Source organism: Corvus moneduloides, chromosome 4, assembly GCF_009650955.1.
Source record: "Corvus moneduloides isolate bCorMon1 chromosome 4, bCorMon1.pri, whole genome shotgun sequence".
NCBI classification, from domain to species: domain Eukaryota; kingdom Metazoa; phylum Chordata; class Aves; order Passeriformes; family Corvidae; genus Corvus; species Corvus moneduloides.
In genome coordinates, this window is record NC_045479.1 from 40,780,240 (window position 1) to 41,068,597 (window position 288,358).

General features: G+C 42.0%; 1 protein-coding gene and 2 long non-coding RNA genes across 4 annotated transcripts; 1 reads left to right on the forward strand and 2 right to left on the reverse strand.

Annotated features, from left to right (window-relative positions):
* Nucleotides 1-19,497: 19,497 nt before the first annotated feature.
* On the reverse strand, nt 19,498-154,192 carry HMGA2 (high mobility group AT-hook 2). 2 transcript variants are annotated; one of them, XM_032107287.1, is made up of 6 exons: nt 153,105-154,192; nt 150,364-150,450; nt 142,818-142,868; nt 63,396-63,428; nt 21,999-22,049; nt 19,498-21,482 (listed from the first exon to the last, which is right to left on the reverse strand). In XM_032107287.1, exons 1-6 carry the CDS (start codon nt 153,213-153,215, stop codon nt 21,342-21,344), a joined length of 474 nt encoding a protein of 157 aa, XP_031963178.1. In that variant the 5' UTR covers nt 153,216-154,192; the 3' UTR covers nt 19,498-21,341. The 2 variants fall into 2 exon arrangements, with proteins under 2 accessions (XP_031963178.1, XP_031963179.1); XM_032107288.1 differs by lacking the exons at nt 19,498-21,482; nt 21,999-22,049 and adding an exon at nt 36,772-36,911 and having other exon boundaries at nt 153,105-154,181.
* Nucleotides 154,193-154,406: 214 nt separating this feature from the next.
* Nucleotides 154,407-159,681, forward strand: LOC116443246. The gene is made up of 2 exons (XR_004239791.1): nt 154,407-154,481; nt 157,620-159,681. It is a non-coding gene; the product is annotated as an uncharacterized LOC116443246 (long non-coding RNA).
* A 33,173-nt stretch (nt 159,682-192,854) lies between these two features.
* Nucleotides 192,855-265,960, reverse strand: LOC116443519. The gene is made up of 4 exons (XR_004239946.1): nt 265,849-265,960; nt 264,871-264,972; nt 202,475-202,557; nt 192,855-193,030 (listed from the first exon to the last, which is right to left on the reverse strand). It is a non-coding gene; the product is annotated as an uncharacterized LOC116443519 (long non-coding RNA).
* Between the last annotated feature and the right edge of the window lie 22,398 nt (nt 265,961-288,358).

Sequence of the window (288,358 nt, forward strand, 5' to 3'; positions counted from 1 at the left end):
TTGTTTGAATTACTGTTGTGGTGTGTTTGGATGCTGCTGTGTCTGGGGGCCAAAGCAATGAGAAAAGTAGCTCATAACCTGTGAAACACATGAAATACATGAACTACATTCCTGTGACATTTAGAATACTTGGCAGAGAGAGAGTGTTGATTGAAAATGAGTAAAGCAGTGTTATCTTTCTTTGTAGTTTGCTTTGTGTGATGGTGGCTAAGAATGCTGTTGCATAATAATTTTTAATTGTACTTCTTTTAGGCTAGGAGGCCAGATGTTTTGGTTTGATTGTTTTGGCTTTTTTTTTTGGTTGGTTGGTTGGTTGGTTGGTTTTCTGCTTTTTTTGGTTTTTTGGTGCAGAAGGAACATATGCATCACCACACACCACTGCTTTTTTCCCAGTATATAACTGACATCTCAAAAGGAGAAAACCCCCTGAAACTCACTGCACATTAAGTTGACTGATTCTTTACCAGAAAGACCTTGACTGGGCATTTAGGTTTTATTACATATTACAGTGTTTATTCTCTATGAGATAAATTTGTTGAATTGAAAAAATGTGTCAATATAATAACTAATACATCAGCTATAAATGTCTCTTTGCCTTGCTGAGGACAGAAAAGAAAACAAACCTTACATTCTATACTAAGTCCCACTAAGACAGTTTTTAATATGAAAAGGAATAACAAATCTTTAAGTGAGAAAGTGACAGAATACAGAGCTGAATACTAGTGCATACTTTGTGTCAGACTCTCAACTATCCAAGCCTTGGCGAGTTTATTTAGCCAGAGCTTCCTCCACATGGATGGTACCAAAGGAAACCTTGAACCCTCAAATGTGTTGATGCACACGCCCACCAAACTTCACAGGATGTGACGTGATACATCCTTATGCCATGCCACAAAACCAAATCTGACAGGCTGCAATACAACATTCTTGTTATTTTGGACATGTGGGTCAGAAAAGCCACCAAAGCTACCATTATGACACAATGCCCAGGGAATTCCCGTGCCAAATACTTTGAAATAGGTCTAGAGCATGCCAAATGTGAACACTCTACAGCAGCTCATCCAGGAACCAGGCTTTCCTCACTGTGGTACTCAAGGCAGCAATAGCCGTGGGTAGCTCCTGATAATTCCTGACCTAAAGCAGTGCCTGTCCTCTGGTTGAAAAAGTCATGAATCTCAGAGGTGGAATGGACTCAGGAAACTGAGCATTCATTCTTCCATCAAAGCTCTGCAATCATTTCTATACTTGCAGGCAATACTAATGTGTGATAGGTAGTATCTATAATAGCATAGAACTATTAATTTATGGTAGGTATATGATACATATACTATATGTGTCCTTGCAAAAACCAGAAGCAGAAAGCCTCAGCACTCTACTCACTCCTAAAGGACGCACACTTTGAAACGGGTTCTTATGTTGTCACTTTCTTTCAATTGGTTAACCTTGCTCCTCATAGCACAGCCATTTGGCTGTGGCCCACCTGGCAGGTAGCTATCCGCAGTCTTCAAGGAATCAGCTGGCAATGCAGGCCATATTTACCTCTGGACAAGGGCCCTGGTGAGCATGGAGCATACCATTGTCTGACTGATTCTATCATGCAGGGTGAGACCAGGGGCTTGATCTGAAGGATGAGACAACATCTGTTCAGGTCATGAGTTGCCTACAGTTGTCTGTAGGCTGAATTGGTAGTGGAAGGGAAAGGAGAGGGCCACGGCTATGGATCTCCTTTCTGTCTCCTATTAACACACAGTAACTAATCATATTTGGCTTGTTTTCAGACAAAATAATTACTTTTTTTTAAAAAAACCCCCACAGATGTTCTTAAGGAATACAGCAAGGATAACTCACAGCCTACATTACTGCACACACTCAGTGCCACCTAAATTGTGCCAAATTGGTAGAAAAAAGCTCTGTTTAACCTCATGCAGTGGTCTCAGGGCTCCATAGCTGTGTACTTCAGGGGCCAGCTCTGGTAACAGAGGTGTAGCACTCACTGCTATCTTCAGAGCATTTGTCACTGGGGATTAGTAGTTTTCCCATTGCAGAGCCTCCATGTGCTCAGAGCTGCATGAGTATGTGGTGGTGTTGCCTTTGTAACGTTTCAGCTTGATCAAAAAAAAAATAAAAGGAGCCTGTGGGAGCAAGGTTTGGGTTGGCCGTAAACCAACATGTGCACAGTTTAATAACATACATCTACGTTCAGTGATTGTAGCTCTTATCTTTTAATCAGAAGCTATACGACCCTAACCCAATTTTAAACAGCTTACAAGTGCAGATTTTAAGTCTTACCTTTTATTTTCTTTGTACTGAGGTAAGTAGTGAGAAAAATCACTGTTACGGAAAAAAATTCTTACAGAAACTATTATTCCTCAACAGGTTTTAGGTTTTTCTACCAGCTTCAAAGTTGCTGTTTCCAGGTCTCTTTTAATTAATCCTGGTGGCTGTAGGATTTGACAAAAATTTGTGAACTCCTGTGCTCACAGGGTTTTCAATTACATTAATTAATTAATTTTATATAAATCAATTCACACATCTGAATAGACCTAATTAAAAATAAACACATTTACAAGCTATCTTATTATGGCAGCATTAAGGGTAATGAGTTCATTAAGCATCACGTGAAGACATTTTCAGGCTGAGGGTACAGGCTGCAACATGTTGAAGACACTCGCTGCTGAGGAAAGAAGGCTCTGCCAACAGAGATTAGCCTATCTGCAACAAAAGCTTTTACTTCAAAGATCATAGATAACGTTGGAGGGCTTAATGAGAGTATATTTTAAAAATGTAAATAGGAAGATCTAGTGGGCACATAAATTGCATAACACTCATAGCACACCCTCTGCTCTTGCTTATGGAAGTAAAGAGAGTAAAAGTTAACAAGTTACGTACGTCACTCCCCCTATTTCAAGAGGGTGTTCTGCTTGTAGATCGAGTCCTATTAGGGCAGGAGTGCCTTAATAATTGAAACAGTATCACAAGTTTGAAATAGCTGCTGCACACCCCATTTGTCTGTGTACCCCTTTTGGTGAGGTTAGTCCCAAAATGCTCAACTGTTAACTGAAATAAATATAAGGTGTCTCGGTACACTGTTGTGCTGCTCTGCTTTTAAAAGGGTGAACTTCCGAAAAAACCCCTTTCAGATCACAATAACATAAAACTCTTTATGGGTAATACTGAAAATGGGATTTATTTTATGTTACGCAGGACTGATAATTGATTCTTTAGAAGTTTGCTGTGTTTTCACATGAAACATTAAAATGTTATGTGCTGAACTGACAGACAGAGGAAATTTTTAATATGCTGAAATAAAATGCGCTTAAATAACCCTCCCCAACAGTCTTGCATTCTTTGCTTCGCTTATACTGAGAACCAGCCGTCACTTTTAAGTTTTAATAAGTTTCATATGTTTTGTAGCGGAACTGTGTTTGGTTAATTCTAACCTTTAATTAGTAGCCTCTGGATTGGTGTATACCCCAGGCACGGGGATGTTATTAGTGTGAACTGAAAGCTATGTGTGTTACTCCATAACAGATCAAAACAAACCTTGTATGCTCTGACAGCATTAAACCCCACTGAGACCTTGTGCAGGATATGGTTTTCCACTTGCAAAAGAAAATTGTAATTCACAAGCCTTTGCCAGATGTTGTCCTCCCATACTTACATACCTACTGAGTAGGTGGTCACCTAGGGTAAAGCCAAGTGTGCCCTGTTAGAGCATTTGTCAGACTAAATAATTTCTTGAAGTCTTTTTCTTCCCTTTTTTCTTTCTTTTTCTTTTTCCTTTTTTTTTTTTTTTTCTTTTTTTTAAGAAAAGTAGCAGCAAAAAATTTTAAAAAGCTGTACTGGAAAATGGCTGTCGAATATGAATAGGATCCTGTTGTTCTCTGAGAGGAATTCAGGGCCATGCTCATGATCTCTTGAAGCAGGAGGGCTTAGAGGCTCAAAGGAGTCTGTTGAAGACTTGATTTCTGCTGAACAATGTCACTACAGACCACGCTGCACTGTAAGCACTGCGGTAACACAAAATCATGAGACAAACAAAACAAAGAGAACAGGAGATTGCAACAGAATGCTTTGAAAGGGGTCTTCAGAAGACATTCTTTTGTTAAAATTAGAGATGTTCCTGTAACCAAATGGAAGGGTCCCCTAAATGAGAATAAAATGTACTGCTGGTTGCTCATCCCTGGCATTTTATTAGCATGTAGACAGCTGGTACAAATGGGTGCTACTATCAGACTGCTATCAGATTTTACCAGGTCAGCAAAAGTCATCTTTGTTATCTGTAAATTTTTTTCCCAGAGAAAAAATTTTAAAGTTTGCATGGAAAAGAGAAGTTTAAACAAAAATTTGTACTCAACCTTTACCCAAATTTTCTTTGGAAAAAAAAGCTTGGGTGACGCTGTGTTGGCACTTTTTTACATACTCAGCTGTAAACACAAAAACATGGCTTACATGTTGTAAATGTTACTGCAACTTTTGCGGTCCAAGAATATAAGTGAGGCAGGATTGTGGACAGAAATTAAAATTAAAACAGTGTTTCATAATTGGAAAACATGGAATAATTTTTTAGACTTAATCTTCTTCAGTAATTTTATGTAAAACTCTGTAAGTAAAAGGAGAGGTTTCTGGTGTTTTAGGATGTGCAGATGGCTTTTATTTTTTCCAGGAGATTTTATAAACATGGCAAGTAATGACTGCAAGTGATTTTACACAGTAAAAAGAATTAAGACTACTTTTTAAAATAAATTAAGCTCTCCCTGGCTTCTGGACTTTTTGAGAGGAATGAGATAAACTTTTGACTCTGAATGCCATAAGGTACTTATGGTATGACTGCTTGAAGCCACAAAAATCTTATCTGCTACCATGGTGGAAACCAGCCTGTGAACATCAGACATTCAGTGGCATACTTACGTGATCTATTTTTGACCAGATCTAATGTAAGAATTGTGATAAAAGGGCAGGCCCTGCCAACAAGTCGGCACATGAAGTGAAGTGAAGTGAAGTGCAATTGCCAAAAGCCGGTGGTGTCACACAGCAGTCCTCCAGTTTTCCTTCCAGCAGCAGCTTGATGGAGCCATGCCTCTGGGCACAGGTACTCTCCTGCAGGATCAGGCCTGCCTGCATGCAAGTGGGATTGCTTTACTTATCGCTTTGATGCTTGCCTGAATAACTTCTCAATAAACACAGTGCAGCAAGTGCCTTCCTTTTATTCTATTAAAAAGCACATGTAGCTTTAGTTCGATGGAGACCGTCCTCAGGAAAGTCAATAGCTGTCATAGGCGCGAATTAAATGAGTCACACAGCTACTATGTTACAGTACCTAGAATGCAATGATGTTTCTTTGTCTAGAAACTCTGCACTGGCAACTAATTTTGAGAAATAGTCCTGTATCTGCCTTTTCATGCATCTTGGATTTAGTGGCATTACATTCTGCGACCATGTAATCAAAGGAAAAAATCTTCTCTCTCATTAGCAATAAGAACAAACTGTTTATATGAACCTGGCTTTAAGGGCTTCCAGCACTAAATTTTGTGTGTAAAAAACCAATAAAAACCTGAGCTAAGATTTGAGGTTTTAGAAGAAATCTGAAAAGCCAGGGTAGTTTTTTCTCCTTGTTTTCCCTCTTCTTTCTTTCTCCTTGTTTTTAATAAACAGGCAAGGCAAATCTTCCAAAAGCCTCTGCAGTGCACATCTCTCTCTACAGGTTAACAGTACAGGTCATTTCTTTCAAGCATATCAACTCCCTGAGATTAAACCTAGATTAATCTCTTCTTTAGACAGGTGACTTTCCACTCCTTGACAGAAATCTGAACAGCATAAAAAATGGTTCTAGTCAAAATTACAGATCAGCTGGAAATTCACAAGCAGTCGCACAGGATTTCCTCTGGAGAACTGACTGACTGACTGACTGACTGACTGAGAGCCATTTTATTTGTCAGTTATGTTGTTTTCCTCCAGAGGATAATAGACAAGCAAATTAATTAGTGAAAATAAGCTACAAAACCATCAAAACATCCAGGCAAAGTTTCACTCAAATTAACATGTTCAGTGAAACAGAAACTTGGACTGGCAGCTCTCTGTTTTTACACTATTTGTTGATTCTACTGACAGCTTTAATCATTGCTGAGCTGACATTCTGGTGGTACAAATGAGTAAATAAAATGTCAGTTTTGCTTACGATGACATTGAACATAACTGTTCAACCTTGACAGGTCTATATTTGTAGACAAGATAATAATTTCTTTAGACTTTCCTGCAAGAATAACATGTCTAAAATCTTCACTGCTACCACATACATGGCCTGTAAACACTAAAAGTCAGCTATTTTTATTTGTGATCTTTTGATTAAAAACTAATGGTGTCTTTTTTTTTACCTAGTCAGAAGGGCAGAACAGCCAACATGATCACAGCGCAAATGCCCCACCTCAACGAAACTGATGGGAATCCCTCTATCAGCTCCTGTGGGCTCAGTGTTGACTCTTCCAAGGGTTGCATGAAACTCCAACTTTTTCTGCTAAAAATCTTGTGTCAAAGAGGTTCTTTGTTTAAGGCATAACCTGAGTTGTCTGTCAAATGTGGGCCCTGATCCAGCAAAGCACTTAAGCACATGTGTAGTGTTGTTGAAACCAACGGGACTACCACTCACATGCTTAAAGTCACACGTGTGTTTAAGTGCTTTGCCGGCCTGAAGCCTTGCAGAAGTCCTTTATATCATGTTGATTTCAAAGCACATTTCGTTATTACATCACTGTGCTGTTCTTGGCAAGGAATGAATGAATAAGTGAGACAAGGAGAGGTCCGGCAGGAGCTGCTGGGGGAGTGGGACACTGCATTCCTTTCAAAGCAAGGTTGTGGCAATAAGTTTTCAGGAGACATGAATCAGCCACGTAGGCAGATATAAATAACGTGAAGCAGTCAGGCCGGGTGACATACTGCAGCACTTTGTATATTGCAAGAACATATCAATACTGGGTACATTGTGTTTTTAATCCTTCCACAGACTTGGCATCCACCCACTCTCCAAGGCCTCCATATTCTGGTCAGTGTGAGAATGCACTCGACTCTTCTCTCTGCACAGGATTTTTATGCTATTTCACAAACTGGTATTGCATGGCTAGTGAAGAGCACTGTTGTAAAGCCACAGTATTGACATGCAAGAGCTTTACAGAAGTATTAAAGCCAAAATGTCTCCCTTGAGGACACAGTGGTAACCGTAGGGTTGGGTGAGACACATGCTCTCAAGTCACAAGCTGAGCTCTTCCAGAGGGATGCTCTGTTGCCATAATTGTGTTGCTGTTTGAGTGCTGGAATCAAAGCTGAGCTGCTTTCACTTGCACAGTCCTGTTCAGATCATGCATTTTGGGAAGTCCAGGAACCTGCTGCCATGACATGGCCATGGCACTTACCAGCAGCCAACCTTGCACCCTGTTGGTGGTGGGTTGTCTTGGAAGTCAGAGCCGTGCCTCTCAGTGAGATCTCAGAGTCCATGTTCCACAGAGCCCTGTGCCACCAGGTCAAGGCACTGCACCTGCAATGACACGTCACCCAGGCTAGCAAGATGCAATGGAATTTGTTGTCACCTTCTGCTCAAATAAGGATGGTGACAAAAGCCACACTAGTGTCTCCCTTTGTCATGGTCCTACTTAGGAAGGGAGCAGCTAAGTGGAAAAGAAAAGTGGAAAAGAAAGAGAAGCACTATTGGGGAATAGGGCAGGAAAAAGAGGACAGGTGTAGAAGGGACAAGGAAAGAGGAAGAAGGGGAACAATAGGGTAGCAAACAACAACTGTATGAAAGAAATATCCTGGAAAGAGCTGAAGGTCCCTTTTGGGACCTCTCATTGAGGAACTGCTTAAGTGCTAATGGGGATGGGGGTACAGCTGTGCCCAAGTGTGGTGGTGAAAGCATGTGTTCTGTGCTGCAAGAAGATGATGCTGGGGTGGAAATCTGGGAGTGGAAATTTGGTACCACAAAGCATCTGGTCTGCTGTTGTCTAGGAAAGGCATCCCTTTCATTTTGCTGGAATTGGGTTAAGTATGACTTTTACTGATCACATGAATGGGAGGGAACAATGGAAACTATGGAGATTTCTGAATAACCTTCACACACAATAAAATATAGAAAAATAGCACAAATCTAGTACCTCTTCCCTTTGAAAGTTTCTTCTAAGGAAGCCACTGTGCTACAGATACTGACAAGCATCTGGAAGAAACAACTTCCAGTACTGTGAAGGCCAGTGGGAAAAGGGGCCAAGCTCCCTATCAGAGCCTCAGCTTCATATGCCTTTTCTGTTGAAATCTGCAAAATGTTGTAAGGAAGGACAATGGATTTACTATCATTTCATCTGGGAATTCTAGAAGCTTGGCCCCATTTTCTTTTTTTTTGCGTGCTTTTGATTTATTTGCTTATTATTACTGATAGATTATTTTAACGCCATTCATGACCAGAATACAACCGATCATGTAATTAAATGTAAACAAAGTAAAACCAACTACAGTTTTCTAATCTGAAAAGGGGCCTGATTTAGATTTTTTCCTTAAAGTAGGACCCAGTGTCCCCTTCGATGAAAGTTGGAGGAAAGCTCTCAGCAGCAGCTTAAACACGCATTACTAAACTCACAACAGAGAAGGAGCACTCACACACTTTCAAGAGGATGTTTTGCATCTGGTTATTCCAGCAGGCTGAATGGAGGCTGAATTGATGCTTTTCCTGGGAAACATCATTTGGAGAAGGGTTATAATCATCTTTTCTGATAGATACATTGCACAGCACTGGAACCTGATACAAAATGAGTATGTAATCCAAAACCCTGTCACCAATGGTAAAGTTTCTGTGCTTTCTCTGGGGTTTGGATCAATTTCTCTGTCTGTAATTGCTGATATAGGAAGAATGTTATTTTTGCTGTGGTACTTGCATTAAAACAGAGCTATCATTTGATCAAGGTTGTTGCAATATGTTCGCTAACAGAGACTACTTCTTTGAAGGGTTTAAATCTGCTAAACCATCTGGAAAAGTGAAGATAATGCAAAATGTAATTTTAATGTATGTAGATGTAATGCAAAAGGTAATTTTAATCAATATCAGAAGTGAACCACTTTTTTCAATCTGATTCTTATCTGCAATTCTTAAGAATAATATACCACAGATTTTACATTTCTTCTTTCAGGACATCTACTTTCAAATTATTCTCCTTTTAAAAATGCTTCAGGAGAGAGTCAAGAAGAAGAGCTTGTGATAATACACTGCAGGACACGTTATGTTCCCACAGCCTGCCGCATTCAGTTTACCTCTGTGTGCCACTCTAGTGCGGCTGCAGTTGTGCTGGATAAGGAACTACCTCTCCAGCCTGATGCCTGCTGCTCATTACTGCCCTCCTGCAGAGGGAAACTTCAACAGATGTGGGTACAGTTTTTTCTCAGCTCAGCATATCTCATTTTGAGCAATTTTGAGTTGCAAGTGCTGGCTGGTATGGGTTTCTGTCTGGAGCAGTTTTGGGAGCACTGCCCAAGTAGGAGCTTCCTCCTGCAAGTGATGAGGACCTTAGTGCCATGTCATGATGCTTTGCCAGCCCCCTGAGCCCCTTAGCCAAGGGTTGCCTGCACAGAGCACTGTCCATTCTGGAGCTCACTGGCAAGCCACAACAGCTGTGGACAGGGCTGTGGCAATGACTGCTGCTCAAGTTGAGCCTGTGGTGGTCTCACCAGGCAAAGGTCAAAGATGCTGACAAAGTGCACCTTTTAAAAATCACTGAGCTATCTAACCTCTGTCACCAGAGAAAAGTTAGATGTGAACAATCCTCTTGAGATACTTGCAGAGGTTCTAAACCTCTGCATGAGTTGAGCCAAGTGGCTCTATTCAAGAAGGGTGCCTGAAAACTAAGGTTAGAGGAAGGAAGTGTTAATTTAGGTGGGGGATGTCAGTGCATGGACAGGCTATGGGTAAAACTGACAGCACCTCCCAGAAAGAATAGGTTGCTATACAGCAGTAGAAATCAGGGAGGGCAGAGGTCTTTCGGGAGGGGCAGGGAAGGAAAATCCTGCAGCCTGTGAAGTGCACCAGGGAAGGGAGCAAGGGAGCACGTGGTCACTATTTACCACTTTCTTGCGCTCTTCTGCCCTCTGCTCCACTTGGCTGTGAGCAGTGATGGTGTTAATGAGTTTTCAAAGATGTCATTTCTTCTGCATGACACTGTTTACTCTGGGTGTAGGAGGAGGTGACCCACTGATTATCCTGATGGACCAAAGGAGCAGAAAGTCAAGTTTCAAGCTATTGCTGTGACTTAAGAAGCATGCAACTCTTTTGCCTCTGGACATAATCAAGTCAACATGTTCAGTATTGGTTTATGCTTAAAAAGCAAAGTAAAAGCAGATGAAGTGTATTTATAGGTTCATCAGCCAATGAATGATGAAATGGAAAAAGAAATTAATAGGAAAATGTCAGCCAGGGTAGAGGAAGGAATCAGTGTGAAGTTCACATCCAGACCAACAATTTGGAGTTAATACCAAAGACAAGGGTATCTTGATTTACAGTAGAAAAAAATTTACACCTTATCAACTCTGAATTTAAATGTAAACCATAAAAAAAACAGTGTGAAGAAGATCCTTTTGCCAGATTACCGCAGGCTAGGAAAGGTTAAGGGGCACTTAGGTCTGGCCACTTGAAAATGTGTGGCTTTGATTTAAAGCTCAAAATCTTAAATAAAAAAAGGAACATAGAAAGCAATGTTACTACAATGAAGCCCAGTCTCCCTTGCACTTCCCAGTTCCAGATAAACTTGGGTGTAACTCTGAGAGCAGTGAAAAGTAGAGGAGGAAAATACCTCTTTGCTCTGTGCTTTTCTGCTCTGCTAAAATTCCTGCTTTTTGTGCAAGCGAAGTCTGATATTTAAAAGCTATTTTTGGCAACATGGAATACAGGGACAAGCAGAAGAAACAGCAGCCTTGTTAACTGTGAGGGCAGGCTAGTAACACAGGATACTATCACTGAACCATCCATCTTTTAAAAATGATTTAGGGAGTTGAGAAGAGGACTTTATAGTTCATAAAAATCTCATTGCCTGATCTAGTCCAGTATTTAAGAGAAAGGGATATGAGGAAAGTAGTGTAATGAAACCCAGCCCAAGGAGGCCAGACTAGAACAAAGGAGTTGCTGTTGATCTTGTGTCAAGCTTTGCCACAGTTTGACTGTGTGAGTTGGAGCAAGTCTTTATGTCCGTGTGCCATCAAAGGTGTGATTGCAGCTAATATATTCATGCCCTCAAGCACTCCTAGCATCAGTTTAGCCATCTGTACCAGAGCCATCATACACTTTTACCTCTTTTAAAGGCTGTAGCAACAACTGAGTAATCCAAGTTTGCAAATGAAGCTTTTGTGGTCTACTGATGAAAAGCACAGAAATGCAAGATGCTGTAATATTTCTGCTTATTGAACGTACTGATGCAGACATGTGTCTTGCTGCTGGAAGAATCCTTTAATAAAACAAAATGCATTGCTCATCCACTTTTTTCTGGCTGCAAAACTATTGCTGTGAATTGACGCAGGCTTAAAAATCTTAGCCAGAGCACAGAACTGAGCAAGACTACACATATATATGTTCTTGGCAGTGCCTTGATGCAGATCATGACCACAATCTGTTTAGTGAATGTATGTTATTTAATGATCCATCCGGTGTTGATTTAGAAAAGAACAAATTGGAGTATTTGTGCTTAAATGGCAACTAGGACAAGATGGCTCAAAACGAACTGTTCGCTTGGTTCTGGTAGATCTCAGGGATAGAAGCAGCCCCTTGAAATGGCTTTAAATGAGCCCGAGTGGAGTTTACACACTGATGTTCACAATACAATTCATGTTTCAGAAAAGTAATAACTGAGAACACACGCATAATAGAGGCTCAGTGAACAAAGCTTGTAATGCATAATTTGCAAGGAATATTTCTTTAAAAATGCAGAGCAGGAGTATCACTTATCATTCCCACATGGAACAAGTGGTGAAAAGGTTGTGGAAATAATTTTTATTTTTATCATATGTTTTCCTTAAGTGTTGCTATAGGAGTAAACCCTTTTTGGTATTACTTACAATATGTTATTGTTTGACATCCAGCATTACACTTGTGTTTGAATAGCTTGCCCTTGTAGCATCCTTCTTTGCCTTTGTTGATTAAGTCAGAGATAAATGTACCATTGTTTTCATGGTATATAAAAACTATTCAGTCTCCTGCTGGGTGACTGAATATTAGAAGGATGACAGGAGTGATCTTAGTGGAATAACACACTCAGACCATTGCTCTTTGGACTAAGGGACCAAGATTGAATGCTCTGATCCAGTTTCCTTCAATTCCTTTGCCCTAGGATGTTGTACACAGCTCCTGGAGACACTGGCTTACTGTATGACTCATTGCTACTCAAACCCTCCTCTGAGGAGGAATTTGCAGCCTGAATCAGGTCTATAGGACTTGGAGATGAATAAAACTTCCTACAGTTGGTTTCATTTCACTTGTGTGGTCAAAACGAATGGTTGGTCTCCTGTGAAATGTGATCAAGGAGGTTTTGCTAAAAAGTGTGTGAGTCTCTCACAGAATGTATTTCAAGTTTTAGAAAAACACAGAGATGTAGGGGATGAGGTAGTTTTCAATGTTCCATTTTTATGGTTTTCAGGGGAACAGTTTAGAATAAGGAATACATACATTGATTCTTGCTTGTTTTTTTTTTTTTTTTGTCGGAACCTCTCATTTTCTGACCATATATTGCCACTTCCATGTGAAAGGCAGAGCAGGTCACTGTTTTATTCCATGGAAAACAGCTGCAGTAGGTTAGCAGACATCCTTCACTATGTCCCAGCTGCTGAGAAACAACCAATGCCCCATCCCTGGAAGTGTTCAAGGTCAAGTTGGATGGGGATCTGAGCAACCTGGTTTAGTGAAAGTTGTCCCTGCTTATGGCAGTGGTGTTGGAGCTCAGAGATCTTTGAAGTGCCTTCCAACTCAAATCATTCTATGATTCTATGATATACCATACCTAACCATATTTTAAAATATATTCACTTCTATCAAAAGTTAAGGAGTCTGGGATCACCTGGCACAACTCCAATTCACTCTTCTCAGTATGAAAACTACAAGTCAAAACAACAGTGCTTTTCTTATGCTTAAAGAGACACAGTGCACAAATACAAACAGACATTAAGATATGTAGGTATGTAAAGAACTCAGTGTTTTAGAAGCTCAGTGTGTCCCCAAGGGCTTTTGAAGAGTCTGAGAATCTCGAGATGCGGACAGGATCACTGGATGAGGTACGCTGTCAGGGCTGTCACTAAATCACAGAATGGTTGGGGTTGGAAAGGACTCTGAGTGACATCTTACCCACCTGCCCCCTGCCCAAGCAGGGCCACCTAGAGGAATGGCCAAGAACTGTGTCCAGGTGCCTTTTGAATATCTTCAAGGATGGGAGACCCCATAATCTCTCTGAATGACCTATGCCAGTGTTCAGTCTCCTTCAAAGTGAAAAAGTGTTTCCTAATTTCTGGGAGAAATCTCCTGTGTTTTAATTTGGTCCCATAACTGGGCACCAGTGAAAAGAGCTCATCTCTGTCTTCCTTATCACCCTCTTTTCAGGTGTTTTATACACATTGATAATATCCCCTCTCTCAGCCATTTCTTCCCTAGGCTGAACAGTCCCAGCTCACAGCCTTTCCACACAGAAGAGGTGTTGGCAGTCCCTTCATCAGCTTTGTGGCCCTTGGTTGAGCTCTCTCCAGCATGTCCATGTCTGTCTTTACTGGGAGCCCAAATCTTGACACAGTGCTTCAAGTGTGGCCTCTCTGGTGCTGAGGGAAAGGATCATCTGCCTCAACCTGCTGGCAACAGCGTGCATTTATTACAAGGAGGCATTTATTACAACCATGTTTCTTCTGACAGTTTATCATCTACAAGGTTTGCAGTGTTTTAGTGTTCTCAAAGGCATCCATTTTTCTACTTTGGACTCCTGATCATACCTAGAAAAAGAGCATATCCTGGATCCAGTGATGCTCGGACAAACTAGTGCATCGTTGGCAAGACATACCTCTTAATCTAGAAAACTTAATCAGGGAGAGGAAAAGGAAGCAGAATTCCTAGAATTTTCTGAGGAAAGCTCAGTCGATGCAAGCAAGATGGGCAAAATCCATCATCCACAAAAGAAAGGCCTTGATTGTTCAGCATGAGGTCAGAACATTCATCGGTGGAGCATAGCCAGGACTGCTCCAGCCTGGCAGCTGCCATGGTCTCCTGGACACTGTGGGTTGGTGCAAGGCCCAGAAAGCTTTAATAAATTAGCCCTGCTGAAAAGAGGTGAGATGATAAATATTTTTGCTGGTTATCTCATAGAAAAGCTGTGCAAGCCAAAGGAGAGAGTGACCTGCTGCATGGCCCTGCCAGGGGCTCCTTACTCCTCTAGCCCTCTTTCTCCCTTCACACTCCTCTGTTACCAGGTACCAGTACAAAATCCTTACTGCCTAGTGTGCCAGTGCCATGCAGGGAGTTACCCCTGAGATTGTTTGTATTTTCTACTACACTATTTCTTCATAGACCAGGTCTGGTAATAAAAAACCTGCAAAATATCAGGAAAAATTCCCTGGAAACTACCCTGAGACTGCTGCTGTCCCCCTTTTAGGGGCATGAAGTAACTTAATTTTAGGGGTAGCACACAGAAATCCATGTCTCTGCAGGAGTTTGCCATTAGCTGAAAATGACATGGTACTCTCTGCTATGTGGGCTAACATCCACAAAAGAGGGGTGAAGACCTGCCCAAGCCTGCAATCACATTACACATACTTCACTTAGTACCCTCTGAGGTGCACCACAGATACTTTATTAGATAAGCAACCCCTTGCATTGAGGCCTATAAATTAAATAAACTTACATCTTCCTTTAAAAGCAACTCGCTTTCAAACAATGGTGCATAATGTCAAAAATACACGCTGTGTAGCTTACACAAAGTTTTAATCTCATTTTCAGTAATTGCTTAAACAGAAATGTTTCATTTTATGTAAATATTAACATTATGTTAAGCTGTATTCTACTTCTGTGTACTAACAAAGGTCACAAATAGAGTAATAAGTGTTTGAGGTTTGCAGGATTGCTTTGATGTAAATTCTATTTGCCACTGGTATTCCTCATTTACCACATATATCCCCAGAGAACAGCTTGCCTGCATAGCTTATAAATTTGTTATAAATCATAATGCTTCTATTACATCATTTCCAACCTATCCGAGCTAAATACACAATGTGGTTTTTTTTTTCTTCCTATGTGAAATTTCCAGTTTGGTGGCATATCTGCTACATAATAAATTCCAGACAGTCATTCTTTCATGGTATATCTAATGTCTGCATTTTGGACCCAATCTAGTTGATTATTGAAATCTGTGGGAGTTTGCCAGCAGTTACAACAGGACTAGAATTGTGTTCTCTTTGTATCTAACTTGCCTTTGTTGGAGCAGCATGCATGTTTGGAACCAGTTTCTAATGAGACTGTATCTGGAGCTGCAAACACCAAATGTACTAACTGTCTGCTGAAATGCTGGGTTTGCTGCCAGCAGTAGGTGTTGGGTTTCTAATTCAATGCCGTTTGTCTTCTCTTATGATTTAGTGCCACAAAATTCATCTGTTACATTTTGCAACAAAGGCAAATGAGGAAAATGTTGGCTTACAACGAACATTTCTGCAATCTGGCAAAAGAAGGGCAGTGATGCACTGTATTTCTGTTTGGTTTCTACTATGCATACTTTCATTCCAAAATAGGGAAGGGGAAAAAATTATGTGATTTTATGTGACAGTATTAGCAATGCCATTTATTAAATCTCGTTGAAAGATAAGTCTGTTAGTGTAAGCCACCATTTGCAAGCTTTTTTAAATACACGTTAGTCTCCAGAAGTGCATATTCTATTGAATTCAGTGGAATTATCCATACACATTCAGTTATTCAGTTCAATGTCTGCAATGTTGCAACTTTCTTTGGTAGGAAGCAGAAAGATGAGATAAAACTGCTGGTTTATAATATTCAGAAATACTCAGACTAGGAATGGCAAATGCACCAAAGTCAGAGTAAATGTGCTCTGCATTTGATCAGGGGCATGATTTGCTGCTTACATGTGGGTCTACATGTTTTCTGCTTATCTCTGGTAATGATATAATGATGAATAAAACTAAAACAGCCTGAATAATGAAACAGTAGTCCCTGTGTCTTTTTAATGCTTAGCACAGTGAGTCAAGCATTCCCCATGGCTTGTTTCCCTGCTCTGGGTCTGGCGGAAAACCCTTGGGTGTAGGCAGCCTTCTGCTGATGACTGTATTGACAGCTGTCATCTCCAAGAGCTTCCTTCTCCACCCCAGTCAAACCACCCTGCAGAGGAGCAATGTACCTGCAAGGCTGAGACAAGAGTCAAGAGGACAGACACAGGAATGGGTCAATTAAGTACATTTTTGCCAGCAATTCCCCACATAGCCCAAGTCCATTTAAAACACAAACCACCTATCAAGAAATCCCTTGAAATTATTTACTCTTTTATGGTTACAAAGTATGGCAGCACAATACCTTTAATGGAAGCCCAAATAAACGGCATATGCTGCAAAGTGTCTGTGAACGGGTTTTACGAGCTTGAATTCTTACGTCACACACTGGTAGCAATTATGACTTCAGCAAATGCCTTGGGGACATAGAAGAGCATATATGGAGTTTTAATGAAGGTATAAACTGATAATGTTTATTTTAAAAGTGTATTATCACACTGAGAGAACAGGTGGGGGAAATGTCACAAATAATGAAAAGATTTATTTTTGCAAAGTGCTTTACAAGTGTTACAATATGTTAAAAAATAGTGGTCTCCAGCAAAGGCATTGGCTGCACAGGGGAAGTCCCAGTAGCTCAGCCCATAGGCAAGCACTACGAAGACCCCGTGGATTGGGACTAAGGGGACACATGATGGCTCATGGCAATGAACATCTGTCCTTGGGCTGTCTGGTGCAAAGGGCTGACGCAGGAGTTTAGTGGTTTATGGAGTCCAGGATATACGGGGCATGTTTGGGTGCACCCCTGAGCCCTATTGGGATAAACTGTTATTACCTGTGGCTATCCAGACCTTGACATCCTTTCAAGCATGCTTGGTGGCAGACTGTAGCCTGCCTTTTGTCCTTGGTGGGAGCCATTTTCTGCACATATTGCCAAATTAAGGCAATGGTACGTGACTGCTTCAGCTAAAAATGTTTTAAAACCAGCTCTGGTGTGACTCAGTGTTCTCATCCTCTTCCCATCCCATAATACACTCATCACCATTTTTGTTTTAAAATTTTAATTTTACAGTACCAGAAACATGATTTATTTTTCTGATTACTAGTTGAAATTAAATTCCTTTACAATCGAGTAACTATCCCATGTAACTAACCCTCTTCTCCCCAAAACTTTAAGATCACACACAGCTATGAAACTATTCCACAACTGATGTATTTATGATCAAGCCTTTCTTGGCCATATTTGGTGTGTGTTTAGCTGTTTCAATATGTGTTCAGTCCAGATATACTCAGCAATTGAACAGTTGTTGTATGTGAAGAGAAATCACTTTATGAATTGCTTTAGTGGTGCCATTCCAATGGCATGAGAGAGTCAGACCACCACTATTTCAGCGTCCATCCCTGGCACCTCCCAGAAGAAGACGTCAGGAAGGTGTGTGAATGCTTAGGGATGTTGAGATGAGGATTTGCAAAGTGTCCAGAACAGATGCCAAGTAGTAAGTCATGAGAGGAAAACCGGAAATCATCTAGGGACTGGAATCCAAACCTACCCCATCCAGGTGAATGCCGTAACTTTGGTACCACAGTCATGTTTAGCCATATCTATTTAGACCTGTACTTGTCACTTGAGCTCTGCTGAAGAGATAGATCCTGCACACCACAGTCCTGCTGATGTCCCTGCTGATATGGATTTAAGTCCCTCCAGTGTGATCCATTGCTGCAGATCCACGGTGACACAAAGCAGGCCTAGAGACCGATGCGCTGCAGAGAGGGAGGGGAAAAGGGAAGATTTTTCTCCTGCCCTGAAAGATGAAGTGTCCCTGAGCTCAGCACTTGTCCTCAGCAGAGGGCTTATGACAGGGTGCATCAGTGGTGTGAGAGACTGGCAGTGACTGGAAATTGCAAAGATCAGTGCCTTCACCTGCAGTGCGGGCTCTTAAATCATCTGGGGGAGGCAGCCAACAGCTTTATGCTAACCCACCACCTGTGAGATACTGTATGTGTTTCCTGAGCTAGTGTTTTACGGGAAATACAAATCAGAAAACATCGATTCTGCTCTATGCTTCTACCACTGCCTCTTTTGGACATTGCTGCTGTCATGAGCACTCTTGCTGCCCTCATGGTTTGGTCCAACAGCGTGGACTCCCCACCAACTTGTCCCTCCATGTGCGTGAAGAACCAGGCAACCCCACTAACATGTCTCTGCTCCCATCACCTGGATGGTTGCAACAAAACACAGCAAGGGTGGAGTGGCTCTGTTTTGAGCATGGGCAGCAGACGATCCTCTCCTGGGTCTTTAGCATAGAAGCAGGAAGGATCCTAGGAAAAAAGTGCATCCCAGCACCCTTTTTTATAGCACTTCCCCATGTCTCTTGCTCCCATCCATGAAAAAAGTCTCCTCCATTCACCCTGTATTTGGTCAGCACTCAGAACCAACTGGTGTCATATATACTCTACTCTCTCCAGGGAAGGAGGAAATCCTGGGTCCTGTGAGCTTACAGGCAAAACTCAGAGACTTATTCTTTTTTTCTAAAAGCACTTCGTAGATGGGTTTCACCATTAGCATGAAGTCCTACACCTCCTTTCAAAGTACTCTGATGTGACTGCTAAAATACTATGAGACCAGCATTTGTAATGAAGCTGTTAATGTTTATAAACATTGTCTACTGGGATAAAGTAATTAATTTTTTATTAAAACATTTTTCTAAATTGCCGCCAAAAGACTTCCCACCTAAAACATGCCGTTCTTTTTTCCCCACTAACTTCTTTTTCTTTTCAGTGTGTGGCTTTGGTCTTTGCTTTGTGACTTGTGCTTCTCCAAAAAAATGCTCATAAACAAAAAGACTCTTTTGCCTTATAGCTTTATTCAATAAATATGGTGGATCTGTAGCAAAACTGCTTTAGGAGCACGTGGGAAGAGAATTCTACTTGCTGAGTACCAGAACAAAAGGGTTCGCTTCCCCAAAGGTTTAGAAAGATTCTTTCCAGTATAGAGAAGTCTATTCTGATTTTGGTTGCATTTGTACCACATTTTATAAACTGTGGCCTTTTGAAGTATGAATGTGATTTCACGTACTTCAATTCCTACAAAGCTTTCAGGAATGCTGCAGCAAGTCTGCGCAAGCCTTTCTGAACGCTAACGCAGCTCAGACAAGCATGAACCCTGTGGCTACAAACAAGTCCCCAGCTGCTGTAACTCCAGGGTAGGAACCGACCACAGAACAGGAGGGTGAGACTTAGCAATTAGGTGTAATCCAAGATTAATACAGTTTTATTGAATCTCTCTGCAGATTGATGTGGAACTAATGGTTTTCCTCAGTGCTGATTTATGCTGTGCTCAGGGGTATGAAATTAAGAGTAAAAAGATTATTTCTCAATAATTAGCACTTAAATTGCTGTTACTGTAATTTACTAATAAAATTAGTGAAGAAAAGTTCACTATCTATATTTTTTTTCTCTCTCCCGTGCTGCTTTAATCCTTTTTCTTAAAATTTCTCTTTTCTGCTAGAAGCAAATAGAATTAAAATAATAATGAAAACACAGTGTATTACAGCACAGATCTGAAGTGCTGTTGCCTTTTGTATTCTAACATTTAAGCTTCACAAGGGATAATTCTGTTTATAGATGCAGGAGATAGAGAGACTGGCCGCTGTGGAAGGCCACAGAAGAACTCAGGCAAGGAAAGTGGTTTTTTATTTGTTTTATCCTATAATAAAGCCTTTGAATCAAGGTTTGATCCAGGTCTCTCAAAGCTGAGGCACAACATGTCCAGGAAAGATCTCACCAGGTGCTGTGCAAGCTGGCTCTCAGCCTTCCTCACGTGCCCACTTGCGGCTTTGGCTGCTCACACTGACTAGAGAAACTGATGTGAGGTTTTCATTTGATTGCAATACCTAATGTAGGTTAGGGGATATAGGTGCTAAACAGGTGCTCTTGGCCCAGAAAAAAGCCAAGAAATTCTTATGTATTTCCCATATTCTGGGAAATGCACCGTCAAAAGGGGCTAAAGAAAGAAAGAAAACAACCCTTAAAATAAATATTTCTCTTTCCCATGCAATGGCTCTACGGGATGAAATAGAAAGGCGGCTCTTTCCCATGTAATGGCTTTACAGGATGAAATGGAGAAGAGCTGTGTTTGTGGAGTTCCCTGCAGTTCAGTAATCTTCATCTGGAAATTAATAGAAACATTTGTGTCTCCTGCTGAGGGCTGTAATCTTATTCACAGGCGCTGGAAAAAGCATCTTTCTCCATGACACTCAGCAGATTTGCATGACACCAGGCTCAGAGGGGTTTGAAAATGTGGCTCTGAAATTTTTTAGGGTGCCAGCGCTGATGACTTGAGGTATATGCACAGTTTTGCATGCCCAAGGAAGTTGTCCAGTGGAAGCTACCTGAGTATCCAAAGGGGTAGTCCTTGGAAGCAACTGTAGAGCCCAAGATCCTCACTGGAAAAATCCAGGAGAGTGCCTTCACCCAGGAGTCACTGCATTCAAACACAAGCTTTGATTTTTTCATTAAGGTAGGTGCCAACTAAGATAGGCTTCTCTAGACCATGTAGTAAGCCTCTGAATGGTGGGCACGTGCAGGGTTCAGGATGTTATGTTGAGCCACACAGGAGTTAAGCTGAACAGCCCTTACTGCTCCCAGGAGCTCAAACCTGGCACAGACCCTAAGCTGCCCTCCCGGCTCCCTCCTCCTGGTGCTGGTCCCCTTGGTTCCTGCCTGACCACACAAGCTTTTCATTGACTCCCCCTGAACTTTGTCACAGGCTGGTATCTCAGCTTCTGTTGGTTTAGATATTTCCAGCCAGTTTAGATTGAAAGGGTGGGAACAACTGGGGAGAGAGGAGAGGAGAGGCTGCCCCTAGCAGCAGCAGGGATTTATGCGTAGCTAAAGACACTGTTCAATTCCAATGCCATCTTCCTTCACACACCTTTTCTGCTTTTTATTTTTCCCCTTTGATACTCAAAATTTCAGGTGTAATTTGCCTTCTTCCTCTGTCTCACACGCTTCCTTTCTTCTCCATCTCCTCCATCCGGCGCCACTTGCTGAGTGCAGGCAGGGTAATCTGTTTTCAGGCACATATCTCAGCAAAGCCCAGCAGTGCATATGGGTCCATGGCTCTGGATGAGGTACTGTACGAAAACAGATGTGACAGCACCAAACGTGGGGGCCAGCATCACTCTGATGTTTCCATTCTGCCACTTTGGGCTGCCTAGCAAAAAGAGCTGAAGGAGAGAGGCAACAATAATTGGTAAAACACTGTCATTCATGCGGGGTATAATAAAAAACGTCTGGAGGTAAGTGCAAATCTCGGCATGTATCAAGTGTTGTCCTGAGAATTGCAGGCAAGACTTGGGCCTGTGAAACTCAGCAGGACGGCTCCCACTTTGCCTTTGGGCTACTTCCCCAGTGAGGAAAGGGTGTAGGGACCAGGCTATGAGGAATACTGAAGGATACAGGAGGGCTGCTCAACACTTCTGTGTGTCCTTTGCTACACAGTATGAGCAAGGAGAAAGGAAGTGTCTGGAGATCTAAAATGGATTAAAAGAAATCCATCCTTTTTTATCCTCTGCAAAGATTGATTAGTAGGATAAAAATTCTAAACTCATGCATAATAAATCCATATTTATTAAATATATAGTATAATCATAAGTAGTATATATAAATACATGTTTATATCAACTGAATTGCTGATTGTCCCAGAAAAGTTACAAAATCTCCAGATGAATTTTTTTCAGTACCTTGCAGCAAAAATGTTGATCCTTCTGCCTCCCCCGCAGATAGCTCAGATCCTATAAAATGAATAAAATACATTTTAGATTTTCTCTGGAAAAATACTGTTGCACTATCCCAGTGTGCAACAGTTTCTCTCCCAAAGAGAAGTAGTGCTTTTTTAACACAAAAACATTAGCAGCCAGGCAGGACATTATGATCCGTGGAGATCTGCACTTTTAAACTCAGGAAGTACAAATCAACCTATTTCTCATTAATCTTATCTCGAAAATCTAGCTGATGGGACATACTCTTAAGTTTATTCCTTTCTTAAAAAAGCTTTTCCCTCCTCCAGGACTGCTGGTGTTCGCTGCTTAGATCAAACTGCCAAAGTCAGCCATCAGGTTATCTGTTAACTACTTCTAGGATTAAGACATTCTTCCTAAATTATGTTTATAGGCTGCTCCCCTCCCTTTCTGCTCAAGTCCAGACCTCTGGTGTTTAAATTACATACTATGCTAGGCATCTTATCCCATCAATACACGAGATCTCTTCTCTGCCCTCCTGGTTTCCTTTTATTCTAAAATAGATGGGTGCCATGTGAGTAATCTCTAAATAGAATTAATTTCTTGCAAAACTGTATCATTTTAGTGGGGTCCCTAATGCACCTTTCTAATCTTAGCAATACCATAACATTAGAATTGGCCTCTTCAGCTCTAGAAAAGGGCTCTCATCAGTGTGCTTGACACTGCTGGAATAGCTTCAGTGGATTTAAACATCAGGCCTATATACCCAAAGAGCTTGCTTGGCTTTCTGACAGCTGCCTAGCAGGATGCAGCTGGTTTTAGTTTATTCCCCATTTACCACCAAATGATTTTGCCCTTAAAATTAATATTAGAAAAATATTTGGAAGGTGATAGCTGGTTGTTAGATACTACTTTCAGTGTTCCTGTCCATATTTTTCTTTTCTTTCCCACATGCGCTTTTTCTTGTGACCTGCAGGACTGTAAAGTTATGATTCAGCAAAGTGCTGAAGGTAAGAGCATGGCTGGGCTGATTCTGTGGCTGCCAGTACAGCCAGGACCACCTTCTGGGTGTGCTTTTGGCTGGGGTGCTTAGCTTGGTCAGCTCCATGACAGCACCCCAGCTCTGGCTCACCATCATCTTCAGGACTGGAGGGAGGAAGTGGTATCCATAGTTTTGGGAGCAACACAGGGATGGGCTCTAGCTGGGGGTTTCAGTGCCATCCCTGTGTTTGCCCTGGACATGGTTTTGGGATACAGTGTATGGGTGAGGAGAATTTTCAAATGGGTTTTTAAGGAGGGGGTACCCCGTGTCTGTAGTTTATTGCTTTTGTGGACATCCAACCTCTTGACCTATACCATCCCAAGGCTGGAGAGAGGATGAGGCTTTTGATTCTTATAGAATTGATAGCATCTATTGAAATTAATTCCATGTGGGCAAGTAAGCACTGTCTTGACATAGTAACACTCAGTGTGGAGCATACTGCTGAGTTTGAGCTCCGACTCCAAAATATGCTTGAAGGCAGAACATATGTTTCAAGGGGTTTTGAAGATACCATAACCCATGAGACAGCTAAGGCTGCATGAATGTGTTTTGTATAACCCATGGATGAAAAAAAACCTCAGAAGGCTTGAAACTTTTTACATACATACCACTCTCAAATGAATGTAAGTGTGCTTTTTGCAGTCATTCCTCCTTTATACTTGTGTAGTGAGAATATACCTTTGTCTTCTAGCTGGATGTCATTGAAGTCTAATCTCTGTGCTCAAATGGGCCTATAGAGCACCAGCCCCAAGCTCCAGAGAAGTGCTGTTAGATACTACCTCTGCAGCTCCTGTGCATTTTCCCTCTCCTTTCAGACAAGGAGGTTCTGAAAGCGTTTTGGCCAGGGTTTGGCTGGCTGACTTCTTCAGTGGCATCAGGCACAGTGATTTCATTCATTTCCCAAAGCTAAACAGAATCACACCATCTGGGAAGCTGACACAAAGGATTTACTGTGAAAAAGGTACATCATATTTTGACTATTTTCTGATGCTGTTTTATTCTTACGAGATCAGGTTATAATTCAAAAGGGCTTCTTTTATAGTCTTTTTTACAAGGCTGCATAGATGGAGGTTTAGACTTCATTCAATGGCTCAGCTGTGTAGTTTTTACTAAAACTCAACCCAGCATGAGCAGCCAGTGCAGCTGGACCGAGCCTGATGGCACTGTACGTTGAAATTGAACAGCGACTTTAATGAATTCCTCTGAATTTCAGGAAGTGCCTGGCTTGTTCTGATATGTTTAACTGTAATATAATCTATAGGTGAGTGAATCTGATCAGTTCTGGGCTCACAGTCTCCCATGCCCTGATGCTGACATCTGCCCCAAATCAGAAGGAGTGGTGTTGATGAATTTTCCAAGAAACTGCTGATTTATTTGAAATATGTGTCCTTGCTGTCTGTGACATAAGTGCACTCACTAAGCATCAAGTCTCAGCTGAGATGGTTGTTTTCCACCAGGAATTTAAAATACTCTGCGTAGCTCCTTCAAGCACTTTACCCCAGAACTTACTGTAGCCATGCTGCTGTCGCTGCATACGTCGCCAACTCTTCCCACTTACTGCTCAGCTGGTGCAGCTCACCTGGCTCGCCCATCCTTTGGGTGAGGCTGCAAACTTTGCATCTCCTCCAGTATCTGTTGTGACCATTGGTGCTGTTCCCATCACTTTTTAAGTGCTATACCACGGGCTGGACAAATCATAAGCAAATACACAATGATAAGAAAGCGTAGTGACATGACTCTGTATTTTTGCCTCTTATCTCCATGTTTTAGATGTACACTTACAGTTGTTTGAGGTTTGAACTGACCATACAACAGAATAACATCTTGCAAGTATGTGACAACATTGTATAGAGGGACTTCAAAGCATAGAATCATAGAATGGTTTGGGTTGGAAGGACCTTTAAAGGTCATCTCATCCAACCCCCAAACACACGTGACCTGAGTGCTCCCAAGGTACTAGGGACATCAAAGGAATGACTGGCTGGTGGATGTGAATAAATACCTCTGAGATCTTAGTTTGAAATTACCTGTGCTGGTTTTGACTGGGGTGGAAATAATTTTCTCCATAGCAGCTGTATGGGAATATATTTTGGATTTGTGCTGAAAACTGTGAATAATACAAATCTGTTATTGCTGAGCAATGCTTGCCCAGCATCTGTGCCTTTTCTGCTTCTTGTACTGCTGCACCAGAGTGTGGGCTAGGGATATGCAAGAAGCTGGGAGGGGACACATTTGGGACAGCTGACCACAACTGACCAAAGGGATTTTCCATACCATATGACATCATGCCCAGTCTGTAAAATCTGGAGGAAGAGGACAAAAGGGGGACACACATTTGAGGTGATGTAGTTTGTCTTTCCAAGTCGCCACTATGCATGAGGGAACCCTGTTTTCCTGGAGATGGCTGAATACCTTCCTGCCCTTCCTTGTTTTGCGTTTTTTGCATAGGCAGCTTTTGTTTTACCTATTAAACTGTCTTTATTTCAATCCACAAATTTCCTCACTTTTGCTGTTCTGATTGTCTCCCTCACTTCACTGGGGAAGAGTGAGTCACATGGGGCTTAGATGCTGACTGGGGTTAAACCACAACCTTACCCTAGCCTTTGATGAGTCGCATTCAGAGGACAGGTATGGGAATGCCTGCCTGCTCCAGGCAATGGGATGTGCTGGCTCGGAGGGGACATGATTGTCTATACTGACCCTGTCCCTCTCCCAGTCTGCACTTAATTGTTTCTGTGAAACTGGGACACAAAGCCTGAATCTCATTCAGGATTTTATGCGCCTACCTTGTGCGCGTGATGAAGACAACTGACTTATCTGCCTTTGGAGACACATCTGGAAGAGGAGTGCAGGGGTTAGAGCAATTGCTCATGAGTAGGAGTGTTCAGCTCAGCAATGTAATTGGAAACCACCCATATTCACTTTTTTTTGAGCTAAGTTAACATCACTGTCTCAGCTTCCTGAACAGTCAGTAGGGAGGGATGAGTGATTCATCCCACCCAGCTTAGACCCATATTTTAGGAAGGAATGAATTGCCCTCTGGCTGGTGAAAACCTTAGATGAGACATCTAAGTTTTAAATGACTAAAGCTTGGTGACACAGATCTCTGCCTAAATGCAGAAAACCTGTTTAATTTGGCTACTCTTTTGACCTTTAACTGAAGAAAAACATGCTAATGTTTCATCAACACCAAACACTTTACTTTTTTATTTACTACTATCCCACTGCTTCCTGGGGTCAGCCTTCCTCAGCTTGTGGGTGTTTGTCTCAGTTGAAAAGATGGTGTGGCTGCTGTAGTTCAGTCCTTTTCACCTCCATAGATTATATACCCGCTCATTTTACTGATGGTTTCAAAGTGTCTTGAACTGCCCTTGTGCACATGGTGGAGGAGAACAGGCTATCCTAAAGGTTTGCACTGCTGACGTTATTGCAGGGTCCTGTCACTGAGGGATTCAGTCCCCTTGGAGCACAGAAGCCTTTGGACTTTTATCGGTGGGAAACAGAGAGAGACACTCACCTAATGTGACTGTAGCCTTACCTCCCTCTGCATCATCTTCCCAGCAGTGTAAAATCACGTCTGTACATCTCAAACACTCATTGCAAAACAGAGGGTCTGGGGCAGGTGCTTTGAATTATATAAATAATAAGTTCTTCAATGAAGGTTGGCTTTTCTCTGCTTAGTTAATACTGGATAGTTTTACTGAAACCCACAACAATGGGTGAAAGGGAAACCTCATGTAAACCAATTTAACACTCCACATACAGTACAGCAGCCTTAGGGAGGGAACTAAAGTGAGGCCAAATTCAAGACCAGATCCAGCTAAGTCCCTCAGGTCCTTGGAACAGGACGATCAGCATCATCTAAAGTGAGGTTCCTACACTGTACCATGCCTGTGAGCTGTCAAAGGCACTTCAGAAGAAGTCCTGATCTTACAAGTAAGGGTATTTCAAAGAAACTCTGTTGTAGAGTGTAATGGAGCTGCTGCGCTACCTGTGATAGTGTGGGGCAGACAGGGAGTGGTTACTTCTGAATAGTTTATTGATCTATTACCTGATTTTTAGTTTTTAGAGTAACTCACAGCTATACTTAAACAAACAACAGAAGTTTACTAAGAGCTGTGTGTTAGCCTCTGAATTTCCATAAAGAAAGAAAGCAAGTTGTGTAAACAGCATGATATCAGCAGCTTTCCATCTCAAACAGCTGATGCAAGCAGGGGCAGCGGTTCCAACATGCTGACACTCTTTGGGATGCCCTCTGCTCTGCTCTGCATATGTGCATGTGGCTGTGTTTGAACACATTTCATATCCAAGCAATTAACCCAACTTCAGAGTCCTGGATGTAGTTTCCATTTAGAAAGACAAATGGAGCTGGGTGTTTCTTGTCTTAAGCCTGCTCTTCATGAAAAGTGCCCTGAGTCTGGTCTCCTGAGGAGAGCAGGAACAGAGCCATACACAGTGCTTTGCTCATAGGTTTAGTCTTTGTAGTCAGCATCTGGGCCAAAAGCATTCTTGCCAAGCTTTCTTCTGGCCATGCTCACAGTGCTATTTGCCCCACTCTGTTTCTCTTTTCTCCACTTCTGTTTTTGTCTTGCTGCTATTTTTTTGGCATATAATTTCCTAAATAAATAAATAAATAAATAAAGTGTCTTTCACAGTTTTTGTGTATGGAGCAGAGGTTGCAACTTTAACTGGTCTTCACTTCCATGAAATAGATCGATTATCCCTAAAACTCATTGCCATAAGCAACTCCAGTAAGATTTCACCCACCTGCCCATCACTGTTTTCTTCCATGCATCTTTCATTTGTGTGCACCATGAACTCTACCTATTTAGCCTCATGAATTTGCAGGTTTTTGTGTTACAAGAAAAGCCATTACTGACCCACAACCAGTTACTTTCAGGGCTGCCTGTCCTAAGAGTTTATTTAAGGCCTTGAGATTCCCCATAGTGTAGAGTTTAGAGAAGTGCAAAGCTAAATCTGTGCACTACAAGCTGATTTTAGTCAAGCTCTCATGAGGAAAAGGCAATAGTAGAGGTCATCCTTTACAGGTCAAGGCTAATTACCAAAAAGAACTGAAATAGCCTTGAAGTTTTTAAGGGAAAGGGGATAGACAGAAGATTATAAATGCTTCCCGTGTCCTATAGGAAATTAAATCTTCCTATCTTCCTTTCTTAAGACTATTTCCTATTGAAATCAAGTCCTATACTATTTAATTGTGTGTATTGGTTAAGAAAGATAGGGACTGTTTTCATTAAAACACATTCACACGTAACCAAACCAAAGTGTTTTGTGTCAAATTCTGATAGGATGGAGACAACTTTCATTCCCAGCACAGATAATTAAGTGCTGATGAAGCAATTTCATTCTAAAGATTTTAATGGAAAACTGTAACTTTTCCCCCTCACCTCTGAATAACGATGCACTGAAACTTATTTATGAAAAAAATGTCCTTATTGGTCTGGATAACATAAGGTTTCTGACATTTAGTCTGGTCCCCTGTGCTGTGCAATTGCTGTGTTGTTGTTCTAAATAAAATACAACACTTTGTTGAGTGTGCCAGGGACATAAGCAATGTCTTATGATTTTTAACACTTCAAAAAAAAATATATGACATTTTTCAAAGGCTACTTTAAAAAGATATAGGTGCGGTTATGGTCCTGCTGTATAGTTCCACATACCCAAAACTAAACAGATTCATCTCGTGATTGTAAACTGCTTGCAAAAGTGAGAGTGGGGTTTTTGTAATGGCCACCTCCAACACAAGTTCTATACCATGAGTTTTTGCCACACAGAGCTTTGTTTAGGGCAACATTCCTTTCTCTCTGCAAAGATGAGATGGGGCTTAACTTATTGACTGGTCAATGGTACCTCTGAGACCTCTGGGGACTGTAACTGGACAGTGAGGTGGATCTCAAGGGTGTTGCTCATAACACAACAGCCATATGTGGGGACACCAAAAGTCTGGATCATGTGGGGAAGTCCAGTGGATGACATTTCCCAGGGTTTGAGTATCATTGATGTTACTGTCTGTTGGCATAAAAATGCCAAACCTAACCCATCCCAAAGTGTGCACATTATGAACCTCTGGCAAAAATAATCTTATTAATGGTGCTCTTGATAGACATTAATTTGTCTTGGACCCAAGTGCAGCTGCAGGAGGAGCAGTAATTTCTTGTAACACCCTCTGGCATATCAGGCCTCATAAAACCCCTATCTTAGACTGTGATGTAGCTTCAAAGACAATGCTCTGCTGTTATGCAGGACCAAAGTAACTCCTTCTGTGCATCTGCTGAGCTGATTTGTTTTCAAATGTTGATTTAAATTTCACTTTTTATTATGTGATATTGCTAAAACTCTGGTTTTATGGCAAATGTGTTCCAGTGCAGTAAAAATGTGCTTATTTTTCTTCCTCTTCCCTGAACTAAGAACAAAATGCCTTGAGGGACTATATATATTTAATAGATTTTCTGAATTAAAACTCCCTTCAATTAAAATCATAATCTTTGGTGGTCCCACATAGTATTTTGTACCTGACATTCATGTATAAGGTAATGTAATCTTGTTTTTTGATGGGACTTCTGTCTTTGCTAAGTTTCCTCTCTGGCTAATTAATGTTTCTGCCGGCTATTGATTTTTCAGATCCACCCAACTTTCATTTGCTATTTTCTTTCACTGGTTATTTTAATAGCATGCCTTAATGTAGCATATGTTTGGATTCCAGCTCCAGTTTTACCCTAGCCATTATTAACAACGTAAAGCTCCTCCTTTATGGGACAATGCTAATGTTTTTAGCTGTGCTTAATTAGCCCCATCTCAGTAGGGAAGCACTGTTAAGGCTTGTGTCTTATCTGCTAATGTTTCAATTTCCCCTTTTTCTAGCATATAAAAGCTGATTGTAATCCTGTGGGGCAGGTTTGGGGCACAACCATCTGCAGTGTCATTTTAGAGTGTAAACAGGCAGATTGCTTCCCACTTAAGCTGCTACCACAGTGGACTGTTATCTTCAGGGTAATCATAATTACATTCATGTATCTTCGGAGGATGTTAATTACAGGAGGATGCTTTCTTTCTCTTGAATACCAGAACAAGTGCACTGCAAGTTTAGAGCAATAAAGGAGGGGAAAAGCATTAAATCACAGGTGGTAAGGAAATAAGTGAGAAACACCTCCAACAGGCCAAAAGGTTGTTTGAATGGCAAAGGGCAGTAAAAGGTGTAAAGAAGAAAGACATATTAAACTTTACTGACACATGGAGGTGAATCAGTCCAGAGCAGCAGAGCTCATCATTCTAACTGAAGGACACGAGGATGGTTGGAACAGCAACTCGGCTAGAGCAGGACCTGCGTGCCAAGGACGTCTGGAAGCAAGGTGGAGTGCATGCTCAGGATGGCTTCACTCCTTTTGCACTTGTGAGTGAGGTGGGGTGGCAAGAGAATCGAGGTTTCCCCATCACTGGCATCTCCTAGCATGGCACAAAGCCCGTGGGTCCTAGAGCCAGGCAGGAGGAGCAATAACCTATATCGACTGTGCTTGTTGTAAAGAGTCCAGACAACAAGGATCATAGGATCATAGAATCACAGAACAGTTTGAGTTGGAAGGGACCTTTAAAAGTCCAACTTCTTGCAATGAGCAGGGACATCTTCAATTTGATCAGGTTGTTCAGAGCTCTGTCAAATCTGACTCTCAGTGTTTCCATATCTGTATTGTTCAGACAATGTATTTAACACACAATGGCACACATTCATTTGACTGAGCAAGTAGGTATAATAAATCACAGAATCATAGAATGGTTCGGGTTGGAAAAGACCTTAAAGATTATCTAATTCTAAGCCCCATGCCATGGGCAGGCACACCTTCCACTACACCAAGTTGCTCAGAGCCCCATCCAACCTGGCCTCAAACACTTCCAGGGACTGAGTATCCACAGCTTCTGGGGACAACCTGTTCAATAAAGTTTCAACTGGTAGTATTTCTGAAAAGAGAAGGCATAAAGCAGTTGGACTTTTGTTTGTGCTAAGGGCTACATGCTTGCCCTGGTTTTGTCCAAGGGCAGGGTTAGTTTTTCTCAGTAGCCATGAGGGTGCAGAGCCTGGAGCCATGCGGTGCGTCTACATTGTTGTTCTACACCACACACATCATCACTGGTGGGTGGAAGTACGAGATTCTCGCTTCTGAGAAGGAGGGGCTTGCAGTCAGAGTAGAAACAGTTGCACGGAGGGTCCAGCTGCCATTTTGTTAATTGTCTCAGGGTTGCGCTGCATCAGGTCAGTGGGTGAGCAATTCGCATGTAAAACACCCTCTCTTGTACACTTTTGTTATTAATATTGTTGCTTTTACTGTTTTTTTTTTAATCTCATTGCTGTTTCCAGTAAATTGTTCTTAGCTCATAATCTCTGCCTTTTGTGTCTCCCACCAAAGGGGGCTGAGGGAGGGGAGGCAGGAGTGCTGTTCTGAAACCCTGACAATGTTTAAGTACTTCTGTATATTTAAAAATTTATGTAATCCCAAAGACGGTGGGACATTATAAAAGGAAAAATTGAGGGACAAAATTCTACATCCTTGTATGCAGAGGTGCTGGGGTGAAAAACATCTCTTCATTCAGGCTTCAGGTGAAGTGTGAGGCATGACAAATCTGACTCCTCTCATGTGATCGGGGGAACATGTTGTTGCCATTGCTCTGGGTCCTGTTTCTAATGATGACCGGAGCAGATGGTTTGGTTTTGAAAAGAGCTATGGACAATTAAATAGCTGTGCAAGGGACTGGCAGTACCAGGTTTCAGTAGTTCCTCTCCATATTTGTGTGGATGAGATGTGATGGCAGAGGAAAGCAAAACCAGAAACTTAATATGACTCTTGCCATATGCACTCTTGGCTGCTAGAAAAATGCAGGCCTTGATCCTTCAGAAGCCAATTAGTTTTACACACACAAGTAGTCTTACTGTGGAATAAAGCATGCAGAAATTTATTGGGAGATGCCCTGAGAAGGGAAGTGGGAGTGAAGCAAGCTGGAGGAATGATTAAGAAGTAGAGGGGAGTTAAGCACAGAATAGCAGAAGTTCAGCCACTTGGCTGACCCATCAGGTGGGTGGGTTACAGCTGGAGCATCACATCAGATAAAGTAACAGGAAAAGCCAAGTGATGGCAGCCTCAGGGAAGACGACCACCAGGAAGACTGAACATTGGAATGATCTTTTAATACCATGAAGCAGGGTGACAAAAAAGAAGACATATAATGTGATGAATGCAATTACTCACATTTGACTCAGGACTGAATGGGTGTTGTTACGTAGTGCTTTTTTCGTGATCTTATTTTGGTTATTTTACAAGTAATTGAGGCCAAAGGGAACATGTCATGAAGCTCTTGGGAAGACAGACGCTGAGAATGGAGAGTTTGCAAATGAGTGAACACAAAGAATGTGTAAACCTACATATCTCAGGAAATACTAACTGCACAATCCCCTTAGGTGAGAGAGGAATAGTTGCCAATATGAATCAACAGACATGCACTACAGACTTAACCAGATGATGGAGGTGATTGTCCCACTCTGCTCTGCAGTTGTATGGCTTCACCTCAAGTCCTGTGTGAAGTTTTGGGCACCACAATATAAAAAAGATATAAAGCTATTGTAGAGTGTCCAAAGGAGGGCCATGAGGATGGTGAAGGGCGTTGAGGGGAAGCCGTATGAGGAGCAGCTGAGGTCACTTGTCTTCTTTGGCCTGGAAAGAGAAGACTGAGGGAGACCTCACAGTGGTCTTCAACATCCTCATGAGGGAAAGCAGAGGGGCAAGTACTGATTTCTTCACTCTCATGACCAGGGACATGACTCCAGGAAAGGTCATGAAGCTGAGTCAGGGGAGGTTTAGGATGGATATCAGGAAAAGGTTCTTCACCCAGAGGGTGGCTGGGCACTGGAACAGGCTCCCCAGGGAAGTGGCCACAGCACCAGCCTGACAGAGTTCAAAAAGCATTTGGACAATGCTCTCAGGCGCATAAGTGATTCTTGTGACTGTTCTGTGCAAGGCCAGGAGTTGGACTTTGGTAATCCTAGTGGGTCCTTTCCAACTCAGGATGTTCTATGATTCTATGACTTCAAATCTCACTGTAACAGGCCAAGAGACCATGTAAAGAGCAAATGAAGACAAGCCAGAAGAATCCTGCCTGACTTACCTGTGACAATCTTCAGCATAGCTGAGTTTTAATGCAGTTTCCTGAGCTCTTCAATTCGTGCCCCGGATGGTACCCAGACATATCCCTGTGTCTGCTGCTCTGAGTACCTGCTCTTTCTAGCCTAATGCCTGCATAATGAAAACTCCATGAACTTGGATGCAAACCGCAATTTTGCCTAAAAAGAGAAGGCTTATCATCTTGGTGGACCCACAAGAAGCGGATCTGAAAACAGGCAACAAAACCCGTATCAGCCTGTGCTACTGTGTTCCCCGTCTGGTGGGTAGGATTGCTGGTCCCCAGGGGAACAGTTTAGCCCTTAGCTCGGCACAGCAAGTCCTGGGCCACGAATGGGTGTGTCACCTTTTGGGGAACATCATAAGATGGGTTGTTCTGCTAGGTGCCCACCCCTGGGGTCCCTAACAGCAAATTAACTTCTCAGGCACATGCCCATGGTCCTGCGACAAAAAAAAAAAGACTACTTGCATGCAAAGATTTTACAAATTTGGTCATTGTGACCAAACTTTATTACCCATTTTATGGAACTGTGACAAAAGTCTAGGAATCAAGCAACATGGGGATCACAGAAGCTATTATGTTTATTGTGCTGAACAGACTGTGATAAACCATTAAAGGAACATTTTCAACAAGCAAGCTATTTGAAGTACAATCATAGACAGCAACTCTACATGAAGAACAAAGCGAAAAGTCAGAAGACACTCAAAAGGAAAAGTAAACTGTAGTTAAACATCTTGAAGCGATTTTTTTTCCTGCAAACACACCTCTCTTGCAGAAATGGTAGAAGAGTTACATGTCCAGTCATAGTTAGCAGTGACCAATGACAGCAAAGAACAGTCGTATAAAATTTATCTCCCACAAAAATAAACTATATATATAAAAAAATTTTATGATGTTCTCACTGACTCAATGGCCACATGCAATTTTTCAGTTTGAAAAAATGAGGTATAGTAGGCCCTAAGAGGTAGTAATGTGTTTTGATTGTACTACAATATATAGAAAATGTAAGATTCAGTTCATCAGAGTAGTAAGTCTCTCAGAGGTTGAAGAGTGACACACACAGAGCCACTATTTCTGTGTCATCCACTAAATACTGTGGTTTTAAAAAATGCAAAAAGCCCCTCAAACCCCAAAAGGGACTTGATAAGGCTTGACTTGATGCCCTTTGAAATCAGCCAGATTCCTATTACTGCCTTCAAGTGACACTGGATTTGGCCTGTTAGAGATACTGTATAGCTAGGATTATTTCTCTTTCACTTGATATTATCACGTCTAGTTGTAATATTCCAATACGCTCTTTCCCAGCAATTTCCATCACTGAACCCTCTGCAGTCTTTTGTGGAGGTCCATTTTTCTTGACCCTGCCTCTTGGTAGAAGCCAGTAAGTCGTTATCTTTAACTGCATTTGGCTCCATACTAAAGCCATACCAACAGATGCCTTCCTGAGAAACTACCCCTGGCCCAGTTATTAATACAACGGTACAAAGTACTGACTAAGAAAGAGAGGAAGAAGGGAAATAAAACAGAAATAGAGAAAATGAAATTAGAGTGGGGAGAGAGAGAGAGAGAAAGAACTACAAAAGTGAAAGAGGGGAGAATAAAAAACCTCTACATAAGAAGCATTTAAAATAAATCTGGCTGAAACATATTACAAAATCACATTTGTGTAAAATACACGAAAATACTTGTCAAGTATTTTCTTACAATCTACTAATTTTTTTTTAAAAACACATATTTGTGATTGCATTATGCAAAAGCTGAGCTTGTTGCTTCCCACCTACAAAGCTTCAAGTTTCTTTGAAGGTTTTTTTGTTCATTTTTTCATTTTTAATATGAAAGTAATTTAAAATGTGTTCATTTTCCACAAGTTATTTTACAAAAATAATTTTGAATTAGGGATTAGTTGCAGTCCTAACTGTTTCAAACTTCTCAAAACTAATGCTGAAAGTAACAAGTTCATTCCATTTAAAGTCTGGAGGTAGGTCTTTGTCAATCAATTAGTCCGTTTCTTTAAACAATTCATTTGAGGTACAAACTTGGACAGTAATATTTAAATTTTACAGCTAAATTTTTTCTGTCATGTAGTGTCATTGAAGAAAATTATCCTCACAAACCTATTAGCAATTCAGTACAAAAATATATTCAAGTTAACAGTACATTACACAGAAGTCTAGCAGAGAACAGAATAAGTACATAAAATAAAACCAAACCAAAAAACCCACACAAAAAAAGGGAAAAAATCAAACAAACCAAGTGAAAGAAAAACACATAGTCATGCTGAAACACAAAAAAGATATTGCTTCCTTAACTGCAGAAAATGTCGAAATAGAAATAAGGGGAAAATGCAGATACTCATGATTATCTACCCAGTAAAAATTTCCTGCATTGAATGCGTATAGCAGCATGTATTTATCAGTCTGTTGAGTTATTTGTAAAAATCAGAGGTAGTATTGAATAGTGGGGTAATATTGCATCTGGTGCTGAAAGTGCTGCTTTGAATGAAAAGATGGAGAAATGCCACTGGCACAGAGGTGCTCAGTGAACCATCCTATGTCAAAATACATTGCTTAAAGTACTGCATGAGCTGAGCTGAGGTACATGGTGTTCGTTCTTACATTGTGACTGATGAGTAATGAGGAACGATTCAATTCTTTCAAAATACTAGTATACAGGGCAAGTGGAATTAGTAGAAACTAAGAAAAAATCTGGATTATTTTTGTTTAGAAAAATTTATGATTAATTTCTAGGTACCTTTCTGTATGTTTTAAAACAGTTTTATCGATAAAGACTTACTCATTAATGGCATAAGAGTGGTGTCAGTCATTTTCGTTTCCATAGAAAACGCCTGGCTCTAAGAAAGCCAACTCCCTGGCTTCCTATTATCCAGAAGATAAGGACTGTTCATTTTTTTTACTATTGCTTGTGCTGATATGTTTGTATCTGTAACTATACAACGTATCTTTGTCTTTCTTCCCTTTTGCAAAATGAAAGTACCTTTTTCATGTTCTCTTTCTTCTGATTACCAGCTGAATGAAGTGAAAGATCAGCTTTCTTTTTTTTTTCCTGATATAATAGTAAGTCTTAAAAAAAAAAAAATCAAGTACAAGTCTACAAGAAGGTTACAAAAGAAAAAGAGTAGTATCTATCCCCTATCTTTGGTGTTCTAAAACAGGGAATTCACTAAGTAGGGAGTGAGTTGCTGGAAGTGTTGCAAGGCGTAAGTGTTACACACCCAGCCTTTCCTATTTCAATGCCCATGATAATGACTATGTTACAAGTTTCTTGTTTATATGCAGTGCAGTGAATGACATAACCCTGATTTGGAGGTCTTCTTCACCCATTCACCCTTACTTAGCAGCTCAAACAAACTATTAGTAGGTTAGGAAAAAAGAAAACAGTAATTAAAAGTTGCATCATTAATCTGTGTCCCCTTTGTGTTACAGCAGTTTTTCACTAAACCTGGGACTGTGAAGGGATTACAAAGAAGTTGATTAGTCAAATCCTTTTTAAGGTTATGTGATTTTTTTTTCCCCCCAGGCAAAAGTGGAAAGACCATGGCAATAGAAAGTAAGTGGTCAAGGCAGTGTCTTCTCCCTTCAAAAGACCCAACTGCTGATGAGGTAGAAATTGCATGGTGTGATCTCCTAGTCTTCCTCTGCAGACTCTTGTGAGGACGTTTCTTCAGTCTCTTCCTAGAATACACAAATAGGAATAATAAATACTCTGGTGACCATGCATCTTAGGCTGCCACTTCAGTCATCTCTCACGCAGCTGACAATTACCTCTTGAGCTAACAAAATGCCCTTTAACAGCTCCTGTGATATCTAAAGAAGCCACCATGGGGAGGAAGGGAAGGTACCCTGCTCTCTGAGCCCCCCACCTTGCCTTGCCAGGTTTTTCTTCTACTCCAGGAGATGTCCAGAAAAAGCATTCTGTGCCATGCTTTGTCATGGGCCTCTTACGGCCAGCAGACATGGGCAGCTAGAAAAGGGAAAGCATTTTGAGCACATATCCAATTTAAGCAGTTACTCTGGGAAGCCTTCTCCTCCTCATTGTCCCTACTGCTGCTTTATGTCTGCCTTCAGCAAGCCTGACCAAATGTGATGTTCTTATGCTGCTTTTTTAACAAATGTGCAGTACCTTTCAGGACATGGGTGGTGAACTGGGGGCAACTAACATTTCTAATAAAAGGGGCTGCCAATGTAAAGTTGGTTTTTATCAAACACTGCACATCATCACCTAAAATGGCATGTGAAAAAGATCTAGGAAGAAGAGGAATTTACCCCCTCAGCCAAGTGAGACCTTTGAAGAATGACCAGCTTAAAACTGCTTATAACAGTCTTCATACTTTAATAGATTTGATTTTCCACATGGCTTCATTTTGTCTGGGTGGCTAACTGACACAATTTATAACTCTCTTCCTTTCCCAGGCCACTACAGTACACCATTCAGCAAAGCTTGCCTTAAAGCTTGCCTGCCTTATACGACCACACTTCCATTCATTAGTGTTTGAAACACCTCAGCTGTGAAGGGCTCCTAAATGCTACCATGTGTGACACTGCTGCGGAGGAGCAGCATCAAGGAAAAACACAGCGCTTTAATCATAGGCCACTGCTCACTGCAATCCCCTTTCAAAAGGGTTCGACCTCCCCCTGCACCTCCCTGCAAGAAAAGGCTGAAAAAAGCTGTAAATCCAGGGAATAAACATAACTATAAATGAATGGATGACAGCTTAAAAAATATAACCATAGCTGCATCAATCCATGAGATTTCACACTGGTTTTGTTTAGTCTGCTTTGGGTTATGTGGGAAAAGTGAAAAGCATGAAGGAAATGCTCCCCCCTCTTCCTTCATGCCCCCACCCCTGCTAAAGCTTGGGCCTCAGATATTTAGGCCAGTAGGTTTATACCTCTTGACAAGGAAACAGGCCATGACCCTGGGGTACTCTCTTGAGCACCAGGCACTAAGAAAGATGTAGCATGATCAAAGCCATGGACAGAGGAGAGAGAGCAAAATCACGTCAGCTACCCTCTGACCTTGGCTTTTCAATTCTAAAATTCCAGATTACACTCATCTATCACACAGATGAATTTTTTTTTCCTCACAACAACTACTGTCCTCTTGTAGCTGGGTTATATTTGCAGTGCTGCAACAGAAATGATTCTCAACTCATGAAATGATCAAGCAAATTTTACTCTGTCTCTGGTGGCACTGGGGAATCTGAGCTCACACTCCATCGAATCCCATTAATGCATAATGCTTTTTTCCTGCTTATCTTCTGTGCAGAACGGGACTGTTACAACATTTCAGTCAAGAAGAAAAATGGTATTTTCAGGCACCTACCAGAGGGCTGCCTGTGGAGAGACACTGCAAAATATGTTGGTTTGAGCCTTGGTAATTCAGAACTCAGGATGACTGCGGCAAACCCCGGCTTTGCCTCCAAGCCAAGTATTTCAGTTAAAAAATTACGACTGTGGGTTCTGTGCTCTTAACATAATACAGGTAGACGTGTTTTGGTATTTGATGATGATCACATGCTTAATTTCTTACAGCACTGTGGTCAGCCCTGAGCCTCTGATTATCGTTTCCTGGAAGACGGCAGCACATGTGTGGGTGCGGAGAGGCAGCTCTCTTTGTTTTATGCTTGGCTTGTCAGGACACTACTGAAACCTGATGAACTCATTTTCCATGAAGGTAGACTTCCGATCACAGAGTAAGAAGGATGGGGGAGAGGCAAAGTATGTGAAAGGACATACTTCAAAGCTCAGCCAGGGTGGCCACAAGAGAGCTTTTTTCAGTTAAAAAGTTGTCCACTAGTGATTTTTACTGTGAATCTCACAGTATTTTTTTTTCCTAGTAATTCTTGCTGTAGTGACCAAGAAAATTAATGAGAAGATCTTCCTTCATGCATATCTGTAAGTTTGTGTAATGAAGGAAGTTTCTCTCACCTCCACATGTATATGCAAATATGTGTACCTGCAGTACCTGGAAGGATGAGAAACTAAAAATCAAGCTAACACCCCCAAATATGTAGATAATAAACTAATTATTAAAAATATTTGAGACTGACAGACTTAAAATTCACATCAGTGTTGGGAAATACTTTTTTTATGAACAAAAGTTTTTCAAAGGGATCAGATTGTTGTTCATTCCTTGCAAAAGCCTAAGATTGCTCAGTTACAGATGAGTGGTTCTAAGCCAACCTATCCTGTAAGTTTCTTGTCAAGACACAGATGGAGACATGATTGCTGCTCTGAAGGGCTTACAATTCAAACAAAGGGATAGTACAAGTCAGACATATATGCATGGAGGGACCCAAAGGAAGAAATGAGTAGAGGTTCTGAAAGATAAAATACAGATGTATAATGCAGGAACAGAGAGGGAACTTTTTCACTTGTGAAAAACTGGTTGCAAATATCAGAAGGTTGTGCAGCTGTGATCCTCAACACAACCTCTGTCTCTACAGCATCCCCCCACCCCACACTTTCTAAAAGATGGAGGGTAGGGCAGGCATTTTGAAAACTGTGTAACTTTTAGAAGTTGAAAACTGGCTATATGCTGAGACATTTCAGCCAGAGATTCACTGAAGTGTATTGCTTGGCATTGTCAGGGCACTGGACACCTCAGGGGAAGGATGCTTACCAGTAGAAAGCACCCTCCAGGCACTTGCAAGTCCTCACAGACCTGCCAAGGTCGATGGCATAGCCATGTATCATATTCTCTGAGTCAAAAGTTGAAGGAGGAACTGGGGCTGGAATTAAATACTTTGTAAGTCCAGATGTGCTTCCAATAAAGTTGAAGAGAAGGGAAAAAATTAAGAAGGAAAGCATGATCATTAGAGCAGACATTAGAAATCCAAGTCACTCAGAGTGTGATAGCCATGCAAAACATAAATTCAGCAACACCATCATAGGATGCACTCAGCCAAGAAGCAAAAGTTTCAGGTTACATGGCAGCTTTAATTCAGGTTGTTCTCACTTTCTAGGTACATTCACTGGAGTTGTGAAGGCAGAATGGTGACATGTGTTAATTGACCATAAATGTGCACTGACAATGCACAGTTTTGCCTTGAATGGCTACTCCCCAGGTTATTTGTCTTCTGCTGCAGCAAACTAGTGGAGAGGCTGGGCCAGCAGACTGCAAAGACAAACCTGAGAAAGCGTCAAACCAGGCTGGATCTGGCTAACAGGGAAGCCACAGCCCTGAAGAGCGCAGAGTGAATAGGACAAACACTCGAACGACAGGGTGAGTACTCATATGCGTAGCTCAGGCTTTAGTCTTGCTGCTAAGACAATATTCCAGGTGACTCTCCATGAATCCATGTGTACATCCCCATACATGTATCCTTGTGGACTGATTGGCACAGGGACATGCTGCAGATGCAGTTTTGCTTGGCACATGATGCCCTTGGTCCCATTCATGGGTCCCATGTATGGGTATGCTTATCCTGAGCTGCTGCAGGACACAGCACGATATTGCATGACAAACACAGCACACTGAGCTGTTTCCACCCTGAACTGCTGTAACTGCCCTGACAGGTGCAGAGTGATGGGAGCTGCTGTCTCCCAGAACAGAGCTGCAAGGCGGCTTTCTCCAAAGCTCCTGTGTACACAGATGCTTAACAGGTCTTTTCTTGAGGGGCATTACTGGTGAGGGGCATCACTGGCAAGGGGCTGGCAGATGTGGACACTAGCCTGGACCCTCATCTCTCACCAAGGTTGGCTTCCAGCAGCAGAGAAAGGACAAATATTTTGCAATGACTCACAGCAGGTATCTGCCCTCAGAAGGGATTGGTACCACAGTTTTTAGCCCCGTTTTAGCAGTGGTGAAGATAACAAGAAAGGAACAGGAAGCAGGACAGCAGGTTTCAGTTAGAAGTGCCATCTGCAGCATGTTTATTCAGGCTGGCCAACACAGAATTTTAAAATATGACAACCGTGGTGGGATCTGGTTGCCTGAAGATAGCACCTGAGGCTGTTTTAGATGCCCTGGATATCTCATCTGGTAAGATAAGTCAGAAAGGTCTCCTTTATCATGCCTTCCTTCTCTGTGTGGATGCCTGTGACCCCCGGGAACACCCAATGGGCACAGAACAATTGTGTTGAGATGTGGACCCATGAACCCTCTCCAGAACTATGAAGTTGAATCTCTGCTTTGGAAGTCTTGCAGCTGTGGAAAAACAAACTGGTTTATACTGCAGGAATATGTGAAGTGGTAACTACTAGCACGGGCACCTTATAGGGGTGCATCAGGAAGAGTGTGGCCAGCAGGCTGAGGGAGGTGATCCTCCCCCTCTACTCGGCCCTAGTGAGGCCACATCTGAAGTGCTGTGTCCAGTTCTGGGCTCCTCAGTAGAAGAAAGAGAAGGGTTACTGGAGAGGGTCCAGCGGAGGGCAGCAAAGATGATTGAGGGGCTGGAGCATCTCTCTTACAAGGAGAGGCTGAGGGAGCTGGGCCTGTTTAGTCTGGAGAAGACTGAGAGGGGATCTCATTACTGCACATAAGTATCTCAAAGGCGGGTGTCAAGACAATGGTGCCAGGCTCTTTTCAGTGCTGCCCAGCAACAGGATGAGGAGCAGCGGCCATAAACTAAACCACAGTAAGCTTCCCCTCAACCCGAGGAAGAACTACTTCACACGGAGGGTGGCAGAGCCCTGGAACAGACTGCCCATGGAGGTCATGGAGTCTCCCTCTCTGGAGACATTGCAAATCCACCTGGTTCCGGTGTCGCCTGCTCTAGGTGACCCTGTCTTGGCAGGGCAGTTGGACTGGATGATCTCCAGAGCTCCCTTCCAACCCAAATGATTCTGTGATTCATTGCTAAACCTCAGAGGTGGTACCATGCAGAATGGAGCTGTGCCATAAATGATTGTATTTAAACTTCAGCGTCTTTTCAGATCAAAGTCACCCCCTTACCTCAAGAGACTTCTTTCCCACTACATCCTGTGCTGGTGAAATGTAAGTCTACCTGCTGCCCAAGACCTCTGTTTGGTGACCCACACTTGTTAGGTGCAGGCTATTTTTTTCTGGAATTACAAGCAGCCAGTAGCATCCTAGTAGCCTGAAGAATAGACATACTTAGTTTGGTCTTTGTACGTCCTCTGCATTTTTTTTTGGTGGACCCCCACAAACTGATAACAACAAAACCTGATGGTGAGACAATTGTCGGTGTCTGAGAAGAGCATTCTCCCACCTGCAGAAGAGTAACTGTGGTATTTTTGTAAAAATGTTTATTCTGTTCTAATACCCTAGGCAAAACTTCAAGGTTAAATGTCTTTGCCCCATGAAACTCACTGGCAGGTCAACTGGCAATTCAGTTTTTTCACCTTCTGCTCATGAATTTCTGAACAGCAGACTTAAAAACTAAAACCCATTTTGTGAAATAAACTGCAGGATCACAGTAATGCTGCATATGGAGCCTCTGAATTTGTTAGAGCTTTTATTTTATAATGAAGTATTAGCTATTGGCACAGATTTTGCTGGCTGCTTTCTAAGCCCAAGAGGGTATGCTTGAATAGATATGTCAAAAAGAACTGCTGACAAGAGCAGCTTGCAAACTGTGGGCCATTGTCTGCTGTTAACATGTCTGAAATCCCCTGGCATGCAAGCTAATATTTTCAGGAGTCCCTGAAATATAGGGATAGGAATAGATGGCTTCTAGAGCGGATGCCAGGGCCCAGACTCTGCCCAGCTGAGACAGTGCCATCCCAACTGCTCCACAGCCGACACACCAAAGTGCTTTAGAAATTCTTACAGCACTAACAGGCACTCAGAGCAGGTTTGCTCTGCGTGAAGCTTAGGGCGGGACCTGCTGCTTTGAGCTCTGCACTCTCTGCAAAGCGCACTAATGAGCTCAGTGACAGGTGTCACTCAGCAGTAAGGCAAAATTTAACTCCAGAAGATGGATTCAGAACTCAAATTGTTGCAGGTATACTTCACATGTCACAGTGAAAGGATTTATTAGGGCAGAAGAGATCATTGTGACCATATACAGAAAAGGCCATACAACCCTTCTTACTGCTGGACTAAAAAATTATTTTAAGGAATTATTTCAGTACAGAAACGCTGTATCTAAACACATATAAATCAGCCAGACCACAAGCAAGCAATTTCTGTGCACTGCAGCTGTCAGCATGCTAGAAGGAGCACAAATCCTTTAGCTTGGTGCCTAAAAGGACAGTGAAAAACTGCCTACAGAGCAGTTCTGAGACCCCCTGCCTTCTCTCAGCACTGCTTCTGCAATCACAGACTAAGTCATGAGACAGCCCTGGGAGTAGTGAGCAGGTAGGTCCCCCCCCAAGGAAGTAAAACTTTCAGTACTTAAATGACATTAAATATAAACAAAGAGACAAATAGAGAGATGGCAGCAGATGGGGCAGTTTTGGGTGGAGATGTAGGGACTGGAAGTCAACATTCTTGCTTTAAATGTGTAACTTCTTACTGACCTAGCCTCTAATACCCCACTTCATTATGTAAAGATGTTGGTCTTCAAAAGACCACAGATTTGGCCATAGCATGATGCCATAGCAATATTTAGATACCAGCAAGCAGCCTTGCTGAGCTGCTGCTTAACTTTCCCAATGCCCAAGTGCTTGCTGGTGGGCACGTGCAGAGCTGCCTAATGCTCTTGGGAGCAGTCTAAGGGCTATAAAGTATCTTAAAGATTACTTTGACTTAGTGATGTCATCAAAGTTTTCACACTCAGGAAGGCAATGTGTAACAGACAGCAAAAATAAGACTTATCTTTGAGTGTGCATATATGCAATAGCACTGGATTGGAAATTCACATGTGGACTTGTTTCGAAATCCCCTTGCTCTCTGATTTGAAGCAGACATTTCAAGCTGGGTTTTCTACCTTCTAGGAAGAAGGCTCCCCGCTAAACTTCTGTCTATGGAAGATGCATCTTTCTTCTGTTAAAGTCACTCCACTTTTACATAAATAATTATTCTGTGAAAGACAGAAAGGGAGCAGAGAAAATAAAGCAAAAATCTATGCTCTCCTGCCGGTCACCAGCCTGTGGTTTTTTAGCTGCATAGTTAGTAAGCGAATTAAGTGTGTCCTCTCCTTTAACTGCTGGAATAGCACTGCTTCACCAGCAAAAAGGCTGCTCATGGGGATTACTGGATAATACACATCCCCAGCTGTTGGAGGAAGCGAACTAGCTGAGGCAGCCAGAGTGAAGTTGCTGGGGCTGTGCTGGGACTCAGCTGGTAGAGGTCTGTGAGAGTTAACCATCCTTACACACACAGAAACCACTTCTACAGATCCCCTTCCTCTGCTGGAGAAAGTGTCTCGCCAGGCTTGGCCAAGTTTTGGTCCTTAAGCAACAGGTTCAGATAACTGGAGGGGACCAAGACATTGCCTAGGGGGATTCCCACAGGACAGGACAGGATATTCCTCTTTAAGTTAGAATAGCTTACTTAAAATATAGATTCAAGTCTATTCTTCCTGTTAGATTAAGGGGGAATCAAAAACTTTTGTCTATCTCTTAGCTTATCTCCCACTAGGAGAACTGTTTGATATAATGGAGTGATAATGAGTCTCCCTGGTGACTTCGAGAGAAAGGGCTTATCTGACTGTTCCAGTTTGGGCAAATTTAGAAATATATCCTCTGAGAGAAGGCACAACCACCCCTCCCCCACCAGGTTCGGGAAAAAATAAATTTTCCTCGAAGGAAAGTGAAGAGGATAAAACTATTTATTTAACAAACACATGGGAAGGAAAATAATGTTAGATGGTAAAATCTTTCGCGGTAGAGGAAAAAACCTGGGAAAGTGTTCGAGTCCTCCCTTTGGTCTCCTCGGAGCTGGGGCTTGGGCCGGGGCCAGGCCCTCTGCGCCCGGTGGAAAGTCCTCCCTATGTGCTCTGATGTTACAGCAATCAAGCAGTCCAGTAGAAAAGGGGAAAAATCCGGAATTCCAGAGAAGGAAATCCAAAGTCCAACTCTCAGTCTCTCTCCAGAGAACAAGAAGAAGAAAAAACTGGCCAAAAACTGACTGGAAAAAAAACAAGCCGGGTGCTTCCTCCCTCCCCTGCCCCAGCTAGGGAAAAAAAAAAACCTGCTATCTTTTTGTAACCTTGAACGAGCTGCAAACTGCTTTGAGAAAGTTTTGCTCAGTTTTTTCCTTCCCCCTTTCAGGCTCAGTTTAGAGGCATAGAAAGGCACAAAAATTAATTTCTGGGCATAGGCAGCGATATGGGATACACATCATAAGGTCACCCCAAGACATTCCACCCCTTATCCCATATTGTTGGCTCAATGCCCAAACTAAGATATTCCAATTTTACACACACATTAATACATATATATATATATATATATATACACAGCTATATACGAACAGTGACAGTGATAATCAGCAAGCAGGGGTATACTGGCATTTCACACTACAGGTGGTTGTCACACAACAATCAGATCTCCCTGTGGTACACAACGTGTTGTTCCATCTTTCTGCATTACCCACCATGTGCAACCAGGTCCCTGAGCAAAGACAACCCCACGGATGGGTTTGTCTGTACTCGAGGCAGAATTTATCCACACAGTCTTTCCTAATAGACCTCTGACATGCACTACTGGGACCTTATCTCCATCTGTTGTATGCAGGGATTCAGATTGGGCTGGACCAGCTCTATTGGTGGAACCTCGGGTGTTAACTAACCAGGTGGCTTTTGCTAGATTCTGTTCCCAATTTTTGAAAGTTCCCCCACCCAGTGCCTTCAAAGTGGTTTTCAACAATCCATTGCACCGTTCCACTTTGCCTGCAGCTGGTGCATGGTAAGGGATGTGGTACACCCACTCAATGCCATGTTCTCTAGCCCAGGTGTTAATAAGGCTATTCTTAAAATGAGTCCCATTGTCAGATTCAATTCTCTCAGGGGTGCCATGCCTCCAAAGGACTTGCTTTTCCAGGCCCAGGATGGTGTTCCGGGCAGTAGCATGAGGCACAGGATAGGTCTCCAGCCATCCAGTGGTGGCTTCTACCATTGTGAGCACATAGCGCTTGCCTTGGCGGGTTTGCGGCAGTGTGATGTAATCAATCTGCCAGGCCTCCCCATACTTGTATTTGGACCATCGCCCACCGTACCACAGGGGCTTCACCCGCTTGGCCTGCTTGATCGCAGCGCATGTCTCACAATCATGGATCACCTGGGAGATACTGTCCATGGTTAGATCCACCCCTCGGTCTCGTGCCCACTTATAAGTGGCATCTCTGCCCTGATGGCCTGAGGCATCATGGGCCCATCGAGCTAGAAACAACTCTCCCTTGTGTTTCCAGTCCAAGTCTACCTGTGACACTTCTATCTTTGCAGCCTGATCTACCTGCTTGTTGTTTTGGTGTTCTTCATTAGCCCTACTCTTGGGGACATGGGCATCTACGTGGCGGACTTTCACAACCAGCTTTCTTACTCGGGCAGCGATGTCTTTCCACTCTTCAGCAGCCCAGATTGGTTTTCCCCTACGCTGCCAATTAGCTTTTTCCCACTTTTCTAACCATCCCCACAGAGCATTGGCTACCATCCATGAATCAGTGTAGAGGTAGAGCTTTGGCCACTTCTCCCTTTCAGCAATGTCCAGGGCTAGTTGAACAGCTTTGAGTTCAGCGAGTTGGCTTGATCCACCTTCTCCTTCAGTAGCTTCTGCAACCCGTCGTGTGGGACTCCATACGGCTGCTTTCCACTTTCGTTTCATCCCTACGATGCGACAAGAACCGTCGGTGAAAAGAGCGTAGCGTGTGTCTTCTGATGGCAGTTGGTTGTACGGTGGAGCTTCTTCAGCACGTGTCACTTGTTCTTCTTCATCAGTGAGACCAAAGTTTTCACCTTCAGGCCAGTTTGTAATTATTTCCAAAATCCCAGGGTGATTCAGTTTTCCGATACGGGCGCGCTGTGTGATGAGAGCAATCCATTTGCTCCATGTGGCATTGGTGGCATGGTGGGTAGAGGGAACCTCTGCTTTGAACATCCACCCTAGCACTGGTAGTCGGGGTGCCAGGAGGAGTTGTGCCTCAGTGCCAATTACCTCTGAGACGGCCTGGATTCCTTCATAGGCTGCCAAGATTTCCTTCTCTGTGGGAGTGTAGTTGGCCTCAGACCCTCTGTAGCTTCGGCTCCAAAATCCCAGTGGTCGACCTCGAGTCTCACCGGACACCTTCTGCCAAAGGCTCCAGGACAGGCCATGGCTCCCGGCTGCAGAGTAGAGCACGTTCTTCACTTCGGGTCCTGTCCTAACGGGGCCAAGGGCTACCGCATGAGCGATTTCCTGCTTGATCTGGGCAAAAGCTTGTTGCTGTTCAGGGCCCCAATGGAAATCGTTCTTCTTGCGGGTAACCAGGTAAAGAGGACTCACAATCTGGCTGTACTCAGGAATGTGCATCCTCCAGAAACCTATAGCGCCTAGGAAAGCTTGTGTTTCCTTCTTGTTGGTTGGTGGAGACATTGCTGTGATCTTATTGATGACCTCAGTGGGAATCTGACGCCGTCCATCTTGCCATTTCACTCCCAGGAACTGGATCTCTCGGGCAGGTCCCTTGACTTTGCTCTTCTTGATGGCGAAACCAGCTTCCAGGAGAATCCTGATAACTTTCTCTCCTTTCTCAAACACTTCTGTTGCGGTGTTCCCCCACACAATGATGTCATCAATGTACTGCAAATGTTCTGGAGCCTCACCTTTTTCTAGTGCAGTCTGGATCAGTCCATGGCAGATGGTGGGGCTGTGCTTCCACCCCTGGGGCAGTCGGTTCCAGGTGTACTGCACGCCCCTCCAGGTGAAGGCAAACTGAGGCCTGCACTCTGCTGCCAGAGGAATGGAGAAAAATGCATTGGCAATGTCAATAGTGGCATACCACTTCGCTGCTTTGGACTCCAGCTCGTACTGGAGCTCCAACATGTCTGGCACGGCAGCGCTCAGCGGTGGAGTCACTTCATTCAGGGCACGATAGTCCACAGTCAATCTCCATTCCCCGTCAGACTTGCGCACAGGCCAAATGGGGCTGTTGAAGGGTGAGTGGGTCTTGCTGACCACCCCTTGGCTCTCCAGCTCACGGATCATCTTGTGGATGGGAATCACAGCATCTCGAGTTGTCCGGTACTGTCGGCGATGCACTGTCGAGGTAGCAATTGGTACTCTTTGTTCTTCCACCTTCAGAAGGCCGACTGCAGACGGGTTCTCTGATAGTCCAGGCAAAGCGTTCAATTGCTTAATGCCCTCTGTCTCCACAGCAGCTATTCCAAAAGCCCACCTGAGTCCCTTTGGGTCTCTAAAATACCCGTTCCGGAGGAAGTCTATGCCCAAAATGCACGGGGCCTCTGGGCCAGTCACAATGAGATGTCTCTTCCACTCATTTCCAGTCAGGCTCACCTCGGCTTCCACCAAGGTCAAATCTTGTGATCCACCTGTTACACCAGAGATAGAAACAGATTCTACCCCCACTGTCACACAGGAAATTCCACAGCTCACTTCGTGGGATGTACCTTCTCTCTGGGGAACGTCCGCGGAGAAGGCACTCTTTAATCTCCTGGTGATTCTTCTTCATTTCATCTTCAATTTTCTGCATACGTGTTTCCACAGCTGCAATTCTTGCATGTGTTGGGCCATGTACAGAGTCTGCATATGCTCTGAGCTTCACTGCCATATCCCGCACGGTCTCATTCGCACCGTAGTCCGGTTTCATTATTGCTAAAGCAGAAGCATATTCTGGTGGCCCAAGATGTATGAGTTTTCGCCACATGTATGGAATAACTCTGGCCCGGTCTGGACTTCTCAATCCTGGGTCATTTGTGAAGACAACCTCTACCACCCCTAGTTCTCTCAGGCGCTGGATCCCTTGTTCTATGGTCTTCCACTGGGTTTGCTGCATGTAGAGATCATCTCCGCACATATATCTTTCAGCCACGCCTGTCAAAATCCGTCTCCAGAGACTGGTAGAGTTAGCCTCCCTTTTCATCTCTTGGTCGATCACTGGATCATGTGACAGGGATCCCAAATGCCTCGCTTCAGCACCGTCCAGCATCACATCATCACCTGCAGCATCCCAAATACGGACCATCCAACTTATTATGGATTCATCGGACCGTCGGGTGTAATCCTTTCTTAGGCTGTGAAGGTCCTTTATGGACATGGACTCAGTAATGGTTTCTGTGCCTGAGTCCGTTGGTGGTTTTGAGGTTCCTTCCCCTGCATCATCATCATCTTTCACTGAGCGATCAGTTTTGGTTGTGTGCTTTTTCCTCGTGACAGGAGCCACTGTCAATGGCTTAGACTCTCCATCTGGTTTGGGCTTGCTGTCTGGTTTATCTGCAGCCTGAATGACTGGGGTATCTGCAGGCTTTGCTGATTTATCTTCCTGCCTCTCTACCTTTACCTGCTGCAGTGTGCGATAGGCATATGCCAAAGCCCAGCATATTGCAAGGAGCTTGTTCTCATTAGAATTGTTATTGTATTTCTCTTTCAGATATTTTCCCACCTCAGCTGGTTTCTGAATTTGTTCAGATGGGAAATCCCAAACTATCGGGTCAGAGAATTTCTTTAGGGTTTGGCCGATGTCCTCCCATTCCCCACACCACTCAGGATTTTCCACCTCTGGGACAGGTGTCTCAGCAGTCACCCTGGAAATCTGAGCTCTCATTCTAGACAAGCTATGAATTACATGGAGGAAGATTACCAGATTAAATACCAGGAGGGTGGTCTCTTTAACATCAAGGGGATACTGAACATTCTCAAAAGATAACCTATCAAATTTAAAGGGAAGGGAAACCCCATCTCCTCCTCCTCTAACAATCTGGGTACAATTACTAATAAATTCCCAAAACAGGCTACTGAAGCTAGGACTGGGGTTAGGACGGAGAAACCACTTATCATACACACCTCGAACAGCTGCTTGTACCTCTATCAACTTCTTATAAATCATTATCACCGAGCACAGCAAAATAGAAATCCTGGTTCGTCTCCCTTCTCTGTAAAATTTACATACCAGGGACAAGATTGGAGCAAGTTGTGGATAGGTAAACAACCCTAGGGACCAAAAAAAGCACTAGTACCTCAATGAAGCCTAAGGACCAGAAAGACATGAGTACATCGAGCCAGAGAGACATTATGAACTCAACCAGCATGGTGACTACTTTACTCCAACACAGAATAAGTAAATTCAACCCAAAATGTAATTAGCACAAGTTTTTCACTTTCCTTCGAGCCACACAGTTGGGCGCCACTAAATTTGTTCCAGTTTGGGCAAATTTAGAAATATATCCTCTGAGAGAAGGCACAACCACCCCTCCCCCACCAGGTTCGGGAAAAAATAAATTTTCCTCGAAGGAAAGTGAAGAAGATAAAACTATTTATTTAACAAACACATGGGAAGGAAAATAATGTTAGATGGTAAAATCTTTCGCGGTAGAGGAAAAACCTGAGAAAGTGTTCGAGTCCTCCCTTTGGTCTCCTCGGAGCTGGGGCTTGGGCCGGGGCCAGGCCCTCTGCGCCCGGTGGAAAGTCCTCCCTATGTGCTCTGATGTTACAGCAATCAAGCAGTCCAGTAGAAAAGGGGAAAAATCCGGAATTCCAGAGAAGGAAATCCAAAGTCCAACTCTCAGTCTCTCTCCAGAGAACAAGAAGAAGAAAAAACTGGCCAAAAACTGACTGGAAAAAAAACAAGCCGGGTGCTTCCTCCCTCCCCTGCCCCAGCTAGGGAAAAAAAAAAACCTGCTATCTTTTTGTAACCTTGAACGAGCTGCAAACTGCTTTGAGAAAGTTTTGCTCAGTTTTTTCCTTCCCCCTTTCAGGCTCAGTTTAGAGGCATAGAAAGGCACAAAAATTAATTTCTGGGCATAGGCAGCGATATGGGATACACATCATAAGGTCACCCCAAGACACTGACACAGGAGTTTTAAATCCAGGAGGGCTCACACTGAGAACTTCCAGAAACAGGAATTAGGCTGACTGACATTTAGTTAACCTAAAAAGTACCTGCCTTAGGTTCTGCCTCTCAATTTCTCTTACAGATGGTCTTGAACGAACCTCAGCTCTAGGTGCCCAAGTTTGCCATGGATTTTAAAGCAGGCCTGAAATTAACTCAACAATGAGGTTTCTGCAAGGCAGTAAGTTGCTCAGTGCCAAAGCCTGTGTGGCTGAAGCCTTTTGAAATTGAGACTCAGCTGCCTAAGTTACGTCAGGCCAGATTTCTTAAAACGCGTTTTGGCATCTGAGTACAGCAAGTGCGTTTTTGACCTCAGCAGGTCAAAACACTTTGAAAAAATCTGTTCCCCATGTATTAAAAGGAGACTGAAAATCTTCAGCAAAATCTCAGTACTGGTCAGAAGAATTTTGCAGGAAACACCATTTAAAGTCTGCAAAGCACAGCCCTAAAATGAAAATGGTGCTTGAAGCAATTGTGGGTGCTATGCAACACTGACAGAGATGTATTTTGTCTTGGAGACCTTCAACCCTACAATATGTAAACATTTCTGGTGGGAAGGAAATAAAATATTAAGAAAAAGAAGGCAGCGGTGCTGCTAGAAACATATACAACTGAGCTGGACTGACCCCAACTTCGAGAAGCTGCTCTTACAAACCTCTTGTGGAGGCTGTAAACTGGAGGAGTGGTAAACTGCTCTGCATTCACAGCCAGAATCCAGACTGGAGCATAAGGCAAGCAGAGGTTCTAATAATAGTCTCTAATCACTAATATGTATGTCCACAATGAGATGAAAGAGCAAAAGAAGGTGGATGCCAACCTTAAAAATCCCTAGACTTGCCTAGTTCACTGAAATGCTGTGGGTGACTGTGTTAGCTCTGCTTTCTTGTGGCAATGGAGATGGAAAAGCCCAAAAGGATACTGGACCCCACACAGGTAAACCTGAGCGAGTCTGCCTTCCCCCTGAGCCCTTGAAGTACTCGAAATAGCACCAGTTTCTCTGCATATTTTATGCTGAATGGCAGAGGAAGGACTACAGCAACCGTCTCCCAGAACAGGGTAGGGAAACACTACCGAGGCTTTGAAATGGAGGTCAAACCCACATCATTTACCTTTTGCTCCTCCCTCCCACCCCCAAATTTAGAACATGAAAAGGAATATAAAGTAAGGCCTGTTAGATTTCTATTCTCCTTTTTTCCCTCCCCCTAAAAACGACCACTTGTTACAGACAGGAAGCAACTGCCAAAAGTTGTTCACCTTCAATCCTTTATCACTTAAAAAAGCATTGCAGCTCTGACCACGAAGCCACTAGCAAGAGTAGTTTGGGAAGAGCTATCTATCTACAATGATAAATAATAAAATAAAACATCTTCCCCTTTGAATCCCAGCTGAGAGATTTTGCCAAGTGATCAAACTTGTCTGAACCTCGGAGCAGCAGCTTTGAAGTAATAAGAAAGAGATTGAAAACTTGCAGCCAAGAGCCGCACACACCTCATTAGGGTCCAGCCATGCGGGGAGGCCAAGCGGCAGCCACTGGGCCCAGCCCCATGTACCCGCTGGAAAGGGGCTGTGGGAGGGGGAGATAAAAGCGCTTTTCACAGTGGAAGCACACTGGTGACATTTTTACGAGCGCCAGCCCCGAGGCTGAGCGGCCCTTGCCACGCTGCCGGCCGCCGGTGCAGCCTCAGCAGGACAGGGCGCGTGGGCTCTGCCGCCGCCATTCTTCTTCCTCCGCGCTCTGCCCTGGTTTTTCTCATCCCTTGTTTTTTTGTTTCTGAAGGAGTGAGTTTAACGTACAGGGCTCTACCTTGCCCTGGCCATTCTCAGAAAAGCCCTCCAAAATGAGAAACATATTTCTTAAAGATAGTGAGTCAGGCTTCCTGAGCTGGTTCAGCACAGTTCACATGAGACTTTCTAGTATAGTTCAGAAAACGATTCTTTTCTTCTCAAAAAAAAAAAAAAAGCCCAAACCAAAACAAAAACAATAAAGCTTAACAGACTTGTAAAATGCTTTTAAAAATATCTGAAGATTTTGATCATGGATCTTGCCACACAGACACTGGCAAGGCTGCGTGCTTCCAGCAATGGAGAGTATTTAACTTTGAGAGCTGAAGTTCTGGGTTTAATTTTCAGTTTCAGACTAAACAGCAGGTTTGCAGTGAAAGGCAGGCGACAGCTCCTGAGCACAATGGGGCAATGGAAATACTTCTCTCACAAACTTTACTGATACTGTAACCATGGAGTACCTCTTTGTGCAGACGAAAAAGCAAAATCAGAGAGGTTTGTGTTGGTTTTAATAAACTCCCCCCATCCCTGCCCTCATTTACTGCAAAGAATTCAGCTGCTATTTTATTATGTAATGCTTCAGGCTAAAAATATACCCCTAATTTAAGCCACCTTGCCAATAAATCTACAAATACCAGGTAATCCAAAAAGGGTAGTTATGGTTTAATGACATACTCTTCTTGTCATCTTAATATGTTGAACTTCTAAAGGATTTAGAGTGATGCATTTCAAGGTTTTTTTTCAACTTCTTGACTATCTCCACACAATCTGGTGGAAAGTGTTAAAAAGTTTGGTCCTCCTCAGTGTAGAGCAACAACCCAACTTTTCTAGATCCATCTGCACAATGATCCACAGCACAAAGCTTTTTATTTCTCTAAGCAAGATAACCTGATTCAAAGTGAGTGAGGCTCTCCAATTTAATAGATAGTGATGATTTCCTTTTGATTATAGAATCTTTTATGGGAATTTCTTTCCCAATTGAACACATCTACATTCTATAATCAAATCCAAGAAGGCATGCTGGTGGAAATGTGTGTTCAAAACATGTTTTCTTTTAGAACTGAGACAGATTTACTGCAATTTACACCTCAATGTTAATCTATTCCCCTCTTTCTAAACATAAAAAAATACTAATATAAATTACAGTTAATGCCTCACTATATAACACAGTTCTCAGGAGACTATTGAAGCTATGTGTAAGCCCCCTAATTTACTGTAACATGTCTTTGCTGTTCTGATTTAATTTTCCAGAATTTGCCTCAAAATAAGCATGAGAAACAGGGAAGGGGAGAGGGTGGAAGCCATTCACTACCCTGAATCTGATATCTCCAGGGTCCTAGAGCTCACATGTTCCTTCCTTCCAGACTCAAGTCTGGTTTCAATGGAGCTCTCATTTTTCTTCCCAGTAATCCTGCCGTGAGATCAACCATTGGTAACTCTGTGGGAAATTAAATACCAGGATGTGGGAAATCTGAGATCTGAATTCAAGCAGAATGCGGGTGATTAATTTTTTTATTTCTCTCATTCTCTTTTCCCATGGTTGTTGTGTGGCAAATAACTCTTCAAACCTGAGATCAGAGATCGCCCCTGAATAATGTGACTACATTGGCAGAGGAGAGGCAAAGCAAGAACTACACCGGCAATATTATATCCCTCTCTAATATAAGCATTAGTCATTTCTAAAGAGAGATTTCAGCCAACGTTTTCTGAAAACATTCTGGAATTTCCAGAAATGCTTTACAGTGGGATCAGCAGCAGAACTTCATCATAGTGATGCTCACCATCTGCTGGAGCAGACTTCATAAAAAATTTAACATTTCTTGCATTGGGATCCCAGTGAAAAAGGATTCATGAGACAGTTTGCTATGACAATGTGAGTACTACAATGCCGAAGAGTCAAGCAGTGGTTTTGAAGGGCTTTTCCTTCCTCAGTGTGAGAAAAGCACATTTTTTTATTTAGGTCCTGTAAGGATGAACTCAAGATGCTTATGAACTCTAGGCTGCGCAAAGATTTATATCCTTCATGCACTGTTTGGCCAAGTGTTGATGTCTGAAAACCACCTACGTACTTCTGTAGCCTTCAACATGAAGAAACCACCTATGTACTTCTGTAGCCTTTAACACGAAGTGCCTAGGACCATAATTCTCACTGCATGGTCTACTATGAGGTTGTGATACTCCTATACTTCTTACTGTCTACTGTCACAGCAGTCCCATGCCTACAATATCCAATGAGCAATCAATGCTCATGAGCTCTGAATGGGCCCCCAAACTGGGCACCCAAAATGGGCACCCTGCCTGTCACAGATGGTGTTTGTCATCTGGGTTGCTTCACTCCATCTCAGCAGTAAGGAACAGTACAGTGAGAGCATCAAAGGAAGTGATATGGGATAGAAGCTCCTCCACGAAAAATGGTTTTAAAGTGTCTATCACAATTGTTTCACACTGATTATGAATCCTTCACCTGAGTTGTCCTCTCTGAACTGCAAGGGAAGAGGCGTGCTTATAGGTTCAGCCTGTCCATCCTAACCTTAGTGTTTGGCACAGGTGTCACAATCTGAGGGACTGCCCAGGGAGGCCAGATGTCACCCTAGTGTAGCGTGGCAGCACTGATTTCAAGGAACTAAATTCACAAAATACCACAAACACCCCACAGAGTACTGACAGAGTACCCAAAAAATTCTCGTTATTCTTCTATTCTAAAACTGTTATTTTGGATGACAAGTGGACCTTATAAAATTCCCCAGATGTCAGGGAAAACCCAGAATAAAATAATACATTGTCTTCTTATTGCTTCCTTCCATAACATGTTTAAATATGTTAATAAGGGCCAAGTATACTGCTCCTTTCCCTAGCCAAACTTTATTAATGCTGGTATGTGAAGACTGTAACTATCTATCTGAGCAAATTATTTAACAGACAAAAACTGTATTTTCATTGATCTTAACTTTGATTTTATTTGTGTTTACCTTATTGCACATCCATCGCAGCATACTTAATTTTTAAAATAAAATTTGCAACAGAATTTATGTGGTCCTGAATTGGAACACCAAAGATAGAGCAATTTCCAAGAATGGTTACATAGATTTGTTTCCCATGTTTTTCAGTGCAAAAAATGAGCAAGGATATAACCCTGGAATATCTGTTGATAATATTTAAGTCAGGAAATAGGACATCTTTCAGTGGCTTCAGCTTGACGTGGAGAAGCAACAGCGATGCTGACTGTTGAAAATGCAGAGCCCTTTATGAGAAGCTCAGGAACCAAGCTCTCAGCAAAAAGCACTTTCTTCATGTGCAGCCTTCTGACACTCCTTTGCTAATTAGCATTTTGATTATTTTTATAGCTTTAAGTCCACAGAGCGATCATGCTGGTAATTTCATCTTTCTGGGTATCACTCAGGAAGTATCTTAAAATAATCCCTGTTTTCAGGGAGTAGCCATGTGCTGCTGAAAATCTTGTATGTCTTGTATGAAGTAAGATACCCAAGTGTTAGCAGCACTGACTCTTGCTACTCTTGAAAATCTCAGCCAAAATATGTAGCATGTGTATGCAAAAGCAGCACTGTTTAATTTACTCTTGACTGGCATTTTTTCAAACACTGCCCTTCCATGTTCCTCAATGGTGTTTCCCAAGTACACACCACAACCCTTTCTCTTCTGGCTACCATTAGTGAGATTTCAGATCCTGTCAAATCAGAGCCAAGTTCTGAACTGGATGGAGTACCTCCCTAAACACCTTTTGTGGCCACAGCCACAGGGTCAAACACCAAGCCACCCTGCCCACAGATGTTGCCTGCCCGTCTTGAGCTTCTTCCACAAGCAAGGAGTCAGGAGGGAAGAGGTAGGGAGAGGTTGAAGATGAGCTTTGCTGGCTTAGGGAAATGTTTCAGCTCACCCCTTCATCCTCTAGCCTTCTACCACCAACTGCAACTCCTACTCCCTGTGCTATGCATGGAGTGGCTCAACATCTGTAGACCCCAAAGTTTTACATCTCTGCTTTTAGGGTCAGCTCTTGCCCAGGACACTGGAAAAGAGCAGGGACCTGAAAGCTTGTCTGTGTTGAATGGGCAAATGTGTGACCAGTGCTCCATTCAGAAAGCTGCCTCCTGCCCTAGAGTTTCCCTCAGAGGAATTAAATATTGTGTATTTGAGCTGTTAAGAATCCATTATTGTTCAGAGATGAAGGCTCCTCCTATGTTGAACTAAGTCATGGCACTCCTGCTCTGTGATTGACTCATAAACTGGCTGACAAGGACATGACATCTTCAAGTAGCACACTGCAGCAGGCAAGACTGAATTCCCTAAGTAGTCCTTGACAAGCCGTAAAGAAAAAAAATCTTGCTAAATCTAATTCCTTTTTTTGTCACATCAGATTATAAGTGTGTGCACCTTGGTAACTCCCTTATGCAAGAAGGGATCATCAGCACCTCAGTTTTAGTGGAAGGGGAATCAAGACACTGTGAGACTTACCTAAAACGGAACTTACACAGCACAGTGCTCAGAAATAATGGCTTCAAAGGAAGCTGTGCTCTCCTGGCACAGTGCTGACTGGGACACCTCTGCTCCTTAGGCGGTGTATGGGGCACAGTCACAGGCACCCCAGCCTGCCTTGTGGACCACAGGTGCATTAAGCAAGGGGATGCATAACTCAGTCAGCATTTACTGACAGAATCACGCATCTGAATTTAACAGATCTGTGGACTCAAACAAATCAAATCATGTTTCTCTTGCTTGATCACTCAGTGGCTCTTTGACCTTTGAATCCTGAGCTGCACTGTGTCTCAGGTTTAGGAAGCAGCACTAGGAACACTTCTCACCTAGTAGCCTGGAGAGCTTGCTGGGACAGGAAATGGGGCTGCTGCTCAGGTATTTCCAATATTTGACTCTTTAAAAGTGACTGAATACCTGAATATACTCCTGTCTTGAAAGGGTTTTAAAATCCCTTTTCTTCCCTTCCTTCTGGTGATATAATATCTCAATTTAAAAAATTTATTTACAGCCAAACTTCTGGAAGCGGCCATCTCAAAAATGTCCCTCTATCATACCTATGTAGTAAATGACAATCATAAGTATTTAAAACCTTGGGTACCTCAGTCTTACACTGATTTGGGTATTTAAGCATAGCATCATTGAATTACACTATCCAGAGTCTATTCAGAAGTTATATCATATAAGTAAGAAAATATTTTCTGTCAGAAATACCTGACCTCTTCTTCCAGCCCTCACTCTTTAGCCAAGGTTAGTGCTTCATCTGTTCATTGAACTGGTGATTGCTTCTAAATTTCTCCCAGATTCTTTTTCTTATTTTATTTCAAAAAACTGCTCTTTCTTTTTTTTTTTTTTTTAATCATCAGAAAAATTATTCAGTGTTTTCCTGTCACAATAAGACCATTATTAAAATTAAAAAAAAAAAAAAAGGAAGACTGAATATATCTTCTTTTGGAAACCACACCAGTTGCCACCATTTTGCCTTGAGAAGAAAAAGAAGGTAAGGATGTAAAGCCCAGTGCCCTCCATGAAATTCCATCTATTGCATCCATGAAGAAAGCAAGAGACTTTCCTGATTTCCCATGAGCCACAATATATGCTTGCTTAGCACGTGTTCACACGGTACCCAGAGCCTACGGTAAGTACAAGATGGCCCCTAGTGTTGTGTTTGGGAAAACATACAACATTTGCTTTAAAAAAGAAAAGCTATAATAAAAGAATGGTAACTCAGCCTTTACGAGGATGTTCTGAAGTGGTCTATGTAACACAAATGCACTTATCCTGTGCTAAAGTACAAAATTCCATGTACTATTGGAAAAGAAAGTTTTACCTCTCCAGGATCTGACTTTTTGGGGGCTGCCCTGGGAACTTTCTGACTCTCCATATCAGTAACACAAAGCCCATGAGACACAACACAGCTTGCTGAATGCAGTGGAAAGAGCAATGACACCCCACGGCACTAGGTCAACTTCCAGGGCAGATTGTTCAATATTTCTACAGTTGAATATGACTGCAGTATTCCTGGGTTCTCAGGACACAGGGTGGCCTTGGACAATGGCATTCACTCTCTTGGATGTGTATGTGCACCTGCTTGGATTTGCCATCCTGTCTGTGACACTGGAAGCTTCTTTTCAACCAGAGAAAATGGATCTCTGAAGTATTCCTACCACATTTCTGTCTGTGATTTCCCAGAAGGGAAAAAGGATGAAGTCACACATGGTGGCTAGCACATAGACAGAACGCCTGAAGCCTGTGGAAGTGCAGATGTGTTGCATGGCACAGAAAGATGATGAAGGATATGCGCCCTGGGCCTACTGGCCGGGGTGTGCTGGCATGTCAGTCCTGCCACAAAGCCCCATGGGTCCCAGGCTCAGCTCTGCTCACAGTCTGCAACTCTGGCTGCAGGTGAATGTGTGAACCGCAGGTGTAGCTCCTGGGCTGCAGAGCCTGTGTGATGCCTCTAGCATTGACTGTGTCCTACGCTGAGTAGACATATGCAATAGATGCAAATTGAGGTGCAAATATATACTATGACTAATTCACAGGCATAACTTTATTGATACCAACACTGAGAAACGAGTTAACAGGAAAACATATAGGAAATCCAGTTCTTCTTTCCCATACAAAATAACACTTTTCTTTTTAGCGTTTATTCTTGTTGGATTTGATTATTTTGGACATTGTTTTAAAACTATCTACTACATTTAGTATTAGGTAGAGAAGTATGCTTCACATGTTCTTTTGGTGTATGTTTTCTGTACACATTTTTGTGTATACTGTTCTGTGTACAGTTTACGTGTGCTCTTCTGACTGATACACTTTTATTCTGATCTATACACTGTCTTTCTGACTGGTATGCTCTCTTTCAGACTCAGATACAAAGGATTTTAAATGATTTTAGATTTTAAGAGAGATAATAAGATTTTCAAAGGGCTGTTCTATGTTTATTGTATGTCTTCTCTGCAGAAATGATAAAAATAAAACGTCCTGTTTCCAGAAAATTTTGATAGCTTTCATTGTGTTTTTCTAAAAACATCTATTTCCTTCATATTACTTAAGAGTGTAACTCCCCCATATGGCTGAGTCAACAGCTGCTACAAATTGTTTAAAAATGAGGAAATGGAGAAATTTCTGTTTGGACTATGTATTTGCACACCTCAGTAAAAATATTACTACAGCATGACCGTGAGATCTGGCTGTACACTCTTTGGAGACAGAGCAGATTTCAAAGAGTCTTGTTTTTAGACAAATATCTACGTGAAAGTGCTAAACTTACCAATGTCACACAGTTATGCTGGCTCTTTTCTTCATTTCCCCAAGGAAGTGTGAGAATATGTGTCAGTGATCATCACAAAGATGTGAATAGACCACAGTATTCGAAGGTTTGTATTAATGATATGGGTGTGTAGATTTCCAGTGGGTTTTACTGTAGCTATTTACTGTCTGTGTGATGGTAAATCCTCAGAGCAATGTTTAAAGATATTGCCGAAGTTTACATAAACATCTGTATGGCCCTAAACTGGATAGCTGATATCCATAAAGAGATTTAGAGCATGGCAGAGCCATGTACGATGCTTAAAAGCTGGGAAATGGCAATAGGAACAGAGCTGTTATTTGCAAAATGAGAATTGTATCTGGTCCTACTGCTCCTGTATTTTTAAAAGTGACACAAACACAAGAGACATACTTACTAGCAGCAATAACAAGAGTAACAGTGATGTAAACTAATATTCATAGAAATCTTTGAGAATACACCTAAAATTCAGAGCACAGGAGAGCACTCAGGGACCAAACCTGAGCAAGAGTTTCTGCCACTTTTACCAAGGCAGGCTCACCAACACACAGCAGTTCTTGACTGTAACCTCTCACAGTCCCCACCAAAGAAGAAAGGATACATTTCTAACTTAATCCAGACTGCCACATGGTAAAGCCATCTGGGAGGATATTTTGAAGGAAACAGATGGAAAAGGAAGAGATTCCTCTGAATGTAGTATAAGATTTACATTATCCTCCATGAACTTCCATGTAGTCCCCATGTTTATATAATTTATCACTATTTCCTTAGACAGCTCAGATTAGAAAGCCTGCATGAGCTCATGTTCTTGTTGTTAATTCTGAGTCTGAACCTCCCTACTTTAAAGGGAAATTAGGTACTATAAAAAGAAATCAGAGAAAGGCAACCAGACCTGAGTGAAACCCAGCAGCATGAAGTTCTTGATCATCCCAAGAAGTACACTGTTTTACCTCTCCTTCCTGAAGCCTCAGGAAGATAGTGTCACGAGCATTTGCTCACAGTGATAAATTTTTGTTCTTTGCCATGCACCTATACCAGCAAAACTGCAATGGTGTGGTCATGTAAGTGTGAGAGCAGGGCTGTTGAAACCAGGAAGGGTTCAAGAGAAGTTCAGTGATTTCATTGAACATCCTTTCGTCTAAGGATTAAAAACAGAAATGTTGTCTCTGTAAAGACATGGCATACAAATAATTTAAAGTGTTCTTTCACTACTCACTTGTGGTAAATGGAGAGATCTAAACAGGCTTCTGTCTCCTTTCATGTATTCTTCTGTGCCTCCTCATGTTCTGCACAAACACTTCCATTATGGGAATGTCAAAGGGCTTTCTTTTCTCTCTCTCACTCTGTCTACAGAGATGCTGCTGAGGCACCACTGCAGCAGTGGTGGCATCCAGCTGGTTGACACACGCTACAGCACCCCTACCAGAATCACTGCTTCAGCAAATGGATAGGAAAATCCATGTGGGGAACGCTGGTGCTTCAGTTCACATGCCTACATCATTTTGCCATCAATTAAATCTGCCATTACTTTGTTCTGCTACAAAACAACAGAGTCCAGGTCCACTCCTTGTCCTCCTACACCACAGCCCAGCTTCAGGACCAGGTATTCTTCCTCTCTTGCACCCAGGGTTGCACACGGTTATTGCGTAAACAAAACACTTGCAGCAGTCAGTGCTCGGGGAGCTTGGAGACCTGGCAGCACCACAGGGCCCTTCTTCCTGCTGACCTCAGTAGGACTGAGCATTGATATGTACCAGAGGAAAAGGCAACACTAACAGCCTCCCGGGAGCCTCTGCCTCCTGGATTTAGCCTCCTCTGTGCAGCAGGGTTTAGCCTCCCTGTCTCCCAGGTGCCACAGAGGAGATAGCTGGCTTTGTGCCCACCGGCAGATTTACTACCATGTTGTAGTAGAAATAGCCTGATTGTAGCAGTAACATTTGAAGGATATAAGCAAGACAGGGAGAGGAAATATCTTCTATTAGAACAGCTTGGTATGTTTTGAATTGTGTATAGTCAGATTATACAGTGAGTTGCTGGGGACTTAGGCTGTGTTTTTTGCATAAGCTGGCCTAACAAAAGACATTACCTCTCCTTGCAAAACTTAACCTTACTTGAAAGTACTACTACATTCATCCTCTGTGTTATCTCCACCATTCAGAGACATTAATATTATTAGCTGTGCCACGGATTCATCATTGCTGCAACTGTATTGATTTCTTTTGTAGAAATCTGATTCCTGCACATGCTTTGGAGAGTCACATCATTTTACCCCTTCAACTCATGGCTAGGATGTTTTCTGTTTCTTATGCAACAGCTCCTAATTCAGACTGCAGTTGATACTATGATAATATACACTTTATAATAATGTATTAGAACCATAAGGTGGAAAAAGGAAACTATTATTCCTTTCTGAAGGCAGACCTCTTTCCAGAAGAGCAATGGACCCTTTATGCTCTTGACTCAGAAATCATTTATGTACAGGGAGGTACAACAGCACAGCCAATGGACTCCGCTGAGCAGTGATGGACTTGCTCCCATTCCCACAGGTTTTTCTCTGTTGGTGCACATATAGCAAACTGTCAGAATTAGGTTCTTGGGGTTTTTAACACAGGGCAGGCTGGGAGAAGCAAATGAAGTGGATTGTAACTGCAGTGATTGACTGATTTCATGACATCTTGTGGCTTGCATTTTGTTCAAAGTGTTAAAAAAGAATAATACTATCCAACACAAAAAGTTCAAATGTGTTAGTCTTTATGACGGATCCAGTCTAGTTACCAAGTTCAGCCTACTATATTTTGTGGATTTAGAGAATGCTTTAGAAAAGAAGAGAAATGGGTTTTGTGCATATGCCCCTCCTTGCTGCAATGCAGTTCCCACCTATCCACATTCAGGACACACAGAGATATTACATGCTGGGCTCACACCACGGAGGTGTGCATGTGTGTCTGCATTATCACTGCAAGGTGGCCAATGCAGAAAGAGGACAATTCTGAGCAGGCACTGTCCATTGCTTCCTCCTCTCTTTCCCAAGGGCCAACGCATGAATTGTTCTGGTGGTTGTGCCCAGCAAGCCAATAGCTGTTCCCTAGCTCATATGATTGATGTATTTCCCTTCTTTCTTTACAGTAAAGGAGGCCAGTTGAAATACTGAAAAATTATTTCACTTAAAGTAGTCTAAAGAATTTAAATTAGTTTTTCTTACCTGAGCAGGCTTCTTTTGAACCACTTGTTGAGGCTGAAAAGTAAAACAAAGGCACAGTGAGAAACAAAATTAACTGAGCACTTAACTGTGATTTTACAAGTGCTAGGAAAAATATTTTCAGCAATAGAAGTAAAACACAGGAAAAGCTCACATTCAGAAATGGAGACATGAACATACCCAGCTCTCACACCCAGCCTCTCCTATGCATATGTACAACTTTGCTCTGAACTACTTCACATTACTGTGGATGAAGAGGAGTATGTTAAGTTTGCACAATTAAAACCAAGGTGAAATCTAGTTTAGCATGTTACATGTTTCAGCTCTTCTATGGTACTGCTGCCTTAACTTATCAGACCATGGGACTGGCCTGATTTTGTAACTAGATTTTGTTGTCTCCACTGCTGCTGCTCTCTTGTGACACTCTGAGCTGTGAGTGGAGTGTCCTGCTATGGGGAAGCCCTCCTCCCTCATCCAGAGCAGGATCAAAGCTCAGGCAGAGAGGTGAAGGACGCATAACCCCATTACTGTGCCACAGCTTCCCACTTGACCAAAGCCACCCTTGCCAAAATCAGGACACTGGGATGGACAGTGGTTCCAGCCCTTGGAAGCCCTGGTTTGAGACCTTCAGCTGCATGACACTGTGTTGACCCTTGCGAGGCTATTGGTGTGATTATGGGGATGCCCATCATTGGTCGGGTTGGGGGTGTCCACCTGCCTATGCAGGACCTGGTGGCACAGCTGTGGATTCTCAGCAAGTCTCCCTCCTGGCTGCTCACACCCAGGACTGGGAAACACAGTCCTCACATGAGTCAGGAGACCCACCAAGGTCATCCCCACCTGGGAGAAAAGGAGTACCAATTAAGGAACAAATACAGACGTACTTAAAATACACCACTACTGCCCAGATGATGTGATGACCCTTGTGGGTGCTAGGAGCAGCACAGAACAATAAGACCACAGATAAATGATGAAATCCTGACACAGAGAAGACAAAAAGGCTTTTCTTACTTCATTGGGACAAAGTTGCTGCCTGCCCCCTCCCCCAGATTTTCTGTTTTCAAAGTATATGAATTGCACCCAATGGCTTTCTTCCTGCCCTTCCTTCCTGCTTTTTCCTAATCCCAGCCATGATTTTAGTGCCTTGCTTGGGCAGAAGCCAACATGCCATCCCTCTGCATGGCCAAAAACCTAATTTTCATGACAGTCCAGTAGGAAATAACTGGAATATTTCTGAATAAGCAGTTTAGTGTAACTGGCCTTCCAGAGCAATATTTCAGTGAGAAGGATCAATAAAAATGTAAATTAAATGTAACTGATTCAATTCAGACTGCCCACCACAAGCGTCCCATTTTAACAAGAGATGCTTTGTTTATTTTCAGTCTTTTTCTAACTCAGCGGAATCCTACTGCTCTTATATTTTCGTATGTAACAGGCTCCAAGTTCTGCTCTCAAATAAATATGAGAGAAAAAACTATGTGATGACTGGGTCTGTCTTTAAACTTCAGGGTGGACCCTTTCCTTTTCCATTAAATTCCGTTGCAATGGAGAAACTATTATTAAGGCACATATTTTATTGATGCCTTCTCCAGGTGGACTGCAGGCCCTGAACTCATTAATGGACATTTTCTGCCCTTGGACAAAGGAATGATTTCTTTCAAAGGAATCTCTCATAATTACAGAACTCATTGAGCTCTTCTGTAATCTTCCAATAGTGTTTTTTCACTTTATTTTCTTTTTTTTGCCTGTTGATTACACCTGTACATGTGTTTACTCCCAAACCACATGAAATCCACAGACTTTTTAAAGGCTGACTGTTTTCTCCAGCTCAGAAATCCTCATATATTTTTGGCTGTGCATTCTATGTTCATGTGACTCTCACTCACTATAGCTCAATGAAATCTTCTGAAAGAGCTGCCAACTCACCAAATTTCCCGTGAATTAGGTCCTGACACTTCAATGAGAGGAAAGACAATGTCTGAAACAAGGCCAGCTCTGGCTTTCTGCCTAATATGTGTCACAGTAATTCTACCAGCTGCCGTTCTACATAGCAGTTCATACTTTTCAGACCACCAAAAAGCCCCTTGAATACTTTCAGTGATAGCTGGGGCTTGAGCTGCCAGCATGTTTTCCCAGCCTCTGGCACCCAGTGGCTCTGGACTGGACCTAGAAAGTTTTTGTGTGTGTGTTTGTTTTGTTTTGTTATTTTTATGAATGGCTTCCACAGGGGACTTGACTCCAGCACAACCCTATCCAACCATTCATAAAAAGCAGAGGGAAAATATTGTACTTTGCCCAGTTGGAAATTGTCTCTGATACTGACCAAGGCTTTCAAGAATTTTAGTCATTCAAGACCTTTGCTATCGTAGTGCTTCATGTCGAGAGCTCCTTGGCAGCGCTTGCTTACTGCCGGCTGGGTTTCCACTGGACTTGGGATCTGGAGTTCAGCATATGTTATGCTTTCTCCCTTAAATGGAAGAAGATCAGCTATGCAAGCCCAGAAGCAGGGCTCAGTTCCTCAGCCAGTATTAGTGGCACACACCACTGACACGCTGGGAGCTGTGCCCACTCACATCACATCAAGGGCTCCAGCTTGTGGCAGCTGAATCACTTGAATCACTGCAAGTGCCAATTTTCAAAGGCATTGCTTTTCCTGCTTCAGCCTGGCTGAGTGGGAAAGGTGGCTGGACATATAAATACAGTAAGGTCCAGTCCTGTGAGGACTGTAGTGTCTGCTCACTTAGCTCACCCTGACCAGAAGAACTGAGGTGTTCAGGAATAACAAGAAATTTCCCAAGCATCCCTTTAATTTCTTTAACTGTTGTGGTTGTGATGCCTTTGGAACCATTTTGACACACTATAGATACTAATGCTTCAACTTCGTGTTCACTGAGCTAAGAGATCTTTTCGGGGCTTTGAAAGTGACACTTCTGATTCACAAGTGTTGCATCTGCATGTTCAATTAACTGGAAAGAAAGAGAATCTGCCTTGGTTACGGAAAAGACTGGAACTATAAAATAGCCATGGACAAGAGACTTTAAATAGGTGCTCTGGAGAAAAATAAAGTTGTAAGCAAGAAATGAGAGCTCTGAACTGTTACGTATTGTCCCTGCCAGGAGCCTGCAGAGTAAGATGGCAGAACTTCTACTCTGTCAGAGGCTCTCTCACTTATGCCAGTGATCTTAAGAGGAGCTTTGTGCAATACAGCCCTTTCACATTTCATTTTTATCCTAAGTTTGAAAAACAGCTATTGACGTTCCATACACTCAAAAGCAAACTTCAGGGTTTTTTACATCATATGCAAGTACAAGCCAACATCAGGTATCTTTTTAAAATATATATATGAGACAGAAAGAACAAGTGACAGTGTTGGAAAAATCCTATGACCAGGTCATTTAAATGTCTATCAAACAAGAAAAAAATCCAAAATGCAGCAGTATTTCTTCTGCCATGCTTAAAATATTAAGTATGTGAGCTAAGGCAAAAGATAATAATTTAAAACTTGAGGATAATATTCCTAACTTTGAAAAGGAAAAACCCACAAAATGCCTGAAAAGTTGAGTACACAAAGTTTTGATGGTTTTATCTTTGCTCTAAGTTTAGAATGTTCAAAGCCCAACTGTTTATCTTCTACATTTCTTCCACTCCTCCTCTGTCACACATCCCTCATTTTGGTTTTTTATTTTCAAATTCTGTTACTTTACTTTATGTCAATATCTTACATGTATCCTTACAGCTTATACTGGTCAAACAATTTCTTTGCTTTTTATATGAGAACAAAAGAGCAGCCTCATGTGATGAGTTCATACTCATCTTGTACCAGCAGCCTAAAGTTGTATCAAATTCAATTTGTCACACTTCTCATTCCCAGGAGTCCTTCTTGCCCTGTGACTTTTCCTAGTGTTATAAAGCTAAGGAAGGAAAATGGAAGGATAAGGGTAAGTCTATGTCAACTAGTATGAGCAATGCTGGAACACATTTTTAATGATCAGAAATAAAAGCATTGGTTTGAATGCAAATCATCCCCTGACTGCTAATCCTAAAGCTCCAAGGGCAAGCTGCACACGCACAGTGCTCTTAGATTTTGTGTTCATGCCTTCCTCTTCAAACTGAGTATTATGAAGATGTCTGACTGATGCGTCTTGGCAACAGTGACTCTTTGTTTTTTTCCAACAGCTTGACACAGATAAGAGATTTGCATGGAGGTAGCTCTGCTGGTGGGACTAAATGACCATGATGGAAACTAATACCCAGTTAGGATGACATTTATAGTGCTGACAGCTCAGTGTTGTGCAGAGATCATTAAAATAATTTCAGAGGTCATCCAAACACTTGTAGTTCTAAATTAAAAGATGAGTAAAACCATATTTAGTCTTTTTGTCTACATAGCCTTGAAAAATCAGGAAGTTCATATTATACCAGTCGAAACCAATATAATCCAAAATAAATCATGTCTTACAAGCAGTTCCATATGACAGCAGAGTAACTACCATTCTGCCCTACAGCTTTAATTGGTTTGAGTCCAGCCTTTCTCTCCCTCTTTCAGCACAGAATTATACAGTGCTGGGACCAGCAGCCCACACAGCCTGCCAGGAAACCCTCACCTTCCAGCAAAAACCAGTTGCAGCTTCCTGATCATCAGCAGAAATCTTTCTGAAATTGCATGGGACAATGTGCCTGCCATTCACTCCTCAGGTCCAGGTATGCTCATGGTTTGCTTTAGTAATAATTCAAGTCAAGACAGTAGCAGAACTGCTTTTTTATCCCATCAGTAGTGAGGGGGCTTGTGTTTTGGAAGCACAGGTCATGATTTCTCCTGCCTCCATCACATGTTTGCAGTCAACTGGCAACCGTGGTGTCTGTGTATGCACACTGCTGTGGGTCATTAGAATCTAACAGCAAAACCATCTGGCCCTTAGAGTTCAAAGGAGATTTCACAGTTCTCTGTGCAGTCTCATAAAATAGGCTAATAGTAATCTGTGGAGAATTCTGGCAAAATCTGTGAAACTATTCTTTATTTTCTATCCTACTTGGCACTCCTCTGAGTTTTTAATACAAAGTCAGATCATTGCAAAAATATTTATTAGCTTTTAAACTGACTTTCCCTGACTGATGCTGGAAAAGTCTGCAACATGTCAGAAGCTGCAGAGTATTTCTATTCCACTTGCTGGGGAGAGCAGAGAGCATCAGCATTTTCCAAGTACACAAAGTGACTTTTAATAGTTATTTGACTGGCACAAAAATTTTATATTCAATTTGGCAAATTCAAAGCACACTGCTTCAAATTACTCTTTCGGTAGTCTTAAAATTCAGGCAGTGGCACATATATCCAGTTAGGTATGTATATATCCAATGGAAGTAAAGAAACTGACTTCATCAGGGTTAGGATTTCATATATTTTGTTTACAGAAAGCTACCCTCACTACAAAATATCTGTAAGCTGCTTCATTTGGAATGGTTTTATGTTCTGAAGGGAATAAAACAGTGAAAGAAATGTATTTAAAAATCAGATTCTGTTTTCTTTTATGCTCACATAATCCATTATTTCTCTGTTGCTTTGACCCTACCTTGCTCCCACAATTACTGATCTTGACAAGTACAAATTTAATGGTTAGAACAGGAAGGGAAAACCCATAATTTTTATTCATCTGCTAGCTGAACTGTTAGTTCAAGCATAACAATATTCCAGTGAGTTTATCAAGGATATAATCAAAATTCAAAGCACAGTAGCAGTTAGTTCAGTGTTCTGGATAGATGCGTAGTAGGTTATTAATTTTTATAATGTTTCAGACAGTATTGGTTACATTTCCATAAAATATTTAGGGCAGTGCAGCTTATGAAATACCCATTTAATGGGCCTTGTATCTATGTTTCAGTACAATAAGCAAAGTTTAAATTGGTGCTCTCATCTAAAATCAATACAGCTTGTCAGCAGAAGGATCTGCTGTTGCTGACTGCTCTTCTTCAGAGCCACTGCTGCTCTGTGGGGTTTCCCTGTTACTTCATTATCATCCGTCACGCACTTGATAAGCTTTCCTCATGCATTTTGCTTAAGTTTAGTTTGGCACCCTGTGCATTTTTCTGCTAAACTATTAAAAAGTATTTTCTGTCTTTCAGAATAATTCTAGCACACAGTTCACCATTGAGGTTTCCTTGATATACACCTAAGGAAACATAAGCTGGCTCTTTTGTCTGGCAAACGTCATATGTGTCTGTCTATTTATAACTCCCTACACAGACAGACTATTGAGAAAGCCAGAGGGGAGGTTTCAGTCATTCTTAGCTATAGTGTAAAGAAAAAACCTTATATTTTAGTAGACAGAAATAAATTATAAGTTATTTGCAAAGAAACCAAGCCCTCATTATTCAGGGATAAACTGATAAGAAATTATTTAGCTTTATACCTTGCATACCTGTCCAGACAAATAACTATTGTGCAACTGTTTATCTCCAGACTATCTTGTCTGTTTGGATACAGCAACTCCTGTGTTCACCATGCATTTCTCTTGGCCCGCGTGGAAATGATTTTTGGTCATTGGTAAGCAGGCTAGATTTGAATTGATGACCTAGAGGTGGAAAGCACTGTATCACATTACAGTCTGGTTCCAACTTTGGTTTTAGAGTCTTCTCTCTCTTCTTGCTCAGGCACCTCCCACCATACGGACTGAAAATCCAGGGCAGTTTCTGCTGCAGAGGTCATTCCCAGCGGAACCAGTGCATGGAGCTGATCAGAGCTGCAGGACTGTCAGCAGTGGACTCATCTCTGGACCTGACTGCCAGGAGCTCCCAAATCCTCTCAACCTTTGCACTGATTTCCAGTGAAGTAACAGAGTAAATAGCATAGGGAAGTCCCATACAAGCCAATCTGCTGCAAAATCCACTGCTGTTTGGAAGCTGAACTCTGAACTTCAGTGGTTTTGCTCAAAATGTAACTATAGTCAGATAACACTTCTCTTTATGGCTTCTGATGTTCACTCGTCTCAATTTTAAGGTCACAAAGACATCAACTCACTCAGTAAAGTGTCCTTGTGTCATTTAGAAACCTGAAATACGTGCAGCCCATTTTCCACAATATAGGCTTAGATACAAACAAAAAATCAAATTAATCAAATAGATACAAATCAAAAATCAAATTAATTTTCAGGCCTATGAAAGCTTCTGCCAACAACAGGTCCAAGCCTAGAAGCAGGAATGGAAAAAGATCTGAAGTGGCAGTGATGGAAAACAAAGGGTAAACCGCTCTGCTGGGCAGCCCTGGGATTACAGCAGTGTCCCAGCAGTATCAGGTGGTAACTCTGTCCCCGGCTATACACCTGCACCAAGGTGATGGTGCAAATGGCTGTGCACAGCCCCAACCTGTCCTTCTTAAGAAAGAGGATACTGATGAAAATACAGAATGCACTTCCCTTGTCCTTTTACCACTCTGGAAAGGCAGCCATTCAAGCTACCTTGAAGGTAATGAGCTCGAGCTGAGCAGCCTGTGGCCTCCTTTGGATATTTCCCAGTGGCAGCCTGTGGCATGTCTCTTCAGTTTAGCTGCATACTACAAGAGCTGCTGCCTCCAGAGATTTGCACTTCTTGCTTTAGTGAGACACATCTCAGCCAGAGGAGGACAGCGTAAGAGTGGGCACTACGGGAAGGCAGGTGCAGGAGACTGTGATCTGCCTAGAAAACCTTAATACTTCACCAACAGGAGAAAACAATCCAGTCCAGGACCTCTGCATGGCTTGTAGCTATACCACCTTTCCTCCAGACTGCCTAGAAGGAAGAGCCCTGTGTAGTGCTACTTCCTTAATAACATCTGCTGCGTGGCAGAAGATGGTGAAGGAAAGAAAGCTCCCAGCTGCACAGCACAGACAACTGTAGGGCAGTGCTTGAGGCTCTCTGTGTTCAGGCACTGTTCAGCTCACTGAGCACAGACACAGCACTAGGTACTGGTAGCAAGAGCTATCTGCCCCCTCATCCGCACAAACTGGGGTAAGGATACAAGGGATCTTAGGCAGCCATTTTTGCACAGCCATTTCTGCACAGCCATTTCTACTCCTTCAGGGATACAGAGCATCTTGTACAGAACTTATGTGGTCAGCCCCAGGCACAGCCCTCAGCTCTCGCAGGAGCTTCCCCTTCCCATCCAACCCATTGTCTCCCTGACCTCCCATTGCCCTGCGATGGCTGGGCAGGGTTTTCCTCCAAAGAAAAAGCACACAGGGCAAGGAAGGCAAATCGACTGTGCCTGGCTGATTTTCTGCAGCTGAGGATCTGGCCTGAGGCATTTCTCTTGAACTTCTTTGTCTGAGCAGATCCATTGGTAGCCACATGGTTGGCTGGGGATGTTTTTGTATGTCTGGAATATACAGATGTCTGATAGCTGTCTGTCTATCGAATAGATTTGATAATTATTACTGCCTCCAGGACACTGATGCTGCTGAGAGTGTCTGTCAGAGTCCAAGCAGAGACTGCTGACATTCTGGCATAGTTTCATAAAGAAGTCAGTGTCCAAAATAGAAATACATTTTCCATGTACTTGAAATATACCAGGGGCTTGGTGGCGAGCTGTTGCAATTAATCCGCTTCCTGGCTTGATATATTTTGGGATCATTCTGGTGTGTGGTGTGTTAAATACTGAACTCAGTTCATATTCTCATTTTTAAATGGAAATTGCATTCATTATGTCCAAAGGCATGATTTCTAGGTCCTTCTTGCAAAGCAGAAAGACCCCCCATGGCTCCATTGCATTTCTGGTGTGATTTTACTCGTTAACAGCAATTTCATCACATGCATCATTGTGAAATCCATGCAACACAGTAGTGCATTTTAAAAGACAGTAGCAAACAGCTTTTCTTTTTTATCTAGCTAGAACCCATTTAATAAAAGATTGGGAAGTCAACATCTATCCTATTGTCAATATCCTGTTGTCAGCCTCTTAACAGCAGCAGAAATATGAATAGCGTCTGAGTACACATGCTTCCCTTGGTCTGAAAGAGAGAGAAAAGAGGGGAAGAGAGGGAGGAAGAAAGAGATTCTGCTCTTTGTAATCCTGGTGTAAAGTTGGAGTTGTTCTATTTACATCCCTCGACAGACTCTGAATTTAACCCAGTCTAGGAGAGAAGAATTTGACTGTAATTTTGTAGGACAATTACCAGACTGTCTAGCTATAGTTATTTAATAGTCTTTTAGAAGCTACATGTGACCTAAAGATCCTATTTGTTGCTTGGATCTAACAACGTGAACATCAAAGGTATGTGTGTAAGGTATGCCTGCAAATCCCCTGCAGATTTTTTCATAATAGTACTGAAACCTGACACCACATCAAGAATGCAGCGCCTGGAGCACCCTACTACAGCCCCACTCCCTTGTAAAGTTTAACGCGGTTTCCTTGCTCCCAGAGCTCCATCTGCCACTTGGAAAGCAGCCTGCTTTCAAATGTTAGGGATGCTAGGGAGGGCTTGTGAACATTTTAGCAAATGCAGGTCATTTCAGAGAATAGGACTGATGGATATTGATCCTCAGGTCCTGAAAACTCAGCCGTATTTTGTTGCTTCTGTTGCTGAAGTGACAAAACCTAATTTTTTGTGCTGCCAAAAACACAGCTAAATCCTGTCCTTGGCTAAATTGTGTCCTTAGTTTAGTCTACCAAAAGAGCTAAATGCTTCCATCTTCCAATTAGTTACATTTTATTGTGCTTGGAACCTGTGTGGTTTGGGACATGCCAAAAATATACCAGTTGGTAGTATCCGTGGCTAGGTGGTCCCGGCAGCAGAGGTGAAAGCAGCTTGCTGGATGAAAGGAGGAGGAGAGCTGGCCTCCAAATGCTGCTGTAATTGGCACAGACAGGCATACCCTTTCTGGGAATTAGGTGCACTGGGTAGATAGAAGCTTGTTTTGCAGCTGAACATAATCCACCTTGGTGAGATCAGGTATTATATCAACACCAGATCACTTACCAGCAGCTGCAAAATCATTCTAGTATTGGCAGCGATGTGGCCAAGGATACTCTGAGACGCTAGATATTGACAGGTAAGGGTGATGGTGTGAAGCAAGGTCCTCCTGCTGCTCCCAGGCATCTAAATATCCCCACATTCCATGGGTGTGACTGCCCAATCACAAGCAAGACTTTCTCTTGAGAAAGGACCCTGGGAACACAACAGTGTGCCTTAAGGCAAACTCCATGGACACCAGAGCTGCTGTGAGCTCACTGCTCTCCCAGGCCATCCCCATGGCCAGCAAAGAGGTCACCAGCTAAGGAAGGACAACAGTTGGAGGAGGAGTGAGGAAACAACAGTATTGCTTGTATCATCATGTGTAAACCTAGGAGCTTCTGGAAATCTTTGGCTAGTAACAGCACTGGAACAGTGCTGGGAAGTTTTGGTTGGGTTGCATAGTGGGAAAGATGCAAAGGGATGGGATGGAGGAATGAAAGCGGCAAGGAGAGGTGTCAGGAAAGAGTGGGACCAACACATACCACTTTCCCTGTTTACACACAAATGGGAACAAGGTCTCTGCACTGACATTTATGTGCAAGGAACTGAGAGAAAAAACAGAAACACATTGTTCATATTTCTATTCCTCCACCAAGCTCACAAGATGGCTGTATTGTTGTCATACTTTTGGCTTTTTCCATGCTCTGAAAGTGTGTGCGTTACTGACATACTTTGAGGGTTCTGTGGCATTTTTAAAGAGAGCAATTGGGAAGTTTGGTTAGAAAGAAATCTTTTTAGGTACCAGTGGGTTTTTCAGATTTTAGGATCAGATGCATTTTTGTAGGCTTTATGGTAGTGCTTCGTCTTCTCAGATCACAAAAAAGGACAGCAGAAATACAAAGGTCCTGGAGCTGTACTGCCCTGGGGAGTGGAGGATTTCACCCCACCCGCAAGGCTGATGACAGCAGGATCCACAGGAGGATGTGCTCTTCCTGAAGAACTCCAGCCATCTCTCCGCACAGCCATCCGTGCAGGAGAGGGTCTGCTTCAGCTTTTTGGCTGGATGCACTGGCAACAGGACAGCCAGGACATTCACTGTTTATAGTATGAGCACTTAAAAAGGGTGGGAGACAGTGATGGGATAAGGAGTTGCCCATGCCACTTTGCCTTTCATCACCTCTCAGGAATGTCTGCCTTTGGGGCTAATTTAGATGCATTTACATAATAAATGTGTGGCCTTTTCAGCCACATTTTTCCACTTTAATTTCTGCCTGCCCTTGCTGACACGTGTCCTTGGCAATTTGTGGTTATTTTCCTCATTCTGCACTGTAGAATTTTCCTCTATTACGGTTTTTTCTTTCATAGATAAGCAAATACATAGCTCATGAAAGTGACATAGTCTAGCTCTATTTTACTTAGCAAATACTGTGGGGTTTTATTTTCTTTTTTTTTTGCTCTCTATTGAAAAGACAATGCTTTGCTGACTTTAAACTGGTTTGCAAGCCCAAAACAGATGATATCATGAGTCTTCCAGATGCATCAGCACAGTTTCAGACAGCTTCCTGACTGACAAGAAAGCCAGAACTCTCATGAGATCTCCACAATGGGATATTATTAATAAACATTCTGTACCTCAGAGGCAACCCTTCCAATAAGTAAGTTCCATATGGCTCTTAGAAGCATGAGCCCTCCCTCTTCTTACTCCTAAGTGTGATGGACTCAGCTCTTGGGCTGGGATTGGTTGAATGGTCCCTTACAGAGGTACTAGAGGGCTTCAGGCTCAACACTAACCATGACTTAATACATGATGACAAATCTTTCACATCCATGCTCATCCCATGACATGATGATGTCTGTTTGGACCAACCGAAAGACATCAGATGTCTGATGAAGAGCAGAATCTACACATCCTTGAAGGTATGGCACAGTGAAAAGGGCCTTCAGAAAAGAGAATGCAGGATAATTCTGCACTGTTGAGAATTTTGGAAGATCCAGCCTAGATTTAGGATCTTTAGATTAACCTACCCTCCCCCAGAAAACAGTTAGTCCAGTTAAAATTTTTCACAGTGACTTATAGCACTGGCCAGTAATACCTGGGAGTGCCCTTTTCCTCTGCTTGTCTCAACCATGGTACACTCCAGCTACAGGGCTGCCAAGGTCCTGGGAGTCTTTAGTGTGTAGGTGTTATGTTCCTCGAAGATTAGATGCCAAGGAACCACAGAGACTTTATGAGCAAAATGTCTAATACATTCCCTGAATAGCATCCTGTACTAAGACAAATATAGACAAGGAGACTGAAGACTATAGAAATAATCACAATCTGAACCTGATCTATTAGTGAATAGTAGACAATGGCAAACTTCAAGTGAAAAAACGTGGGAAGTGCCTGGACACCACCAGGACGACCATGTTTGTGTATCTTCTCAGTGGTACCACTCAGGTGGATTTCTTTTGGTTTTCTTTTCCTCAAGAATATTTTCCTTAACCCTCAGTGTTCCTTTAGAAATGGAAATGAACTCATTACCGGTCAGTGAGTCCTGTGTGATAGGTCATACCAATACTACTCAATTCAACATGCACTTTCCTATCAAAAGCTTAGGAATAGACAACTAAAAGCAATCACAATATTTGAATATGTAATTTTATATCTGAGTATCCTTTTCATCTCTCCAGATCCTAAAGTGATTTGCACACTTGAAGTCTCATAAGAACATTATAAAGGGATCTGTTTCACTCTGCTCTGCAAAGGAGCCATTTCTGGGATGAGGTCTGGCAGCACATTTAACAGCACAAGACAGTGTTACATACAGTTCAGACTGTATGAGGTGATGAGTAGCATATTCAGTGTACCTGGCAGGGAAGGTAGGATGTAATTATCCAAACTGGACTTTGGCTAGTACACCAGGATCAAAACCCCAGTGCCATGGGGACTCTGATGACCACAAGTGGTCAGGGCCTTGATTTTACATCTCATCTGAAAAGCAGCACCTCCAACAGCAACTTTCTTGAGTACCATACAAAATCATTCTTTCTAAGTGAATCAGAAATAAAAGAGCATCCCAGCACAGCAGCTAGGGATCCCTGGAGGTATTTACTTTGTTTCTCAGTTAGCCTGTATAATCTGATAGCTCAGAGGACACATACAACCCCATTCACATCACTGGTGTACAGACAAAACAGCACACTGCTTCTGTTCTGCAGAAACATCCACAAAGGAGTTCCAGAGAAATCAAACAGTAAGTTATGAGCAAGAAAAAACTGAAGAAGTTGACACAAAATCCACTAAGACCACATGCACAAAACTAGAAATCTCAAATTTGTTTGAGCAATCTTAGAGAATTGGACCCGGCTTAAATCCATTGTGCTGGTAGCATGAGTAGGTAGCTCCATGCAGGAGAGTGCAGGACTGTGGCAGTAAAAAAAAAAAATCTTGGAGGTTCTACAGCGTGAGCCAATATTTATGTCATTCAGCTATAAAGTTATATATAATGTATGACTATGCTGCAATGCATGTTCAGAATCAATTTAAATCAGTTATCAGTCTTTGCTTTAGGTAGGTGCTGGTTTTGAACACGCTTGAGGAAACAACATTACATATGTAAGATCATATAAAATGGATTTCACTCAAATGAGATACAAATGACACTACATGAAGTGTAGACCAGCAAACCTAATATCTTGTCTCCTTTATATGAAATCAGAAACCGAATTGTGAGTTTTGACTGACAGTAACAGATTGTCCTATTTTCAAAGAAAAATCTAGTTAGCAGAAACACAGGCATGTTTTCTCCAGATCTCATTTTAGAAGCTCGAGTGAACACCTGTCTGCCTTGCTGGACTTAAAAGTGTTAGTTAATTCATCACTCAGCTATTTTTTACTTCTTTAATAATATTAATGCTATGAATGATTACATACTATTTGCTTATGCCCTTAGAAGCAATTGAATTTAAACATTTTCTCCTATTTCCACTCTGCTGCTGCCTATTCTGTAAAAAGAGGATTTCTGCATCTTAACCACACTCAGTGCCTACAGCATTAGGAAAATCAGCAACGAACATACAAAATCCAAGCCTTCTTTTGCTTGTTCCCTTTATTTAGTTCACTATGCTCTCATTGCTTTATTTTAATGGCTGGAGCTTGATACCATAATCATTTTCCTCAGTCAGTTCATAATATCAATTCCCCTGTAGGTCAGAAACAATACCTCAGGAAATACCACCTGCTATTCAGGGATATTGCAGGAAATTTGCATTTCCACTTTGTAAAGTGTTATTATTTTGAACTGACAACCTAACATTGATTTCATTATCCCAAAGTCTTTGGATCCCTGAAAGCAAGAGAGAGAACGGGTGTCCTGGCTGGCCTCCCACTAGCTAGCTTTTCATGGTCATTAACAATCAAGAGTGAGAAGACAAACAACTCACAGCTGAAAGATGTGTGTCTCACAGGCAGCTCTCCCTGTCACCTCCTCTGGAATATGAGAGCAATTCAGCTGTTTCATCAGTCTACTCCTGCTTTGCCAGCCCTCCTTTGAAGCAGGGCTGCTGCCTGAGTGCATCTTTCCCTCCTCTGCAAATAGCACTGAAGAATGGGGTGGCAGATGCAGCCAGAGGATTTATTCCTCTGAAGGGATACAGGATGCTTGAGCATGGTTTCTGCAGGGAGTTTGAAGTCTCCCATCCACCCTTTTATTCATTGGGTGTGAGAATGTGGTATTTTGGGACCATCAGCTGGTGAAGGAAAGTGGTCCTCAGTTAGATGCTTGCAAGCCTTGCCACCTTCACAACAGCTGTAGGAAGCATCCCCAAAAAACTTCAGCCTCTCAGCACTTTTTCCCCCAGACAGGCATTTTGAGATGACCACCAATTCAAACCCCAGCAATTGTATTCCCTTAGCATTCTCAGCACAGCCATGAGGTTGGGCACAAAGGAGGAGACCTGTTAAGAGGGAAGCTGCAATCCTACATAGTTCTGATGCATTTCTACACAATATGGAGTACATTCAGCTCTAGTAGTCTTCTTCCCACCACATCAAACTTATGTTTGACTGTTTTGTTTTCTCCTCCCAAGCTTACATTGGGTGGGGAAGAGCCATGCCCAGCAGAGCACAGCAGCACCTACTTTGAAGAGCCAGAGCCGTGGTAGTGAGGCTGCGCATTGCATCCCATCACGCACATGACAGGGAGCATGTGCTGCTTGAAATGTCAAGTGACAGAAGGTTACTCACAACTGCCCATCGCTTCTCCCAAGGCGATTGCCCTGCCACCCAGAAACACACCTAACAGCCAGCATGAGGCAACTGCGGAAATATCCCTAAAAATGGCTTTATTTGTGGAGGTCTGTCCAAATCCTGCTCCATGGCTCAAGAGGAAGCGTGACTGTGGGAACTTTCTTGCACAGTTTGCTTCTTCTCGGCTGACCAAACATATACCAGAGAATTCACTTCTGGGAGGAATGCCTTGAAGCAATTTTTTGTGTGATGACACTGTTTCATGACGTAGGTCTATTTCAAGCAGCAGCACTGGAGACTGCTGAGGGAGAGCAGTGAGTATTACTGGCTGATTGAAAGGAAACTTCCTGTTTGGCTGGTTGCACGGAAGGGCACAGATGAGACACAGAGTAGGTAGGAGTGCACTCACCGCCAGCTTCCCTGAGTCAACTTCCCTGAGCCCCACCCATGCTGCACCGTCATGGCCAAGCCATCCTGCTGCCGGGGAGCTCTGTGTTACACAATGCCGGGGTAATCCAGGCTCCTCTCTCGCGGTGCAGGGGCAGGACTGAAAGCTGCTGCTACACTAGCAGGTCCAAGCTGCCGATGCGGCACTGGCACAAGCAGCTCCAAAGCTATTCAAACTTACATGAGATTGGTTTGCTCCTCTTGCCCAAGAAGATAAAAATGCAAAGAAGCATACAGTCACCATTTCCTTTTCCATATGTGAGGACTATCACAAACCAACTGGGAAGTCCCCCTCCCAGGGAGTCCTGCTCACGTATTTGGATTCAGCAGCCAGTGTCAATGGTGAGGTCCTGCTGGCAGAAGTGAGCTGTGAGCTGGCACTGACTCAGAGGTTGTTTGTACAAGGGCTGTCTTTTAAAACTTCATACTGATAAAACTTATTACTGTGTTGAGAGATGCTCATAAAACACTGAGTCACCTCTTATTCAATTAAGGAAGCTGTCATTGAACTTTCAAGGAGGCCTGAGTGGGTTACTCCCCTCCACGCTGTGCTGAACTCAGAAATATCAATCTGCATGACACTTTGGATGACCTGGGCTGCCAGTCAGAAAGTTCAAAAGGTGAGGAACACCTCCCAACAGGAGTAAACAGTGACGCACATTTGAAAATAACCCTTGTGAATACAATTAGCTATTTTGTACCCTCTCCTGCCTGGAAGCTTTTGTGCTATTAAAAAGCTGCCTAGAAGGCAGCTTCTTTAGAAGAAGAAATGACTGCAAACCAGCTGACAGTCACCTTCAGGGCTTATTTAAAAGTCAGGAGAAGAGAAATGCCAATGTTTAATATTTAAACAGAAAAATGTTTAATTTTAAAACATTTATATTCCTTTTATGATTGCAAAATCAATATTAATACAGAATGTAAACCATTTTATAGACTCCACACAGGACTCCACTGTTGCTCCCTGCCCAAGAAGTCTGGTTTTTGGGCAGATGAGAACTGCCAGTGGGAAGTTCACAAATGCTTGTCCTAATATATAACACCAGGGCAAGACCTTCTGCCCTTCCTCTGAAAAACTGCCTAATGACTTCAGTGAGAGTTCTGCCTGAGTAAAAATACCAGGTTTTGGCCCATTACCTTCAAATGGATAGAAGAGTTTATTTGTGGTTTGAGGTGCTTCCTCCTGTCTGAACTTTCAGTTTCCAGACTGAGTCTGAGAGGAACAAAGGGGGTTTCCCACAATCCCCCAGACTGTATGTTGTTGGGGATCCCAAATTATTCTCTTGAATTTTGTGGCCTGAGTTTGCGCTTGCAACCCCTGCATTCACTGAGCAGAAGCAGCAGTGCAGGTAGAGATGAGATGTCTTGACAATGAGCTTTAACTGAGTTGAAAAATAGTCTTTCTCAAATGCTAGTCTCCAAAGACAAAAAGATTTCTCTAACATTCTTTAGCATTTATTCCCTCTGCAAATTATATACACTAAGATATGCTGTGTTTCTAAAAGGCTCTTACAACCTATAGGTGGAAACCAGAATGGTGCAGAAAAGCAGGAGTAGAAACAACAGCCAATGGCCATGCTTCCACCATTTATTTCCATGAGGTCACTGCAAAAAACCCTCCAAAGAGCAGGAACTATATATTCATGAGCAAACCTCACACCAGTCCACCAGATCCTGCTAACATCACACGGCTGCTGCCCTGTCCATTCACCTCCTCACAAGTCTGAACTTCATTCATTCATTCATTTGGGAGAAGGCAGTTTCCTCTCCACCCTCCTCAAGCCCATTTCCTTTCTAGGGAGCACCCCAGTGCTGAGGTCTGCAAAGCAGCCCCCCAGCTCCACTCCTTAGTGTCCCCCCACTGTGATCCTGGGGAGGGGGCATGGAGAGGAAGTGGTTCTGACATGTATTTTACTGATGTTTTAAAGCATATGGTCTGAATGCTCTGAATGCCACGGAAGATTACTGTCACATGTTTTAACATTGCCTATCTGTTGACACAGTATCACCTTTCATAAATTGCTGGTACCATTTTCCCACCAGCACTGTTCCAAACACAGGAATTACAGGCAGAACACAAATCCAAACAACCCTTATGTGCTTAATAAAATAAATAACAATCAGTCCCTTAAACAATTCCCCTTTAAAGGAATTTTCCTTATTTTAGATCAAACACTTCCTTAGGATCCATGCTAATTTGTACTTTCCAGTGTCATAAATAACTAGCACACAAAAAAAACCAAAAACAAAACCCCCAGCACATTCAAAATCAGCCAGATTTCTATTTTTAAATTCTAATATATATGCTCATGTCATGTTTTGGATACTGGCATAATTTCTGAATGAACGCAAACAAAGCAAGACATGCTTGAATGCATCTGACCCCCTAATGCATACTTAGCATGGCTCCAGGTCACTGGAGCCAGACCAATTTACACCAGTTCAACAGTTGGCCTTCGAGGTTCGAATGAGCATGGTATCTCTGTGAGTACCTCCTTCCTGCCCTCTATCTCAAACTTGTGAATGGGTTAGTGCTCTGTATCTCGGTACACCACTGAATGGTTTGGATTTGGTTCAGGTCTTGGGCTGTTCAGTCAAGCTGGAAAATGCACATGCACCTCTGTCTCCTCCCCCTGCTCCACACACACTTCCACAGACACTTCCTCTCACTGAAGGAGACCTAACATTGCCTTTTCATACGAAAACTGATTACTGATATGTTAGCCCAGCATGGACTATAAAATGTTACATTTTGGGTTTTTCCATGAAGAAAATATCTTCTGAAGTTACCAGGTAGTTTCAGCTCAAAATTTAATTGTCACCTGAAACACTATTTTCTGATGAGAATATTTCAACAGAAATAGTCCTTGTCAGAAGATAACCAAGTTTCATACTCTGCTGTAACAGCTCACCTCTCTGTGTTTCCACTCCTGAAACCTCAATCCCTACACATTTACACTTTCAGTATGGCCTGCAGGTCCATGAATGGACACTTCACTGACTTGGACCCCTGACAGCCCTGCTTTTATCCTCTCATCACCTAAGCGAAGAGGAGGTTACCTCATATTAAACCATCGATTTATTTGCTCACAAATATTCTGGGCACCAGTACATTGCCATGCTCCAGGGTTTAGACTGTGTCACTGCTGCAACCCCCAAATGCCCTACAGCTAGAGAGTGGTCTGTGGGGGCTGTATGAGGTGTCTGTGGGGGCATCATCCTACTTGTGGGTCATTTATTTACGTCATATTATCCAAAGTAGCTATAGAAACTAAAGAAGAATGGACAGAAACGAAGAAGTGGATTAGTGTCATTTGACATCTTCATCCTTGTTTTTCAAGGCATCTGACAAGCATTAAAGGCCGGTAAGTCAGACTTGCAGGCTTCCTTTGTTAATGACTATCTATTAGGAGACTGTTTGCATCCTTTTCTGGTGTTGGCTACTATATGCAGGACATTGGATTTGTGAATCCATGATCTAAAAATGTATTGTACATGTATTTTTTTTAAATAAGTAGATGCCTACATGTTACTTGCAGAGTGTAACTGTTGTGGTTTAACTCCAGTAAGAAATAAAGTACCACACAGCCAGTCTGTCACACACCCTAATCCCAGTGAAATGGAGAGGAGAATCAGAAAGAAGGTAAAGCCCATGGGTTGAGACAGGAAGAGATTAATAATTGATATATTATTATAATAATAATAATACTAACAACAATGACAATGATAACAAAAATAATAATGTTATAATAATAATTGCAATGAAAAGGGGTGCAAGAAAGAGAGAGAAATAAACTCCTACCAGAAAGACAAGTGATGCACAATACAATTTCTCACCATCCATTGACCAGTGCCCAGCCAGTGCCCCAGCAGTGATCAGCCCTGCTTGTCCAGTTTCTCCCCACCTTATATACTGAACAAGACGTTCTGTGGTATGGAAGGTCCGCTTGACCAGTTTGGGTCAGCTGTCCTGGCCACGCTCCCTCTGGCTTCTTGCGTACCTCCTCACTGGCAGAGCATGGAAAGCTGAAAAGTCCTTGACTTAAAGTAGGCACTGCTCAGAAACAACTAGAACACTAGTGTGTTATCAACACTGTTCTCATACTAAATTGAAAAAGAGAGCACTGTACCAACTACTAGGAATAAAACTAACTGCATTAATTAACTTCCCAGATTAAGCCAGGACAGTAACAATCCCTATACCCTCATTGCCAGCTGTAAAACAGAATCCCCTTGTTGAGGAGATGGGAAATTATGCCATATTTTCACATGTGGAAAGCCAGTTAAATTGTACACAAAGTCTTTTTACTGTCTAATTCCTTAATTTTGTTATATATAAAAAAACAGTAAAGAATATGATTGCCTATAAAATATTTGCTTCTGTTTCAGTGAAAGAAATGTAAAATATGCCCCAAATCCTTTTATCTGATTCTAATGAAACCATAGCCAAAACAATTTCCTTCAAAATTTAGGGAGAAGAGAAATGTTCTTGGATCTCAGCTGAGAACTTGCTCACTACATTTCAATCTAGACAGAACTTTTATAGCTGATTTATTACTAATAAACAAAGTTTATAATAGAAACATTGACAGGACTTCTACCAAAAGGATACCAGCAGGAGTAATAAATTCAGCTAATATCTAATAGGAACTCTGATCTCATCACATGCCAGCTAACATTATGCTCAGAAAAAAATTAAACCAGTGTGGACTGTCTGCTGTCAGTTCTTGAAGACTGCCATCCTCAAATTCCTCCCACAGAACAATAGGATTTATAAAATGATGCATCTTCTTCAAATCAACAGAAACTACCAATGCTAGACCAGACTGCCTCTTCATTTGAGCTGATTACACTCCTTTAAAACCTAGAATATCCCGGCTGGCTACACAAGACCTCAGCCTCTTTACTGAAGTTATGACTACAGCTGACTTTGGCTCAGTAGCTGTTGAAAAGATTAAACAAAAATTAGCAGTTCCTGTAAAACAAAATATTTGGATATTAACCAGAGTTAAAAGTCAAGCCTTAGTTTGCTTCCTGCCTGTCGGACATGCTACACTGAACATCCTTTTTAAATTCCACAGGTAATAAACTTGCACTAAATGAGGCCGCTCTTGGCTCAAGTCTGTACTTATGCCAGCCCCAGAAATCTCTTTCATCTGTGCTGCTTGGCAAACACTGAGGCTGCAAGGCATGGGGGTTCATGAAAAGACACTGCTTTATATGTTCACCAATAACTTGATAGAGCTAATAATGCAATTATTGCTTTCCAGGAGCTCACAAAGTTAAACAGATTTTTGCAGTAGTGGCAGACTAGTACCAGAAATGAGCAGGAAAAACAAGGACAGTACAATGCACAGGATGTGAACTTCTGTTTCCTAGACGAGTAAATAAAACAAATCCTCCTCAAAAGGATGTGCCTGTAACCCAGGCTTGGTCTGGTAGCGGTGCAGTCCAGATAATAACAGTGGAATTCAGGTAGGGACCAAGCGTGTGCAAATATGGCAACAAAAGACCTCATGCTATGAGATAATTAGACGTGTAATAAAAGAAGCCTTATCATCCCTTCCTGATGAGACAGTCTCCAAGGTGGGAAGTGAGCAGTGGAGAGGGAAAGTGAGAGCCAGCTTTGAATCTGAGGACACGCATCCTTTTCCTGCAGGATGGCACTGCTTCCAGCTGAGAATGTGAGAGCTGCCACTCTCACCGCTCTGCCACCAGCATGTATTGTGGCACATCTTCCCACCACTTCAGACCAAAGTGGCCAGGCTTGCTCCGATCAACCACTTAAACTGACTGAACTAATCCAGCTGATTTTGCTTGGAGCAGATTAGGAAGTGCTCACAGACAGCACCTGGCTGCAGCTGGGCAAGGTCACTAATCTCCGGGTGGGAGGTTGTGACAAGCAGTCAAAGGCAGTGACCTCTTCCACCAGTACAGCTGGAGCTCAGTGGGGACATTTTCCTACAGCTTAACTATGTGGGGTCCTCCACCAGCAATGGCCAGCTAGGACAATTCGGCCTCCTTCCTTCACTGACCTCACCTTCTCTGTACCCAGGCAATCAGTTCTTGCTAGCACGCAGCTCTGGAAAGGAAGAAGCTTTGCTTTCAGAGAAGTTTTGCTGCTACAGCAATGTGAACAGTCTTCATGGTGCTGCCAGGTGCATCTGGCCAAATAAAGAATTCCTGCTTCCTAATACTACATTGGTGTTAAGGAGTTTTTTATTTTTATTGATTTTTGGTAACAATGGTAACACCAAACTGTATAAAACACTGAACTGAGGCAGTGTACATGTCGAAGCAATTAATAAATCCCCAAGCACACCCAACAGACACCAGTAAGACCAGAAAGTACCATTGCCATTACCTACTCTGACCTTTTCCACAGCACAAGTCACAGAGCTTTGCCCAGCAATTCTTGCATCAACATCATAATTTCAGGTTGAAGTACTGCATATCTTCTAGAAAAACATCCAACTGTGATTTAAAGACTGCAAGTCTTGAAGAATTCACCACATCCCCTGAGCAAGCTGTTCCCATGATCAATTGCCTTCATTCTTCATGTATACCTCATATGCACATGGGAACTGAAAACACAAAGGGTGAGGAGCCAAGTTTTGGTCCCCTTGGCAGGAGTGAAGAATGAACCTCCTGTCAGTTTTATGAGGTTAATATAACTGTACAAGAAGCTATACTATCTTTCTGGAAGATTTGTGCAGAATTTAGCACAAGAAGAACATTTTTCCTTGCTTTGTGAGAACTTTTCAGACTGTGTTTCCTTCTAAAGACTAAAATGGACTTGACAAATTGCATGATTTTTGCACAAGGTACATCTGCAACAGTCACCATGATATTAGCAATACCGTGACTCTTTTCTGGCCACCACACCGGCTTGCCTGCCAAGCAGCTGGGGCTGAAAAGACAGCTCCTGAAGTTAAAAGAGACTACAATGATATCAAAGAGCTTTCCAGCTACAGCTCTGGTTCCTCCAGAATAACCCAGACAGAGGATGTGCCACTGACATGAAACCAAAGTGAATTTGCCTTGCAATCTGACAATTGTCAGGCTAAGGATCAGAGAAGTGGAAGTCGCTTGATGCGGCAACTGGTATTTCAAAGACTGAGGAAGAAAAGTTTAGTAGAAATCCTTTAAAAATAAAACATAAAGGGTTCATGAAACAGAAATATCAATACAATTAATCAACTGGACTTTCTCATTCCATTGGTTTTAAGTGAGATGGGAAATTTCTTGAAATAGACCTTTTGTCTTAGGAATTTCTGATTCAACAATTTAGTGTTTCTGGAAGAAAAAAAAATTCCAGAAATTCCAAATAAGTTCTAGTAAACTTTTACCCAAGCTGAAACCCACACCAGTGCATCTCAAATTTTGCTATGGTTGTAATCACAGCCCTGTGTATAACACAGAGAGAACACCTTCAGGAGAACATCTCACCTTCAGTTGGTATTGCTCATGAGCTACACCTCTGCAACTGAGAGGAAAAGGAGAGGTGCTGCTGTGAACTCACAGCAATGGTGGGACAGGGCTGCTCACAGCCCAGCTGTGCAGCAGCTGTGGGCAGGAGGGAAGCAATGAGAGTAAGGGACACCCTTTTGGGGGGAAATAAGTGTTGCACATGTTTTGTTTTCTTAACTTGGAATGAAGTCCAAAACAAGCGCTTAGGTATGCTGTCATCTGTTCCTCCCTTGAAGAGGACCTCAACCCTTTAGCATCACTGAGATCCAAGGAGACAATTGTCATTGTGCTCTTTCTATAATGCCAGGTTTTCCCCAATGTAAATCTTACCTCCCACGCAGAGCACATATTCTCCTTCAAGTTTTTTTCACCTGGAGGAATCAGACCACTCAAGAGTTTTTCTATGGAGAAGACCTTCAGCAGACCCTCATCTGCTAGTTCACTTCATCCAGCAAAGGTCCATTACCTTTTTTCAATGAGCTCGAAGAGGCCAACTGGCCTAAGGAGGCACAGCCTTCCCCCTCCTCATGCCAATATTTCCTATATTTGATAGGAAGGACAGTATTTTACTTGAGTCACCACAGTTTTCAGAGACTTATTCTTACCCTTTCTTGGTCAAATACATAGAAAATAGATCTGCAGAAAATGTGAGCTTGTTGTTGGAAACTGACCTCTGGAGTGACCCCTTCATGACTCTAGTCTTCAAGTGAACATGAGAAGGACTTCACCTTCAATCACTGTTAACTGTGACCTCATAACTATATTTACCTGCATCAGTTTAGCTGCTGGCCTATTTGTTAAAGTTCAACTGTATAAAACCCCAGATTATTAGACACAATCAAGAATTAGACTTCAAAGACCTTTAGACTGTCACACGGAATTAGCATACTGAATCACAATTAAACCACAATTGGCATTTTACAGCACTAGTTCTTTGAGGACAGCAAAGCTAATTTTTTACCAATAGACTTTGAGAAAAAAAGACTCCATTATTTAAAGGTGCCTCTAATTTCTATACCATTCAAGTTATTCTCAGGAGGTATGAAACATGTAATTTTGAACATAAAGTTACTGTCTCATTATTTCATTATCCCTACGGTATTTTTGGCAATGAGTGTTTGGAAGGTGAATTTAAAAAGAGAAAAAATACAAAATAAAGTTGTCAGTGCACAACCGGAATTATGATTATGCATCCTTTAATCATGTGTCCCACTCAAACCCTGCAACTCTGAGTTCCCATGGCCTGCAGCTGAATCTCCCACCGTGGGCATTAAATGCTGTAATATGTTTAATTAATACACTAAAATGCACGAAGGTCTTTGGATACCACAGTGACTGGTGCCAAGTAAGTGTTTATAGTTATAGCAACTGTTAATAAAACATCGTGCACTTCAGGTTTGGAAGATGATATGGAAGAGCTGAGGGGCTGTGGGGCCTTGAGGTCATTCGTATCTTCTGTCTCCTTACAGTTGAGGAGACTGAATTTTTGTCAAGCCAGTGCCTTGAGTCCTTTCTGTACTTTCCCAACTCTCTGTAGCTGCCAAATTTCCACAAGCACACACTAACAGGTGTGGTCCCCTTGGAAACACAGCACATGGAAACTAGTGAAACACACCCAACAGGTCCTGGCTGTGGCATGACCGGGGCAGGTGTTCCACCAGGTGTCCATCATGTCCAGGCCACCCAGCCTGGTTATCTTGCACAGCACCATAGTCATTCTCAGCCTGTTTTTCCCTTAATCTGTCAAAGATGCAACCTCGTACTCTCATTCACCTTCATTCTACCTTCAGAGCTGTCAGCTGGATCTATGGGTGCTTTCCATTCCAGTGACTCTCAGCTCAGGCAGCCTTTCTTGTCACCCAAGTACATCAGAAAAGCCCTGCCTTCCCTGACAGTTTTGCAAGGAGATGGCTAGATGGATAACCAGACGGACTGAGGGAGGAACAAAGGAAGATTTAGGGAGATTTCCCAAATGAGCTACAACTAGGCCAAATTTCAGCAAATATGTTTTCTTCAACCTAAGCAATCCCATCAGTGCTTAATTTTAAAGCTCTTATCTGAAAAACCAGGAGGGTCTCCAGGATACCAAAAAGAGGAGATACTGACTGCAATGCCTTCACATGTAGCCTGTTGACCTAAATCTAAGAAGCTCTCTCACATACGGTACATAAAGCTTTTCCCTCCAACAGTTTCCAAACACAGTGCTGTTCAGCAGGATATAAGTGTGAGAAGTCATGTGCAGCACATGAAAGAAAACGAGGTCATTTCCCTTCTGTCTGATTCCCCCTCTTTTACTTTTAGGGAAAAAGATTCCAGCAAAAAAATTCTTTTTTCTGAAAAAAGATTGGGCAACTTCAGTAAATTCTGAAACAAAACCAGCTCTTTATGTTCACTCAAACAATTCATTATTGGCTTTAAACATATATAATTTAACAAATTAAAGTGGTGAATGTGAAAACTACTTGGTTTAAAACTGACAGTTAGAAACGCAGCGTTTTTCAAACTCAGAAATTTAAAATGAAAGGATTATTTTAAGAAAAGTCTTGCAATTTTTATTTTCTCAGAAGGAGCTATACTGCTTACCCAAGCCCAAGAGTGATACTTCATCAGAAAGCATGTGAGATATTTCAGTGAAAGGAGGTGGTAGAAAGAGCAGTATATTGTTTACATTTTATTGGGTAGCATCACCCCACAAATCAGAGCAGAAACGGCTTCAAAACAGAGATGCAGTTCTGCTTTATTTTTGGTTGCTGAGTTTATTTTTTATGAGCTGTTGTGTCACCTCCATGTGTGTTGCTTTTTACAACCTATCCATTACTAGGACAGTGTAGCACTCTCTAGTCATTTTAAAAGTGACAAGAGAAAAACCTGCACATATGTTGTCTAAAAGACTACAAAATCACCATTACAAATGGACTTAAAAAGCAGAGGCAACTTTGGCTTTTATTTCAATATAAAAGTTAGTCCTTCTACAACTTTTCCCTCCCCTCATTTAAACACTGGTCATTCATTGACAGAAGTGAAACCCATTGATAGGAATGAAACCCACAGGAGTGAAGATGGGATTTAGGGTCTACGCATATCTCTGCTCTGAAGGTGTATAAGACTCTTGGAGAAAACACCAAACTGCTAAAGCTGTTTGTATGGGTTTATTGTACCTCCTGGGGCCAAGCACAGGCAGTGAGCTAGCCCACTGTCTCCTGAGGTGAAGAGATCTGGGAAGATCTGCCACTAAAAATGGTCCCAGAGACAAAAAAGAATGCATGTTGATAAAAGCAAGGAAATGATAAGGAAAAAAAATGAAAGGAAAATGGAGAACAGAGTGGAACAGAGAGAGAACGGAGAGAGAAAGAACCACACTGCCCTACAAGAGCAGCTTTGTGATTCCTCCAGTAATGTTACTCTGTTTTGTTTATCATGAAAAGACCCCATTAATGCTTCAGCCCCATCAAACAGCAGACCAAGTTCATGAATGGCACCTATCAGAGCCCAGGGTAAATCCAATGATTAGAGGGAATTTGCCAAAGGGCCATTGTAGCTGAGAAAAATGCCTACTCCAGAGAGGAATGCAGAAAATTCCTGGGAGGACAAGCCCTCCTTTGTTGGCAGTCCAGGGGCATTCTGGAGCAAATAAAGGCACACAAAAAATGGAATCTTAGATGCAATGAACATTTGAAGAAATGTTCAAAGACCTCCTTGAAACATTCACACCTCCCCCCTTTTCCCAACTGTACTAACTCTGTTTAGGATGACTGAACGGGCTATACTCAAAACACTACTACTTCAGGGTTACATAATAGAAATGTCTCTCGACAGCAACAGCTTCACTTAGTTTTTTCTACTGCTTTCTCCCCAGTTAAAACTTTTGTTGACACAAGCTTTTAGGGGCCAAATTCCCAGCCAGTGCAAATTGCTACAGATCCACTGCAATAAAAGGATCTCTGCTGGCTTACAGCAGTACAGAATCTGACCTCAGATTTAGCCTGTAAAATAGAATAAAATGCACCCAAACACCAGAATGGACCTACAGTCAGCGGAGAAGGTACATGGATTCCTCCTCTCTGATTCATCCTATGTTGTGGGATGTCCCATGTCTGTGCCAAACAAATATGCATCACCTGTAAGCTATGCAGGGGCAGCTAAGATTGTGCTGTGGAACAAAAGATTTGCTTGGATAGATTCATTTTAAGAGTATAAACACATCCTGACAGAAGTTAAATCCACAAGATTGGACAAGACAAGCATTCACTTAACAACTGAAAGGGATATGACATGTGATTTCAGACTCACCCAGTGGATGATTTTTATTTCTCTTAAGTTAATAACTTGTTCATAAGAAACAGATTTAAACCAGCAAAATTATACAGAGATCCAAAGAACTCCGCCAAATATCAGCAAAATTATATTAAAGCTGCAAATTGTTTTATAACATTGGTCTTTATTTGCTCACCATGATCTTTTCAACTACATTACAGCAACACAGTTTTTGTATTAAAAGAGACCCAAACCATACTAGATGTACAGAGACTATATTCTGTCTGCCACAGGCAAGGTCCTAATCTCACTTACATCAGTGTAAATCCAGCATATTTCCAACAATTTTACTGAACACCAGTGAAAGTGAGATCAGAATTTGGCCCTATGCCTCCTTCAGTCTCTTTTCCTCCAGAGAAAACAAAACCATTTTTTGTTATTTCTTTGGTGTGAAAAATCAGATACAAATTTTATGGCTGATTTAAAAGACCTTATCTGCTTCTGAAATCTTGAATTGCATAAACTGCATGTAATCCTCACATAAACACATTCAACAAACACAATTTCCTCCCTCCTCACTTCCTATGCTCTGAACAATCTTAACACCTTTTTTTCTTCACAATGTGCATTTAAACAAATATGCTTCCTCATAAACATTGTTAATTACTTTTATTTTATGTCCTGCATTAAAGAATTTGTTGTGATGATGGAGGAGTGAAGGAATACTCATGCAGATGGAAGTGGGCTCTCTAGGTGGGCATATGTTGCATCTGCTTGTGTGTGTGCATCTGAAACCTAACAAAAATATTATTTGCCACTCTGGAGGCTGATATTCTAAGGTTTTTCAAAATGGGAGTGAATTGTTTGCAAAGGTGTTTCCTCTATTGCTCTGCAAATGCTGTTCATTTTCATCTTTGTTTTAAATGATCTTTTGCTGGTCCAAGGGGGTCTATATCCACATGGCAGTGCAGTGGCAGTGAAGGGATAAAGATCTGGGTGCACAAAGCAAGCTGGTCTGTGCAGAGCACGACCACGTTCTGCAGTCGTGTGTAAAAAAACCAGTGGTGTTAAAACAGCTCTTCTCCTTTGTTTTTTAATGAATGAAAGCAACCAAACCTTTTTGCTAACCCTAGATTCTGCTTTCTCCTGAATATCAATGCCCCCAAGGGAGGTGGTTAGGGAGCTCTAGCTGCAGCATCGGTGGGAACATTGCCACTGTAACTGACTGCAAACTTGGGACAGTATCTCCTCAGCCGGTAGGAAAGGGAGTGCTGGAGTCTCTCACCCTCATTCTTGCTGGCCTATTTTCTTCAATGGGATTCCTTTGAGAGTAGGATACCACACTGCTCTCACGGGTGAGCTGTCTGAGAATGGGGCCTTGAGAACAAAAATGGCTTGGAGGCAGACAGGCTGGAAGGGCTGCTCGAGCCACTCCACCCCAGGCCCAGTCTTAATGAAGACACTGAGTGAAACAACAGATCTGAAGATACATCATTCCTCCAGCAAAGGTATACAACACCTACAGTGACAATTAAATGCAATGGGAAGTGCAGCTATTCAGCACCTTCCAAGGTTAGACAGTTGGCTGTAGTGAAAAAAGAAACAGACTGAGAGAGAATCTCCCGAGCATAGTCCTCTAATTGCTACCAGCTGCATAAATCCTAGGAGCATCTTCTGCAAAATAAGTATCAACTTAGAAAACTGGTCATTGGAGAAGTATGCAAAGCCTGCAGAACACAGATGCACACGTGTGCACACTAACCTCCTCCCGCAACCTTGATTTATCGAGCCTCTGCCTAGCAGATGGCTGACATTTTAAAGTAGCCTCCTAAAACTACAGATCTGTTTGTCTGTTTGTTTGATTGTTTGTTTTCCACCAAACGGACCGTAACAACTTCAGCCATAATCCATTAAAATCCAGGCTAGTAGGGTAAATGACTGTCACTGGAAGCCTGACTTGTCATGCTGCCATGGAGCAGTATGAAGCCCTGGGCTTTTCCTCTGAAGCCAGGGTGACATCATCTCACACATGCTCCTTTTACTAGCTGGTGTTTTGAGCTCCCTTCAAAAAAGTCCACAAACAAGGACAGAGATTTGCTTGTTGCTCGGCACCGTCAGGGTCCCTCCCCCTGAGAGCAGTTCCTTCTCTACCACAGACTTCTTCTGTGTCTTTCAGAAGACACACACACAGGCATTTAAAGATATGTTAGGAACCTAAAGGCACAGACAGATGTTTGCAGTAGTATGTCAGTCCAAAAAACCTGTGTTAAACCTGTGCAGACACCTTGACCGCTCAGGTGGCCCAGCTTAGGCAGAAGCACAACCTTTGGCACAAGGGGTGACAGAGGCTTGGGTAGGAACAATGTGAAACCACCCTGCATTAGGTGGCTGATGGGTGAATCATGGCAAACACAGAGAACAACATGCCAGTGATTTTTGCTCTAAAGTTGAAAATAAAGATGGGCTGTTTAAAGAGGGGGTTTGGTTCAGAAGATTTTGAACTCTCCTTTCAATAAAAGGTTGAGCTATTTGCCACTGCAAACAATTATTAAGTCCTAAGCCATTAAATCCTGTAGTGAAACAAGAATTGAAGCAAGAAATAACTGACCAGCCTAGATTCAGAAGCTGGTACAGGTGACAAGAGAAGTGGATAGGCACCCTGGAGGCATTTTTGCACCCCATGATTTCTGGGATTGGTTCAGCTTCTTTGACAGTCTCTTTAAGGAGTTAGGTTCTGCTCACGTCCATGCTTCTCCTCCAGTCTTTTGGCAAAGCAACCAGAGCCCACAATAACAAGTTAACTTGAAAGGATGTTTGTTCAACAAACAAGAAGCAAAAACATTTACAGAGGAAAGAGGAATGGGCAAGATGTCGCTGCCTCTTTCTGGTAACAGCTCAGCATTGCCTCCGGGTTCCCAATTTAGACTTACAACTGAAAAGGAACTATTCCAATTGAAACAGTGGTGCCAAATCAATATGAGACCATGGAGAGGACTGTGGTTTATCAGGGCAGCTTCACAAAAAGGTTCTTCAAAGCCCCAAAGACACTGGCACCACTCCTAAAATCCATTGGGAACCTCTGAAACCCTTACTTGCAAACATCAGATTTTTCTTCCTCTTCTGTCATAGGGAAACAGGGAGACAGCAGAGGGGAAGGAGGAGGAGATGAAGGAGTATCTGGTCCTAGAATACTCTGGCAGAGCTGAACTTGACATTGGTTTGGCTTTGGCTTTCATAGCTGTGTCTGGTGTTCACACCCAGACTCATCTGCTGAGTCCAGTGCAGGAGGCAGGAGGAAGCAGTCACCATCAGGGTCAGACAGAGGATGTGGTGATTGCCCCTCTGAGCTGCCCCGGAGTTCATCAGGATATGAATGTCTGTGCAGGAGTAGGCACTGCTTCCAAAATGAAATCTGGACAGTGTTAATTTATCGTGTCTAAGCCTGAGGCCTGAAATAACAGTTACCAGCATTTGTGTTTTTGTATACACTTTGAAAGTTCTGAGTAGCTGAAACTGGCTGGCTTTCTTCAAGAATAAAAGCACTTCTGACCTTCCTTTCAAATATCCTTTGTAAACATAGGGAGATATATAGGCACACATTTACTGTTTTTTGTAGGGGGAAAAAATGTGAACTTAACATAAAGTGAACTGGTAAAGAGAGGGCAGGGGTAGCTCCGAACACAAAAGGTCTTGCTCTATTTCTTAAAGGTTCTCCTGTGCTAACACAATTAGAAAGCTCAGCTGTAATTTCACCCCTCATTCATATAGGACCTTGTCTCACCTTCAGGAGGAAACAGGGACTGAGTTAGGAGAGCCTGAATATAATACTCGTTTGTGGCTGTGTACACTGCTGCCATCAATATAAATCTGTCACAAACACACTCAGGGAGGAAAAGGAACTTCCATACACTGTGGCCTCTACATTTTTGGATGAAAATGCAGATTTATGGTGCATGGGAAGCAATCAGCCTTTGAGACAATGTGGGCCTTGCGAGTGTGTGGGACTGTGCAGACTGGTGTTCCTCAGCTGAACTGCACTTCCACAGCTGCATTTGTAACCACCTTCTGCTGGAAGAGCTGGGCCGAAATGAGGCTAAAGAGATGGTCTTATTACGCTGGATTTTCACAAAATGTGGCCTACAAAAGAAAGCCAGAATTTTTAAGCTCTATTGGAACTGATTTACTAAATGGTCTTCAAACTGCCACCCTGCACTTTCATGCACATTAAATGACCTCTTCTGTTGTTCTCATTCCTACGTGGTATGTCAATGGGACACACATGCAACCCAGGGCTAAGGGGCTATCCCAGATGAGGAAAGGTAAAAGAATCAGGCCCCAAAGTCATCATGATTCCCATACAACCTTGTTCTCCTTTCCAGCAAACTTCTAACTCCTGATAAAAACTAGAGCCTTATCTAGAAGGAAGTTATATCAAGTGACTGGATTAAGGTGATTACTCTTCTGAACCATGGTATATTAGGAGTGTTTTTGCAAAAGGAGACCTACAAATGAAAGCAGTTTTGACCAAATTGAAAAACAGCTCAGTGTCATTATTAATTAATGAAAAACAATTTTTCCAAGTCAGCCTAATAGAAGGCTTCCTACATGCAACCAGTAACTGATTAAGTGAGTGACTCAAGCAGTAAAATCACAGTTAGGCCTATTTTCTTCATCCTGGAAGGCCAAGTTCAATATTTTTCCTATGAGACATGCCTTACTATAAAAAGAATGTGATGTTTGAACGTGAATATCTCTGCTCTCAGTGCTGGCACATGAAGCCTTTCCTATCCCTCCTGCCACATTTTAAGAGTGCAGAATGAATCACAATCATGTGGTTCACCTCCCTGCCAAATTCTTTTCTTCTGCTACCACTGCGAGTTCCTCCCAGACTGCTGCCAGCAGTGGCTGTCCCCTAGCCAAGACCTTGGAGGCGAGTGTCAGTGGGAGAGACGGGACTCCCTCCCTCCCTCCCTCTCTTCCTCTTTCTCCTGTGAGAATACAAGCAAGCGCAGCCAGAGTTAGAGACCTGTAATCACAGGACTAGCTAACTAAATAGATGGTGGAGTAAGTCAAGAAGGAGAAAAGGAGCAAGAAGGAGGCTGAAATGGGGGGAGAGAGGGAAAGGGAGATGTGTGAGGCTGGCTGAATGCTGCAACCTGCAGAGCACTGTGAGGTGGCCGAGCACCACATCCTCCCACCCACTCAGAGACACACTCTTCATCTGTCCATCCTGCAGCCATCAGTACAACACTGCTTCCAACCAGGCAGATCTGTGAGGCTGCCTAACTCTATCATGAGCTATTTTTTGTACCATCAGGACCCATTCTACAGTGAATGGGAGAGCGGGAAGAAAAGTATTAACAGAGGAGTCTGAGGAATGTGAGCGCATAGGTCATATCATTTCACTTTGCTAAAGGAGAGAAAAGAGGATATCATGTGTCATGCTGTTTTGTGTGCCAAGTTCAGGCTTACAGCTGAGGCAAGAATAAATACACTTCACATGTGAAGGAGGGGGGGCAGGATGCAAGTAAAGCACATGAGCTGGTGGATGCTTCAACAAGCAGCGGACACGTACAGAAACTTGCAGATCCAAAGACAGGAGTTTTTTCTTCATTTCCAAAAGCTGTCAGCCCTGTCACTGGGGGCTGAGGGTATCTTGCAAGAACAGCAAGCACCCTCAGCAAGGTGCAAGAGCATCTCTCACAGCCTCACCTGAGCTGGCCAGCCACCAGCTCAAAATCTTGTGCCTTTAACAAAGGTTTTTACCTCATCTGCAGAGATGAATGAGAGGTTTTGTGCCTTTCTCTAGGTTCTTTGCTACTGGCACTGATTCTATGCAGAATGCATCCAGGAACTGCAGTAAGGGTTGACAACGTAATTCTGAAATAGGGTTTTAAGCAAAGTAAAAAAGGTAGTGCATAGCACTTGCAAGTCATCATCAGCTGAATGTACCCACTAGCTGCTATTGAGTAACTACAGCAGAAAAAATAGAGTAAGTACTCCTGGTAAAAATGTAATAATGGAAAATCCATGTACTCATTAATACGGAGCTTTCAGACAAAAGAATCCTGCCTTTCAGATGCTTTTCAAATAACATGCTGGTCTTATCTAGCAGTGCAAAAATCAATGCCCATCTTAGAGAAAATACTTCCTTTTCATACAAAGAATGGCAGTGACAGCCCAGAACACTAGACATATGGGCAAAACTGGAGATTCTGGATCATAAAAGGTTTACAGCACAACTGAAAGCATCTCTACTGGGCCTTAGAGATTACTAGCTTGCTTCTAAACGATTGGAAAATGGTCAAGATGAATGTTCGGCCACAGGAAAGGATTTACTAATCTTGGATGTTTTTACTTGCTTTAAGGTAATGAAAATGTTCTAGTTCAATAATGCTGAACTAGCTATATTTTTTTTCCAAATTATTCTGCCCTGATTCTTACATACAAGAACTGTCTCAATCTCTTTGATGGCACTACACTGATTTACACTGAGCAGAAATCTTGAACTTTTACACCTTACCTTGTACCATAAAGAATATGAGACTTAAAATGTGTACAGTAAATCTAGACTTACGTTATTCTCCCAGGTTTATTTGTTGTCCATAAAATCAAGGAAGGAAAAGCACACCAAAGGATATTAAACTCTGGAATCTCTGAGCTCCAGTGTTTTGTTCTGCGTACGCAGCAGTATTCCCACACCCAGATACCCTTGGCTCAGGGACATCCCATAAGCGAATGTCCACCTTCCCCAGACATTGCAGCTATGCTGACAATCCCCTTTTTTCTAAGCCCGTTCCCATACCATAATTTTTAAATTAATTTTAATACCCAAATCACATACTCATATCTTAAACTTCCCTTGACAAATGTTTCTAAGGTAGGTTTTTACTACCAACCAACTGCCTCTGGATCAGTTCAAAACAGGAATTGCAGGCACACAATCAAGTTCCTGACCACATGTTGGCTCACTGATAGCAGTTTAAGTGATGCCGTTTGCCTTCCATCTGCAGCAAGCTAACCACACACATGTGGCTGGTTACTGCAGGTCAGCCAACAGGCAAAACCAACCCTAGCTTCCACTCCTTTGGTGAGTTTTCTCTATGAAATAACATACAAATAATCACAGCTCCAACTGGCTTTGCAGAGAAAAGATATTGAGTAGGAACATGTGAAATGCCCGGGGTCATCTCTTGCTCTTTTCTGTAACATGAGCAGCCCGTTGACTAGATTTTCCATTTTCAAAGTATTCCTTAGTACAGACCTGAGGCAGAAACCACTGACTCATCACATAAGAAAAAGGACAAACTTTGACAAAACGTGCTGTTAGTTTCTGAAACACCTTCATGATAATCTTTTCTTCCAGCTAAGGGATAAAACTTTTCAAAATGCATTGTTTTTCTTGCAAACAATAAGAAAATATAGTATGTGTTTTACAATAAAATATAAACTCCTAAAACACACTTACAGGTAACAGAAACAGTGAAGTCTATCAGGCAGGGAATGTAGCATAGGAATATGCCACCAATTCACTTTCTGCTGCCTAATTTCCCACACGTAACAGCAGCATTCTCCTTTATACAGTGCCCAAAACGTTTACACATTAAAAATATGGTACATGCAGAGGATATTTAATTTTTCACTTTTGTAATAAGTACTTCCCCAATGAAAGCTCCAGAGGACCAAAACCAAAAATATCAGTGACTTTAGAAGAAAAGGAAACTATTTAAAATGTGGGTCAGTCCATTTAAAATAAATGACTATCAACTTTCCCTAACTACATTACTTTATCCTAATCTAGACTTTTCACAAAGCTGAAATTGTCATTACCTCTGTCTTAAAGGGAGAAAGCAGTATTTGTAGGTACCAATAAATTTTGGAAATAAAAGTTCTGACTACAACAAGATCATACTATTCATATTAGAAGTATTCCCTTCTATCATTATTAACAGCAAGTTGCTTGAAAACATAATAGACTGATCTGAGTCTTCGAACTAAAGCTAGTCAGTGGTTCTACAGGGTTAGCACAGGACACAGCACCTTGGATATACCTTGACTCCCATGGTCATCACATAATTTGGTAGTTCAGAGTGAGTGGGTGAAAGAAAAACTGAAAGACTGTTTTTCAGCGAGACGCCCAGAGCAGAATTCAGTTCCAGTATCAGTAGATCCTACTACCAGTGGGGAAGGCTGAGACAAGCCTGTTTCTATCAGCATGTATCCTTTCAAATCAACCCATCCCAAAATGAGGACTACCTTGACAAAGGTCTTTGTGGTAGGAATTGCATTCATATTGCCAGCTCACATTCAGCATCCCAAATGTCATTTCTTGGCTACTTCTCTGGAGGATGTTTTCAATTACTTGGCTGTTTTTCTTGCTTCCCTACCCCCTCTATTTCTCCCAACTATTATTCAGACCCTGTAAAACTATTTCTCTTGAGGCTGTAACTTGGGCACGAGACACATAAGTGTATTTGCACATGCAAATTAATGACTCAGATTCTCTCATTACAGGCTGTTTATAAGATGCTTTTACCATTTCCCGGTCAGAAGACATATCTGGTTTTTTGCTGTACCAAAGCTCAATTAAACCATCTAATCAACTTGATCAGTTCAGATTGAACTAATTCATCTCCCCCTACATTTGAGTAGTAAGCATCTCAGAGTTTTCCTTCTGGTGTTTTTTGTTTGTTTGTTTTGTTGTGTGGGGTCTTTTTTTGTCTAACAAAATAGCTATTCAGGTTTAGTGAAACATATGCCACATTTTCTTTGGGCAGTAAATAAATTTAATGCCTTTACTGCAGCTGAAGTGGAAGGGAGGGTCTGGGACACTGCTCCAAAACTATTCAATGAACCTATTCGTTAGCACAAACAGCTGATCTGTTGGGGTTGCTTTGTGCTTTGTTTTGTTGCTGGATCCACTACAAATACAAGCCATTGGCAGCTCAGTCAGCAACATATGAGAAGGGGCTTCCTCTCCCGCTGTAGCGTTCCTGGCTGTTTGAGCACGAATAGAAAAGGTGGATGAATGCCAATTGGCAAAACAGATAGAAATAGCACTGCATGATTCTAATATAAGCAGCAAAAAGACCAAGCACAAAACATTTCTCTCTCTCCCATTGACTAAGGTTCCTTTTGGCAAACAGCAGCAGGCTTTTGCATGCTTATTTCCCTCTGGTCAGGGAAGATAGCTTTAATTTTATGGCCATGCAAGGTAATATCGTTCAGCCTCTGGCGCTGTTCATTTACTAGGGTAATAAATAGAGGGCTAAAGGACTGATTAGCTGCTAGTCAGCTCACAGACTCTCCCCGCCTCAATTTTCAAATGAAAATCCACATAAGAGGCATAACGGAAGGACTACTCACACCACTTACATGCACTGCAGAAACGCATGGGGAAGGGTGTGTACCTACAGGCAAAGGAAATGTGTCAACAGTAGTGACACAGTAATCCCTGCACATTTATGAAAGGCAAGTTCACTAGGATTCGTATCCTTTCTTGATCAACAGATCTTCATTAACAACTGCATGGAACTTGTACAGAGTAGGGCAGAGGGTGGACAATATTATTTTAACAGTTTTCTTTCTTTCATTATCTTTTTGAGTGTCCCGCAGGATACCGGAAGCTAAAAAGTAATGCAGACCAAGGCTGAATTTTTAATCACTTTGCAATAAATACTTGAAGGGGTTTTTTTTTCATAAACTATTCTTAAAATTATGATTGTTATTATTCTTATGACCGTGAATTTGACTATGACTATTACTCTTTGCTTTTAATGATTCTCTGCCCACCCCAACATTTACACTGGGACCAGTGTAAACGGCCAGTTCAGGAACTCTACCTCTGCTTGTCCTAGAACAGGCTACTACTGATTTTATTTGATTCCTCTCACTCCAGTTTTAGAAAAACTAGTCAAGAGCCAATCCCTACCAGCTCTCTCCACGCCTCTCATGACTTTGCAGACCTTCTAAATCTCTTCCAGGCTGAAGAGTCCCAGCTTACTCAGTCATTCCTCACAGGGCAGCCCCCTCGGTTACCCATTGGGCTGCCTTCTGTTCTACCACTCACTTTCTAGGATGAACAGACTGGAACCACATGCCTTATTTCTAACAAGAAGCAAAACAGTTTACAGACTCCAACTTACTTTCAACTTGCATGCAATAATTTGTTGGGGAGCTCATACCCAGGGAGTCTAATCATAGGGAATGGTACCCTACAGAACCAGAAGTACACCACCTTAATAAAAAGTTTTCTCTGAAAGACAAGACAAATTCAAATACGTCTCTACTACTACCTTGTTGTAGTGGAAATGACTTCAAAGAAATGGTTGGCTAATAAAAAAAGGCTGCACTACGCGTACAGAAATCCCATGGTTTTTGCTTGGCTGTGTGGGCAGGTGGGGAAGAAGGATCAGGGTGGACTAACAGAGGGGAGAATGGTGTGGTTTTTTTACAACTTGAGCGATTTGGAAGCGTATGTTTTCCTGTGGGAAGTCCTGAGCTCTATCTCTAGTGATCTAAAATCAGTGCCAAAGGTTTGTGAATGGGTTACAAAATCAGCAGTGGCACCTCCCATTGTTAGCTGTCTACATTTTTTATAACCACTTGCATACTTTTGGTCAACCACTGTAAAATAAACAGTCCTTCCCAAATGTTTTTGTTTTCTTTGACAGCACAGCAATAATTCACATGGAATGCTGCAGAATATAAGAGCATTTTAAAGCTGTTGTAAAGCTGCATTTTTAAGATTTATGCTTGAGTGGTTTTCAAACAAAAAAGATGCCAGAGCTACAAAAATATACGAAATTAGAAGATGTATCATGTGTACATGTACCTGATATAGATGTAGGCATGTGTGGGCTCAAATGGGAGACACTATTTCAAATAATTCTCATCTTCTGGGGAAGATCTGATAATTTTCCTGTGTCTTTGAAAAATGACTCAATGCAACAGCCAGAATAACTTCTGCAACTACCAAAATTGGATTAAGATGACCAAAACGAGTCTCTTTCAACATGAACTCTTAGGATCTCATGCTTGCTGTGCCCCTTGAGTAGAAAAACACTCCCAACTAGTCATTCCATCTGACCTGAAGAAACATTTCACAGATGGATCATTATATGACTGCAAATACAACTGGGTATTATACTCCAGGCTAGAGCAGAAACCTGTGAAAATGACACCAGTGTCTGTTATAGTGCACTAGCAGGGAGCGAGTCTGCGTGACCACAGATGTTTCTGTTCACCTAGTATCACCCTATTTATCGCTCTCATCTTTCTGAAAACTCTTGTCTCCAGCCTGCACAACAGAGACCTTAAACAGTGCTGTAGGAGGAACAGGAATAAGCTATATGTTAAGTTTGCTCTTGAAGGCTCAGAGGTTATCGGTTTGGCCATCACACCTGCATTCCTGACAAACAGCTGGAGACCCAGAAAGGCCTGGCCCAGCTGAGTGCTTCTCCAGCAGAGAGCAGTGATACACTGTCAGTGAATGCAGTCCTGGAAAGCAGGGCAGCTTCCAAGCTGGAGAAAAGGCAAAGCTCAAAGCTGGCAAGCTTGCCAATGTGAATGTCAGAGGAGCTGGACTTGGAGAAAAGGACGACAGTGTGGGGTCATCTGAAGAGAAAATCGTTAAGAGCACCTACAAAGGCAGTGCCTGAGCCAGCAGACCCCACTTCAGGAGGAATACTCACATGAGATCAGAGATGCAATCCTTGCAGCATTTTGCACTGTAACCCCAATGTAGGGGGCCTTTGCACCACAAACTCCATCCACCTTCAAATTAATGTCAAATACTCCCTGGCAACCATTGTTGAAGTTGCATATACCTGTTCAAGTGACATCAAGAAGAAGATGCCAGCCTGCCAACAGAAGAGCACCTCTTTATTAGACCTGTCAATATGGACTTAAAAAGCCAAACAAGCTTGTCTCAATCTTCGTTCTGTATCAAGCTGCTTCATGTATTTCAAAGACTGGCTTACATATATACACAGGCACATGCACACACACTGGCACTTCTCCATTTACACCTCCTGTGTATTTTATCCTTGTGTGTATTCTCTGTATAGCCACTACTAGTAATAAAGTCAAAATGTGAACCCCTCTTAGGCAATAAAAGGTACTGAATGTTAAATTGCAGATCTAATTGCTGTGGTCTAAGCAACAGGTAGATGATGGCCCTATGTATGCCAACCCCAGATGAACTGATCGGTACCCCTAGAAGAAGGGTTACCTAGGTAGAAAGGTTTTCCTTTATCTCATGAGCTAATAAAATAAATGTTTGGCTTTTCACCTAAAGATACTAAAACATTTCCTAAAGTGAAAGACTGGAGTTACCATTCCTACTTCACACATGATGAAAACTAAAGCACACAAAGTACACTGTCTGGGCTAAGGGCTTGAAGCTGGGCAGGCAGGCTTTGCATTGCACACTGATGCTTCCCAACCTGCTTGTAACCAGGACACCTTGTCACTGCTTTTTTGCCTATCATATGATCTCGGCTTTCTGCCATTGCCACCTCAACATCCCACACCACTTTACTCTTTCCCTTCTGTCCTGTCAACATCAACTTGCTCTGTCCTCCCTGTTTGGTGCCTCATTTCTCCCCCACCCTCCTGTGAGAGCAGCATTGGTGGGGATGCTCATACTCAGTGCTCCCCACAGTGCCCTGACTAGTGAGAGCCACCTCCTTGGGTGACAGAAGCTGATTTAAATCATAACTCATCTCTTCAGGCTTTGTTTCCACAGGGAGATACAAATCTGCTCTTAACAGTGAAAAAAACCCCACAGAGCATCCAACATATCACACAAATTTTATGCTCTGAAAAGCAATTTTAGCTCAGCCTTAATGTTTGAACTATAACAGAATTTACAATATGGGTGAGGCTGGAAGGGCTTTATTGCAAAGATCTTTTGCCACACACTGACCCTATGTGCTCCCCTTGCAGGAAACATCTTGGGTTCTGTTTGAATTTAAAAATTATAAAAATCTCTCTAATTGTTATCAGTGTCCTGAAATTAAGTTTGGCCCCACCTAAAAAGGTAAAGAGCATTTTTTTTTATTGTTATTATTATTACAAAGAGAGTTGATATTATTTCAAGGACAGCCTCTGTATGAGGCTGTTGAGAGGGTATCCTCTCAACAAGAGCTATAGGAGGCTTCACAGGTACCTGGAAGACATAACAGAAGCAAAACACTCCTCTGTGCACATTGCAGGAAAAAAGCTTTGGAGCAGATCGTTGTCTGCTCTGGAAAAACTCTGGGTTTGATTGGTACTTTCTGTAGTTCGCTGCTCATCAGTACCAGTACAGTTCATACTGGCACATCCTTGTAAGTCTCAAGCTCTTGTGGTGACATTTTCTCCTTTCAGGATAGGCAAGAAAACAAATCTTTTTCATAATGTTGAGGACATTTGAAAGAAATCACCCAAAGTTCAGCTAGAGTTTTAGTTCAGGATAGTGACCCCCAGGACAGTGATGAGATACTCTGTCTGTGACAGCGCTTGTTACAAAGCCTCTAAGAAGCAAAGCAATGCTCTCAATAACCATAACATGTTCCACCTTCAAGGAATGGTTCTGGAACCAAGAACTCAGTTCACCTTCTTAAGTGGAGCATACAAGGATAAAGTGGAGGAAGAAGAATCGGGGTGGTATGTTTCCCAAACGGCACACACAGAGCAAGGTGATTTCTGGAGGACTGGCTCTTCTCCTGGAGCAGGTCCGAGCGGAGGGCTATGAAAATGATTAAGAGAGTGAAGCATCTGTCTTAGGAGGGTAGGATGAGGGAGCTGAGTCTGTTCAGTCTTGAGAAGAGACAGCTGAGAGGGGACATGATCAATGTCTATCAGTATCTGAAGTGAGGGAGCCAAGAGGATGGAGCCAGGCTCTTCTTAGTGGTGCTGAGCAATAGGACAAGAGACAACAGGCAGAAACTGATGCACAGAAGTTCCACCTGAACATGAGGAAGAACTTCTTTACTGTGCAGGTGACTGAGCCCTGGAACAGACTGCCCTCGCTGGAGATACTCAAGAACTGTCTGAAGGCAATCCTGTGCCATATGCTCTGGGATGACCCTGCTTGAGCAGGGAGTTTGGACCAGATGACCCACTGTGGTCCCTTCCAACCTGACCCATTCTGTAATTCTGTGATATTAAGCAACACTCTATGCTACACATTCATCCTTGCAGTCATGACCTCCTGCTGCTATGAGAGATTCTCTTTGAAGGGTTCCTATCCCAGGGCCACATTTTTGGGCAGCAGCAGCTTGGAAACCTACCCCAGGGCTATGCTTTTGGGCAGTAGCAGCCAGGAAATGGTGCTTATCACACCTCCACCCGGGCTCCCCAGCCAGGGAAGAATTCAGGCTGCTGCCTGGGCTGAAAGGCTTGGGAAAGTGCAGCCCTGCTGTTTCATGTCAACATTCCTCCCCCTCTGCCTTTCCCAAGGTCTCGGCAGAAAATCCTTTTTTGTTCTTATCAGTTCAAACAAGAACAATGAATTCCTCAAGCCCACAAGAATGTGACAAGGTGCCAACAAAGCCAACCAGGAAGGTGATGTATGGTCTATAGGCTGTAGCTCAAATAAATCACTTCACACACCCATGCTGCATGGAGAAAATTCAAACAGCTCAGAGCCTCTATTTCTAGTTCTCCCTTTCAGATATTCACCTGCCGACTATCCTGGATAAAAGCAATACATGTGATGCTAAAATTCCACATGCCCTTTGCTTTTATTACCAGGAATAACTGATTGAACAAAGTGTCTAATCAAATCAAAATTACAGCAGTATGTCTATACAGCCTTGCTGAAAGGCAGCATTGCATTTTCCATTACAAACCCCTATATGCAAGTTTACAATTGGCTCACTGAGCACAACTTGGTGCACGCAGTTGTCAGCCAGGGACCAAATTCTTTTTAACCACATTTCAGAAATAATTGTTTGGCTCTCTTAAAATCATACTAATGTTTTGTAAAAAACATGAAGTTACCACATCTGATTGCTTTTTAGTATATATCTTCAGTTTCTACACTGATCTCCAAGTCAACTAGTCTGATTGGGAAAATAAAATAATAATGACCAACACATTCAGTCGTAAAAAGGCAGCTTAGGAGGTGCATATTCTGGTTGTGCAAGGATTCAGATGTCTCGTTCCTTGCTTGAACAACATGCCTTCTCACCAGAATTCACATGATGCCCAACACTGAAGAAATTACAATTGTTTCATACTAAATTACATATATGATGGTGAAAATTCACAGCCCAGACAGAATGGCAAGCAGGTGTCTACACATGGGCTCTTCACGACCCAGAGGGTGAAACAAAACATGCCTAGCCTTGCTGTGAGGTAGGAGGTCCTTAGCTTGGTTTTGCCTGTGCATTCCTACTGCACAGATGCAGCTCCCAGCCCCATGCAGGCACACTGCATGTGCAGGAGCTGCTCAGCAGTGCAGGCAGCAACTGGCTAGTTCTCTGGAAGAGCCTGGATACTACCGCTGGTATGTAGAGCATAGATCTGGTCATAGGGAGAAAACTTTCTGGAACAACCATCCATGGTTCTCCATAAAACTTTCTGATGTACCACTAGAGTTGTAATATCAAACCAATCATTGGAAAAACAACAGGTGTTTAAAACGGTTCACACTGTGAAACCTTTTCTTGACCAGAGACTTGCATGTTCTTCATGGGGTCAGCTCAGGGTGGAAGGAGCACAGACTGACTGGAAAGGGGGAATACACCTGCCACAGCCAAGGTTCCCCATGGGCAACAATCCTGCACCACTGTTCTCACCTAAGGCAGAGGGGAATAAAGGCTTACAGCTTGCCAGTGTGAATTTGTCCTACCTCCTCAACCCTGTGCCACACCTGTCTGCCCCAGGTGCAGCACCAACAAAATCTTTCATATTTATATGGTTTAGTGCTGTCTGCCTGCAGCTCCTCAACATAACCGCGATATGGTGCCTCATTGATGCAGACAGCGTCTTCATCACAGATGGATTTTTGCTATTTTACATCACTTAAGCTCAGGAGATGCACTGCTTGGTAGACACTCCAGTACTGCTCCTGCTCCATCACCTACTCCATCTACATCCTGCCCCACCAGTATACATACCACTGGGATGCCAGCTGCAACAGGCACACTAAATCTGTGCTTCCCTGTCTTGCCTGTGTATCCTCAGAAAAGAAAGCACCACTGTACCTCCTGCTATTAGCCTCTGGCAACCAGACTTTGCTGGATTTGCTAGGTCTAATTTGGCTGTACTTGCCATCTAGTGAATAAGAAACACAGTAAGGATGAGGAAATAATGTATCTGCCTGGTGGAGCATGATGCTTTTCAGATGAACTTTTACTGCTTGTGCAAATAACTGATAATGCACCAGCAAATGGTCTGCAGAGTACTGAAAAAGCCATGGCATCTCTATAATGAGAAATCTTAGTACAGCTTTGGATTACTATATTTCTCCTACCAAATGGGAAGAGTGGCATTGTGTGAGGTTCCTGCCTACTGCTCGCCTCTTAAAATGGCTTTGGTTGAAGCAGGACTTGGTCTTCCACCTTTAATAGACAGACTTGTACATATCTGAAGGAGCAGCTTTATTTAACTACACACACATGTTCCCCCCATCCCCTAAAAAAAGATCTCTGCCCTAAATTCATATTTTGTACAACATACCAAAGCATTCAAGTAAGTAATTTATATGCTGGATTGAAATGGCTTATTTGGAACTACTGCAGTCTGCTGAGAATGTTGTATGGGTCAGGAAAATGTCCTCTTCAGAGATTCCCATGTAAAAATTATTCTAGTAGAATGGGAAATGTTCCATTCTGACATTCACCTTTCCACTTATACTGACTGGAGTAGTACTTTTAGGCACAGATCTAAGCCTGGAAATACTCATGAATAGGAATACCGCTGGATGATGCCAATCAAAATCATCATTCCAGAAATGCAGCATTTCTGATGGGTGAGGTGTAGCAACAACAGAGGTGAGACGTGGCACGGAGCCCAAGCTCATTCCCTGACACATCATGATCAGGCTGAGCACTGTGCTGCCTTGGTAGGACTTGGTAAGAGGCAGAGAAGGGAGGAAGAGAGGAAGTGATACTGGGGCCAGCAAGGTAGGTTAAGAAGGCAGCAGTTGTGGCTGGGAGCGGACAGGATGCTGAAGAGGAGAGAGGATGGCAATGAACACTGATAGAGGCACAGCTGGGAGCTGCCAGCTTGAAAGACTGGGGCACTAAACTCTGTGATGGGTCCTGTGGTACTTGGAGAGTTTCTTAAACCCTTAGATGCTGGAGCCAAATGCATATATAAAACATTAAAATACATCACCATTAAATTACTTTTAAAGGAAAAGTTTAAAATCCAGAAGGCAAATATAAATACAGCTCCCCTTTTAAGTATCTTACGATTTTCAGCCATTCTTATAAAGACTGGTGTATACGTTCTTTTTGAGAAGAACTTCTGTACAGAAATTGCATACAAAAGGCACTGAGGTACCTTTCAAAATCACATTTATAGGTTTTATACGGGAGAGCTTTTGATGTTTTAAGAGAAATTACAACTAAGGGGCAAAGAAGAGAATAACCAAGGAAGAGAGTTTGTATATTATCACTATACATTTACATTTTACATTACTTGAGTGTCTCTATTTGCTCTAGAGTCTGCTGGCCCAGCTAAATGGAAATTTCAAAAACATAGAGTCCTTTCAAACAAAATATATAATTTTATTGTACTCAACTCCCTTTTGTCTTTTAGTTGTAATTTAGACCTTACTAAATTCTTCATCTACACCACTTAAAGACAAAAAGAGCCTAACCTCTGAAGTTAGGTCCAGTTTTCTATTAAATCCCTTCTTTTTCTATATCAAGCTTCAAGAACACTGAGGGCATTTTAGCTAACAGACAGTATGTTAATCCATTTCACATCAACTGCACAAGGTCTTAACACATATTACAAGCAGAGATACTCTTTGGCATCGTCTATTCTCAACCTGGCACAAACCTCCCAGCTCAAGAAAGGCTCCAAATGACAAAAAACCAGATGTCATAGGCTGGGGTTGAATTATAAGCAACCTCCTATCATGAACATTATCCCCTGCACCTAACATGGGCATAATTCTGCTGCAGCATCTTACTCAAATAAATATTTGATAGCAAATGAAGGCACATTTTTGTTATAAACAAATGATGCAGTATGATTAATTACCAATTTTCTCCACTGAAATGGTGTCAAAGAATGTCAACGGACCACCTAGCAAAATTACAACTCCAAAGTAACATTTAACAAAATTCTGTACACAGTTTATCATGTAGCATTTTTGTGGCATCTGTTAAAGGAGAAACTAATTTTCCATGTGACCTAAATAAGCACTTTCATCTGAGGGGAAGGGGGATAAATGATGTAATCCTGCTTGTTGCCAGTTTGAAATCACTGTGCTCTCAGATGGACTTCCTTCACTGACAACTGACTCTGCAAAGCACTTGGAGCTCAGGGACCTCACAGAGTTTCCAAACAGTTGGAGCAGGGCTGCAAAGGTCTCTCATGATGAAAATGAGTGACTGGTAATATGGTGTGCTTGATCCTCTCCTTTCAGTTACAGTAATACCTTGTTTAGTTGATTACTAGTATCCTGTTACTAGTAAAATGTCTGCATCATTATTCAGATCTCAAATACTATTTTTAATCCATTACCTCTTTCCTAGAAAGATGAGAATGGGCATTTCTGCTACACTATTGAGGCCAGTGTCCCTTCTGAAACAGGGGCAACTTAGGGAAGAGCATATGAGTAAGACGAGCACACAGTGGTATTTCCCATAATGGTACCTCAGTTTTCAACTATTTATGGCTCTGGGACTTCCTGAACCTAAGCTGTGGTATTGAATAGCCCAAGACAAAAATCACATTCTTTGAACCTATCCAAATAATCTTTGAATTTCCATAAAAACTTTCAGGTTTTGCAACATAAGGTGCTTCAATATGCCCTATATGATAAAGCATCTTCTTTTGTTTCTTTCAGCCCTAATAGATACTACTTCCATTAAATGACTCACAGTTCTGCTGCCACAAGAATGAATAAACATTTCCCTTTCTCTGTGCCACAACTGACTTGTGAGATTCCCTAAATGCATCCTACCCACAATCACGTTCCCTCCTGGCCAAAGAGCTCTGCTCTGTTAGATTCATCACCTGAAATTCATTCTACACCTCCAACTGTTTGGGTTAGTAATAATTCCTGTTGCTCTGAGGTCATGCAACACATGCAAAGTCACCCTGACTTTGCCCTTTACAACTCAATGAAGCTCTGATGCTTTTCCGATGATAGTGTGAACTCAGGCATCCTAAAAACCCAGTGTGCCCTTTCAGCACACTGCTGAAGGAAGAAGCCTGTTGCTGTCTCAACTTCCCTCTGTCAGCCACATAACTTTGCCCCAAAGATGGGATAAACTATTTAGCAATGGCTTGAAACCTGGTGCAGACTGATTCCTTTTGTCTCTTTCCTCCTCTGGCTTGTTGACCACAGCCCTTTCCTGTGACCATACAGAACATAGCACATTTTGGAAACAGCTGCCCTGGAATTGCCACACACCAAGTCTCTGTCCATCCCTGTAAAACATCAGCTCAACTGCAGCCTTTCCTGGGGACCCCTGGCTTCCCCAAAAGTGCAGTGTGCAGAAGGCAAGGGAGATGAGACAAAACTGCAGACAAGTATGCAGGTTTTATCTTGATCTCTTTATAGGTCTACAGAGATTAACAAGGGGGAAGAAAAATACAGCCTGTGGCTGTTTCACTGAGTTACCAGAGTTTCCAAGACTCTTATTAAGCATGAAGAGTTCATATTCTACCTATTTTATTTTTGTTTATGGTTTCTTTGCTTTTTAAGCAAAGCTAAATTAGTTTTGCAGCAACCTACCTTTGCCCTGAGCTGCTCTAAATTGCTCCTCACAATATTTCAGTTGTTTTGGGAAACCCAGGATCTGTCAAATGGTAACAGTCCTCCTACTGTTAAACTGTTCCCTTCAGCCAAGGGGACAGGAACCTGAAGGATCTGGTTTCTCTTCTGACAGCTGCAGTAACTGGACCTAAATCGGAATTGGAGTAGAATTTTGTGGTGAAAATGAAATCACTGTCATCACATTGTCTCTGCATAGAACTCTGGGCAGATTTGGGCACTTGATAGATTTTTATGTCCACTGAACATCTGCTATTCTCCAAAGAGGTAAAAAAATGGGGAAATCAAACCATTGAGCTATACGAACATGACAGAGGCAGGCACTGCAGAGTTTGGCAACTGTTTTTAAGTCTTGAATTAACCTGATTACAAACATATTTTTAAAAATGTGCAACTGATCCCCCAACTTCATCTGGAAGCTCTGTAAAATATTACATAAATCTACCTTGGCGTGTGCTCAGTTTCACAAATCACTATTCAAGGTTTCATGATTACGATGCAGAAGTTGATGCAGGAGGAAGGACCCCGTAGGAAGCAGGACTGAGAGATTTCAACGCTGTTCCTCATTGTGCTTTAAGACTTTCTATACTCCTCTGAGCAAAACAGTGAATGTATTTTTTGCTTACTATAAAAAGAGATAGTACTGCCTTGTATCTATTCCACTTTAGGTCACAAACTTCTATAGAAGTGCTCGGACTTTACTGCAATAGGTAAAGACCATGTTTTCAAATGTTACATGGCATAAAGAGTCTGGCAGCATTTATTAGAAAACATCTCTAATTCATTCAACATTCCACTGACATAAACCAGAGAAAAAGGGAAAGAAACCCAGCCTTCCTATCATGTGGGAACAGTTACTGTGTCATACTGCAGAACATGCTCTAACCCAACCCTTTCCTGCTGTCCCTGCTGCCAGCAGGATTTAGCCTCTGCAAAGGGAAGTTGCTGCTGCCCTCCCTGCAAGTCCTGGAGGAGAGCTACCCCAGAGATACCTCTCTACCCCATCTGCCTGGGAACCTATGCATTGGTTTTGGGGTGGATTTTTGGTTTTTTGTTTGTTTGTTTTTGTAAGAGGAAGAATAAAGTCACAGAATCATTTTAGGTTGGAAAAAACCTTTAAGATTATTGAGTCAAACCATAAAGGACAGCAGTGCAGTAGGTATTTTCTTGCTATGCCTGTATTTATTACATCTCACCTCATGCTATTGGGATGAAATTCAGTGAATCCCAGTGTAATTTCTACTGAAATATGAAATCCAGTATGTCCACAAGTCTTTCTATGTAATAAGTATGATTTATTATGTTTACCTAACACTCAACATTTGGAAATGTTTGAGTATTAATACAAAAAGTTTTTCACCTACAGAACTTACTTGCAGTATGCTGAGGGTTATTCTCTCTCACAGACACATATATGTGGGTGTATATATATGTATATATATATATATATGTAGGATAATGGAAAAAGAGATATAGATACATTGCTATGGATTTGAAGATGTGCTGTTATAGGACAAATCATCCTACACTCATGTTCATTAAAAATACTAATATTTCCATTCAGTGCTCAGAAAGCTTCTCCAGCAGCACACTAACATATACTGGCATATCTAAAGCAGGTAAAGAACAGACAGAAAGCACACAGAAACAACTGTATTTTCTCTGCATATAACAGAAATTATAATCTTGATTTTTGTCACATAAAAAGGTATCAAAGCTGGGAGATACAACTCCAATATAGGGGTCCCAGATACTTTATAGCCATCAAAACATATTCTTTATTGTAGGATATGTTAGAATTACTATTTCAGCTGAGATTTCTTATTATTTAAATATTAACTATAATATAGAAGCATATTGAACTAAAAATTAAGACCTAAAGAGCAGTGAGTCAGAATACAAATCTATTTCTAGAGTGATGCCAGCTCAGACAGCAGCTAATAATGGTTGCTGAGGAAAAAATGCGTGGCAAATATGGAATGACATTTCCTGCACTTTTAAAGTGGGAGATGCCATTGGGTCTACTGAGTTTAAAAACACTTTCTGTACGAGGCCTGTAAAAATCGTTTTCCTGTATCTTATTTTTTCTTTTAATTTGGCTAACAGTTTTGGAAACCAATTTACACATCTGACATGAAGAACTTCTGTGCAAATGAACTTGACAATTTAAATGTGTTGTGTGAAAAATATACTTCTTCTTGCTTGTTTTACCTAAGCAATTTCTGTTGATCTTCTACCTGTTATATTTCAGAAAACAAAAACTAATTATTTTCCATTCATGTTCTATACAGAATTAATTAGATGCGCAGATCTAGGTCCTATTTCTTCTTAGTTTCTCTCCTCTTTTCAGTTAAGAAGACCTGGTCTGCTTATCTCCCCTTGTGGGGAAATAATTCTGTACCTTTGAACAACCTAACATTCATCTGCACTTCTTTAGATTTGTTATTATATGTAGTGTTCAAATCCATTAAAAATCTAAGTGTGTCACTGAGTTATCCATGCCAGAAGTATATCTGACATTTTGTTCTCTTTCCCTTTTGCAACAGTTGTTAATATTTTATTCCTTCTTCTGACCACTGCCATCACAAAACTGACGGTTTGTAAGAACTATTCCTCATGACTCCAAGTTCCCTTTCCTGTTTGGCAATAGCTGCCTCAGGGCTCCCTTTTGCAAAGGCAGAGGGATCTTCTCATCCCCTTGAAGGCAACACAAAGCATTGCCTGCCATTGCATTGCCAGGCCTTTCGGTACCTTCTTCACCTGCTCACCATCTACTTTATTATTAACTAATTTTTTTTATCTTTGCCAGTGCATAACTTTGCACAATTAGTTCCAATATCTCTAATTTTGAGCAGCATAGGCCCCATCACAAGTCCTGCTGGAAATATACAGGTATCTCCCCTCCATTGTCGAAATAGCCCAGGACAGGACCTTCTCTCTCATTCCCTGACCACTTATTTCCTTTAAGGCACTCTAAGAATAACACTGAAATTAACTATTTTGGAAAACAAGACACATCACATTGATTGAACTGTCCTGAGCCACACACTTAGTAGTTTTCTTTCAGAGAATTCCAACAGGTTTGCGACATACAATTTCTTTCTAAGAAGAGCTTACTGCTTTTCCTATTTTTTTTCTTATTTACCTATAAATATTATACTTATCCAAGTCTCAACAATTTTTTTCTGCTCGAGCTTATACCTATTTGCCTGGAGTGGTTATCAGACCTACTGGCATGCAGTTCCAGGAGCTCTCTTGGTGTCCTAATGGCTGCCAACACCTTCTCTGAGGCTAAGTCACTTGTCCTATGACCTACAGCTAGGGCTTTACTGTAGGAAGTTCAGAAATTTTGTATTTCAGTTTGATCTGACTTCTTTGGAGAACAGTGTTTGTTCCTGACAATTTGTCACTACTGATTTATGGATCTGCTTGCAAACTCCTTCACTTGCATTCCAACACTAGACAGCTCCCCCAAATCCTTCCCTGTAATGAAAGGTACTGGTGTGGAAATCTTCTTAAATTCTTCTAAGATGCCTAGAATTTGCATCTTTCTACTCCTGCGGCCTTGCCTTACTTGAGCTCTTCTTTAATTTCTTCAAGTCATTGTCTCTATACACTCTTCAATGACCTCCTGTTTCCAGCATGTATTAAAATGGTTTTTTATTAGTACTTCCAAGTCCTTAATGGGTTATTCCTCAGCACATTTTTAGTCCTCCTTCATCGATGCCTCCCATTTAACAATGCTTCATGTTTAATGTAAATTTTCTTTTCACCCTCATTTGGATACGACTTCTACTTTTTGAGAACTATTTATTTAACATTTTCCTGTCCGCTCATCTCCTTAAAAATGGCAACCTCTTCATAATCCTTCTAAAGCAATTTTGATAGTTGGTATATACATACTTGGAACACTTAAGATGTCTGTAAGCAGTCTTCTTGCTGAGTGAAAGCCACTTCACCCTACTGACCCTCCTTTTTAACCTCAGTGTTATGTTGTACCTGCTTATGAACTCAGATATGACTATGGAGAAATTACAGTGAAGTAGAAGAACAAGGATGATTTGGTAGGACATCTTTGCCCAATATGACTATGACTGTATAAATTTTATATATGGTCTTTCTATATAAGTGAATTCGAGGTTCCTTTTCCAAAGGACAAATAAAATGCTCTTTGCTCTGGAATCATGCATTCACATACAGACCCAATGATGAGTGACTGAGTATTGCTGGGCTTTAAACATTGGTTGACTGGCTTCCATTAAATTAGTCTGTGGCATTAAATTCAGCTCCCTGTGGATACTATTTCTCGGTTCAAGTACATGTTTTTGAGGATTTCAGAGAAAAGACTCCAGAGCCTGTATTAAATCTACCCTTCAACAGCTTTAGACAAACAAGTGCAGCAGTGTGGGCCAACCTGCAATTCTTCTAGCCATGATCAAATTTCTATTTCCCTGCAGAATACTATTTCAGAGGCCATTTATCCATCACCTTTAATTAATACTGTTAGTTTAATTAAGATATCTATATTCTAAACGAAGTTTTTGTCAATACTGGTAATCATCATGTTAGGTCATTGCTTTTCTATATTAGTCAAATATTAGTACCATCATTCACCTAACAAAACTGTGGCAATAACTGTTCTGCAAGAAAACTGATTTAGTGGCTTTGGGCTTTTTGCTGTTACTGAAAGACCATGACCTAATTAATTCTTTGGTTAGAATTCAGCTTCCAGGAATACCTGTAAGGATTATTTCAGGGGTTAATTTTCTAGTTCTTAGATGTTTAACTGTCTAATTTGTAGATGTGATGAGGTAGTTAGCATTCTAAGTACCATAAATGGCAAACACAATTATTTCCTGAAGTGAATTTCCAGGCAAAAAAAATGAAGGCCACTTTTAAAAACCATACTAGAAATGTGTTTTTAATTGTAGATAAAAGCATCCTCAGCAGTACTAAAATAAAACTAGAGGTATCATATCTGAAGTGGCAAAGGTTAGGTTCACAATTGTTAGATATTGGCTATGTTTAATAAAGCCGTAAATGTTATGTGATGACAAATATTACTTTAGGCTTGGCCCTTTCAAACCTAAATTATTATGGACTGAAAAAAATCTGAGCAAATGCACCTAAGATCTGTTTGCCTATTTGTTCTTCACTGCACAGTGTCTTTTGCATAATGGGAATAAAAGTGCAGCCTCCACTTCTAATTACATGAGGTTTGAAGACAATGAATCTGGGACAAATGCTACTCTTGAGTTACTCCCTTTCAACTTCTGGCAATTTCAATAGCATCATAAACTCTGGCCTATCATCCTCAGGTCTTTATATTCTGTAGATTAAAAGAATAAAAGGCAAAGAGCATGCAAGATGGACAAATATAGTCATATACGTCAGATATATAGATATATACATTGTTACAGCCTTCCTTCTACAGAATATTTGGGCTGCACATGGCATAATGCTTTGGTTATGGGAACTGACTAGTGACCCTGCCAGCAGCACCTACTACAGTCCTGGTAGACCTCAGCATTGCTGCTCTTCAGTTTTCTGACGATTTATTCCAACTTGCAAAAAAATCCCAAAACACGAAAACCAATTCTATTTTTAAATAATGAGTGCACTATGCTGGAATCCTCAATTAGTATAAAACGTAACACCTTATCAGTTATTGCAGCTTGCTTCAGCTAAGAAATCTTACTCAAATCCTTCTCTACCTCCACTCACTTACAACCTGGCTTCTGCTCACAGAACTTAGCACCTCTGCAAAAAGAAGGTCAGAGTAACATAGACCTCTAGATTATCTTAAAACATTAAACTGTGTCTATAAAATCTTTCCATGGGAATAAAAATCCACAAAAGACAAAAGGCATTTTGCATGGGTTTGCCCTGGATAGCAAGGAAATTACAGAATCAACACTTGAACACAGAGGCAAAGCTTTCTTTAACTTTCATTTCTTTAACACACAGTCTTCCTCTGTGGAATGTTGGAACTGGAAAACTGAAAGTCTGATTCAATGTAAAGTACTTAATTGTAATTAGATGTGAAAGTGAGGGGTATCTCTACTATGCTTCCTGTCCTGCAACTTTAAATGGAACATATGGCGCAAGTGGGTGGAGAGCTGGTATGTGAAAACACAGATACAGTTCTCTTTCAGAAAAGACCATGAAGAGGAACTTACTGATCAAATGATGGTAGAAACTCACAGCATACCAGATATGGTCAAGGAATGTCAGAGTTTTAGCTATTGTTGATTAGTTGCAGAGACCTAAACTTGCTTACAATTGTTGCTTATCTGGTATCCATTACGGCTAAACACATTATAAAGAATCAACCCATCTCTATTGAAAGGGAAGGAAACAAATTCAAACTGGAAAATAGTATCTAGACTCTTAGTCAGACTTTCTAGCTGATATTATTAAGGGGCAGAAGTATGTTGCACTGTTGAGTACCTAAGATAGGAATGCCATCTAAACACTCCTTGAGTGATACTCATGTGTGGTTTGCTGGGTGACGATGCTTGAAGAAGTTCTGAGTTACTTCCTTTACCCCTTTTTTCCTTTACCAGGGACACTAATAGCAGAAAAATTCTGTCTCACTGCTCTTATATAGAGTTCTCCTCCTACACCAACAATTTAGTCAGAGGGCAGGTCAGTGGGCAAAACATGCTCATGACTACTTCCTTTGCTTCAGAAACACTTGCCAAATTGTAATGGCAGAAGTTCTGCATTTGCCTTTTGGACTGACTGGTCAGAGACTCTGGAAACAAGCCAATGTAAAGTGGGACAGCTCTGCTGACCACACTGAGCTCCTGATGAGGCTGTGAGCATTGTCTTCAGGACTGCTCAGTACAGCTTTCCACAGAAATAGTCTTAAACAGTGGATGAATCTCCATTCAAATGTACAAGTATAAACGCAAGAATTGTGTGAGTTTTACTCATAAACTATAAGGCTTCCTCTAGAATTTTGCCTTTTTTATGCCACTCAAACAGTTATTTAATCCATCCCTCCTTTGAGCTCCCCTCCTTCATTCTGCTTCCTCAGTGTCACAAAACAAGGGTCTGCACTGTGGAAGACTCCTCATCTCCTCTGCTCCCCTGACTGCAGGAAAGCCCAATGATTTTCTAATACATTTTTGTATAATGCAATGTAATCTTTTGCTTTTTCTTACCCCCTCTGTCCTTGCTCCACTTTTCCTTTCTTTTATGTTGTACAGTAGATTACAGTCTACCTTTCTTTCCATTTGTCATTGCTGTCTGTTTCCTCTTTCCTTTTCATCCACCTGTTTTTTCCTCTTTTTCTTTTTGTGATGCCTTTTCTATGCTACCCCTGCATTTTCTCTTCTTCTTTTTCTCACACAATCTTTGCCACTCAATCCTATTTTATCATCCCATCTTCATACCCTAGGGCTCAGTCTCCTAACCAAACACACAGAGGAAAGAGCCCCTGGAACCCCAAGTATTACACTGATTACTTTTATATACTTTCCTCAGGTTTTTAACCGTCTAAAGAATACAACTCTTTCTTTGTCTATCCTTTCAGCCTCTCTTTCTCTGAAAGCACATTCCTGTTCACCCCTTTTGTTTTTGTGCATGCTTAGTCCCACCGTCCATGGACTTTTCAGAATGGTCCATAATCACTGTCAGATGCTCTTTCTTACTCTACTTCTTCTCAATCAGATTTTTTTCCAGTTTCTGGAAAGAAACACAGGTCTGAAGAAGAAGAAACATAACAAAGAAACTAAGTGTTGGGAAAAGCTCTTAAAAATAAGAAAGTGAGGGAGACAGGGACAGGTCTCACACAAACAGCGGGCTTTAGCAGGAAAGAGAAGCATGCTTTCCTAGAGGGGAAAATGTCTCACTGCTGAACTAGCTGAGGCAGATAGAAATTGACTACCAAAAAGAAAGTGACTCTATGATCAGAAGAGAACAGAAGCACCAGAAAGGACATCATAGACTTCTTACATTCTCTTTCCCCATAAATCTAAGAAGAAACTGAAACAGGGAAATATGTGTAGACATTCTTATTTTGCTTAGATCTCCATAAGCTAAGTCATCTTATGATACTTTATGTTTAGAAATCCTTATATGTCCATTTTCTTTCATAAAGCATGTGATGAGAATGTCACACTGCTGGCAGGACTGGCCCTCTGGGGTATCATGAATCTGAGAAAGAGTAAGGGGGATTGGTGGTTGCAGGAGCCATCTGGCTTCACATCCATGAAAAGCTGCAGCTGTAATGCCAAGAGAGACTCAGGCAGACCTCGAGACAGCGCTGTGATGCCTTCTGCCTAGATTGAGAACCTGTGGGACTGTGCCTGCGGCAGCATCAACACTGCAACCTGGCACACTTCTAGGGGAGTGACTGATGGGCAGTAGGAGGAAAAAAAGCACTTCAGATACTCTTCTCCATATTGGCTCTCAAGCCCCTGATGAAAAAATCCCACCTTTAATTACTTTGCACCATGAATTCCCTTATTGTTAAAAAAAAATACCAATAGCAGCAAAAGGAACAAACCCTGCAAGGCTAGTGAACCAAATAAATCATTGTATCTTTGCTGCTGCATTATACATTGTACTTTAAAAGAACATGTTTTTCTATTATTTGTAGTTCTTTTAGAAAAAAACCAAACTAAATAAACAAATTAAACTCTATAGTTGCATTAGTTTCTACTATAATCCATCATTAATGACTTTCCAATGAGAGTGAATTTGCAGGCCTGCTTATTTAGCATGTGCAAAATTCCTTCCTGGGAAAGAAAACCGCAAAAATCACTGAAAAAGAAGTACTGAAAAGCAACTACACACCCATTGGGGCTTTTCTGCATTAATTTTGTGACTCATTACTATTAGTGCATCTATTCCTGTTGTTATACTCATTTTTAACACCTAGAAAAAAATTTAAAGACATTAAATTCTGTTACTACTATGTGAAGGAAGTGATTTTAATTGCAACAGGCTAAGATAGCTTGGCAGTACTTCTGTCTGACCTACAAATGCCACTCAAAAACAGACAAAAAAACCACTTGGAAGTCTGCCTGAAGGGAAATGGTTTTCTTGTGAAAGACCTTGTCAAACATATTAAAATCAAAGTTTTGGGCTTTAGCTGAACAAACAGCTTTTTATTGCTTTGCTCTGCTAACTGCATTCTAATACTAAGGAGACATTTGGTAGTAACAGCAAACTGACAATTTTACATCAGCACCTCATGACTATTCACAAATCTCCACTGACCACCACAGAAGTCAATGTTACTAAAGGTCAAAATTACCATCTATCTACATAATCTCCTATAAGAACCATGCTGTAAAGGATCAACCAGTCTTAATTGTTTAATGTATTTGCAAAAATCTGATTAACCCACACTAAAGTCATTGAAAACACTTCTACAGTTTTTAAATACTTGATTCAAGCCTGAGAGATGAAGGTACAATAGGTTCTTTATCAAATATTTTAGTCTGATATTAAATTATTTCCATTCCTTTCAAGAGTACATTAGCTGACTTATTAAATCCACTAGTTACTCATTTCAAATTACTTCCTCAGTTTGTGGTACTAGGAAATGACTCTTTAACAAGTATTCTTGAAAGTGTATCATTGCTCATTCACTTGGTAAGATAAGTTCATGCCTTTTAAAGCAGCATATCAACTTGCAACTTTTAAAGTAAAAACCGAGGCAGCAATTAGTACTATAAGCATGCAAACAAGTGAAAGACAGGATTGTTCAATTTTGATTATCTACCTAACCTTAACTCTTCTCACTAACCCTGCCAAACATTTACTTTTCATATTTATTTTGTAAAGTGCTACACTATCATTGTTTTCCTGAAAGAGATTAGTCGCAGCAAAACTTCCTTTTCCCAAGCACTTTGAGAAAACCAGTGCATATATCAGTGAACTAAATGGAAAAGTCACAGGGAGCTGAATCCACATGTAGGACATGCCACATTAAATGCAGCCCGAGCTGCATGCAGGGAGAGTGAGATTGTCTGTGAAATCATTAAATGTTGTTCTTAGTGCATTCAATAAATTTTATGCACTTTGAACATAACATTCCATTTTATTTATTTCATCATTTAAGGATTTGTATCACATCATTTTCTATTTAGAAAGACAATATTTTGATGACTAAGGACTCAGAAGTAATCAATGATCAATGCTTTTTGGTTGTGTAGAACTTCAGGAACAAGATGGACTCCTTTTTTTGGTAAAAATTATGAAATTAAGTGATTTTGCTATCACTAGGTACAAAACAATGATGCCTTCCTCACAACCTGCAGGCTGAACTTAATCTACAGACAACTCAGTCCCCAGACCTGAGCATGCTCCCCACACAGCTGGGCATCAACAGACAAAACATAATCCATCAGATGAAATGCAGCCAGAAGGTTGGCCAGCTCTCTTTAAATGATACCCCTGCACGCATTTCAGATTGAAAGACAAGCTACTTAAGGATAAAGTAAAAATCACAATTAAAAAGAGAGAAAGAAAAACATCATCATTAAAAAGATAAAAAGAACCAAGTGATTTCATTGGGGAGGTTAACATTTTGCCCCTACTGATGTCTGTCAGAGTTGTCATGAAAAGTAACTTATTGAAAAAAATGGTTTTAGCATTAGGGGTCTCTACAAGAAGAGTCTCTACAAGAAAGGTTACTAAAGTTCTGGTTGTGAGGAAAGGGACATCAGGAGGAGACAAAGCCAACTGACCTTGACTGTTGTAAATGTTCATATAATTTTCCAGCTTTGGGAAATAGTATATGGTTACATTTTGACGTTTTTATTGGGCACATTTTTCCAAATATAACCTGAATTTTCAGTTTTTCGGTCTTAAAAGCATTAGATTGCAAAGTTTTAACTGCAATATTATTTTCTATATTATTTAGTATTTTCTATTTGTATACAATTAAATAAAATTTAATTTTATGTACAATTTAATATTATCTATTTCTGTTATATTAATATTTTCTGTTCTCAACATTAAAAGGTGTTTGCTTTGGAACTTCTTTTGTTTGAATGTCTGAATGCATCTGTATGTAGAAAAATTGCTCAAATACAGGCACTTCAAAGGACCTCACAAGCTACATACTGGTCAATCTGTTCTTTCTCAGATGGCATCCAATTCACACAAAGGGTATCCCTTTCTGACTTCTCATTCACCATTTCATTCTGACCAAATCAGATCTGACTGATCCTTACATAACTCCTCACCACAGCCACTCATAACCTCCTGACTCCTTCAAACAAAGGCATTATTCAGGTGTTACAAAAAGACTGAGGGCCCTTAAGTATTTTTGCAAGTTACATAAATATACTATAGTGCACTCTCAGCCATGGTGGCTTTACATATGTAACATTTGAAGAATATTTAACTGAATGACAACTAAAATACGTTCCCATCAGTCTCTGGAAGTTCTCCTCCCTAAGGCTAACGGAATGTCGTACTCATTGAAGAAAGAGAATCAGTTAAGGAGAGACTAAAAAAAAAGGTCAAACCCAGAACATGAGACTAATCTCAATTTTTTTAACACTTAAACCTCCTAGTGAATGTGTTTGTCTCCAATCCTAGCTCCACAAGCTTCAGGAAATTCAGTTTCTATTTTAGCAGAGATATTCTGGTGCTCAAAATTAAATAGAAGCTACTTACTTGGAGGCTGTGAGTTAAGTACTCCCAGCTGTGGGAAGCCCCAATGTGCAGCCAGGCTGCAGCAGAGGTGGGGTATGGAAGAGTCTGGCCTACTGCCCCCCATTGCTGCTGTTTGCATTAAGAGGTTTCACATTGTTGCTGGCGTAATCATTCCAGGTACAGTTACTGTGAAACTGAGACTAAAATAACCGTCCACAGCATGTCTAAAATATGGCTCAGTGCATATAAATGTGAGTGACTTCACAACAACTGCAGCAGGATTTCAGTGTGCTTCCAGACCAGGAATGCAAAGAGTGTGTGTTTTCATTTATCCACCAACAACCCTAGATTTTCTAGGTACCTGATAAATGCAACAGGTTTTTATCCATTTTGTTCTTTCTGGCATACGAAAACCTCAGCAGACACCAACTGTTGATGTCTGTACACTTCCTCTCAAAGCTGAAGGATTTGCTCTTTTGTCTACAAGGCCCAGGGAAACCAGTGTCTACTAGGGTAAAAATTTCTAGGAGCACCATTCCCATACATCAGGTTTACTTAGCTGAAAGGGAACTGGAAAGAGAGGCCTACAGCAACCTGCAGCAGGCTGGAAGACGTGGCCCAGAGGACAAAAGGGACAACATGATAGGCAACAGGAGAAGGAAGAATAAAACAAGAATCTTACAACTAATCTTCTCATTTCTTCATGGCATGGCTTTATATTCGGACCACAGAGACAGCTCAAGGGATGGCTGACCACCTCTCATCTTGACTCATTACTCATTGAGGAAAAGAGATTAATGACCTCAATTATAAATCTATCCTAGTTAGCTGAATATCACCCACACAAACTGAATACTCCAAATCCCTGAAAAGCTGTCAGTATCTCTGCAACAATCTAGTACATTCACCTTTACACAAACTTAATTTTCAAGCACCTGAAGAAACTGTACTGGGGACAGAGTTACCAAAAATGCCTTACTGTTCAAAAGGGAAAAGGAATCATCTTGAAAAATAATCATAAAATTTACACAAGAAATATGATTTAAATGTTATGCACAATACATCCCACTTCCCAGAATGACTGTTCTCATCTCATCAAAATGAAGAGCAAACCTACACTGGTCGTTTCCTCAGGATGGATAAATCAAGAGTCAGGAGCCCCTCCCAACCAGTCCCACTGCTCAGGAAAAGCCCAAGGCATTTGTTGTTCTTACTCCAATACCAGTTGTGAGAAGACTTTCTGCTCTCTTGGGAGCAGCAAACAGAAAATTTCTGTAAGAAACCCAGTGCACATGACTCCATTAGCAGGCCATGGCTGGGCACAGAGGATGTAGTTATTAAAACTCCAGGAAGCAGAGAATCCCTGTCCAAACTTTGAAATGCTAGGGGAAAAAAAAGAGACAAATCCTAGGGGAAGTATTTCAGAGAAACTAAGAAATAGCGCCTGTGGGAAACTATAAGGAAAAGGAAATTTGGAAAGTATTTAGAGTTAGAACAAGTGGCTCACACAGAAATCCCTCCTGTTGTTATGAGAAGAGGGAAACAAGAGCAAGACAAAGATGCCTGAAGAACACAAACACAATTAAATAAAGCAAGACCTACTGTAACTATATTAATTGACACGCCAATAAATATGAAACCTGTCTGGAGCTCTGATATGTCAAGAAGCTAAAGAAAAAGTGTGGAGAGAGGAAAGCTCCACACAGGATATGTTGCCCATTTAATGAAATCTCCACAAACTTGCTATTCCTTTTCAGATGCTTTTTGATGAAAAATGCCCATAGACAGGGAAGGGGGAGAAGATTGCTACCACAGGGAGATGAAGTGGTTGAAGGGTGACGGGTACTCGTCTGAAGTGAGCAGAGGTCATGAACTCTGCACACAGTCTTCAACCAAGGCCAAAGCGTGGACATGGACTGTGGTGGCCGGTGAACATACATTACAAGGGACAGAGAGTTCTCAGTAAGACAAGTCCCTAGTACCACAAGAACCACTTTATGTTAGGGTGACCAGAAAGGCTCCTCCCAGGATGCTTGTTCTGTTATGATAATCTCTCCCAGTTTGGATTCCCCGGTTGGCTGTCAGCCTCTACCCCTCATCGCTCCCCCAGAGCTTCCCCATTGGTCTCCATTCCCTAGTCCCGCCTTTTTCCCACCCCCAGATAAAACTGTGAGCTTTGGGATCACGTTGGTATTTGCCTCTGCAACCTTCAGCAGTGTAGCAGCAATAAATGCTCCTGCTGGAACACACGCAAATGCCCTTCTCGACTCTTTGCTACCGACTATAATACTGAACCCACCCGTGCTTCTGTGAGGGCACGTGGGACCCCACAGAGCCAACCAGGGACAGTATTAATGGACAGGTTCCCATCTCTGTCAGGAGCCAGGAAGAAGCATAAGAAACAAGCTCGCAAAGCTGCTGTGATTTGTAAGGTTTCCCAACACATTGTCCAAGAAGGAAGAACAAGGACTACAGGGATACGAACATAAAAGCATAGCTCCAGAAACTACTTGGTTGTTGTGAACTCAGTCCTGCATGTCCTGTCTTGTTTAAACTAACAACTCCAGCGTATTGGGGAGGAATTAAAACCCGTCTGCTTGGTGGGGATGTAAGGGGGACAGTCTTCAACACTGAGGACTGTCATTACTATTTCAAATAGGGTTTATGAGTCCCACTAACCAGCAGAAGTGGAAGAAGAGCTGTAAATCCAAAAGTGGAGTTGGATGTAGGAAACATCATCAAATCTAAAATTACTGCTAGTAGAATTCCTTCACCATGTCCCTTCATTCCAACTGTGAATACGTTGAAGTTCATCAGAAATGTCTGCTGCTGATAATCTGAGGAAGCTTTTGCAAGAAACTCATCATGGCTCTCACCTACACATGGATCACATGCACAACAAAGTCCTGGAGGAATCCTTTTTTTTTATCCCCTTGAGGAAAATAGTGTCTTTTTCAATAATAGTTATATCTTGGAGGCTCCTGTTGTTTTGAAACAACACAAGAGGTCAAGAGGTAACTTTGTTCTGACAAACAGCAGCTTTAAATAGCAACTTGAGCATTTCTAAAGAGATGAAAAAATAATTTCTTGCAGATTCATGTATTTTTTATGTCCTTCAAACAACACTATAGCCTCACAGGAAATCCTAACAACTGTTCAGCTTGAATCACCTCTGTCGGTACTGCACATCATCTGTTTGGGGATTTTTACCCAACCCTCTTATTCTTTAGTAATAGGGTCATTTGTCTGAAAACCTGTTTCTTAAGAGTTTGTCTGTTCATTCTGCACCTGAAGTCATAACCCTTTGTTTGCAATCTCACAACTGGTTGCTGTGGAAATCATTATGATGTCACAAAAAATGATTAGTAAAACTGCAAGTAGGGAATAAACAAGTTGAACAGATGAACTGTTAAAAAAGTTTTACTGCAAGTATTCACAGAAATAAAAAAAAGGAAAACAAAAACTTTCCTCCAGACCTGATCTATGACATATGTTCACACAGTGCTCACACAGACCAGGGACAGAAGAATTTTCCTTCACAACTTTTGGTCCAGGGGCAACATTCAGGAAAATCTACTGGGTGGGAATGTATTTGCTGTGTTTTGACAAGATACAGAACACAGGACCTTACTTTCAAACTACTGTGAACCACATGCTTCTCTTTCTTTCTAAAAAGAGAACAAAATAACTATTCTGTGGCTAATCTATGGATGGATAATGTTTTCCCCTGGAAAACAGTGCATTTGGCCTAGTGGTAAAAATAAGCTCCTTGATGGACTTCAGATCAAACTAAAACCGACTCCTCGTTGTGCCTACCTGCTGCAACATCTATCAGAGCAACTGCTGCCCACACATCTTGGCCATGAAACACCCTAATGATCAGACTGGTGAACTCTCTCCCTTTGGCAAGTCACATGGCTGCAGTAAGTCACAGGACACAGCAAAGCTGGCCAGCTGCAGGGTCAACATGGTAGTACAGGCATAAGCTTTCAGCTGAAACTTTTGCCTGATAGGGCCTGAGCAAGGACCTTTCTATCAGATCACTGACCACTGCAACCTCTCTGTCCCAGTCTGGCAGCAGCCACGTGCAGCAGTGGAGTGGCAGATCCGTCAGTCAGCTGTAGCAGGCGAGGTCAGAGCAGCGGAGAGAGGTTGTGGCTATGCATGATCAGTATGGGGTGTGCAGCCCCACATGGGAGCACTTCCCCTCTGCAGGCCTAAAGTGCTGCGGCCAACAGAGATCCCAGAGCTAACTGTGCCTTGATTGCCACCCAGACAGCTCCCGGATCACTGCAGCTTGGTGTGTAGCCATGCCAGTTCACACTCCCCTGATGCAATGACAAGCTGCCCCTCTCTTGCACAACAGACACAGAAGTGTAGCCTGTCATTGGACATACATGGGATACCTCAACAAGTGCCGTAGAGGAACAAGAATAGTATAAGTTGTCTACTACCTTTATAGCTGATCCTTTTACAGGCAGAGATCCATGCTGTTTTCCCATTTTCACAGTCCATCCATGTGCTGCCCCCAGGTTCTTCCCCTCACAGACCTCCAGTAGGACTGCCAGGAGCACAGCTTTCTGGCATGTGCCCTGCCTTACCACTCGCAAAACAAGCACAGGGTGCTTGGATAGATTTTTGTCCCCTGGTTCTGCTCTTCTACTTAACACAGCAGAAACAGAGATGAAATTGCCTTTCGCCTTTGTTTAAGACAAAGAACAGCAGATTCTAAGCACAAGGGGTAAAAATCCACTTAATAATGGGGAGAAATCTCTTTCTCTCAGAAGCAAAGAGCACACACAGTACTGGGATACCGTCTGGCTCTCAACAGAACTTTCCAGAATTAAGGTTTTTAGTCCTCCTCCCTTCACTTAGCACTGAGATGGTCAGTTAAAGCAAAGCTGGGGCAACTCTACTATTCATTCCAGGATTGATCTGCCACAAAAGAAAACCTGTAAGTAGTCAAAGCTCAAATACCTGCCATTTCACTACTGGTGAGGAAAGAAGAACACCTTGGTGGCATTTTCAGTCATTAAAATATTTGAGATACAATAGGCTCAAATACATTGACAGGTATGGCATAAAATCATCTAAATTTTGTTTTGAAAGGTGCCTGGAGCTTATCTCATCCAACCTTCTAATCAAAGCTAGGCTGACTTCTAAATTAAAAGTTAGATCCGATTGGCCTGGGCTTTCTTCAAGGAGGGATATTCCTCAGCCTCTCTACAGACGATGTACCCTGCTTACCCCCTTCTGTGGTGGATTTCTTTTCCTTGCTCCATAGGAATTTCCCTTGCTGAAACTTGTGGCCCTTGCCCCTTGTCCTCTTACACCATGACATAACTGGGGAAATGCCGTGGACTCAGGAGACCATGCAAGCAAGGGAGAACCAAGTTCTGTTTCTGTTAGGAATTTGGCTTGTGCATAAATAACACCCTTTGTTCACTTGCATCCTCAAAAGCCTCCACTCCCCATGACCTGACTGTGCATTATCTCTGACTCCCACCAGGCTTATAACAGGGAATTCTGTTATCTTCTGAATAAGGGTGAGAAACTTGTGTATCGGTTGTAATATCCCATTTTTCCACATGTCTTACAAATAGTTATTTGTCAAGGTTTGACAAGCACAATGTATTGATGTTCTATTCATACTGTAGATCACTAATTTTAAGGGGTTATGAGCACTCTGCATATAGAGTTGGTGAGGCATTCCTTTGGTAAAAAAGTTAAAATTGCAGTAATATTTAGCCTTGGAAAAGAGGTGCTAAAATGTTCTTTAAGAGATACTTGCATCTTATTGAAATGAATGTTTCAGCCACACAAGTAACAACCACCCATCTGAAAAAAGGAGACACCTTGCACTTGGTAGCTATTCAGTGTTCATGAAAGCTTTGCAACCTCCTTAATGGAAGACAGCTTTTGCTTTCATTAAATACATATATATTATAACCCCAGCAAAAACCGCTCAAAAGACATCAAACACCAGAAAAAATACATTGAAATAACATTAAAGATCTAATATAAATCCATAAGAGCCAGGAAATTCAGAGATAAAGAAAGACTTTCAGACAAGGGAAAACTTTCCAATGTATTAAACTGGAGCGTAAATTCACTTCCTCCCTATGCTTGCCATCAAGTCATTCCAGACGCGGGGGTAAGTTCCTCCCTGGGGTAACTCAAGTGCCTCCAGCAGTACTACACCAAAAATCAGTTTGGCCCTACAGAACTACATCTTATTAGTTTCTCTGTTTCTGATAATTGCCATTGATTTGAGTTTAAACAGCAACTTCCTGTCTTACAGCTCATTTTCCCATCGTTCAGAGACTGCATTTGTGAGATCGCAATACTTTCCATGATTACAGACTATGATGTCAGCTGCAGGGTTATGACTTCACTGACAGACTGGCTAAAAGGAGAACCCCTGTGCGAAGGAGAAAATCCACACTCATACACAAATATATCTGAGATTAGCAAAGACAACACTGCACCTCAGCAGGCATGGACGTTTCCATCTGCACAAATAATATTCTCTACTTTTCACTTGAGCCAAGTATGAAAATATCCCTTAAAATTTCTGTTTAATTTGTAAGTTATTCATGGCGCTGATGTGTTGCCACCCAAACTCAAGCTTGATGTCAGCAGCAGTTTAAATCATAAGCTGTGGGTCCAACTCCTTGCACTCTCTGGAAGTGCAAAATCATACAGCTTAAGACAGGATATTAAGGGAATGAAGTTATTTTGAACTGCCTTCAAACTTCCCATGATTCTGCCCTCCTCCTCAAGCTGACATGGCTTTTGTCTCTGGGGTCTGGCTATTCCATCTCCAATGGAGCAAGATAACCATAATGGACCAGTTACTAGGAAATCCCCAGGTATCTGGCTGAGCAACAAAATCCAAAAAGAGGAATGTAACCCCCTGAACTGTATCTTTCCACATCTAACCCAGGTACTAAGAGAGTTACCCTGAGCCTGGATATACAGAGCATAAACATTGTAAACAAAAGAGCTTTACATATCACTTTTGTTTCTGAAAGAAGAAAAATTATTTTTCCTTTCAGTCTCCTAGACTGCAAGAGGCAGAGGGGCTATGATAGGCATGCAAAATAAGAGCTGGATAACTTAGGCACTTGCTCTCCTTACACTGAAAACTCTAATACCAGCATATGGGACACAATTGAGCTGACAGCTGGTGAAATCAAATTCAATCTAAGAATCCAGAAGTGACAATTCCTCACTACTCTAGATCTTACAGAGATTTGGCCTCTTTGTTCCTTCTTTTTGCCTGCCTTCTACTCTGTAAGATTTTCTCAAAGGTTACATGAAATTTCTCATATTTCTCATATTCTCAGTTAGTCTTGGACTAGATGTTTATTTTGTTAGATATCTTCCAAATAAACCCTCAGACATTTTTCTTAATTAACATAATGCCCTTTTCAATTTTTCAACAGCCTGATCATGTTCAAATTACTCAAAATGAGAACTTTTCCAAAGTTTCTATCCATGGCATTTATGTAGCCCTGAATGAGGAGAGCAGGTAAGTTAAGGATTCAAATGTTGACTCAGAGAAGACAAACACAGAATGGATACAGCTATGTTCACCCCTGCTTCTATACTTGTGCAAAGTGTCTGGAATGCTCGCACCACAAGTGCGAAGAAAGGACAGAATTTCTCCACTTTTTTTTGTTTTGTTTTAAGGTCACTAAAAGCTTTTCTGAAAACTAACAATTCCAAAAAAAGAGAAAGCTAAATAAATCACTAGAGTTCTGCTTCCCATTTATTATATACTCAAGATAATGACTTCAGGGATGTGAAGAAAGGTGTACAGAGCTTTGCAATGCACAAAGCTTGCAAAGAAAACCACAGTGACTTATAATTATGCGAAAAGATCATGATGACTCTAGCTTCTCCCTTAAATAGCTTTTTTTAGTGATTTGGCACAATGGAATTAACAACCTCTTTCTTGGAAAGTGATTGCATCTGGTTTGCCTGCAAAGGTTCTGAGACCTACTTCCTGAAACGAACAATGAAAGAGATAAAGTAGCTTTCTGCTTGGAGCAAAATTATTATTAAGGACATAACTTTGAACCATTTCTGTGCTCATGTGTGAACTTCAGCTATAGCATAATTTCTCTTTGTTGTTCTCTGTGCAATGGATATTGTCTTTACCTAAAAGATTTGTTCTAGTTTAAGCAAAAAATACAATGTGCAAACCCTTCTCCCTCAAGATATACTGCAGATTAAAGGGCAAATTCTTTCCCTTATGCAAAACCATAATAAGTGAGTTTTTGTTAACATAACTAAGAAAGGGTTTCCAATTTATATATTGCCATTTACAAGCTTTTGGAGAGCGAAATCCTGGCTACAACCAAGTAAGTTGGAGTCTTGCTATTGGATTCACTTCAGTGGAGGCACTACTTTACACAGACTCACCTTGAAAGGAATTTGTTTCAGTGACTCATATACTCTCAGTATGTATCTACCTATGACCACAGCTTAATGAAAGTTATGGATGCGGAAAAAGCAAGATAATTCAGGCATTTTGAAAACCATATCTTTATATATCTTTGAAAAATTTGCTGAAGGTTACAGTACAGAGGTGTTCATATTTCACTTTTCAAATAGCCCGCAGAAATTATTAAAGAAGAAAAAGGTTCTCCTTTTAAGAAGTATTACTGTTTATGTGGCACACAAGTTGCTTTATTATTAAAAAAGCAAAAATAAAAATCTTCTCTGTGTATCTCTGTACAAGTGTAGTCCCCTTGTTACTCGTGCAGTAGCTGTTCAAAACTTAGCTGACATTAATAACAAATTTATCGTATTCACAGATTTAGTCAAATATTGTTCTTGTTATGTAAGAATCACCATAAAGTTTCTGTTGAACATGTATAGATGGTCTTCCCCAAATTGCCTGAGTTTTGTGCAAATATGGTTACTCACACAATTTATAGAGCTTGTAACCAAGCAGCAGACACAGACATATATCACATTAGTGGTAGAGGCGGAGGGGCTGAAATCCAGGCAAGGGATTTCATTAGGAGTTTGGCCATTGACTTCAACAAACCTGAAATTTTATCATGCATCTCCTGGCTACGTATACAATCTACTTGACCAGGGGCATCATGTCTCACTGGCAGACCATTTGTCAGTCTACCTACCTCAATCAGACTTACGTGTAAAGCTTGATAAAACAATTGCTAGAATGGTCATTCCTGACTTGAATGGGAAGGTTGCAGAAGTACCTCAAAAACTTCATACACTTCTGATGCCTCCAAATAGTTTATGAATGTTAATGAACATTAATGAATGCAGCAGTGCATGCCATGTCAGAGGGCACCTTGTCTCCTCTACATATTTAATACTTTGATCCAAGTACTGTATATACTCTGCCAATTGTGTGAGATGTTTCTTTCAAAACCCAAATACACAGTTGTACATGGAAGGAGGGTCCCCAAGCAGATTTCTCAAGGCATTTAACATCATTAACAGGAAACAAAGCAGGAGAAGCAGCCAGAGCCTGAATGGGTTCTCTGTGAATACTGAGGAAACCCCAAGAATATGTTAGCACAATGCAATTTTGGTAAGATCATAGCAGTGAAGCTCACAGATGTGTTTCTACTGCATCTTGTAAAAGGCTCCAATTGCTGTCTATTAGGATAATTGATAACACTCAAAATGGATTTGGGTAATATATTAAGTAAAGTCATGAATTCTGCTGCATACAGAAACTACCAGTCTGACTGTTTTTAAGCTCTCAACAGTTACACTAAACAGACAGGATGTAAAAACCCTAAATTGTGCCAATTCACTCATAATCTTAAGAATCCCCAAAATGGGGACTGCCACCATTAGCAAATCACTTTTAATCAAAGCAAACCAACCTCTGCAGACCAAACACCATTCCCATTGACACCAATACAGATATATAATCAAACTTAATTTATCAGTACTATTATTTAAATCATCGTAAGTAGCACCAAAACCTGACCCTGCAGTTCCACAGTTCAATAGTTGTCAGGACTGGCAGAATAGAATAAAACAAACTGAAAATAGAGAGTTTATTTTAAAGAAGTGGGAAAAAAAGGAGAATAAAGACATACATTATTCATTACTAGTCTCCTAAAACTGCTATGGAAATAGCACTCACACAGATATATAACCAAACTGCCAAAAAACCCCCCTGAAACTCTACAATACTTGCAATAATAACAGGGAATACAATTTTAACTGGCAAGAGAAGGAATTAAAATCACATGCAAATAGATTGCAGCAAGCTGTTGCCAGCAAAATTCTAGCATCCATGCTATAAAACACACAAATAACATCTTAGGTATGTGGAGATTTCACTAGAGTGACGTTTGATCCATCTATTCTCTGCAGCTATTTCTGGAAGTTCTTTAAGTGCCTAGTATTTTCTTACTAACCTTCAAGCCCTCTTAGTTTAATTAGCTGAACATGCTTAAAATTGATAATCTAAGGCATCAAGCCTTACATCCCTACTAAAACTCCTTTTCAGGTTTCACCCAACAGCCATCCAAAATCTAGCTCCATCCCTGGAGAAGCCTTCAGAGCTATGTATTACCAGGACAGAGCATAGCACCATTCACAGGGCTCAGGTCCAGCCTGGACATCAGCATCTCTGAGCAAGACTTTTCACAGGGGGTCTATCTATTAGCAAATGTGACAAAGGTTTAAATCCACACCTCCTATATAAGTGTCCCAATCACAAGTTCCTGTGTTTTCCTGGATGAGAAGCATTCTCCAGCCCTCCTCTTGAAGCTGAAATGCCATGCAGAGGAGAAGCTACAGAATTTTTGAGTATTAATTAAGGCTAGTTTTCAACATTTTGGTTGGAAAAGACTTCTAAGGTCATCAAGTCCAACCATTAATCTGGCACTGCGAAGTCCACCACTAAAAGATGTCCCTAAGGACCACATCTACATGTCTTTTAAGTATTTCCAGGGATAATAAACAGACTTTTAAAATATTTTAGGAGCCTGTCCTGGAACGGAATGGATGATAGAATCTAAAACCCTAGTGAGACAGGCTGTAGCTTGGGCGTAATGGATTGCCTGCAATGTCATGCCATGAAAGAAAAGAGATGAAACTGAGATGCCTGTGCTTAGGAAATAAACCCACCTTCTCCTCGCGTGAGCACAGGGTGGCTGGTGGTTGCCCTTGTGCAGAAGCAAGACTTCCTTCCTGAAATGAAATCACTGCAACATCAAAACAACCTAGAAGCAGCCTCCTTGTCTCACTGTACTGTGAAGAAGGAAATCATATCCCACCAACAGCCTACAGTAACAGCAAGGCTAATTATCATCTTCTGTGCAACCAGAACCATTCTGAACAGAGAGCAACACAGGAATGCAAAACAAACACTGCTCTCAGCATTATCAGCCTCCATTCCACAGTTACATGCTTTTCAACATATGACTTTTTCATTCAGACTGTCGTCTTCCCAGGCCTCCATGTTTCCCATTTCAGGGTTCCCCCAAGACTGAAAATATCTGGATTCTCTTGGACCTGAAATGATTTCTTCCTCTTCTAGCAGCAGTGTTACTACCGCATCTTTAAATCATTAAACTGCATATCCCAATCTGACTATTTAAGCAATACAGCTTGTGAAGTCACAATTTTCAAATGTCAGGGTTTTGTCCCTCTACTTTTATTTTGGTTTCCCTTTGCAGTCTGATGAATATCTCACACAGGGACAGAAAAACAGGTGGACTTGTAAATGCTATTGTAAACTATGCTTCTTTTGTATTTTAAATGGGAACTAGCACAAAAAGGAATTCAAAACAGCAGAGACAAAAATAAAATATTTTTCTTCACTTGGTGTTGTGTGCTACAGAATTAGAAGACGATTCCTGGTGAGGATATTTTGCAGCTATTTAATGAAGGAAGCCCACTTTCTTGTTGAAAATCTAGCCTCATACCTAAAACGTAACACTGAACTGTAATTTGATGTGAGGCTTAGACTCAGGATTAAGGAAGAAAAATAACAATACTTGCACTTAAAGCATATAATGACTTTCATTCAAACACCTGGAAGTACTCTCCAAATATTAATTATCACAGTATCAGCATCTCCCCAAGTCTTCCAGAAGAGGATCAACCCTGCATTCCTTTGCCATCCACATTGCCTGCTTCAGTCTGTACAGAATGCAGAACAAAGCCAAAAATATTGCCCATCTTTAATTATTATGGTAACTCTTAATTGACAGGAGTAAATTCACCCACACAGGGACCGAGTGTCATTTATAAGATGTCCTTTTCTTGCAGAGAAAAAATGTGATATCTTCCTGTAGGGCTACAGCACTATGGGGGCTTGCAGTGTTAAGCAGAATTAAATTAAATTAAATTATGTTGAACAAGTGGCACAATTAGTCAGAAATTTAAGAAAACCTAGGAGTCTTGACTCCAAATCTTCTCTCCTGAATCACACATTAAAACATGGGTTTTCATTCCTTCTGCAGCACTACCTTTCAAGAAGACAGGGTATGGAAATACCATCTCTAGATGAGGTGACTTGGAATGGCCCTGTCCCACAGCCTTGGCTCAGATTGGCTAATGCTCAAAATCAGAGTAAGCATATCCCAAATATTCAAGGAACCAGGCATCTTGTTTTGGTGACAATGTCTGTCATTTAATCAGTCAGTATTGGACTTCTATGTAATCAAGGTACAAAGATGAGAAAATATCATCAATATCCATCAAATACCCTTCAGGCTTGTATTTGGGATAGGTTAAAAATCCTTCTGGTCCTAAATCTCTTCATTCTATCCTGTATATAGAATCACATAATCACAGAATTATTTAGGTTGGAAAAGACTTCTAAGATCATCAAGTCCAACCATTAATCCAGCACTGCCAAAGCCACCACTAAACCATGTCCCTAAGGACCCCATCTACTTGTCTTTTAAATATCTCCAGGGATGATATATAGACTTTTAAAATAACTTACTCCTACTCCTCACTGCCCACCAGCTAGACATATGCTAGAGATACTGAAATAGTCACACCTGAATTTACAGAAACAGGTAAAAAGCATCTATTAGTTTAAGATACAAGACTGAAAAGTGTGTTTCCCTCCCTGCCTCATCCAGTGTGCTCTCAAGCAAGCTTTACTGGAGGAGGATGGCCTTGAGCTGAAGGCACAGGGCAGGCTGCCAGGAAATCCGAGTTCTATTCCTGGCTCTCCTACAGATTTCCTTGGGCAAGGCAATTAACCTTGTGGAGTACACTTTCAATGGAGGTGAGGCCCAGCTTCTCTTTCTGCATTCATAACATTTTCAATGGTGAAAATGGAATTGTAAGGGCAAGAATGAGTGCCTGCACTTTTCTTTACCTGATACATTTTCTCTGTCAGGTATTTGGATGCACAATTACTGATAACTGCTAGTAAAAAACCCCAAGAATTCAAACATTGCAGGTGTAAAAATGCCTCCTGATGTTGCCACAAACAGCCTCAGTGCTCAGTTTCCTCGTAGGTAAAATGAGCAGTGAGGCTAATAAAATCAAAGTACACAGCCAGATGGAAAACTAATTTTTAAAGTTCTTGAACACCTGTTATCTGAGATCATAAAAAGAAAATAGCTAAGAATTTCAGTTTGCCTTTCACTAGAGGTGCTCTAATTTTACTTTATGCATCTTTTACCTGATAAAATTTCCTCTTTGGACCTCAGACAGAATAAAAGTTTTTCCTTTAAGGAGTCTGAAATGTCAGATGAAGTCAAAATATTTTTTTAGCTAAGATGATATCTTTTAATATACCTTAACAGAAGTGAAAGTGAATTAGAGAATGAGTGGAATATACTTTTGCTAATATAAATGCATTTTAGAAAAGAAATATCATGGCTAAATTTTCTGTTATGGTCTCTTTCAAATAAATGCTGCCACATCCACTTATACCAGCAAAGAACAGGACTCTGAAATTCCAAGGAAGGACAGTGTTTGCTTAGACAAACATCTAAAGAAATGAAGACACATACCTCTCTGATCACTGGGGAGTCAGAACATATTTTTAGTGATTTTTTAATGCATTTGGTACAAGCATGTAAGATGATTTTTTTCCTTTCCTAGAATGTTGAATAGAAAAGAAAAAAAAGCAAACAACCAAAAATTGGCAAAGAAAAAAAAAAAAGAGCATCTGTTAGAGCAGAAAATTTCAACAATCGCTGCCTTTGTCAAAATGTTCATGTTTTGAGAGATGATTTCTTTTACAGGTCGTCTGAACTGGAAAGTAAGTGTATAGGTATAAAGATTTTAAGCCTTTTAATTCATGTCCTTCATTCACTTCTTAAGTTTTGGAATTTTAAAGGAGAGAGGTCAACAGTCCTTTTTTCATAATTATAAAAGCCCCTTCAAGCTCTTTAGACCACTGAAACAATGAACACTCTCAGGTGACCTTCTTGCCCACACAGACATAGAACAGGTTCAAGAAAGAAGGTATTTTATATTGCCAAGTTATAAAATAGTATCTATGACCTTCAGAGAGAAGCTAAGGTCGTTTGGCAGATTAAAGTAACAGCAACATAGGCAAATTTTCATGATGTGCTTCACATGAAGCAATAACACCACAGATACAGCAGTCAAAAGCTGTAAAGACTCAAAGTAACTGAAATTATGTTCTTCTTGCAAGAATAAGAAACTGAATTTTTTTCTGTGCTATTTTCTATAATTACATAAGTAGTAACTTTTTCATTCATCATCCAACATATGCACTTAAAATTTATCTCAATCATGGCTTGCTGCAAATGGACCTGGTAGTACTTAATTTAAACAAATATATGTTCTCGTAACAGCAGAATCTCTAGCCTAGCTTAGGGATACACTGGCAAGCACCACATCAAAGGGAGGAAAGTCTCACACTAACCTTTTGCTACCTAAAAGTCAATTATGTGTCTTATTTTATTGTCAAGGTTGTCTTCATTAATGCCAAAAGATTAATATCTCCAGATGAGAATTCACCACTACTATAACAAAGCCTTCTTTGGAGCAGGATGGACTATGATCGCAGAACATTCTTCTCTCTCTACCTCCCAGTGAAGAAGCCTGCATGAACTTAAGCACCTCTTAGACCATGACTTCATATTAAACAAAAATGACTGCCTGCATGAAAAGTAAGAAAAATTAGTTAAATGACTTCACAGGGTATGTCACTATCAGGCAGAAACTTGACTTAGAAACTTGACTTAGGTGTGGAAAGGCTCAGTGTTCACAGATTCACAGGATATTTTGAGTTGGAAGGGACCCACAAGAATCATCACGTCCAGCTCTTAAGTGAATGTCTGTATGGGCATTGAATCCACAACCTTGTTTTTATTAACTCTGACCAACTGAGCTAATATGGGCAAGAAATATCCTCAAAACATTGATGATTCCTCTGAGGCAATGGGATTTCCTTGATATGTATTTCTTCAAAATTCAGAAACTAATTTTCAAAATCTTAATGACCATTAGGAGTCCTTGCCCCGACACAGGAACTGCTGGCACAGAAACATCTCACCAATTCCATGTTTAAGGTTTTGTATCTCAGCTATGTCAGAATTGCACTGGGAAATAATCTGAAGAAAAAGTTATTATGAAAAATCACTTTTGTAATGATTTTTTTAAATGTGGTTTGACACTGCTTGAACTGGCATTCTGTATAAAGTGAAACTCTGCCCTCATTAAAAAAGTACTATAATCATCAATCATATAATCATCAAATGGTTTAGGTTGGAAGGGACCTGGAAGATCACCTCATTCCAACACCCTGCCATGGGCAAAGATACTTTCCACTAGACCAGGTTGCTCAAAGCCCCATCCACCTTGGCCTTGAGCACTCCCAGGGGTGGGACATTACAATTTCTCTGAACAACTGTTCCATTGTCTCACCACCCTCACAGTAAGCAATTTCCTCTTAATATCTAACCTAAACTACTCTCTTCCAGTTTAAAGCCATTTCCCCTTGTCCTATCACTACTGGTCCTTGACTACAGGTCCTTGTAAAAAGTCCATCTCCATTTTTCTTGTAGCTCCCTTTGGGTATTGGGATGCCACAATGGTCTGTCTGAAGCCTTCTCCAGGCTGAACAGCTCCTACCCACTCAGCTTGTCTAGATGACCATGACTAGATCAGATTAAAAATCTGCTTAAGGAAATTAATTTCCTATTACCTCTTATCTCCTACCAAACTGAAATGTGCTATCTATACTACCTAGCAGAAAACAAAATTGTTGCAAGTTTTCTGAACAATTCACAGTTCGTACTTGGGCTTCAGTGATGAGATGTGCAAGCAGATTCTTCACATGCATCCTGCATGTCCCTGGTCAGAAGGTCACCAACTATCTTCTGCTGTTACAATCATGCAAATTCTAGAATTCTGTCTCTCCATCTTTTAAAACAGCTATATGGCATGGAATCAGCCATCTCTGCTCCTCACTAAAGTCCTGCTCAAGGCTGTAAAAAACTCTGGGCAGTTCCCTGAACATTCGGAACAACTCTGCCATGCCACGCAGAGTCTGTTGTTCAAGTTAAACAATTTGGAAATGCAAAAATATTTCTACCTAAAGACTCAACAAAAACAATGGAAATTAAAAACAAATACCATTTTAAGCATCAACTTCAAAACTGGGTTTCAGATTCCTCTATTAAACTGATGTCTGAGAACACTAGAAGACTATGAAATTTCCAGGACTTTTCAATGCAGTTCTTTGGAACAAACAGCAAGACAATTGATTACGTAGTCCTCTGCTCTACTCATAAACCTTCAGTCCCTTCCTTTCAGTCAAATTATAGGTATACAGAAATTAAATAAATAAAATAAAAAACCTTTGATAGCTCTTTAAAAAGAGCTATCTGAAGCCATGAGCAAAACCGTTGCTGAGTCCATGAGCAGCAGCATCAGGCCTCAATGGCAAACACATGGCCCTGATGAAGTTAATGACAAACCTTTCACTGACTTCTGTGAATGTGAATTTGACTTTATGCCTGTGCTACATAAAATAATTCTGCTAATAAAAAACAGGTTGCTTCATAGCCTTTTTTAAGCATCAAAGGCTGTGTCTGCAATCTGGACCACAGGATGGTGCCAAGGACCTAAGGTCCAAACCACACACCTTTCAAGAGGTTTTTATTTTGCTCTAGCCTAGTCCTGTGAGTTGAATGTCTACCAGACTGCACTTCTGCAGCACATCTTCCAATTTGGTTTCATTTGAAAGGAGTCCAACCAATGAGCTCTGTGACTGCTACACAACGCATACACTAAGTGGGGAAAACTAGGAGATGCATTTCCAAAGCATACTCCTGATTTGACCTAACACACTAATGTACATGCATCCAAGGAGCTTAGAATATGTTTGTGCAATAAAACCTCTAAAATTAAGGAGTACTGAGGCCCCCATGAAGAGTGTTAATAGGTAGTAGACTCACAGCCCTCAAGGTGTTCCACACGTGTGCAACAACCTACGGTGAAGACGAGTTTTACAGCAGCAGGCACTGTGTTTCTGATTTCAGCTATGTTCATGTCTCACCTGCTTGACCTTGTTATCTTCAGGACTTTCATTCAATTAGCTCTCCACATTTAGAAAGCTTTTCTATGTAGCTGAATATTTTATTTTCAGAAGATTTTGTTTAGTCTTTACTGTCTGTTCTATTGACAAGGGTCTTCTTTCCTTTGACAACTTTGCAAAGTACACATTATTGAGTTAAAAAGATCATCTGATGTCTCATATGCTTGCGATAAACTGGGCTTCTATCCCTCTTCTCTTGGGCTCTCCCTCCCCCTCTCAGTTTTATACTAGTCAGAAAAAATTTACTTCTCTTCTAAAAAATAATATATAAATAAATACACTGTGAGTCACAAACATTAAATACTTAATTTGAACCAGCAGAAAGAGCAACTACCAGAATTCTACAATGGTCTGTTAGCTCGTATGTCTCTGCATGTGCATATTGAAGGAAACAGCAGAAATAATACTTTACAATTTGATCAACAACATATGACACAGAACCTCTAGACTCCCAAAAAAAGGGTCACAAACTTACAAAAATGTAGAATTCTGCCCTTTCCAAGAAAAAAACCCTACACACTCCTTAATTGCACTGATACTGAACCATCATCATTAAGGCTTGGTAATAAGTAAATTGGATTAAGGAAGAATATAATCATTAAGGACTAAACTGAAGTATGGGTGATATAAAAAGGACGTTTTTGACTACATGTTGGAGGTCTAAACAAAGGATGCTGCTGTACCATCTGCTTTCAGGCAGACTCCTCCCTTGATTTCAACTATAAGCTTTGCTTATAGCTGGTACCATAATGACGGATAATAATTGAATCACGTTTCTTTTTGGAGAAAAATACAACATTACTCTCCATTTCATCATGCACAGAGAAGGAACCCATGAACTTAATTTAAACTGGAAAGAGGAAAAAAGAGAAGGGGAAAAAATGGCATATTTGATTCTCATGGTCTGTAGAATTATCTCAATGCAAGCTGCAGATTGGAGCATTATCTCTGAAGATTACAAGAAGCAATCATATCATCGGAATAAGAAAATAAAAATACTATGCTTTCAAGAGGCACAACAGCAAAGTAATATCGAGTTTCAAAATAAGCATTAATTTAAAAAAAAATAAGTGAAACTGTTGTAAGTATTGGTCTCATAATAAAGGAATGCATACAACCATATTTCAGTAATTCCCATTTCTGAAAATCAGATTCTTGACCTGACAAATGGCCCATTCCATACTGAATCCTCCACTGATACTGCCTATTCTTTCTTTCCCATAAAGACACAAACACAGAAGGGAAACATTGTAGCCTACAAGATGCCAGAAGTGCTATGTTATCCTTTTTCACTGAAAACTCACCTTAGTTTCTGACTATGAATACTTGGAAGAGAAAATCTTTTTAACATTTCAGGCTGCTGCCTTTTCCCCAAACTCTTCAACCATCCCTATTCACCTGCCACACCTTCCTGTTCAGTGGGGATGGACTGACTGTTATAAATTAATTACTCTCATAAACCAGGTATTTTTGCTGTTTCCTAAGGATTGCACCCAAGGTGAGGATCAAGCAAGCAACACTCATTATCCACATACGCAAGGTTCAAGCCAGGCAGGAGGAAGCAGACAGGAACCGATCCATGTTTTACTGCACTTGGCATTTGCCTTCTCCAAGTGGCTTTTGAGAAGATCACCAGCATAGGCATGTTTCAAAAAGGCACCTTTTTTTTTAATGCCAGTGAGCTTCCTAATGTACCTGAAAACTGCCTGACTTAAAAACTACAGGTATAAAGCACTCATCTAGTATGCAGTGGACTGTTTTCTCCAATGAAATATCCTGTGTTACATTCACTAGACAGTGCAATAGAACTAGTTCTTAAAGTGGCTGCTAAAGCCAACTTTCCTGTGTTTAGTGGCTGATACTCTGGAGAACCTTAGCTGTAGTTTTTGGTACCTTCTGGTGCTGTTTGAGCTTTTGCAAGCATATACTTTTACAACTCTTAACAGCTATGCAAAAGAACTGAACAAAATGGAGGGAAAAATGACAGGACTGACAAGAGGAAAGAGAATACAGAGTAAATAAGGGGTTGAAATTGAGATGGTGGGGGTGGATTTGAAAAAGAAGTTTAAAGAAACATGTTGAGCAGGTAAAGGGAAAGGGAAGTGGAAAAGGGAAATCAGAAATGTTAACTTGTGATGAAGCACACAGTTACACATTTGTATCTTTTAATACTCAATATCATTTTCCCAGTGACATCCCAATCACTTTTCTTATGAAAGCCCAAGCACAAGTGAAAAACATGCAGATGAGAGGTGCACCAGGCAGACCCTCATTAGCTATAAATGTCAGTGAGAACACAAAATTTCAAGTACCTAAGACTGAAACACTTCCATAGCTGAAGAACAAAAATGTACATCTGATAGACACATCTAAAGACTAAATGGGGTCAGGAAAAGCAGAAACTTTTAATGTAATATATTACTGGTCACTACAAATATATGAGGCATGGTAATTACTCTGAATGGGAAAACTGAATTCTAAGTGTAAGTATCCTGCTATTCATCTGTAGTCTTTCTCACTGGATTTAAGGAAAATATGCATGTTTCCAGGCAATGTAGAACAAAAGCACTTTGGTTTTTAAACTTTATCTCGTGCACCCTACCTCTGAGTCTTATCACCCTCTGATGTCTGATAGTGTCCCTTTAACCTTTGTTACTCAATTACTGAACAAGTTATCTCATTGTTACGCTCTTTTGAAGGAAGAGTTGAGCCTCTTTTCATGCTGATAAGATACACATAAATATTCACCTGCAGCAAACATTTAATTGTAAAGTGTCTTGAGCAAACTACCAGAGTCTAAAGGTAGGAAGCTGTGATCGACTTCTTTGCTCTCTTAACCCTTTAGTCAATCCACCAGAACAAAGAGACACAGAAGATGGATGCTTTTTTTTACAAATGAAATTACTGTTCTCTAAAAGAATGGACTTTATAACAGTCTTTATAACACAGTAAATAAATCTGGAAGTGAAATACCTACCCATTTTCTGGGCCGGCCTCTAGGTCGCTTTTCACCGGTGGCTTCTGCTTTCTGTAAAAGGAAAAGAAACACAACATATTTTATACCTCGGCATTACTTAACAGCCTCAGTAACCAGGAACTCCTTTCCTGTAACATTAGCTACAGTTATACCTCTTGGGTGGCACCAGGCCCCCTAGCTAATCTATGTGTTTTCTGATAGAATGTGATTATGTTGCTTTTTCTGACGTTTCCTAGCCAGTGTGGCTAGGCAGTGCCACCCCTGCACCCAAGGGTGTCCCCAGCCCTGATCCACACTCTGTCCAGGGGCATGGAGGAGTGTGCCCACACACCCCCAGCTGCTCAGGGCCCTCAGCAGAGCCTGGGGTGCCCTGGCCTAGACCAGCCATCTGACATGCAGGCTGAGGGTAGGAACATGGGACAATTGGGAAACCTGAGAACCTCCAATAACATCAAATCTAGTCTTTCACAGGCCATCAAAAAGTACTTGAAGATTCTAAACTAAAAATACAGCCTGTTTCAAGTTTGATCAAAGCAGTTTATAGCAGCTACAATTCCTTTTTTTGGTCTCATTATGTTCACGCATGAAATTAATTAGGACAGAATATCACCATGAACATGTCTGTGTTATTATTGGGAAACAATTTTCCCTACTTTTCACTTGAAGTGTTCCAGGTAAAAGCACATCCTTAAGCTGTAAGTAAACCTTTTATGGCCCAAAACACACCTTCCCTGTCCAGGTTTAAGGAAACAATGTGGAAGAGGCCCTAAAAGTGACAGCTATATTTCTGCAAGTCCAGCAGTTGTTCCTGGAGCTCAGCTCAAAGTTCTTTTACAGGCTCTTCCACTAATTCCACTGTGTGACATTGTGAATACTACTACTAATAACAGTACTTATGCAGTACACTAAAAAATTTACAGAGTTTAAAATGAAAAATTCAGGTTATTCTCTCTAACTAGACTATGCCCATCCACTCACTTCACCAGGTAAAAAATCCTGTTCCACTCAGGGTGATGAGGATTTTGCCACCATCTGTAGTCAGGGCAGGACTTGCCACATACAAAGTCCCCAAGAGTGAAGACTTTTAGTACACATGAATTGTGTTGTTTTGGTTTTTTTTCCCCCCCAGTTAACTGTATGTGTATTTGATTTGCCCTTAGAAATCAACTGTGAAATCACTTGCTGGTCAATCGCTGTAACATATACTGTAACCTAATGCTGTGTAAATCGGATCTCTCTAAAAGAGAACTTGAGCTGAGGAACTAGTGGTGGAATCTCTACAAAAAAAAACTGCCCTGTGAGTTAAATGCAATTACTTTGAAATAAATACCTTGCCAATAAGAAAGCTGTGAAAAATAAAATTCACACTCCTAAAGGGCAAAATTATCACTCAGACTTGTTAAAAGAGTAAACTTGAGCTTTAATCGTTTATACGGACATTACATGTAAGGTGAAACCCTCTTAAGAGAATACTTGTTAAAGTGCATTTGCTATATCCTGTAGCTGTCTATTTCAGACTTTTGTTTCCCTTAAGTATTCAATTTCTTCATACCTTGTAACCTGAAGGATGCAAAAAAACAGATATGGTTTTGTTTTGATAAGCTGTAGCCCCCTGCTTCTATGCTTCATTGAACACTGGGCATAAATCTTATAAAGAAAATATTGGTTAAAATTGTTCTTAACAAATCAACACTTGACAGTTATTATAGCACTAATGCTATTTATTTTCTTCTGTGTATTACTGCATCTGAAGGAAAGACCCTTTTCCAAAACTCAATTAAAAAAGAATTAACTTTTCGAAAACAAAACCTGCTTTGGTCTTGTAATTAAAGTCCCTACAAACCTGACACAAATTTTAACTACAATGTATCATGAACGTGAGAGATTTCGTTGAAAAACTAATCTTTGCTCCCTGCCATAAACTGCCACAGTGCGGCCGCTTGCCATGAGCAGTGCTGAGCTCTGCCACCACTGAAGGTCCGAGTCAGAAGTGGCTAGTGTTCCTGCTGACTAGTTTGGGTAATGGTTTGTCAAGTGCTTGGGGACCTTGCAGATTGAAAGGCACTATATTCCTGCAGTATATGACTTCCACCTCATGTTAGAAGAAAAACATTTCCACAGTTCTTATCAAAACCAAATCTTTCCCAGAGGTGAGCTGAGCAAACATCCAGGCATACCAAAGGTGATGTTTTGGTACAGAAAGATTCTGTAAGTAAATAGCAAGGTTTTCACAGATTAAACTGCAGAAAATGAATGACAAGAACCTCCAAAGTGGAAGTTTTAATCTCCTTTCCAAGAGAAGAGAAAGACAAAACACTTCTGGAACAAACAAAAGGAGTAGTAGCAGCACAGTGGTCATGATAAATACATGACGTTTAGGAAAATATTCCGCCTCCTTCCCTCTGGACTTTTTTTAGCTTGCATTTTGCTAAAATACAGCCTGTATTTTCTCCAACAGCTTAAGACTTTCTTGTAATTGAAGCCTTGAAGAAATGTTTTACTGTGTATCACATCAGTAATACAATGTTTCTCCATGAAAGTGCTAAAACACTGCCTTTCCTCTGAACAGGCTCTTGCATCATCAGAAACTCTCCAGTCTGTTGGCTCTTGCCTTTATTTGATGTGTTGCCTCTAAAGCTAGGGGCAAATGAAGAGAGAGCTCCAGGCCACCCAGAGGTGGGGTTTGCTCAGGGGGGTTTTAACATTTGGTGGCTACTATGCTATGAGGCGTGACCTTGCTTTTTACACCTAAGACATGAAATCACCAAACTTAAAGAAGGGTCAGGTATGTTATCAAACACAAAGCATATTTCATTAAAAATACGAAATTTCTTATAAACAATAATATGAATACACCATTTTTGCACTGTCACACTTGAAGAACAGAACCAAAACTCACGTTTAAAAGCATGATCTGTATGAGAAATGCTTTTTATTTATCACAGGTAACAAAGATCACCATTCCAGTCACTGCTACCAGGAAGCCAGCTAACAGTCCTCAGGAAGATTTGCAATCCACTTAAGCCCTGTACCACAGGGCCATAAAACCCTGCTTCCAAACAGCATCTCTCAGCAACTCTAAGACTTGACTGCCCATGATCTCTGCCTCCCTATTGCAAAAATATGCTGTACCTGGACAGAAACTGAGACTGTACTACTGAAAGCAATTAACAAGTCAAGACAAATATAAATAATTGAGTGGCTATGAAGTCCTCTTTTGGCATCTATGTATTGTCAAGGAAGACCTCAAATGCCACAGAAGCCAGATTTGAAGAACTCTATCTACTTTGCAGAATGATCTGCTGGAGATCTCGGATAAAATGTGTCAGAGCTGTAAGTCAGGTGAAACAAGTGATAGTTCTCAGGAAGAAGATCACTGCTGTCAAACAGTGTCAAAAGACCTTGCCCAGGAATGTATCCCTCTCAAAAAAACCACCCAGTTATTCAGTCAAAAAGTACTCTTTAAAAAACCTTAGGCATTGACTAAGTACAAAAACATTACACTTTCCGTGTTCTGTTTTATCCATTTTAGTTCTAAACAAAAGCCAGTCTTCTGCTTTTCCTATCTTGATCAAAACACCTGATTTTGAGGTCTCTTACTTTTTCAGTGAAATAACCATGCAACAATCACTTGATAAATTTGATCTTGTTTTTCCTTTAAGCCTGTAATGACTGGTGTTGGTGAAAATGAATGAAGCATGGAGAAGCCAACTAGATTTTCGTGAACCAATTCAGGGCAGAGTCCTGATCACATGCACTTTTCAGGTTGTTGTTGTTTTTTTTTTTTTTACCTTTGGACTGCTTACCCCAGGGACATGCCTTTCTACATACCAAACCCTGGCCATGTAATGTAGAGACAATAGCAAGTGTAGTCACACACAGAATCACAAGTTCTAGTTTTCAGAGGATGATGCATCAAGCTCTGTAGGCATTTGCAGTGAATCTCACTACACCAGTAACTACAACAAAACTCAACATATTTTAGCTGAAGGTAAATTTTACCAAAGAACTTTTACCATTGTGTATTCCTGGGCTATCGGTTGACAATTTCTTTAAAGACAATCATATAGTAGCTACTACTCCTTTTTTAATGTCACAAATGTGTTTCCTGCTCCCAAACAGGAAACTATTTATGTCTATACGGTATTTTTGTCAAGCCAAACTGCAAGAGCCTAACAAAAAAAAAAAAAAAAAAGCTCTAGAAAGGGAAATGTGATGGGCTGGGAACACAGCTCACCAAACAAAACTCAACCACAGAACACCCAGGAAATTGAAAAGGAAGATCCCTACTACGATCTTCCTGAAAAAAAATAGTTGTGCTTTAGGGAGAAAAAACCCCAAAACTCACTTCACATCTTGCTATTTTTTTTTTTCAAATATTTTAAATGAATAACAGAAAAACTTGTTTAAAGATGCAGCCTGCATAACAACAACCTAATTGTGGGGACTCAAGTGCAAGGGGATCAGGAGTCTTTTCTGTCTTTACCTCTTCTTATCTGGTAACACATTGTGTTCCTCCTGTTTGTGAAAATTAAACAATTGAGAAATGGTTTGGTCTTCTATAAAGCATAGTTTATTCTTGTGTCTAGTTTATAAAAACTTAGGCATATGTGATATGCAAGGCTTTAAGAAAAAAAAAAGCATATTACCCAAAATTAGAGTAATTGCCACATTATTAGCTGTTCAGTTAGTTTTGCAACATTCTGTATGCATTGTCAAGTTTCACATTGCTAATTTCCTAACAAGCACAGTTTGTTTTCAGATGCCCCAAGGCCAGTTTACTAAGACCAAACACAAGCTCTGAACGCTAAAAAAAAAAAAAAAATTATATAAAAAATTCCTGCAAACCAAGAAATTTTAAATATACAACACAACCACAATTCCAGGGTAAATTGTCCATCAACTGATTTACAAGTATTTCCTTCTTGAAGTATAACAAAACAAAGCTCCAGTTCTGGAGTGTTTTTAACTCACTGCCAGTTTGTGCAATACATTTTTAATTGTGATGTGTAATGCTTTGCAAGAGAACACCCAATCAATTAATCATGAATGCCTTCTCATGGCTGCTCCGTGGGTTCTCCTGGTCGACGTTTATCTAACATGTTGGGAGCACTCTGAAGCATTTCAATGAGCTCCCTTTGAAACACACAGGGCACGCACTATTCTTTAGAAATTCCAGCAAATTCCAGTTGGGTGTATAGTACCCAGGTTCACATGTAGAGTGGCTTAAGCTAAGATAGCCAGTTCTCTTCCTGAGAGCTGAGACAGGCTGGAGAAAGTCTTAATAAATGTATATATGCATATGGATGTGTAAATATGTTTACCACAAATTTGAACATATAGCTCACTCTTTTTAGAGGTGATAGCCTCACCACCAAATGAAGCTTTCTTACAGTGCCAAAACCTTCCCACCTCTGTTACAGTTAGAAAAACTACTGGAAACAATATTACATTAAAAGATACTTTGAGATACCTGGTGAGAAGCTGAACCATTTTAGAGAAGGTTAATTATCAATTTGGAAAAAGGGCTAAAATATTTATTTGAAATGTGATATGTCTCTTTCTTCTAGTAAGGCTTTATAAGTGTTTTATGTTTTAGAGCATTTATCAAACATTTACATACTTTATCTATAAACCAAGAAACCAGTAAGACTTGTAATTAAATACCCCTCAGAGGGTATTTTATTATAAAAAAAGACATGTGGTCTTTGGTCAATTTTTTACATTAGCAACACCCAAAAGCTTTAATTAGAGCAGTAACTTGATGCATTCTGAAAATCAAAATGTTACAATGAAATTGCTCAGTTTGTAAATTAGATGAAGAAAGCACAACTATGTACCAGAATCATCTGGAAAACCCTTGATTTGATAAATCTACACATATAGGAATATTTAAAAATTATTTTCCATTTATACTGATTTCCAAATCACTCATGTAAATGAAATAATGTTAATACTTCTTTTAGAAGCATCTTTTTAAAACACATTTTTACGAAATACTTAAAATGTAATGTTATTATGAATGTTTCTCCTAGGAAAGCCAACACTCCTAGGAGTAATATTTAAAATACTAAAGCTCACATTTGGATTTGCTGGACTAATAAAAAACTGCTCTCTCTCTTTTGAAGAGTGACATATAAACTATTTTAACATGAATCTGAGGAATGCTTTTACTGTATAAAGAAAAAAAAAATCAACATTTTAAGCACATTACCTTGCAGAATGGCTTTGATAGATTTTTAAATACTTAACCTGTAAAGCACTTTTTACTAATTCATGGATTTCTTGACAGAACATGCTGCTTTTTTTCCAGCCCATAAAGTAAAAAAAAAAACAAAAAACCAACCAATTCTGAATTTAAAGACAGTTGGAAAAGTACCTCAAACAAATGTTGAAAACACTTTAAACAAAGCAGACATGAAACCATAGTCACCTTCTAATGATTTAATATTTATCAGTAGTTGCTATAGCAATTTATAACACTGAAAATTATCAAACTTAATATGGTCAGTACCATAGGCATGTTGAAAAATGAACCATAATTAGATGAGGACACAAATACCTTCCACACGTTTTGTCACAAACCTCCTTAAAAGATACTGATACACTTAAGCACTACATTCACTACCAGATTTTGTAAGTTTTGTTTCTAATTTAGTACCTGTAAACTAGTGCTAACTGCTGTATAACCATCAACATAAACAAATCTCTCATACTTGTTTTCAAGCCTATACACAACTATTTGCCTTCACTATTTCCTACAGAAAGGTATGCATGATTTGCCTTGATTACTCAGCTTTTTAATACTGTGCTTTGTCCAATTCAAATAAAATTCAGTCACATTTTCACGTTGTATTTGTGATGTGAAGTCCATGCACTAAATGCAGTGACTTCAGGGAGCTTCTCTTATAGCTAAAGGCAATCAGAACCACCAGAATAAAAGTTTGCTCCCACCACCAAGCAGAATCAGTGGTTCAGAAGACTAATAGCACTTCTAGTAAAAGTCCCTTTGAAACTGATTACTAAACAAGATATAACAGGCTTTTACTGTAACTCAAAGTTTACCATCACATTTTAAAGCTGTAAATTTCAATATATGCACTTATTTCCATCAACACATAATTGGATTTACTTCTAATTAACTTATGTTTGACAAAGAACTTAGCTTTAATATACAGATTTGGTCTGTAGTAGTAACAACTGTAAGTGGGCAAGAAATTAATCTTCCTCTTACAAAAATCTTAATGAAGAAAATAATATTCTTAACATTGATTTCCTTACTAGATACAAGACATCTCATGGTTTCTCATGAAATACATTGTTATTTCACTAATCTGTAGACTACTAAAAAACCAAGATGCCCTTATAGGTTCCGTACTTAGGGTCTTCATGTTAATTCTAATTTTAAAAAGGTGAAATTCATTCTTTATGTAGCTTCCATTGTTAAGAGTTCCAACCCCACAGTTCACAGCCTAAATGGTTGGATTTTTTGCTACCAGCTGATGAAAAAACAGCATTAGTAATTCTTTCTCTTTAACAATCTCACCTTCTGAGCTGCTTTAGAGGGACTCTTGTTTTTGCTTCCTTTGGGTCGTCCTCTTGGTCTTTTAGGAGATGGTTCACCAGTTGGTTCCTAAATACAGGAAAACATGCTATTGTGGCAAGAGGCTACACATGATCTAAAGGATAAACTAAACTGAGAAATTGCTTAAAACATATGAATTAATAGTATCAATAAATAACATAATATTAATAATGCAACATGAAAAATTTACAACTCCAGGCAAAGGAAAAAATATATTTTGCACAACAAAGGAGTTTAACATCTCTTGCAATTGCAGAAAAAAAAACTTGGAAAAGTGTGCGTATTCTAACATGTAAGTTAAAGCAGCAAGCACATTTTTTAAAGATGGCTATGCTTTCCCTCATATAAGAGCAGCTATTCAAAAATAATACAGTTACCCATTTAATTTCAATTGCATTTCATTATAACGACATACAATTATCATATGTAGTTTCTAGCATAAACTTTTTTGGGGAAAAAAAAGTTAACTACCAGAATATTGTAAAGTAAGATGAGACTACTTCTCTCTCAAGGGGGCAATTTTTTTTCTGTTGTTCTGCAGTCGGCTTTATATTCACACCTATTCTAAAGATAATTGATTTGCATTAAAATGCAAATGTAAACGCTTCTTCAAATAGAACACTAGTAAGCCAAAAAAACTCAACCGAAGAAAAACCTGAGACAAAACCCCAACTCGAAAATGAGTCGATACTGATTATTTTAGCTATTTTCTTAACTAGTTCCTTTGCCTGACAGTAAATAACCAGTCCTTAAAACTGAGTATGAATTACTAAGAGTTCAGATTCCAAATATTTATTCAGTGAATCATAAACACTCTAAAACTCTTCTAGTCTTGAATATTATACATTTCATTCAGATTACAGGATGTGGTAGAACTAATTAAATGCAGTTTGTTAACTTAAACCAGTTTAAACCCCTTCAGCTTTTATAATTCCCGGGTAGGTTAAGGGGAGGCTGGCGAGGGGACTCCCCAAGTGCTGCAGCTCAGGGGCGAGCCCCGCAGGCACTGCACATCTGGGCTGAGCACGTTGAAGGAGACGCGTTTTTCTTTCACTTCCATACATTCAAATGGTATAGGAGAAAAAAAAAATAAGGGGAAAAAAAAAAAAAAAAGAAGTAAGGGAATCCTGGCACAAGCCCGCAGGGGCGGTGGGTGCCGGCTGCCGGGGCTGGGCGAGGGCAACCAGGGGGTGAAGCAGGAAGGGGGACAGAGCCCGCAGTCACCGGACAGATGGAATGAGTGCCACCGAGGGCAGAGCGAGAAAACGGGGGGCTCTGCTTTTATGGCTTTCCAAAAAGTACTTTCTGTGCAATTTACAGGACCATATCGGGGCGGGGGAGGGGAAGGAAGCAAAGCAGCCGGGTTTCCCCCAGCTCGGGGCTCTGCTGCTCAGCTCTCTCCATGTTTCCAGCCCCTCGAAGGCTCTCGTGGCAGTGGGGCTGATGCCAAATGAATGGGAGTAAACACGTTTAAAGCCCGCGGAATCTCGCTTTAAAATGAGCTCCACGGGCAGCCCTACTTCTCAATCGTGACTTCCGAGGGAGGCAGGGAAAAGGCTACGGGCGGCTCCGCGCTGCCCCCGCCGAGCTGCGGGATTAATTGGTTGCATCCGCAGGCAAAATCCTCCTTCGGCGGCGCCGGCGGAGGGGCTGCAGAGCGCGGGGGCTCCCCCCAGGCCCCTCGCCCGGCGGCAGGGGCTGAGCGCGGCTCGGCAGCTCCAGGCGATGCGACAATGGCACTTCGGGAAAGGAAGAGAATGGGGGTGGGGGGGGTAATAACGCACGGATCTAGCAACCTTAGCTCGAATTCAGGTCTTGCAAGTCAAAAAGAGGAGCCCGGCGCGTCCCTTTCGGGGCCCAGGTGGAGGCTGTGGGTGTGGGTGGAAAGGAGCACAGGGCTACGCTCCCCGTGTCCAGACACGGCAGCGTTCCCGTCGCCTCGACCTGCCTGGGAAAGCGTCGGAGCAAAGGCAAAAGGTGTTGCAAATGCAGGGCAAGCCCCCTCCGGCTACCTCCCCCACCTCCGTCGGCAACGGGGGCACCTCTCTCCATACGATGACGGGGGCGAGGGGGGGAGGTGGGGAAGGGGGGAAAGCCGGGGGGGGTGGGGGGGAGCAAAAAGGCGAAAAAAACTATGCGACTTTCTAGACACCCTCCTCCCCCCCAGCCCCAGCATCTAGGGGCAGTTCAGGGGCCGGGCTGGTCAAGATCGGAGGCGGCAGCAGCGCCCGGTGGGACCCGACACATGCACACACACACGCGCGCATACAGATTGAGATATTGCGAGGGCTGAGAGAGGAGGGAGACAGGAGAGCCCCGTTCCCTGCTCCTCGCTTTCGCAATTTCAAAATCAGCTCGAAATGACCCAGCGAGCGCTGGTTGGTCGGAGCCGCGCTGCTCCATATTCCCCATTTACATTGAAAAGCCCCAGCTCGCTCCCTGCACAATAGTGAAAGTCCCGAGGAAGCTCCTCGGCTCAGCCACGGGCAGGCAGCGCCCCGTCGCTCCGGGCTCTGGGGTCCCCCCGCCGGGGCGCCCGACGGAGCCCCTCGCTACGCCTCTGCACCACCTCGCCGGGAAGCAGCGCACAACAAAGCCCCCCCTCCCCGTCGCCAGGACTGCTTCACTTGCAGCACAATACGTACATGTACATGCCTATAACACTATAGATCTGCGGCTCTACGTATCTATACGATACTGACTTGTGGTTGTTTCCTGGGTCTGCCTCGTCCTCTCTTCTGAGGCTCTGCGGTTGCAGGTTGCTCCTGGGCAGCAGTGGAAGGCTGACCGGGTCCCTCACCTTGTGCACTCATCGTGACTTCTGCTGCTCAGCCTGAAACCAGTCTCTCCAAAGCACCTTGGATGGGGGGGAATCAAAACGAGCTCTTGCTGCTTTTGCTGCTCGCTGCCACCACCACACCGGACGTCCTGGTGCTGCCAAAAAGGAGAAGAGAAGGGGAGGAGGAGGAGGAGGAGGTGATGGTGGTAGTGGTGTTGGTGGTGGTGGAAGAGGAGGGGGAATGAATCTCTCTTACAATTTAGGAATGGTTAGTAACACGAAGCAATTCAAAAGAGGGGAGGTTAAAAAAAAAAAAAAAAGGCAGAGTAAATTGCAACCCTGGAAATGCAAGGAGAGAGGGAAATAGTCCGAGGGTAGTCGGGAGCACACCAAGAAGAGGAAAAAAGTCCTACAAATTGAAAGCAAGTGGTGGCTATCGCGCTTAGATCGGATCAGGACAAATTAAGATAAGACACACTGAAAATGGACTGAGAACACTGCACAATCTCGCCAGAAGCATGCACCCTGGGAAGACGGGGATTTCGGCAGCAGCGGGAGCAGCGCGCAAAAGGAGCGATCATTTAAAAATAATAATAATAAAACGATTTGGGAGATTGGGAGGGAAAAAAAAAAAAGACTGGGGGGAGGGCGGTCCTGGGTTCGTGTCTGTGATGCGAGCTGCTGGGACTGGAAATATTATTATGTGAGTCCTGCCCACGGACTAAACTAGGATGAGGGTTAACGGAGGGAAAAAAAACCCAAAAAACAACAACAAAAAAACCCCCAAACTAAAAACCAAGGAAAAGAAAAGAAAAACCACCTTTACCCGTGAGTGGAAAAACCAAGAGGGGGCTGTAGGGGGAAAAAAAAAAAAAAAAGAGAGAGAGGAGGAGGCAGAGCGAAAACCCGGCGATGGGGTCTGGCGGCCGGCCAGATAAAACACGAGCAGCACGGCAGCCGGGGCAGCGGCGGCAGAGCGCGCCGCCGCCTCACGTGTCCCGCACCGGCCCGGCCGCGCCGCCACCGCGGCTTTAAAGGGCCAGGCCGGGCCCGGCGCTCGCCGCTCCGCACGGGCCCGCGGCCACCGCGCGGGGCTGCGCGGCCGCTGCACGTGCACGCCCCGCGGCCGCGCCGAACAAAGGCGGCCGGGCCGGGCCGGGGCTGCCCCGGGACGCACCCGCCGGGCTCCATCCGCCGTGCGGCCGCCGGGAGCGCGGCTCCCTCGCCGGCGGTGCGGCCGCCGGGCAGGCGCTGCCATCGCGGCGCGGGCTCGGCGCCTCGCGAGACGGCCGCCGCCGGGGTAAGATGTGGGCGGTTGTAACCCGACAGCGGGTCGGAGCTGTCCTGCCGGGAGGGTGACGGCACGGGGAATGACCTCTTGCGGAGAGCCCTGCCCCGACATTGTTCTTCCCATGAGCATGGCGGGGCCGCAGACTGCACCTCTCCCCAGACTCCGTAGGCAGCTTGTCCCGCACAGCCCGCCGGTGTTCGTTCCTCTCCCGTGCAAACCGTGGTTAGGCGCCCCTCCACTATGGCACAAGGAGATGGCCACAAAGGCCAGGGAAGACCCCGCTGTCTGTGCGTCCCCAAAGAAAACGTTCACACCTGGGCTTCATGTGCGACTTGGGCATTTCCTCCAGTCCCACTCCTCCCACAAGGTCTTGCACTTCGGCTGAGAGCCACCCCTGTAACTGTCTGGTGACATCCTTTCTCCCCTGCTCGGGGGTGGACAAGCGCAGGAGAGCGCTCAGAAGGAAAAGTTGCATTATCGTATGTAATACTGAAGAGGGCAGAGAGACTGCTGCAACACTCCTTGTGCTAGCTATGGAAACACAGCCAGTTGTCTTGACACCTTATAAATTCTTATGATTGATAAATAACGAAGCAGGCAAAAAGTTACTACAATCAAACATGCAGTCATTGACCAGCAAGGACTGTGCTGAGGAGACAGCTGAGTTATTTTCTGTGGAACAGAAAAAGTACACTGCAGACAGATGGGCTAAAGAAAGAGTAATCCTAGAACATTTCTTAAGGCTGAAAATATTGCCAAAGTGTTCTTAATCCAATCACAAAACTCCCAAAGCCTGCTTCACTCCCATCCCCAAAAACAACCAGCTATGGAAGATAGACACAGTCCACCTGTTAAATCTAACAGCTATCAGAAAAGCCTTGTAGTCCCACTGCATTTTGTAAAATATTCAGTTCCCATCACACCATGAAGAAATCCATAGGGCCCTACACCTACTCTATACATCAAAAGAATAAGCTGCTGTATGCAATCAGGATTCCAAGCTGAGGTTGTGAAGTCTATAGCTTAAAGTGCAGCAGCACATAACTTTTATAACATCCATTAATCTCTTTAAAGCATATTCATGTATCCATTTCTCCGGAAGAAAGTCTTACATGCAATTGGTAAAAGCCTGTTGCTCTAAAACATCAGTCTCTACAGAATCATCCTATATGGGCTATTAATTGTTCCACTAGTCTTCCCTTGACAGTTCTAGTAAAAATACTATAGTTCAAAGACTTTTTACATACAGCCATAACCTAACAATTTTCACATAAGACCAATATTCTTAAACTCACTGTTTGAAAGCTGTTCTGGTCAAGAAAAGCCTTGACACTTGCACTGTGCCCAGCACAACTGAGTTTGGGTCTTTCTACAATCTGACTACAGATTCACCATCATAAGAATCAGTATCCAAGATCTAAACAACTATGGGCCTTTCATTTATTTGTAACTATCCTGATTCCCTCCTTAACCAAAAGTCCTTAGATAATAAATCAATGTAATATTCCTTATGGCAATTCTGTGGACACAAAGCTGTCTAGATTAATAAAATCCCCTTGTTCTTATATCATTTATATACCAACTACCTTAGCACAGGTAAGCAAGATGATATCCAGAACCCAGAAAGCCTCACTTCTTCAAGTGGCTGATGGAAGCTGAGAAACCAGAAATAGCTATTGGTTTTGTTCCAGGTTCCTTCCCAAAAGAGATGTGATAGCTGTTCCTTCCACTGTTGCAATACATCCTCTGACAGTATAGCTGTATTTGCACAATATTCAGTGCAAACACCAGTGAATACAACTGTAAAATTAATTGAAGAGACTACTGCAAAGTTACTGGAGTAGACATGGTCTACTTTCCACCAGCTTTGGTCCGAGATTTAAGCTTTGGTCTACCGACAGAAGTATTAATTATCAGTCCTTTTATTTTTTTGTTTTCTGGAACCATACATAATAGGGTAGAAAATTTATAGACATAAAATCTGGCCTCGTTTCTACTGTCCATGAGTCTTAAACTTAGGACATTTCCAATGAAACTAGAGGAACTTCCTAGAAGATTAAGAAGAAGACAATGAAAAATAATGTGCAGATTTTACTGCCAACCCAGAACACTTATAAAGAGGTCATTTGTTATTCTGTAATCAGTGTGATGGCTTGTAGAGGGTTAATTTGCCTCTCTTCCCAGAGGAGTTTTTTTAAACTGTGCATTCTAATAGCAGCAGTAATATCTTGCATCAGAGCAAAGAACCAAGGTTGCAGGAAAGTATCTTTTAGAAAGACAGAAAATTACAGGTTAAATAGGCCTTGAAGATTATAAATAGCAGCATTAAATAGCTTTCCTTGCTCACTTCTTCATCTATTTCCTTTCTCAAAAGCCCACGGATGCAGAAGAAACCTTGCTGTGTATGGTCATGGGGAGATGTCACCTATAGATAGCAACCTAACACAACCCGTACATAAGTAAAACTAACTCCCACCAGTGGAAGTCTGTGAGCTCAGATGGTCTCAGCTGGTAGTGCTTTACACGAGGAGAGAACTTTTTGATTTTTTACAAGTTGCAACTGAAGGTCTGTGATGCCAAGTGTGTGATAGGATGTGTGTCACCAACTTTATAATGCCCACTCAACCATGTACATAGGAGGGCAGAGTCAGGGCACCCCTCTGTTTTGCTCAAGGGGGTCCTGTTTTCTCCACCCTCATTCTCATGGAGGGCAAACTACTCAAAAGGGGCAGTGACTGTAAGTTTAAGGCCTTAGCTCAGGGGAAGCAGCAATGTTTTAGCTCTGAAAGAGATCTCTTGCCAGGAATGGGAGAGCAGATGGTAAAATTCAGAATTTTTTTGACTGTTTCCGCAGTATTTCAAGAAGCTTACAGCTCTGCACTGCCCCAGAAAACTCCTTAGAGGAACTTACCAGGACTAGAGGCTGCCGTGTCTAGAGGGTTATGTTTTGAGTGGGTATTTCACTTTTGTGGCCAACAAGAGAAGCCAAAGATATTTATGTAGTTAAAGGCTACAATGGGTACTCAGGGACCTGGGAATCCTGATACTCTCCTTCTAGAGAACCAGTCAGTGCAGGAGAAGTACCTCTTGCAAACACTGTATATATTTGTGGAAAAAGTTAATTTTTGTTTACCCTGATTCTTTTAGAATGTGCTGCCTCTGGGGATACAAGAGAGAGGAGAAGAGCAGACACAGGAGCCTTGAGTGCACCTATGAGATGGGCCAGGGTGTATCACCATTCTTCCACTCTTTTCATCCAACTGGTGGGACCAACAGTGGTTGCTGGTTATGAAGCTGGAAATAGCTCTGAGAATGCTTTAGGGAAGCATGACTGTGACTGACGAAAAAGACCCAGAAAAGAACATTAAGGCTCACACACAGGCCTTGTCTGCACTGGGGAATTTCTTCCCTCCTCCAAATTCCCACCATTGCCAATATGAATGCAGCTGCACAATTGTTAGAGATGTTGGGAGGCATAATATATGAGTTTTCATCTAGTCAGCCATTTGCAGCACTGTGTCAATTAACCCTCCTCAGAGCAGGGTTAACTGATACAGTGCTGAAAACGGCTGCTGGAACTGAAAGCTGTCTATACTAAGGTTCCCATTGTTGCTAACTCTGGTGCAGCTGCAGTGGAATCAGTCCACGTGGGATTATTTGGTAACAATTCTCCAGCCTAAAAACTGCTTCAAAATGCAACACAGCCACCTAATGGGCCAAAACACACTTCCGCCGTACCTCAACAGCTATGCACCCAGGCTGCTGCCACTCATAATGGAGTTTCTTTCAGTCCAGAAGGTAATTTTTGCATTTCTGTATGAAATACTCAGTACTTCATCTAAGCAAACTGGTGTCCCTGTCACCCCCATAGAATTGCCTCTGCTCATTAGTTCTTACTAGTTCTGGACTTGAAGATGTGTGCTGGAAGAGCCAATTTTCTGTTAGTGTCTTTTCATTGATTCATACATTCAATAATTCAAAATTTGTCCTTTCACATGTGGAAACTTTGTAGTTGGTTTTTGGTTTTAATTTCTTTATGCAGGTTCAGTTTTTAATTTATGGCTGGTTCACTAGAATTTTGCTTTTTTTGCTGTTAACAAGTAAAGCCTTATTTATGCAGAGCAGCACCATGAAGATTCAAGCTGACTTTTGAGGGAGTAAAGTTCTATTTTGAATGGGCAGAGTTGGCAGAATCAGTCCCACTTGTTTCCATGTGCTTTAGGAAGCAGTTATGAAACAGGCTGGTGAAATGGGTATTTCACCCTCTGCTGAGTAAGACTAATACCTCTAAAAAGCCCCTCTCTATCCTTCTCCTACATCCATGTCCAACACTAACTAAAACAAGGAAGTGTTGTTTGGCATTTTTTACACTTTTGAACCACTATTTATCAGACAGATGCTGGCAGTCAGGTTTTTTTAAGTGCGATTTACAAGTGTGAAAATGTTGAAGCCTAGGCTCGGCAAAAATCTCAGTGAAAAACTCTAACTCACTAAAGCCCCTGATTAATGACAAGCAGGTTTCAGTTCATGCATGGCATTTTATGCAAATACAGAACACAGCTATTTGCAGAATTTTGGGCGACTTCATATGCCTATGACTATCTACAGAGGCTCAACATACCCGCCCAGGGAAATGGCAACAGGGCAGACCCAGAGGAGATGCAATCCACAGCTTCCCAGCTATAGCAGTGAGCACTAGAGCTTAGCTCAGGGTGTTGGGATGTGGAGCAAAACTGATTTGGCAGAAACTTGGATACAGCTGAGTATTTTGAGAAAGGGGAAAGGAAGTGGCTCACTCTTCCTTCATTCCTGATACTGCTGTGGTGGCTGTTTCTCTCTCCCAGAGATCCCTTTGGACAAAGGGAGTGGGCACAGTAACTGAGTTGCCTGCAAAGCAGGTGTGACAGCTGTCTGTGGAAGGAAGGAGTAGCTCCATATTGACTACCCTTTTAGCTCAGATTGAGCTGTGGGGATGCATGATTACAATTGTCATACAACTTGGTAAACATGTTTATATGTTTGCTTAAACAGATTTCATTAATCTCCTGAAGGATTCTTATAAAAATGCTAGAACTCCCATACCAAATCCCAGTGGAACTGGATTTCTCCTCTCCCTTACCCCTTTCCCTTTTCCCTTCAATATTAGGCTCAGTATCTGCATATGGTTTTATATGAAACTCAGTGATTAAAACTACTTAAGACTTGCTCATTTTTCTCTGCAATGAGTTCAGTTATTTCCTTTTTATACCTTCCAGAATTTACTATACCATATCTAAATATTGGCTGCAGTCCACATGTTTTAGATCATTCTCTATAATGGTTCTGTTGTTACAGAATCCTTTGTGTGTGTGAGAAAGAGAGAACATGCATATGTGTTGGAAGAAAGACAGGGTGCACAGAATTGTTTGGAAAGAGAAATCAGGGTATACCAGTTCCATAAGGGATTTCTGAACTGATATCATAAAAGAGATAAAAATAGTGAGCACTGAAATTATAGACCTCCAGTTCATTAGCTTCTATGTGTGGTAGGTAATATTTCTGATCCCAACATGTTACTCTACTATATCTATTCTACCAATATATCACTCATGCAACTTTTGTTGCTATATAATTTTACAGATCAGATTTATTGTTGTCACATTTACTCATTTTTACTTGTATTCTAAATGTAGATCCTTTGACCTGAGTCATACGTGTGAGTCAATGGTAAGCTGCATGAAGACAAAACTAAGGCAGCAGCTGAAAGTCCTTACTCATTATACTAAAAACTCATTACCTATTGAAGACTGTACAGAGAACATACATATGTAGGATAAATAAGTGAGCTAAGGGAAAAGCAGAATTTGATGCTTCATTTGACAAATCATAAGCTTTAACCAAAACAAAAAAAACCCTCACAGTGTCCTAATGTATGGCTAGAAGTTGTGAGGATGTAACTCAGAAATGCCTCTCTACTCCCAGGACAAAATGAAATCAGTTGTCCTCTTGCAGTAGGTGCCTTTGACTGTTGCCTGTTACTCCACATGTAGAGGATGCATTTAAATGGCAAGCAGACAGACATGGACTGATTTTGTGTCCAGCAAGTGTGCCCTACCTCACAACCCATCAGATAAACCAGTTCACGCTCACAGCAGTCTGGGCATCCTCACAGATGCACGCATGGAGTCACAAGAGTGTGGCAAATTTGCTCTCAAATTTCTTTCAACTTCTCATTGTGGACAAGTCTTAAGACAGCCTGTCAGTGCTGTAAATTCAGACCTCTTTCCCATGTGGAGAAGTTTTCAACCACCCAGAACAGAACAGATGCAAAAACCCCTGCACTAGCTACTCCACTCATGTCTCATCCTTGTAGTGCCCTGGGCTGGAGATTAGGCAGTTAGAGGGCTGAGTGGATATCATTTTCTGCTGGAATGAATTTCACCCAAAGACAGTATACTTAGTTTCTGTATTTTTTTTTTCCCCCACAAGCTAAAGACAAATTTCTTCTTTGGTCCATTAACAATACTTGTATTTTTAGTCAGAATTATTTTGTACTGTATTTTCTTTGGAAATAACAGTAATACCGTTTATGTGAAATACAAACAAATGAGGGAACCATTTTTACCTAAATGTATGAATAGCATTTTGCAATTTGTCATTGTGATATATTTATCTTTTGAACTCTAAGTGAGCTCAGCTGAAAAAAATGCTTCTCTTCATCACATGACTGGAAAATATATTACACCAGAGAAGAATATTGCTGTTTTAGTTTAGAAATTAGAGGCTAAATATAATTTTCCACTATACTTACTTTCACAAAGTATGGAGTAAATTATTTACACTACAGTAAATTCTTAGTACATATTCCAAAAGGTGGTAAATTCAGCATTCTCACTTAAATTAATGGACATTTTGTGAAAGTGCATTAAAACTAAGACCCTTAAGATCTTGTGTTGCACACTGAAGCATTAAAACCACTCTAATATAGCTAGAAGAAAACAAATTTTCAACAAAATGAAGCCTGGAGGAAGGAAAAGAAACTAGTATGGAACAGAGAGACACAGACTGGCCAGTTGAGTGTCAACAGAGAAGCAGCTGAAGATTTGGGTTTGCTACCTGCATGACACCCATCCCCTTCTAGAGGTGCAGGGTATGCTAGTCACTACATGTAGTCTTTCTAACCAAAACTTTGCACAAAGCCCAAGATGCCTATGGTTTCCAGGCAGGCGTGCTGCATCACTGGCCGCAGCGGGAGCAGGACAGCGCAGAAGCTCCATGCCCAGGCTCCCCGGCCACACTGGCTTCCCTGCACATCGACACAGTTAAGTCGCTCCCTGCTTCTGAGCTGCCCCAGCCACAGCAGCAGAGAGGCCCTCAGCCTGTGCCTCGCTGCCTGAGCTCCCCTGCATGGCCCAGGAACCAGGAGGAGAGCCGGCTGCACCCCAGGGGAGCACTTCCAGCAATGGCAGCTGCTCCCAGCCGCCATTTTGCCCAGGGGTCATTTGCCTGTCACATCCCAGACATGAAACCCTCGTGTGATGGGAGAGCAGCCAAGCAGCCATCAGCAAAGGCTGGGGCCGGGTGGGAACTGTGGCTGCTGCCAGAACAATTCATCTGACACACAGCCTGTTCCTTACATGCTCCAGAGCGGTACCCAGGGAAGAAGGCTATGGGAACAGGCTCTGGGCCTGATAAATCGTCCCACCTGCCACAAAAGCTGGCACTCCATAGGATGAGAACCTGTTTCCTACAGTGTATGGTCACCACGCTTCAAATCTGTTGGGTTTCTTTGATAATTGGGTTGCTTTTTGTCCATTTTCCCTATGTGAATATATGGAGTGCAAAGGAAGGTCCAGGGCTTATAGCATCAGTTGGGAGCTCAGGAAATGGAGACAATTCCTGTTCATTCTTGTCTGACCTAGGGCAAACCACATACACACAACAACTTGGAAATGTTTGGCTACCTACCTCCCACTTAGCCGAGCAAGAATGAAAATCTGTGCCCTATCAGGAAAACACAGATGTGAGTATTCCCTATCTACCAGGGCCATTATGAAGATGAAGGCATTTCTGGTCTACAGAAACCAAGGTAATGGCAGTCATTCAAAAACCATTCATATGAGAGAGGGTAGTGCAAACACTGAGGAAAAGTTGCATGGTTACCTAAGGCAAAGAAACATTTTTAGATGTTTTCAGTTGTGGCTCAGAATTGGAAAAAAGATGTTTAACAAATCTTTATACTTAAAATCTCTGTCTGAAAACATTCCTAGTATTTTATTTATTTTTTTGAATAATGATATCAGTAAGAGACCATTATATAATCACACGAAAATTAAAACTCTCCAGGGCATGATCTTAGCTGTGTAATTAATGAAGGTGGTTAAAAGTACAAAGTGAACCTGAAGCAAAATTTGTACAAGAACCACACCTCATTACGTTTTGCTGCTTAAGTCTGTCATAAATAGAGATGTTTATTACACATCTGCCATTTAAAGTACATATTACACACAGTGTTATATTTTATTTAGATTTAAAAATTTAAAAGCGCATGATGATAAGCTGTGTTACTATTAACACATGCCTGAGGGGCCAGGCTGCACATGCACATTGTGCCGTAGGTTATATTACAGTTCATTCACTTCAGAGTTACAAATCATTTACAGAAGTATGTTGTGTCATTAGTGTGCCTAATTTTAGTCCATGGAGTTTCATTGGTGTGAAAGAACAATCAAGCCCTGTATATCCATTCACATTTATTAGGCCAAACTTTGTAGTTTGTCCTTAGAACATCATTCCTTCCTCTGCTTTCAACAGCAAATGGCATTAAAATCTCCAGAACTTCCCAAAGCAAAAGCAGTTATTTGCGTTTCTTAGGATTTTTTTTCCCCTTTGATTCAGTACTGACTCCAATGTATGGGCAGAAAGGGCAAGAGATGGTGCAACAGTTACATCCTTCATAATTCTCTCTTCTTCAGGTTTGTTTTCCTGAACAGACTGCCCTCCTGGATTAGCTCCAGGGCTAGCTTTGAAGAAATCTTTCACAGAAAATCATCTTGTCCAGGATCTGCATGGAATGAAGTCCCTCTCTAAGCGTGTGAGTTATTTCCAGCAGATCCTGAGCACTTTATTTGGCCAGTGAGGAAAAACAAATATAGTTTCTCCCATGCAAAAGCTTTGATGAAGAAAAGCGCCACCTACTAGTCAACGTTTCTTTGTAAGCTGTTTATCCAAATCATTCACTATCACAATTTTTTAGTTGTCATGTATATTAACTGTGTGTGTTGGGGTAGGACACATTTATATACATATCTAAGATATATATCTGGATCATGAACACTTGATATTGTGATGCTCTGGATAATGTTACTCAGAACACTGGCAAAGAAAATTAACCTTTAATATCAGCCCTCTCAGACTTTTCTGTAGTGTTTCATAGTATGGATCACCTGGCAGTCCTGACTGATTTCTAAAAAGCTGAAGTAGCAAATCTGAATGCTCCAAAATGAGCCAGGACCATCCCTTCAGACCAAATCCAGGGAACTACAAAGTACAGTAGCACCTTGAGTGGTTACTTGATAAGTCTTTCAAAGTTTAGTCTTTGACTGATCAATCAATCTGCAAGACCTAGTGAAAGAGTGAAATGCTAGCAATTCATGAAGTCTGTCCATCTGTATACTTCTCCTGATGAAATATAAACACAGTTACCTGCATTCCTCAATACCACACTGCAAGCCAGAGCTGTATAAAAGGTAACTGGCAAAAACTGAACGCAAGTCATCAGGTGCTAGAAAGGGGCATACATTTAAACAATTTCCATAACAGCAACTTTCTCTACCATGGAGACCTCTGTCCTCAGGTTTTTAACTTAGTTCACAATCTTAGGGTCACTTAAGACACCAAATCATTCCAACAGAAGAAAAAAAATTAAAATACTATCTGAGCTTAACAGCAGAAGATGGAGATGTCCTCACTGGTAGAAAAGCAGCAGTGCGAGCTCAGCAGTCCTCTTCCTATTTTGTCTGTCATCACCCCTTTGAGTGTGCTCCCACTGGTCAGGCAGTAAACATACACATTGAATGGAACCACAGCATATATAGCCTCTTGTCCATTTGATTGTTAGGGTTATGGAGGGAGCTGGGCCAACCACACACACACGGGAGTGAGAGAATATTGAGGGAGAGAGAAAAAGGAGTAGGGAACAGAAGAGGGAAGGGACTACATCTGTGGTCAGGGGTGCTGAGAAGGGCATATCAAGCACAATGCAGAAAATTGTGTAATTTATCCCACTGATGGCACTACTTGGGATTTATTGACAATATTTTTCAAGCATTTTTTCCTTGCACTTTTGAAGTAGTACTTAGTACCATGGGTCTAACTACCTAACTACATTACATACTGATGGAAGGAAAAACCCACATATTAACACAATAGAATCCTCTTAATATTATCCAAAATAACTTTTCCATACAGCAGTTTAATACACAGAAGTCCAGGGGCAGTTTAAGGGTATATTTCTGTGTGACTGAATATGTGTAACAACTAATGCCTTAGAGATTCTCAGCTCACCTGTAGAATAAAGTTCTACATTACCTGATAGGTTAAAATGGATACCAGAAATTTAACATAGATTGAGGCAGAGCATTGTTTATCCTACCCATTGAAGGACAATATTCCATATATACGGAAAAAGATGAGTGTTTTAATGTGGGAAGGTGTTTTCACCTTCCATGGATATATTTACTTGCAAGGGTATATCTACTTGATTTTGGTCCACTTTCAGTACAGAATAGCCAAAAGCAAGCCACTCCAAACAAGAACTGGTAAAGTATATGCAACATACACAGTCTTTAGTGTCTAAATGTGTAGTCTGTAAAGACAAATATCACTACAAAAATATGAACTCTGAGTTTAAGAAACAGAAAGTTTTTCTTCATCCTCAAAGCCAAATGTTTAAACTTCTGTCAGTCTAGTAATGAATGTTTTAAATAGAAGCATAGAAGTCACAATTTCATATAGAATTATTTTATAACAGGATATCTTATCTTTACTAAAGATTAGAATAGGTGCTACATCCATATTAGAACTGGACAAGTAGTAACTGTTTTCTGATTTCTGACAATGTATAAGGTAATATTTGTGCAGTAACATCAGTACAGATGCTTCCATTGAATTGAGCAGGATTCTTGGAGTGTAAATTGTAAAGAAATCCCAAAAATCTAGATGCCAGATGTTTGAATGTTGGTTTATTGCAAGAGTGTATGTCCTTTAAAACAGAATATAATTATCTGACATTATACTGTTCAACAGATTGAACACTTTTGTAAATGCATGTACTTTGTCTGAAGTGAAAAAAAAACCCAACAAAAAATTGATGGAACATTCATGCATTAATTGGTATAACTAAATAATGGAGTAACAGAGCTGCATGAAATATAATACTCTCCTATTTCCAAAAGTCTCTCCCACTCCAACCAAGACAGCTTATTTTCACTGAGAATTCAATTCTTCATAGGCTCAGTACTTTGGCCAGGACCCAGCTGAGTAGGTAATTCTGTTCTTTTCGGTGGAGTTACTCACATGCCTAAAATTAAGAAGGAGATTAAGTACTTTGATGGACAGAATACAGAATACTCCAGTTCTTTTCAGAGTCTCATCAGCAGGCTGCATATATTGACACTTTGAATTTTGTTTTGCTTTAAAAAGCTGCATAGATTTGAAAAGTAGAATCAAGAGGGAAACTAGTGAGACTAGAAATAAGGAGTTGAAATTAGTCTCAGTTTTGATCCAAAACTGACCACCAGACTGTTTTTGCAAGATTCTGCCACTGATTGAGAAATCAACTGAAACCATCCTAGTTTTGAAGGTAAGTGCTATCTGTATCACATTACATTAACATTTAGAGCAAGCTGCAAGGCTCTACATATTTTGCAGGGACTTACTACAGAGAGTGTGGGGAAGACAGCAGAGTACAGGAATATTTGGGAAAGACAATTTGATTCTGGTGTCATGATTTGAAATTTGATTTTGTTCTGTGGGAAGAACAAGCTTCTCAGAATTGTACGCTTTTAAAAGAAATCCCTAGTATGCCCTGCAAAATGGATGGCACTCCACCAGCAATCATGTTAAGCCTGTCCTTCTAAGGAAAAAATCCACTAATTTCAACCATACTTGAAAGAACGAAGTCTCAAAAATAATTAGGCTCCTACAAGTAGCTAAGGGGGCTCTAAATGACTGCTCCAACAGAAGGAAAGCTGGGCAGAATTCAGGTGCAATATGTTAAATTTGAGAGTAGCCCTGTATCTAATCAGTACAGATGACTGACTGATCATTCAGAACACCTTCCAAACTTGCTGCAAAACTCCTCTTTTTATCTGGTAGGGAAAGTCAAATGCAGGACTGTTCCCAGCAAAAGGGAGGATGCAGACCAGAGGATAACCAATACCCACAGGGAGTGTGTCCAGGCTTCATTAGATGCTCATAGAACAGTGTATGTGGTTGCTCCCAATTCAGCTGTCATTTAATACTTTAGAGGGCAGGTGGATAGATATAGAACTCAGTAGTAAACAGAGAGTGTGGGAAACAGTATGAATGAAGCAAAATGGGATTCAAGTGATCAGTGTTTATGGGTAGGAACTCCAGTTATAGAAAGTACATTTTCTTCACACTGAAAACAATAGAACAATACACACTGAAGAAACACTTATTAGATACAAGAAATATGATGCAAAAATAATAAAAAGGAGATATAGGGAGTTATTAAAATGGAATATTAAGAGAAGATAAACCATGTTTATGTGCTAATTTCCTCTAAGAAATTTTACAGCGTTTGAAAACTAAGAATTGCCTTTTGAAAACAACAATCAAGTGTTCTCATGGATTTCCACAGAACAGTACTCTGGGACATGACGGAAAAGTACAGCGTAGTAAATGGGTAGACAGACACAGGTGCAGAGTTACTGGCAGCTCTGCTCTGGAAGTCCAGCAGATTCTTCATGACAGGTCTCACTGTGGAATTATCATTAATATGCATTCTCCCTTTCCAATCAGTTTTGCATTTTTAGGTATTTCTGGAACGCTGCTCATGTTCCTGAGATATTCTTTTGAAAGAAGATGCCTCAAATTTAAGCAGGGGGATGGTAGCCCAAAGACATGTTCTTTTGGATGTTTGTCTTCTCTGCTTTGCAGAAAGAGGCATCTGCAAGAAGAACTGAGACTCTTTCCTTCAATAATAATGCCAAGGGTTTCAGCAAAACAGTGGAACAAATTCCTTAGATAAAAATATACTGTGTCTCTCCTGACAGTTTAGAAGATGTTAATATCTTGGGGTCAAAATTTAAAGTTTTAACTTGATTATTCCATTACTTGGGTAGAACTCCACTTATTTTAACAGCTTTGCCTGAGGCAAAACCTCAGGATTCAAATCTTAGAGAACACCGAGTATCTTAAAAATAATCCTAAATGCAACTAAGATCCTTCAGGCCCAAACCATTCCAGGGTCTACAGGAGACGTCATCATAAGTCTTTAAGCAAAAAAACTGAGACATCATTATTTAAGCATGGGAACGCTGTTTTAAAGCAACAGTCTGTGATGTTCTAGAAAAATGTAAACAAAAGATGTAATTTGTGAGGTTGATAATTGATCAAGTTTTCAGAGTGCAAAATAGCCCTACAGGAATCTCATAGAAGTATCTGAAATTACTGTAGGGAAGAAATTTGATCTTATTTTAAACATAATTAAAGCCTTATGCATCTCCACAAAAACCTCCAAAACCCTGGAGATCTCTGATGGTTTACCCTCTGGGGAGAACACACAGATACGAATTTTAATAGTGTCTTTTGGTAATGTGGTGGATAAAGACAAATTGATTACAGCAGTCTGGAAAAAAGCAGGTGATGCGTTACCAGGGCCACTGGGTTCACGTTTTCCCAGACATGGTGAAGGCCACCCAGACTGTAAAAGAAAGCTGCTATCTTTAAAAATTTGATTTGGGGCTTGATATGGCTTCCTTATTTCCGGATACACTGGATTATATCAAAAGAAAAATAAGATGTATGGTACAGATTCTGTTCCCATGTACACAAAACCAAATCTAGGATAAAACTTCTGACACCAATGGATCCGCATCAGATTTGTGTCCAGTGGAAGAACAGTGCTGTCCTTCTGATTATAATGTCTATCATTATTTAGTATCTGACAAGCACTGTGAAACCAAAAGAGAGTAAAAGTCTGAGAAATCTGAATTCTGAGATAAGTGTTTCTACATATTTGCATGAAATACCAAACAGAATGGTCTTGTAGAAGTCCCTTGTGAAAGTATTTATGCCTGGTCTCAGAGGACATGGTTATTTAAATATTGATTGCAAGAGAAACTAGGTGTGCATTCTGATGGGACATAAAGTGAGTGTGTGGTGATAACCATAGGCTCCTTGCACTCTTATTTCTTTCCAGACCATTTGGATTTATACTAAGACAATTAGAGACAGATGTATGAACTGAAAGGACAATTCACTGCCATGCATGAATATCACAGCAGATGGAAAGTCGGATGACTATCTTATTGTTCAATTATCTATCCTTGAACTTTGTCTAATTTTGCTGATTAATATTTGGTACATGTGGGTATTCACACACCAAGTTTGCACATATGCATCAGGTTGACATTAGATTTGCTTTCAGATCTAGCCACTTTTCAGTACCATAGGTATCCTGCAGCCCGCCACAGAGCCATGAACTTGGTGTGCTGGGGAGCTTCACTCATTCCAGTGTTCCATATTAGCCTATATTTGAAAAGAATATGGACTCAATACAAGTAAAAACTAATTGTCCATACAGATGTGTGGCTCTGGAAAGCTCTGCTTAGCTGCATCTAACTGAAAAAAATAAGACACCTCTTTCTGTGCCATGGGAAAGCCAGAAACTTCTGCTTTTTCAGATGTGCAGGGTTGTCCTTCAACAGGGCTAGAAATGAAGTAAATCTTTTAAAACAAGCACAAAGAGAGAAATCCTGAGTTGTCATCCAGTCCGTCAAGACCATTCATATTTCTAAGTGAACGTTAAGTAGTCCTCACCTAAACCACTGCACCTATACTGAAAACAGCAAGTAGAACTTTCTCATCCACTAAAACAAAGTCATGATTGGCCTTAGACTCTTACTTACATTTTGCAGTGGCAGAACCCTTACAGAAAGAATAGAGAAAGCCCATCTTCTCCTTCATTCCAGTAGCCTTTCTTCTAGCAGTTGAATAGCCCTGCTGGGAAGCAATTCTCTTGGATGTGAAACCTCTCCAGCAGAACTGGGGACTGACCCAGGTCGTCTGTGTTGGAGGTGTGTGCTCAAACCACTATATCAAAGGCAAGATGGCAAGGCTACCAGAACTGGAGCCTCGTTTCAGAAGAGAAATGAGCTATGCTGAGTCCTGACAGAAAGGACCCTGATAACTTCCTTCAAGAAGTGCCAGGCTGCAGATGCAGAGTGAATGGAAACAGCTCCTACAGGCTTTATGAGATCCACTGGGAGTAGGTGTACAGTATTACCTATGCCCTTAAAATTTCTCAGCTGGCCAAATCCAAGCTTCTAGCGCAGCTCAACTTGTCAGCTGTTTTGAAAGCTGGCTCTTCCCCTACTGCAGAAGGAGTGCATGCATCTAGCACAGAGCACTGAGGAGCAGATGTCAGAAGACTGGTGTTGCAAGAATTAACTTTTAGGCACCTAAGTCCTCACTGGATCTAACCTTCTGCATCTGTGAACCATTTTGAACATGAAACCACTAGCCTAAATTCTTCAGGTCTTGCTCAGCACAATGGTGACTGCATGGCTAAAAGGATCTAGGTCATTCAGCTTGCATTTACAAAGGTGTGCTCGCTTAGCTGCCCATGTCTGCAAGCTGTAGGTATCCCAGTAGTCTGGTTGTATTCTTTTGTCTACCCAAGGAACCTGAGATACAAACAGGCAGACATTTAATTTTATTTGGTTTGGGGTTTTCCATGCAACGTCTGAAATTACACAGGTCTGTAATGGGGATTTTTCTTCTGAGTTATAAGCGAATGACATGCCTTTATATAAATCCTACTCTTTTATCCAAATAGGAGCTAGAGGCTTAGCTGGTATGATGCAAGTTAGTATCAATCTTTTGATCCAAAGCTCCCATTGTTGTATATTTTAAAATAATATTCCATTATGCAATGCTCAATCTGCATCAATCTTACTCCTCAACAAAATATAATGTAGTAACTCACCTCTAGAATAGCAGAATGTTTTTGTCTTGTAATAAGCATCAGTGCATGGTAAACAAGGAGATGATGGCTTTTTCCTACACAACAGAGTGAGTCTTTAACATAAGAAACCAGACTGGAAGAGGACACTGCTTACACACACAAAAATTGTGTAAGAACAGTTGTCGATGTCTCTTCTGATAGATTTAAAAGACTTATTGGCTTCAGAGAGTGACTCAAAAAATAATCAAGACTAACTGAAGCGATACTATGTAATATCTGTTTGTCATATACATATATATCATGGTATGCTTTTACAGCTTATTTGCAACCTAGCAGAGTTTATACAGTTAAAACAGTGATCAGTTAATATAGCATGACAACAAAAAACAACATAATGAAAGTGTCTCCATGACTTAAAGACACAAGGATATGGGTTTCCCACAGAGTCTGTAAACTACAGTGGTTTTTTTCCTTCTTTCTTATTTTGCTGTTGAGATCAAACATTGACTAGTTTCTCCTATCCCATTCCAGCCCTGGATAGCTAGCATCTAGGCTGTCATTGTTCAAGGATGTTGCTGGAAACACTGACAAGAACTGCCATACCATGGCTTTAAATTAGCAGGAAGTTACTAAGGAGCATGCATATTGATGTGGAGTACAATCCCATCTCCCAGAAGGTCATCGACTGATGAAGGATCCCAAACCCAAACAGAAGGAATCTTGGTGTCATTTTACTGACATGTAATGCTCCCTGTGCCTAACTGTTTAGGTCAACCACTGATAACTTCCAACAGAATAAGTTCAGCTTCACAAGTTGAGGGTTTGTATTACTACAGCTCTCATTCTTTGTTCACTGTTTTAAACTGAATATATATGGTTGTAACAATCTAGCTGCTTTCTTTGTGTTTGCTAAGTTCATAGTCTGAAACTTGCAGCAATCAGTTCCTTTACCTAGCTGTTTACCATGTTAAGTCATACTGCAAAATCCATTCACGGTTGAGTGATGTTCAGTTACACTGGAAGCATAAGCATCGTATTTGTCTTCCGTGCATTGTTCACTACTGCATACAGCCCTTAAAAAGACACACAATAAACAGTTCCGATCTTGTCATTTGCCTTAGCTGGATCTCCCATCTTACAGACATTCCAATGAATTACCCATCTATGCCCTGCTTTCTTGCCTTTATAGCTCAGAGTTCAGATTTGATTGACCTATCAGTTGCTTTGACAAGCTACTATAAAGGAGAAAAAAAGTCACACAGCTATAATTACACATTGCTCTTTCAAAAATGTGTCCAGCTTTCAAAAGCTATCCAACACTGTGAGAAATTCACTGACGTAACAGTACTGCGGCCAGAAAACTAGGGAGAGCAAAATCAGCCAACTGAGAATATTCATGAACTTAAGAGAGAGAACCAGAGACCTGTCTTTGAAGACAGCAGCAGAAATAATACAATTCTGTAGTATGGTTTTCCTGTGGTGAACTAGCTGTTCCAAAAGCCAGTACACTTTCATAGTCTGCCAAGGCTGACTGAAGGAAACATCCAGTCAAAGCCTGTAACTTAGGACCAAGTTTTCCTATTGCTTGGGCAGTTTCTGACTTGTACAGGTAGCAGTAAAGAGCACCGGATTCATATTTCACAGAGCTCAGGTTAAATGCAAACATCGATGATTCCTGAGAATAATTCGAGGGGTTTGCATGTACTTTTTTTTCTCTTTGACAATACTGGCAGTAATCTGCAAGGAGTTCTTTCTTTGCTCCCTGTGGAAATTTTTGACTGGTTTATGTTTACAGAATCAAGATCAGAATTGGTGAGGAGAGATAGGGAAAGCATGAAAACTGAGCAAGCAGCAAACAGGTAATTACCAAACTTTATGGGTACCAAACAAAACCTTACCCATTAGCTTTTGTTTACTCCCCCCATGTAGTATGTGCTCTGTCTCTCATTTTTTACAATCCTACAGATGAGTTAACTGAGAAGGTCTATCTCGACAAAATAGGGAATCCATTTTAGTAGGCTGACTGAATTAGTTGGCTAGTCCTCCCATTGGAGCAATTTGCTAACAGCAGGAGTGTATCCAGCAAAATATAGCTCTTCACACAGACCTCCCAAGTTGTCCCATCTCTCCATCAGAGAAACTTTTGTGAGGCCTAGGGAAGGGAGAGTCCTTCTGTAAAAATAAAAATAAAAATGCCATGTCTAGGTGGAACCCTGGAAAAATTCCATGGAAGACTATCTCATTGTGAACTCCTTCCCTACACACTGTATGCTAATCTGAAATATTAAAGAGCAAGACAGAATATTAGCTGGGAAAGCAAAGAGGCTTCAAGTAAGTGGGATCTGGAATCATTTGCTTTTGCTTTTTCAGATTGTCTAGGAGATCTTGGGTGAGAGACAGCTGCCGTGCCTCACTTTCTCCTCAGAAAATAAAAATTAACTAATTCTAGTGATGTGCCTCCCAAAACCATCTGGAGAGATTATTTACTAGGGTTTATAAAAATCTTGTAAGGAGGAGCAATGTATTTTTTAAATAAGTAAGTGTGGCCCACACTCCAAATGGCTAGTGCAATACACAGAACAAGGATTAACCTGTAAGCATAATCCTTAACATTATTCTGTATGATGTGCATTTCTGCTCGGAAATGCTATCTTGCTGTCTGCATCTTTTCTTCAAAATAGTTTCACTACAAAATCTATCTCAAATCAGCTGACTGAGCAGAAATTGAATGTGTTTGATTGGCAATTGTTTTGAAGGTTTCTAAACCTTGACAGTTCCCCCAGAGAATTGCATTAACTTTAGGTAATCCTTAAAGCTAGCAAGAGAAGAGCTACACAAAGGCAGATTTGATGCAGTTAAAATGGTTATATTGGGCTGTGCATTTGACTTAGCTTTCAGGAGAATAAAATGGTTTATACGGGCGTGGGTGAGAGAATGACTTAAAAGCGCAAGTTATGCACCTGGACTATTAAGCTATTTGTCTCTGTGTTCCTTAATACCTGGTTTCTGTCTCCAAAAATGCACACAGGAGTATTTTCAGGCTAAGGTCATATTATAGTCTCTCATCAGTTACACAAGTGGGACTGAAAAATACCAGGTTCTCACTGTTTCTTTGCTCTAAAGCCTGTTCCAATAGAGATATGAGTTCTGGGAGCACTGTATAACTTCATGCTTTCTTTTCCAGAAGTAATGATAAAGAAGTAACATGAAAGACTAGCCCAAACAAAATCTTTGAACTAGAAGATGAACCAGATAAAAGATATACATTTCCCAATTCATTGCTATTTGTGCTCGTGAAGCTTTGGCAAAGCAAGTGCTCCCTTGAGTTCCCAGATGCCCTATTCTATTTGAAATCTTAAAGGCACAACCTAAAGTATGGGTGATGTTTCATGAACAAAGGAAATGGGAAAATAGCATCTATGAATCACCATTTCTGAGTGCAAAGACCTTTTAAATTCATTTTGGTTTGTATTTAAGAAAACAATTTGCATACACACTTGCCAGGATGTATGTTAGTCAAAACGTATTGTGCTTCCCTAGAATGAGCCAGGGAGGGAGAATATGAACTGCATTCCCTGTGCTTCTGCAATACTGCAGCTGCTCTCAATAAAAGTGAGAGGTGGTTTCTAGGGACTGTATCTATGGTATTTATCTTACAACCATTTTTAAAATTATTTTGCAATGACTTTATGAATTGCAATTGCAGCTTAAATAAAGGGGTGTTACAGTAGTGATCATATTGTCTGTATATTCCTTCTGTTGAGAATCCCAATACATATCATGTTAGTGTTAGAGATTTAAGGTACAGCTATCTATGAAGTACCAGGACATGAACAAGACTTAAATCCATTACATCCACACAAGACACTCTCTGTTGAGGAACAAAAGGAGAGAAAATGTATGTGCTTTCAAAAGCCTAGAGAAGAATACCTAGCAAACTACTGTCACTAGGTTCTGCACAGTGGAATACAAACACAAACAAGCCTTGAACTTAAAACTCTTAAGTTTTAAGTGCATAAAATGGGGTTTCTTCCTGCTGCATAATTTTTTCCATCCCCCTTCCTCTGAAGCCAATGGGGAACTTCCATCCTACTTAGTGACCAGCTCAAGCATTAATATTCAAGGCCTATAAAAGCACATTCTGGTTAAGAAGGATAAAATCTACTAATCAATTCTAATTAAATCCCAAATAGTTCCCAGAAACAGGTCAATTCATATTTGTCACGTGAAATCACAGCTCATAGCATATGGTGAGCTATCAGACAACCTGTGTTATAGCATGTTTCTGCTTTTCCCTGACTCTGGATGGTTTTTTAACATTTACCAGCTTTGTGGGAAAGGGATGGTCATGGCCAAAATTCATTCCCACTGCCCTTTCTCTCATCAGCACTGGCAAGTTGCTACCCCTCCTGTCTGGTGTATGGTACAACCAGGTAGCTCTGTTAACTGCTGAGCACGGTGAAAACACCCACCTCATGCTTATGATGTGCAGTAAAAAAGGAGGCCTCAAACCAAGTATTTCGAGTTCCATTATCCACCCACAGCATCATCCCACACTTCCAGATGTTGTCCTCTCAGGTATTATCCTGCAGCTCAAAGCATTCATAGGGTCTGTCCAGGTATAGCATGCTCAGCCCCACGCACAGAAACTGGACTATACGAACAGAAACTAGACAATGTGAGTTCTTGAAGACTCCAGAGGGCATAGGTACTTCTGATGAAGTGACCTTTACAGGCAGACATGAAGGTCCAGAATGAGCATGGTTGGGGAGTCAGTTTGACAGCCAGCTCATCTTGTTCTTTGGACAGATCACAGACGTGTCCCAAGAATCTAATCAGGCTAATCCTCTGTCAGGAATATAATGTTGATTACAGAATATGGAACATAAAAATCAAGTCTCCAAAGCTCTAATAGGTGCAGTAACAGAGGAAAAAAATACTTTCTGTTCTGATCTGCTTTTAAGGAATAATCCTGCCAGCAGAAACACAGAAATGTCAACAAGCCCATCATTTAACCAATACAAGCTTTGCAAAACTGTACTAGTTTAATTCACAGAGTTTTAAAGAAAAGGGTTAGTCCAGAAATGTTTCCCCAATAGAAGCATAAATGATCCAGAATATTTAGTTAGAAGACAGCACAGTAGACATGCCTGTATAATCAGGCATTCCCATTTCTGAATGGTTGAAAACACTTTCTTTTCATATAGCAGCCACTACAGAGAAAAAGGTAGTGACCACAGGTTACTGGTCAGTGTGAAAGAGAGTACTCTTTCCAAACTCAGAAGTCCAAGGTGACTATCGCTAGCCAACTTAATATGAAAAGGATCATTTCTCAAAGCTGCATGCTGCATTATTCTATATTAATATTGAAATAATAACTTCTAATTACAGCACAGCATATTACAGTTGCTCCTGTGCTGTAACTAAATATTTTGGAAGATGAAATAGTTGAGAATTTCTATATTGCAGAGAAAGGGCCAAAGAGCAGAAAAGGCAGACAGAAGTCTGTGGTTTCAGATGGCCCTGCCCACTTTAAGTACCTAACACTTTTGCAGCCAGCCCTTATTAACATTCACAGACTACAGTAGTATACTACACTGATGTCGCAGAAGAAAAGCATCAGCATCTCTAAAGCAGCTGAAGTGGTGAAGAAAAGAGAAAAAAATAGACAAATTAGTGTCAACAGATGTATTTTACCACTAATGATCATGAAGCCATGATAGTTTTAATTACCCAGACTTCCCCTTATAATAATGGCCCCCATAAAATGTTGACTAAATAAAAAATAACATCAATATACATAAAACAGAAAGCAGATGACTGAGATTTTTGAACCAGAAGCCATTGCTGGAAAAGGACAAATGCTTTTGAGAGTCGGTCACCTCTTTGGCTAGATACATTGTTCTAAAATTAAATCTACAGTTCATGGCAACCAGACAATTTCTTTCAAAGACCTGAATGTGCTCCTACCAATTTGTAAAGAGCGGTCCTGTACTGAAATTGGCCATTGACAGAAAGCAAAATGAGAGACAATTCAGCAGCTTCTAGAGCACTGGTTTAACAAACCAAGTAAGTTCTCTCATACGGCCAGTCTTGCAAGAACCTAAGAGTAATCAAACCCTGGTCTCAACAGAATTCGAGGAGGATAAGCACCATGAAGGTTCGGTCCTTAAGACAAAAGGTAAGTCAGAAGCCATTCCTAAAAAACTTTCATGGGGATCTATGAAGATCTTAAAAACATTTAGCAAAATGCGCAGCAATTAGGAAGATATAGAGGAGCACTGCAAATATTTCTTGTCACAGTAAAGAAGTCACCCATTCACATTTAAAGCATTCACTGATTTTGCTGCTTCTTTTATCCCTTGAGGTTTTAGCAGTCTCAAGTGGATGCCACAACTGGCAGACTTCTAAAACTAGTGGATTTACCAAAATTACAGCCCCAGAATGTTTCCCCTTTCTCCCTAGTTTGTAAAAATTACAGCAGACAGACAGCAACATATTTGTATGTTTGTTAGATTTATTAAATTTTAATCTCTTGTTATATTCTCTTCATACTCTGGTAATTGACATACCTGTAATGTATCCTACTTTGCCACAGTGACAAGAGACTGACTGGACCAGACAAACTTTTTAAAGGCAATAAACCAGATCATATTAATTTAAGAAGCTCTCTTCCACTTGAGACTTTCATACAATAAAGAAAAAAAATCATGCCTCTGAAATCTATATACTTAATGTGTTCCACAAAAGCCACCAACAAGAAGCTTCTTTATAAACAATCTAAATGAGTGGCTTCACTTTAACTAGTTAACATATCCTAGTGATAGGGTAGAACCTTAAACAGCAAGCACATTTGCAAGATTTTTGTAATGGATTATAGCAAAGTGTCTACATATGTACAGTTGTGCTGTGGCACTGAACAGCCTGCAGTTCGCAGCCAAGGATTAGAAAAGAAAATTTACTTTGTACAGTCCTTTTTTCTTATAGAATGTATTATGTTAGTCTTCTCTTTTCAGATTTCTTTATGTTTACTTGAAAATTGCTAAGCTGTATGTACATGGATAATGAGTTATTATCATTACAAATGCATTCCATTATTAGACAAGTGGCTGCTAACTACCATTTGCATTTCTCTATGACTATGCTTTCAAAACCTGCTCTAATGCAGAGCCCTAACCACCCTTTAAAACCGAGGGGAGAAATAAATCACGAGCAGGTAAGACCTTAGTTCATCTTTCAGGATTCTATCTCACTTTTTGGGGTCTCAGAAGGAAATGGCAGGGTGACAATCCTACTAAGAGGATTCAGCTTCTGAGATCCCAGGTTATTCAATGCTCAGCAATAGGTCTTTTAGTTGTTTACTATGGGAAAAAATGATGTTGATCAGTTTGTGATTTTTTTTTAAATAACCACAATAGAGTTATGCCAGGAATTATACTCTTTTCAGTGCCTACACATATAATCATGGAAATGGCTATAATGGACAGTTTTTCCCAATACCCTTCCTTTACCCTTTCTATATCTTCCACCTTCCAACTCTGGCCTTCCAGTTTCTCATGGCCATCTCCTCAAAGCCGTCAGAAAACTGGGAGACGCATGACTATGCTGACTCTTATTTTCTGCTCATTTCTTCTGAAAGCATGCTCTTCATTTGATTTGGAGTGAGCAAGAACAGCCAACCCTCTAAAGTTGCTAAAAGGAAAGTTGCTGTAATGAGAAGAGAAAATAAACCTACATGAGCATTCAGCTGTACACAGGCTGTGGAGCAATGTTAAACTGCACCATTTGTGGCTTTGTTTGATTATCATTTCACAAGGGCCTGAGGAGGGGACTGGAATTACTAGCGAAAAGGCATAGCATGAAAAATGGGAATAACAGGTGCATGTTTTAATAGCATTAGCTGGCAACACCTGTAACTGAGGGACCAGAGTATGGGACTTGTAAAAAATGGCCACTGTCCATTTTTTTAATTATATGCTGGAAAATTTCATTTCTAAAATCTGTAATAAATTACTACAGAATGGAAGGCATGCTGGCACCTCTCCAGTCACTGAGCTCTTACCCTCATTTCAGACTTTGCCCAAAGGACCTGCATTAGATAAGCAAAAGATTAGGGTGGATGCATCTGGACAGAATCTGAATGAGGATGGAATACAGACTGCTTGTGTATCTGAAGCAACATCACTATGGAAGGAACTGTGGTTCCCACAGACTAGTGAATATCAAGGCTGATAAATGCATTGAGAAAATGGGGGACAGTGATTTTCTGAGGATGATGCAATGAAGACAAAGATAGTGCAGGGTTAGGAAATCGGTATTAAATGAGAAATATATGTGGACCAATCACAAACATAATTTCCCTTGAGACTAGGCAAGTGTGAAGATAAATATCTGGAAGCAGTCTCCGCACTAGGGTTCGGAAGAATGAGGAACAAGGAAGCAAAGCAAAGCTGTATGAAAAAGGAACAAAGCAGTCCTATAGGATACTTCCAAGCAATTCCATTAAAAAAGGATTTTCTCCCATCCCACAGAGGTTTAACTGTCAGAAGTATATGATTTTACACCAGACTTCCAAGTAAGTACAATTGATCTCAGCACATTTCAAGAATATTTGTTAGGCCATTTTAAAAGTTGGAAGACAGTTGTAGTTTGGGAGCTGTTTTGTAGCTGAAAACCAGCTGGTTTTTGTTTTATAAAACCAGTCCATAATGGTGATTAGCCTCTTCGAAAACCATTTATGTAATAAGAATTGAGAAGTATAATATTTTCAAACTGACTACTAAATAGATGTAATACTTTCATATCTAAAAAATGTTGTGGGTGAATTTGGTGCATGTAAAGGCAAAGGACAAACCACACTGGCATGAGTCAAGAACTGCATGCAGATACTGCTCAAGCTTTCACATGCAGCTATCACTGCATTCAAGTTCTTATCTGCAATACTTCAATGTGAGACATGGGCAAAGACCTTGCAAATGGTGACACCTCTGTGTGGTTCTGATCACAACTCTTTCTCCCCCCATGAATATTCCCACTGCCATCATTCAGTCCAGTTGGACTACTCAAAGTCATAAGAGTCAAAAGAATAAAGTTATTTCTTTCTCTAGGACACAATCCAAAAATCTCATTAATTTCAGACTTACAAATCATGTGATCGTGTCTGGAGTTGATGAAAAAAATGTTGCAACAGAGTATTTTGATACTGTCAGTAACTGCTTTCAGGGAAAATTCTACTCAGTTAAAGTTTTAATATCTCATGCTTGCTCTGGTTGTAAACACACATCAAAATATTGGAGTTTCCTGCTGAATTAATGTTTCCTTCTCCAATCTATATGTCTCATTTCAATTTTAGAATGCAAAGTATTTTATTCCATTTTATGAATTTGAATTTGTAAGATAAAGACTGTTCATTCAATACCATTCCATCTCCCTCTGAGACATGCAATAAACCTGGGTAGTGTACTGGTTGTAAGTTCTACTCTTCTTTATAGCCCTTGTCTGCGTACCTACAGCTGAACTAGACATCCAAAGAAGAATCCAGCTCAGAGACAGCATCAGCCTATATTTAGTGAACTCTAGTTCAGATTACTTCATGTGTTCCCTTCTAAATCAATTTTTCTCAAGAAAGTTAGACTTCACCTAACACCATTTTTCTGAACCTGTAGTTAAACTTATATCTAAGTTCTTTCTGGATTGTGCTACTGACAGCCCACAAGATTTTGTTCTAATTGTGCAAACCCAGTTTCTGCCCTTATAAAATCAGAATCATATCTATTTGTCAAATATATTGTCTGTAAGGGGATGAGATTTCCAGTAAGACTGTGTCTTACTGCAGATTTAACATACTGTGCACAGATAGCTTGGCACAGATGTCATAGAACATTATTAATTTTCTTAAGATTTCCCCAAAGCATGACAAAATTACTTCAGTATTTGAAAGTGCCATCACATGATCATTTAAGCTATCTGTAAAAAAAGGAAGCTATTCAAGTCTTTCTTTGTGCTCTTATTGGTCAGTGGCTGCAGTAAGTTCAGAAAGCCTGTCTTGACATTGTAACATGCTACTTGTGTGTTTCCAGCACTGCACAAACTGCCCTGTGAAAGAAGGCAATTTTAGTAGGCGTGATTTTGCTAAACTTTCAGCATGTGCATGTTCTGGGTAGCTTGTCAGGTCCATAAAATCTCACAGAATTAAAACTGAGCACAAACTGACCTGCAAGAAGCTGGTACACTGGCTGTCTGGTGCTGTCTGTAGCTTGATAGCTAGAAAATCAATCCACTAGGCAAGGAAGCATCTTTCTGATTTCTCAAAGTTGACAGTGTGAAGCAAAATGCAATGCAACATAGCCTGAGGTCACAAGACCACTCCTGTAAATTGAAACCAAGGAAAAAATTGTCCTGTGTATGGGATCTACCTCTAATTTCTTCAAAGGACATCTGGTCTGTCTGTCAAAGGACATTCTTTAGGAGTCTGGCCATAAAGTTGCCATTCTGAACTTGTTAACAAACAACAGTGCTGGAAGCTCGAGAACTCAAAGAGCAAGATCTCCTGTATTTGACAAGAAAAAAGAAATCTTTTACTGCTCAATCAATTTGAGTCATTTGTTCTGAGCAAAGAAGTATAGAAGAGGATCCTTTCAGTCAGACAAGTCTTTCTCTCCTTGATCAGAAGGAGATGTCTGCCATGGTAATTTCACTGCACAGATATTCCTTCACATGTGCTATTACTCTATCTGTTCCTAGGACTTCCAGCAAACACTCTTTAATTAAAGCAGTAGTGCACAGAAAGGCAGAAAGACAGTCTTTCCTACTAACAGTTCTTACATCCAAGAGGAATTTCCTACCCTGTAAATCCTCACAATGCTTAGACAAGGTAAGAAAACAAAGGGAATTCAAAATTCACATCTCCGCCCATAAATCCATCTCTTAAAAAAAATAGTCCCATGAAAAAATGGAGGAAAAATTCACTAACTTTATTCCTCAACTTTCTGAGGGATCTTTCCGTGTGAGGAGGCTGCATGACTTCCTGATTCACCAGGGAGTGAAACATTCACAGAATATGCACCAGAGCCCCAGCGTTGGTACCCAGTGCTCAAAATACAGGTGGAAGATACATGTAACAGCACAAGTAACAGATAGAACCCTGCTGGCGACGGCTGAGGCAGCTCAGAATATACATTAGTCCTTCCAAAGCCAATTCAAACCTTTTGGCTCAAACTCTAGTTGCTTCGGACAAGAGCACATACTAAAGCTTTCTGTTCAAATTGCCAAATTTAGACCAAACCACAGTCCTTTCGAAAACTTACAATCATAAAAGTTGAAGATGTGGGTATGAAGAACAATGCTTTCAAGAGGAAGGTAAGATAAAGTTGGTTGGTAATTAAAATTCAGAGGTTACTTCAGTCCTTCAGTCACTTCAAAAACTGAACTCTCCCACACATTTTGAAGATATCTGGTTCAGGTCTAACACTGTTTTCCTTTTTTTCAACTGACATTCCACTGTGTTCCAGCATTGACTTCTGACTATATTTATTGTGATCAACATTACAGTTGTTGATAATGTGAGGGCACTAAGTGGTCCCAAAGAAGGATTTGGATCCCCCCAAATACAAAGCCATGTCTCCCTCTTTTTGCTTATACACAGCAATACAGAACCATATTTGAGACCTGCCTGGCCCAGGAAGTTGTGTCAACTGGTTCTGTCACTTAGCTGCTACAAATCCTTTCTAGGTAGCTGTGGGATAGTCTGCCCTCATGAGATTGCAATCTAACCCCTAAAAATCCGTCTTAAACTATAAGTCATAATGAAGTATGAAGTACCAGATTTTATTCTCTACTCAAATTATTCATCTTTTAAGCCATTAACTGTAACAGGGCATGTTTTTATTGTTGTGTTTATCTCACTTGGAATATTTTGCTGTATTCTTCACTGAAAAATTTTGGAGAAGTCTCAAGTGTCTCAGTCAATATCTCCTTGGATAAGAAAATATTTTCTTGGGCTGATTTTCAGTTTGCCATCTTTCACTGGAAACACCCCTTGCAAAAGAGGGATCCCAGACTAATATGAGATTATATTTACAATTTTTGGGAGGTTTTTATTATAACCCTTCTTATTTGTCTTCTGATGGATATGTTCCAATCATTCCAGTCTCACTTCAGTCTTCCCATTGTCACATCTCCATAATAGACATTTTCTTTTGGAAATTGCATTACTAGAACAACATACAATAATCTCATTGAAGAAGAAAAAGGTGCTGGTTTTTCTAATGGTATAAAACACTTTTGGCATTGTTCTCCAGACCATTCTTTACTCAACCTAAAAAGCCCCCTCCTTGAAGACTTTACAGACTAATTCAAAACAAGTCCTTTCCCTGTCAAACACACATGGAAGGTAGGAAGGAAAAATGTGATGTTCAAGCGAACTCATTAAGATGACAAATTCTAATGCTATGTTATTTCTGTAATTTTCTTTAACAGAATTGCTTTATTTATTCTGGAAATTCTTAGGGAATGATTCTCTATCACCTTTGTACCATAACAGGGCAGCTGGGCATTCCCTGATGTAGGAAATCCCTGCACAAAATAAGGCAGTGTAGGAGGCCTTCATAGGTGGCCAAGGCGGAAAGGAGCAAGTGGCATAGGATAGGCCCTTGGGAACTGTTCTAACTAGTGTAATTTAGAGCATTCCTGCTCTCAGTTATGCCAGGGGCCACTTTGGCATCAATTCAACCTAGAATCCAGGGAGATGAAAAATGGCTTAGAGCCACTTTCCCCCTCCCTATACCCTGGGCCTGCACCATGTGTGGTTTGGCTGGCTCTGAGGATCTGGCCCCTACATTTTTAAACAGAGCATTTTAAGTTGAAGTTGAAAAGTGAAAGAAAATGGAATATGAAGAGTAAAAGGAGTAGAAAAGTGCTAAAGGGAGAGATTAAAAAAAAAAAAAGGAGGGAAACAGAATGGGTGGTATTGCTAAGTGTGAAGCAGAGCCCATGTTTAGCAAACAGAAGGAGAACTGGGGAAGTCTGGATTCACTTCCCAGCTACACCAGAGACTTTTAAATGACAACACTAGTCTATTAAGGTCACTTTCAAGGGGACCACTGAGTTCTTTGACCAGCTATACTAAACACATCTAGCTTATTCCCTGAGAACTAAACAGCTTTGCCTGCAACCACTGTCACAGAACCTGAGGTAAGAAGTGCCTTATAGCCCTAATTACCTACAATAGGGACATGTCTGAAAAAAAGGACACTCCTGTCTTGAGAAGATCCACAAGACACATGCATGCAATAGCTTTGGTGCAAGGCTGCATGCATGGAACTCAGGAATGATGCTCTGTACTGTAGCTTCTCCTCTATCATGGGATATAAGAGATCGTGCTATATCACACCATGGTAATGGAGAGCTCAGATCCCATGGTAAATCTGCATTCAGTGTAGACAGGAGAGGGAGGCAGGAAGGGATTTTAGAGCTGGGGGACCCTGCGATTTCATTTCAAAATGTGCACGTTCATCAGGCTTTACTCAGAGTCTCTCTTCACCTTGGTTTCTCCTCTGCAAAATGGAAATATCAATTCCTCTTAACAGCAGCATGGTAAGGATGCATTGGGACAGAGTATATACAAACTCTACAGCAGTACAAAAAAGGGGGGAAAAACCCCTACACTGATGAAACTTCAGCCTCAGATTTAAGTGTATCTTGACAAATAGATGACAAATAGACAAAGGACAGGTGTTACTAGAATTATGATTCAGCATGTATCCAAACATGCTGATAAAACTTTAAAATTATTAGCTGCAAAAGGTGGATGATCTTACTGGAATCTTGCAATATCCATTATATCAAGTTGTGTCACACTATGCAAAGTGCCGGAGCAGGAATGCTGGGCATATGGACAGAGGTACAAGGGGTGCAAATAATAATTCTGAGCACCTTCAGCATACCTTGTCCTTCAGCCTTTGTCGTAGGAGTCTCCCAGGAATAAATCCTACTCTTCCAGAAAGATTGACTGGTAAGCAAGAGTCTAAAAAAGAAGGAATGGAAGGAGGGAGAAAGAAACCTAGAAGCCATTTATAGCCCTTCAAACCTTGCCAACCATGTCTAGCAGGTTTAGTAGTATCACAGTACTGGTAAGTGTTGTGACCCATTTCTGCAACATATTTGTAGAAGGTCTACATGATATACCCACCACTACTACTTTCATGGTGGGAGATGATGTTCAGTAGCCCTGAACATGTTCCTCACCACAAGCTGAAATCCTTGTTAGAAGTGCCCAGGGAGATAATCCCAAAATTTCCTGACTCAGAAATCCTCAAACTGCAAATTTGTGGGCGCTGTCAAACCCCAACCTCTGGTACTTTTCCCCAAACACTTCCCAGACCAGTGGAACACTACTCCAAACTTCCTAGGTGCCCAAAACCCCTTCAAGCACTAAGCATTATTCTCCTTTTCATCCGAACCTAGGGCATCCTTTCTCCTAAGTATGAACCTCCAAACTCCTTTCTGAGGTTTGGAATAGCGTCAAGCTGTTCCACTTAGTGCCTCCATGTTGCTGCTATTGCTTTGCTTGCCTCTCCCCTCTGTTACCACTCTCATTAGATACTAACACAGGGCCAAGCCCACCCCTTGCCTAGTCCTCCCTGTAGCAAAACAAAGCAGAAAGAAGAAAAAGAGAGGGAGAGAGAAAACAAAACAAAAAGCCCCAGTTCCCACTCTGGCAGAGATTTTAAAACACAGAGTGCAATTATGAAAAGGTTATCCAGATGGGACCCAGAGGGCGGGTGAAGGGAAGGAGAGCTGTCATCCAAAGGGAAAAAAATCAGATGTATGGTAGCCCTATTCCTATAATATGATTCCTATTCCATGTGCAAATGTACAATGCAACGATAGTTCTCTTAGCCAGCATGGGCTGGGTTAATTGGATGTAAGGAATTTTTTTTTAAATAACCCATTCATTTGATAAAAATCCAGCCTCAGTGATCACACCAAGAACAACTATTTCACTAAAAAACTTGTTTCTAATTGAACGAGATTCCTTGCTACTTTTAACTCTCTACCCTACAACACTGAAAAGCCAACCCTGTTAGGAATATGATTACAATGTAAAATATTAGGCAAGTGCTTTCACCATTTTCAAATTTTCTTTGTATTTAAACAGAGCTGGATATTTTTTTTCTGAAACAGCTCCTTAAAAATTCATTCTTGGAAAGAAACCCGACAGAAAATTACGATGTAAAGGGTGAATAACTGAAAGGCTGAAACCAACGGAGTGGAAATGACCTTTATGATGTCCCAGCACAAGCACAGGGTGTTGCCATAAGCTTTACCTGTACTATGTGGCCACACATAATATGTAGCTGTTTTACTACTGCTATACTTGAAGCTGGCTATGAAAGTCAATTTCAAAGATATTTGAAAGGGTTATAATGACTGCGGAAGACGCTAAAATGGTATTACTTATCAAAAATCCCCCAAACCATTACTTACTCAGAAACTCAGAGAATGACTAAACCCCTGTCCTTACCATAAATGAGCTGAAACCTAACATACCAAAGGTGCCAAATTGAGTTGCAGTTTAAACTTCTCTGTCTGAGGCTAATTAAGTTTCTGTCACAAGTTACAGCAGTCCCAGGATTACCTGAAATTCATGTTGCTGGCACAACCCAGCATTCAAAATAGCTTGCTTCAGCTACTGCTATGTGCTACCAGGATTTTTTTTTTATGGCAAGGGAATCTCAGAATAGGCTCAGAGAGAGTCCTGGTTAGCAGCTTCTTGACATATTTTTCTGCTGCTACATGGACACAAATTGGAGATAGAGGAAGAACCTGAACTCTACGAAAAAGTTACCCATCAAATTCTGTAATTTCCAATTTTGCACAGGTAACTAGGAGAGAAAAATAATACAATACAATCAAAGTGCATTTAAATGCTTAATCAGGGCATATCAGAAAGCACAATAAAGTAACAATCATTGATCTCAAAAGGTTAAATTCAACTTTCTCACAGTACTAAAAAGTTAAAGGTAGTGTGACAGGCAGGTGTGTGAAGGTGAATCTAGATTTGATTTTTCTGCATTTTTCTGATATCTTATTCCAAGTACATTTTTTTAGGAAATTTCATAAACTATTCTCGGCAAGTTACACAATTTTTCTACTCTAGTCTATCAAAATGGTGTTCTAATGTAACGCACTTCAGTGCAAGGGCATATTTCCGTGACTTCGGATATCCCTTCCTACATGTCCTTTACATGTGTTGGCAGATCTGACCGGAGCCGCGGCCGCAGCTGGCTCTGAATGGCAGATGTCCGCAGCGCGGTTATGTTTTGTCTTGGCACCAGCCGTGCTCCCCCCTCCCTCCATTGCTAAAACTGCGTGTGGTAGTAGATTGCGTTGTACTACAACCCTCAGCTGGTGCAAAGCAGCTATTTTAGTTCTTCTATAGTAAGTTAGGCAGCAAACTGTACAGTCCTAAAATTGACCTAGAGAGGGACAAAAAAAAAGGCGAGACACTATTCCATATCTAACTAGGACACAGCTATTCAGCTATTTAGATAGGACAGGATAGGCAGAAAAAGTGCAGTCAGGATCCTGAATGTTTGGCTTGGGTGTCCTAACGCTCCCAACTCTTTTTCCTCCCTCGCTCCTTCTCACTCCTTCCACAAAGTCTGCATTTTATTTATTGATTGGACGTACTTTACAGATCGGAGGGCTCTTCCCCTCACCCCCACCCCATCCAGCCCTCCGGCTCCTGCAGGAGGAGGAGTAAGAGGGGGAGGAGGCAAAGTGGGTGCATTACGAGCTGATTGTGCTCTTGCCCCGACCTCCAACAGCCTGATCTGCCTTTGAAGTTTTCCACCCCTCGACTTGAAGTGAGATCGATTACAGAAGAACAACAGGGACAAAGAATCTGCTGCTTTACGTGCAGCCACTTTCCCACGATCGGGGCAGCAAGCTCGACAGCAGCAAGAGATCACCGCTGTCCCTTATGCTCCTCCTTGCCACCATTCAGAAAACATGCAGCCCCCGTCCCGCTTCCCTTAGGAAAGCTGGGGGGGGATTACAAAATTGAATCACGTTGGTTAAGAACAAAGCAACTAAAGGGCGAGTAGCACAGTCTCGGTCTTTGAAAGGAAACAGAAAAAAAAAATCGGTGCTGAATATTGGGAATTGTGTGTTGGGGAGGGCGAATTTAAAGCGTAGATAAATTAAAAAACATGGATTAGTGGCAAAGTTTTGCGAGAGGCAAAGCAAGCGCCTCCTATTCGGGTTGCTGCAGCGTTGGGGGCTCGGCGCAGGCACCGGGTACCGAGCCCGGCGGGGTCACAGCGCCCGGCAGCGTGGCCGCGGCGCTGGGGAAAGGGCTGCGGCCAGAGCCGCCCTCGAGAGCGGGGCAAACCTTTACCTTTGTGTCTGGTAAACGCGTGTGCGTGTGTGTGTGAGAGAGAGAGAGAGAGAAACTACCTCTGGGACAGTCTATAAACCGGGAGGGGAAGGAGGGCGGGGGGCGCCGGGAGAATTTTAAAGGGCAAAGCAAAGATGTTAAATGCCTTACCGAGGCGAGCGGAGCCGGCTCTGTCCAGCCCAGGGCCGGAGGTTCTAGACCTTGCCTTGCCACAGCCCGCGGGGATGCCCCTCCCCGGGCGCCTTGAGGGAGCCCCCAGCCCCGAAGCTCCTCCAGCTGGCCCCCGGGCCCTTGTGGCGGTTTTCCCCTCTGCCCGCCACCCGCCGGGGCAGGAGCCTCCCGGCCAGCGAGACCCGCCGCCTCGCCCACCCCGGCCAGCCTCAGGGGAGCGCTCACCGCCCCCCTGCCCCTGCCTCAGGACCTGCCAGCCCGGCTCGGCCCGCGGGGGGGGGGGGGGTCGGGGACCGGGGGGCACGGACTTCTCTTCCCTCCCTTGCCCGCCAGGAGTGGGGAGAACTGTTGCTTAAACTCGGTTTGAACCCATGGCGCGCCGGCTGGCTTTTTCCAAGAAGAAAAACGCGGTTAATGTGTCACCGGGCATCCAGTCCATTCATAAAAAAAAAAAAAAAAAAAAAAAAGGAAAAAGGGAAGCGGCGGCAGGGCGCAGGGACCCCCAAAGAAGGCGGCTGCGGCGGGGGATTTCCTCCCCCTCCCGGCCGGCCGGGCTCCTCCTCCCCAGACTGCGCGGCGTCGGGGCGGCGGGCGCACGGGACGCGGACAATCAATAGCCACGGTCACAAATTACCGCAGGAAGTGTTAGCTGCGCACCAGCTCCTGAACAAGACCGATGGCCTCCCGCGGCTGCACAGCCACGAAGGGCTCACCCACCCTCCCTCCACCTCTCTCTTCACCCCCGGCCGGCGAATTCCGCCCGTTCAGGGGACGGGGCGGGGGTGGCGGGGCCGGGCGGTCGCGGTGTCACACACAAACCCACCCCGAGGGAGGACCGGGCCCAAGCCCAGGTGACATGGGGAGGTCGCCCACGGCCCCCAGCTGGGGCGCGGAGCTGGCTCAGGAGCCACCCGCACCCCCGGCGGACCCCGCGGACGATGACTAAGGCCCCTTGTCCCACGTGGGCGGCCACCGCGCCCCCTCCCCCGGCCGCGCCCGGCTGACACCGGGAGCGCTGACTCAGCGCCCGCCGCCCCGCAGGCTGCCCGGGCCCGCGCCCCCGCCCCGGCTGCCCAGGGAAGCGGTGGGGGCTGCCCGAGCCGTGCGGATCGCTACCGCCCCGGTCCCCCGCCGGACCACCCGGAGCTGAGCGCGTCCGGCTGAGGAGGGGCGGGCACCAGAAGCGCCGCAGCGCTTGAGGTGTTCCGTGAACGGAAGCGGGGTGGGGGTGTCTGGGTAGTAAATAAATCCCTAAGAAGCCGTGGTGGTGTGGGAGACTGGTGGGCAGTGGCTTCTGGGGATATTCCTGTCCCGCAAAGGCTTCGGTTGCTGCTTCCAGCTGCTTTCCTGGGCAACCTCGAGCTGCACCGCCGGGCACCGGGCCGTCCGGAAGCGGGGCCCCTCTGCTGTCCCCTGCGCTGCCACCCAAGCCCTTGGAGCGCTTGGTGATGGCTTGAGGAAAAAGCTGCCATTTAAAAAGAAACTATTTCTGTTCCTTTTGGTTGCAAAAGTCCTGTCCTTACGTGGAGGGGAATTACCTGTTCCCTTTTGGGTTTTTCTTTTGGGTTGACTGTTTCTACATATGGAATGTTAAGCAGGTTTAATTTGATAGTGTCTCTAAGTATTACAAAACCAGTATTTTCATGCTGTTAATTACATCAGCAAAGTGAGTAACAGTCCCACTTTAAATGTGTGCATTTATATAAGCATAATTATACCTCCCTGGTATGTGTGCACTCTGGTACATCTGTGTGTGTCACAACAGGTAACCAGGTCTTGCACAAAATCTGTTATGTTGTTTTATGTGAAGATGCATTATGGTTGTTTTAACTTCCAATAGAATAAAAGATACAATGTATATTATAAAATATATGATTATATATATCACATGCAATGTATATTAAATACATACATTACTGAAGATAGAAATATCACAAGTTAATTGAGTTGTAAAATACAAGCATACAGTTTGGAAAACACCTAAGTCAAGGGTGCCAGCTTAATCAAAATTCATCTTCCATCTTGGTGGCGGTCTTTTAATTAAACATTAACTTTTTTTTCCTCCTGCAGTTTCTTTCAACACATAAGATGTTTTTTTGTTAAACTCTTCAATAGTTTTGCTATCCTTCTCAAGCCTAGGGCTTCCTGTATTGGTAACTACATGCTATTCAAACCTCGTATTGAACACAGAATATGCTCATGAGATTTTTCTGTTACTATTTTATCATTATATCTTATTGTTAGGCACATATTAATAAAATTGCACAACATCCTTGTGGCTGTGCAGCAGCAGGAGGCCATCAAATAAGATTCCTGATCAATACTGAGCCATCCCAAGACCCAGAGTGCAACTACTTCACCTCAGTGCTCAAATCTGAGATCCTTTGCCCTCAATGGGGTTCCTCGTTCTCTCCAAAAGAAGATGCAGAATTGGCCCTTTGTGCCTTTAACTGCAGAGCTTTGAGGTCTATGTCACAGTAGCTTGGGAACTGGTACTAAATCCCCAGCTCAGGTGTTGCTAGTAGTAATAGCACAGCAGGACCTTGCTCAGCATAGATCAACCACCCAAGGTAGAGCTTAGCAAGGCTGATGCAAGTTTTAGAGCCCATGCTGAGCAGCTTGCTGCTGTGTGCCTCCTGACAGGAGACACGCTACCTCACTTAAGGTAAAACATGTTTTTTCTTCATTCTCAAGTCCCTTCACATATTATTCCTCTTCTCTGAGGCCAATGCAGCTATTTCAGTTGAGCAATTTGCTTCCTCTTCACCTGCTTTGCCGCTATGTTTTTCAAAATCACACGAAGATAACAAAACCGTATTTTCTCATTTTCATGGTAATGAGGTCATTTTAAATCTGTGAAGAAAGCTTGGACCACAAAAATATAAATACACCTATTACCTGTTTTGCATCATTGGATTGGTATCCTTGATCTGTCATTTGTTTCCACACACAGATATAAGTATACACATGGAAATAAATTCTGTAGTTGGAAAAAAAAAGCCAATAAAACCTACTTTAAAAAAAATTAAGTGATATTGAAGACATTCAATATGCAGAACATTACCAAAAGTCTTGAACATGCTGTCACCACAACACCATTAGTCTACATCCTTAATGTATGTCCCTTAACATACATCTGTACTCAATGTACCTTGTAATTACCTCATTATGGTTAACTACTGCTGACCCCTGCGTGGAACATGTTAACATACTGAGCAACTGTGAAACAGTTAGGGAAAAGCAAGAGGAGACTTTTCAGAACAAACCTACAATTCCATTGACATGGTCTGGCCACAGAGTTAGCATCATGGGCTCTACTTCCATATTTAATTCATTTCCATTCCACAAGTATTTCTTTAATCAGCAAAACAAAGACACAGCTGTTATGTGACAGATGAAGCAAGTCAGAAAAACTAACCGTATGTAATACAAGGACCAGGTAGTGATCAGATCTGGTATCTACAACTCAAAATGAAGTCCCTGAAATAATGTCAGAATTGTATTTACTTATTTAAACAAAATTCTTTATGGTACTGTTACAAGAAATAATTACCAAACTGGGCTTTACCGCTAAGAAACCACTTGTTGCTTTTCTCCCACCCCCACTTGCCTCAAATCCCAGGGCAGTGCTGTTGTACACAGTCCCACAACCTTGGGGAAAGAATAATGCATTCCTAACTCCGTTTCTATATCCTACAGCCACAGTTCCAACTCCTGGCTTTACCCGTGGCAGTGACAGAGCAAGCTGAAAACTTAGACACTGTTATGATGGATTCCAGTTATTCCAACTGCATCTCCAGGAACGCTTCCATCTCTACACCAAAACAAAATTATAGACTCCCTTCTAGTATAAATATGGGTTAATTTTCATGAGCAAAATTCCTCCATCTCTGCAGCCTCCAAAATTAATTATCCACCTCTTCTTCCTCCAAACATGATTTATCCTAGCTACATTCATTAACTGAGCAGCTATCTTAGTTGCCGTTGTTTCTTTAACTCTTCTCAACTTCTGCCTCCTATTGTTTCACCCCCCTCTTGTGAAGTAGTGAGTGGTGAGCAGGAGCATAGGACAGCTGGAAAGCAAAGTCCTGTGTACCTGGTCCATTAAAGAGATGAAGCTGGAGCACCTCTGGGTGGCAGGTGGGAGAAAGGAAATGATCAGTCATGGAACTGGTTCTAAAAACCCATATTTTCCTTTAAAACCCTTGAAAGGGTCTGAAATCCTCCAACCTATTTGGAAAACCATTAGGACTGGCAACTCTGCTAATGGTTCTCAATTGCTTGTCTTTCACTCTCTTGCCTCTTGTAATGTCACTGTTTCCCCTTGCGAGGAAGATTTCCAAGCCATACAACACCTGAGTTTCTAATGCTAAAAGAAAAATATAATTTTGTGGTTTCTTTAAGCATCATAAAAGAACACCAAAGACCACACACCAACAGAAAAGCTGCAGCATTAGCAGCTGGTGAGTCAAGGCAATTGTAGCTCTGATTAGCTCAAATGTCCTGCCCCGCTGCACCACTGCCACTGCTCAGGGAAGGAGAGAAACCAAGAAACAAGCAGGGCAAGGGAGGTGATTCTCCTCCTCTGCCCCCTTCTTGCGAGACCCACCTGGAGTACTGTGTCCAGCTCTGGGGCCTCCAACATAATGAGGACATAGAGGTTTTGGAGCAAGGAGGGCCGTGAAGATGATCGGAGGCTGGAGTACCTCTCCTATGAAGACACACTGAGACAGTTGGTGTTGTTTAGCCTGGAGAAGACTCCAAGGAGACCTTACAGCAGCCTTCTAGCACCTAAAGAGGACAACAAGAGAGCTGGAGAGGGACTTTTCACATGGTCCTGAAGTGACGGGACAAGGGGGAATGGCTTTAAACTGAAAGTGGGTAGGTTTAGGTTAGATACTAGGAGGAAATTCTTGACTGTGAGGGTTGTGAGGCACAGGAACAGGTTGCTCAGAGAAGCTGTGTATGCCCTATCCTTGGAAGTGTTCAAGACCAGGTTGGATGGTGCTTTGAGCAACCTGGGATAGTGAAGTATGTCTCTGTCCATGGCAGGTGGCTTGGAATTACATGATCTCTAAGGTCCCTTCCAACCCAAACCATTGTATCATTGTAAACAGCACAACCCCTTCTCCTACAGAGAGAGATCTTCCTTCTGCAAAAATCAGTTCTGTCTGGCTTCCTTTCTCTTCACTTACACAAAAGGGTACCAGCCCAGTTTTGATCCCAGTAATGCCCTAGAAAATTGGAGAGAAAAGGTCGTTACAGGTATAACACACAGTTGGCTGTTGGAGAAGGTGTAGGAACTAAACTCATCTCAAATTTAGGAGCTGGGAGTGGGGGCAACCACCTTTCTGCCACCCCTGTGCTCCCTCCCCAGCATTTTCTAGGAGCAGTGAGCTGGACACAGCTTCCATGTGAAGGGAATCACTGCAGATTCAGCTGGAGAAAGAGGAAGATGTGGACTGGGCCAGACTGGCATCAATCACCAGGAACATATACATTAAGGAAAAGCTGTGAGTTCTCAACAGTGTCAGATTGTAGCCCATGATTTCTGCATTGCGTTTCTTTTTTACAAGAGCTTTTCCAGAGGAGGTCACGATTACTTTGCTCACTATAAATGAGCAGGGTAGGGCTGTTATTATCATGCATGCATCCTGCAGGAGGGCAGGAAGTGTTAAAACAGGAAGGTGGGCCCAAAGAAAAGGCTCTAAATGACCATATTTAAAAATTTTCCATCTCACAAGTTTCTTGGACTCTGACTCTTGATGTTTTCCTTTTTGTTAGGGAGACAGGGGGTCAGTAGCTCTGTGCACAGTGTTTGAAATAAGTCAGTTTCTCCAAATTCAAACTCAAATTCAGTATCTCCAGCAGCAAGTCCCTAACTAAAAGTCATGACCAGAAGTGGGGTCACAAAAGTGTAAAGTGAAGTTACAAGCTTGGCAGAAATGAAATTATTTAAGCAGCATCTGGGGCTGCAAGCCCATCAGAAGTGAAACTATAATGTTTAGTATTTTCCATTACTTGTGCACTTTTTCTGAAGCTCCGGCTCCTGGAGCCCAGTGATCTTCTACTTACATGTAGAGATAAGGGAGCAAAGAAAAAAACTATGAAAAAGTGAGATAAATGTGTTCTTATGGCTTTGAAGGAATCACCTGGGGTGAAAAGGTTGTATTGGGTTTGATTTTTCTTAATTTTCAATGGATTTATTTTTCTTAAGTCATTCAGTACTGACAGTGCTAAGTGGAAAAGCTCCTCCCAGGACAGGTACCACCTTAACAATTTGTGCAACTTTGTCACCTCTTACACATTACTCTGTCCACCTTTAAGACTAAAGCTCAAATGTTCTAGGGTGGCAATGCATCTATTTTTGTTACGGCAAATCATTCACTGCAAAGACAAAAGCCTTGAGTATAGCTGTCTCAAAGGCGATATAGTACATATTTATTACAGTACCTTTCTAAATCACGATAAAAATTGAATTAATTTGTCTTTATTTTTTGCTGCTGCAATGGCATAGAAACTCATAGCTGTACCTGAAGAAAGAAGTGATGTTTGAAAGAAGTTAGAGAATTACTGATGCTGAGACTTGTGTCCTTTTATGCCATTAGTTTCTTCACAAAGCTGAGTCTCTTTGGCCTTTGGTTTCCTCATGTATCAAATGGAATAATTTATAATTTACCTGACAGCAGCTATGAAATAATTAACATTTGTAAATAGTTTCAAAATCCCATTGGATTTTGAATATCAAAAGAGTGCAATATATTTATGATCTCTGAAAGTATAGATCACAGAATCAAGATTGGAAGAGACCTTCGAGATCATGTAGTCCAACCATCAACCGAGCACTACCATAATCACCCGTAAACCATAACCCTCCACACATGAGTGCCACATCCTGATGCCTCTTGAACACTTCTAGAGACAGTGACTCCGCCACATCCCTGGACAACTTATTCCAATGCCTGACCACTCTACCAGTGAAATTTTGTTATCTAATATCTAACCTGAACCTCCCCAGTGGCAACTTAGGGCTATTTCCTCTCATTCTATCACTTGAGACATGGCAGAAGAGACCAATCCCTACCTTGCTACAGCCTCTTTTCAGGTAGTTATAGAGAGCAAGGAGATCTCCCCTGAGCCTGCTTTTCTCCAGGCTTCCCCCAGCTCTCTCAGCCTCTCCTCATGACTCATTCTCTAGACCCTTCACCAGCTCCGTTGCCTTTCTCTGGATGTGCTCCTGCACATCAATGTTCTTCTTGTAGTGAGGCGCCCAAAACTGAACACAGAACTCAAGGTGCAGATTCACCAGTGCTGAGTACAGGGGGACAATAACTGCCCTGGTCCTGCTGACCACACTATTCTTGATACAGGCCAATATGCCATGTGTCACCTGGGCACACTACTGGCTCATATCCAGCCAGTTGTTAACCAGCACCCCAAGTTCCTTTCTGCTGAACAGCTCTCAAGCCACTCTTCCCTAAGTCTGTAGCATGGCATTGTTGTGACCCAAATGCAAGACCTGATGTGGAAAAAAATTGTGTTATTTTACTACCAGCCACTTTTTGTTAGAATTTTTGTGAATAAAATACCATCTTTGCATCAAATTACTTGGTTTGAGTAGTAGGCTTTTTCAACTCTTCCCATTTTTTAAGGTATGCTCTATGTCTGGTTTTGCCCCAAAGTAAATGTGTATGGGTGAATGATGAAATCCTTGAAACTTTTAAATGGAAATTATGAGACAGTATGAGCTATCATAGCATCTCCATATATGTAATGTTTTGTGATGTGTGTGTATGTGAGTATTTCCTTAGTGTTCAGAATGACTAGCTATTATGCCCAAAATAGCCTTTGTACTTTACTTATGTGTTTTTTTTCTTGACAGTCACACTGAGTCTTCGTAGTCAAAATTTCCTAGCCAGTCATGCAATCAAGTACAGATCAGCTGTGTTCACACTGCCAAAGACAGCTTGTACCACAAAGGCTCTTCAGCTTAGCTCCTTCTCACAACTTCCTAAGAACAGCTTCATAAAGAAGGCTTTACGTAGATGTTTTGGCTATTACCAAGACCACACTTTCCAGTAATATAACCTGCCTTTCTCTGAAAAGCTAGCCAGGGAGGGGTTACCCAATTGTCTTTGGAGGTGAAGGGGGAGAAATCTAGAAGCGAAGATTTCTTATCACCCACCATTATTTTCCCAGGGGGTGCACAAACCTCTCTCTCTTCATCCAAAACAAGCAATCTACCAAATACCAAAGAGACAATTTTTGCTTCTCCATGATGTTCTGGCCAATGGTGATGCTTTACCCGTGGTTTTTTTCAGCTCCTGGGGCTTGCTTCCCTCATTTGCAAGTCTGGGAAGGTTGAGAGTAAGGCTTTAGCAGAGACACAGGTCATGACTCCAGCCTCTGGGAAGATGGATCTTTGGGGAGCCAGGGAGAAAACTGGTGTGAGACCTGTGAGCACCTGGTCCGTAGGTGGGATCCAGGCAGGAAGCACTGTGCCCACCTACATCTCAGAGGTGCCTCTGGACAGAGCAAAGGGGGGCCAGAGCCACTGACAGAAATAACTTCTGTTTCTCTGTGCCTTACATTTGGTGGTAGTAGATGTAGGAATTAGTTGAACAGACAGCAAAAGGCCAGTGCTGCCTGGCTTCAGCGGAGCGTGTTTGCACCCCAATCGATACAGCCCCCAAACAACAAAAGAGTGGTTTGGTAATAATTAGACTTTCCACAAATATGATTTGTTTGTCTTGAAACAAACCACATCCCATTTAAAATCCAAAATGGCTTAGATTTTTTTGTAAAGAAACTTATAATAATAAACCCCCAAATGGGTACTATTCCTGTTTGTAAGAAAGTGGTTCTAGAAATCACCTTTCAAACAAAGGAAACACTGACTTGTTATACAGAATTAACTGGAAAAAGTTACTGATTGTCCAGTCAGCCATTCGGGGGTGTGGGTGAGGGGGATGTTTAAATATAGAAATAGTCATATCTACCATGACTTCTAAAATTAAAAAGAAAAAAGAGAAAAACAAACAAAAATTTACAGTGTCAGTGAAGTTATTCACTGGAAAGTGAGGATAATCCATGCTCATAAAAAGCAGAAAATAACTTCATGCAGTTGACAGTTTTATTATAGGAACATAGGAAAATGGTGACAGAAAACGGTATTTTGATGCTGATTGTTTTATTTGTGCCTCTTTCTCTATGTTTTCTTTTCACACATCTGGGCATTTAATACACCCTGTCAAGTAATAAGCAAATGGAATGGTGTGAATTAATTCTCTTTCATTTAAATGTGCATCTTAATTAAGTTTATTGGTAGGAGAATTGACATCTTGAAAAATTATTTTCATTTAAGAGATGTTAAATGTAAAGATGAAATTTAAAGAATATCAAGTAGGAATGGCATTTGTTTTCCTTAACTGACTGGGAGACATAAAAATGCATATCCCATTGACTTTTAAAAGACCTAAAAATTAAAATAAATTAAAATAATTAAAGAACCGTATTAATTTAAACTATTACTTTTTAAAGTACTGAATCTGTCAATAGAAACAAAACCCAAAGTGGTAGCTATTATTAAAAGTGTATTCCACGGGGACAATTACAGATTTCTATTCCTAAAAAAAGAAAACTTTTAAAGAAGAGTTAATGGAAGGCATGGTTTATTATTTTTGAGGGTGGAAGGAGACTTGGTCACTGATTTTTGTTTTATTTTTATTTAGTTTTAAATAGAACCCTCTAAATATTTTTCACACAGATAAACTGGTAACATGGAAGTATTTGCTGGCTTTATGAAAGACCAAAAAGATTGACTTTTCCTCTGGCATAGCTTCATCGTTAGTAAAAACAAAACAAAACACACACACTAAAAAAGCTATTATTTCACCAGCTTGGGTTTGGTGAGTGCCTGTTGAGTAGCACAGCAGAGAAAGGTCAAAGTTTATATTGAGCTGGATGCTTTGTGGGGTCTCTGAATTATGCACCAGGGCTTGAGCTGTCCTTTCCTTGCACATCCCTTGCCCCTGCTGCCTTGCTTCCTGCTCCTGCTTGCCTCAGCCCTGAGAGGAGAGGAGAGGAGAGGAGAGGAGCTGGTTTTGACCCAGGATGAGCATCACTACTTGCCATAGTGGGTGTTTGTCACAGGAGAGAATGTGGTGCTGGGGGATGGGGTGGATGAAGGCAGTTTAGAAGGGAAACAAAACTGGAGGGAAATGAGTTCTTGTAAAATAAAAGTTGAGTGTCTTAAGATATAATAAGTAAAATAGTCCTTCTCCAGATATAGAGAAAAAGCACACCAGCACAGTGGATAGCAGAGAAGCTATGGAAACATGGATTAAACCTTTAAAAGGAGAAAGAAAAAGAGGAATTAAAAAAAGCTCCAAAGATCCTTTCTTTTCCAAAGGTGAGCAAAAGGCAGTGTCAGACACAGCAAAGCATCTTCCCTCTGTGTGCCTTTTATTCCATTCCCAGAATCTGTGTTTCCTGAGTTTCTCATTTTGAGCCACTGGGGGCCGAGGAGGGGGTAGAGGAAGAGGAGGCAGCTGGGTCACTGCTCCAGACTGCTCAACCTGAGCCTGGTCCCATCTGTGGGGCTGCCCCTCCACGCTGACCCCTGTGGAGGCACACAGGGTCCCAGCCACACAGTGAAAAGGTAAATTTAACCAGCTGCTTCTCAGGAGGGCTCCGTCTGGCTGGCAACACATACACCACATGCCTACTGACATGGTCTCCAAAACCAAAACAGCAGAGGAAGGGGTAGGTATAACAGGTATAAAATTCTCACAGGCTTGAGACAGAAGAGCACCATCTTCTGATCCTCTTCTCTAGAAGTGTTTACTCATTCTGAATTCACTGGTGAGTGGATAACATATAGACATGGCTGGTCCCATTTAGTAACCAGGGCTCTGCCCACCCCACAGTAAGGAAGCCAAAGTCTTTCCCTGGTGACTCCTGATCCTGACTAGGCTGGAGGTTGGATGGCAGGAGGAGGTCATAAGTCCCATCACAGTAAGGAAGAGATTAAACCTAAGTATCCCAGCCTTAGGTAAATGATCTAACCTCTGTTGTGTTAACCGTAACATATTGGTGCCCTGGCTTAGTAACCAATCTCCAGCAGAAGAGAAGACCTCCTTGTGTTTCTGGAGTCAGCGTGAGAGCAGCCTCTCCAGGGTTACAGGATGCTGTGCTGGCCTCTCGCAGCTCTCCACTGGGCTGACAAGCTGTGTGGGGTCCCCAGGGAAGCAACTGCTTCCTTGGAGCAGAAGCAGCAGCAAACATCGTAGCTGAGAGGTGATTTGGATTGCGCTCTGGAGTCAGGAGCTTAAAAACAAAACACTATAGTGAGCAACTCTTGGGTGCCTTTTTTTTTTTTCCCCTCTGGACCCATGTATGCAGTTTTGAAAAGGCTTTTGAAGTTGGCTCAGTCCTGTTTTAACCAGCATATTTTTAAACAAACCTTTGTACTTTGTATCCATGGTGAAAATGATTAAAATCACCACTAGTTAGTTGTGGCTGTGCATGGGACTGACCACGATTACTGAAACAGAACAAGACCTAAGGCTGCTAGAAGTTGCCCCTCTAACTAAAACTTTAACTACTTATTTAAACAGTTTTTGTTTATTTTGATGATAATGATGTCCTGGTATCAGCAGAAAGAGCACAAGTCTTGTTTCTATTTTTGTAAGACAAATACCTGCTTCAGCTGAGCTACAGGACAGCAAAATAGCTATATTGTAACCTCCTTGATGGCACACACAGTGTCTTCTGTGCCCAGCATTCTTTAAGCACAAAATTTAAACTGGTTTACTTAGTAAATAGGGTGTATTGGAGGCTTTTATTAATTTATATTTGTGGCAAGGTGCAGTTGGAGACTCATTACCTTAGATGTAGGATGGAGTCAAGCAGAGATGAAGACACTGGTTCTTCCTTCCTCCTCCTCCCCCTCCTGAGCTTTGCATGTCTTGAACTGCTGCCTAACTAGGCTTGGGACCTCAGGCCTGTTTTCTTGTCTCAGAAATCAATTCCACCACTGTAAGCATCTTTAAATCACATTGCAAGGGCTATTGTATGAATATGCATTAATTCAATTAGCTTACTTGTCATGTAGCTATTGTGTACAGATAAGCAGTGGGCTTGTACATTTAACCTTTAACACTGTCATGTGTTATGATTTGGATTTTTAATGGCTCAAATGTCTCCTCTTTTAATAAAAGCATTGGTGGCTGTAATGTTTTTAACTTGAGTGTAACCCCAAATAAAATTTTGTTGCAGATTACCTAGTGCACATGAACAGATACAAAGCAATGGAGGCCACTTACATCACCTTAGTCTGGAACACGAGTATAGCTCATGAAATACCATCCAGTCTCCAGCTTCTGGCACTCATGGCTGCACTGAAGCATATTTGCCACTCAGATTTGCCAGGGCAACATTCCCAAGTCTTCTGTCTTTAAGAGCATCTTTTAATCTTTAACTCTTTTGTAGTCTTCTTGAGTGACATATGGCAAATCATTTTACCTTTTCCTTCCCCTTTTTCCTGAACTACCCAGTGAGGATAGCATTCAACCTCTGAGGACTGTAGGAGACTAAATTCATTAGCGATGTCAAGGTGCTTTGAGATGCGTGGGCAGTAAGTCCAAAGCATATTTAAAATTGAAGAAATGTCTGATTCCATCTCCAGCTGTTTGCTGTGGCTTCTCTGACTCCTAAAAAATTGTTGCCATAGAGACTTTAAAAGCTGCTGCTTTTGGCCCTTGCTTTTATCATCACTGTACTTTTTTCATGTCATGGTTCAGAGTTACACCTTTTCTTTAATCAGATTTCCTCTAGCAAAACACAGCTTTTTCTTCAACTTCTCTACTCATGAAGAAAGAGTGCCTTGCATTTGCTTGCATATAAACTTTCTGCAATTTTCTTTGGTTTTATATGACTGTTTAAAGTTGAATAGATGGCTTTTATGAAAATTTTTTTTGTATTTTACCACATATTACGTTTTTGTATTTTACCACAATTCTGAAGTGATGACAAAGGACATTTCAAGTACAACAAAAACCCAGGAGGATTCAAGTTTCATTCACCTTCCTAAAAAATTATGATGTATGCCATTAATGTTTTTTCCCCACAGTGTTTGCTAGTAAAAAAAAAAAAAATCCTCTTAAGAAGATAAAGTAAAAAAATTACATTTATAGTGCATGAGCTTTCCTTTTATTTTTGCAAATGCACTTTCCAACAGAGCTCAATCTATTTGTAATTACTCAACACTACAGAATCTCTCCTTGGGCAGAAGATTAGATAATAAAGTGTCTATGACAAGCACCAATCCTTAAAAGGGCCAGAGAAACAGCACCTAAGATATCAGTAAGAGCAAAAATTCTACTTGAAAGAATACACTGGTGTTTCTACTTACTAACTTATCAGCTTTGCTTAAATTAACTATGACTGAAGTATGCTCTACCCTTTTCCTCAATTAACTTTTCATTCATTCACAAATTCGTTGGGCCTCACCCTGGAATGAGACCCTTCATTCTTCAAAGAGCCAGGGTGACCTGCTACAGTTTCCAACTAATCAGAGAAACAAAAAAAGGCTGAGATTAAACCCCAAGGAAGCCAGGCGATGTTGGAATTCACTTGCAAGAGTAAACATTGTCACTTACAACAAGCAGATCTGCAGATATTTAACAAACCCCAGGGTGCTCTATACAATGAAGATTTCCGCATTTGATTGCCATCTTCTCTGCCAGAGGAGTTTTCTTAGGTCTTTATCTAATCAAAAAGTTATCTGGTGTGTTAGACAAAAGAAACTTTCAGCACACTTATAAGGGTTTAGACAACGCTCTATGTCCCTGTCCATCGCAGTCAGCTCTGATATTGTTAACCACAAAAATCACATTACAATCATAATTCAAACAAAATTTGAGACATAATCTATGTGTGCAATAGGTCAATTTATGTGTGACCTTTATTTTTTGTTAAGGAAAAAAGAAACCCTCTTAGAATTTATTGTGGTTAATGCTACTATTTCTGCAAAAGCCTTGTAAGAACTTAGCATTAATTATCCTTTTACAGAAAGTATTTTTTCAGATGTCTTTTCATTAGCAAGAGTGGGAATTGTGCACTGACTGAATACTCAGAGTTAAATTGACACCAGTGTTACAAATATCCTGAGAAAATAAAAATATGGCTCTGGAGTCAGAAAGCTGGTAAGACTTAAGAAAAAATTTATCTGACCTGCAGGGGTGATGGAATCTCCCTCTGCTGTTGATTGTGGTTTTCATTTTACTCAGCAGAACGTTCAGTTTGGTCAGAGCTACCTGGAAGATGACCATCAAAAAGTGTCTGTCAAACAAAGATCTAAAAGGAGAAAAATTATCAGCAAACATGGGTATGGGCGGTGAATTTTTTTTCATAACTACTATGTTCATACAAGAAAGGAGATAAAACAAGGGAGCAAGAAACATGAAATAGAATGTGCTAACCATGCATTACATATGTCAAGAAGAATGAAAACAGGACAGAAGAGGTGATCAGATCAATGGGTTCCATGCCAGAATCATCACAACACACATAAACACATCTTCAGTGATTGTTTTGACTCCCTTTAACAATAAGACATTTCTTCCTATTGCCTTTGCTGTATTCTGGAGAAACAATGGAAAATGAATAAGTCAGTAAACTGAAAGACAGAGATGGAGAAAATGGACAAGCTTCCTTGGACAGAAAAGTCTGTGTGTCCCAAACTCTTCTGGGATGTTTAGATGCAGATTAAGAGAAAAGTCTACAGTGTGAGGAAATGGGATTGCTTGTGTAAGTGTGCAGTAGCTTTTGTTTTATGTCTGTATCTTTAAAGAACAACAAAAAATATGTATGTAGGTATGAATGCATGTATGAATCTATCTATCTATCTATCTATCTATCTATCTATCTTTCTGCTTACCTGCCCACTTACCTACCTACCTTGCTGTAGCAGTGAATAAGAAGAGCATTGCTTAATGCTTTGTAGGGTGAAGTAGGGTGTTTGTTTTTGTTATTCGTAAGACCAACCAAGGTAGCTAGGCAAAAGAGAACAGCAGTGAGGTTCAAAAGAGTCTCCTTCAAGACAGATGGCTGCTGGAAGTGGATTGGGCCCTCCCAGAAGCTGTTGTCTGCAGTGGGTCACCTAAACTCTCCTGCAAGTCCTTCCACTGGTAGAACTGGGGAGTGCTAAACAGATGGTGGGAAGTATGAAGCAGGCAGAGATGATGGATTCTTTGGTCAGCACAATTATATCTGAAAGTGGATGTCTGCCAACCACCTTCACTGCACTGAGAAAATGAAAACTGCAGCAACTCTGTGACTGAGGCAGACGACTTACCTTCCATTTTAGCACAGCTTGGGTAGTCGCAATAAAATTTTAAATGGCAGTTCGACACTGGGGTTTGCTTCTTAAAACGCAACACAAATGGAACCTGTGGTTCCTCCAGAACAACAGCATAGGTCCTGATCTCATGTAAGAGTGTTAACTCTGCTCCTGCTAATCTAATCATCCATAGACTGTAGTGGTAGTGGTAAAAAGCCCCAAGGGAATAAATAAGGACTACTGTGCTGAACGAGAGTTTGTACAGGCTTTGCACTTTTTGCAATATATGTTGACATTTAGGATGAAAATTAACAGGATAGTTGTCTCCATGCAAGCAGCAAACATGTCTCAGACTGCACATTTTCACAACTGACTTGTAAATCGGTTTCAAGAGTGCATTAGCAGAGACATATTAAAACCGCTATTGTTTCAGCCCTTTTATTCTTTCTTGTTTAAAATTTTATGAAAGATTTAAAATTGCCTTCCTTTGACTTCAGTTAACCTAGTTACTCCGTATTTCTCCATACAGGTTGTGGAAAGCAGGACTTTATGAGAAATTCAAACTGTGCATGAAGAGGCTGTTAACAAATACATAGTGCCAAATTATTATGTACACAGGACCTCTGCAGTAAAAACAAAGGGAATGTATGGCTGGGAAGAGGAATAGATTTTGCAGGGAATGTGTATTCCCAAAGGAAGTGGTAACTTCCATAAACTCTTGAAAACCCGTTTTCCATACCCGCCACTCTCACCACCTTCTTCGTATAAACTGGGGTGTTCAGTAAGACATAGTTTTCTGGCCCACTATGCCATGCTATTATGGCTGAACAAGTTGGGTGAAAAACAGCCATGTGAAATTTTCACAGCGCAGCACACACCAATACAAAGCCTTGCCTTGGTTTCAAATTTCTTCACCAATCCCAAACGCAGACAAGCTTTATTGAAAGGCTTGTTAAGGTTCACAGACCACAGGATGAGTTTGTGGGTGTGCCAAAGAAAAGGTCTGAAAGAGCAAACAGAAACTGGGAGCAGATCTACTTTGGGCTTTGCCATGGGCTGTCTGTGGGTCTTGGTCAGCTTATCCTCCTTCTCCTCTGTGTCTCAAATTGCACTGCATGAGTAATGCTGCTGAACTCCCTGTGTCCCCAGAGCATCAGGAGGATGAATGGCTGGGAAGCCCTTTAGATTAGTGGAGTGTTAAACTAGGACTAGAGCTGGCTGTAGACTTCCCAGTAGAGCTGTAACAGCAAAGCTCCAACAGACACCCAGCTGGAGAACCCTTTTTCTGGTTTGCAGAAGTCATCATGAGGAAAATACAAAATATTTTCCTGAAGATAATTTCTTTGACTTCTAGTGTGCACCTTTTCATGGATTTTGCCTGGATACCTGTGGCTGCTATTCTACTTCCTCTAAGGCAAAGGAAATAATTGTATAATTGTAAAATGCATTTTATCAATTCGATTCTCCTCCTCATTCCACCAGAGTGGAGGGCGGAAGAGAGGGAGGTTGAGCGAGCAGCTATGCAGCATTTCATCTCCAGTTGGGCTTAAAACCACAACAACGGAGCAGGACATTGGAAGGACAGAGCTTTGGGTTCACCAGCAAGAAGCAGGCAGAGCAGGCAGCTTTGCTCCCATGTTCACAGGCAGACTGGTGTGTGTACGTGCATGGGGGAAGATTCCTATTTGTTGTGCTACAGCTCCTTACAAATTATCATGAAGTCACTAACAGGAATTAGTCTGTTAGGAAAGTTGTGAACCTGGGTTCAGTTTTATTAGGGTCATTTATCATTTTAGCAATTACTTTACCAAGAAGCATGTAAGAAAATATGCTGACAAAGAAACAAAGAAAAACAACAGGGTAAACATGAACAACACAGTTAATACTTATAAAAAAAAAATCCAAATACTGATGTTTTCATTCAGGTAGAACTATGCTGCTCTGGATCACATATCTATAATTTCATGAAAAAACAGCATGGCATGAAAAGCAAGTCCACTGACTTCAGAGAACACTTCGTTGTAAATATCAGTAAACACACTAATCTGTTTGCTAATCTATGTAGCTGTTTGGAGAAACGCAGCTATTTAAAAATGTGAGATTGTGCTAAAAGTATTCAGGTGTGCTACAAGTAATCATATATAATAAGGTATCTCCCTATGACTCTGTATTTAATCAAGCACCTTGCTTGCACAAGCACTTCGCTGTTTAAATTCCATTATTGCCTTTTAGTGGAGCTATGTGGTTTTTGACCATGTTATTAGAAGTTTTTAACATATCTTGTTGTTTTGTCTATAAGCTTCATTTTTATATTGCAAGTCTGCAAAGCCCTACCCACAAATTCCTGGTATCAGCCAGAGGGAAGAGAGCTTTTTCATGTCTGTAAAAGAATTTTATTGGGTATTAAGAAAACTTGCTGCAGCCACATTCATTGTGGGGTGATGAAATCAGAGGCTTTGTGACAATCCCAGTGAAGTGTCAAGATATTGATTACACTGAGCAATTTTGGCCAAATTTCATTTTGCAGCAGCCACAGCAAATGCTGTCCAATACACTCAAAAAGGGATTTTCTGCTGTGTATGTCTAGACATACAGTCTAGAGGGGTAGAGAAATAATGGATACAATATCTGCAGCCAAGCAGTAGGAAACAGGGAGGTCTCTGTTATCTTTACTTCATATTGGATGAAGTGAGTCTGCTGCAGGTTAAGATTGTTGAATTACAGTGGATATTGTTCTGATATAGAGCTCCATATCATAAAAAAAAAAATTTAAAAAAGAGCCAAAATCAAGACTATCAGCTACACATAGGGCCACAAAAATGATCAGAGGGATGGAACACCTCTCCTATGAACACAGGCTGAGAGAGTTGGGATTGCTCAGACTGAGGAAGAGAAGGCTCCAAGGAGACCATAGAGCAGCTTTCCAGTATGTAAAGGGGGCTTATAAGACAGATGGGGACAAATTTTTTAAGTAAGGCCAGTTGCAATAGGACAAGGGGTGGTTGTTCTAAACTAAAAGAGAGTAGATTCAGACTAGATATGAGAAAGACATTTTCTACAGCGCAGATGGTGGAAAACTGGCACAGTTTGCCCAGAGAGGTAGTGGATGCCCCAGTCCTTGAAATATTCAAGGTCAGGCTGGATGGGGCTCTGAGCAACCTGCTCTAGATGAAACTGTCCCTGCTCATTCCAGAGAGCTGGACTAGATGTCTTTAAAGGTCCTTTCCAACCCAAACTATTGTACAGTTCAGTATTTTCCCAAATTAGGGGTACCTCCAGCTTTTTGATACATGCATATGATTCTCAGCATTTCTGGGGGGAAGAATTCATTCCAAAATGTGTGAGCAGAAGCCAGAAGGTGTGAAAGGACTCGTTTTTGTGGGAACTAGACATGGCCTGGGCCAATGAATTTCTTCTGCTTAAGGTGAGAAAGATCAGAGGCCATGTGACAATCATAGCAAAATGTAAAGCCCATTTATTGAATCTATCCTCATTAGAAGCTTCAGGTACCATTTCAGTGTTACTGGCTCACATACATGTGCACATGAGTGCACCTGCACACACACACTTTCAAACACATCCCCATTTATCCTGCAGAAAAAAAAAAAAAACATAAGACACCATTACCTGTAATTTTCAAGTTTGAATACCTGGACAAAAATAATCATTAGGGTTATAATGCATATGCAGGATAGCTTCCAAAGTGGAAGGTTTGCTATGAACAGATCCAGCATTCACTTTATAGCTCCTCCTCAAAACGTCACTGTTTCTCTGTTTTTATCACCACTAAATACCTTGTAAAGATAATGAATCTAATTGTATTATTACTTACAATATCTGTATGATACCACTTAGGAAAAAGTTGCTGTTTAAGCCTTCTGTTTTTACATTTCAGGATAGGTGATATGTGCTGATTAAATATGATGACATGTGCAAAACTTGTCAAATTAGGTGAGGTACATCAAGTATATTGTTTTACAGAAGATTTTTTTTTAATACACCATACTTCTTTACCATTTTCTGAAAATACAAGTATATTTTCCAAATTCATACATTTTATCTCAACATAAATCTGTCTGGAAGATGAGTCTTGCAGATTTATCCCCTGTGTATCAATAAGGAAACTGAGACACAGGCCTAGGTCTTTGCTGTTGTAATTCTTACTTGCAATCTAAAAAAGTCCTAAGGTTCCCATGGAAAAGACATACATGGAAGAACTTTAAGTAAGTTACATATTTATATTATGCCCTTTACTTGTAAACTTCATACTGATTAATTCACTCACTGACTGACTGTGATTTTTTATGAGCTGTAGAAATTTTCTAGGACTGTGATATAGCTGTGACACTTTGAAGCCGTAAAACCCAATCCTCTGCCTTGTGTCATGGGTTCTCCGGGTGTGATAACCACATGTTAAACACACACTTAACCTCCCAACAGTGCATGTCACAAGGCCACTAACATGTGCATGTGCCCCAACGGAGCTTCGAAGAAGAGGAGGGAGGCAGGATTACAGTACTGCCGCTGCTAATGATTGCTTTCCAAATAGGTCTGTGGTCATTGGCTGGGCAAGGCTGGAAAACTTCTAGTGTAGTTGTTTAGACTACTTGACGGGCTGATATATAGGGACTTCTTTGTACAGTGCTGCGAGTGTCTTCATACTGATGTGGAATAGGACTCAATGCTTTTCTTGGGGAGGGGGGAGCTGGTGCTTTATTTTAGCTGGGAGAAACATTAAAGTCTTTCAATCTGACCGATTGTAACTGGAACTCGCGGTCGGGGGTGGGAATGGGGTGCCGAGGATCTCGGCTCGACCCGCGGAGGGGCGCGGGCGGCAGGTCAGCGCGCGCCTCCTCAGGCTCTTGATTATGTCTCGGGAGCCTCCCGAGGACCTCACAGCGCATCCCCCGGGGCTGGACGCCAAGTTCCTGCAGCGGCAGCCGGGGTCACCTGGGGAACAAGGTGCGGGCGCGGCGCTGGCGGCCCGGCGGGGGCTGCGGGGGCTGCAGGCGGCTCGTCCCGGTGGGGGCCGGCGGGGCCGTGCGCCGAGGGCGCTGCCGGGCACGGCGCCTGCCCCGGCGGGGCCCCCGCTCCCCCGCGCCGCCGCCCGGCCCGAGGCCCCCTGGCGGCCAATGCTGCCCGAGCCACACGGGCCGCGGCCGCCGCGCCGGCCGGGAACATCCTGTAAAAACCGCGTTTCAAATTCGCCCGCCACCACAGGCTGGAACCTGCAGGTCCTGCCCACTTCGTTCCAGGTTTTGTTTAAGACAGACTGCAGTGAGGCGGGAACGTCTTGGTAGGAGGGGTCTGCTCCGGAGAGTGGGAGTATACGGATGCACGTGCCCGTATTACGTTCCGTGTGTGTTTGTGTGGGCACAGACAGGGCATGATGGTCACACAGAATCTCGGAGTCACGGGGTGCTTTGGGTTGGTAGGGGCCTTAAAGATCATCTAGTTCCAATCCCACTGCCATGGGCAGAGACACCTTCCACTGGACCAGGTTGTTCAAAGCTCCACCCAGCCTGGCCTTGAACACTTCCGGAGACGGGACATCCACAGCTGCTCTGGGCAACATAAGGACTGTCTACGCATAAAAAGAAACAGAATAAATGCACACACACACAAAAGGGTGTATGCTAAGCTACTTACCTCGTAACTACATCACCAGTATTAAAAAGCAGCCATAACCATCTCTTTGCTGTAATAAACACAGCAGGTTTAAACAAATACACAAACTCAGAAGCCTAGAAAATACGAAATAAAATTATGGGGGAAAAGCATTTGTGATAGTTGTCAGCAGCATCACAAATTCCCCATGCACACTGGAGGTTTTGCTAAGTCTTGAATGAATAAGGTTGCCACACTTCCTGATTTGCTCGTTATCCTTGTCAGAACAATGCTGTCTTAATGCTGTTCTCCAAAGACATAAATAATGATAACTATTTTTATTTTTAATTTTTTTTTTACTTGTAGACACCAAAAATGATTTCTGGAAGGCCACTGTGATTTGCAAGCAAGCAAATATAGTAGCAGAAAACTTATATAATATATATATATATGTATGTATATGTATGTTCCAGTAGAAAGAATGCTTCATTTTCCATCAAATCTTTGCCAGAGGGGATGAGTTCACTGCATCAAGAGATTTCCAGAATTTCTAAAAATTCTGGATTAATCTTATCTGCAGAATACACACAGTCACCCCCTTCCTTCTTTGTACTCATAACTGTTTTCTCACATTCTTTGCCTCACAGCTGCAGTGCTAATAATTTATCGTCCCAGTTGCCTCCCTCATACTACTTGATCTGAGTCTTCTTCAAAGCCAAAGGAATGAGCTGTTGGATGGGGTGTGATACAGGCAGCATGTGAACAAGGGGGGGTGAGGGTGAGCTTCAGCTTCTCTTTGGTCATGAGTTCATGAGCCTAGTAAAGCTGATGAGCAGGGTAACCAGAGAAAGTGGAGATTATAAAAAATAACCTTTGAGATGAGGCCAGATCATCTTTGATGTAAGGCAAATTTGTATGGCTTTGTTTCTCTAAGCTTGCACTAAAACAGACCTAGCTGGCAGTGGGAGACTGAGTGGAGGAGTTGCCTGAGTGGTGCTGGGGGGGCAGAGTGATGTTTCTTGCTGCTGTCTCAGTGCAAATGTCGTAAGGGTGAATCTGAAAGCAGTTTGGTATCTCCATGATCCAGGTGCAGGAGCAGCCCCTTGGAAATATTCTAAGTGTTGGCACAAATGGCAGCAGCCTCTAAGCTGCTCCAGCGTGTGCCACAAGACTGTTCAGCAGTGCGTGGGTCAGCTGCTGGGGTGACAGAAAGGTGTGCTTAAGTTGTACTCTGGGTGAGCAAAGATCAGGGCCAAATCGTGCTATTAGACAAATATACAAACTGGATTCACTCACATGTGGAAGTAGCAGGCAGCCAAATACATTCAGTATCAAACATTTGGAACAGGATAGTTTCCTCTCAGTCTTCATGAGCCAGGCTACTAGTGATAAAAGGAAATTCACTCTATGTGAGCTAAAAGTTATTTCAGTGCCAAATTCCACCTCCTGCACCTCATTATCTCTCCCCTTCTGCACTCCTGCCTGGCTTCATGTGAAGGGCATTCAGTGCTGAGCCAAACTACCTTGTTTCCATTTTTTTCTTTGCTGTTCACTTTAATGTTTTCCTTTCCTTTCTCTTTGCATTTCTCTGAAGGCTGAAGAATGCCATGTATGCACAAGCACTCAGTTTTCCAGCCACTGGTGAGAAGGACTCAACACCTTTTTACCTTGCTCCTGAGCTAGGCAAGACTCCAGGATAGGGGACCAAGTGGCTGTGGGCATAAACATGGTGTCCAGTGCCCTGTTAGACCCACCATGATACCCATACATCAGCACAGGGCTGGCAACTATGACAGATGACTTAAAACAGACCCCTCTCTTTCCAGAATCACAGCTTGAGACTAGAAGAGACATCTTCCATACCTAAGCGTGCACCAGATGCCATAGGTAGGCAAGCTCCCAGCTTGTCTGTTTGCCCCTTTGCTGGTGTAAACTGGAGTAACTGATTGCCTTCACAGAAGACTTGTGCCTCGATAAGTTTTGTTCTTTTTCAAAAATTATATCCTGAAGTTAAACAAGACCCAACCTCAGTGCCAAATCAATTGAGTCCATCATACATTTTCAACTGAAGCTGACCAGCTATGTAAAAGTTTCATTACAATCAGAGTTTCCAATGAGAAAATGGCCATTCTTGAGAGCATTTTCACATTCTTCAACAGAAATTTAGAAATATCCCCAATATAAAAAAATGAGGCTATCTCAATCCTTCTCTTTGAATGGAAATTGTAAACCATGTTTTACTTTGCTTTGAAGAGATCCCTTCTGTCTTTTGCTATTTCCAAATAAAAACAGTGATTGAAATTCACCCTGTGTGTAAAAATGTCCCATATTACTACATTCTGTTTGCTTCCTAAGAGGGAAAAAAAAATTATGTAGAAGTATGCCCATTCAAAGCCAATAGCCTACCAGGGGCCTCCTCACATCATTTGTGATGCATGGACAAGCTGCCACAGGACCAAGAGCTGCTACTCCTGTTATGGAGGTCCTGTAGCTGTTGGTTTGTAGGCAAAATACATTTGGAAACATGGGTTTGATAATCTGTAAGTCTTTTAAGCTCATTTTCTTAATAGAAGAGAAACAAACTGCACTGCTCTTCTCAAGGACCAAAGGAAATTATTTGTTTATCTGCTTTTACCTACCAAATAGGATGTGTTGGTAAAGACTGCATATTTATGCCATGATTATGATTTCCTTAATAAACAATTTCTTCCAGAGGACCCAAACAGCTTTTTAAACCTTGTCCCTGTATGAATGTGGGCAAACTGAAATGCCAAACAGCTGAGGCATGAAGTTTTCTACATGACATAAAGGAATCAGGCACCAGCTCTGCTTGGCTTTCCCTGGGAGCAGTGCATCTGAGCCCCCTTGTAAATTCCAGCCTAAGCGATTTGCCCCAGGGTCATGAAGTGAGTCAGTATGTGAAGTGGGAACAGAGCCAGGCTATCCTGACTCTCTGTTTCCTATCCTAACCACTGGGCTACTCACAGGATATTTGGTCATGCAAATCTCATTGCACAATATCTTGTCAGCAGTGTTTTGCCATGAAAAAATTGTCACCCCAACAGCACATGGAAACAGAGAGAAATAGTAAACCCAAGCCGTTCTATATATTCAGTACTAGAGATGACACATCCCACGGTCAGATCTTATTACAATCAAATATTTGTGGTGAAAGGACTGAGATGAAATGATGCAGTCCTGATAATGTGGCCATTAAAGACCAGATGTACGCACCTGGAAAATGAGACACACTGCATTAAGTATCAGGCCATAAGTACTCCATTTCCTATTTGGGGTCAGTTCTAAAGTCAAATGAGATCACTTCTCATGCTGAGAAGACTCTTTTTAGTCTTAAAAATTCATGTAAAAAATTAAATAATTCAAGTCAGGTATTCATACAGGTTCACTTAACCCAAAGAAAAATATGTTACATTTTATATATATATATATATATATATATTTATATAGAAACTCAGCCAGTGACATAAATATCGATTTATTAGTGCAGCTATAAGGAGAATTTTTGACTATAGATGAAACTATCCTTAGTATGCTGAAATTAGTGAGTTATAGTCAATTATCTGTTTGGTTTTGTGTGTATATACACACACACACACACACATATATATATATATATATATATATATACACATATATATATAGTACTCATTTAGCACTTGCCCACTCAAGTATTGCACTGACATGAGGAACTGCTATGGGTATCCTCAAACTGCAGGTTCATCTTTATAAATTATTTTAAATAAACTTTAAAACGTTAAAATGAAATGTGTCATTTTCATTCTGTGGGAAAGAAAATGAGAATCCAGAGAACTAGTTAATAATACAGTGCAATTCTCTTCTTGATCCAGCAGTAAATAAATACAGCAGTAAATAAATACAAATGTTATAAAACATTTCCCTTGGTATTCTATACAAAGATTGAACTTGCTGTGAGCTTTGCAGTGGATGTCCATTAACTGAGTATATAATCTCTCACCTTTCCATTACAGTGCCTTTAGCTGGAACACAAGACCAGGAAAAACACCATTTTGTCTTAAAAATAGACACAGTCTCCCTGAGAAGCAGATTACACTGAGCTACAGCAGACTCTGTGGATGGGAAAAATGTTTCTCATTTCCGTGTGCCCATCGCCTGTTAGCATTATTTACACCATGGGACTTCCCAGATGCCCAGAGGAGTGGAGCTCATTCTGCTAAATGTTGTGGAAAGATGTCATGAGAAAATAGTACCTGCCTGCAGATATAATCTTTGTGCTTATACTGTGCTCCTCTGCACTGCTTAGACAATGCAAATCTCTTTCACTTGCCATTTTCCAATACATTACAATGCCATAGTTTGCCACAGTTTTCATAGGTGAAAAACTAAAATGTGTCTTTTAATCATCACGTGCCACCAAAGATCAGAAAGTGGAGCAGCCAGCCAGGCTTGTTTCTGCATCCAAGTGGTTAGAGGACACTACTAGATCATACCTTTTGTGTGCATTTTTGTCTGCCAGAGTATTTATTTAACACCTGCATTACCAGAGGAACCATGTTTTCATTCGGCAAATTCTCTTCACAATGAAAAGTAATGCCCCGTAGTGTAGCTGAAGTGTCTTGATAGAGAAGGCCTAGGAACCATTTAACATGCTGGAAACATGAGCAGAGAGCTTCAATGAAAGAGTTTTAAGGCAAGCACTGACATCTCAGTGTTGATTCGTTTGTTACTAAGATTAAGACTCAAGAAATGAGCGTATTTGGAAACTAAAGCAAATGAAAAATGAACTTCCTTCTCATTCCCATTGTACTTGGGTACAATGAATTCTCAAAACCATTTTAAAACCTCTCTAGCAAGTCAGTAACCTAGTTCCTGCTAAGAAAGGCTTCCAGGGCTGGAGGCCAAACTGGCAATGCAATTGCATCTTAGACATCTGTGGTCACTGGTCAGCACAGACTAGAGAGTCTGAGGATTCTGCAGTGGCAAGAACTGATCATCAACCATCTCCAGAGCTGAGGCTGTGAAGGATCTCATCACTTGTCCCTACCACAAGCACCTTGAACATGGTTACCTGCATTATGTTTGCACCTCCCTGTCTCGAGGCTTTGATAAATGTGAAGGTCAGAAGTCCACACAGAATCTGCCAACTGCTATCCAGAGAAAATGTGTCCCAGACCCATGACAGGGGAGCCTTATTTGGGAGACATCAGTTCCCCCTAAATGGGAGCTGACAAAAACCCACAAACAAGACCCAAACTTGGCAAGCAAAGTGAGACTGAGCACTTGAATGTTTGTGTCCATCCTGTCCAGGCTGGGTTATTGCAGTTATTGTCTGTGTTTGGATCAAGAAGCAAATTAACCTGCTCTCCTCAGTGGAGCAGGTTAGCACGAACCTTCTTTTTTCTGCTCTCTATCCCTTCACTGATTTGTTGTGCACTTTGTTCTCTACTTCCAGCTTTTACTTCTGATTTTCAGAAAACTCTAAGGGTGACTTAGGTTCCCTTTGAGTTATCTCACTACCACATTGCCATGCTGACTCACTCAGTTCAGCTGTGTTCCATGAAGATAATACAGCTTACAAAACCTCGGATGAATCAAGTAAACAGAAAACACTTTATGAAAATCAAATGAGATTTTAAAGATAGATTTGATGGTGTATGACTAGTGCTTGGGCGTGTGATATCTTCCTCTTTACAAAGTGCTTTTTTCTTAGAAAAAGCATGATTACAATACAGGTGTTTAAAATGTTTCCCACTGCCCAGACTCGACAGAAAATCTCTCCCTAGAAGTTCCCATGACATATATAGATCTCATTTACCTCAGCAGCATTTCAGCATCCAATAAAGAAATTCTATAAAACCCTGTCTCGGTTTTGAAAGACAGGTGTCTGCTAAGGAAGGCAGAGGCCCCCCTTGAAGTGGCAGATATAACCCCTTTTCCCTCCAAGTTATTATATTTTGAAATCAAGGGCCTTTAGGCAAAGATGTGGGAAATAGGAATAACAGTTCTTTACTCTATATATATATATATGTGTATAACCAGTCAAACAAAACAACAACAACTATGGCAGTAACAGCAAACACAAACCCGGTGCCAGCCTTCTCGGCTGTCAGGCTATTTCCCCTCGGGTGCAGTTCCGCTCGCAGCCGGCAGGGGCGCTGGCGGCTCCCGGTGAGCAGGGCAGGTGCGATGGTTCCCCCGCGGCTGCAGGGGGCGCTCCGGAGCGAGCTCGGGAAACACGCGGCTCTGGTGCCCCGGGATCCCGGGAAGGGATGGAACAAAGGCTTCACAAACCCCTGGGCAGCTGACCCCGGGCTCTCAGGAACAGCAGGCTGAAACGGCAGGGACGGACGCAAATCCCGGGTGGCAGACGAGATGTATCCAGATGAGAAAACCCCACGGAGGCCCAGGCAGGCAGGGCGAGCAGGGCTACAGCGTAGCGAAAGCTCGAAGCAGCAGCGGGGCAGGGCAGCCACAGCCCGGTCTCCAGCAGGGCAGGGAAAGCGGCTTTTGGGGTCCCGGCGTTGTTTCCAGCAGGAAGAAAGAACGGCCAAAAAGAAAGAAGCAGCAGCTCCTTTCTCTGCAGCTTCTCTCTCCGGACGCTCAGAGCGAACTGACCCCACACCCAGGTGTAGACAAAGGAGTAGCCAGGTCCGCCCCACTCCCCTTTTGTCTTTCTTAAGTACAGCTATTTGTCCCCTAGCAACATGCATATGGGAGAAAATTCCTTTAACAGGGAAAAAAAAAAAAAAGACTAAACTAAAACCCCAACATTATCCACCCCGAATTTTTTCCCATACTAACATGTTACATGAAACGTAACTTTTTTAACCATATAAATCTATGCATTACCCAAATTATATACAAATATACATGCTGATACTGATACAATACAGAGCCATGGGTAGTTCACCCTAAAACAAGGTCCCCTTGAGGTAAGCATCGGGTCTCTCCATCCTTTTGCATCACCCACCAGGTGCAACCTGGTCCCTGAGCAAAAACAACCCCACGGATGGGTTTGTCTTTGCTCAAGGCAGACTTTACCCAAACAGTTTTTCCAAGCATACCTCTCATGTGCACCACTGGAACCTTATCCCCGTCTGTTGTTTGTAGGGGTTCAGATTGGGCAGGGCCTGCTTGGCTGGTGGAACCTCGAGTGTTAACTAACCAGGTGGCTCTTGCTAAATGCATCTCCCAGTTTTTGAAAGTCCCCCCACCCAGTGCCTTCAAGGTGGTTTTAAGCAGTCCATTACACCGCTCAACCTTCCCAGCTGCTGGTGCATGGTAAGGGATGTGGTACACCCACTCTATGCCATGTTCTCTAGCCCAGGTGTTTATAAGGCTGTTCTTGAAATGAGTCCCATTGTCAGACTCGATTCTCTCAGGGGTGCCATGCCTCCAAAGGACTTGCTTTTCCAGGCCCAGGATGGTGTTCCGGGCAGTAGCGTGAGGCACAGGGTAGGTCTCCAGCCATCCAGTGGTGGCTTCTACCATTGTGAGCACATAGCGCTTGCCTTGGCGGGTTTGAGGCAGTGTGATGTAATCAATCTGCCAGGCCTCCCCATACTTGTATTTGGACCATCGCCCACCATACCACAGAGGCTTCACCCGCTTGGCCTGCTTGATCGCAGCGCACGTCTCACAATCATGGATAACCTGGGAGATACTGTCCATGGTTAGATCCACCCCTCGGTCTCGTGCCCACTTATAGGTGGCATCTCTGCCCTGATGACCTGAGGCATCATGGGCCCATCGAGCTAGGAACAATTCTCCTTTATGTTGCCAATCCAAGTCTATCTGGGACACCTCTATTTTCGCAGCCTGATCTACCTGTTTGTTGTTACGATGTTCTTCATTAGCCCGGCTCTTGGGAATGTGAGCATCTACATGACGGACCTTCACGGATAGCTCCTCTACCCGAGTGGCAATGTCTTTCCACTCTTCAGCAGCCCAGATTGGTTTTCCTCTGCGCTGCCAGTTTGCCTTATTCCACCTTTCCAGCCAACCCCACAGAGCATTGGCTACCATCCATGAATCAGTGTAGAGGTAGAGCTTTGGCCACTTCTCTCTTTCAGCTATGTCCAGAGCTAATTGGACAGCTTTGAGCTCAGCAAATTGGCTCGATCCACCTTCTCCTTCAGTGGCCTGTGCAACTTGTCGTGTGGGGCTCCATACAGCGGCTTTCCATTTCCGGCTAGCGCCTACAATTCGGCAGGAACCATCAGTGAAGAGGGCGTATTGTCTTTCACTCTCTGGTAGCTCGTTATATGGTGGGGCTTCTTCGGCACGTGTCACCTGCTCCTCTTCTTCTTCAGAAGATAACCCAAAAGTCTCACCTTCCGGCCAGTTGGTAATTATTTCCAAGATCCCAGGGCGACTTGGGTTTCCAATTCGGGCGCGCTGCGTGATGAGGGCAATCCATTTGCTCCAAGTAGCGTCGGTGGCGTGATGCGTGGAGGGAACCTTTCCTTTGAACATCCACCCCAGCACCGGTAGTCGGGGTGCCAGGAGGAGTTGTGCCTCTGTGCCGATTACTTCTGAGGCAGCCTGGACTCCTTCATAAGCTGCCAGGATTTCCTTCTCTGTGGGAGTGTAGTTGGCTTCAGATCCTCTGTAGCTTCGGCTCCAGAATCCCAGTGGTCGGCCCCGAGTCTCACCAGGCACCTTCTGCCAGAGGCTCCAGGACAGACCATTGTTCCCGGCTGCAGAGTAGAGCACGTTCTTCACCTCTGGTCCTGTCCTGACTGGGCCAAGGGCTACGGCGTGAGCAATTTCCTGTTTGATCTGGGCGAAGGCTTGCTGCTGTTCAGGGCCCCAGTGGAAATCATTCTTCTTGCGGGTAACCAGGTAGAGAGGACTCACGATCTGGCTGTACTCGGGAATGTGCATCCTCCAGAAACCTATGGCGCCTAGGAAAGCTTGTGTTTCCTTCTTGTTGGTCGGCGGAGACATTGCTGTGATCTTATTGATGACCTCAATGGGAATCTGACGTCGTCCATCTTGCCATTTCACTCCCAGGAACTGGATCTCTCGGGCAGGTCCCTTGACCTTGCTCTTCTTGATGGCAAAACCAGCTTGCAGGAGAATTTGAATTATTCTCTCTCCTTTCTCAAACACTTCGGTTGCGGTGTTCCCCCACACAATGATGTCATCAATGTACTGCAGATGTTCTGGAGCCTCACCCTTTTCTAGTGCAGTCTGGATCAGTCCATGACAGATGGTGGGACTGTGCTTCCACCCCTGGGGCAGTCGGTTCCAGGTGTACTGCACGCCCCTCCAGGTGAAGGCAAACTGAGGCCTGCACTCTGCTGCCAGAGGAATGGAGAAGAATGCATTGGCAATGTCAATAGTGGCGTACCACTTCGCTGCTTTGGACTCCAGCTCGTACTGGAGCTCCAACATGTCTGGCACGGCAGCGCTCAGCGGTGGAGTCACTTCATTCAGGGCACGATAGTCCACAGTCAATCTCCATTCCCCGTCAGACTTGCGCACAGGCCAGATGGGGCTGTTGAAGGGTGAGTGGGTCTTGCTGACCACCCCTTGACTCTCCAGCTCGCGGATCATCTTGTGGATGGGGATCACAGCATCTCGATTTGTCCGATACTGCCGGCGGTGCACTGTTGAGGTGGCAATTGGCACTCGTTGCTCTTCCACTTTCAGGAGCCCAACTGCAGAAGGATTCTCAGATAGTCCAGGCAAGGTGTTCAATTGCCTAATGCCCTCTGCCTCCACAGCAGCAATCCCAAATGCCCATCTGAGTCCTTTTGGATCTTTGTAGTAACCATTCCGGAGGAAGTCTATGCCCAGAATACACGGGGCCTCTGGGCCGGTCACAATCGGATGCTTTTGCCACTCCTTCCCAGTCAGGCTCACCTCAGCTTCCAAAAGGGTCAACTGCTGTGATCCCCCAGTCACCCCAGCGATGGATACAGGTTCTGCCCCCACATGTCCCGATGGCATTAAAGTACACTGTGCCCCAGTATCAACCAATGCATCATATTTTTGTGGCTCTGATGTGCCAGGCCATCGGATCCACACCGTCCAGAAAACTCGGTTCTCCCGTGCCTCTTCCTGGCTAGAGGCAGGGCCCCTCTAGCCCTGGTTATCATTCTTTCCCTGGGTGTACATGCTCGAGGTACCTTCAAGGGGATCCGACATATCATCCTCCCTTCTGTAATGCCTGGCAGCTCGGTCACGAGAGGCTGAGGCTACCTTCACCTTAGCGGAACCCCCTCGGTTAGTGCCTCCCTCCTTGAGTTCACGCACCCGCGCTGCCAGGGCAGAGGTGGGTTTCCCATCCCACCTTCTCATGTCTTCCCCATGCTCACACAGGAAAAACCACAGCTCAGCTCGTGGGGTGTACCCTCTCTCTCTAGCAGGGGGACGACGGGCTCTGACTTGGGGGCCTGTGACTCGCACTGGTGCCACACTGACCCTCCTCATCTCCTCCCTCATCTCCTCCCTCATTTCCTTCCTCATCTCCTTCATCTCCTCTTTGAGGTCCTGGACCACAGCAGAGACATGAGCTTTCAGCGGGCCATTGATCATGCTGTCATAATGCCTGAGCCTGTTGGCAACAGAGCCCACTGTTTCTCGGGTATTGTCAGCATCAATCGTTGCAATGAAGGTGGTGTATTGCGATGGCCCTAGCCTTGCCAGGTTCCACATCATCTGTCCTGTGCACCTGACCTTATCGGGGTCATTATCATGCTGTCCATCCTTCCCAAAGAGTACCTCTAATATTGCCACCTCTCTTAGCTGTTGGATCCCTTGCTCGAGTGTCTTCCACTGCATTCTATGATGATACTCCTGCATTCTTTCTTTGTGAATGAACCTTTCTCTCACACTCATTAAGAGCCGCTCCCAGAGAGAGAGAGGCCCTGGCTCCCTCACAAATATCTGGTCCACACCTGGGTCCTGGGTCAACGATCCCAGATACCTTGCCTCACCACTATCCAGTTGCACACTTGTGCCCATAAGGTCCCAAACCCGAAGCAGCCAGGTGGTATAAGGCTCACGCCCCCTTCGCACAATGTCGTTTCGCATAGCACGGAGACTGTCGTGCGACAGGGACTCAGTGATGACTTCTGGCTCTGGCTCTCCTGCTGGTTGTGAGGGCCCTGGTTGCCCATCATCATTAACTGGTCGTACTGATTTGGTCTTATACTTCCTCCTTTGCACAGGGGCGACTGCTGCTGGCTGTGGTTGTCCTTGTGGTTCAGCTGAAGCCTGGACGGTTGTAACATCCGTGGGTTCCACTGCTGCACCATCGGACTCACCCTCTTTGGGGCAGGGAGAGGGTTTTTCACTAGCTGAGGAGGTGTATTCCCTTAGCAATTGGCATATCTCCTGGCGCACCTGGCCCATCTCCTGGCACATCTCCTTGCACACCTGGCCCATCTCCTGGCATATCTCCTGGCGCACCTGACCCATCTCCTGGCATATCCCCTGGCGCACCTGACCCATCTTTTGGCACATCTCCTGCATCCCTTTTGCCAGTACCCCCACCCAGTTTGGGTAGTCCATTTCTGAGGTGGACTGTTGGGCAGTATCAGTCTGTGGGGCGGGATCTCTAGTGTCTGGGGCTGTGGCAGGCTCTGGCTCTGGGGTAGGATCTCTAGTATCTGGGGCCGTGTCAGGCTCTGGGGCAGGATCAGGCTCTGGGGTAGGAACTCTACTCTCTGGGGCCATGTCAGGTTCTGGGGCAGGATCTCTAGTCTCTGGGGCTGGCGTCCGGGTAGATATCCAAGCCAATCTCAACTTATCCTTGAATGCTAAATAGAGTAGGCCTATCAGCAGCAGATGGTTAGTATTCAGAGGGAATTTAAACCCTTCGAAAATTGATGGGGTGGGCCCAAAGAACTGGTTGAGGGGTTGGGAGAAAACTTCCCCTGGTGTCATTTCCTCACAGAAAGTACCATTGTTAACATAACCCCAAAAACATGTGCTCAGTGTGTGATAGCTGTTTATCCATGTGCCCACATTCCGGAGGAAGTTAAAAACCCATGAATTCCTCACCTTCTCGACCCATAACGCAAGCTGGATAACAGCAATGGTAGCCTTAGTCAGAGGACCCATATTCAAGTAAGGAGCTGCAAAGGGGAAGAATATAGCCACGGCTACATGCCACCCAAACCAGGGTAAACTAGACCACATAGTGCTGCCTAACAAGGTTCCAATATCCAGCACACAAAATAAAGTTATCGAGGAACTGTTATTCCTTTTTCACCTCTATCTCTTAATGCCCTCGGGCCCCACGTTGGGCGCCAAGATCTGTCTCGGTTTTGAAAGACAGGTGTCTGCTAAGGAAGGCAGAGGCCCCCCTTGAAGTGGCAGATATAACCCCTTTTCCCTCCAAGTTATTATATTTTGAAATCAAGGGCCTTTAGGCAAAGATGTGGGAAATAGGAATAACAGTACTTTACTCTATATATATATATATGTGTATAACCAGTCAAACAAAACAACAACAACTCTGGCAGTAACAGCAAACAATCACAAACCCGGTGCCAGCCTTCTCGGCTGTCAGGCTATTTCCCCTCGGGTGCAGTTCCGCTCGCAGCCGGCAGGGGCGCTGGCGGCTCCCGGTGAGCAGGGCAGGTGCGATGGTTCCCCCGCGGCTGCAGGGGGCGCTCCGGAGCGAGCTCGGGAAACACGCGGCTCTGGTGCCCCGGGATCCCGGGAAGGGATGGAACAAAGGCTTCACAAACCCCTGGGCAGTTGATCCCGGGCTCTCAGGAACAGCAGGCTGAAACGGCAGGGACGGACGCAAATCCCGGGTGGCAGACGAGATGTATCCAGATGAGAAAACCCCACGGAGGCCCAGGCAGGCAGGGCGAGCAGGGCTACAGCGTAGCGAAAGCTCGAAGCAGCAGCGGGGCAGGGCAGCCACAGCCCGGTCTCCAGCAGGGCAGGGAAAGCGGCTTTTGGGGTCCCGGCGTTGTTTCCAGCAGGAAGAAAGAACGGCCAAAAAGAAAGAAGCAGCAGCTCCTTTCTCTGCAGCTTCTCTCTCCGGACGCTCAGAGCGAACTGACCCCACACCCAGGTGTAGACAAAGGAGTAGCCAGGTCCGCCCCACTTCCCTTTTGTCTTTCTTAAGTACAGCTATTTGTCCCCTAGCAACATGCATATGGGAGAAAATTCCTTTAACAGGGAAAAAAAAAAAAAGACTAAACTAAAACCCCAACAAACCCCTAAGAAATCCTTTGCCTACAGTAGGAAATTGAGCAATTTGATTTAAACTCAGCCGGTGCTGGCTCTGGGTTTGCTGAAGGTGTGGACAAACCCAAACATATTAAACATGATACACATGGCTAAAACACAGTTGAAGGAAGTAGGTCAAGAAGAAGTTGGCTTGCTTTCTTCTGACAGGTTGGGGCAAGTCTCACCAGTGTATGCACATTTGGCTTGTAATCCAGCCTTTAGTTTGGATCTTTCATTGAGAATGACCTGTTTTGTCTTAATTTTATCCCCTCCCTCCAACAGCGACGGTTTTGTGTAACAGCTACACAGAACAGCTGCTTGGACTATGCATAGGCCAGTTTACATTAGCCTGGTTTTTCTTGAGAAAGTCATGGTTTAAACAAATGGTTATGTCTATTTTAATCATTTTTGTCTTCTTTTGAAGTGTTTTTTCAAACATTAGCTTTTTTAACTTCAAAATCAAGTTTAGCTTTACAAATTAGTCTGCTCTGTCATGTCCCCTTTAAACACAGCTGTTACTACAATGTAAACAGGGTTTTAAAAATTTAGATGAACAGTTACAAGAAAGAGGTCTTCAAGTGTTTTTAACACATGGTCAGTTCTTGCTTACTTGATTTTCCTTGGTTTAAAAATAGAATTCAAAATACATGCTGTAGTTCACAGATGTCAGCCCCCAATAGTAACACTTACATAGTGTGTTACATTTGCAGTGATGAACAGAGAAACACCAACTAATTCTCCAAATGCCACTGTGAAAGGGTGAGCATTATTTTATAGGAACCAAAATGGAGTTTTGTTGGTCAGAGTAGGAAACATTTGCAATGATTTCCTACCTTTACAAACAGCTCCAGTCCAGTCAGTGATAAGAGCTGTTAGAGTCCCGCTAGTGCTGCAGTAACTGTATGTTATATATATACATTACTATATGTAATATCTTTATGTAGCAGCAACTGGTTGGAGCACAAGGCAGGGACCAGGGCTTACTCAGTGGAACTAAACACTTGGTGTCCGTGAAAAAAACATGGAAAAACAAAATTAGTGGTGAAAATACCATTAATGTCACTATATTGGTAGACCCCGTGTTACCAAAAGAGACTGGTCAAAATAACCAACAGCATTTTAGAAAGTAAATGACAGGGCCAAGGTCGTCACCGAGGGACACAGTGGCTGAAGTTCAGAATGGGATTTAAAGGATTCTCAACTGAGACTCTGGGCACTTATCCTTTCTTGGCACCATCACATCTCTTTAACAGAGCTATCCTCGTGCCCTTTCTGAAAACTTTGCCATTATGATCAGCAGCTGGCCTCACCAGGACATTACCACCGTGTTAAAAGAATGTCAGTCATGTAACGACAGGGTGCACACGATTTTAATGTGAATATTTCTGTGAATGAGAGAAAGGGCATGGGGATCATAAATCTGAAAATGAATGTTTTCCTTTTAATGAATTGAGAATGACTTCAAGCTTAGGAAGTACTAAAATAAAGTGAAATTCTGAATGAGCTCTCCCTTCATGGTTATCTCTAACAGCTAAATGCGAAGTGTATGGTATTTGTGTTGCATTTATATCAGGCAAGTGGGAATGCATGCAGAGCCATTAAAAGTCTAGCACAAAATATCATACAGTTTGTTTTTTCTATGAGACTCCATGCTGGTTCCCCCAGACGAAGTTACATGTGTGCTTTCATCCTTAAAGCTCATTTTCAAATACTTAGAGCTATGTTAAAACATCATCTTTTTGGAATGCATGTTTCCAGTGTTGGACTGAACTACTTTAAGCAAAATTGGATAGGCCTTTTGAGAAAATTTAGAGTAAAATAGTATGCTTCAGACACCATAAAAACTACCTGGTTTTTTTAAATTAGGAACAGTTGCTTCTTAGGAAACAGAACTTCTAATTTGCCTTGAGTGGTAGGACTCAGATGTCATCCTCTGTGGGAGTCAGGTACCCAGATCTCTTTTGAGGCTGTCATTCTTGGGTTGTAGTTTAAGCCCACTGAGAAGATCAATTTTGAGCTGACAGAGTTCAGTCCAATGACTTTGAGGGTGCACAGTATATGTTGTCACATAATGGACTTTTGATGTAGGAAGAAGGGGATTTTTATGGTTTAGACATTGAAACTGAGAAAGACTCAGAGGATTAAGACTCATTTCACTTTAGCCATCAAAAAAACTAGGTACCCAAGTTCAGACCATCTATGATCAATGGCAAGAGATAGGGCACCTCTAAAGGAAGGCCCATCAGAAAGCAGTATTACTAAGGTAGAGGAGATAAATCACTCCTTAGAGGTACCCCTGAGGAAACAGAGAGCTGAAGAGGCTAGCTTTTAGTCAGATAAAACTGCTGAGATAAAAGCTGCTTTAATACCAAAAGCTTATTAGCAAAATAAAAATAAATTAATTTCTTCACACACCCTTCAGTCCCCGCAAAACATCCTTTGTTATGAACACCTGCAGTATGTAATATGGAAGATGGGAAAACGAGGTCACTCTTTTACACAATACAGTATGTAAATAATATCAGTTTTCTGATATTCTATGTCAGCATGTGAACTGAAGGGAGATTTCAATCCTGTACTTGCTATGCTGTTCCTTGAGTGCTGTTTGAGTAAGCAGAAGAAAATGGACTCTCATTTTTAATTAGTGGATGCTTTTAAAATAACCCTGTACTTCCCCTCCTCCCCTCCTTCTGTATGATATGCAAAGAAAATGGCTTGGTGAAAGGTGGTATCAAAGGAGAGAGTGCCAAAAGGAGACCTTCTTCTGCCTGTTTGGTACTTGTTTCCAGACATTTTTTAGAGGAGTTTTGCCATACTGAGCATGAAAATTGGGTGGACTAGAGAACTGAAAACTGCTATCTAGCAAATAAAGGAATCCCTTGCTTGATTAATCTTCTAACGTACACCTAAGAAAATCTGTATCACGCAGTCCCAGGGAAAAAAAAAGGGAAAAAAACCTGGAGGGAAAAGAAGAGAAGAAGGAAGGGAAAGGAAAAGAACAAAGAAAAGAAAATAAACAGCTGGATATTGAGCTACCTGCCTATCAAGAAATGGCAAAAGCAAGCTGCCCATCCATCCATATCTTTACCCTACCATAACAAAGCTTTTTATTGCAAGGCCATGTGTTTCCAACCCTTACCCTCAACACACATTTTCTTTCCATGTGATTTTCGTCATTCATGGTTGTGGATGAACAAGATTGAGATTTTTGTGGTGTTTTCCCTTTTTTTAGGGAACTGAGTACAAGTTGGACAAGAGAGAAGAACTTTGTGAAGAAAAGATGAGGAGTAAAAAGCCAGTTAGTTTCTTAATATCATGGTTTCAAGGCTAAAGTTTGTTAGCTCTTTCAGATAAGGGTCCTGTTTAAAGAAGAGGGACTAAGGATGCTTGACGTCTTTGCTGGTGAGGCCACAGAGCCAACCCTGAAGCGACCTTTGCTGCTTTGGACTAATGGACACACATCATACAGATGTTTTCCAAGTTCCCAACCCTACTGTGGCCATGATCTGACATGGGGTCATTCTTTCTATTTGTAATAGAAACATCTTCAGTACTGTCATGAAAGCAGCCTCTCTGTGCACTGGACTAAACAGGCTCCTTGGTAAAGAGTAAGGCGAGAAATTTCATGTGTTAAGTTATACACCAGAGGGAGTTCCATGAATGCAGTAAAAACATCCTGATATTACCAAAGAAAAACCCATTTAAGAATGACAGGACTTGAGAACTGCAATCTGTAGTTCGCACTGTAGCTCCTTCTGTTTACAAAACTTACATCCACCCAGTTTCATTTGCCCTGCTATTTCCATAAGCAGCCAAACTTAGAGGCTGTTGAAAGCAAAAATGCGCCTTACATATTTTTTCCCCAGGATGGATCCTCCTCTATTTCTCATTGAGAAAACCACGTTAAACTGATTTCCTGTAGGTAATATTAAATAGTAGGATCCCTTTAGGATCACATGAAATAAACATAATTCTCACATTTGAAACTGCTTTAAGACAATATCAAAGAATTTTCAGCCATTTGGCCCTATATGATATGTATGATGATGGACAGCCCTCCTCCTCTCCCTGTCCACTCCCTACGTGAACATGCAGTTTTAATGTCAGTCTGCTTGCTGAAAGGATTCTATGATTAATAACTCATCTTCTGTCTTCATTCATTTTAATTCCCTGCCCCTCTGGAAATGTTACACATTCCTTTACAGAAGAGCAGCCAGTCTCTGACTTTTCACCTGTACTGGAGTTAGCAATGTTGAGCTTCTCCCTACAAAAATGGCATCCAGAAAACTGCCACATACTTTCCTAATGACTTCGGGAGTTTACATAATTCTAGGATTTGAACTACAGAGGAGACACAATGCACCAAACACAATTCCTGATGTTCTGGCAGGTATTCTTTCCTACTTTCTTACTGTTTTGTGTTGTGATGTCTTCTGCATTTCATCAGATTATTTTTAGACCGGGTCCCACCTTGCAGCTGAATTTTTTTCTTTTGAGTAACATAATGCAAAAAAATGTAGTACCCTCATTGAAGGCAACTCTGTAAATTAGAGGAAAGGCTTGTATTGTGTGAACATTTGATAACTCTGACTGTGGGCTGAGTTGCTACTGCTCTTTGTCTGAGAAACTCAGAATCCATTAGGCTGATAGCCACTGTTCTTCTGAGGAAACTACAGCCCTTGTGACCCTTCCTGTTTCCTTTCAACATTCTTAATGTGATAGTGGAAGAGGATATCCTAAGGTCAGACATTAAAATGTGAAGTTGTGAGGTGATGATTAAATGGGAACACAGTGAAAACTTCACTCTTCATTATTTTAATATAGTCCAGCCTGTGCTGATATAATAATTTCCAGCAGATATTTAAGGTAGTTATAGAAAGGATTAAAAGAAAGGCCTTTCATTTATTATCTTGATTATATTTTCTGTGTTGCCTTTTTTGTCTTTCTTTCTTTTCCCAGAGACTCACATCAAGTGTTCATGGTTAAGTCTTACAAGCCCATTTTACAAGACAGTAATATATTTTCAGCTCTGTTTTGCTCTTTGATCTTTCAAAGTATAATGCCTTACAAAGTGTTATAGCAGTGGCCACTTCAGCTGAAATTCATAAACATTTTCCATCATAGCTCCATTGTTTCACAGTATTACAAACTTCTGAAAAAAACATTTTGGGCTGAAACTGTCCATCTCAGTCACTGCATTAGTTTTAAAATAAGGGAATTATCTGTTCAGGCTTTTTTTTGCTTATGGGAACAGTAGAGAAAAAGAAGGACCACTTTCCCATGGTAAGTAATTTTCTGAGCACTGCTACAGCAAAACCAGCTGAAATATTAATTTTGAACTTCTTTTTGTGAGATGAATGCAATTATTTTTTTTATAGAACATTCTTCTATATCAAACCATACAGTTAGAACAAGTGACAGCATCCAGGTGCATGGTGCTGGTAGAAGTGGTCTCTCACTTGCAGGAAAGTTATGATTCAGCAACAGGGGAGTCCTGCAGGACTGTTCATGGACTTGAAGAGAGACACACTCTTCTAAAAATGGGTTGTGGTTAAAGGGCAAACCCACAGTAACCAAGGCAAGGTCCCACATGAAAACAACAGAGTAAAATAAAGTGCCACGCTCTACGTGGTGAACAGGCACTGGGGCTCTGGCAGTCTTTGCTTCCCAGCTGCAAGGGAGGGGAAGTGCAGGCAGCATTGGCAGAAATCATACACTGCCTTTGCACTTTCAAGGAGAATATTAGGTCTGCCACACAGGGACAGATTTCCATTCCTGTTTTCATTATTTAAATGCCAAAAGTATTATTAATTTACATTTGGGTTCAATCCAGACTCCAAAACACAGAGGATGTGCAGCTAAATTGCAGTTTGCTGTTAGAACCTTACTTTTGCATTTCCCAACATTTTGTGATTTTAACCATTCATCTGTAGCAAAGTATCAGCCCAGGCTGTTTCCCTCCATTCAATTTTAGACTGAGTATGGAGTGAGTACAATAACCTTGGTAAATTAAATTGTCATGTGATTTCCTTTCCGTGAGCAGAGCGGATGTGTCTGCAGAGCTGTAAGGAAGGAGGGTAAGCACAAGAATGGAGAGCTTACGCTCCAAGCACATCAAAGCCCTCCAGTGCTTGTAGAGTTCATGTGCAAAAAATGCAAATGCTGTGTGAATTCCAGTTTGAATGTTGTATTTGGATGAGTTGTGGTCCTCTCCTATCTGCTGTTAAGTCTTCATGTGGGAAGAAAGCGTGATGGAAGAGGACAGAAAAAGCTTCAGCAGTAAAGATGTGCTAAGATTAGGCACATCAGTAAAAAGCTTGAGACTGGCCTCTAAATTGTTACAGCTGGCTGAGATTACAGTCTTTTGCCAATATATGTCCAGCACTTACTTGGAGCATGAGTTAACTGCAGGCTTGTGCAAGTGATCATGAATTCATTCATTTTGAACTTCAACTCTGGTATTTTCACTTTTCATTTTCCTTTAGAATCGTTAAGGCTGTCATTACATCACTTCAAGGAAAGGGAACAGACTCATAATGTTTTGAAGAGATGTAAGGGACAATTGTTGGCCAAGGCTGACCTCTTTCAGGTCCCATTACATAGAGTCAAAACCTTGCAGCACTTCCAGGAAACATTCAGAATGAATGAACTCAGGAATGAGTTCCCAGGATCTAGGTTACTTAATGAATCCTAACATAGTGGAACCACATTATTAATTGAAAACACCAAATAGCAGATACTTCAAGCTGGCTACCTGTAATTTCTGAAGTACAGTTAACTTCCTTCAGTCCCAGCCTTGTTGCAGAATTGTGTGGGGATGACAGAAGGATTTGGATAATCAAATGTGCAAAAACTGGCTTCAAAATGTCATTATGTATTAATGACTTCCAGAACAAATTTGCTCAGTTCACAAGTGAAAAGCTAAGGGGTTTTATGTCTGCCAGCTCTGCAAATTCCCCGATTGTGAAGGTCAAATTTGCACTATTTCCTTCTCACACATCATCATCATCGTCAGCATCTGTAATAAAGATTATGAGGACCAAGCTGCGTCTCAGTTACACCTATGAAAACTCCAATGTGTTTCATGGGGTTATGCAAATGTAAGGAATTGTCCTCCTGTGCCTGCAGAGCCATGCTGCAAGGCCAGCACTGTACAGGGACCTGCACATGGGATGAGCTCCAGCCCCCTTGTCTGTGCCCCACAGCATGGAGGGCAGTGCCTGCATGTGACAGGTCTAACCCTGCAGTGTTACCTCCTGGTCACCCGAGCTGCTACACCAGGTGAGCCCCGCAGGGATTTGTGGATGGAGTTAGGCACCATGCAGGCACCCTTGCTCATACAAAAGGTGAAGGTCTCCTTGTAAATGCTGTGGCTGCAGCTAGGCCCTAGTGCACGTGCTCAGGAAAGTCTTCGCTGTGAGTGCGGTGAGGCACAGGAACAGGTTTCTCAGAGAAGTTGTGGATGCTCCATGCCTGGAAGTGTTCAAGGCCAGGCTGGATGGGGCTTTGAGCAACCTGGTCTAGTGGGTGGCATTGCTGCCCATGGCAAGGTGGTTGGAACTAGATGATCTTTAAGGTCCCTTTCAACCCCAACCATTCTATGATTTTCTGACTACCAGCTATGGAAAGGCCTTAGACCTTATGTTTGCTCTCCCGATGTCTGGGGTTTCCTTCTGGATTACAGGGCTCAGACCCTGGGCTTTCTTTGAACCTGGACTCATGCCTGTGTTGCAGAGCAGCTCCTATACCTTCAGTGAGCTGCATATGTAAAGGACCTATGTGATTTCCCACAACTTTCTAGGAAGAAAGGCAACATTGCAATGAGATTTAGCCTAATTCATGAAGTAGTGTCTAATAGGGAGCAGACTTCCTGGGGAAAGAAGTGTTATTTTTCCCAAGAAGTGTTTGTCACTTCTCACAAGGGCTGTACTACAAATTCATCTCAGTGTGGCAGGAGTGACTGAAAACAAAAGCTGTCCTGAGGCATATTGTCCCCCAGAGCACATGCCAACATTTTGCAAGAGGCTCCCAGATGACAGTTCTCTGTGGAGATGCAGCACTGGACAGGGCTGAGCAGCTAAGCTTCCTGTATAGGATTTCAGGATCAGACTCTACATGAGTTGAAAGTCTTCCCATTAAATGTGTGCAACAATGCAAGTGAGAAAGCAGGTGGCTTTCTGTGCCTGCAGAGTAAGTTCAAGGGTGTTTTCAACTGTGTAATGACTTTGTCTTTTATGTTGTTTTGTATTTGATGTCTACCTGATGCAGGCTGTGCTTGGAAGTGACTCCAAGAGCCTCACTGCAGCCACACAGGAAGCATTAAAAGAGGAGAACTAGACCATACATTTGTTAAACCTTAGGCTTTTGGGGGATATTGTAAATTTATTGCTTCCTTTGATTATTTTTTGAATATTGCAAATGCTTGGATAGTAAGACCCATCATCTAAGCAGCACAATGCACAGCTGACAAGAGCTTTCTTGACCTACGTCCTCTGTACCCTTTCACCGCTGGACTGTTCTGGGGATGGAGGAGTTAATCTAGCATCATTTCCATGGCACCAGGTGTGTTCCCAATGAGCAGTAGCAGCCTTCTCAATAGATTCAAGGTGTTGAGAGGCTGCAGAAATCCTTGCAGCTGTGTCTGCCTTCTCTTTACAGCCCTCCATCACCTTTTCTGTCTCTAAAGAGTCCTTGGTACTGATGCTTCCACAGGGGTGTTGCTGTGTTTCATGACCCAGATAACTCTGCCAAACCAGTCAGGTCCTCTTTGCTTTAACTGCAACCTTTTGTACAAAGGGATTGGAATGGAACTGAATACTTCATTTTTGCACTAAGAAGTAATTTCATCCTTAGCTTTTTTTATCTGTCAAAATTCTACCTATGTAAACTACACAGATGTTTGTGAACAGACACCCTGCTGAGCTACACTGGGTGAAATTACTCTGTATCATGAAATGCCAACAAGATCTCTCAGAATTGTAAATATAGTGGGAGCACAGAGCCTCTGCTAGCAAGAACTTGTGTTCTACCAACAAGTCAAAGGCTGTGGGAGAAAATAGGCACAAAAAGTGAAGGGACTTGCTGTGCAGCTTACCCAAGTTATCTTATCACCACATAGAAGAATCTGGAACCTTACAGATTACAGCATTTTTCCATGTAGTTCTTTTTGCTTTGGAATGAATTAAAAGTTGAAACATGTGCTTAGTTTTAGAGCTGGTCATGACAATCTTATACACCGCTTTTTCTCAAAGATGTGTGGTAGATTTATGAGTACCATTGTTATAATTCTTTGTGTGAATATGCATGGTGCAAATGTGAACTATAGCTGATGCAAGCCCATATCTTCCTCATAATTTTTATGCTGCAGACAACAAGCCCATAGAAAGGCAGTAAGTGCTTTTTTTTACCTTTTGGCCACTAAAAACACCTTGGGTTTCGTGCAGTCCGCAGCTAGGGATAGAGGAGGTATCTCCCAAACTTTTTCAAGCCCCTTTTCTAAATTCACACTCCCTTGGTGGTTATAAAATAACCAGCCAGGCTTCCCAGGTAGCTGGGACCAGGGGCAGTGGCACTTAGTTACAAATGGAAGATAGTAAGTTATCATGCTGGTGAGGAAGGAGAGCATGCAGGATCATAAGGTGGTATCATTTACATGGCACAGGTACCAAAAAGCAGATTTTCAGATGGGAAGCCATGCAGCAGAGTGAGGGGTGTAAAGGTACCTCTCATATACTCCTCACAACCTCGTTAGTTCTTCTCTCTGCAACTAACTTGCCCATTGCTCTCAATAGATACCCACTTCCAGCAGTTTTCAGCCAAGTAATTTATAGCACCGTGTTTCATTTTGATGTCTGATCTCGCACAAGGTGAAAGCAGGCACTTTTATAGCATCACAGAAATCCCCTACAGAGTAAACTAAGTGACCCTAGTCCATCCACCTGCTGCACTTGCTCCTGATTTGACAACAGCCTTCTCTTCCACAATTAAAAAAAAAAAAAGTTTTATTAAAATTCTGTTCCAAAGTAGCACTTTTTCTGAGATGCTTGTACAATGAGTACCTATGCTGTGAGCATTAATGTAACAAGACAAGATATCTATACAGTCTTGTAGTCTCCACTACCTTTGAGCAATGCTAGGTGATGGTAACCAGGTTTGTGGCCTTTTCACACCCTTTCACCTGTCACAGCAATCCCTCTCAGTGGCATTCTGCTAGATTTAACTCATGTCATATTCGGTACTTTACTGAAATTCCAGAGAGTTGTAGAGCTTGCTCTATAAGAATCCTGCCCAGAGTGGAAAAATGTGGACCCACGGGCCAGATCCAGCCCACCAGAACAGCCAGATCATATAATTATTCACCTCCACCTATAATCCATCCTCCTTCAAGAAGGCCTCCAAGATGTAAGCAAGGGCTGCAGAGATGGATGAGTTGTCACACCAACACACACCCCCTGCCTCTAATATTCCATGTGATGTGACCACACACACATCTGAAGCTCAGCTTTCAAAAAGAAAGGTCCATGTATCATCCTGTATCCTCCAAAGAATTTAATCCACAGAAAATAATTGACTGGACTACTTCTTGAATGACCATGTTCCTCTGCTTCTCTGCATCTCATTTATTCCCTTGTGATAGGAAACTCAAATTTCTCTGGATTTTCTGTCTGTTCTTTCATACACCATGTACTGCTGCCTTCCGCAGCTCTTGTTGTTGTCTACAATCAAGCTGGTCTCTAGCAATGCTGAGTCTAGTTGTTCATGTAGACATGACCTTATCCAGTTACTGTGTTGATCTAAGACTGTAACTGGAATACTTTCCAGTGTAGAATAAAGTATCTAATTCAAACGAAAGACTGAACCATCTTTTACTCAATCTACTTTGTGGACATCACATTTCTATTGTATTTCCTACCAAGCAAAGGTTTTATTTGGCTTTCTTTTTGTTTGTTGATTTTAAGTAAGAGACTGGAATTAACCAGTCTCTTACACACATACACCCCCCCCTTTTTTTTTATATGTATAGGTACATATATAGTTATGTATAACAAGGTGTGTATTTTTATACTGAGTATTACAACAGGAACAGTTTTCTGATAGTTCACTGTTAGTTCTCCTCAGTGGATACATTAACATACCCTTCCAATGGTTCTGTCTGTCTGGTTGCTACCGAGTTTTTGTTAGACAAAGTTGCATTCAGCATCTCTTCATATGATGAGTACTGACTCCTTTATTCCCTAGGGAAAAAATGCTTCCTCAAGCAGGAACTGCCTTACTGTGAAAGCAAGCTCTGTGTGCTGGTGTGAGGCTAAGCTCCTGCTGCTTCTCCAACAGCCTGGTGGCTGCTCCTCAACACTTGACTTTCAAGATACCAGCCACCTTTCTTGCCTGCTGCTCAAGGACTCTTCGTCCCTTCTCTCTGTGTTTGTGAGTATGGCGCCTGTGGAGACATGCTTTGAGCTCCTATAGGGAGGATGGGCACAGATGGACAAGCACAGTTCCAACCTGATCTTGCCAGCTCCATGTCTGCAGATCTCCGTTCCCTTCTAGGCACAAGGCATGGCTGACGTTGGGCAGACCAGAGAGCCCTGGCTCCTTCCTAGTATGGTCTCAGCATTGCTGGCCAAAGGGAGCTGCTGTTTCAGGGAGCTCAGGCTGCTCCATGTCTTGTGGGTAAGTTCCTGCATGTGGCAGAAGAGCAACCAGACTTTACTGAGCACCTGGGATGGGTGCAGGTCCCAGCTGCCCATACTTAGGGATGGTTTCTTGAGTTAGTCTCTGGTTCTGCTCCTCTCCCTGTCCTGTGGGTTTTTCATGAGCTCCTTGTGCAAAAGGAGGGGAGAGGCCAGAGAACCTGGAGTTTCTGACCCCAGCACAATTAGCCCTGGGGGTCAAGGGGCCGCCAACTGGCATCTTATTTGTCTTGTTGTCCTTGTCAGGATCCTTGGCTGAGGCAGGAAAGCAGGGGTTATATAAGCAAAGTGTTAAAGGAATTGTTTTCTGGGCAATGAACAGATCAGGTGAAGGCTGTTTCCTTTCTCCCATCTGCTGCATTGCAGACCCTTTTAGACAGAACAAGTGGCTGCACAAAAGCCAGGGGCCAGCTACAAGTTTTAGTATTGTGTGGGTTTAATTCTTTAATCCTGTGCCATTCTTACGAAGTGATCACTGACTGACTGAAAGGAAAAATCCTGAAGTATAGCTTTTAAAAGTTCAGAAATGGAATCACTTGAACCATGTCTGATTAAAAAGAAGGAGACCAGACAGTCAACACCAAGTGGATCAAATTTAGTTGGTTGTAAGATTGACATGTCTCCGGTGTCGTCTGCAACAAGAACCAAATGCTAATTGCCTGACACTATTAAACACCTCATCAACTGTGACTTAGGGCTCTCCCTGTGCATGACTTCAGAAAAACAAGCCTGCCTTTATGCTTATCCCAGTTTTGTGATTTTCGGGCGGACCTATTTTTCTGATGCTAATGGGAGTAATGTACTTTGTTGCTAACGTTTTGCAAACTGCTTTTGATGAAGCACACAGAGGAAGCTTTCACACAGCTTGGATTCACTAATTGGAAAAAGACTTGAGACAGATCTGAATGGCACCATGTCATCACAGAGCCATTGATATGCTTCAAAAGACCACAAGGAATGGTGGTGACATACTTTGTTTTCAGAACTTTCAGAAGAAGCGAGAGAGCAGGAAGATTCTAATGAAAATGTTAAGTAAAATATATTCTCTTGCCAACAAGAACATGTCCTATGAAGCCATTATTCAGAACAAGATGAAAATATGAAGAATGTGACCACAGTTTTTTCAACCTTTTTTTTTTTCCTTAAATGGGAATATTATATCAGGACTTTTAAATTGTTGGGAGTCAAGTCAAATTCACAGATTCTGAGGTACTGCTTGAGTACTAAAGGGTATTTCCAGGAAGTTTCTAGGAAAGTGGCCTGCTGCTGGGGTAAATAAAAATCTGACTTACCCAATGAAGGGCAGTTGTATTTATATTTTCAGTACATAGGTGACACAATGCTTGTGAAGGTTTTGCTGCAAGACAGCCTGTACACTGGCAGAGATAATTATATCTGCAATCAGAGTCATCTGCAGAACCGAATATTGACTACTATTATGGATCATGCTATGCTCTTTTTATTTGTCATCCTGAACACATTAAAAAGAACCGCAGCTCGTGAATACGTGCTGTCATGGGCGAGCTGTGACCTTGCTGACCATAAAGTATGCAAAGCAATGTAATGAAACTAGAGCTCAGTGAGGGTTGATATGGCAACACAGATGGGAAAATCCAAAGAAACTGATACTGGTAGAATTTAGAAAGTCTTAATTATTGCATAGAAAATGCATGGATCATACAATATGGTCACAGAAATTCTATTACCTGGAAAATTTTATTTCAGTCCACGCATCAGATCAGACACAAGTTATTCTAGGAACAAATCCTTTAGAAACTTGGGAAATAATTGAATTTTAAAGGTGAATGAAGTTTCCATGAAGATATCAAAGGCGAAAGAGGAGCCCAAATGTGGACATTGAGAAAAGGAACTTTACGGCCTCATCAACTCAGAAATAACAAACTATATTCAATATTCAACCTGGATATGATCATAAAGTTTATGTCATTATTTGAAATTCTGAATTTCTCAAAATAAACTGTAAAAGACATAAGTTTTCAATGAGGCATGCCCCTTATTTCTGTAAAATGAATTGATATTTTTGTTTCCCCTCTTGCAAAATGGCTAGAAACTTTCCAGAAGACAAATAGGGATATTACAGATACAATTCAGAGCTTGTGGTCTTGAGACACTAAATTCTAGGCAGAAGAAGCTGGATGAAATAAAGATAAGAAGCTGAAGCTTAATTCATAGATTACATAAGATCCCTGCTTCAACATCATTATTTAGAAAATACTGTACCTCTGATTATTTTTTTTATATATATATAATATATTTAGCCATAATGCTTACTAGCTGCTTTCTGAATTGGTATAGTTGATAAAAATTATTTTATTTGGATCCATGCTGAAAAATAAAATTCTTGTGCTCAGCATGAAAGGAAAAGATGGTTTCGGTTTTGAGTAAGACGGTCATGAGTCAACTACTGCAAACTTTTTAAGTCTGCCTTGACAAAACTGGTGACCTACAGCTTACAGCTGCTGTAGAAGAATTGTTTTCAAGAAATCATGAAATCAATCATGTACAAGATTTTTTTTTTTAATTTATAATTCACGGGAATTTTAATACTGAAAAGACTAGTGTATCAAATTGTTGTTTTTAAATATTATTAGATGTCCAATTGTCCAGTTTTGACAAGGTTAGGTAACATAGTCCATACTCCATCTTTCCTTTATAAGTAAAATCCCTAAATATTGAGGATGGTACTAGATCTATTTACCCAGTCTCAGTATCCTGTGTCCTATGATTATGTATGGAAATGCAATATGAAACTAAAGAAAAGGAAAAATTTCCTCATCTGTATCAGACCTTCTCAGTCAAGATTTTTGGGAGATGTTGTGGAATGCACATTTCATGACAAACAATGTTTTAAATTTTTGAAATCAACTGTTTCTTGGTGATAAAGATGAATTCAAAAAATAATTTGGAAGCAAGTGGGTATGGTCTTCTCAGCCTCAAGGACTAGGACCTCTCACAAGGCTATCTGTAAAAAGTCAGACCGATTTTGATTTTCACTATCCAGAATACAAGAAGAAATGTGAGGGAAAAAAAATTAGAAAGACAGTCACGTTAGATAATGAAATGTACACTGGCTTTGTAGAGCACTTTCTTTTTACCAGGATGTTATCTGGCACATGAGCAAAGAGTTGTGAGTACAAACTTTATTTTTATATGCAATATGTCAATTGATTTGTACCATTTCTCCAGATTGCACAATGGTTCTACATTAGAGAAAATACATCCCTCTCAGGCAGTAACTGCAGCCAGCACCTCTCTCATTCCAATCGCATACCTTTTTTTAGGCAATATATTACATACAAAGAAACCATTGTATTTTCACTCCTGCCAAATATGATACAGCTTACAGGACACAAAAGAGCAGAATGGTTCCTTTTAATAGATCCTGAACCTTCAGGATCTATTAAAGTAAATATAGAGATGTTGCTCAAGCACTAACCTCTGAAAACTGAACCCTACAGCTTTGATTGTAGTAGCTCAAACAAACCAAACTCCACAGGGCTTGCCCGGTGGTAATTGCAATAAACAACATACAAGAACTCCCAAATATTGCTCAAGCGAGCATGGTGCTGGCAAGCTGCCATGTGTCTGATGGCCACTTCTGATCTCCATACAACAGCACGGCACACAGGTGAGGAGGATGGCAGCAGCCCGAGGGACCAGGATGGCTTTCCTCAGCCAGCTCCGCGGGTCGGCGGTGGAGCAGAGGGAAGGCACTGGGGAAATCCTGGACATCTGTGGATCACATTTGACCTCTGCACCTCCCCTGGTGCTTACACATAATGAGCCAAGGAATAATACATACACAAGTTGTGGAGAGCAGTAATACAATGGAGCACAACCATTGAGGCCAAAATAAACAAGACTAACAGCGCTTTCCATTCAGAGTGGTGTTACTTGTAGCAACTGGGAGCATTTTATTATATTTAAAGCAAAATAGCGTATGGGGAATATGTCACTTGGAGAAGAAAATCACTTGTGTAGAGAAAGACCTGCTCCCATTCACATTGAAGTCACCAACAAAGCTCCGACTGCTCCTTCCCAGTAGGCTGGTTTGGCCTGATGTCAGCAGTGATTTTTTCAGGTTTTAAGCCTGTGCATTATCGTGGCAAAGCCCTAGTGAAACACTGGTTGGTAAAGGGGGTAGTTTTCAGCCGAGGAATCAATATTCAACTTCCTAAGTACCTGGGAGCAATTCCCCTGCTGCCACTACTCCATGCTGTGCTCCACTGCCTTCCCCATTAAAAGTGTTTGAACACATAGAATTGACCTCTGCATGTAGAGAAGGGTTCCAAAGAAAAATGAAAGCCGAGTTTTCTTTCAGGATTGCCAATATGGGCAATATCACTTATTTGTAGTTATTACTCTGGTTGACAGGTGGCTAGGGGGAAATAATACCTGCAGAAACACTGCACCAAATGAGGGAACCCTAGCTAGAGAGCAGTAACAAAGAGACCAGGCAGTGACAGTATATAAATTAATCATGAGTGCATGACAGGATGCTTTGTGTAAAAAAGCAAATTGCTATGTTTGGACATGTTCCAAGGGAACCTGAGTAAATCAGTGACATAAAGCATTCCCTTTTTCACAACTCAGAACTCAGGCATGAGATCCTGGCTCATGTTGGTGAGCACTTAGTCACACCAGCAGTCCCACTGACTCCAACAACATAACTCATGGAGTCTGTTTTGTTCTGGGCCCCTTATTCAGAAGAGCTTGTGATAAACCAGGGCCACCTAAAATCCAGAAACACAATTGCTAGAAAGGCCAGGGGTCATGACCTCTCGGGGAAAAGCAGGTCGATTTTGCTAAGGCTGGTGAAGAGGTAACAATGGCAATATACCTTTTGTCAGGAGATGATACAGGTGTCAGTGAAAGATTTGAAAAAAAATTCTCTAGGGAAAAAATTCCATGAAAGAGAGAAAAGAAGGTGCAATAAATACCATTATAGTAAAACTCACAAGTGCAACCGTATGAAAAGGTCTTTAAAGATCTGTTCAGTCAGGCAAGAACAAGTACACCCTGAGAAATCACCAAAGTACATAGAGCTCCCCCTCCCATCCACCCATAGGTGCACGACAGACTTAATGCTTAGGAGTGAATGTTAAACAAATACAGCATTAAAGTAACAGTATTAAAAAGTGCTGCAAACTTAGCCTCTCTAAAATCCAGAAGGGCATTCAGTAATGGTTCCCACACCAATTTTGTTGCAAATAAGGGACACTCCAATCCACCCCCTGCCCACCAAAAGAAGCTAAAGCAGAAGTATAAATAAAAGCAATAAAAATAAATGATTGAACAGCAACAGTGGTTGTAACAATTTCATCACTGGGAAAGGAAAAAAACCTCACATTTTAAGCCTTTCTTGATGTGAACAAGAGAAAAAACAAGCTAGATTTCAGAAAGAGGAAATCACACAGTCTTGGGCTCTTGGAATATTACAGATCTTCCAAAGGGCTTGTGACTGAAAAACCTACTAAATGGTGGACAAGTTGATTCATATGCCTGAATATAACCAGGCTACTTTTAGGCTGTAAATTCACACAGTATTAAGGCTTGCCTAAGTTTCACTGCGTCTTAAAAGGTACCAAATATGTATCAAAAAAAGACAGAATTAGACTGAATATTGTTACAGGACAGAAGGCCGGGAGTACTGTTAGTAAGTTATAAGCCTGGTGCCAGGATTCTCCAGCTTATCATGAGATAAATGGGGGACTTACTTATGCAAATCACATAGCTGGAAATCATGTTTTGACTCTATAGCCAACTCAAGGCTTTCTAAGTGCATGGAGATATTTAAAATGTTGCCAGTATTATTAAGCTGATTCACAGTCTACAGATAAGCCCCTTCTAGCCAATAAGACAGTATATCCAGCATCAATATTTCTGTCTTTCTAAAGCTGAGGACAAGACATCCCTAATGCAGACAAAAAGTAGTAACATTCAGACATTACTCCATAGTTTAGACTGAATTTGCAGTGTCCCCATGAAATACAAATATACTCTACCTTATACTTTATAATGTTCTCCGCATCAGGCTGTACTTTAAAGAACACAGACAGCAAAGATGACCCATATTTCAGAGTCCTCACTGAGGAGATTGAGTAGCCATCACCAGGAGTGTATTCCACTACTCTGAAAGGGCAGGAACTACCAGAGAGCTTCTTCAATTAACACAGCAATATCCCTGGCTGATGAAGCAACTATCCATGATCAGATATATCACTAGCAGCCAAGAGGTCCAACACAAGCAAGGTAGCTTGAAGATTTTAATCTTACATTATCAGGAGACAATTTACAGCTTCTCATGAATGATATTGACTCCTAAGAAAGACTAAATGACATAACATCATCTGAATCAATATTCCTTGAGGTGGAAGAATTGCTGCATTTCCTAAACTGGAGATTTATTAGATGGGCTGCAGCTGTCAAGCACTCCCCAGAAAACAAGCAAGCAATCCGCTCTTGAGGACTGGGTGAAATGTCCATGTATTTTAAACTAGCTGGTGGTTTACCTCCATTAATAATGTGTTAATAATGACTGTACCTTTGCACTTACCTAAACTGTGATGAAGAGGAGAGAATTACAAATGGCTGTCTTCAGGGTATAAGAATGTGAGAAGTGGCCCCACCAGAAGATAACCTGAACCGAAACACAAAGCAACAACCCATGGAAACCCCAAGCTCCTGGTCAAAAGAAAAGGACAAACTTGCTAAAAGCCAACTGACCTTTTTCAAAATGAACATTAGCAAAGTATTCGTAGTACTTTATAGAAGGCAGCTGTAGAAGGTGATACCACATAATGCTACAGCCACTTATATGTCCCAGATTCGGTCATGTCCCCTGCTTCACACCCCCAGATACCTGTGAAGTCCAACAAATGATCAAATTCCAAGATGCTTTTCAGCCATTTCCTCTGCAGAATATAATGCATCTGTTCCACATCTCCCTTAAACATCAATGGCTTCCCAGAAACTGAAAGGCTATGGGGTATGGTACAGCATCCATAAATCAAATGTTTCTCTTATTAATGGATCAGTTTAGGATGAACCCTTTCCTGGCTAGATGAGTAAGTTATATCCATTTGTCAGTAGTCAGGCACTGAAAGAGACTGCCCAGAGAAGCTGCAGAATCTCTGTAGCCGGAGGTTTTCAAGACCTAACAGAACAAAACCCTGAACACCCAGGTCTGAACTCTGTGCTGACCCAGGTTTGAGCAGGAGGATGAAATAGGTGACCATGGGCCAAAGCCTGATGGGCAGTCCTACAAATGCTATCTAATAAGATGGGTAAAGAAATTGCATGAAATATAGTTAAAATGGTTGAACTGTCGCTTTGGGTCTATTCTCCATCATAAAAAAACAAAGGTCAAACACCACTTGCCTCAAAGGCCAAAACCTCTAATGCCGTGAGCCCACTTGCCTCTCTCATTCTCTGTGAAACTACAAAATCACTAGTGGGGACAATGGGGAGCTGCTATGATGCTGAGAGGTAGGAGACGAGTCCTATGCAAATCCAAAAAAATGCAGGTAACTGCAGTGTTATTTATGTGGTACTATTAAGACTGGGTTTTATTTCAGCAAGCTTACAGACTTGATGAGACAATTTGAAAAGTCAGTTGAAACAATAAGAAAATAGTATTTCAGTGATTTCAAGATTCCTTGCCAAAAGTTTAAGAAAGAACCCTGAACATTGCTCAGTTTCTTAAACAGATTTTTCTTTAACTTTTTTTGGCTTATAGACAAAATTGTAATTTCAAAATATTTTACCATAAGCATGAAAAGCAGAAAAATTTTTAAACAAATGCACTTTCTATTAAAAATAATACTAAACAAGTGAAAACCCTGAGAAAAAAAATATTTTGAGAAAATACATTTTTCCATACCAACATCTCAACACTTCCTTAGTGAAATTCTTTGTGTCTGGAAGTTATTTCTGATATACATGGTGTAGGAGAAGGAAGAATGAAGCTCTGGTGTGTATAGCACTGTCAGACGTATTGGAATAACCTCAAAGGCCTATGAATGAAAATTCCAGTCAGACTGTCTCTACAGGAAATAGTCCATTCAAGGTCTGGATGCCTTTCAGAGAATTTGCTGGCAATATATATTAGCATTTATCAGTAAGCATTAAACAAGTCTTACAGGTATGTTACCAGCTGTTTGTTTATAACCAGTACAAGATTTTTCCAAGGTCACTGGCTCCTTATTTGCCTTTCATGAATGCAGAGCCAGTCAATCTCCAGGGCACGATAAAAAAAAAATCTCATGCAAAAGATATAGATTTATCATTCAGCTCTCCAAGGGAGTTGCAGCACGCTTGAGTTGCGACGGCTACTTTCTGACATCTAGAATTTAATGTTTAATAAGTTACTGTTCGCAGGTATGATTGCAGGAGAATTTTTTGGTTTTCTTACATAAGTTATCTTTGATTGATCACCCAAAGGTTGGTTTATTTTCCAGGTCCATTTGGAAATATGTGGAGCCCAAAAATATTAAAGAATTCCTCAGTCTGGGTTCATTCCTCTAGGAATGTGCACTTCTAAAAGAATGCAAGCGAATAGGAGACTAGAAAGCCATCCTGTCCTGCATGCAGGATTAGACATCAGTACAAATGAGTGTAGGCCCTCACAGACACGCAGAAGAGTAAGTGGGTAGAGATCCACTGGTTGCTTTTCTTGGTCTTCAGGGTGAGCAGGTAGTATCTGATAGTATCTTTACACCGATCTATTTTCATCTTCCCTTCAGTCTCCCGAAATACACGAAATTCAGATTTTGTTTGGTGTAATGCTAACGACAGCAAATTTCTTCAGTACATCCTTCTCTCAGTGTCCTTAGCTGCACCCAAGACCTGTGATTAATCAAAGAAAACACTTCAGCAATGTCCAAAAGTTCACACTGTCTACTGGATCTTGTTTGGGTAGCTATGTGGAAGAAAATTTAGCATTTTCCAAGATTTGAAATGAATTCTTTGTTGAATTACGAAGATTTCAGTGTCTGACTGGCATCAGTTTTGACACTACTGCAATAAACTAAAGTCAGAATTTTAAGTCATGACAGTTCCTCCACACCTGTCCTGAATTTGTGGCAGGTTTCATAGAACCAAAGAATATTTGGGATTGGAAAGGACCTTTACAGGTCATCTAGTCCAACCCCCTGCTATGGGCAGTGGCATCTTCAACTAGACCAGGTTGCACAGGGCCACGTTCAACCTGACCTTGAATGTCCATCTGGACAGTCATCATGGAGTAGCCACCAACAGATGTCCATGGACTAGTTCCAACCTTCGTTTTAACCTATCTATCCATTAAGTCACCATGACATCCTTCTGTCAGCACACTGTACAACTGGGTGAAGATCTGTTCAGTTTAAGTCTTGTTCTGTCCAGACAGTTTGTTGAAGGCCTCTTGTTTTTTGATTGTGGCAAGAAGCAAATAATCATTTCCCACTCTCCTGGTGTTAGGATTTTCCTTTTTTACCACCCATTAAAACTCACACAATGGGAAACTTTGCGTGTCTTGCAGAGGAAGGCAAGCACATAGAACACACTTTACTGAACACATCAGAGTCAATTTGCAAGCTTTTTCTTTATGGTTTCTGTGACATTAACAGAATCAATCAAAGGAGCAGATTTGAACAACTGGTGCAGGAGGAACCATCTGGCAGCCAAGAAGCAGTGGATTGTATTTACCACAGTGAGGGCAAAGCACGCTTGCTGTGAAGCTTCAGAGAAATTGAGTAGCTTGTGGTCACCTCTGGGCCAAACCTGGCGTCTATGGTGCTTGTTACTATATCTCATTCATCTTTTGTCTTTGGTAATTCTGTAAAGCCTTGAAGCACCACAGAAAGTACAAAAGGCTTTCATTTCAGATTGGTGAGTGTATTTCCTCAAGAAGGTTCTTGGCATCCTGTGGAAGTAAGTGAATGACTGGCTATTCTGACTGCTGCATAACTACTTATTGTTTTATTGAGCAAGGGAGTAAAAAGTCACATAAAACCTTGCATATTATAAAAGACCAGGGTATAATTCAGACCTGTCTATGTGTGCATTAATTTACACATTGGTCTTTTTGGAAAAAAAAGTCAACTGAATAAATATAGCTCAGGCCGAGCTCTTGAACCACGAATGATTTTTATTATTTTTTGGTTAAATTCCACTCATCTTTTTTTCCCCCTTTCCTGGCTTGTGAGTTTTTTAAGCACAGAATGAAACCTTTTGCTAACAAGAGGAAAAAGAACTAGGACTACAGAAAAAGCACATACCTTTTCCAAAGTCATTAAGAGCAACTTTTGGCACTTTCTATATATGGGACATAAAGCTTTATGAACCTAATCCTTAATCTCTAGGTTCTCTGACTGATTTATATGTTTACTTATGGTGTTGTGTATTTTCTTCTTCTGAAGAGCACAGTCAAGTCTCTTAAAATTTGTTCACAGGAGACCTTTTTTATGTCAACAGAATAGTGTGAATTTCAAGGAAGTACTACAAGCTCCTTAGTACTTCAACATCCCTCGAGGCTTGGTTGCATATGTATTTTTTGGAAAAGACCAATTTTAGTTTCTCTAACAGAAGCACATGTGTCCTACAGTTTGTCATGGACCTTCCTGGAGCCTCTCTGAGGGCCTGATCCCCAGCAAACCAGCTGTGACGTGCTAAGAGCCCACAGTGCCCATGGATATCCATGAGTCACCACTGAGAAGTGTTGAGTACCTGCAACTCCCTCTGAAGTTAATAGACATAGCAGGTGCTCAGCATTTCTTCAAAGGGTAGTTGAGAGAGACAGGAAGTACCCTAACCCTGAAAAAAACCTGAAAGCAGGGGGAGGCCCTAACGGGAAGAAAATATGCTGAGGCCCCCTACACACCATTCTTCACAAATCCTGCTCCTGTGAAAGGAACAGGGAGCCCTTGTGCTCTGGGAGGCTGCACACCTGAAACGCCTCTTGTACTACCCTCAGGACTGCCATTTAAAGGAAGAGAGGTTGAAAAGCCAGAGAGGGGCCTCCCAGGAGACACCTCAGCAGGCAGGAGCATCGCCTGCACTTCATCCCTGCACATAGTGTGTCTGCAACCGTCGAGGTCCTTCTGGAGGGCTCACAGAACTCTGGGGTATTGGCCAGTCCTCCCAGCTCTGTGTTGTCAGTGAACTTGCTGCTGAGAAGGCCTTTAATGTCATTAATGAATAAGTTAAACAGTACTGGGCCTGGTATTGAACCTTGCAGGACACCACTCGTGACAAGTCCCCAGCCAGACCCTGTGCCACTGATTGTGACCATCTGGGATCTGCTGTTCAGCCAGTTCTCAGTCCACCTCACTGCCCACTCATCCAGTCCACACTTCCTGAGTTTGCCTATAAGGATATTTTGAGAGACACTGTCAAAAGCCTTGCTGAAGTTGAGGTGGGCAATACTCACTGCTCTCCCCTCATCCATTCAGGTAGTTGTTTCATCGTAGAAGATCATCGGGCTGGTCAAGCATGATTTACCTTGAGTAAATCCATGCTCACTGGTCCTGATCAACTTAAGGGTCAGCTTTCCAATAGCATGAGCAAAGTGTAGTGGGCTTATAGATAGGCTTCCTATAAAGATGCAGTAAGAAGCAGGCAATAATTGTGAGCCAGGATTTTGTTGGGTGGTGATGTGACGGCATACTCCTACTTGTATATATAATATAGGCTATATATAATGGCATGAACACCCTATATAGCTTATCAGCTGTTCATATGCCGTGAAAAGTAAAAAAGCACATCTACCTGTGCATTATGCTCTTCCCAATGTATGCTACAGACAGTTCTGCAACAGTGTTAAATTGGCAATGGAAATATATGGAGAATGGATGCAAGTACTTGACGTAAAAGGAGCCAATCCCATGGCATCAATTACAATCAACATAGAAGAAGAGAGATGTGATTATGTATGTATTACATTGTGATACAGATCATCTTCTGCAGACACAGCAGAGATGGAAAATGGTTTCTACACCATCCTTGTTGTCCATGAATTATCTGAACCACACTGGTGGCATGTCTCCTGTACTTGCAGCCATTTTCAGATGTTGCCGATGATGGTATGATTATTTGATTCTACTAGAATAAATTTTCCAATGGAAGGTTTGCCTTTCCACATAAAGGTTTGTATCAGCTTTTTATTTTGCACTTGTCTGTAATCTCTCTCTCTGTCTCTGTGTTTCTTCTGAGGTATTTTATCTTCTGAGGTGTTCTATCTCTTTAAGAAACACATATCCAATTTTTCTGGGGTAACAGCTGAAATGCTACCATTTCCAAGATGATACTGCAGCATCATAAGCAATGGCAGCATTTGTGAAGAGGACAGTCTTCCCTATGGGCATTTGAATATGTCTTTCTAGTGTCCCTCTGTATATCTCTGAAACAACAAATCAGTCTGAATTTTCTCGTGTTTACTTATACAAATGTTGGCTCCATCTGATCTAACCTTTTCCTTGCCTCCCTTGAGTGTCAGCTGGAGTCCTGAATAAATTAGTGCTCTCCTGGGTATCTCGGGTGCTATGGTCACTCAGCACGGAAGCTTCCAGCTCAGCTTGGCTTTAGAAAGCTATGAGCACAAACGGTAAAGAAAGGAAAGATCATGTTCGTTCTGGCAACAGGTGGTTAAAGCAGGAATGTGCAGAGGATGCAACTGGGAGAGCTGCTGGACAGATTCCTCATTTTTGTTAAAAAGTGGAAACATATGCAGGTTAAGCCCAGAGAGATGCATCTGAGGGTAGAACATGATTGGAAGGAGTGACTATAGTTTTTATTGATAATACATATTTTAGTTTCCCTTCCCTTAGAATATAAAGAATGCTCCTCTGCAGGAATAATCCATTCCTTTTGCTGAGATAAATGATTCAGACTTCTTCCTCATGGTTCACTCCATTGTAAATACAATTAGTGACTCAGAATGTTTCATTTCCTGCAAATACAATTTTTGCCTTGTAAAACAGTATCTCCTCCTATTAACCCCTTAGTGATAGAGTAACAATCACTACAAGTACAGAAAACTTATCTTAGACCAGCTGAGTTCAGTTGGAGAACAACTGGTTTAGATCTGCTCCTACTATTAAGGGAGGAATGTCTTTATTTGTATTACACATGATGATTAGTTCCGATTATCTCTGCAGAGCTTTAAATAAACAGGGACTTTAGTGTCTGATTAAAGAAATAATGAGTTCTGAATTATTTCTTCCATGTGAGTGGAATTTAGGGAAATTCCTCATATGAACCAAACCCCAAGAAGGCAAGGTTCTCCTCCTTCAGTAGGCATGTACGCAGTTTCTCCAGCATCTACCTCATCTTTGTCAGATGGTGTAAACCAGCATAGCTTTTGTTGGCATCAGTGGAGCAGGGACAATTTTCACCAAATGAGCCTCTGGCTCTGTTTTTTCTGCCTTCCTGTAAGAGTGCTATTTGCAAATGGAATGCTGTGTTATTGCACTTCCCAAAAAGGACACAGCAATGAACCCGCATGCATTTTGCTTCTACCCTGTGAAGAATTTTACCATCCTGAAGAAAAATCTCTATGCTGAAGCTTCAGTTCTGTGATACTGAAGAGTTGTTTTCACACCATTCATACCTTTTACCGTCAGATGGTTTTTCCTGCAGTAAACATGAGACATGCATATGCACGCACTCAAGGCCAAGCTTCAACCCCATTAAGAACCAACAGCATGGTTTCATGGACTTCCAAACTCTTTGTATGAGCAGCAGCAGCTAGAGATTTCCTCTACTGCTGACAGTCTACAACAGAAAGGAGGTATTTGGGGAAGTTCTGAAAGATGCTGGCACAGCAAAGGAGTAGCAGCACTATGCTTGCAATCAGATGGACTTAACAGTGAGACTCAGGTTGTGGTATTGACTGCCAGAGAGACTAAACAACAGCACAGGGACTGAAAAAGTATCAGAGGTATTTCCCCAAAGATTAGCTACCCATGTTGCCGTTGTAGGAGAGGGAAGGAAACTTCAGGCTCTCTGACAAAACCTGAAATAGGTCACTAGAAGCAAGTAAACCTCAGAAACGTTGACCTGCCTGAGACTCTAAGAATTTCCATGTGCAAGAGAATAATGCATTAAGGGAATTCAACAATATTACTTCAAATTTCCTCAGAAATTCCTCAGGAAAAGGGAGCCTCAGTACATAACTAAAAAGAGATAGTAAATCTCACATGAAATATCCACTAGGGAGAAATGTGGAAGGAAGCTAGCACATTAGCACATGGCCAAGAACTACAGGACGGAGACAAAATCCAGCCCCTCAGTTTGTCTGTGTTGAGGTAGTCCGGGTCAACATACCATTCTCTAGTTGAAAGAGGATCTTTGTCCTGTTCTGGAGGTAAAGGAGCTGAAAAAGGAGAAACTCTCCAGAGTCTTCTTTCCTGGGCTATATCTTACAGCTGCTCTACAGGAGGTTGCAATTTGCCCAGCAGAGCCAGTAGATAAAATTCACCAGTGCTGCTTTAGTTACTGTGGAGAGGGTCTGGCTCAATGTGCCATCACTGAGGCATGAGGTGCATGAGGCATGTATAAGAACAGCTGAACTTCAAGTCTTAGTCTCAAGGATGTTCAAATATCTCACTGGAAACCAGAGGAACTCAGCTTCTAAGTCACTTTGAAAAACCAGAGTTCACCTTATTCCTCATGTAGAAACCTTCCAAATGTTTATCCACATGTCAATCTTTAAAGTGCATAGAAATATCACATTTGCTAGGTCTTTTGTATAGCTGGGAAATTATAGTAACAGTTGGGGGATTTAACCTCTATTTTTGTAATTTTGGTGGGATGTGTGTTTCTGAGACAATGTAGCAGGTAAAATTCTTCCATTCCAGCAGGGTGAGTAAGAAAGCTCTTCTTGCAGGACCTGAAGTAAAAAACTGTCACATCAGCAGTGACAGAAATCACCCTATGCTGTGCAGGGGATTGTCCCCACATGCTCCTGACTTTAGTCTAGAAAAAGCTCCATGACTTCCTCCTGCATTTAATTTCCAAAATTAAAATTCACAGACCTGGTAGCCCTTTAGGGGAGCAGCAAATTTTTCCACCCTTCATGCAGTGGTCCCTTTTCCCAAATCACACTCGGTGTAAGTAATTTGCAGTCAAAGATTACAGACCTCAACACAACCTTTACCCTCTGTTGATGAAAGCCAACAGCAATCCGTTAGTTCTGCCTGTTATATGATGGAATGACTGAATGCACTTTGTACAGCGGCATAAATATGCCTCCTCTGAGGTACACTGTGCCTATACACTGAAAACTTACACACTGCTCACTGGGAGATCTAAGCTCATCTAAGAGGTTTGGGAAGGGGCACAGGTCCTTTCTTCATGGAGCACAGTGGTTTGGCATTCACAATGTGGACTTTGAAAGATGAATAAAAAGCCACAGTTGAGCATTAGCTTTCTCTTACCTTCGCAGGAGTAGGTATTTGCTGCAGAGTTGACACCACTGTTCTGAGTAGTGACAGGGGAGGGCAGCATCAGATGACCCTTCCCTTCACCCCCTAACCTGTAGCCAAAGTTTGGCAGTCCTACTGCCCACAGATTTGGAGAAAACCAGTGGTACATGAGTGGCAGGACCTCATACAATTTTTGTACACTGGCTGACTGAGGAACATCTCAGAGCAGGAGCCAGGTCATCTTCTTCCGCATGCCTCCCTACTTCACTGAGAAGGAAGCATGAGGCTGGATAGGGCTGAGAGGCTGAAGTGAGGATAGGAAGATGTGGAGGGGGAAAGAAAGGGGGAAAAGGGCTGGCAGAAGCAGTGGGGTGAAGAACAGATAGAAACCAGAAAAAGGAAGGATTTTCATGTCTCCCTTTGACACACCAGCACAATTCATGAGAAAGGCAAGCTTTTGATAAGGAAAATATTGTATTCTCATTGTTAGCTTAAATATTTGCAGAGTCCTGAGATCAGAGAAACACTTCGGGTGCCATCACGCATGCAGACAGCCATCACATTAAAGGCAGGGATAAGCACAGCAATATCACTCCAGTATTATTTTAGTCATGAATGAATATGAATGCTGCACTGAGGGTTGGAGGGTTGCAGATGGGATCAAGAGGTGGCTCATAAAACAATCTTGACCTTAAGAGCGGCTTCACACCCTGAGAGAGCTTGTGTGCATCTGTGGGAAAGCAGCCCCCGCAGACCTCGCCGCTATACCTCCACCAGATGTGAGGGCCCATGGGCAGCATCTGGTGCTGCACAGCTCCAAAACTGAGTGCACCAATGTTCTATGAAAATCCACATCACACACTGCACAAATAAGTGAAAGCAGAGTGCTGCAGGGTAGATGCAACATCAAAAACTAGGCTGCCAAAAACTGTAATCTTCCGCTAGGAAATTTATTGCTTGGAGAACCCTGTGCTATTCCCACATGAAGATATTTGCTGCTGATGGAGCCATGGATCTGTGCCAGCTGCTTCTGCATGCAGCACGCAGGGTTGGGGTGCCAGGGCACCCCACAAGTCAGCAGGGGCAAAGCTCTGCTTCTGCTCTAGGGTTCACAAGTGATTGCACACCTGCACATGCAGGCACCCCACTGACACTGTGCCACTACTCCCACCACCCTGGTAGTAATTTTCTTGCTTTGGCTTATTTTTAAGGACTCAGTGGGTACATTTCCATGCTGGGACACCCCTGTGAAGTGGTACATGAGCTTGTGCTTTGTGCCCATGGAGAGAAGAGGGGCGTAACTGGGGGACTGATGGGACAAGCCCTCTGTCCCTGATCCAATCCCACCAAACAAAGGGTACTTGTTGAAGGAAAAGGAAAATCAGCCTCTCCACCCAGCTGGGGACCAGGTCCACGTGGCTCAGAGTGCAAACATCATATGCCCTTGCTTTTGTCTTTCTCATTTCTGTTTTTACTGATCTCACACACACACACATATACTATTTTTAACCTCCAAAAATAAGTTAGTAGGAATTTTTTTCCTATTGGCTACAAGCTCTGGTAAAATGACTGCATATATTGACTACATTTTGTCTCCAAACACGTTGAAATATTTGTGTGAGGGTTTTGTATTGGGACCTGTCAGAGTGCTGTACAGGTTGATGCAAGTAATACACTGGTTGCCACAATACTGAGAATGTTGGGATCCCTCGACTGGCCCAAGCACAGCTCAGTGCACAAAGCACTTCTTATACTCAGCCCTGAGCAGCCCAGCCTCACGCTAACAAAGGCTGGGAGTTCATTTAGCTCATTGCAATCTGTGGATTCATTCACAAATGTTTTCCAGCAGATGTGCAAGCCCCTTTAGAAATGGCACATCTGTAGATGGCTGTGCATTGCGTATGAACATGCTTTGCTTCATCACTTTTAACATACTTCTTAGAAACCCTTGGCTCCAGGCTTAAAAACCACAGATTTCAGCTGCATGCAGAGTTTCCACTTATAAACGACTCCTCTTTGCCTCAATGGCCATGCTTGTCCTGAGGAAATGTGACTTAGACAGGAGACATTTCCTTTGTTTCTTTTTCAACTTCAGTTGACAGGGGACATGCCCACTGTGCCACAGGACCTGCTGTGGGGTTTTAAAGCTTGTATTACACCCAGATGGTAGGTGCTGACAGAGTTAGCTTTGGGTGTGAGAGATGGCTGGCAGGCACTGTGAGGCTTGGGGCTGGCCTGTGAGGCTGGACCATCCATTCCCAGTAGCCATGGGGTGATACAGGCCACCCTGTGACAGCCTCATTCTTTGAAGGCTGTGACATGTACACAGTGCCGTGAGGCAGGGGAACATCAGCAGGCAGCTTTGGGAAGGTGGCTGCCTCGAGAGCCACCCTGTTTGTATTGTGATGGAGAGGATTGGTTTCAGACAGATAGACCTCGACACCAGGTCAGTATCCATCATCTTGGCCAAACCACCCAGGCTGCTGGCTTCAGGGACAGTCTGTGTGTCTGGGCTCACAATGACATGGAGGCTGCTGGCAGGATTGGTCTCCTTGTAGGAGTGTGGGTCCAAGGCTGGGAGTAACCATGAATGATCCTTTTGTCCCCTTTCCCCCCTCCCCTTCTTCACACTAGCACATATATATCCTCAGGTGGCCAAGGACCAGGGTATAAATTTGACTTCTCCTTAGTCAAAACTTCCACTAATTTGATCATGGTTTTGCCAAGGAAGGAATAAATATGGAGCAGGGACTTTGGGGATTTGTGCTATGAAAGTGAGAGCTGGAGAAACCGAGACTGAAGCAAATTTTTGAAGCAAGCAGTCAGATCCAGGCATCCTGGCTCCTTTCTGTATGTAAATCTGGCCAAGCTTCTACCCTCGGCCTCAACACCTGCCCCCATGTAGAGCACAGATTACCAATTGCTAGTGGGAGACCTCTGACAATAGATAACAACAACATCCTGAGTTTCATGAGGGTCAAGTCTGCTCTAGGTCAGGCCAAGCCACAAGGGTTGAGAGCCAGCTTCCTACTGCTGAGCCTGTGCACTGGTGTTGTGCACAGCTCTTTGTCCAAACCTCTGCAATACGCTTATCGAGCATACCCATATTAAGGCAAACTGGAAATTTCACACTTCTGAATGCAAAATAGATCACTCCATACAATTCTCCCATTTGTGCAAGTGTATTTTGCCTTGGTGCCAGCATATTTCCAGATACAGCATATATCCCTATCTTGTGAAAATTCAGACACTTCTTGTCTGCGGCCTGAAAATTTGAGATTTGTCTTTTCCATATAAGCTTTAATGCCCAGTCTAGGAGCAGTTTAAATACCCAAAGGACTGGGGTTAAAACTAGCTGAATGATCCCCAATGCAGTCTTAAAAATGAATTTCCTGTTCCCTCAGGTGTGGGGAAGTCCTTTCCTTGCAGCTGGGCCAATGAATCGGGCACCTTATTTATTTCATTTTCCCATTAGCCAGTGTGTAATAAAGCACCACAGACATCAAGCATGATTTAAATCTCCCCTTCTACTTCTGCTCAATATGCATGTCTGTGTAAGGTATAGGATTTTTTCCCTTGCTCTCTTTTCTGTTTCAATTTATCTCCCTCACCCAGGAGTTTTCTGGTGAATGCAATGGCTTCAGACTGGAGAGAGCTGCAGCTGATTTTCTTGTTCTGTTTGAATAAATGGCTGTTGACTCTTACAGAAGTATGTTAGCCTTCTCATGTGGTTTTAATCTCCTTAAGTCCCAGCCACAGAGTTACTTAGGCCTGTTGCATAAAAAATACACCTTTCATACATGGCTGTATATGTCCTTGTTTCATTCTTTTTCTGCATATTCAGCTCTAAAAATACTGACCTTGGGAAGGTCCCATTGTAAATGTGTTTTTCTGAACACTCTAGTTCTTCTTGTTCAGGTAGCTTTTACTGCTTGTCCTACCATGAACGAGGAAGGGAAGCCTCCACACCTTGGGAAAAGTATAAATTTCTTGTTGTAGGAATCAGGGTCCTTGTGGGCATAAGTGCACCTTGCCACATGCCCTGCATTGGCCAAGGGAGCGACTGCATGGTGAGATCCCAGTTCGACGCTACCCTCTGAAGCTCAGCTGTCATATCCCATGGCCTCACTCTTCCTGCTATCCTTAGGATTCTTAAGATAGCACTCAAGGAGTGCTGCTGAAATCTTCCCAGTATCCCCAAGGACAGACGGTTACTAGGGAAGCTAAAAGCATAGAGGTCCAACAAAACTGGCAGCCTGTCATGGTGTCTTTCCACCACAGTAAGCTACACACGGGTTATTCACAATAAACCAGGTGGCACCCAAATAATTTTTGCCTTCTGTCGTGGTTAGTCTCTATAAGGGCTCAGGAATGAATCAAGTCTATTACTCCATTTCATACATTTCCATAAGGTGGGGTGGCCTCCCTCTGGATACAGTGTCTAGAAAATAAAGTGTTGAGGTCTAAGGACAAAGGTTCACAGTCTTCTTAAACTGGCATAAGGTGATAACTTGCCCTTGGTCAAGGTGGATTGGGTTAGAGAACACCCAGGCAAACTCAACATCCACAGGTCCTGACAGGATATATCCATGAATGCTGCGAGAGCTGGTGAACACCATAGTGAGACCACTCACAACATCTTTGGAATGTCATGGAGATCAGGAGAGGTGCCTGAGGATTGGAAGAAAGAAAATGTCACCCTGGTCTTCAGAAGGGGCCAGAAGGAAGACTCAGGGAACTGCCAGCCAGCCAGCCTCACCTCAATCCCTGGTAAGGTTATAGAAAGGTTATATAGTGCTTCATTCTGGAAGCCATGTGTATCCACAGGGATGACAAGAAAGTGATCAGGAGTAGTCAGCATGGATTCACTGAAAGTAAATCATGCTTGGCCTACCTGATGGCTTTCTGTGACGAAATAATTATTTACCTGAATGCATGAGGAGACAACAGTGAGTATTGTCCACCTCAACTTCAGCAAGGCTTTTGACAGTGTCTCTCAAAATATCCTTATAGGCAAACTCAGGAATTGTGGACTGGATGAGTGGGCAGTGAGGTGGATTGAGAACTGGCTGAACAGCAGATCCCAGATGGTCACAATCAGTGGCACAGGGTCTGGCTGGGGACTTGTCACGAGTGGTGTCCTGCAAGGTTCAATACAGGCCCAGTACTGTTTAACTTACTCATTAATGACATTAAAGGCCTTCTCAGCAGCAAGTTCACTGACAACACAGAGCTGGGAGGGCTGGCCAATACCCCAGAGTGCTGTGAGCCCTCCAGAAGGATCCTGACAGGTAGGAGAGATGGGCAGAGAAGAACCATCTGGAATTCAGCAAAGGCAAATGCAGGTCCTACACCTGGGAATGAATAAACCCCTGCACCAGCACAGGCTCGGGGCTGACCTGCTGGGAAGCAGCTCTGTGGAGAAGGATCTTTGGTTATGCATGTTGAAGGCATCCTCTGAGAACAGCAGAAGAGACATGAAGGGCAGAGTTTCAGTGGTCACAGATCCTGACATCTGTATGTTCAGGTGAGAGCTGGGAAATAAGCTTTGGGAAGGATGTTTTGAGATTTAAACGCCTAGCAGAGTTGGGGCAAAAAAATCATATTCAAGTGCTTTTGTGGATCTAACACATAGAACTTTGAAGGTACAAATGCAGCACACTTGGCAAATAAGCTTGGCAATTAGTTATGCTCTTGAGAACCAGTAACATACAATAAAAAGATCTATCATATTCTACAGATGATAGGAATTTTATGTATCACTTATGTATCTTTGGTATAGGTTTTAGCATATGGAATCAAAACTCATGAGCATGAGGAAAACCAGTGAATATCCACTGTGTCCTTTTCACAATACCATTCTGTCAAGCATAAATTGGTCAGACATTTCAACTTATTTACTGTCATTTCTCAGCTATAAATATTCCGAATGGTTTCAAATACTCAGACCTTGCCATAGCATCCACAATAATGAAAAGTGCAAGTATTTTGCAAACTGAACAGCATCTGGATTGTTCAACAGCTTAAAGATATGTAGCAGAAGTTAAAACTTGGTGAAGTAACCTTTGAAAGACAACATATTCCTCCTTTTAATATTTGTTGTTAACTCAGAGGATTCAGGTTAATTATTTTGCTTCCAGCATATAAATCAACAGTTTGACTTTGCTAGATGCACAGTTCTGTTCCTCTGAATCCTAGAAGCATACTGTTTACACAACATAATCAGCAAATTAAAATTATCTTGTTCACAGAGGATCTGGTTCCCACAAAATATCCACACCCTTCCTTGGTCATGAATTATGGGTGTCTGGAGTCTTTACCAGAAACTTGGCTGGGCTATGTAAAATAATTTTCTGGAGAGTGTGTTTTATTTTGAATGAAGCAAGCAGGCAAGAGGCCAGTAGGATTAAAATGGATTCTTTCTTTAAAACAACTCACAAAATACAGCAGTTCCTACCATTTTGTTAGTGTTGCCTATTTCTTTCCAGATCCCTTTTCCAGGCTTTGACTGGTGCTCTCAAGTACACTCTGCATCTCTCAGGGCACATCAGAGGGTGGCTGCTGCCCAGGGCCAGTCGCCACCAGAGAGCCAGTGGACACGAGAACAAGGAGACTCTTATTGGAGCCCCAGCTGCCAAGTCACTGGGTCCATTATCCCAACCCTAGCATGAGGAAGGGACATCCATCTTTCTGCTCATTCAGCTTAAGGGAAATAATTCCTCCAGGTATGATTTGTAAATACTGTGATGCTTTAATTCTCTGAAATCATAAAAAAGAGCTCTCAGATTCCCTGATGAAAAAGGGAATGCTCTGTCTCTATCTAATATTATGTTGCATTCAAAGCTCTCTGAATTTATTTGGACAGTATTAACAGAAGTTTATTGAATACGGGCAAAATAATAAATGAACCACATCCACAAGAGATGGGATAACGAGGAACTCTGGCAGCACCAAGAACTGTCCTGCTTGACCAAGCACAATGCAGTTACCTTCTCCACTCGCAGCAAAATCTACCTGTGTGATCTCCTTTAAGTCACTGCAACATTTTTCTCCTTGTTGAATTTGATAAAAAACAGAGAAACCAGACAAACCTGAAACAAGAGATATGGACTTCCTTTGCTGAAGAAGAGGTACCCTGACAGTAACAAACAAACTTAACTTTAGTGTCATGAAAGATACCAGAATATTGTACAAAATACTTCTTGGTGCAATGAAATTAAACCAAATCATTTAGCGATGACCTCTGACAGGAGAAATCAAGTCTGTGTCTTAAACTCCTGCCACAATGATTGTTTCAATGTCAGTTGTCTGTCTGCTGTCATACCTGGAGAGCCCTGGATCCTGCCCTACGCCTGGGTCAGCAGAGCTGAAGTGTTTCTGAGGTCAAGCAGTAGCCACCCCTAAAGGCCCATGAAAGTACTTGCTCTTACCCACTGCCCTTGGGTCTTCATCATACAGGAACCAAGGCCACTGCCCTGAAAGAATAGATAATCCTTTTGCTATCTGACCTGCAGAGAGCCAAGAAATGGCCTCTCCCACAACGAAAAATCTTTCCTGCCTCATGACACCCTCATTACAAAAGTGGCCTTGCCACCTCTTTAATCACTACTCCTTTTTTCTTATTTTGTCTTGCACTGTTCACTGCTTATTAGTTTGCTCAGCTCAAGGAGTTTGACTTTTACAGGTTGTCAACACCATAGGGACTAACCCTTTCAGAGCACCCTGAGCTGTGGGAACAACTGCTCATCCCATGCCAGCCCCTGTTCCAAAACTGCTTCTTCCCTGTGCCACATCTCACAGCTGAGGCTGGGATGGACAGAGGTGAGCCCTTCTAGGCTAGGACAAACAACACTGAAAATGAGGGAGAAAAAGCATAAAAAACGCACAAGAGCCCTGTAGCTGCAATTGGCAGCTGTGTAGTTAGGAGGACTTAGAGGGCTCCAGAAAGAAAGCACTTCTCTGTGCACTTTCCAAGACTTGTTTTGAAAAGATGCCAGGCAGAGCTCTTCAGAGCTAAGTGCAAGAAGTAAGCATGATGGTGACATCTTTAAAACTGGCCAGCTACCAGTGGGCTTTTACCGGGCCAGAGTGATAAGGCTGGCAGAAGATTATTTTCTTTGTTGTTGTGAAATCACATAGTCCTACTTCTTACCTCTGTTTAGGTATTTATCCAAGAATACGTGCTAAAAAAATACCTATGTCACTGAGACAAGAGCAATTTATTGTAATTTATATGAGAAGGTTGACATTCCAGCATTAAGTAAAAAAAATATTCTTGACATTTACCATTTTTAAATCACCTCTGGGCAGGATATCCAGTCAGACATTGCCACAGTCCAATTAACCAGATAAGAGGAGGGACAACAGTTAACATTCAAAAATACACAGTTCTCCCCCCTTCCCTTGCCTGAAAATAAAAAATAATTAGAGTAGGATTATACATTTGTTATCATGTGTATTAGTAATCAGCCCAAGGGCATGGAGAAGAGACCTTTTGACAAAGCAGAAATTAGTAAGAAATAACTTAGGGAGATCTGCTTAGAGCAGATTAGAATTGTCGTTGAAAAGGTTTCCCCCTCCCCAGAAGATGCTTGGAGTTGCAGTATCATATTAGGGGAAAATACTACAAAGGCTGCCAAAAAAGCATCAGAAGAAAATTAATGTAAAAGGAAAGGCTGAAGCCTGATGGTGTTCCAAAGATTACTGGCTTAATTGTCAGAATTTCTCTAGTCCGGCTTTTGTACTATCAGCAATAGGTCCAGAGTTAAAATAAAATAAGTGTGTTCTATTTCTACTTTCTGATACTACTGAAGTGGATGTAGCAATTTATTTCCTACATGTGGTATTTTCTTTGGCTTATAAGGGAACCAACACAGAGATCCACTGTATTGCAAAAAAAATTTGTATTTTGGTGTCAAAAAGAGTCACATTTCTGACTTCTGCTATTTCTGATCTGAGTGACAATGAAAATTGTTTTCGTGTGCAAGACAGATGGGTCATCTTGAAGCTTGTGGAAGTTAATTATGCTTCAAATCAGAGGGAAGAAGGAAAGGACTATTCCTGAAAATAAGTAAACACAAAAGATACAAATGTACTAAAAATTGTCACCCAGCCACTAGAGTGAGAACTGGGAGTCAGGGGTTTTCAGTGCTTCAAACAAGTGAGAAATGGAGCCAGGGAGGGAGGGGAAGAGCAGGGAAATACTTCTTTCAGTGACAAATTCCATCCTACAGGTATATAAATATCCCCACACAAGAGGAAGAAGATCTGCCCAAGAAGACAAACAGTAAGACATGCTGATGAATTTATGTATTTTCCTGGTGTAGTTCCACTGCTGCATATCCTGTTTCCTTCTGGTCATTTAAGTATGTAAAAAACCAAACCAAACAAAGCAAAATTCACTAGTGCCTTTTGTACTGTGAAGTGGAACCAAACAAAGCAAAATTCACTAGCGCCTTTTGTACTGTGAAGTGGAACCAAACAAAGCAAAATTCACTAGTGCCTTTTGTACTGTGAAGTGGAAAGAGGAAAGAGAAAAAAATAATGCTGGTTCCAAGAGCACACACTACATCAATTTCTGTAGAAAAATTGAGGCTTGTAAGGTTCTATTAATGAAATAAATTCCCTGTGTATGACAAAAACTTCCTAACTTAAAGCTTTCACTGATAGAAGTAAGTACATTCTCCTATGTACATTAAAGCCATCAGAAGCAGTTTTGTAATCACACTTCAGCTATTGCTTCCTGTCCAAGCACAGTGTAATCAGGAGAGGGAAGTGCTCCTGCCCTTAACTTAGAAGCCCTTAGTATGAAGTAGCAGCGGTTGTTTTTTTCCCAGATGAAAGACTCAAAAGCAGAACCATTTTTCCTACACTATTTAATGAGATAAGACAAACCTGAAGTGAAATCTTTGCCTTAGAAGAAGACCCTAAAAAATAATATTTGCATGCAATTGCACATGGTAAGATCATTCTTAAAAACACAAGACTTAAGTGTATGAGAGCAATATTTAACATGAAGAAGGGAAAGGTGGGTCCTCTTTAGTATCTGCAGTGTGAAATTCTGTGTTTTTTCCTGCATCTGTGGAATTTAACAAATATTCCCACTCAAGATTTGTGAGATTTGTTTTAGCAGAGCAGTCAGGAAAGTCTTTCTACCTGCTCTCCAAGATACTGTGGTAAAACAAACCATTCCTTTCTCAGTCTGTCTGCATGGTTCCTCATTATTAATTGTATTTCCCAAGCTTCAGGAGTGTCTTCATTAACCTTAGGAAGTCTTGTTTTCAAACTCCAAATGTGGTTTCTTCTCTGATCCTTCTTACAACCCCCTCTTTAAAATGAAAGGCTCCCATTCATAGTTACCCTTTCTTTCCTTCTCTTTTGCCAGTTTTCAGTCCAATATGCTCATTGTCCTTCTATTCCATGACTTCAGACCTTAGACATTTTAACCAACAGTGGAGAATGTTGTCAACTGCTTTCTGAAAAACGGAGTCTATAATATCCTTTCCGCTTCCTTACCAGGGCAGTAATTTCCTCAAAGAATTCCAACAAATTAGTTAGGCATGATCTCCTTTCTCTGAATTGATGTTAGCTGTCTTTAATCAAGCTCTGCTTTTCCAAGTGTTCCCTATTTGATTCCTTAAAGGAGTTTCAGAGTCTTTTCCCTTCAGTGAAGTTAAACTGACAAGTCTGATTTTTCCCAGTGTTTGGGGAAGCTGTCTCCTTTTTTTCCTTAAGAAAAAAGGATGAGAAATAAATTTCAAGTAATTTCAATAGCCTCCCATCTAGAGACACTTATTCCCCTGGATTCTTAAGCACCATTTTTGCTGTTAAGAAAGGGAATGCATACTAAGAAGACAAGGATGAGAATAAAGAAACACAACACTACAGATGACAACTTTGTGTAATCAGATGGTATATTTTGAAAGCTGGAAACCAGATAATAACAAGTAGTTCTGATGAAGCCTAAGATTTGCATGGATCAAACTCATGTCCAGTTCCTCCTACAGGCAAGCAGCAACTGGGACCCATACAACCCTACAGCACTTCCTCATGGACCTCACTGCGGAACATCTGCTGAAACGTGACATGGTTCGTGTTGAAGACTTTGGTGCATGTACTTAAGGGACTTTCAGGCTTCCCCCTGAGGTCTCCTTCACTTCAAGCATGAGTAAATTGGGAAGGGGATGTGAGAGATTAGTCCATCAGTCTGCATGTCTTCCTGTACACACAAATGATGTAGTGCATGACCTGGCTTCATGATGGCATGAACCTCTCTGCGCACATTGCTGAGTGCAACTGCATCTGTGTTGAAGCCAATTATTTGCCTTGCAGTGCCATAGCCTATCTCTTGCTCTTGGTGGATATTTGCTGGCCATATCCAGTAACCTCTCACTGCACTTGGGACAAGCCATGACGGGCAGGCAGACCACAGTGAGGTGGGAGGCTGTAACCCAGCCTCACCTGCAGTGCCTCAGGACAGGGCAGCCTGGGAGCCTGGCACAGGGCACTTGCCATACCCCACTGCTGTCACGCCTGGGTTTGGCCTTTTTTGTGGGTGGGTTTCATTGTAACCTTTCCATAAATCACCCCTTTCTTCAGATGCAAGCTTCATTCCCACTGTCCTCTAGGGACAGAGACAGAGGACAGACAAGAGCAGAGCTGCCTCGAGGAAGGGGACAAAGGCATGATCATACAGGATGGCTTTGTACCTGGCCATTGCCCCTGGTCTCATGAAGTAGCAAAATGCCCAACATGTAATTGCATTTGAGAAAAAAAAGAAGTTTTCACCACTGTCATTGGTAAGAAAAGGGAAATAAAAAGCATCAAAGAAAATAAGGAGGTTCTGCCTCTTCAAAGTATACGAGATTCACTCAAAGTTACAGCAATAAGCACATCCCATGAAACTTTACATTTTGGTACAAAATTGGATTGTATGCACCATGCATTTCTTGGATTCTCATCTCTGCAAGTGATACTGTATTGATCTAAGATTAGAAATAAGAAACCCCTGTGTCAGTAGGTTTCCATAGAGAGTGAAGGTGACTGCTGGATCCTTCTCATTTCAAACACAGATTGTTAACACAGATTGTTAACACAGACTGTTCTGGGAACACATAATTTACTGCTCAGAAGGAAAGGAGATTCTAGAGGCTGCAGAATCTCTCACAGGTAAGGAATATACATTTTAAAAGATAGCAGAATCAGTCGTTAACATTAATTGTTCTTTTAACACTGGGTAGCCCTCAAAGCTGTTTCTTTACGCTCAAAAGAACAATATCCATTTCCTACTTCTGAGTCCACTTATTTCCTTCTTGCCACTAAGCACCATTCTTAAAGCATCAGAGTTCTGGAAAGGGAGTTTCATAAACTCTCTCTTAAAACCTTTTCCCTCTTTAAAAAAAACAACTCCCCCATAAAAACAAACAAATAAACAAAAACCAAAACCCAAAAAAAGATAGGTTGTTTGCTTTTGTTACTCCTACACTAAAAGTATTCAGAACCTCATCTCTCTGCCATTCTTATTTTCTTTCTTCCTGTTTCCAGATTTCATGACCCATCCCTTTGTCCTTGTGCTAAAATTTCCCTTTGACTTAAATATATCTTTTTGTTTCCTGGAAGGTCTCCTCTCTTTTTGCCATTCTCCTTCCTTTCTCATTTCTGATGTCTGCTTTACAAAGTCTTATCTCACTCATGACAGCTTGTCTAAAAAATATTTTGGATGGATTTGTTCCACTAAGCTGGAAGTCTTTTAGAGTTTTGATTTCAGGAGGAAAGTGACTCAGACAGATCTGCTGAACTGCAGGTAACTGACCTTAGCTTGTGGCATATCTCAGGTAAATTGTGTCACTTTGAAACACAGCAGAAGGGATTAAAACTAATATTTGAGACAGGAGCATAAGCATGGTCATTCGGTTGTGTTGCTTAGACTTGTTCTGGAACAAAATACAGCAGACACCCCAGCTTCTGTAAATCTTACTCCATTGTCTGGGGTTTTTTTTTTTCAGAACTGATGAGAACTAATGGTCTGTAAAAGGCAGCAGACAATCCTACTTTACGAAACAGCTCCCGGGGCTAGTACAGGATCTGGCAAAATGGTGAGGGTGTCAGCCCAACACTGAAAAGTTGCTCTTACAGTCAGAGAAGAGGGAAAGCAGTGGCATGGGAGCCTCAACTGCCAGCCCATGGGTTAAAGCATGGTACCCTTCCCAGCCCTGGCTGGAGAGCTGAGCACACAAGGATGAGCTGGAGGAAGCTGCCAGCAGAAAGTGAGTTTCATAGCATTACTCAGAAAGCCAAATCATATTAATCTTATAATTAATTCCTGCAATGCTAATGAAGGATAGCCTTGCAAGACTGGTGAAAGGACAAAACAGGGACACTTTAAAAATATATATTTATAAACTAATTGGGAAGTATATTGTGCATGGTTTTATGCAGCAGTCAGATGACCTTCTTCTTTTGTAACCAGCAGCTTTTCACCACAGTGGACACACTGTCTCCAAGGCTGTCCAGTGCTGTGTAGAACCCAACAGAGGAGCAGAAAGAGCAGGCACACTTAATCCCTGACATTTCAGTCCCATGACAGCCCAAGCAGGCAGCAGTAACTCCATTATTAAATCTCAGCCCAACTCAGAGAGTGTTTCCAGACCTTCTTCAAAACCAATAAAACATTATTTTTAAAAAGCCAGGAATGCTGGTGTTTTGATGAACCATTAAAAGACACATTCTACTGCTACAATTTTATCATTTACCTATGTTACTAAGACTTACAGCAGCTTCTTCATATTATCAGGTTTGACATTTTTGATAGATTTCTAATTGACCTGACATAACTGCACCTGAAAATGTATTCTTGCTACATCTGATGTATATTCTTGCTATATCTGATGCCTTATGCAGTTCCACTAAAAATACTGTGATTCAGCAGATTTTACACAGTTTGAGTTTGCCTTGAAAACAGGCCTTCAGTTAAAGATGTACCTTCTGTCTCAATTCCTATTCAAAGGTTCTTTTTTTTTGGCTAGCTTTCCTATGCTGACTGCTAGGCTGATCCTCAGCAGACCACCCCACACCACTCACCCTTAGACCTCCACATGAGTGCAGATGCTGATTTTGTCTTTTTGATTCCTGCTGTGCCCCTTGTCCTGACTCAGCATCCTGGTGAGAGCAACGTGATTACTGCTACCATTGTCACTCAGCTGGTGAGGTTCCTTGCCGTGGTTATTTGCCTGTGGTAGCTTCAAAGACCATCAGCATCACCTCCCTGGGGTTTACCAGATGCAGGTTAGCAGTTGCCTGCTTTGTACTACATGACCATTGCAAAAGGACTTATGGAAGAAAACCACAAAGAAATGAACTGTAAGTGCATCCCATCCTCCTCCTGTGGTGGGCCCAGAAGCCACGGTGTTGTGAGTCTGCCTCAGTGAGAAGTGATTTCTTAGCTGACATTTGGGCATGTGGAAGGCTAATAAGTGTTCACGCTGCTTTTCAGCCAGCTAATCAAAATCGGTTGTGGTTTATTTCTAGCCTTCACCTCCATATGCACCAAGGAAAATGTCACTGTACCGTCCACTGAAGTAATCTGTATTTTTTCCATGTCCAGTCAACTCTTGATGATATTCTCCATAGACTAACACAGAACATATGTAAATTGGAATGTAAGAACATATTTAGTATATTTACCTTTGAAAAATGAAGTTATGATGAGGAATGAACATCAAGGGGGAAAGGGGTGGGGAGATGGCTGGGAATATGTCATCAGGGCACAGCTAATCTCCAATCTGGATGCGCTGTTCCCAGGTGATCAAAAGCTGACTGAGTTTCAATCACAAATGTGGCTCCTTTCTTTTCTGCCAAGTGAGCTTGAACTCTCTGGGATAATCTACATCTTTTTCTCATTGCAAGACTTGGCACTATTCAGTAGAAATAGCATGCTTTCTCAAGGAACTGCAAGAGTAATGGAGGCTGAGGCTTTTTGAACCGTAGCTGAGATGCATTAGCAAAGCTGTGGGGTACTTCCTGCAGCACCTGCCTGGCAGCACTGGGAGCTGATGGGTTTTCCCTTTCCAGATCTCCAGATGAAAACGGCTTTTAAAGAGGCAGCTCCTATTGCATGCTTGGTTTTGGCAACTAAAGGCTGATGCTTAGCTGGGAAGAGAAATCATCCATTCCTTTTCATCGTGACCTCTTTACCTTAGCTTCACTCCACATCTGGTCCTCTTACCCTAAGCCGCTGCCTGTGATACACCCTTTCTTTTTTCTATTTTTCTCCCTTTGTAACTTATCCTCCTCTTATGTTACCACCTTTCAAAATCATAATAGCTTAACATGATGTTTCCTGCTATCATTCCTTCCTCACCTCCTCACCTGTGGTCCTGGTTGCAGCCGTAAGCTCTCTGGGAAATGGGCTTCCTCCACCTCCTTTCTGCATCTGCTGGATGGGGGCCCCAGGCCTGGTTGCTCTGTAGGCTAATAAACATGCATAAAAGTAGTGATAACAAGTAGCAACTCTGCTCCTCAACTAATCAGTTCCTACTGATATGTTGAGTACTTTTTTCTTTAGAAATTGCATATCCAATAGCAGAAAATGGGAATTAATCTGTAATTTTATGTGTTGCCAATTCAAAGGACAGTAATCACCTCACCTGAGTTATGCTGCTGACCTGATGCAAAATGAATTTGGAATTCAAGTAATGGGAATACATTTTTCAGTAATCATTTGAAGATGGAATTCCTGAAGAAATTAGTGAAATTTTTGCGTAAGAATCAATAACAAGAAAGTCCTGAACTGCTCCTTAAGAGTCCACAAGTCAAAAAAGTACTGAACTTCATCCAATAAATAATACATTGTGAATTGTTCGCACAGCTGTGCTCTACTTGCAAGGGAAGTTCAGGGGGTCTAATAATCCCTCTTCATGCAGAATATTTTGTTACATGGGGAAAACAGTAATTCAGAGGATTCTCAATTTTTCTCCTGTAATAAATTAAGAAACTTTGATTTTGGCATTTGCAGGGAAAACACTTTTTTTTCTTCACGGCTGTGAACTATCTCAGAATAGATTTTTTTTAAAGGAAATTACTAGCATGGCTGCTATTAAACAATGAGCATTGGTCCAGTAATTACTACACAGTCCCAAATGATGTAGTACAGGAAAATATATTTATCCCAGAGATAGTGTGTGGTAACTTATGGTAAAAGTTGCTTCTTTAGAAGCAGCCACCACAACTCCATCTGTTTTAGCTAAAATAGCTGTCCAAGTGACCCCAATTTCAACTTTATGAGGCTCATACTAATAGGGAAACTGAAGAAAATGAGACAGAGTTTAGCTTCATGTCACTACTCACATTTTCAAGCTCTTTATCAAGTATCTCTTAAAAGTGTCCTGTATGCTAGAGCTCCAAACGTCTGTCTGCAAGTGATGGACTCATCTTTAAAGAAACAGACCCACTTAATGTGTCGAGCTACAAACATGAGCCTATTGGTGCATATGAACTAACATGTCACCCTGTGATTGATGTTTCCCTATTACTCTGCCAAAATACATTAAGTTAAGCTCCTTTTCATCTCCACAAATAGTAGGGACTACAGATGGCCCTCATTTGTAATCCTCAGGAACTAGCACAACCAAGCAATGCGAGGGGGTGTCGGGACCCATTGCCCGCCTGAAATGGATTAGGGAGATTTCAGTATGGAGCAGCGTTGCAGGAACAAAGTAACATAGCAAGAAATAATGGAAAGGAAGGGGTGCTGACAGAGGCTGCAGGCATTATCGAACTATGCAAATGACAGTACTCTCTGAGCAGACAATCACAGAATCACATTGTCACAGAATCACAGAACAGGTAAAGTTGGAAGGGACCTGGTTCAACCTCCCTTCTCAAGCAGGGTCATCCTAAAACATATAGCACATACGCATCCAGACAGTTCTTGAATATCTCCAGTGAGGGAGACTCCACAACTTCTCCGGGCAACCAGTGTTCCAGTGCTCAGTCACCAGCAAGGTAAAGAAGGCCCTCCTTGTGTTCAGGTGGAACCTCTGGAACTTCCTGTACATCAGTTTCTGCCCATTGCCTCTTGTCCTATTGCTGGGTACCACCAGGGAGAGCATGGATCTATTCCAGTGACACCCTCCCTTCAGATAATTACAGACATTGATGAGGTACCTTCTCAGTTGTCTCTTCTCGAGGATTAACAGGCCTAGTTCCCTCAGCCTGTCCTCATAAGAGAGATGCTCCAGCCCCTTGATCATCTTTGTAGCCCTCCACTTGACCTGCTCCAGGAGCTCCATGTCTCTCTTGTACTGAGGAGCCCAGAACTGGACACAGCACTTCAGCTGTGGCCTCACCAGGGCTGAGGGGCAGGATCACCTCCCTTGACCTGCTGGCAATGCCCTTCCTAATGCACCCCAGGATACCATTATCCTTCTTGATGAGACGGGCACTCTGCTGGCTCATGGACAACATGTCCACCACGCCCTCCAGGTCTTTCACTACAGATCTGCTTTCTCAGCAGGTCACCCCCAGCCTGTGCATGAGGTTATTCAGATTCAGTGATATTTTAGCAGTGTGCATGACTCAAATCTGCGTACTCTCTGGTGGCATTCTGGTCCCACTGAATTTCATGGCTCACCTACTGACTTCAGTTTTGGTCAGGATTTCATCATGGCCTGATGAAAGGCAGAAAAAGGTGGAGGTTGTTTCTTGGCACTCTTTGTCTAGTGAGCTTGTGTGACTGGGAGATGGCTGGGCATCTGCTTTTTGTAGCTGTGCAAAGCAATTCCCCTGTGGCCTCAGACTCTTTGCTGGAGGTTCCCACTGTAGGTGTCTTGGCTGTAGCTGGTCATAGAATCATGGAATGGTTGGAGGTGGCAGGGACTTCAGAGATTGTCTAATTCTAATTGCCTTTCCATGCACAGGTACACCTTCCACCAGGCTGCTCAAAGCCACATCCAAGCTGGCCTTGAATACTTCCAGGGATGGGGCATACACAACTTCTCTGAGCCTCACCACCCTCATAAGTAAAGAATTTCTTCCTTTTGTCTAATCTGAACCTACCCACTTGCAGTTGGAAGCCATTACCCCTTATCCTGTCACTACAGGCCTGTGTGAAAAGTCCCTCTTCAGCTTTCTTATAGCCTTCTTCATGTACTGGAAGGTCTCCCCAGAGCCTTCTCCTCTCCAGGCTGAACAACACCAGCTCTCTTAGCCTGTCTTCAAAGAAGGAATGCTCTAGTCCTCTGATCATCTTCATGGCCCCCCTCTCGGCCCACTCCAGTGGGTCCACAGGTCAAGGGAGCTGTGGCCAACAGACCTGGGAAGAGGAGCTCTGACTGCCCAAGACATGTCTTCTTGGAAAGCCATGCTGTGTCAGTAAAGAGAGGAGATGGGCTCTGTATCACCTTCACCAGGATGAGGGCCAGTGGCAGGCAGGGCCCCAGATGTCGGATTTCTCAGGGTTGCACACACCCTACCAAATGAAAGCATTTTTGCACACAGCACACGTGTGTCTCCTCACCAGTAAACATGTCCTCTCACTGTCATCAGAGCTCAAGCACACAGGATCCACCTCAGCTAGCCCTTGGCTCTGGAGCCTGCCAGTCCTTCTGTGAGAAGAGGAGGGGGATGGGAGGTGGATGCAGGTCTCCGTCTACCATGGGTTTCATTTTACCTCGTGTCAAAACTATTCCCACCTCTCATGTGAAGGGAGTGATTGCAACACAGATAGTCTTCACTTGATGCATATTATGAGAGTGAATTTATGTCACCTCACTTTTTACAAGAAGAGAAAAAAAGCAAAGAAAGCAAACAAAGATTATTTTGAGAGAGGGATTTGTGGGGCAGAGGATGGCAGATGTGGCTGTGAGAAGACGGCTCCAAGTGCAGTTTGGAGGCCAGGCAGGAAGGGAGCCCCAGCCTCCAGACAGCATAAGAGATAATGAAGGTCTTTCCAGACACCATTATCTGCTTCAGCAAAGCACTGGGACTGGCCGATGGACCTTCTCCAGGGAAAGATGTATGCAACTCCTTGGAGGTCCATGCCTAGCCAGGGGAATGAGGCTGGTGTGGGTCTAGACTCAGAAACTGCAGAGACAGAGATGTCTACCTACAGGTGCTAAAAAAGCTAGCAGAGAAATTTTCTTGCTTGCGTCCTGTGAAAATCTCCGTTCTCAGGCAAGCTAGCTGTAAACAGTGTACAGAGTTTTGTAAACCAAGACTTTCTCTCACAGGTGCAAACTTGTTATGCACAGTCTTGTTTTCCACACTGAAGAATTTATTTTGAAATAGGCATCGTAGCATTCAGCCAATCACTCTGGGAGGTGTATGGTCAAGCACCCAATAATGTCATTTCTCTATTGCAAACCAAGTTATATAAACAAGGTGATAATTAATTAAATAACCCCATTTATCCTGGACTTCTGTGTCGTTCTTCGTGCCGTCCCTGTGGACAACAGCAACATCTGCATCTTCTGCAGGGTTGCTGCTTGCAGCCACACAGAAGTCCGGCTGGATCCTGGACATGTGACAGAGGAGCAGACAGCATTCTTCCACATTTTTACATGGTGTAGTTACTCCTGACTGACTGTGAGTAATAGCAGAAAGGGCTTTCTGGAGCTGGCACCAACCTCTGGCACTTCTGTGTTTTCCCTTCTGTGCCACTCACTGCTTGCTTCATCAGTCCAATGTAGTGCTGCAGCTGGCTCCTAAAACCCAACATTCCTGACATGAAACTCACTGTCTGATAAGAACTCCAAGTCTGGCTGCTCATCCTGGGTAGTGCCATGGTAGCATCCTTCCAACATCCTTCCTTCCATCATGTTGACAGTCACCACCTTGCATTTTCCTCACTCCTTTCTTGACTCTCTGTGCAGAAAGAGATGTACCAGTGCATGGGATAAACAAAGAATATCCCAGCCTTCTCACTCTGAGCAGGCCCACACAGCCTCTCTGTGTCCCCAAGGACTGGGGGCAGCTTCACAGTATCTTGCATAAGTGCACTTATCCTCATTCTGCACCTTCCCTGGGATGCCTAAGGCCCTCAGCATCATGGTCGTGGTTGACAGGTCCCCACCACCTTTCACCACCCACATTTTTCCCTCTCCTTCTTCAGAAAGCCTCAAGATGAACTTTCATGTGAGACAGGGGAGTTTAGGAGCTCCCTCTGGCCCCAGCAAGAGAGACAGTGGAGAAAGAGGGAAAGGTGAGCAAGGGATGGGGAGGAGATGACATGGTGAGAGAACCAGGAGGCTGGAAGGATAGTCTAGGCAGAGGGTGACTCTGAGGTAAATGGCTCCTCCCATTCATGCTAAGCTGTGAATAGCTTTTCCTTTACATTAAATAGCAAAATTCATAAAATTGTATAAATTTTCTTGTCAGAGATCCGGTCTTAGATATTGGATTCAATTGACTGACATATCTTTATCTTAATGCAGTTGAATTTAGATAGGACTGAATTTAGAACCGAGTGTATCAAACCTGAGCCAAATGCGTTTTGCTCTAGAGTTTAATATAGCAAAGATTTCAATAATCATATTCATAGGATTCCAATTAGGATGAGGTTGAAAATAATGATACAGTACAAAGATAAATGCACTTTGGGTGGTAACTAAGTACTGAATATCCAACATCATATATACAGTGATGACACAGGTATTAAATGTGTGTGTAAAGTATCCATATGCAAATTGTTGACTGAATCTTATATCTGTGTGCATAATAACATGCTTCCTTTTCTTATCTGGAAAGGATGTAGGCTGAACTTCTGCATCTGCTTTTCGAAACAAAAAGGACTCCGGAAATGGAACTCATAGTGCAGGCTGGTCTATATTTTCAGGACAGCTGAAAAGGTAGTAAAACCAGAATTATTCACTTCTCTTAAAATTTAAGTTTTGCAAATACTTGGATATTTCATACCTACAGAAAGAATGTTCCCTCTTGGATACAGATAGCCTGATCCTACAACCATTCCAGAATCATAGGGAATGAAATTGAAAACAAAAGCCATTTTCACATCTGCTGTCAGTCTTCATTTCACTTTCTCATGAATATTTCTGTGAACAAGATTTTGTTTGCAGTGGAGTCAAACAATTGTGGGCTTTCATGTGGGGCACCATTGGTACTGATGTGGCCATGTTCAGTCTGTGGGTTTTGAAGGCTTGGGAGAAGAACCAAGTGTTCTAAGCTTCCCATCAGTAAAAACATAAGTAGGTACCTTACTGAAGAGAGGGACAAGAGTCTTGGAGAGGAACTACACAATATAACCCCAATGTGAAGACAAATCCCATGGTCTGTGTTGATATTAATGTGCTAAAGGAACTTGAAGGAACTTGAAGGAATCATGTGGGATAACTGTTATGAATACTTTAATATCTTGTTACCTCATTTATTTAATCTTTTTTAAGAAAAATGGTGGAACTATCTCCCAGTATTTCTTTGTGTTACACAGGAGATGCAATCCTGATTCTTTTAACAGAAAGAATATCACAAAAAAAGGATCTGGTCTCTAGTAAGTCTCCTCAGAAGGGTTAGCTGCTGTGGTGCAGCACAGCTGTTCACTGCCATGAGATCTAAGGACATCCTGTAAGGTGGCTCGGTCAAGGAGTCTAAGCATGGTTAATTCTGGAGACTGTGGGAGAGAAAGTCTTGCAAAGCAGCAGGGCTAATGTTATTGGACTGGTATGTGGTTTGCTATAAATCAATTCAAACTTTCCTCATTGTAGTTTTTGTTCTGCTAAAACAACCTTAAAAAAAAAAAAGTAAAAATATGTCTTTTCCACTGGAACATAACATCTATGTTATACCAGTCAGCAGGTAACCTCTGCAATATTATATGTTCACTGTGTGTCACTGTAGGAAAAACCTTACCTTTGCAAATAGTGTTTTTTTCAAAGTGGAGACAAGCAGTTCACTACAAAGTTATTGTATTAAAAAGTTCGACTTTTCTGATTATTCTTTCTCTCTCACCAGAAATATGTTCTAGTTCAATGCATTTAAATGGAGTTTGAATTTTTCTCTCCCAAATCTCTGTTTAAAATCTCAAATGCCAACATAACTCCACAGTTTCTTCTCTTACCAAAAGTCCCCTTTCTGTGGGCCGTGGGGGGGTCTTTCCAGGGGCTAGCACAGGATTTCACACAAAAAACAGCCTTCTGCATCCCAGTTTCTTATTTAATTTCTGGATCATCTGCTCAGTGGCAGCATTTCAGCTGTTCATGGAGTTTTCCAGCGTCCCGCAACCTCCAGTGGGTGTGCCGAGGCTTTTGTTTCATTGTTGGTTTCCCTGCTATGCTGCCAATGACTGACAGCACACATACGCCCCCTGAGAGCACGATGGACTGTGTATAGTTCACCAGGGACATCCTGGCGGCTTGTGAACCGATGCAGGAAATATTGTCAACTATGTGTTAGTGATATATCCCAGCTCTTCTCATGACTCATATCTTTGAAGGTTTTGTATTTTCTTTTCTACTCCAGCAATTGATGGTGCCTGGAGTAACCCAAACCTGGTCATTACCAATAAATACTTGGTTTAACACATCCTAAGGTAACTAATTTGCTTTAAGAGAACCGACTGAGAAGTCATTTACTTAGTCCTCATGATCATATCCTAACCAGGTGCCTAATTTACAGCTGATTTATCAATGTGAATCTTTAAAAAGCAGACTCCTGTGAGTTCAGCTGCACAATTTGAGATGAAAATGAGCCATGAAGGAGCCATGGGATGCGGAGGAGAGGGCACGAATGGCAGCGCTGCCTCTGGGAAGTGCTTCTCCTGCACCAAGGGGCAGCTTGGCCTCCCCACACCCAGGATTACAGTCCTGATCTGGGCTGTGGCCACCTGCCCCACTGCAACCCTCCTCTCTGCACTGCACTCACACGCCTTTGGTGAACAAATGCACTGCACCTGCTTATGGTGTACATGCCTCGCACCCACACCGTGCTGACTCACATCCCGCACACACATCTCACAAGTTCACAAACACATCTCGCACATCTGTTCCCAGTCTACTTCTGGTGTGGTATCAGGCCTTTCTTCAACACCTCCAAGAGAAAAACTGACTGTGAAATGTCTCCTGCAAATCTCTGTGGCGTGTCAGCAGACAATGCAGTGGGACAAAGAAAATTAGTTTTTTTCTGATCATTCAACCTCTGCCAATGCACGACCCTCACATAAAATTTTATTTAATTACAGCTGATTTTACTGTTTCTTTACTAGTCACAACAAAACAAATCAGGAAACTAGATGTGATTGTTGGGCAGTTTCCCCATCACAGGTGGGTAAGGAAACTGAAGCAGAAGCCCTCCATCCAACCCAGGGCAGCATCACCTTCACTAAGAGATGAAGCAGGGCAGGGCAGTAGCTGGTACCATTTCTATGAAATGCCATGCTTTTCTGTTCCTAAATGTCTATCTGCAGCAGGGAAGAGAGGCTGCCTATACAGCTGGGCATCTCCAGGCAGAGGAATGAAGCTGCTTCCCTACTGTCCAGAGAAGTCGTTGAGTCACCATCCCTGGAGGTATTAAAGTATCTGTACATGTGTCACTTAGGGACATGGTTTAGTGAGGGCTTAGCAGTGCTAGGTTAAAGGTTGGCCTCGATGACCTTGGTGATCTTTTAAAATCTAAATGATTCTGTGATCCTACTTCTGAAGGAGTCCAGACACTCAAGTCCTGATTGCTGAAGATGTTTTGGTTGTATTTTAATGGACACTGGCTTCAGTGAAGTTAAGCAGGCAACTATTCAGATGAATTTGATTCATCCCATTCTGACTATAAGATACCCTCCCACTTTTTCATCAGTTCATGCCAGGGTTGCAGTACTGTGGGGCAGAGTCAGCTCTGCCTGTGTGGGTAGCAGAAGTCCCCAGGCTTGTCTACAATCCAGAGAAAAGAGGGTGTATCATTGTTGCAAACACACTGCTTTTAAAACAGCTAGCTGCTCACTGACACCTACAGACAGCCACCAGCCCTTCAGTGTCAATTTGATATATATCTGATGGTTTAATTCAAATTATTAGTAAGTCAGAATGAACAGGACACGAGAAGATATCTCCCACCTACTTGGGGGTGTGCTAAGGAAAGAAAGTTCCAACATTTAGGTGACTGACCACCTTCTAACTCTCTTTCTGCCTTCTGCTCAAGTTCTGCTACCTAAACAAAAAGGGGCAAGTTTGAGCTTTGACTGATATGAATACCCTATTTTGTGAGAAAAAGTGTCATTTACCAGGACACCATAAATCTGGTTCAACATGTCTGCTGGTATTCAAACTGACAGATACTGTAGCTAGCTGCAACTTCCCAGCTAGGCATATCCTAGATCAGAGGAAAATCCACGAAGTGTGGAAAAGTGGTTAAAGTTATGATAATGGTTACAGTCCTGTATTTTCTACCGACAATGAAATCAGACTGTAACTCCTGAATGGAAAGAATTATTCTGTACCACTGTCCATTGTTCTTCATCATTACCAGGAAACAGGGTTATTACATAAGATTAGGTTAACCCTAGAAGAGAAGAGACATATTTTGTTTTTAAAAGATATTAAAGAAAGAAGAAAGTAAATCCTTTCTGATTTGGTAAATTGCTACTGTGCACATTCATCAAAAAGAAGACTTTTTAAAGAACATCACAGGCATAGCATGAACAAAATAAAATCTAAGTTAAGGCAGATGCTGCGTGCTCAGCTAAACCAGGGATAGAACATTAAATATTTTCAAGAACACCAGAGGGGAATAGCCCTGCTTGGGAGCAGCCACATCCATCAATAGCTGATAGTCACCACCACGGATAACCCCAGCCATGGCTACCCTGACACTGCAGGCGTCCCCATGGTAGACCAGCTTTGGTGGGGCTGCCCAACCTGCAGCACTCTTGTGCCAGGTCAGCACCTGCACCAAAACCCCTCAATAACTCAGGAGCCAAAGTCCCCTTCTGCAGGACACACAGGCAGCTGGAGCTGGGCTCAGGACCACTGAAATGTGCCACCCTGATACACTAGAATTTGGGGAGTTTGTTTAATTTTTAGGCTTTTAGATAAGTTATACCAGTATATTAACCAGTCAACACCAGTAAACACATACTGCAGATTTTCCTGTCATCATCTTGATACAGTCTTTCATGTATTATAAAAAAATCAACAGATTAGTCGAGGTGTCAGTCATTACATATGCTCTCTTCAATAGAAGTGAAGGGATAACACAACAAATAGGTAATTTTCAGCATCATTACCTTCCCGTGTGCATATTTGCTGGGGCAGGAGCAGACATGGAGCTGTTTCTAGGCTGTTCCATATAATGCTTTTTTGATCTGCTCCAGTCATGGTTTTCAGGGTTTTTTATCTGTTGTTGTTTACTTTTGAAGGGAATCAGATTTTCCTTCTCCTGCTACAAAGCCATAAAGAAGAAAGACAAGCAGAAAAAAAGCTTCCAGCCTCTCTTCCCTAAACGGCTGCTTGCTAGTGTGCCTTGCACCTTTCTGGCTTCTGCATAACCTTTTGCATTTACTGGAGAGAAACCACAGAGCAAGAAGGAGAGGTTATTCCCACCAGATGATGAGAAATACACTTCTTTCACTGCCTAGGCCCAAACCAGTCCCCAGCCAGGGCAGAAGTGGGAAGCCAGGTCATCACATGGACAAACCTGCCCTCGCTTGTGTGGGGGCAGGAAGAGGTGTGGCAGGCTCAGGGGTTGCCCACCCTGCCTGCCCACACACATGTAAATGCTGCAGATGGACTTTGGAGATGATGCCCTTTGGAGATGAATTGCCCTTTCCCAGTGTTACAATCTGATTGTTAAAATTATGAGATGACTCTGCCCAAATTAAGGTGTAAACCATATGCTGAAGTCAATAGCATGGATTTTATTTAAAATTAAATGTGGGTAGAGAGAGATAAGGGAAAGGCAAAGAGAGAAAGGGAGGGCCAGAGAAACAGATTAAGTAGAAAAAAAGATATCACCACTCTGTAGATTCCAATAGCACCCCATTGCTCTTCTGGTCTTCTCAGTGGTTACAGACTGAACACATTAAGTGATAGGGAAAAAGAATCCACAAAAGTTGCCTTTCGTGGGGTTTATATTGTTCAAGGGCTAGGTGGAAACGCCCCTGGTACCTCCCCTGGATGATGTAATACCGAATCAGGAACATTTCATGAGTCTTTGACACTTTCTAAGATGTTGCAGCTGTCTCTTACACGTAGTTGAATCAATCATGGCCCATTATGGTCCATCATCTGAGATGAATAGCTCAGGCTACGTGTGAATGTCCTTGGTGCTCCCAGGAGGGTTTTCACAGCTGAGCCATTATTTAAGGGTGGACACTGGAATGATAAGAAGGACTATCCCACCTAGCAGGATCTGCCTCTTATCAGCCTCTTCCCTTATCTGGAAACCCAGTTTGTAGCCTCAGGTGTGCCTGCCCTTCTGCACCTGGGAGACCTCCCTGTGCATCACTAGCAAAGCACCCAGCTGATTGTTTGAGCCATGAGCACCAATCTCTTGCAGCACCTGGGTGGTTACTGCAGGTGGTCAAATGTTAGCTGTTCAACCTCTTACACTTCTGGATACACTCTTCTCCTTTGACCTGGATAGCTGGACAATAGTACCACCTTATCTTATCTCAAGGTCCTTTTGCAGTCCAAATCAATAGGCATATTCAGGGAGGGGTGGGCTTCGGTAGATGAGCAGCTGTTCCTTTGGAGTTTGCTACAGTGGACAAAAGCCTTTTGGTGATCTTAGCAATATTTAAGCTATTAACCATTTCAGTCTCTGGCACCTGGGAGCCCTGCTGCCCTCCAGCCAGGCAGCATGGGCTCTCCTGTACCAGTGTGGGGCATCCTGTGTGTGGCTAGGCCCCAGGGCACAGAGCAGGAACAGAGGGTTACAATCTGGACAGTGGGAATACCGCTCTGGGTGCAGGACCCAAAGAGTGAGTCCCACACCCAGCAAGTGAACACATGAGGCCAAATTTGTACATGTGCACTGGGCAAAGACACTCTTACAACACCTCCTTTCCTCCACTCCCTTGCCACCCCCATTGCCTGTGACTTTCTGTAGTTACTCGGATGTTGAGTTAGAAACATTTAAATATACTCTTTGATCCTCCACTGGAAATGGTAGCCCAACACATTTGGCTGTTAGCAGATTGTGGGGACTGTATGCACAGGCCTGTAGAGCAAAATATCTTTGGTTTTGTATAGAAACCCAGCTGTGCTCACACACGTGCCATTGTACATGTTGCATTGAAGTGTGATGACAATCACAACTGAAAACACAAGATGCTTTCAAGGCCTTGTAATTGAAGCAAAAGAAAAAAGGCTGGGCTTAGAGCCTCTAGTGATCAGTACCAGGCCATGCTCTCAGCAGAATGCTGCCTTATAACTGGCAGCATTTGCCAGACTTTCTAATTGCCTTCCAGGCCTGGTGGCTGTTGCTTGTGCAGAATGGGAAATCAGAGCCATATGGGACCAACTGAGTGGCTGAAGTCTGTGCTGTCCAAGTTTGCCTGCAGGTGAGTGGCAGCAGAAGCGATCCCTGAGGGAAGTGAAGCGAAGAAAAGAGGGCTGGAAATGGCCAGCCACCATCTGCAGCTCCTTGGGAAGGTGCCCCGTTACATCAGTGCCCTGCATCTCAGCCAAGGGAAGGGTGTTTTTTCAGGAGCAACGACTTCATTACATGCCAGTGCCTTTTGAGTGAGTGACTTTTAATGGAAGTCTGAAGGCTGGTCCCTCTGCTGAAGTTGCCTTCAAGCCCCCAGGAGCCTCGGCTAGGATGCAATTGCTCTGCCACCATCCATCATGAGCCTGAGTAATTGAGCTTTTGTATTTCCTATCTTGCCTTATTTAGCTTTCCACAGGTGTGTTTACTCTTGCCCTCTCCCTCCTTCTCTCTCTAAATACATGCCTGTACATACCCTACAAGTATATGTAGAACAAAACATACTCATTTATGTACTGTGCTTGTGATATTGTTGGCTTATTTCCCTGGATTAAAGGATTACGTGCTAAAGATGTCCATGTATGCTTGACTATTCATGCAATCCTTTAGCAATTATTTACTGTCAGTCTGACCAGTCTGGGCTGGGTTTGATTTTCTGCTGGGAAAATTCAGTGTCACCACCTTAAACTCGCTGTCCAGAGATCCAAGAACTAAATGTCCCATGTCAAGCAGCAGGAAGGACTAACCTCTCTACTTACCAGATTTTACCAGGGCTTAAAGAAATGGGCTTTACTAGAAGAACTGAATCAGAGAAGGGAAAAACAATAAAGTATCAGCTTGGAAAATCTGCTGAATCTGCCCAGACTCAGAGAAAACTAGGGAGAAAGTTGCTGTCCTGCACCTGAAATGCATGTGGATTCAGGGAAGATTACAGCATATTCCAAGAAAAGTAATCACACCCTTATGGTTTGGCAGAAAGGCCTGAGATATCTATGCAGCTCTTTTATTTAGATTCAGGCTAACACTACCTTGCTGCCATCAGTCTTCTTTGTTTCCACCACTTCTTCTCTACCACCACCTTACTACCCAGACCATCCCCAAAGTACTCCAGCTTTTTTAAATAAGGAGAAGAAACATGATGGCATCTCTTAGAGACATACCTGGTTGGTCACATATTCCTTCCCAGAAACTCTCCCCCTTTCCTCATGCTCTTTGAGCCCAAATCTTACTCTTCTTCCTATCTCTGCTGGCCCCTGAGGCTTTTGGGACAGAAGAACTCCATTTCTCTCAACTTTTAAATGCAAATTTTTGTAAGAAATAAAATTCCCGTTCTTAATTATAACTAGCAAAGAAATCCCAGCTGGTGCAGTCTGCTTCTTGCGCTCCTCTGCTGATGGCAAGGGTCTGTCTCAAGCTCTCACAGCTCAGCTACTCTTCTCCCTGTCCTGACAACAGAGACAAGGGTTGAGCTCTTGCCCTTTTAAATTTCCCAGTCCCCATTTTGAGGCTATGTATTTAAATATATATATACACATACATATTTGTATGCAGGAACCCGTGGGAGAGGGGAAGGCAAGAGAATCCTCCCACTGCCCTCCACTTTGTGGATACACTGAATTCAGGGAAGAAGTTCACCATGTGAAGGACCCTAATAACAACTTTAAACAACTAAATGAGGAACAGTGCAGAGAGTCTGTGTGATTGTTTAAGCTCAGTTGCATTATAAACTACATGCTCCCATCTCTTGGAGTGTCTTTGGGGAATCTCCACACTGGGATGAGTCTCATTTGGAAGGTGTGGCCAAGCTGTGCTGTCTCTGAGGTTCAAGACTTGTCCAGAGAAATTCTTTCTGGCTCCACGTTTGAAAACAACTCTGGCACCTGGAGATCTTCTAAGCTGTGTCTTTGTTAGTTGGCCTGTAGCAAAAACCACAAGGCTATGACAATTCTGATTCTTCGGAATAACACAGGACCAATTTTTTCCTTATATGTTTTCAGAATAGTTTGAGGTTATGTACCCGGTTTCATTGTTTCCCTTAGTTATACAAAACAATTATCAGTCTTAACTTGTCTGCATGTTCATAGAGGTGGTTATTTTTTTTATAATTAACAAGAACATTAAATCAAGACAGCACTTGTTCAACATTTCAACACATTTTTGTCTGAAGTGATTCACTCAGCTCGTTTTCCTGGAAAAGGTGTTTTCTGGGCCTGTAATCCCCTAGGTATGTGTTTCATCTTCCAATACTGAACTGGTATGGACATATGGAAAGAAAATCTTATCTTCTTGAATAATACCTAATACCATTTCCAGAAAAGATAATAATGATTTGGCAAATCTCCAGCTATTAATGTTTTATGAGTAACTAACCCCTCAATATGCAGTTTTCATCCTTCTTGGAACAAAACGTCCCAGGTACTCCAATGCATTTGCCAAGTTTCTCAAGCACTGCATCATCATGGCTTCCATAGATGCTCATTGTAATAACAAAAGTCATGGTGTACTGTTTGATATTTATGTGGATATTTAATGTATTTTTATAAAGTTTCTTGCTCTTTCCCTCCCTTTTGGATTTTTACTTCAATGACAGGTATGAACTCTATGAATAATACAGGGAATGTATTTAATACACAACAGTTGTTCTCTCACATGCACGTGGTTTCTATAAAGAAACCATCCATCACTGCTATATAATAAGCCACATCTTTTCTTGAATGGTCTCTCCTTCTGAACTGACATACGTGGGGATAAATAATATCTCTTATAAAACAGGGAATGTGCAAATACTGAAGTTACTCTTGGAAGAGTTATTAATTTGAGATAAAACTATTAAAAGTTCCCAGGTAACTTATGAGTCCAAAACCCATTTTCAAAAGGAGGTGAGATCTAAACCAGTGAAAATATGTAGATGACTAACCAACATAAATAACCTAAACCCTAGTGTGGCTGTTCCAGCTGTCTTAGCTCTTCAATCCTTCTGTTGCATATGAGTTGCACACTCATACTTCCATCAGTGACATTCTCTGGGCTTGTATATATTCATAGGGTCACCCTGGGATTTTTGAAGCTAATTCTTACTTCCTGCAGAGGTTAGTCTCTTTGCTATAACCCAGTTCTCCCACTGGTGACTGGCACAAAAGCCACTAGGATTGTCCAAGACCCATAATGTGCTTCACTACCCACCAAACCTACATGGTTCCTAACTAGTCAGGAATTGGTGATTGATTCATGGTTGTATGTCAAAGACAAAATGTTTCATGAAAATATTTTTGATTCTGGAAACTTTTGCCATACCCAGGCTGGAGCTTTCTTGTCAGTCTTGCAGGCTGTGTTCCCTGGCAGTAGATGATCAGCTTCAGTTCAGAAGTTGCAGCTCCCAGGCTCTGCAGCACAACAGGACTGATGGCCAGTCTGGAGGTCCAAGAAAAATTGGGACCAAGGAGTTTCTATGCTCCACATACCACAGAAGCAGTCCAGGAAATACTGTGGAGTTTCCTCTGACACCATTGCACTTCAGACATGGCAGCTATCTGAGAAGACAACTCGTCTCCTCCCCATGAGCATGTCTGCTGCGTTTGATTTTAGAAAAGGTGAAAAAAAATGTTTTGAGCTTCCTAGAACAAAATATTTTCAGAATTTAATTTCCACAGGAAAGGTAAAACTTTTTTAGGCTATGTTCCAATCCAGAATGGAACAAGAAACTGTCTGGAAATGTCAGCAGTTCCAAAGAAACAAAATGCCAAGTTTTGACCTACACTTTCTTTTAAAATCTCCTTTTAATCTGAGTCCCAGAACATGAATTGCTAAATATTCAGTGGAAACTGTAGTACTGTAGTTTCAAAGCCCTTGTTCCTTATGAGGATATTTCAAATTTCTGTACTCACATTCTTCACCCGGAAGTCACCTCATCCATGTGTCCCACAGCCATGATTGTCTATTATACTACTGTGTTGTGGGGTATTTCTGTCCAAATGCGAACTATGACAGAAAATAGAATGGCAGACTATCTGTTTAAATTAGAATGAAATTAAATTATGTGGTGCAAAATGAGCAATGTGTCATAAAAACATAATAATGTGCAAAGAGAAAGGATCTGTGTTTCTCTCTGAACACGACAGATTGAATGATGATGGACGGTCATGTTCTTTTATATGCACGAGTTTCTTAATTTCTCCAAGCATGAAGTGTGGCTCCCTAGGTATTGGTGTGGGACCTGATCCTCTCCTGCTTTTCAGGGACTCTCACTTTCTCCTCATGATGCCACCAAGGCTGCATGGGGACAGTTTATATCTGCTTGTTACCACCATGCACAAGTGAACCTGTTGGCCTGCTCAGAGAAGGGTGGTGATGGGAAGTGAGAGTGACAGAAATCTGGAATTACTAATTTCTAATGTTCTGAAAAAACACCAGTTTTCGAAAGCATAGAAAGCTAGAAATAAACTAAACATTACATTAAGCAACATCCTTGCCATTTCAAACATTTTGCCTGAAATTGTGCACATTGTCCTTCAGGGCGGCTAAAAGCTCCGGCTTCTCTTGTCTTCATTCCCCATCACAGGAAAAATATCCTCCCCAGCCTTGCAGAGACTCCTCTGAGTAGTCACAGTGAGCTGCCTTTCCTCCTGACCAGTGTGGACTCTAAACACACATTTTCTACCTCAGCTGTTTTCTTTACACTCCTGGTTCTAAATTCTTGTGTTGTGGTCTGCAAGATAGGAACCTGGAGATACAAAGTAGAATAACTTTATCCCACCTGAAGCTACAAAATTTTCCTCCCTCCTTAATTTAGGAAACAGGGTATTCCAGTGGAGGGTGAGTCTCACCTATTTATCATTGTTGTCTGGACATAATCACATGCGTTCAGTAAAGAAGACACAGATTCTTTTGTAGACCTTCCTAACAGGCCTTAATTCACAGCTTCCTGATATCTGCAAGTGAACAATCCTGCTAGCAATAAAAAATAATCTCCCAGGAGGACCTCTGATCCTAAAGCAAATGCTGTATAATTCACCACTCAATAGGAGTCTATCTGGATTGATTTATTGAGCACTTCTGATCCCAAATCTTTTGAACAGCATTCCTTCATGATTAAATAGGGAATGGATTTGGACAACACTTCTGGCAGGCAGAGTGGAAGAACACAAGTGATTCCTGAAAACATGAATATCATGTAACTTAATGAAAATATACTACATGTTGGCATACACTTGGCCCAGACCAGAAGGGATATGTTTTCCAACCTAGGCTCTGGTAACTTCTGTAGCAAATATGGCTAGAACAATTCGTTAATGATACATGTGTGGTTGTCCCACCTTTGTGTATTTTAGAAATATTCTGTCACATTCAATCCATTAAAAAAAAAAGGGGGCAGTATCTTTGGGTCCAAAGAAAACCAATGTGTTTGGTAAGTACACGACAGTCTGGAGCAGAAAGTATTACACCCTCTAGGGAATCAGCTTCTACTTTTGCTTAATATTCAAAGAACAGAGAAATGGATAAAACTATACCAAAAGTCTTTTGTATGTGACTGGCTACAGACAATTACTTTCTAGCTGAGAAAAACTTTCTTGCCAGTTGTATCCAAGTAATTAAAACCACAAAGAGAATTGGCCTCAGTTCTTTGAGCATATTAAAAAACCACTTTGAACCTTGCAATAAGAATCAAGAGTGCAAAACACAACCTCCTGCTGTATGTCTCGCCATTCTCCTTTGGCTACAAAAGCAGCATGAAGCATGGAATAGGCTGTTGGCTGTATGACTTGTTTGGCCAACAAAGGTATATGCAGCAAACCTGGTATGTGCACTCCCCTCTCTCCGGGCTTCTACTTAACAAGAAAGTGCAGAATCTGGTTTGTCTCTCCCCACAGAGATTCCAGAGAATTTGCCAGAATATTTGCATCTACATAGATCACTAAGAAAAACTGTTGCTTCAGGGTGCCACTTGAATGGTAAGCAATGTCATCAGCTCTCATGAATTCATCAGAAGATTCCTAAAAAAGTGAGCTGTTACCTTCAATCCGATCTCCTGTTCTCAGGAGACTAAGTGGCTGGGAAAATGCCTAATGAGAGATTTTTGAGGATGTAAACCAGGTTTATTCCAACTGACTTTTGGCACCTAACTCTCCAAATCAGATGTCTATTTCTGGTGAGTTTTCTCTGTTCTTAGAAGAGAGCGAACTAGATGACAGAAGAGCTAACAGTGTGTGATTAAGGTCCTGAAGTTAGGTGCCTGTTGCAAAAAGTTAGTAAGAATTCTGCAGAAAAGACCTATGATGTTGAACATTGTCAAACACAATTTTTCAACAATAAGGATCTGACAACAGGATTTTCTGTGCGGTGTAGACAGGTTCCTGTGAGTCTGCTCCACCTGAGATGTGCAGAACCACAGTTTTCCCCAAAAGGAGCTGGTTTGGCTCCTTCAGCTGCTGAATAGGGTATCAGAATGGTTTGAGAGCAGAATTCCTTGCTTCATGAGCACCCACGGGATTGGGAAGGGTGAGTCAGTGGGACAGGTGTGCACATCTCACGAGGCTTCCCTACACAGAGGCTCCTGAAATGGGGTTGTGTGGTCCTCATCAAAACATTGATCCCTGAAGAGCTGACCTCTCTGCAGGTGGATTCCCAGAGCAACCCCCCCATGGTGAAATATGGCATAGGGCCAGCTGCTTGCTGAGGTGGGTGCCATGAGGGCAGCCTCATCTGGTATGGTCAGCAGGCTCCCTCCCGAGACATGAGCAGGAGCCTCAGCAGAGAGGAATGGAATCTACCCATCTCCAGGCACTGTCTAACCAGGGAACAGGACTTCTTTGCAGTGCAGGTGGGGGAGGAATCCTTCCCTCAGCGGGAGCAACACACCCAAGAGCAACACAAAGCCATTAATTAACTTGCACTGCTAACAAGTGACAGAAAAAGCTTTGTATGTTACACTTGCTTGCTGTAAATGCATGGAAAGTTTGTTCACTCTTCTGAGGCCTTTCCAAGGGGCCACACAAGTGGCGAGCCAAATAAAGCCAGACACAGCCAGATCTGCCTTTTGCTTGGGCCTTCTGGATAAAAAAGTTTGTGGTACATGAAAGAGCTCTTTGAAGTGACTGATGTTGATGCTGCAATGCATTTGGGTGAGCGCAGAGAATACCAGGGCTGATGGTGTCAGGAGTCAGGGGGGCACTTCCTCTTCGCGCATGGAGAAGCTGAGGATATCTGGGAGGTCTTTCTAATACACTATTTAACGGACTGTGTAAATTTAGATTCTGCTGAAAAAGGAGAAGGGTTCATGATACAGGGCTGAGGGTAGAACAGCATTTGCTGCAGCCCTGTGTCCTGCCTCTCAGTGTCGTTGCATTGCTGAGCCCACCTTTCCCTGGGTGGCTGCTACAAATTATTCTGATGGCAGGGTAGTTTTCTGACTGTGGAAAATGTTCCCCACGGATGGCAGTGAGTAGATTTATTTTTAACAAAAACAAAATTTGTGATCTAGGGTCTCCAGAATAAAACATACAAGAATCTACAGTAGACAGGCTTTTTATAACAGTTCAAAGAGCTGCCAAAAGCTTTCTTCTCTTGGTGGTGAAACAAATTAGTGTGTTTGATACAGAGTTTTCCATGTAGAGTCATTGTAAGGTAATTAGAAAAAGAGGGGAAAAGAGCATAATGAAAAACCAATAAAGAGAAAAAAATCAGCTTTTTGTCATGTCCAGAGCAAAATCCACTCATAGACTCTCATAGACCGAGAGTTTGTGAGTTGGTGGACCTTTCACTGCATTATGGTATATTTAAACATTAATTAGAAAACAAATGTTAATTGTCTTGAGGAAAAGATGTAACAAAGAACAAAATCCAGTCTGCCTGCTCCCATTAGACAAAGAGGCATCCACATCACAGCCCTGCCCCAGTTTAACCCCTCTGGATGCTGCTCTGCTCCCTTTAGCACAAGCAGGTAGAGGAGACCAGTGGCACATTCTTCTGGGAAAGCAAATAGTACAGAGGATTTGAGCTGGGGTGACCTGGCAAGGCACATGGAAGGAAGTAGAATGGCGCTTGTGTAGGAAGACGGAGCAAAAAAAGCTGAACAGTGAAGGAGTTACACAAGGTCATCTTTCAGCCCCTCACCCCTGTCACCTTCCTATTTTAGAAACAGAAAACTCTAGGGCACAAAGCAACCCAAAGATGAATCCAATCTGTTCAGCTGGATGCTCCTCTCTGTTCATAAAGTCATGAATAGTTCTCAAATACTACAGCGCAATTAAAAAGAGGAAATTCAAATACTTTATAAAGTTTGGGTTATAGGATTAGGCCTGTAATAGTTTTACTTGGCTTTATAAGCCTCATCCTGTCCCAGTGAACATGATGGGAGGTCAGTTATCAAGCCACAGGGGGCAAGATAAAGCTCTATATGAGTTGCTATTTTTTAGTCCTAAAGTTAGTCCTATTGGGCCCAGCCCAACTTCAGCTGAAGTTAATGAAAAGACTCCTGCTGACTTTAATGGGAGTTGGATTGGCCCTATTGTCCTTTGTTGAGTAAAGTAATTTTAAAAGGTCAGGAGGTGAATTAAAAGAAAAAGAAACAACTACATCGATAAGCTTTATTCGACGTTCTCACCTTATAGAGAAGAAGTGTTGTCTTAGCTGGTGAGAGTAGTTCAGACTAGTCCTTGTAGACTCTGCAAGGATAACAAAGTATGGTTTTACTCAAAAAAACCAAGTGGAAATGAAAATTGCTGTGTTCCAATTTAATGATCTCCCAGTGCCTTCTATCTGCTCAATTTACAAATAAAACAGACACCAAAGTTAGACCCTAATCTCAATGAAAGCAGCCTTGTGCCGGTGCAATTCCACTGACTTTAATGGATTTCTTCTTGATGCTTCAATGGACTTCTTCTTGACTGACATGGGTGGGAGAGCTAAAATAAGATGTTGTGTTTCGAATTGCTATGGCCACACTTTGACTTGGACTATGGACTCTTCTTTCAGGACAGTCATTCCTCCACCTACACCTGAAGCAACTGGGTACAACTTGGTAGTCAAAGTGACAAGGAAGAGAAGGAGGATTAGCTAATGAATCCGTTGATTGTGCAAAAAGGAGCACAGATGCAGCTGACTCTCCAAATGCTCTCTTGGCTCTGAAGGACTAAGAGGACAAAAAGGAAAGAAAAACCTACAGTTGTGCTGTGTGAACCTCCTGGGTTTAGACTTGCATTCTGTATCCTCTCCCGCTCTAAAAAAAGCAGAGCACAGGTTTTATCACCACAGTCAGCAGATAAAACTATCAAATTAAAAGTTGCTGTTTTCACACAATACCTTTTCATTATAAATTATAGACCAGTCTCCCTGAGAACAACTCTCATGTACTAGTTGTCAGAAGATGCTGTTGGCAATCAGCTTCACAAAATTTTTCTTTTCCTGCTTACCCTTTTTACAGGATGCATTTTAGGATCCAAGGGGCATAAAACATGCTAAATTTCTTGGGAAATGCCTGAAGGAGTTTGGTTTTGATTTCTTTGCATTGTCCTTGCTAAATATTTCATGCTGTGAAATTCAGATAGCCTTCTCTGAGACAGGAAGTAGCAACAGGAAAATTAAAGTGTCCACCCCCTCCACACCCCACACTCCAATTTACTGCCATTTTATATATACAAAAATAATCTCTACCAAGCTGAGATGAATCAGAACCATCTTTCCAGCAGATGGTTAAAACAAAAGGGAGAGAAGGATGGCTTCATTGGGCTAATCCAAGAAAGGGAAAAGCCCTCTAAGCAGTTCCCTTTCCAGGCAGGTTAACAGTCCTGCTCTCAGCAGGTTCTGACCATCAATGAACTAACCCTTTCCTCCAACCTCACCTCCCACTGGGCAGGAATTCAATGCATGAGCAGAGGTCAGTGTTAATGCCATCCTGCTAAAGGCATCCAGCTTTCATTCACAAAACAAACCACTTTACTGGCTTCAGAGAGAAAAGGAAGTAACCCAGGAGAAAAAATGCACAAAGATTTTCTATTAAGCGAGAAGCAGTTTACAATACAATACCAGTTGCAAAAGGGTCAAATCAAACATTGATATGATATATCTTTAAAGCAGCTTCTTAAGTAAGAATCAATGAAAGATTATTTTGCCCATGTCTAAGCTTAATGGCACACTTACACAAATAAGATGAGAAACTACAGCTGCAGTGAACACTTGTGCTGCCTGCTGCAGTTTATAGAACAAACATTTGGGATCTATCTGGCTAATCATGATATATTTTTCATGTGATCATCTGTTTATGCTTCTTTGGTTTATATGTCTTGGGACTGGGCTGCGTGCCAAGGGCTGGGGGCTGGAGTCAGCAAACAGCCCCCGGTCCCGCAGGACCCTTGCGGGACCCTCAGTTACAGCTGCTCCAGCCTCACAAGGGAACAGGTCCCCCCCACTCCTCCTGCCCATTTCTGAGGATGCAGTGTGTTTGGAGCTACACGGCTTAACCCCTCCTGTTCTTCCCACAGCCCCTCTTGCGCTGGAGCCACAGACTGCGCATGTTTATGTAAGGACAACAGCACGTTCTGTTTAGTGAGCATTTTAACCAAAAAGCTGTATCATGCCCTGGGGTAGCTCAATTGGGCCAGCGATGGACACACTTATGTCTGTACTTGCTTCCAAAAATTTTTTTTTGTGGTTTTTGTCCACCAGCCCACTTGGCCAGTGGCAACATGAGGAACTTGCCATGGCTGCCTACTGAGCTGGAGGCCCTGGGATGGCCACTGCCCCCGTGTCCCCAAAGGCTCTGTACTATTGTTCCTGCACCAGACCACCCTCTCTTTCCATATGTGACTCCCACGGCAGCTTCACCAGGCAGAAACCTTCATCTTTCAGCCATGTGCATCCACAGAGGCTGTGCCTTCCACCCCAGCTCCTTGCCTTGTGCCTCCCCATCCACAGCCCCACAGCCAGCTTGCACCCCAACGTACAGGGCTGATCTCTGCCCTCCCAGATCACAGCCAGCAGGACCAGGTTGCCCCAGTCAGGTCAAGTCACCAGTGGTGCTGCTTATGCCCACTGCAGTCCCCACGGTCTCCCTATACTGGACTCAGCAGGTACTCTTCTCCAAAGCACAGGTGCAGCAGTAACACACTGCTACTGGACAGTCAGATCATCAAAGCCAAAGAAAAAATCAGGGTGAAATCTGGGCTAAGCAGCTGTTGGGATGCTGGGAAGAGGCCATCTGCATGCGAGATCTCCCACTTCTCTCCCATGGAGGAAGCACAGCTAGTTCAGAAAACACTGAAACACACACACTTCTGTAGCCATTGCAAAATACAGCGGTCAAAGGAACTGGAAAATAAGCCAATGATGGCCTATGCCTCCAGCTCAAGGCTAAGATAAATTTTAGAAGTGTTGATGCTGCTAGTGGGGCCTCCAGCTGTGATGCAGGAAAAGTAGGGCTCTCTCAACATCACAG

Coding starts and splice junctions, on each gene's coding strand:
- HMGA2 (XM_032107287.1), bottom strand. CDS start 153,215: ATGAGTGCACAAGGTGAGGGACCCGGTCAGCCTTCCACTGCTGCCCAG. Junction 63,429..142,817: donor GAGGCCGGCCCAGAAAATGG/GTAGGTATTTCA, acceptor TTTACTTTTCAG/CCTCAACAAGTGGTTCAAAA. Junction 21,483..21,998: donor ATCAACATTTTTGCTGCAAG/GTACTGAAAAAA, acceptor TCTCTCCTTCAG/CTCTTTTTGCTAGGCAGCCC.